This window comes from Arvicanthis niloticus, chromosome 1 (assembly GCF_011762505.2).
Source record: "Arvicanthis niloticus isolate mArvNil1 chromosome 1, mArvNil1.pat.X, whole genome shotgun sequence".
Lineage (NCBI taxonomy): Eukaryota > Metazoa > Chordata > Mammalia > Rodentia > Muridae > Arvicanthis > Arvicanthis niloticus.
The window spans coordinates 112263223-112541846 of record NC_047658.1 but is presented as its reverse complement, the minus strand read 5'-3'; the positions used below and the strand labels follow the sequence as shown (position 1 = coordinate 112541846).

The 278624-nt window shown below is 47.6% G+C and overlaps 15 protein-coding genes and 1 long non-coding RNA gene across 35 annotated transcripts in view; 7 read left to right on the top strand and 9 right to left on the bottom strand.

The window, feature by feature from the left end:
• Nucleotides 1-1338, top strand: part of LOC117698262 (glutathione S-transferase P 1) — a 2547-nt gene extending 1209 nt beyond the window's left edge. Inside the window, exons 5-7 of the mRNA XM_034489766.2 lie at nt 40-143; nt 818-925; nt 1085-1338. Of these exons, the coding sequence (XP_034345657.1) occupies nt 40-143; nt 818-925; nt 1085-1273 (401 nt within the window). The 3' untranslated portion in view covers nt 1274-1338. The remainder of the gene's footprint in view (nt 1-39; nt 144-817; nt 926-1084) is intronic.
• A 2668-nt stretch (nt 1339-4006) lies between these two features.
• Nucleotides 4007-6538, top strand: LOC117698288 (glutathione S-transferase P 1). 2 transcript variants are annotated; one of them, XM_034489813.2, is made up of 7 exons: nt 4007-4149; nt 4375-4410; nt 4621-4727; nt 4827-4914; nt 5256-5359; nt 6020-6127; nt 6285-6538. In XM_034489813.2, coding segments are annotated over exons 1-7 (633 nt in total). In that variant the 5' UTR covers nt 4007-4148; the 3' UTR covers nt 6474-6538. The 2 variants fall into 2 exon arrangements, with proteins under 2 accessions (XP_034345704.1, XP_034345694.1); XM_034489803.2 differs by lacking the exon at nt 4007-4149 and having other exon boundaries at nt 4183-4410.
• A 26539-nt stretch (nt 6539-33077) lies between these two features.
• Ndufv1 (NADH:ubiquinone oxidoreductase core subunit V1) lies at nt 33078-38559 on the top strand. Its single transcript, XM_034514597.2, has 10 exons — nt 33078-33272; nt 34429-34511; nt 34585-34755; nt 36080-36263; nt 36532-36721; nt 37277-37489; nt 37569-37735; nt 37938-38019; nt 38148-38293; nt 38398-38559. Exons 1-10 carry the CDS (start codon nt 33201-33203, stop codon nt 38482-38484), a joined length of 1395 nt encoding a protein of 464 aa, XP_034370488.1. The 5' UTR covers nt 33078-33200; the 3' UTR covers nt 38485-38559.
• A 526-nt stretch (nt 38560-39085) lies between these two features.
• On the bottom strand, nt 39086-44046 carry LOC117720680 (double C2-like domain-containing protein gamma). 2 transcript variants are annotated; one of them, XM_076914709.1, is made up of 11 exons: nt 42855-44046; nt 42432-42732; nt 42198-42277; nt 42049-42126; nt 41791-41900; nt 41575-41710; nt 41404-41457; nt 39829-39986; nt 39659-39740; nt 39443-39539; nt 39086-39371 (listed from the first exon to the last, which is right to left on the bottom strand). In XM_076914709.1, the coding sequence occupies exons 2-11, from the start codon at nt 42673-42675 to the stop codon at nt 39241-39243; spliced, it is 1170 nt and encodes a 389-aa protein (XP_076770824.1). In that variant the 5' UTR covers nt 42676-42732; nt 42855-44046; the 3' UTR covers nt 39086-39240. The 2 variants fall into 2 exon arrangements, with proteins under 2 accessions (XP_076770824.1, XP_076770828.1); XM_076914713.1 differs by having other exon boundaries at nt 42055-42126; nt 42432-44046.
• Nucleotides 44047-44202: 156 nt separating this feature from the next.
• On the bottom strand, nt 44203-45868 carry Nudt8 (nudix hydrolase 8). Its single transcript, XM_034510801.2, has 4 exons — nt 45444-45868; nt 44972-45104; nt 44602-44679; nt 44203-44512 (listed from the first exon to the last, which is right to left on the bottom strand). Exons 1-4 carry the CDS (start codon nt 45635-45637, stop codon nt 44285-44287), a joined length of 633 nt encoding a protein of 210 aa, XP_034366692.1. The 5' UTR covers nt 45638-45868; the 3' UTR covers nt 44203-44284.
• A 907-nt stretch (nt 45869-46775) lies between these two features.
• On the bottom strand, nt 46776-52889 carry Tbx10 (T-box transcription factor 10). Its single transcript, XM_034510791.2, has 7 exons — nt 49713-52889; nt 49535-49636; nt 49075-49246; nt 48334-48489; nt 48036-48103; nt 47715-47809; nt 46776-47320 (listed from the first exon to the last, which is right to left on the bottom strand). Exons 1-7 carry the CDS (start codon nt 50186-50188, stop codon nt 47031-47033), a joined length of 1359 nt encoding a protein of 452 aa, XP_034366682.2. The 5' UTR covers nt 50189-52889; the 3' UTR covers nt 46776-47030.
• Nucleotides 52890-56247: 3358 nt separating this feature from the next.
• Nucleotides 56248-59613, bottom strand: Acy3 (aminoacylase 3). 3 transcript variants are annotated; one of them, XM_076914727.1, is made up of 8 exons: nt 59455-59613; nt 58755-59238; nt 58137-58332; nt 57860-57953; nt 57560-57667; nt 57350-57459; nt 56692-56848; nt 56407-56614 (listed from the first exon to the last, which is right to left on the bottom strand). In XM_076914727.1, exons 2-7 carry the CDS (start codon nt 58988-58990, stop codon nt 56711-56713), a joined length of 882 nt encoding a protein of 293 aa, XP_076770842.1. In that variant the 5' UTR covers nt 58991-59238; nt 59455-59613; the 3' UTR covers nt 56407-56614; nt 56692-56710. The 3 variants fall into 3 exon arrangements, with proteins under 3 accessions (XP_034345351.1, XP_034345360.1, XP_076770842.1); XM_034489460.2 differs by lacking the exon at nt 56692-56848 and having other exon boundaries at nt 56248-56614; XM_034489469.2 differs by lacking the exon at nt 56692-56848 and having other exon boundaries at nt 56248-56614; nt 58755-59233; nt 59455-59595.
• A 5906-nt stretch (nt 59614-65519) lies between these two features.
• LOC117714070 (aldehyde dehydrogenase family 3 member B2) lies at nt 65520-76155 on the bottom strand. 2 transcript variants are annotated; one of them, XM_034510693.2, is made up of 10 exons: nt 75975-76155; nt 69495-69657; nt 68979-69089; nt 68617-68737; nt 68413-68498; nt 68220-68301; nt 67525-67911; nt 66992-67158; nt 66373-66472; nt 65520-66114 (listed from the first exon to the last, which is right to left on the bottom strand). In XM_034510693.2, the coding sequence occupies exons 1-10, from the start codon at nt 76010-76012 to the stop codon at nt 65930-65932; spliced, it is 1440 nt and encodes a 479-aa protein (XP_034366584.1). In that variant the 5' UTR covers nt 76013-76155; the 3' UTR covers nt 65520-65929. The 2 variants fall into 2 exon arrangements, with proteins under 2 accessions (XP_034366584.1, XP_076770814.1); XM_076914699.1 differs by having other exon boundaries at nt 69495-69703; nt 75975-76061.
• Nucleotides 76156-76506: 351 nt separating this feature from the next.
• Nucleotides 76507-89575, bottom strand: LOC117719884 (aldehyde dehydrogenase family 3 member B3). The gene is made up of 10 exons (XM_034518287.2): nt 89500-89575; nt 84590-84752; nt 84020-84130; nt 83660-83780; nt 83456-83541; nt 83263-83344; nt 82568-82954; nt 81987-82153; nt 80231-80330; nt 76507-79040 (listed from the first exon to the last, which is right to left on the bottom strand). Exons 1-10 carry the CDS (start codon nt 89535-89537, stop codon nt 78856-78858), a joined length of 1440 nt encoding a protein of 479 aa, XP_034374178.1. The 5' UTR covers nt 89538-89575; the 3' UTR covers nt 76507-78855.
• A 9725-nt stretch (nt 89576-99300) lies between these two features.
• On the bottom strand, nt 99301-110763 carry Unc93b1 (unc-93B1 regulator of TLR signaling). The gene is made up of 11 exons (XM_034489444.2): nt 110603-110763; nt 110061-110202; nt 109538-109691; nt 106496-106657; nt 106154-106286; nt 105819-105912; nt 105466-105590; nt 104550-104732; nt 104001-104274; nt 101324-101442; nt 99301-99775 (listed from the first exon to the last, which is right to left on the bottom strand). Exons 1-11 carry the CDS (start codon nt 110759-110761, stop codon nt 99461-99463), a joined length of 1860 nt encoding a protein of 619 aa, XP_034345335.1. The 5' UTR covers nt 110762-110763; the 3' UTR covers nt 99301-99460.
• Nucleotides 110764-114451: 3688 nt separating this feature from the next.
• Aldh3b1 (aldehyde dehydrogenase 3 family member B1) lies at nt 114452-130791 on the top strand. Of its 5 annotated transcripts, none has more exons than XM_076914656.1 (10): nt 114452-114572; nt 120936-121122; nt 122868-122978; nt 123079-123199; nt 123399-123484; nt 123798-123879; nt 125663-126049; nt 126449-126615; nt 128940-129039; nt 130206-130791. In XM_076914656.1, exons 2-10 carry the CDS (start codon nt 120937-120939, stop codon nt 130394-130396), a joined length of 1431 nt encoding a protein of 476 aa, XP_076770771.1. In that variant the 5' UTR covers nt 114452-114572; nt 120936; the 3' UTR covers nt 130397-130791. The 5 variants fall into 5 exon arrangements, with proteins under 5 accessions (XP_076770771.1, XP_076770774.1, XP_076770775.1 ...); XM_076914659.1 differs by having other exon boundaries at nt 114453-114572; nt 120936-121098; XM_076914660.1 differs by having other exon boundaries at nt 114480-114619.
• Nucleotides 130792-131445: 654 nt separating this feature from the next.
• On the top strand, nt 131446-135634 carry Ndufs8 (NADH:ubiquinone oxidoreductase core subunit S8). 5 transcript variants are annotated; one of them, XM_076914677.1, is made up of 8 exons: nt 131562-131594; nt 132113-132163; nt 132512-132569; nt 132647-132697; nt 133113-133208; nt 133298-133470; nt 135222-135350; nt 135429-135634. In XM_076914677.1, the coding sequence occupies exons 3-8, from the start codon at nt 132512-132514 to the stop codon at nt 135558-135560; spliced, it is 639 nt and encodes a 212-aa protein (XP_076770792.1). In that variant the 5' UTR covers nt 131562-131594; nt 132113-132163; the 3' UTR covers nt 135561-135634. The 5 variants fall into 5 exon arrangements, with proteins under 5 accessions (XP_034346877.1, XP_076770792.1, XP_034346915.1 ...); XM_034490986.2 differs by lacking the exon at nt 132113-132163 and having other exon boundaries at nt 131446-131594; XM_034491024.2 differs by lacking the exon at nt 132113-132163 and having other exon boundaries at nt 131566-131656.
• Nucleotides 135635-137302: 1668 nt separating this feature from the next.
• On the top strand, nt 137303-146865 carry Tcirg1 (T cell immune regulator 1, ATPase H+ transporting V0 subunit a3). The gene is made up of 20 exons (XM_034517503.2): nt 137303-137437; nt 139484-139604; nt 139868-139946; nt 140439-140659; nt 140750-140838; nt 141005-141131; nt 141211-141293; nt 141450-141543; nt 141650-141862; nt 142169-142313; nt 143896-144035; nt 144142-144299; nt 144382-144472; nt 145051-145169; nt 145245-145458; nt 145737-145868; nt 145999-146106; nt 146180-146297; nt 146469-146646; nt 146724-146865. The coding sequence occupies exons 2-20, from the start codon at nt 139488-139490 to the stop codon at nt 146800-146802; spliced, it is 2505 nt and encodes an 834-aa protein (XP_034373394.1). The 5' UTR covers nt 137303-137437; nt 139484-139487; the 3' UTR covers nt 146803-146865.
• Nucleotides 146866-148433: 1568 nt separating this feature from the next.
• On the bottom strand, nt 148434-194495 carry Chka (choline kinase alpha). 3 transcript variants are annotated; one of them, XM_034509621.2, is made up of 13 exons: nt 193852-194495; nt 182094-182205; nt 171062-171091; nt 170059-170112; nt 160374-160487; nt 157746-157879; nt 157295-157399; nt 156317-156375; nt 154138-154225; nt 153266-153374; nt 150585-150691; nt 149987-150068; nt 148434-149457 (listed from the first exon to the last, which is right to left on the bottom strand). In XM_034509621.2, exons 1-13 carry the CDS (start codon nt 194187-194189, stop codon nt 149398-149400), a joined length of 1392 nt encoding a protein of 463 aa, XP_034365512.1. In that variant the 5' UTR covers nt 194190-194495; the 3' UTR covers nt 148434-149397. The 3 variants fall into 3 exon arrangements, with proteins under 3 accessions (XP_034365512.1, XP_034365501.1, XP_034365506.1); XM_034509610.2 differs by lacking the exon at nt 171062-171091; XM_034509615.2 differs by lacking the exons at nt 170059-170112; nt 171062-171091.
• Nucleotides 193831-251583, top strand: LOC143434789 (uncharacterized). 3 transcript variants are annotated; one of them, XR_013104549.1, is made up of 4 exons: nt 237021-237135; nt 238381-238460; nt 238800-238963; nt 250582-251583. It is a non-coding gene; the product is annotated as an uncharacterized LOC143434789 (long non-coding RNA). The 3 variants fall into 3 exon arrangements; XR_013104550.1 differs by lacking the exons at nt 237021-237135; nt 250582-251583 and adding an exon at nt 193831-193925 and having other exon boundaries at nt 238800-239037; XR_013104548.1 differs by lacking the exon at nt 250582-251583 and having other exon boundaries at nt 238800-239037.
• Nucleotides 223725-272751, bottom strand: Kmt5b (lysine methyltransferase 5B). Of its 3 annotated transcripts, none has more exons than XM_034500732.2 (11): nt 272382-272751; nt 253986-254221; nt 247870-248017; nt 244364-244432; nt 239707-239872; nt 239035-239144; nt 237414-237580; nt 237160-237179; nt 236940-237076; nt 234445-234641; nt 223725-227944 (listed from the first exon to the last, which is right to left on the bottom strand). In XM_034500732.2, exons 2-11 carry the CDS (start codon nt 254143-254145, stop codon nt 226467-226469), a joined length of 2652 nt encoding a protein of 883 aa, XP_034356623.1. In that variant the 5' UTR covers nt 254146-254221; nt 272382-272751; the 3' UTR covers nt 223725-226466. The 3 variants fall into 3 exon arrangements, with proteins under 3 accessions (XP_034356623.1, XP_076770762.1, XP_076770767.1); XM_076914647.1 differs by lacking the exon at nt 272382-272751 and adding an exon at nt 272042-272156; XM_076914652.1 differs by lacking the exon at nt 253986-254221.
• Between the last annotated feature and the right edge of the window lie 5873 nt (nt 272752-278624).

Sequence of the window (278624 nt, the reverse complement as noted above, 5' to 3'; positions counted from 1 at the left end):
AAATCAGGGGTCAGTCATGCTGTCTCTCCCAACCTGCAGGGCTTTATGGGAAAGACCAGAGGGAGGCTGCCCAGGTGGATATGGTGAATGATGGGGTGGAGGACCTTCGGTGCAAATATGTCACCCTCATCTACACCAACTATGTGAGCCTGGATCCCCAGGGGCAGTGGGGTGGGGTGGGGGTAGCGACTGGATGAGCAAAGGAGCTTTGTGCACTTCTGCCTCCCTAGTTTCCTTTCCTGTGTCAGAGCCCAAGTCAGGCTGGGGCAGTGTAAAGAGGACCAGTAGACAGCTTCAGGAGGGGAGGGGCTGGCAAGTGTAGATAGGAAGAGTGTGTGTGCCCATACGTGTGTGTGTGTGTGTGTGTGTGTGTGTGTGTGTGTGTGTGTGTGTGCACACGTGCGTGCGCATGTGTGTCCTCAGTGGAGCCAGCTCTGAGAGCTTTGCAGTAATAAAGACCAGAGAACTTGGCTGAGGAGGGTACCACATGCCTGCAATCACAGTAGCTGGGAAGCCTGAGCTACACTCGGAGCTGTCCAGGGCAGCCTGGGGTAGAGAAGGAGATCTTAGCAGGGATGGAGTGGTAGAATGGAGTAGGAAAGAATTAGCAGCTGAAGGGAATGAGACCTGGTCAAAGCCTGGGTGTTGGCAGTAGGCAGGGGGGTGGCTAGGCTTCTGCCTCCAGGCAGCCCAGGGAATAGTTAGTGGTAAGTCATGTCCCTGGGGGTGGGGTGTATCTGGAGTTCATTATAGGGCAGCAGAATTCCATGAGGGTGGGTGGGAGGATGGGACATCTTTGGGTGTCTCTCCCTGGCAGGAGAACGGTAAGGATGACTATGTGAAGGCCCTGCCTGGGCATCTGAAGCCTTTTGAGACCCTGCTGTCCCAGAACCAGGGAGGCAAAGGTTTCATCGTGGGTGACCAGGTGAGCATCTCTTACATTGCCTTTTCCTTATGGATAACGACAAGGGGGAGCCATTTGTAAAGTGGAGCAGAACTCAGGGGTGGGGAGGGGGCCTCAGCTCTCTGCCCCCCAGCTCCAGCCTTCTCCCAGCTGTGATACCCACACCTCCTGCCCCTGCAGATCTCCTTTGCAGATTACAACTTGCTGGACCTACTGCTGATCCACCGCATCCTGGCCCCTGGCTGCCTGGACAGCTTCCCCCTGCTGTCTGCCTATGTGGACCGCCTCAGTGCCCGGCCCAAGATCAAGGCCTTTCTGTCCTCCCCCGACCATGTGAACCGCCCCATCAATGGCAATGGCAAACAGTAGTGGACCGAAGAGACAAGAGCGTCTTGTCTCCCTTTTCCCAGGACTAATAAAGTTTGTAAGACAAATCAGTGCCTCTGGTGTGGTTTCCTGGTGAAAGGGGGCTCTGGGACCCTCAGGCTGGGAAAGGGCAGAGGACCAGGAAGCTTGCCCACAATGTTGGGACCAGGACATCTTCCTGCTTAATAGTTGCTGACCTTTTGAAATAGGAAGGGGAAGAAGAATAGGAAGAGAAATGAACCAGCATCTAATGAAGTGGGTCTTATGGTCATTTACCAGTCGGTCCCAGGAACACTCAGTCCCTGGCTGCAGGGCAGAGCTCATTCCCTGGCTTGGGATAGGCTGAGGCACTGTGATCTGAGGCTGTCCTTATCCAGGCCAGCTGGACAATCAAGTGGAACCCTTAGACCCTGTGGAGAGGACTGAGATGTGCAAGAAAATAAAGGGGCACAGCAAGTCAAGAAGTCTGATCAAGCTGGCAAAGCTTTTATTGTTCACACAGGTCATAGACTCTGAAAGCAGGATAGGGGGAAGGGCAGGAAAGGAAAGAGGGCTTTGCAGGTGGAGGAAGCTAACTAAGCAGCTGTGGGGTCTAACTAAGTTATTCTTACAAAGCCTTGCCATTATCAGCGGGTCTAAAAACATCTATCTAGCAGGATGTTGGCTAAATCTAGAGATGAGGAGGAAGGGTTACCAAGGTGGGTTGCTATGAGGCCTCTGAAGTTCTGAGAACTGACAAGTGAATCATGGAAGGTAAGCGGAAAGAAGAATAGTAGATAGGAAAGCCAAGGGTGAGTGTTTGCCAAGAGTAAGGCCTTGCCATGGCTTTCCCCATGTCCTGATGGAGGGTTACAAACTGCACAGAGGGCTTCTGCTTGGCTCTCTGGTGATGTGTGAGATTTGTTGCACCCTTCACATACAAGCCAAGGTGAGTTACCCAGAGTTCTCAGAGTAAGAGACCAAGGAGAAGATAAAATCTCATCTGTAAACATATCCAACCTTTTAGTGTTTTTGTTTTTTCTTCTGTGTGTGTGTTGTTCTTACTAGTCCTGAGAGTTACAGTAAGAAGGATCAGAGCTGAGTGTGGTAGCCCATATTTGTAAGCACAACTTAGAGGCCAGATTACCTTGACTTCAAGTACAGCCTGGGCTACGATGAGAACCTGACTCAGATAGCGGTACTTATGCCTGGGAAGGCAGCTCAGTAGTTAAGAGCACTCACTCTTTGAGAACCAGAATCCAGCTCCCAGCCGCAGTATCAGACACTGCACAGTCACCCGCACCTCCCACTTCTGGGCCAGGATGCTGTCTTTCTTCTGGCCTACTTGGGCACCCATACACACTCAAACACACACAAAGAAAACATGGAGCTGGAGAGATGGCTCAGTGGTTAAGAGCACTGACTGCTCTTCCTGAGGTCCTGAGTTCAATTCCCAGCAACCACATGGTAGCTCACAACCATCTGTAATGGGATCCGATGCCCTCTGCTGGTGTGTCTGAGGATAGCAACAGTGTACTCACATACATAAATAAATAATTCTTTTTTTAAAGATTTATTTATTTTATGTATATGAGTACCCTGTAGCTGTCTTCAAACACACTAGAAAAGGGCATTGGATCCCTTTACAGATGGTTGTGAGCCACCATGTGGTTGCTGGGAATTGAACTCAGGACCTCTGGAAGAACAGTCAGTGGTCATAAGAACTGAGCCATCTCTTCAGCCCAATAAATAATTCTAAAAAAAAAAAAAAAAAAAAAAAAAAAAAAAAAAAAAAAAAAAAGACACTGTGGGTGATTTTTTTAAACCAACTGAAAAATCATTCAATTTTATTTAATGAAAGTTTTACATAATACAAGAGGTTTCATAACAGAAAAAAGACTCAGGATTCAGTAAATGTTGTGCACCTATGTTATAAGGGGCTTAGGTTGGCCTGTTTAACGATGGGGAAGCACACAAAAGAATTTTCTTCTTCACCTTATTTTTTTGAGACAGGGTCTCTTACTCAATCTGGAGCGTACGTGTTTCATCTACACGGGTCAGCTAACAAAACTCAAGGCTTGACTCTATTATCATAGATCTAAAAATTCCTTGTTGTTTTTTTTTTCCCCCTCTCCCAAGACAAGGTCTCTTTGTGTAGCCTTGGCTGTCCTGAGACTTACCAGGCTGGCCTCGAACTCAGAGATCCACCTGCCTCTGTCTTCTGAGTGCTGAGATTAAAGGTGAGTGCCACTACACAGCCTAGAGCAGGGATCCTATGTGCCTGCTGCATCCTTTTTATGTAGGTGCTGAGAGCAGAGCTCAGGTACTCAAGCTTGTTCAGTAAGCACTTTATCTGCTGAGCCATCGTCTCCCAAACACTGTTTGGTCTATATTTTTCATTTATTTGGTTTTTGTGTCGAACGTGAGGATCTAGGATCACAATTTTCTGGCTACTCCTGGAGAAGGTAAATGATCAAATGAAGCTCTCTGGGCGGGACAAAGAAGTTGGTGAGTTACTGATGGCCACTGGTGGAATCTACAGGAGAGGTTGATAGATGGGGACAGGCAGAAAACAGAGTTGCACATGCTGCAGAAAGCTGTCCAGCTCCACCACAAAGTGGAAGGGAGCTGGACACACCCCTCTCGGAGCAGGACACAAAAATGAATCCAGCATCTCTGCAGACTCAAATCCTGCTCCTGAGTGTGTGTCCCCAGCAGGAGGCGGGAGCTGCAGAGCTCTGCTACCGGCTTCACTCTCCACGGTGTTGACTCAGCATCCGGGGCGGAGCGCGTTGCCCCTTATAAGGCTGCAGGCTGTGGGGCCTATGTTTGTGATCCCGCCAGAGGTACCTCGCCTTTTACGCAGCACTGAATCCGCACCTCCTTCTACGCAAAAGCCAGTGAGTCCGCACCGCCCAACTTCCCCGGGATACCAGCTTGGAGCTGCCGGGGCCTGGGCTCTCTCGAGACTCCAGCTCTCTGCACCAGACAGCTTGAACCCACAGCCGGGGGAGGAGATGTAGGGGGGAAAAGCAGAGAAGGGATCCGGGAGATGAAAGGGTGCACGACTCTGAACCCTAATCACCCCCTTCTTCTACCTAACATTCTTCTCCTGTCCACCCCAGTGCCGCCGTACACCATTGTCTACTTCCCAGTTCGAGGTAGGAGCTAGCGCCTGCGGGAAGGGGAGGTCTGGGGTAGGGGCTGCAGCCCACCGTTCCCATCCGCCCTGGGGAAACTCCAGTTCATCTTTGACCCACTTGTGGTTGCAAGGCTCTGCTTCCCTCACCATAGCCAGCTCTCCGAGACCTGAGGTGGCTTTGAGGCTGGCCTATACACTATCCCCACACCCTTACCCTGACTCCATGCAGGGAGGTGTGAGGCCATGCGCATGCTGCTGGCTGACCAGGGCCAGAGCTGGAAGGAGGAGGTGGTTACCATAGACACCTGGATGCAAGGCTTGCTCAAGTCCACTTGTGTGAGTGACACACTTGGTGGAGGGGGCAGACCTAAGTAAGGCCTTAGGAGGCTGTAACTGGGAGGCAGCACCCTCACCAGGCTTTGTTCCTCCCTCCAGCTGTATGGGCAGCTCCCCAAGTTTGAGGATGGAGACCTCACCCTTTACCAATCTAATGCCATCTTGAGGCACCTGGGCCGCTCTTTTGGTAAGTCCTGAACCCTGGTGGTCCAGCTGGTGGGCAGGGTGGTGGTGGTGGGGGTATCAGTCATTGTTTCAGGAGGTATCTGCCCTCGGGGCCACACCCCTTTTAGTCCAGTGTGGACAGAGCAAAACACAGAGGGACACAGAGATTATCCTTGTTCAGGCCACAGTTGTGGTCTGCCTGCCATAGCTTCCTGTTGCCTCTCATGAGCTCTGGACTCACATGACTGCCCATATCCCCTGTCCCCCCAAGACTGGGACCTGCCGACAGCCACATGCCTGGGGGGCAGGGGTTTGAGGTGAGGAAAATCAGGGGTCAGTCATGCTGTCTCTCCCAACCTGCAGGGCTTTATGGGAAAGACCAGAGGGAGGCTGCCCAGGTGGATATGGTGAATGATGGGGTGGAGGACCTTCGGTGCAAATATGTCACCCTCATCTACACCAACTATGTGAGCCTGGATCCCCAGGGGCAGTGGGGTGGGGTGGGGGTAGGGACTGGATGAGCAAAGGAGCTTTGTGCACTTCTGCCTCCCTAGTTTCCTTTCCTGTGTCAGAGCCCAAGTCAGGCTGGGGCAGTGTAAAGAGGACCAGTAGACAGCTTCAGGAGGGGAGGGGCTGGCAAGTGTAGATAGGAAGAGTGTGTGTGCCCATACGTGTGTGTGTGTGTGTGTGTGTGTGTGTGTGTGCACGTGCGTGCGCATGTGTGTCCTCAGAGCCAGCTCTGAGAGCTTTGCAGTAATAAAGACCAGAGAACTTGGCTGAGGAGGATACCACATGCCTGCAATCACAGTAGCTGGGAAGCCTGAGCTACACTCAGGTTTCCCTGAGCTGTCCAGGGCAGCCTGGGGTAGAGAAGGAGATCTTAGCAGGGATGGAGTGGTAGAATGGAGTAGGAAAGAATTAGCAGCTGAAGGGAATGAGACCTGGTCAAAGCCTGGGTGTTGGCAGTAGGCAGGGGGGTGGCTAGGCTTCTGCCTCCAGGCAGCCCAGGGAATAGTTAGTGGTAAGTCATGTCCCTGGGGGTGGGGTGTATCTGGAGTTCATTATAGGGCAGCAGAATTCCATGAGGGTGGGAGGATGGGACATCTTTGGGTGTCTCTCCCTGGCAGGAGAACGGTAAGGATGACTATGTGAAGGCCCTGCCTGGGCATCTGAAGCCTTTTGAGACCCTGCTGTCCCAGAACCAGGGAGGCAAAGGTTTCATCGTGGGTGACCAGGTGAGCATCTCTTACATTGCCTTTTCCTTATGGATAACGACAAGGGGGAGCCATTTGTAAAGTGGAGCAGAACTCAGGGGTGGGGAGGGCCTTAGCTCTCTGCCCCCCAGCTCCAGCCTTCTCCCAGCTGTGATACCCACACCTCCTGCCCCTGCAGATCTCCTTTGCAGATTACAACTTGCTGGACCTACTGCTGATCCACCGCATCCTGGCCCCTGGCTGCCTGGACAGCTTCCCCCTGCTGTCTGCCTATGTGGACCGCCTCAGTGCCCGGCCCAAGATCAAGGCCTTTCTGTCCTCCCCCGACCATGTGAACCGCCCCATCAATGGCAATGGCAAACAGTAGTGGACCGAAGAGACAAGAGCGTCTTGTCTCCCTTTTCCCAGGACTAATAAAGTTTGTAAGACAAATCAGTGCCTCTGGTGTGGTTTCCTGGTGAAAGGGGGCTCTGGGACCCTCAGGCTGGGAAAGGGCAGAGGACCAGGAAGCTTGCCCACAATGTTGGGACCAGGACATCTTCCTGCTTAATAGTTGCTGACCTTTTGAAATAGGAAGGGGAAGAAGAATAGGAAGAGAAATGAACCAGCATCTAATGAAGTGGGTCTTACGGTCATTTACCAGTCAGTCCCAGGAACACTCAGTCCCTGGCTGCAGGGCAGAGCTCATTCCCTGGCTTGGGATAGGCTGAGGCATTGTGATCTGAGGCTGTCCTGATGGAGGGTTACAAACTGTACAGATGGCCTCTGCGTGGCTCGCTGGTGATTCGTAAGTGTCTATCTCCCAAATGTTGTGATTAGAGCTGTGGAGTGTCATGCTCAGGTTGTTCCTGCAGGTTTCTCTTGGCCTCAGTATTCTGTACTTGATAAGGACATTTGTCTTCTTTTTCTTTCTTTCTTTCTTTCTTTTTTTTTTTTGAAATCCTTCTTTTTTATTTATTTCTTTATTTTATGTGTATAAGTACAATGTCACTCTCTTCAGACACACCAGGAGGGGGCATCAGATCCCATTACAGATGGTTGTGAGCCACCATATGGTTGGTGGTAATTGAACTCAGGACCTCTACAAGAGCAGTCAGTGCTCTTAACCACTGAGCCATCTCTCCAGCCCATTTGTCTTCCTTTTAAGCCCGTATTTTGTTGCTGTAACACAACACCTGAGGCTAGGTAACTCTGGAAATTGTCATTATCCTCTTACTCCTGTGAGTCACCGCCATGCCCTAACTTGTATGAGACAGTGGCTTTCTAGCTGAGAGTTTCCTTGCAGTATAAATGCAAACACAGGATGAATCTGCATCTCATTTGTGTTTGTAATCACCATTATCCAACCAGCATCACCTACAAATCACTGACTGACACTATCTATAAACTAATTAATTTATATTAAAACTGTGAGAAAAAAAAAAAAAGAGCCCAAGAACTTACCAAACACCCCAGGCCAAGGAAAAGTACAACACCTTCACCAGACCCAATAGAAAGAAGCACACTGTCACGGCAATGGCCTTATCAGCCTGTCATTCAAACACACAGCAGGAACATCAAGGAACCAATGGTAGAGAATCTCTACGTATCCCCTGAGCTCCAGCGCTGCATGGCTCTATACCCACTGCTTGATGAGGCCCATTCAAATGGCCATCCATTCATCCACCCATCCTTCTGAACTCCTGGCTCTCACCTTGAGGATTCTGTAGTCTTGTAGCTGAGCTCAGTATTCCCCTTCAATTAGCTTCCTTAATATTAAGCACCTACCTGTCACTCTGCCTCTGTGTTGGCTCTCTGCCTTGTCCTTCAGTATTTCCTCTTTGAAGCCTGCAGCCTCTTTCCTTCTGCCCTGGGAAGGGTAAGGAGCAATCTGAGAGTTAAGGGTTAGGACCAACATGAAAGATGCTGTTGCTAGCATTCACGGTGGGAAACTGAGATTACTTGATAAATTACATTGGACAGGGACAATGAATGCTAAGTAGTAGCTAGCTGTTATTTGATACATTCTAGCAACTTGAAAAGATACACATCTGTCTATAGAAGAGAGGCCACAGAGTTTTGGACTTGAAAAAACATTGTATCTGAATCCACTGCAGCTTTTGGCAAGGAAGATACACACCTGGGAAGGAGTCGTGTGTCACAGAGGAACCTCAAAATCTAGCTCATCTTCAGGGATAAAGCATTTCTGAACAGTCCGTCACCAGCACCCAACACCTCTTAGTATATTATCTTTCTCTCTTTCTTTCTTTTCTTTCTTCCTTCCTTCCTTCTTTCTTTTGTGTACACACATGTGTTTGTGTATCTGTGTGTGTGTCTGTGTGTCTGTGTTGTTTGTGGTTTTTGAACCACCACTGCCCTTTGTGGTTTTTTGGTTTTGTTTTGTTTTTTTGTTTTTTGTTTTTGTTTTTTTTTTTGTTTTTTCGAGACAGGGTTTCTCTGTGTAGTCCTGGCTGTCCTGGAACTCACTCTGTAGACCAGGCTGGCCTCGAACTCAGAAATCCGCCTGCCTCTGCCTCCCAAGTGCTGGGATTAAAGGTGTGCACCACCACTGCCTGGCCCCTTTGTGGTTTTTGAACCACCACTGCCCATCTATTTCTTAATACTGCCATGTTGGTGGTTGAACGTGAGTGTAAGTTTTGGTGGGAGAAGCTACATCAAACCACAGTGCCTTTCACAAGGGGATTTCCTGAGCTGCTGCTTATTTATTTACTTATTTACTTATGGTGCCCAAGGAGGGCAGAAGAGGGTGATGGCTCTCTTGGAAATGGAGTTATATAGGCAGTTAGAGTGCGATGTGGAACCAAACGTTGGTGCTCTGGAAAAACAGCCAGTGCTCTTGAACACTAAGCCACCTCTTCAGATCCTTAAAATATTTTTAGCACCAAGTGGCTGACAGAGTAGGGTTTAGGGTTGTGTCATGCATGGCTGCTTTATCCCCTGTGCAAAATTTCTCCAGAAATTTTCTTTAAAACCGAGTTGCGTTGAGGGGAGAAAAGAGTCAGGTGAGATGCAGGAGACTGGCAAACAAAGACTAAGGGTGAGCAAGCGTGAGAGAAACAGAGCCTGCTGGGAGGTTAAGTTCATTTCTTGCCCCTGGGAGCTGGTTGGCTCTTAAGCTAAGCTTCTTAGCAGGAGTGTTTCCTTTGTCCTTCCAATCATGCAGATCAGAGACAGGAGACAGTTATGGCTCAACAGTTATGAGCCCTTTGCTGCAAGACCATGAGGACCAGAATATGGATCCCAGCAGTTAGGAAACAGGCCAGGTGTGGTCCTGTGCACACTTGTAACCCCAGCTTAGATGGGGACCTGAAGTCAGAAGGACTGTGGTGGCTCACTGGCTTTCAGCCTAGCCAAGGAAACTTCAACTCCAGAATCAGGAAGAGTCCCTGCCTCAGAGGAATAGGGTGATAAAAGAAGAAGCATGATGTTCCTTTTCTGGCCTATTTGTGAACACAGGCACACACCCTCAGATACATTCATGCACGCACACACGCACCACTTTTTAAAAAATTATTTGTTTTTATTTATGTGGATTGATGTTTACCTGCAAGTATATCTGTGAAGTATGTCTGTGTGATGATGTTAGATCCCCTGGAACTGGAGTTACAGACAGTTGTGAGCTGCCACATGGTTACTGGGGATTGAACCCAGGTCCTCTGGAATAGCAGCCAGTGCTCTTAATGACTGAGCCATCTCTCCAGCCCTATTTATTTTATGTGAATGAGTGTTTGGCCTGCATGTGTGTCTGTGCACCACATTACATGTAGAGTTTGTGGAAGCCTGAAGAGGACATGGTCTCCTGGCCCTACAGTTATGATGGTTGTGAGCTGCCATGTGGATGTTCAGAATTGAACTTACCTGGTCTCTACCTCTAGCTCTTACACACAACTAAAATAAATAAAATAAAACTTAAAAAAAAATCCAGATTACTTCAAATAAAAGAACTAGATTACACTAGGTAGGCCTTTTCTTGTTTGTTTTAGTTACATTTCATTTGGGTCCGAAGAAATGACTCAGTGGTTAAGAGCACAGGCTGCTTTTCCAGAGGACCCGAGTTCACCCCCCCCGCCCCCCCAGCATCCATATGGTGGCTCACAGCTATAGCTCCAGTACCAGGGGAGCTGACACCCTCTTCTGGTCTCCATGGGCACCAGGCACACATAGTGCACAGACACAGAGGTAAACAAAACACTTGCACACATTAAATAAAAAGGAAATATTTTAATTACATATATTCACTTATTTATTTATTTAGTGTGTTTTAATGCATGCGTGTTTATATACATATGGGTGAGTGTGGAGGGTGAGCGTACACACATGAGTGCAGGTATCTGTCGTTGAAGGCCAGAAGACAGTTTCAAGCCCTCCGAGCCAACCTATGTGCAGAGAGAGTTTCTTATAAAGCATCATCTGTCGATAAAAAAGCTGATGGGCAATGAGCTGAGACAGAAAATAGGAGGTGAGACACTGGCAGGAAGAGAGGATTCTGGGAAATAGTGAGAAAATAAAGGGAGATGCTGGAGGAGAAGATGAGGAAGAGGCTAAGGAAGAAGCAGGTTGGGACTGAAGGAGAGGTAACTAACCATGTGGAAGACATAGAATAGTTTGACCAGGTTAATTACGTTATGAGTTAGTCGAGGAATGAGCAGAAGCTTGTGGGCAAGGCATTTATTACATAGTTTCAGAGGCATTATTGATGGGACCTAAGTGGCCTGAAGGAAAAACAGATTTAGTTGTTGTTTACACTGATGAGATTCCAGAACATTACATGCTTTGGTCCTTAGGAAAAGCGGCAAGCCCTTTTAACCACGGAGCCATTGCTCCATCCCAGTCTGAGTGTTGTTGTTTTGGACAGGGTTTCTCTGTGCCCCCTGGCTGTCCTGAAACTCTATAGACCACACTGGCCTCAAATTCACAGAGATCTGCTTGCCTCTGCATCCTAAGTGCTAAGATTAAAGATGTGTTGCTGCCACATCTGGCTCAAGTGCTTTGACTCTCACTTTTATGTTGCCCTGAGGATGGGGGTACCATAGGGTGAATGTTGACCAGAGCTCCAGAGTCTTTGTCTCAGGGGGATTCCTGGTGTCAAGTGAGTTCTTCATCTGAGTGGACCCTCAGAAGGTGGCTTAAGGATTTGTTGTTACTGTTTCATTTTTATGTTAGTTACTTTTCTCCTGTCTGGGACAAGAAACCCTGCAGAAGCGAGTTAGAGGACCAGAGCTACAGTGTAACACAGAGGCGAGGCCTGGTGGGATTCTTGGCAGCAAAGGTGCTCACTTCTTGATGGATCAGGAAAGAGAACTCAGTCCAAAATAAGGGCCACACTGTAACCCTCAATGTCCACCCCAGGGGCCTAGGTCAGGTGGCTAGGCCTATGTTTAGAAAGTTCCACAAACTCTGCAAACCATGCCACCAACTAGGGACCAGGTGTTCAAAGACAGGAGCCTGTGGAGGACATTTCACATTCAAATTAAAATAATCAAGTTTTGGTAGTCTGAGATAGTTGTGGTGGTTTAAATGAAAATGGCCCCCATTGGCTCACAGGGAATGGCACTATTAGGAGGTGAGGTCTTGTTGGAGTAGGTGTGGCCTTGTTGGAGGAAGTGTGTCACTGAGGGCACACTGTGAGCTTTGAGTTTTCAGAAGCTCAAGCCAAGCCCAGTGTCACTCTCTCTTCCTGCTGCCTGCTGATCCAGATGTCGAACTCTCAGGTCCTTCTCTATCACCATGTCTGCCTGCTTGCCACCATGCTCCCCGCCATGATGACAATGGACTAAATCTCTGAACTGTAAGCCAGACCCAATTAAATGTTTTCCTTTCTAAGAGTTGCTGTGGTCATGGTGTCTCTTCAACAGCAATAAAACCCCAGCTATGTCAATAGTCTCATTATGTAGCCCAGGCTAGCACTGAACTCAGGGCTCACCTATCTCTGCCACCTGTGTGCTAGGATAAATTACAAGTGCATGCCACCACACCTGGATCCCAGCAGTGAGAAGGCACTCTATTAGTTCTTTTAAGAAAAAGTCCGCAGTTCAGAACAGACCACTCCAGACCACGGGGTTCCAAGGGGGGGAGGAGGTTTATTCAGGGGATAGGGCAAAGGTGGGGAGAGGAAGGTGGAAGAGATAAGAGAAGTAGAGGCCGGCCATGAGAGAGAGGAAGGTGGGGGAGGGGACAGAGAGGCAAGAGGGTATGAGAGAGGGAGAGAGGGTAAGAGGAAGAGAATAAGAGAGTAAGAGAGAGAGGAGGGGGCAAGCAGCCTCTTTTATAGTGGATCGCCTACCTGGCAGTTGCCAGGTAACTGTGGGGAGGAGCATACCTGGCTGTTGCCAGGTAACTGGGGAGGTGGAGTTTAGACAGAATACTAACACACTCCATATTCAAACTTCCCTAGAAGTTACAGAGTGAGCTCCTGACTCAAAAAAAAAAAAAAAAAAAAAAAAAAAAAAAAAAAAAAAAAGTGTGTGTGTGTATGTGAGTGGGGGTGGCTGGGAGAAGGCTCAGGAGGCGTGTTCTGCTCTTGTGGAGAACTAGCATTTGGTTCCCAGTGCCCACAGCAAGAGACACAACTCCAGCTTTAGGGATCTGCCACCCCCTTCTAGCCTCTGTGGCACACACACACACAGACACACACATACACTCACCCATCCCTCACACACACACACAAAGAAATGATTAACACAACAACAGTGAAAGAGGCTCACACCTATAATCCTAGCACTCAAGAAGTGGAGACAGGAGAATCAAAAGTTCAAGGTCAGGCCTGTCTCACATTATTATCAGTATCTGCATCACCTGAGGGCATCTCTGCAGATGTCAGGCTGGGAAGCAAATCTCAAAGAAATGAGAAAAGGAGTCTGATATCAGAGGATTTATTCCAACTGATTTAAACCCAGAATAATCTGGGGAAAGTTTCCTGGTGTAATACAATCAGCTGTGCCCAAAGAAACATAATTACATTGAAATTCAACCCAGGATACATGTCATTTCTTCCAAGAAGATAGGTTCTGGAGATAGGCTACCTGTATAGCTTAAGTGCCTAAGGAAGGCTCTGGACTGGTCTCTGTCATACGGATAGGGTAGAGGTCATTTGGGCTGTGAGCCACCTCTGGTCCCAGTTGTGGGAGCTTGATATGACTTGGCCTACCAGATATCACCAGGCCCAATGGATATCACTTCCAACTCCCAGCTTTCTGGATGGAAACAGGTTTTCATCTTTTCCACTGCAAAGACAATCATGTGCTTAACATTCCTGGTTTCCCTGGAGATCTGTGGGCATAAGGACCTTTGTGCTCTGTTCCCAAAAAACACCACCAATACCATCACCACCATCACCACCACCACCATCATCTAACTTGGAGGTCATTAAATGAGTGTGCTGACATCTTATGATCTAACTCCTATATAAACAGACTCCTACAAAACTGAGAATAAGCAGCTCTGCATGTGAAATAACGGAGAAAAAAACACGCTTTGATTCATTTTATTGGTGGCCCACAGAAAAGCTTACCCACACAGATATAGGCCAGGCAAGAAGTCCAGCTTTTTAGTCTATAGGTGGGCTGGAGTCACAAGCTCATGGGGCCACTCCTTGTTCTACCGTGTGACTCCCTCCACGTGGCCAGTAACACAAAAGACAGAGAACAATGATAATATCTGTTTGTATGAAAAGGACCAACAGAAGCTAGAGTCCTCATGACAGAATCTGGCAGAGCCTCTGTCCCCAAAGACATAGTTCACACAGATTCTCCCACAACTCTAAATTTAGAAAAAGAGACAAAGGGAGGTTTGTTGGTGTGTGTGTGTGTGTGACAGATTGTATATAGAACAGAGATTGGCAGCTAATATCTTTCTCAATTACTTTCCACTGTTTTGTTTGTTTGACACAGAGTCTCAGCATGTGGCTCTAGATGGCCTGGAACTCAAGAGATCTGCCTGTATCTCTCCCACCAAGGACTGGGATTAGAGTTTGTGCCACCACACCTTGCTACTGTAGAGTGAAAAATTATAAAGGCCATTTTATGAAATATGTAGACTTTTTTCTTTGCCCTTAGACCTGGGCAGAAAAATGCAAGTTCCAGAAAGCAGAACTGAATGTAAGATTTTCACTACCCTAGGACACATTCCAGGTGAAGGACATTGCCCCTAAATCAAGCCTCAGGCAGTAGGCCCGCCTATGGGTGGAAAAGTCCCAAGGCAGGAAGACACATTCCTGACCATAAAAAAATACAAGCCATCTAGGTGGGGCTGTGACTGGAGGAAGTGAGAAATATTTTGTAATGATGGTATAGGGGACAGTGACTTGGTAAGACCACATTTTTGAGAAAGTGATTGTACTGAGTAATTTCCATGGCCGTTAACCTTTTAGTGTGGGTTTCTCTGGAATGTTTCGCTATTCTTATGTTATGTGTCCTTGGCAACCCCTCACTCCCTCCCCACTCCCCTGGTTTGTGGTTTTTCCCTTTAAAACCCTCCACGGACTGGATGTTGGGGTCGAACCTCACTCCTGCGCGAGTGTGTGGTGAGACCCCTGGCTGCCAGGTTTCTTCCCTAATAAAGCCTCTGCTGATTGCATCCAGGTATGGTTTCTTGTGATCTTTGGGTGGTCGTGATCTCATGAGACTTGAGGAAGGGTCTCCCGAATATGGGGGTCTTCACTACCATCTTATTTTTGAGACAGGGTCTCTCACCGAATCTAAAATTTACTGTTAGAGTCAGCTAGACCAGCCAGTGAGCCCCAGGTGCCTCCTGAGGCAAACTGTGCTGGGATTACAGGGGTGTTTGGCCACACCTGGCTTCTACCCAGACAGGAGGGATTGAACTCAGGTTTACATGCTCACAGAGCCAGCACTTTACTGATTGACTGTCATCCCAGCCCCCAAGAGAGGTCCTTATCATTCTACTGCACCCCAGAGCTGTCTTCTGGGGTTGAGCTGGGTCTGAACCATGACCTGCTGAGAAGCTTTGAGTGAATGTTTCAGGATCACTTGAGTACAGCACCACCAAAACAAGAGAAAGTCCCAGCCAGGAATCTCCGTTTCGAGAAACTTGGGAAAACACAATTTACTTCTAGATCTGGTGAGGTGAGCTGGCTTGCTAGGTAAGGGAGCTCGTGCCGAGCCCCCTGCTGAGCCTGAGAACCTAATCCCCAAGACCTATGTGGTGAAAGGAGACAACCAACCCAGTTGTCCTCTGACCGCCACATGTGTGTGCTCCATGGTGTGCACGTGCCCACATAAAATAAAGTGGTTTTTGTTTATTTTTGTTTTTCTCAAGACAAGGTTTCTCTGTGTAGGTTTGGCTGTCCTGGAACTCCCTCTGTAAGCCAGGCCGGCCTCAAAGTCACAGAGATCCACCTGCCTCTGCTTCCCAAATACTGGGATTAAAGGAACCAACTGGTTTAAAGTGTTTTGGAAGGGGGGGGGGGTGAGGATGTGTGTAAGCAACAGATCACTCACCTAGCACATGTTCAAGGCCCTTAGTTAAACCCCTATTACCATAAAAATTAATAAAGTTTAAAATGTAAAAAAAAAAAAAATTAAATTCCTGGTTTAAAAAAATTACAGGGGTCTGGAGAGGTGGCTCAGCAGTCAAGAGCAGTGGCTGCTCTTCCAAAGGTCCTGGGTTCAATTCCCAGCAGCCACATGATGGCTCACAATCATCTGTAACTGTGGTCCCATGGATCCAATGCCCTCTTCTAGTGTGCAAATGCACATGCAGGCAAAACACCCATATGTATATATATATATATATATATATATATATATATATATATATATCTTTTTTTAAAAATTACAGATGTCTCAGTAGTTAAGATGATGTGCCACTCTTGTGGAGTTTAATTCCAAGCACCTATGAGGCGGCTCACAACTGCCCATAACTCCATGTCTAGGGGATTCAACTCCCTCTCCTGATCTCTGCTGGCTCCTGTCTACGCACGCATACACTCAGACACATATAGCTACACATTAAATAAACAAATATTTCTAAATGTCTCTATTGTGCTAGGGATTTGGACTTAGCCCTGAGGAATAAATAAATCAACATGGCACAAACAAGAGAGAAGCGTTCACGTTTATTTAAGGCAAGTTTCCATGGCATAGGAGCCTTGGAAATTAAGTAAGGAAATGAAGCTCTGAGGAAACCGCTGGTATTGAGTAGTCATATGGTAATCAAATTGCCAAAGCAGGACAAAGCCAAGGAGCTTGGGGAGGCAGTTAGTAGGGTGGAGAAGTGACTAGAAGACCGGGGATAGCTTAGCGAGCCATTTGTGCAGATTTCCCTCAGCCTCAGTTTTCTCCCTTCTTACTTAGCCTTTGCCCAAGCTTAGGTTGAGAGCAATAGCTTCCAGATACCATGGCCACCTCCATTCCTGACAGAATTTACTCCAGTTAAGTTCAGACCTTGCAAGCAGAAAGAAGGACAAGAAAGAGGTATTAATGTCCTGGCTGAAATGGTAGCTCAAGGGTGGATTTGGTTGGGGGGTGTGGATGGCAAGGGCGGGTACCATGTGTTGAGGCCAATGTCTGGAACCATCCATCCATGGTCTCAAAGCAAACCTGGATGATGTTTTGTGAGTCTCAAGTCACAGAGCAGCTTCGGGCAGTGTGAGGCATCATTCAGAAGGACACGGAAAAGGACCAGCACTCCTTCCCTGATGATAAGAGTCTGCTCTGCTGTAGGGAGGGCACTGTCCTGGTGAGAATTTTATCCCCTATTTTTGAAGTAAGAAAAAAAGGAAATAAAGCAATAAATAAGGCCAGGCCAGCGTGATCTTTCTTGCACCTACTATCTCTCTCAAATGTCTCTAACTCAAAATAGTCAATATGTCAGAGGGGCATGCTTAGGAATGGCGTCTTATTCTTTTTACTTGTACATACATGTGTACATATACATAGCGATGTAGTGTAGTGTTCTGGGTCGCAGGGAGCCTTACAAGGTATCATGGGTAAGATGGAAACCCTGGAAGCTGGAGGGCAAGGTAATTCCAGGACCTGGAGTGCTGATCAGGTGGATTCCAGGCATTGGCTACACAGGAGCTACATGGTCAGGCAGTCAACCCAACACCTCCACCTTCGTGTTCTACTCAGGCTCTCAAGTGGATGATGTCCACCCACATTGGAGAAGCTCATCTCTTTTCATATTCAAATGCTAGTCTTTTACAAAACCACCCTTATAGAATGTCCAGGAATAATGTTCATCTGTCTATCTAGGCATCCCATGGCTCGGCCAAACTGACAGGTACGACATCATATCTGGGCAATCCCAGCTCTACACTGCCCCCTCTGATGGCCCATTTTGTTGAAGAATGGAGAAGGGAAAGTGCTTAAGCGGTGACTGGAGATGGGATAACCAGTGCAGAGGGAGGCTGGGTCAGACAGAGGCCCTGGGTGTGAGCAGATCAGGGCTGCAGGAACCATAGAGTGAGTCTCAGTCCTCCCAGGGACAGCTGGAGAGATGGAAAGGGCCTCCTCGGAGCAGCCTGAAGGGGAAAAAGTACATCTCTGGAGAGCCTTACCTAAGGCCAGAAGTCACATACTGGAGCCAATCCAGACACCAAATTCCCACCTTGACTTTTAAAACAAAACAAAATCAAACCAAACCTCATTGCAATAAAATGAGGCCTTCCAGGACTTGCCACTAGAGAGCCAAGAAAGAGGCATTAGTGTCCTGGCTGAAAAGGTGCCATGGGTGGTGGGGCTGGGTGTTGAATGGCTAGGGCTGATTATATGGATAGGGGCTGTTCAGAGTCTCAGAATAACCCTGGATGGTGCATCAAGGTGGATGCCTGGACGACTTGGCAAATCCCAGGTACAGCTGGAGGTCACACCAGGCACTGCCCAAGAGGCTGGAGAAATAGGCCAGTGGCTGCAGCTCATATTGCCACAGGGAGGCCTTTGGATTCAGGCAGTGTGGGTCAAAACTGAGATGATGTCAGGATAGAGAGGTAGCTAAGCAATTAAGAGCATTGGCTGTGCCCAGGCAGTGGTGGCACATGCCTTTAATCTCAGTCTCAGGAGGGAGAGGCCAGCAGATCTTTGTGAATGTGAGGCCAGCCTGGTCTACAGAGTATGTTCTAGGATAGCCTCAGCTACATTGCTGCCCTGTCTTGATAAACTAAACTAAACTAAACTAAACTAAAAGCACTAGCTACTCTTCCAGAGAACCTGGGCTAAATTCTTAGCACCCATATAGTGATTCACAGTTTGTAACTCTAATTCCAGAGGATCTGTTCCATTCTTCTGACCTCCACAGGCACCCGATACGCAAGTGGTGCACAGACATAGACTCATGCAGAACACTCATACAAATAAAATTACAATTAAAAAAGAAAGTAAGAACTTGGCTTTCCTATGTGCTCTCAAGGTGACAAAAAGCAAGGGACACAAGAAAGATCTAATGTGGGGGAGGGGAGCAAGCAAGTGCAGAAAGAGTGACAATGGGAACAAACTTCCAAGCCAAGATAAAGATAAAAAAGATACTACAACAGCGAGGATATAAATGAGAGAAAAAGAAAGAGTTTGCGGGCTATCATAGGGTAGCACACATGAGGAATCTCGAGGTGGAGAGTTGAGAGTGTGTAAAATGGAGTAGATAACGCTGTGGTCACTGGAGAACAGGGGAATGTTGTTTGATGACGTCCAGAGAGAAGAGCAGGGAGAACCCTAATGGCAGGTGGCACATGGTCACTGAACACTGGTGGCTTCTGGTAGGTAAAGAACAGAGGACACAGAGCCATGAAGCACTGAGGACCAACCAAGACCCACAAGGACTGTCTCGTGGAATCCAGAACTCCCAGGAGTGAAGAGACCCCTTGTCTTAGTCTTCTCCTGTTGCTGTGACAAAATCGACCTAAGAGAGAAGGTTTGTTTTCCTCACAGTTCCAGGTTACAGTCCACCAGGGCAGGGAGTCACGGCAGTAGGAGCCAGAAGCTGTTGGTCCTGTCAAAGGCACAGCCAGGAGAGAGATGCGCATGCCTGCTGCAGTCAGCTCCCTCTCTGCACTTACAGAGTCCAGAATCTTCTGTGGTAAGTCCCCACAGGCATGCCTAGAGACCCATCTCCCAGGTCACTCTAGACTCCAGAAAGGTAATAATGAACACTACCATTATACATGGTGACTTTTAAGTCACACGAGTGTAAAGCAGAAGGCAACGGGGAATTGCATTAGATTTTGGGTGGGTGTTTTGTTTTTTATTGCCTTGGCTGTTCTGGGACTTTGTAGACCAGATTAGCCCCAAACTCATAAAGACCTACCTCTGCCTCTCCTCTGCCCCTCCTCTGCCTCTCTGCCTGTGCCCTCAAGTGCTTAGATTAAATGCATGTGCCACATGCACTGGGCCTGGGTGGTTTTTAAACAAGTTCAAAAGTATTTTGTCTTCTACCTTCTCAGTGAAATGTTTCACTGCCTGAGGAAGACGGGGCTGAGGGAGTAACCCTGAGGGGCTTCCAGGGCTAGAAGACATCACTTCACTTGTGTTAGTTCATTTTTCTGGGATAAAATGCACTGACAAAAGCAACTTCAGGAAGGAAGGGCTTATTCTGGCTTACAGTTCTACGGTGCAGTCCATCATGATAGAAAGCCACAGTGGTGGGAGCAAGAGGCAGCTGCTCAGGTTGTCTCTGGAGTCCCCTGTAATCCCAACACCAGAAAGGCAGAAGCAGGAGGATTCCAAGATCAAGGACAGCTAGAGCTACATAGTGAGACCGTCTCAAAATGAATAAATAAGTAGTAACAGTGAAAGACGGTGTCCTTGTGACCTTAGGCCTAGGATATGTTTCTTAAGCAAGGCCCCAAATGACACTGTTACAGTTGAGGATTTCTTTTGCACAATGCTCATTTGTACCAGATTATCAGAGGAAAAGACTGCAATCTCCCACACAAGGAAAAGACTGCAGTTGTGGGACTTGTGTTCAGCGGTAGAGCTGAAGTTCCAGGCCTATCAGAATCCTCCCAAACGATAAAAACCACCAAAACAAAAGTTCCTTTTAGTTTCTCACGAAAGTAAAATGTGAGGCAGCTACAGTCCTGAGCTTCTAGCCTTGAACTCACAAACCAGAGATTAAAAGGAAAGCTGGGTGTTCTGGAACACCTGTAACCTGGTACTCGCCAGGCTCACTGTGGAAGAGGGTGAGTTCGAGGCCAGCCTGGTCTACAGAGTGAGTTCCAGTACAGCCAAGGCTACACAGAGAAACCCTGTCTAGAAACACGTTCCCCCCCCCCCCAAAGAAAGAAAGAAAAAGAAAGAAAGAAGGAAAGAAAGAAAGAAAGATAGACAGACACCAGGTGGGGCTGGAGGGATGGCTTAACAGTTAAGAGTACTGTCTGTTCTTCCAGAGGTCCTAAATTCAATTCCCAGCAACCATATGGTGGCTCACAACCATCTGAAATGTGATCCAATGCCCTCTTGGATGTGTCTGAAATCAGCTACAGTATATTCACATAAATACAATAAATAAATCTTTTAAAAAAGGTATTTAAAATGCTGGGCAGTGGTGGCGCGCGCCTTTAATTCCAGCACTTGGGAGGCAGAGGCAGGCAGATTTCTGAGTTTGAGGCCAGCCTGGTCTACAGAGCAGGACAGCCAGGGCTATGCAGAGAAACCCTGTCTTGAAAGAAAAAAACCAAAAAACCAAAAAACCAAAAAAAAAAAAAAAAAAAAAAAAAAAAAAAAAAAAAAACCAAAAAAAGATATTTAAAAAATCATGGCACCAGGGGCTGGAGAGATGGCTCAGTGGTTAAGACCACTGGCTGCTCTTGCAGAGGACCCAAGTTCAATTTCCTGCACCCACCATAGCAGCTGACAACTGTCTGTAACTCAAGTTCCAGGGGATCTGACACCCTTAAACAGACACACATGCAGACAAAACACTGATACACATAAAAACAAACAAATCATTTAAGAAGAAAATAAAAGAGTTAAGTGTGGTGGCGCACGCCTTTAATCCTGGCACTTGGAAAGAAAATGCAGGCAGATCTTTGAGTTTGAGACCAGCCGGGTCTACAAAGTGAGTTCCATGCAGGGCTACACAAAGAAACCCTGTCTCAAAATGCCATAAATAAATAAATAAATAAATAAATAAATAAATAAATAAATAAATGGCACCCAAGCCAGGTGTGGTATTTGCTTTGGGGAAGCAGAGCAGATTTCTGTCAATTCAAGACCCCATCCAGGGGTACATGATGAGAACCTGTTTCAAGAGGTCAGGGTGAAGAATGACATTAAGGGCTAGGATATAGCAGAGTGCTTGCCTAATGTGCACGAGACTCATAGAAGTTCAAGTGTGGTGGTGCCCGCTTGCCATCCCGGCGGTCTGAAGATGTAAGCAACAAGAGGTTCAAAGTCATTTTCAGCTACATAGTGAGTGTGTGGCCAGCCTGGGCTACATGAGAAGGATATTCCCTTCAACTAAGTGGGTTTTAGGGATTGGAGTCAGGTCCTGGACTTGGCAGTGGATGCCTTTACCCACTGAGCAGTCTCATCTGTCTTGTTTTGGTTTCATCTGTTTGACTTGGTGTTATTCTCTGTACCTCAGGCTGGGGAGACTCCTAACACAGAAGGCAAGGCTGAGGCCACAGACATTTCGAAAATTACGTTTAAAAAAATCGCAGTCTCAGAGGCTGGAGGGCTGGCTCAGCAGTTAAGAGCACTGTCTACTCTTGAGGAGGACCAGAGTTCTATTCCCGGTACCCACACTGTGGCTCAGAACCATCTGTAACTTCAGTCCCAAGGGATCTGATATCTTCTGGCCTCCACAGGCCCCAGGCATGTGTGTGGTAGACAGACATACATACAGGCTAAATAACCCCAAACATAAAAAACTAAAATAAAATGAATCCCATCTGTCAGGACCACTGTCCCTCTGTCTCAGCTGCCCTAGCTGCCTGATTATGTGGCTGTCTAAAAGGCAGGTATCCCATAATTCCGTGTTGTTATTCAAGATCAGCCTGGCTATCAGCAGGAGGCTTGACTCAATAGTAGAGCTACACACAGGAGCCACCATGGAGGGACCAGGGGCCTAGATGGTGTAGAAGGCTTGCATAGCTTGCATCAAGCCCTGGGTTCCACCTTCAGTACTAGAAAAGAAACATCTTGGCCATTTTTGACTCTCTGTTGTTTCATATACATTTTACTATCAAATTCTCAGTTCTATGAGAAGCCATGGTGAGCCTTGGACTCCTGAGCATATGAAATACTGGCTGACTCCTGGATTCACAGACCAAATCGTGCAAGAAAAAAGCTTTTAAGTATTACCCTCATGACCTCATAGGGCCTCATGACCTAGTTCAACAACGGAGGCTCCTCCTCCTAGCTTTAAGGTCTTGCCACGGGAAGAAATTGCCTTTGGGAAGTAAACAGTGACCTCCGGAGGCAAAATCGCAGCAGAGCTAACTGGCTCAGCTTGTCTGGCCACAGAGACTTGGGCAGGCTGGTTTCCTTTACTTAAACTCAGTGGTTCTCAACTTTCCCAATACTGAGACTCTTTGATACAGTTCCTCATGTTGTGGTGGCCTCAACCATAGAATTATGTCACTGCTACTTTGTAACTGTAATTTTGCTACTATTATGAATTGTAACCTAAGTACTTCAGGATATCTGATATCCTACCACTGGGAAAGGGTTTTTCAACTTCCTAAGAGGGTAATGGCCCACAGGTTGAGAACCATTGATTTATAAACCAAGGCCATTCTAAAAACTAGATTCTTTGGAGCAGGGCAATTCAGTTCACTTTTGTAACAGTTTCCAAGGGGTGTGTAGCCACCTCCTGTATCTGCCGTCCCACACAGCCATCAAGAACATACTGGATGAAAATATACTGACTGCTCTTCAGAGGAACAAAATATGAGAGCTTAGTATTTGAGGACAAAAAGAGTAAACAAAGTGCCCAGGGTGACTCAGGATTGGCAGAGGGGACGAGGCAGATAGTCAGTCCATACCTGCTGGGTGTCTAAGTTCAGGCAGGCAGCTGGAGTGCCCTGTTCCTGTAATCCATGTCCTGTCTCTGGTCTCTGTTACGACTGCAGTGGCTCTATCTGAGGAAACTGCAGACGATGTCTACCAACAGGACAGAAGGCAGAGAGGGACAGGGACAGTGGCAGGGATGCCCAGCCAGGTGGGGCTGACACTTAGGACCTAGTGTGAAGCCACACAGCCTCGTGAACACACAGGGCTGGGCTGGCCGTGGGCCTGGTGCTGGCTCTCTGCCCACTTCCCTCCCAGGAGAGAGGCTTCTTTCATCTGTATGCTGGACTCCAGCAGCTGTGTTCCATCTGTGTTCTGATTCATATTATCTAGGCTACAAATGAAATTTAGCTATGACTTTAGCTGGAGCTGAGTGTGATCCCAGCACTTGGAAGGCAGAAGCAGGCAGATCTTTGTGAGTTTGAAGCCAGCCTGGTCTACAGAGTGAGTTCCAGGACATAGTGAGACCCTGTCTCAAAACAAACAAACAAATGAACAAACCTGCTAGGTATGGGGAGGCATTCCTGTAATCCCAGCACTCAGAAGGCAGGGAATCCGGAGTTCAGGGTTATCCTGTACTACATATCAAGTTTGAGGCCAGCCTGGTCCCCAAAAAACCCTGTCACAAAACAACAAAGCAAAAAATTTAAAGAAAAAATGAGACTAGCAGACAGGTCTGTACATATACCACCTGCCACTCCTGTTCTAAAGTTTTACAGGTGAAAACATTTAATGAATGCAACACCTGGGGCACAGAGAGGTCAAGGAACTTGATCCAAGCCACAGAGCATGTCACCAGAAGGGCAGAGGATTAAACCTGACTGAATTCAGATTCTGCTCTCAGCAGCTTCATGAGGTGTCCCCCCTTAAGGCAACAGTAGTTTACTTGATGGGAAAGGGATTGAGGTGATTAAGCACACAGTAAGAAGGAAAGTTACTCCATCATCTCAGATGTCAGCCACCAAACACCCTTCAGGATAAACCTGTGCTCCCGGGACTGTCCTAAAGGATTGTCCTAAACATGATCAAGACCTCTCTCCCAAGGGGCAGATAGAGCCCAGTTGGCGGAGGTGGGGTGGGGTGGGGAGGAGGTGAAGGGCTGGAGTTGGGGAGGAGGGCTGCCTAACATGCATGAAGCCCTGGGTTCAATCCCCAGCTCTGCATGGTGTTAGGGCGCATGCCTGGAAATCCAGTGTACTGGCTGGTTTTGTGTGTCAACTTGACACAAGCTGGAGATATCACAGAGAAAGGAGCCTCCTTTGAGAAAAATGCCTCCATGAGATCCAGCTGTAAGGCATTTTTTCAATTAGTGATGGGGGGGGGGGCATTGTGGGTGGTGCCATCTCTGGGCTGGTAGTCTTGGGTTCTATAAGCAAGCAAGCTGAGCAAGGCAGGGGAAGCAAGCCAGCATGCAACATCCCTCCATGGCATATGCATCAGCTCCTGCTTCCTGACCTGCTTGAGTTCCAGTTCTGACTTCCTTTGGTGATGAACAGCAGTGTGGAGAGTGTAAGCTGAATAAACCCTTTCCTCCCCAACTTGCTTCTTGGTCATGATGTTTGTGCAGGGATAGAAACCCTGGCTAAGACAATAATCAGGGGGTGAAGACAGAGAGAGACAGTAAAGCCTCCCTTGTTTCTATGGGAAGTCTGAGGCCAGGCTGGGCAGCGCTGACCCTGGCTCAAGAACCTGAAAGCTTTAGCAAGCTTCTTAGTTACTGGCAGTCACAAGAATTTCAGACTTAAAAGCATTTGGTTCCAGGATGGTTGGCAAGGAGTTTAGATTCTTCTGTCAAATTGTAAATTTTTTGGATCATTAAACTCATGTGCTTTTGTAAAGTGCCTTTTTTTTTTTTTTTTTTTAATCATTGGGAAAACAGAGTGTAGAGAAGCCAAAGGGATTATGCCAGTTAAGTTGGGTGTGAAAACATGCTGCTACCATTTCTTGATTTTCATTTTAATTAACTAATTAATTATTTATTTTTTGAGTCGGGGTCTCATGCAGCATATACCAGCTTCAAACTAACTTGCTGTGTAGGTAATGATAATTTTGAACTCCTAATCCTCCTGCCTCTACCCTCTACCTCTTGAGTGTAGAGATGAAAGGCACGCACAACCAGACCTGGTTTATACAGCATTAGAATACAACCCCTCTAGTCTCTGTATTTTGTATACTTACAATGAAAGAAAAGTAATAATTTTAATTTTTGAAATATGAAACCGGTTATGGTATTAAATAAGCATTTCCTGAAGAGACGTTCCCGTCGGCAGGCCTTCATCCCACTAAGCCAGACAACAGTTATTCTGTACAGTTGGTCCTGGTGTGAACAGTGGGTGAAGAAAGTTTCTTGGGGATGATGACATTCACAGGCTCCTCAAGAAGAGGAATAGGAAAAAGAGGCCAAAGGGACCAGCAGATCCCTGGTGTGTGTCAGCCGTGCAGACAGGGCAGTTGGAGCCTTGAATACTGGACCTAGGAAACTTAAGTACAGTCCTGAGTCAGTGAGGAACCGTGAAGAATTTCTGGCAGAGGATGGGGGGCAAACAGGCCTGGGATTTATAAATTTCTGCTGGCTCCACATTTGTGGAGAATGAATTAGAGTGGCTAAGAACCAAATGGGGGTCCTTAGGGGACTTGAAAGTTTCCAGGTGGCAGATAAAGACCCATGGCTATGAGGAAGGGCCTGCAGACATGGGAGCAGGAGTGTCCACTGGAAGGGACAGTGGGTGTGAAGCATGTAAAAGGACAAGCATCCCTGTTTCACGGTGTCCAGACAGAAGCCGGATATACAGATAACGGCACAGCAGGGAACAGTCTGAGAGTAGGGAGCGCCAGGCTTTGGTCCCTCCAGAGGAAACTGCTTGGGAAATGACACCACAGTGGACCTTTAAAAAGATTTTCTTTCTAGCCTAACTTAGCTTCAAACTCATGGCAATCCTCCTGCCTTAGTCTGCCAAGTGTTGAAATTACAAGTGCGGGCTTGCACAACTGGCTAATAGACCTCTATGTCTCCTTGTTCTCGTTCTGCCTCTCTCTGCCTTTCTATGTAACATACACCTCTTTATTGGGGTAAAGGCAGGGTCTTGGGCATAATAGGCAAGCTAAGGGACATCTCCAGCTGCCACCTTTAAATATATATATTTGAGACAGGGTTTCTCTGTGTAGTCCTGGCTGTCCTGGAACTCACTCTGTAGACCAGGCTGGCCTTGAACTCAGAAATCTGCCTGCCTCTGCCTCCCAAGTGCTGGGATTAAAGGCATGCACCACCACTGCCCGGCAAAAACACATTTTTTGTTGTTGAGAAAGGGTCTCCTTGTGGAGCACTACATATGCAAGGATGATTTTGGATTTGTAGCAATCCTCCTGCCTCCACCTCAGACTCCCTTCTTTACTTGAGGAGCCTGACAAGCAAGTGCACTGGCAGCTGTACCAAGATGGAAAGGCATAGCATCATAGCTACACTATCTGCTTCTGCAAACGGAGTTCATTATTCCTATTTGATGTATGTGGAAGGCTTAAGGGGATAACACATGGTTAGCACTTGGCGATGAGCCTGACACTAGATGAATGTGGGTCTTCTCCTCCAGTCTCCATTTCTGTCTTTTCCATAACCTGCATCTTGTCCCTGGCACTTCTCCCTATGGTCTAAGTACTTATGATGAGATGAGGTTGTCCGGGGAATACCCTGGCTCCACCCCGTTCCCCCTCCTTCTGCCCCAAAATGATCCACAGACTTAGTTCTGATCTCTGGATTAGCTGTGTAATCTCTAACTCTACCCAGGAGAGGGGGGCCTGGGGCTGCCCTGCCAGGCTATGAAACTTCAGGCAGGATGTGGATGCTTTTGGTGCCTCTTCTGGGAGCACTGATGAACACAATGGCGGTCACAGACTTGTCAGTAGTGCTGTGGGTCCTGCTGAGGGTCCTGCTGAATGCCTGGTACTATAGGAAGGAAAATATGAATTTGAGTGCAGTTCTACCAGTCAGAGAGAAAATCCTTCAGAGGCTCATTTTCACCCCTACAGAGTTAATGCCATCTAGGGCTACTGTCCCGGTTTGTTATCTATATCAGTGGAAAATGCCATGACTAAACCAAACCAAACCAAATCAAACCAAACCAAACCAAACCAGAACAACAACAACAACTTGGGGCAGAATGGCTTCCATTTCCATGTCACAGGCCATCCTTGAGGGAAGTAGTGGCAAAAACTCAAGGTTCCTGTGGGCAGAAATGATGCAAAGGCCGTGGAGGAACACTACTTACTGATTTGCTTTCCATAACTTGCTCAGATTTTTTAAAAATACAATACAATACAGGACCATCTTCTCAGGGATGGCTTCACCCACAGTGAGCTTGACCTTTCTACCTTAATCGAGAAAATGCTCCCACAGACTTGCCTACTGGTAACTTAATGGAGGTAATACCTTAGTCAAGGGTCCCCCTTTTCAGATGACTAATTTATGTCAAGTTGAAAAAAAAATCTAACCAGCACACACTGCGGGCAGTGTGTGAGTAAACAGGCCCTCATCTCTCTCTTACATACCACATTTCTAAGTCAGACATTGTAGTGACAATTTTGGAGTTTTGGTTTCTTTGAAAAACATAGAAGGCCGGGCAGTGATGGCGCACGCCTTTAATCCCAGCACTTGGGAGGCAGAGGCAGGTGGATTTCTGAGTTCAAGGCCAGCCTGGTCTACAGAGTGAGTTCCAGGACAGCCAGGGCTACACAGAGAAACCATGTCTCAAAAAACCAAAAAAAAAAAAAAAACCAATAACAACAACAACAAAAACCATAGAAATATTATGAGAATGTGTTTTTGTTTTGATCCTAAGTGTGAAGATATGGTGCTGCTTCAGATTGTCCACAGTAGCTGACTGTGATTTGCTTCATTCTCTAGCAAGGCCATGATTTTGCCAGCTACAAATAGTTTCTGTAATGATGTGATATGTGAGACTCTGTGGAGTTTTCAGAGGGTATATAAATGCTAGGGCCCCAAGAGGTTAAGTAGTTGTGGGCAAAGAAGAAACAAAAAGAGAAGGAAGAGGAGGAGGAGGAGGAAGAAGAGGAGGAAGAAGAGGAGGAAGAAGAGGAGGAAGAAGAAGAGGAAGGGGAAGAGGAGGAAGGGGAGGAGGAGGAGGAGGAAATAGATATCCTGAAAGCTAAGTTCAGACTTGCCCCAAAGAACTGATGCCCCAATTAACAGGAAGTAGTTTAATGATAATGTTGCCCCCTTTCTGACTGTTAGTATTCTGTCTAAACTCCACCTCCACAGTTACCTGGCAACAGCCAGGTATGCTCCTAATGACAGGGTCCTTTTAAGGTAATTCTTGTGACCCCTACAGCTGCAAAACTTGAGGGACTCCCTCATTGGGTCCACTTGTCCCACCTCAAGCCTTTCATCCCCCCCCCCACCTAAAATCGACTCTTCATATACATCAACCCTAACAGAACCGTGCTCCATTAAGCTCCAGAAGACATCAAGATCACCCACCTTGTCCTCAATCCCAGAACACGAGACTCCACTCCGGCAGCCAAGCTCGACCTCACTGGACCAGACATGGGTTTCTCGACCTCCAACTGCTGCTTGTTTCTATCCAGGTCAGGCCTTACATCTGGAGGTTCGAGAGTCAAGAGACCCCCACAGATAACAAACAGTCTTTCCAAACAGGGTCAGAAAACTGCTCCATAGCCGGATGCCAAGAACCAGTCCAAATTGCTATCATCTCTATATCTGTTATCTCATCTAAATATTATGTTCTCTATACTGAAGACCCCCAAACTCAGGAGACCCTTACTCAAGTCTCGGGAAATCACGGCCACCCAAAAATCACAAGACACTGTACCTGGATGCAATCAGCAAAGGTTTATTAGGGAGAGTTGGCCGGCAAAGTCAAACTGCTTGCCCACACGGGAGCAGAATTTGACAAAAGACCAGCAAGCTGACGGGTTTTTTATAGCATGGGGTGTGGAAAGGGAGGAATTTTCGCTTGGTTATGAAAAGACTCAAAGGGGGATTCTCACTCAAGTCTCAGGACGGTGCCCACCCAAAAAAACTCACGAGAGACCAGCTTGATGTAAACACATGAGGCAGTGTAATATCAGAGCTCTGCACCAGTCCATATCTCCATATCTCACATAGGGGATAAAGGGATTGACCTTGAGGCTCTAAGAATTAGGACTTATATAGCCAAGGGGTGGGGGAATTGGGAGATTTTTACGTGGGTGCACATGATTGGTTGTTTTACATCAGCAGACTATGCCAGTCTAAGTTAGAATAGTATCTAGTTAATTGCAGTTTCTTGGACCTTGAGAAGACCTCAAGGGGAGGGGGAAAGGGTTTGGAGAAACACCAGATGGCCCATTACTCATTTGGACATATCTCTGTTCTTCTAAGGATGTCCTTGTATATCATTTTTATCTATGGGTCTGGCCAAGTCCTTGGGAGGCTCAACAGGCCTTCGTCCTTGGTCCTATAACTCTATATTTTCTGTAACTAATTAACTGGGCCCAAACCTGCTGACAGGCATATTTAACTATTTAGGTTAGGAAAAGGAATCACAGGGCCCTGTTATTTTATTAGTTTGGGCCTATTTCAAAATTTTCTTTTAGTTACACATGATTGGTTGCTTTACAATTTTTGAACATCAGCAGGCTATACCAGTCAGTGGGGGCAGAGGGCAGTTCCTGTAGGCGGAAGCTTATCTAGGTTAGTAGAGCATCTAGTTAGACGTAAATTACAGCTTTCTGGAACACTGGGAAGTGTCGCAGAGCCAAGCAAAATGTTGAGGCCCGGGCTGCCCCGAGTTTGGCGGCTACTGTATCCCGGCCCAAGCTGCCGCTCCGGTCCGCCGGTTGGGGTTCAGTAAGAGAGAGAGTGAGGACGGACTCGAAGAATGGAGACCAGACAGAGTGTGATTCAATCCCGTTTATTCTTCAGTCTCTCTTCCTGGTCCAAGTCCCAAATCTAGCTGTGCTCTCTAAAGAGTCTCCCCAAAGAGTATATCTAAAGAGTCTCCTAAAAGTGTCTCCTAAAAGTGTCAAGTAATCTGTTACTTTCTCTGTCTGCCTCTATCCTTTTATATGTGTCACTTCTAAGCCACGCCTCTAAGTCACACCTATAATCATGGCCTTAGGTCTTGTCTCTAAATCTGATCTCTACACTTCTAAATCGCACTCTTAAATTACACACCTTTAATCTCGCACACCTTTAATCTCACACACCCAAGGTATCTAAACCAAGATTAGATTATCAGAGTGTGCTCAGCTGTTGTAGGCTATTGTAATCCAAGTCTCATGTCAGGGTATATGGCTCAAGATGGCTGCAAAGCTGACAGCTGCTTTCTGCTAAAAGTCGGCCCCCAACAGGGAAGACCTCAAGTGGGGGTGGGGGGGAGGTGTAACCAAGGAAACATAACATAAAAATAGTAGAAAGTACACTTATCTTTTGTAAGGATGTAACCTCGCCCAACCATTCATCTTGTGGTTAGCCAGTTCCTGGGACCACCCAGATGACTTGCATCTTTCTTTGTAGTCAGGAATGTGTCTTCCTGCTTTGGGCCTTCCCCACCCACAGGTGGGTTCTCTTCCCTGAGGCTTGTTAATCTTCCCTGAGGAATGTTAATCCAGCAAGTGTCCTCTGGCTCAGGGATAATGTACTCTTCCAGGAATGTGGAATGTATCGGGGCAGTGAAGGCCTGAAATCTTACATTCAGTTCCGCTTTCTGGAATCTGCATTCTTTTGCTCAGGTCTAGGGGTAAAGAAAAAGCCTGTATATATTTTATAAAATGGTCTTTATAACTTTTCACTCTACAATACTTGCTTTCTCTTCCACCAGATAGAAGATTATTGTAGAAACTGGCCAGACAATTATGGGGGCTGCCCATGTTGGTCTTGTCAGATACATATGCTAGGATCACGGACCAACCATTTCTTCTACCAACACTGCAAGACACTCTTTTCTACATACAAGACCTTCGGATTCCAGTTGTGGTGCTTCAGAACCGACAGGGGCCAGATGTCCTGACAGCTAAAGAAAATGATCTTCACCAGTTCCTCCAAGAAGAATGCTGTTTTTAAGGAATGTGAGACCTCCAGTTCTGAGATTAAAAAAAAAAAAAAATCCCATATAAAAACAGATACTTTCTTTTATAACACCCCTTTATAACATCCTCCTGGTGTTATTATTTCTAACCAAACTATTAATCAGTTCCTGCTACAGGATTACCAGCCACTGTCCACAGAGGAACCTGATACAAATATCTACCAAGTGGACCCCAATGGTGAAAGCCAGCTACTCCCCAGAATGGACTAGGCCCCTACACAGCAGGAAGTAGTTTAAGAGACACTGAGCCCCAACTCCCCTTTCACCATCGGCTTTTCCACTTTTCTTCTCTTTATAATAAGAAAAAGGGAGGTATGTTGGTATCAGGCTCCGAACCCAGTAACATCTAGGCAGCCCCCACATCGTTGCTAAGGCAACCGCTATACACTCCCAGAATCCACCTGGCTACCTCACCTTTACCTGGGAGATACTACATCACTGCCCATATAAAACAGGCAGGACCCCTTGACCTGGCCCTCTTATCCTTCCATCTTCTTGCCCTCCCCCCCCCCCCCCCGCCTTTGCCCTATCTCCTGAATAAACCTGGCTACCTCACCTTTACCTGGGAGATACTACATCACTGCCCATATAAAACAGGCAGGACCCCTTGACCTGGCCCTCTTATCCTTCCATCTTCTTGCCCTCCCCCCCCCCCCCCCCCCCCCCCCGCCTTTGCCCTATCTCCTGAATAAACCTCCCCCACCTTGGAACTGTGTGGTCTGGAGTGGTCTGTTCTGAACTGCGGTCGGACGTCTAACAACTAACACTGACCCTGATTTTATTCAGGTGTAAGGGTCCATGATTCACTGAAGAATGATACCCTGGACTCAAATAGCATGTAAACACAAGGAATGTTTTATTCTGCAGAAGTCCAGCATGCTGGGGTCTCTCATTACCAAGAGAGAGAAACACCCAAGTGAGCTTATAGGCTCAATTTAAAGCCTATTAGGGGAATAGTAGGACCTTGTTTGACAAAGCAGAAGGAAGGCAAAAGGAAAGGAAAGGAAAGGAAAGGAAAGGAAAGGAAAGGAAAGGAAAGGAAAGGAAAGGAAAGGAAAGAAGGAAAGGAAAGGAAGGAAAATTCCTATCTGGGGTTGGTTTGTGAGTCCAGAATTAGGAAGTCAAAGTATCACAGCAAGTTCAAAGCTAGCCTACGCCATATAGTGATTTCCAGGCCTGCCAGAGCTAAATGAAACTTTTATCTTAAAAACAAGCAAAACGTTTTTGTTTTGCTCTTTAAAAGTCACACAGGAACCAGATCAAGGTCCTTAAATACCAATCTAGAGCTGGGTTCTGAAGACAGGAGTCAGGCTGTGTAACCAGAGTGCCAAGGGGTAACGCCTGACAAGGGGAGGGGAAGCCTTGTATTATGGCAGGAACCTGTGACATCCACTGACCATCCCTGGTCTCTGCATTACTTCAAACGGCTTACAGACACACTGCCCTGAGAAGACCTATGCAAAGATGCTGGGTCAGCTTTGTGGGAGGTGAGGGACCCCACCGGTTGTTCTGTTGTTAATGAGTACTTCCCCAGGGCACACGGATGCCCAGGAGCAGAATTTAGTTCAGCAGGGCTAGGCTAGTTCAGCGTTATTACACCAGATCAGGAAGATCCCCCTGTATCCCAACTAATTCTCTCCCCAGCTTCCATTCGTGCATACAGCTGGTGCCCACTAAACGCAGTCTGTAGGAAGTGGAATACTTGGGATTCAGCAGAGGGCGACATGTGAGCCTTGTTTACTAGGGAAAGAAAACTGATCTCCAAGAAAGGAGAGTCTGGGAAAGCTGGACTACATCTCCCAGAAGGCCAAGTACGAGAGCAAATTTCCGGTCTCTATGCTCGCGCAACCTTAATGGGCGGAGCCGAGAGCGTAGCGCGAAGGCGCGGAGGTGCCTGTACGCGCCGCTGGATGCGGGATGGGTGACGCACTTCCTGTGCGCCCCCACCCCAGTGTGTTTCTGTCGCGCCGGTCCTGCGGTTCGGAGTAGTGAAGGTGACAGCCGGAGGTGACCCGTCTGGCTCCCGCGATGCTAGCGGCACGGCATTTTCTCAGCGGGTCGGTTCCTGTGAGGGTATCTGTGCGTTTCAGCAGCGGCACGGTGAGGCCCGCCCTGATTCAGGCCCAGGCCTGGGATGTATGAGTGGCAAGCGGGGTTGTGGTCCTCTCTGCAGAGTCCTCTCCTCTCCGAGCTACCACCCAGCCTGGAAAAAAAACATAACGGTCCCAACTCGGGGCTGACTCTTTCCAGTCCAGCTTCTTTTGTTTTAACAGTCTCGTCCTACGGTGAGGGTTTTCAGGTTTTGAGGCAGCCTTGCAGGTTATACAGGGTCTTTCCCCCATTTCAAAGTTCAGAAAACAGCTTTGGAAAAGATGTGTATCTCCTCTATCCCCCGACAGTGTTCTGCTTTCTGTAGTGGCCAGAAAGCGCTTTTGTGATTTCGTGTGTGTGTGTGTGTGTGTGTGTGTGTGTGTGTGTGTGTGTGAGAGAGAGAGAGAGAGAGAGAGAGAGAGAGAGAGAGAGAGAGAGGGGCTCACTATATAGTTCTAGGCTGTATTCGAACTAGTGATGATCCTCTTATCTCAGCCTCCCTGGGTGCTCCTGGGACCACAGGCATCCATCACTACACCTGAGGAGAAGTGCTTTTAAGCGATAGGAGTGGATATCAGGGCACTTTCTACTAAGTTATGAACCATTCCAGTGAACCTCTCCTTTATCTCAGACAGACCCCAAACCTCTTTTGTTTCCCAGCCCCAATGAGGGAATATTACATCAAGGATCACATATTACCTCTTTAGCAGAGTTAGTGAAATCAAGCCCCTCCTAACCAGGTTTTGCTCTAGTGGAAGGAAGAGCCAGACAAAAATCTATGCTGGGCTTGGGGAAGCAATGTCGCAGTGCTGTCGCTGAAGTGTGACATGGGCTCAGTGGGGACCATCTGCTTTAAGCTTTATGACCTTCCCTAAGTTCCTTTTGTCTAGGGCCTCAGTTTCCTCCTTTGGAAAGTGAAGGAAACCATTCCTTTCTTAGGAATGTTACCAGGATGAATTGGGATGAAGCATGAAATGTTTAGCTCAGTAACTTCTAAACAGGAATCGCTGATATAAGTGGAGGTTGGAAACTATGATGTTTCAAAGACTTTGAAGTCTGTGGCTCAGCCCCTCCTATGTAGGAAGGCCCAAGAAGCTGAAAATTCTGCCCCAACCCCTCATAGTCCCCGAGCTCTGCTGGACCTCCTGACCTTCCTTCTCCTCAGACAGCACCCAAGAAAACCTCATTTGGCTCACTGAAGGATGAAGACCGGATCTTCACCAACCTGTATGGGCGCCATGACTGGAGGTGAGACAGTGCCCTTAGCCTGCTGGGTCCCCTAGCAGGACTTCTCCTTCACATCATTTCCTACTCTGTCCAGGCTGAAAGGTGCCCAGAGGCGGGGTGACTGGTACAAGACAAAGGAGATCCTGCTGAAAGGGCCTGACTGGATCTTGGGTGAGATGAAGACATCAGGTTTACGGGGCCGTGGTGGTGCTGGCTTCCCCACAGGCCTCAAGTGGAGCTTCATGAATAAACCCTCAGACGGCAGGTTTGTGGGGCGTGTCCTGAGCTCTGGCCACAGGACACACTAGGGGCTGCTGGTCACTGCACTTCAGGCTGATGCTGGGAGACCTGGAAGGCTGTAAGAGGATAGATAGAACTTAAGAGGAATCTCTTTCCTCAGCAGAGACTTACGATGTTACAACCCATACAAGATTTTGATTTAGACAGACCTTATTATTCAAATCCCTACTTTGCCTTTTAGTAATTAGCAAGCTTTGGAGAATCTGGTCCTTTTTAGTTTTCCTTTTTTTTCTCTCTCTGGTGTGTGTGTGTGTGTGTGTGTGTGTGTGTGTGTGTCTGAGTATGACATGCGGGAATTAAAAAGGTAATGTTGGTTCAGCTTTTGACCTGCAACTTTAGTTGACACCTAGAGTGAAATTATATATTATAAAGTTAACCACTGGGTTAGCATAATGGCTCAGCAGGTAAGTGAGCCTGCCTTCAAGCCTGGTGACCTGAGGTCATCTCTAGAACCCACATGGAAGAAAGAGAACTGACTCCCACAAGTTGTTCCCTGAACTTCACATGTGTTATGGCACATGCTGCCTCCACCAGGAAGTGAATATAATAAACAAAAAGAAATTGTTTTCAAGATAGGGTTTCTTAGGCTAGAGAGATGGCTCAGTGGTTAAGAGCACTGACTGCTCTTCCCGAGGTCCTGAGTTGAATTCCCAGTAACCACATGGTGACTCACAACCATCTGCAATGGTATCCGATGCCCTCTTCTGGGTGTCTAAAGACAGCAACAGTGTACTTACATATAATAAATAAATAGACCTTTGGGCTGGAGTGAGCAGGGGCCGGAGTGAGAGGGAGAAGAGAAAGGGGAAAAAAAAAAAGATAGTGTTTCTCTGTGTAGCTCTGGCTATCCTGGAACTCACTTTGTAGACTCAGAGCTCCATCCATCTCTGCCTCCTGAGTACTGGGGTTAAAGGTGTACACCACTACCTGACTTTCTTTTTAAGTCAACCACTCTACCATCACCTCTCCTCCTCTACTTCCTGTTGGCCTCAGGGCTGTGGTGGAGGTTGAAGAACAGTTCTTATAACCAAGAACTAATTGACTCTCAAGGGAAGCACAGGGAGAGATGCTGGATTTGTTCTCTACGGAGACCACAGATTATCTTGTGGACATACCTGGTCACAGATGAAATAGGCAATGAGTCCTGTTATCGGTGACACAAAGAGAACCTTGGGTGGGGAGAGAGGATTGGCTGTCTTGAGGCTTCTCTGAGTGCAGAAGGAATGGAGTTTGTTTGAGAACTGGGTCCTGGTGGCTTTGTAGCCTGACTGATATGCAGGACCCCACAGGCCCAAGTATCTGGTGGTAAATGCTGATGAGGGAGAACCAGGCACCTGTAAGGACCGAGAGATCATGCGCCATGACCCTCACAAGCTGGTGGAAGGCTGTCTGGTGGGAGGCCGGGCCATGGGAGCACGGGCTGCCTATATCTACATCCGAGGGGAATTCTACAACGAGGCCTCCAATCTGCAGGTGAGCACACGGCCAGCACATGGGTGTTGCCTGGCAGTACAGGCACATCTCACATGCTGTCTTTCCTGGCACAACCATTCTTAGGTGGTAGATGATGCAAGCGGGGCAGAGGGGTCCATTCCTGCATCTATCAACAACATGACCTGGCCCTAGAGTTCTTTGTGCTCCAAAGTTGAACTTAGGAAGTCTTCAAGGGTTCCATGGGCCCTGGATTGGAGGCTGACTTTTGGGGTAGGTGGGGCTGCAGAGCTTATACCTTGTCCCACAGGTAGCTATCCGAGAGGCCTATGAAGCAGGTCTTATTGGCAAGAATGCCTGTGGCTCCGACTATGATTTTGATGTGTTTGTGGTTCGTGGGGCTGGGGCCTACATCTGTGGAGAAGAGACGGCGCTCATTGAGTCCATTGAAGGCAAGCAGGGAAAGCCACGCCTGAAGCCACCCTTTCCAGCAGATGTGGGTAAGGCTCTGCTGGGCCCTGAGTGAGGCCTTGCCTTCACTCAGCTCTGTAGGATACTGGGTCTGACCAGGTGCTTTCTGGGTGGTTCTTGTAGTATTTTTCTGTGCCCTTTGGAGGGGAGGACAGATTAATGGGGAAGGTGTTAGTAACACAGGCTCTGCCAGTGCCACCCACAGCCTTCACTTGACATCCGATACCCTTGCTCCTCTGGGCAGTGTACTTTCTTCCTGCCCCAGGAGCTAGGGGTGTGGTGGTGAACAGGAAATAAGCTGCCCTGGAGTCGGTGCACTGTGGGCCAGGAGTGATGTGGAGCCAAGAGTAGGAGCTGCCACGGGAGCAGGACCTCTCACTAACAGTCATGTTCCCAGCGGGATGGTGCTGCACGCCTTTAATCTCAGCACTTGAGAGGCAGTGGTGGGGGAATCTCTGAGTTCAAGGCCAGCCTAGTCGGCAGAGTTCCAGGACAGTCAAGGCTATACAGAGAAACCCAGTCTCAAAAGACAAAACATGCCCCCTTTGCTGGGAAGCCACCAGTCTCTTGTTATTTCCTTGAAGGAGTGTTTGGATGCCCCACAACTGTAGCCAATGTGGAGACAGTGGCTGTGTCCCCTACCATTTGCCGTCGTGGGGGCACCTGGTTTGCTGGCTTTGGCCGAGAACGCAATTCAGGTACCAAACTGTTCAACATCTCTGGCCATGTCAACCACCCCTGCACTGTGGAGGAAGAGATGTCTGTGCCACTGAAAGAGCTGATTGAGAAACATGCTGGTAAGCCAGGGCCCCTCGGGCTGTGCTGTGAGAGGGCACAGTGGGAGAGCCATGACAATCCTTTTTTAAATTTTCACAGGTGGTGTCACAGGTGGCTGGGACAACCTCCTTGCTGTGATTCCTGGTGGCTCATCCACTCCACTGATCCCCAAATCTGTGTGTGAGACAGTGCTGATGGACTTTGATGCCCTGGTGCAGGCTCAGACAGGCCTGGGCACAGCTGCAGTTATTGTTATGGATCGCTCGGTAATGGCCCTCATGCCCCACAAACCTCCTGCCAGCCTAGTGGGTTACCTCCCTGGGCCTTTCTGAAAATTCTCTTGACTAGCTCTTGGCTCCCAATTCCTACAGCCTAAAACTCTGTACAGTGGGAGAGTGTGGGCCACAACACCCAGGTCAGGGGTGCTGTGGGAAGCTAAGATGCCTGCACACTGTTCTTGTCTCCTAGACAGACATTGTGAAAGCCATCGCTCGTCTCATTGAGTTTTACAAGCATGAGAGCTGTGGCCAGTGTACCCCGTGCCGTGAGGGTGAGCTTCCAGGGAAGGTTGGGATATAGTTGCTGAGCTGTTCTTAACCTTCCCCATGAAGCCTGCCTTCAGGGTTGTCTCCTTCACTGTGGGAGACCCTCGGGGCCCCTCGTGCTGCTTTGTTACAGGCGTTGACTGGATGAACAAGGTGATGGCCCGGTTTGTGAAGGGGGATGCCCGGCCAGCTGAGATCGACTCCCTGTGGGAGATCAGCAAGCAGATCGAGGGCCACACCATTTGTGCTCTGGGTGACGGGGCCGCCTGGCCAGTACAGGTATATATTGCCCTGCTATGTGACACTGAGGTGGGGGCCTGGGTGGCCCAGAGCTTTGGGACTTTGGAACTCTGGTTCATACAGAGCCTTCCTCACCTTCCCAGGGTCTGATCCGACATTTCCGGCCAGAGCTAGAGGATCGGATGCAACGGTTTGCCCAGCAGCACCGGGCCTGGCAGGCCGCTTCGTGAGCCCACACCCTAGCTGACCCCCCCAACATCCCTGTGGGAAGCTGGACAATAAACAAGTGCTGCCCTCTCTCCAAACACAGCCTGTCTGCAACTTCACTTTTCTCCTTTCTATCCCCACCCACATACAGAGATTTGTTCCTTCACTGGGCAAGGGAAACAGAATGGGACCAGGGCAGTGAAGGGTGGACTTGGCCCACTTCTCTTCTTGTGGCACTAGGGAACCAATCCCAGGGCTTTGGACATGCTAGGTAAACATGCTGCCATTGAGCCACACCCCCTGTCTTAAATTCGGCCCATCATGGCCTCTAAGGCAATGGTTCTCAACCTGTGGGTTGTGACCCCTTTGGGAGTCTGATTATTATTTGTATTAGGATTCATAACAGTAGCAAAATTACAGTTATGAAGAAGAAATTAAATAATTTTATGGTTGAGGGTCACCACAACATGAGGAACTGTACTGTATAAAGGGTCACAGCATTAGGAAGGTTGAGAATCACTACTCTGAGGGGTGAGAGACAGGAGAATAGGGGGCTGGCCTGCCCTGTGAGGTGAGGACATAGAAGAGGCAGGCATTTCCTGGGGGAAAGAACAGGCTCCAAGCTAGCAGAAGCAGGTGTTTATTTTGCTTTGTGTTTGGGGGTTGCATGACTGGAAGGAGAGAAGAATGTGCATAGCAGATGGGGCAACCCAGAGCTCTTTCCACATGCAGCAGACATCTTGGCCCCTGAGCTGGTTGCAAGCAGGGCCCTGTGCTGACTAGTCACCAAGTTGAGGGGGCACACTGTCCAGCAGGTGCCACAGTTCCAGCCGGTGGTCACAGTGGCCTAGGCACTCAAGCCAGTGGCGCAGGCGCTCCCCACTGGCTCTGCCACTCAGCTGCACCCCACCTGCCAAGGGAAGTGTTAGTAGCCCTCAGAGGTTCGTGAGGCTCCCTCCTGCACCCTGTGTTTCTGCTCACCAATGAAATCATCAGCTGTACCCAGGTCATAGTCCCACACAGACACCAGCAGTGCCTTCTGGGCCAGCTCCTCCCGATGACCTGCGTAAAAGAATTCCTGCAAGGAAAGGGACAGGAAAGATGTGAGTTCTTTGCAGCTTAAGAAACAGGATCAGGTAAGGTCTGGTTTGCTAAATCAAGACCACACTTGACTGGGGTCTCCCAGCTGTGACCTACTTCGTTGAACTCAGGGTTCAGGGTCTTCCTTCGAACACTGGTCTTATATTTGGATTTCTTCCCAGAACTTGGATGCAGGAAACTGGAGGGAGAGATGGGCTGGTTAGGCATGGCCCTGCAGAGCCAAGGACCCTCTCATCCTTCATGCTCACCTGCCTGTTTTTACTCACAGGCAGACAAAGGGGTCTGAGTAGCCATTGGCGTCCATGGGAGCAAGGTGGGCGCAGCGTAGCACACCCACCAGCAGGCCACCACGCTCAGAGCTGTAGCACAGGGACAGTAGGATGCGCCCACGTTCCTCCCCAAACACCTCTGCCTCCATCTCCTCCTGCAGGTGTAAGCTGTGGTCAGACCCTGTCCAGTCTGAAGCCCCTCACCTGTAGAGGCCAGGTCCCAATGTGAGCACAATGGCTATAGAGAAACCAGGCTGGAACCGGCGGTGGCGCAGCGGCTAAGGCGGTGCCTGCAGAGGGCGAGGGCCCTCTGCGCGCTCTCTCTCTCTCTCTCTCTCTCTCTCTCTCTCTCTCTCTCTCTCTCTCTCTCTCTCTCTCTCTCTCTCTCTGCCTGTTTGAATCCCGCTCCATCCTGTTTATCTTCACCCGAGTCTCATGGGAGAAACCAGGCTGTCAAGTTTATTTCCCTAGATAGCCATTTTCTCAGTACCCAGTGAAGAAACCTTATAGTAGCACTCAGAAATCTGAACCCTCCAGAGCTCAAAAAAGGTATGGGTTTGTTGCCCATGTCAGAGCAAGTAAGGGGACTGATGGTGAGCATCACAGCCATGCCAGGGGCTTTCTAAGTGGCTGTCCCCATGCATTGTAAGTAGCTCTGAGAGTTTCATCACGGAGAGACAGGTCTCTTACTCTTACCTCTTAAGCCCATCTTCACTTCCACTGCCTGGCAGAGCATCTTATGAATGTTCTTTGCATATTCTTAGACACTAGAGCTCTCCAGCTGGGATGAAGGCCTGGGATAGGATGCCTTCTTTCCCACCTTTAGGGTAGAATTGACGGCAGAGATCCAAACTTTCTTACCATTGGCAGTGCTCAGTATTGCAGGAGGGTTCTGCCAGCAGTATGTGCCGAGGCATAATTACACATGGGTTCTGGGATTGGTGGGGACTGTTGTAGGGTTCTCAGTGATGGCCACTATTTCTGTGGGGCTTACAGGCTTGAGTTTAGCTAATCAGACACTACAGAAACTTGGTGTTCCACTACAGGGCAGGGCACCTACAATGTTGACAGGAACAGGTGGAGGGCCTGCCTCCCAGCCTTGTAGGTGTCCTTCCTGCTGGGCCAAGGGGCTTCTGGGCAGGATCTCAGGTGGGGTTGAATAAGCACTGAAGTCATCTTCATTGCCTTGTGAGAGGCAGACCCAGAGGTCTCCGCTGCCCTGACACTAGTAGCAGACACGCAATCTGGGAGCTTATTTCTACCCTGCCCAGTCCTCCCACCTCTGGCCACGAGCACCACCTTTCAGGCCTGCCTACTTATAGTCTGAGACCTTTGCAGGCTGTTCCTAGTGTTCCTTATCTCCAGGCTGCCCTAGCAAGAGTCACTGTCGCCTTGCCCAGCCCCTGAGACCCTGGCAGTTCTTGAGGACTCAAAGAACTTATAAGAAAAATGGACTCAAATTCCTCTAAGCCCTTAAAGGCCTGGATGTCTGCCCACCTCACCCCTGATCCCAGCCTTGGCTATCTAGGCTTGTCTGTCTCCATGCCTGCTCAGTCAAGCTTTGCTACCCACCTCCTCATACAGAGACATGCCACGAGCTGTGTCCTGGCTCTTGGGCCTCTTGGTCTAAAAAAATCAGAGCACTTGGTCACTTTAGTAGACACTGTCCAGGACCCCTCCTCCACTCTCCTAATCACGTGGCTACTGGTCCTGTAGACCCCCCTTGAGCTTCAGCCCACTCACCAGCCTCTGCTTCTCCAGACAGATGTCAAAGCTCCTGGCTCGGTTTGGTACCAGCTTCCTCAGGGGCACTCGTAGCTCCCCCAAGGGGGGTGCTCGCCGTCGGCGCCGCAGCCGTGAGTCCTCACACACACATAGCCTGGTGGCCATCCAGGTCAGTCCTGGTCATTCAAGCCCCAACCCCTGCCTCCCTATTGGTGGCCTGATCTAGGTCCTCACCTCAGGGTCTTCCGTCCAGCATCCTGGCAAGTAAAGCCATGATAGGTGAGTGTCTCCTCCCACACAGGCTCCTTGGTACCTCGAACAGTGCGTGTCCGAAGCTGGCTGGCCTGGGGTCAAGAAGGCAAGTCAGGTACCCTCCTGGCCTCCTGCCCTGACTCTTGGATCCTAGCAACTGAGATTTAGTACTTGGGGTAAGGTGTGGTAGGATCAATAATACCCTAAAGTGGCCCTGCTATCTAAGGGCCTGGATCTTACCCTCACCTTGCTGGCCCCTGGCAGCAAGTTGGCTTTGACATAGGTGTCCACAGAGCCTGCAGCTGGTGGCTTGAGGCCCTGGAAACAGAAAATGGATGTAGAGAGACCTGTGGCTTATCCCATCCCAGGAATTCTGCCTCTGTTCTCACCTTTGCACAATGGGCTGTGCAATGCAGGGCGCTGTTATCCGCATCAAAGAGAAGTGTGAACTCCAGGGTGCCTAGGGCAGCTAAGGTGGCAGGCGGTAAGCATGGTCACCCCACTCCTACCCCCACTTGTCCCACATGGCACAGTGCCACTTGCCTGGCTTCTGCCATGGGTGCTAGGGCACCTTGACCCCTGACCCCAGCCTAGAGAGCATCCTGATTGTCTCCCCTACTTACTGCTGTCATCCGAGTCTCCTTCGGGCTCAGGGTTGGGCTGCAGCTGGGGTGCAGAGTGGATGGCCGGGGCCAGCATTGCCTGCCGATCTGGTGCATGCAGCACCGGCTCCAAGAAGGGGTAGAAGTGTGGGAAGTAGTCGGAAATGAGGCGGATGGGCCGTATGGGGCCAGGGCTCACATCGATGGCCATGTGTTCCTGCATGCTTACCCGCTGCCGCCCACTGGCTGGCCCTGCACATGCCATGGTGGTCCAGACATAGAGACTCAGAGCTCCCACCTACTAGGAACACCAGGCACACACCTGGCCACCAAGATGGAATAAAAAGGCATCGCCAAGGCTGCCCTAGGACAGACCAAGATGTCCTAAGACACCTTGTCTCACCTGCAAGGACAAGGCTGGAGTTAGCCTTCTGGGATCCTTACCTCTTGAGAGCTGTGTCACACTGCTTCGTTGCTGCTGGCTCTAGGTGTATATTTAGGGTAACAGAGCCTGAGACTGAGGTGATCCATCTGAGCAAGTGTGCGACTGAGCAGGGAGGGGATCAGGAACCCACACCTCCCTCCCAAGGGCCCTTCCTTAGCACTGGGCACCCAGCCTTGTCTCCTGCCTCTGCCCCCTCCATTCACACTCTGTTGAAACGAGCTATTTTTTACCACCATCATGTGGTTCTACTGCTGGGTAAGGAGGCTGCAGGGCCAGAGGTGACAAAAGGGGTGTGTTGTGGGGTAAGCAGGAGAGGAAATAGGTGAGAAGGGCAGAAATGTGGGGGTGGGGGGATGGATAGGGAAGAGGAAGGGTTAGGGGACTGTGGAGATGTAAAGGGATGGGGTCCTCCTGGAGAAGTGGGTATAGCAGCTGGGAGGGCCCTACATTCTAGTCCCTTCAAGGAAACCAGCTTGTGGTCATGCCACACTCCTGCCCTGTCCCCTGGCTGGGAATACAATCAAAGCAGTGATGTCCCTCTGTCTCCCTCCCGGTTCTGTCCCCTTGGCCTTATGGTGGCTCTCTGTATGGTGGAACTGGCCTTATGGTGGCTCTCTGTATGGTGGAACTGGCCTTATGGTGGCTCTCTGTATGGTGGAACTGGCCTTATGGTGGCTCTCTGTATGGCGGAACTGGCTCCATCTCTGGATGGCTCTTTTCTTCCACTTCCTAGGCAGTACCTTTTACTTGACTGCCCTTCACCCTGGCCGTTGGTCACAGTATTTGAGGTGTTCTGAGCAGGGCAGCTCACCAACAGGAGCTTCCCAGCATCCCTTCCCCTTCTGCTCCACAATAGCTTATTGGTTTCTGAGACATGGACCACACCGTGGTCTCACTATGTAACCCAAGTAACAGCAGGCTTTGGATTCTCCATCCTGTCTCCACCGCTGGAATGTGGGAACTACAGGGTGTGTCACATGCTTGGCTCCTTTCACTTTTTAAACATGTATTCTGTGTATGTATGTACATATGTCAACATGCATGCCATTGTCAGAGGACAACTTGCAGGAGTTGGTTCTCTCCTTCCACCATGTGAGTCTTAAAGATCAAGTTTTGTGACAGTGACAGGTGCCTTCACTCACCAAGCCATCTCACCAGCCTCTACCATGGTTTTTGTTTGTTTGATTGTTTTGAGACAGGGTCTTTCATTGGCCTGTGTCTCACCAAGTAGTCTGCACTGGCTGGCCAGCAGCCCCAAGAGACCCATCTGTCTGTTTTCCCAGTGCTGGGATTACAAGGGTTACTACCATGCCTCATGTTTCACTTTCCACACGGAAGATGCCAGAGGAGAGTTGTCAAACACTCTTTTAATCAGTTCTGGAGTAGCCTGGCCAAATGAAGGCAGAGGCACTTAACGGCCAGGCAGGCCTCAACCCCTAGGCAGCTCGGGGACAGCCAGGGAGTGCTGGTAGATGCCAGGGGCCAGCAGCTTCAGGGTGAACTCAGTGATGACAGCTGTGAGACCCCAGACACGGTGTGGGCCATGTAAGAAGACAGGTAGTGTGTAGCGGAAGTGGCCTCCCTGGCAGAAGTGGGTATATCCCTGGTTCTGTGTCTGCAGCAAGTGTGCCAGAGACAGCTCAAATACTTCATCCACCTGTGGGCAAGAGACAGAGAGAGGGTGGACAGAAGACTGCTGTGAATCCCCTGGGAGGATAGCCCATCTCCCTAGTGTCCCCCATTTACCTCCTCAGGGTTGGGTCTGAGGCTCTGTAGATCCAGTGGGCCCACGTTGGCAAGCACCGGGACTATGGTTGCCTTTTTCTGGGGTAGGAAGAGGGTGAGCAGTTAGAAGGAGAAGCAGTCCCTACTCTGCCATCCAGAGGCCATGGGTAGTCATGGCCAAGCCCTCCAGTCCTTGTCCTTGGTTTCTTGCCGTACTGCCTCACAGGTTCCCTTACATGTACTACCCGGACATCTCCCACTTGTCATTCAAGCCCGATCAATACAGCCTCTACCCTGCAAGCTTTCCTGGACCCTGTCCTGAACTGAGCAGGGCTGGCTTACTCGGTCACTTGGGGTACTGAGTGAGTGTGACAGGATAAGGGTGGCTCACCCGGTCATACACTGGCTGCAGCACACCCCACACGTGTTCCTTGGACACCTCTAGGCCCAGCTCCTCCTGAGTCTCCCGAAGGGCCGTATGTATTACATCTTGGTCGTCAGGATCACACTTACCGCCTGGGAAACTAAATGGGCAGAGGGAGTCTTGGGACTACAGGCCGTCAGGAGGCAGTTTACCTCCCTGGGCCATTCGAGTAAGGGGGACAGGCACTGAAGATACATGAGGGTCTGGCAGCTGGCTAAGACTATGCTGGGGCTCAGATACCCCATGTCTGCCTATGGTGTCCCAGTGGTGCAGATATCGACCCCGGGTGTTCTCAATTTCGGCTGAGGGCAAAGCCAAAGAAGGGGAGCCCCGGATCGCCTCTCTCCAGTCTACGGTAAAGGACAGAGTTCTGTTTATGAAGGGGAAAATTCAGAGGGGTATGCGGGCCACAGGTAGTGCGCCGACAAGGCCGGCGTACCTGACTTCCCCTTTGTGACTCCCAACCAGGCGACTAGAGCGCAGCGTGTAGAGCAGCGCCGGGACCCCATGCACCAGGCACAGCGGCACAAGCACTGCGGCCGCCGCGGGCCGCGAGCGTAGCCGGGCAGTGGTCCGTGCTAGCAGCTGTCGGCAGCGCTGCTCGTCCTCCGCGGACAAGCAATCAGGCAACATGTCCCAGACGTCCGGGACACAGGGGGCATAGGCCCACAAGGGAGGGGACGCGACAGGGCGCAAGCTCCGGCGCAGGGTGGGGAGGCGTGCCCTCGGAGAGGCGTGGCTTCCCAGAGCCGGGTATGAGAGGCGGACAGGCTTGGGCCGGCCCTTGCAAAGCCTCAGAGGCCGGCGGTGTGGGGCCTGTCGGGATAGAGCCTCCAGACAGACGAGGCAGTGGCTGCCCGGGTGGGACCTCGGAGGCGTTCCAGACGAGGCCTGCTGGGGCAGAACCTCGGAGACCGTCGGGGTGTGGCTTAAGGCGGGTTTTGCTGCTATTGGGCGACAGAGGTGATTGGTTGGGGCATCTGGGGCGGAGCTTGCTAGGTGAGGGCAGAAGCGGTTTTGTGTACAGGGACCAGAGCGCCACCTAAAGGAAAGAAAGACATGGCCTAGAGCTGGTGGAGGGCGTGTCCGGAAAAGCCGGCCAGTTTAGTTTGAGTTTCTTTCCGGGGGCGTGACTTCCCTATCAGTGAGGCACAAGTTGGTTTCCGGAATAGGTCCTGACTTCGGGTTCAGGAGTTAGGATGTCTGGCTACTGAAGATCTTCTGGGCTCCTTGTCTCTCGTCTCGTGGGTGTCGGGTGCTTTCCTGAACCTCTCACAGGAAGAGCTCCGGTTTGGAGCAGAGTTGGAGTCCTCCGGTGCCTCAGGGCGCTCTCTCCAAGAGAACGAAGAATACGCGCCTCCCTCAGCTTTATCCCACCTGACTCTACCGAGAGGACATCAACCTGGACTTTCACCTCTGGCTCTCCAAGTCTACACCCATCCCTACCTTGGCCTGGGTGCTCCCTATCTATCATATTAGGCACACTTCGATGGCCCTTGGCCCTCAGGGCCAGCTTTAGAGCTTTGCGTTTAAATGGAGTGGCGAGTGTCAGCTGTACTTTGCTGTGTGACTGTGAGCCGAAACCATTCTGTGCTGCTTCCATCCTTATATGGGTGCACAAAATAGGGGACACACCAGGTTAACCGCAGCCTTGCTGCTGTGGTCAGTTATCATTGCCCTGTGCTCTGGGTCCAGCTTTTGGAGACTTATAAAGGTGATGGGACTGTCTGGTCTGGGAGTTCCTGTGGACAGAAGTACTGTGACTGCTGTTACCAAGCAGTTTAATGTGGGGGAGGGACAATCGAGGCAGGATTTAGAGGAGTTATCCTGGGGCAGGGGCGGGATTCAGGGCTTTTGAATAGGATGTGGGCTTGATTCCAAGGCTGGCAGGCCCCAGACTGGTTTTGAGGCAGGAACCACTGCCACCAGGGCTTCCAGTTGCGCTGCTCTCCTTAGGAGATGTTTCTACAGAGGAGGTTAGGAGAGGTGGGGCACCGGGTAAAGGGGCTTCAACAGCGCTTGGCCATCACTGGGAGTCTTGGTTAGGCACCAAGCACAAGGCAGAGGTGGGCAGGAGCCCCAGCCCAGCTGCTAGGGTTGAGTCTTCCTGATCTCCAACAGTGCTGATGTTGGGGAGAGGGTAAGGTGCCAGCCGAGTTCTTGGGGTCCCAGCGTGACTTGGGGATCCAGAGTACAGGTTCTGGTAAGGGAGGGGTCTGTAGGTGGCAGGGGCCAGCAGGATATCAGGGGCAGGCAGCAGCTGATGGTGTGGCTGAATAGGGGTCCTGGAGCTGGAAGCTGAAGCTTTACTGGTGTCTGAGGGAGAAAATGATTTGAGTGGACCACAGATTTCCCATCACATCCCCAGTCCTAATATTGAAGCCTACCTTGTCTGTCCTGACCCTGGCCATGCATCTTGGCCTATGTAGTATTTGCCCTTGTTCTTTGCCTGAACTTTCTTCCTTACCTTCTCTATTCAACTGTCTCCCAGTCCCAAGCTGAGCTTTCAGGCTCCAATGCCCTACTCAGGATCCACCTCCTCCAGGAAGCCCAGCAGGCACCCCTCCTTTGCTCTAAACCTTGTCCCTGTCCTGCTCTCTCCTGTGCCTTCCAGCCCAGGTAGAGGTGGGGGATGAGGATGTCGCTGATCATGGTGAAGCCCCTTTCTGGAGGCCTATGTGCCTGCCTTGGGTTTGGGCTAGGTCCTCACCTTTCTCTCTTTCTGTAGAGCCCTTAAGCAGGCAGGGACCGAGGCTGCTACGACTCCGGGCAGGAATGCTGAGCAATGGCCTGGGGGTCACAGGCCTGAAGATAGGGCAAGCAGGAATGGGGTAGGAGACCAAGGGAGATGTTATGGTCACCCCCACCCTAGATGTTATGGTCTGAATCAAATAGGGGATCCCAGGGCAAATTAGAGGATATGACCATGAAGCAGGTCAGGAGTGAAGGCTTTAGGAGCTGCTTGGGATGGAGGGGTAGAGGGGCAGGGCAGAGCTGGACTTAGAGACAGAAGGTAGGAGTAAGACGATACCATGAGTCCTGGTCAGCCTCTCTGAAGCCTTTGGCAAAGGGGTTGCTGGCAATTTTCAGCTGTGTGATCTACAGAGAGAAAGTATAGCTGTGGACTGGGCTCTAGCCATTCAGCCTTGGAAGCCCACACTTAGACACTCTGTCCCCTGGGAACTTCCAGTCAGCAGAACCCAGACCCCCTTGGCCCAGGATCTCCAGTGCTAGCAGGAAGGCAAATGTCCAGTGGACAGAGGCACCTCCAGCCACAGTCTCTGCCCCTCAGCGCTGGGCTGGTCCTCAGGAGCTGTGGGATGACCCACCCGGTGGTTCTGATAGGCTGTCACAGCTGTGAACTGGGTCTCTGTGAAGACAAAGGACTTGAAGTTTTCTTGGGCGTACCGGGCGCTGTCCTTTCGTGGGTCCACGAAGACCACGTGGAAACGGGGCTGATAACGATGCATGGAGTTGAGAATTATCTGCAGGAGGGTGGGAGTTGAGTGTAGGTGTGGAGCTGGTGCAGCCACTCTCCTTGAGCCCAAGACTCCTTTACCCTCTTCTTGCCCACTGTCCACCAGTAGCTGTCCACCTGTCCATTGTCCACCTGACCACCTTTTCCACCCAACACCTTGTAACATCCCTGGTCATCTTTCTCCCAATCTCCTCCGCTGCCTCCTGGCTGGCCTCCCTGCTTCTGCACCTTGTTCTTATACCCATTCTCCACACTCTAACCTCTATAGCCTGGGTTCTCACCTCAGGCACTTGGCCCTGTGGGACAGCTGCTGTCCCACAGTCCCACTGTTGTCCCTGTCTCCACTCTAGCCCCACTGGGAGTCTCCTTGCAGTCTCTCAACTCACACTGTGTTTTCTGGTCTCAGGACCTTTGCTCAGGCTGTCCCCTAGGCTTCAAACTGCTTCCCCTCTCACCTCTTCCTCCGTCTCTTCCTTTTAGACATCCATGCAAATACCATACCAGCCCTGCCAGGCTTTATCACAGTCCCAGTCCCAACCTGCTACAACTGGCTCAGTTCCTCCCCATGAAGGCCCAGTGGCTTGTGCCTCACGTGGCCATTGTCATCCATCAGATTGTTGGTCAGCTTGAGTTTGTCAAAGGACACAATCTGCCGCATCCACTGGGCACCTTTGGCTGGCGAGTCGGGGTGGAAGTGCACTCTGCCAGGTGTGGCAGGGTCGGCCTTGCCTGCCACCAGCCAGGCAGAACTGTGGAAGGCGTACCTGGGGGGGCAGAGTGAGAGGTTAGGGGGCTGTTGCCCTACTCAGTGCCATGTCTAATCAAGGTGATAGTGAAGCCGCTGATCCTCACCCTGTCCTGCTCAGTTCACCTGGTGGGCAGCCTTTGTTTTTTAATTATATATGCCTCAGGCTAGCCCATTCCCTCTTCTCCCTAAGACCTATTGCTCTAGGCTGAGTCCCCTGGCATGGACTCGGGCTCCACCTCACCCTGCCTGCCCTTTGGGTCAAGCTCCTGTTCTCCACACTCTTGTCCCCTTGCCAGGTCCAGACCTGTATCTCTTGTCATCCAGCGGGATGAAGTCCATGAGCAGAGCATAGTCAGCCAGCGTATCCATGCCCAAGATCTTCACCTGGAAGGTTGGGAACATCCTCCTGTGGGAAGGAGGTGCTCAGCATGGCTGTGCCCCTCCTCCAGCCCCTGCCCAGCCCCCACTCTCCATGCCCACACCTGCCCGCTTTGGTGACAATCATCTCTGTGCCCAGCTGGTTGAATTCTTCCCACAGTGACTTCATCTCCAGCTGCACCATCACACTGGACACACGTGGATTCTTGGGGCCCTGCACAGTGGGCTCTGCCACGGCTTGGGCTTCTGTGGACATGGTGCAGGAACCTGAGGGGAATGGTGTCCCCAGCCGGGACTCCCAGCTGGTGCTGGTCACAGGAGGAGAATAGGTCTCTGGAGGAGCAAGTACTCCAAGGCCAGCAGACAGGAAGACTGTGGAGAGGGGATGAATTCCTGAGTCCTGGCCTTTGTCAGCCTGACTCACTATCTGTTTAGCTTCATCTTTCAGGCTGTGTCTGTGTCCCTTTTCCTCTGAAAGGCCACCTGGCTGCCGGGCTACTGTCTCAGTATTGTCAACCAACATCACACCATAGTCAGTTACTGTGAACTTCTTTAGTTTTTCCCTGAGACATGGTTTCATGTAGCCCAGGCTGGCCTCAAACTCATTATGTAACAAGAGATCCTTGAACTTCTGATCCTCTTGCTTCTACTTCCCAGGGCCTATGGTTACAGGCATGTGTCACCACAACTATTTGGGTAGGAGTGTTGAGGCTTGATATTTGGTATCCAAGGCTGGCCACAAGCTAGAGGGAATCCTCCTGCCTTAGCTTTTCAAGTGCTAGGATTACAGCCACTGTGCTTAATTTAAAGTCTTTCCTCCAGCAAGATCCTGAAGGGTAGGGACAAGCAGCTATATAGCCTTGGGCAAATTGTTTCACCTCTTGGATTCCCAATTTCCCCATCTCAGAGGGCAGACAGCGCATCGCTGAGAGCAGAGTGTGGCACAAGGGAGGCTCGTCACAGGAGTCGTGCTTATAAATGGTGCACACACCAGGGGCAGGAAGTGCGTCAGGAGCTCATGAACCTCGGTGGAGCCCCGGCAGCCCAGCTCTGGTGGATGGGAAGGAGGCTGATCATACAAATTATCTTCCCTAGACCCTGAAACCTGGGCTATATCCCCAGCAAAACCTTGACATTGTGGCCAGAGTATGCATAATATAAAATTTACTTTGTTAGCCATGTTTAAGCATATAGCTCGCGGCATTAGGACATCCATGGCTGTGTATGCACCCCCTCCCCGTTCTGGACAGTCTCAGTCATAATTTGCAACATAAGCCTTGGCCAAAAGCTTCCAAACGCTCCAGTCTCTTATTTAAAATAATAATACTTGGGCTGTGCGATGGCTCAGTAGGTAAAGAAGCTGCCAAGCCCGAATACCTGGTTCCATTCCTGGGACCTATGTGGTAGAAGGTGAGAACCAACTTTGCTTATCCTCCAACTTCCGTGTGCACACACACTGGACTAGTTTACTATTGCTCTGATAAACATGACTGACAGCACGTTGGGGAAGAAAGGGTTAAATTCAAATTTGCTTACAGACCTCTGTTCACCACTGAGGGAAGTCTGGCAGGAACTCAAGCAGGAGTTTGGAGGCAGGAACTGAAGCAGAGGTCATGAAAGAGGCCTGCTGACTGGCTTGTTCTGCTCAGAGCTTGTTCTGCTTGCTTTGTTGTAGACCTAGGACCACCTGCCCAGGGGTGGCACTGCATCCTCCACCTCAGTCACTAATCAAGAAAGTGCCCTGTAGACATGGTCACGGGCCAATCCGATGCAAGCAATCCCTCTGGTGAGGTTCCCGCTTCCAAAATGGCTGGTTGGTTTGAAGTGGACAACTAACCAGCACACACAAAATAAATATTAACAAAATAATGGCCCACAGCTGGGGACACAACTCAGTTGGTAGATTGCTGGGTTCAATTCCCATCATGACGTTAAAAATATATACAACATGGTGGTATATGTCTGTAATGCCAGGACTTGAGAGATAGAGGCAGCAGCATCAGAAGTTCAAGACTTCTCAGCTACATAGTGAGTTGATGCTGGCTTGGGCTACAGGAGACCCTGTATCCCTGCCCCTGTCTCAAACAAACAAACAAACAATATATGTATATGTATATATATGTATATGTGTAGATTAAAAAGGAAAGAAAGGAAATTTCACAAGTAAATAGAATGGACTGATTCACAAAGTACAAGCAAAACAAAGGCACTAGTTTCAGTAAAACACTGGCCAGCCGTCAAGATTGTTAGGACAAGAAAAGAATCTAGAACTTAACAAATGTGAGCGAAATTATGAAGAAATTGGAAGCCTAGAGTTGGTGGGAATTTAAAATGGTGCAGCCTTTGCAGATCAGAGATTCCTTACAAAACTAAACACAGAATCATGGAAGTAGGAACCCAAGCACAGGTGTCTGCACACCCACCTCAGGGCAGCACTGCTTCAATAGCCAAAAGGCAGAAGCAATTGAGTGTTTACTGACAGATGCGTAGATAACGAAAACGTAGCCCACAACGGAATACTATTCACCCTTTCAAAAGAAAGGGCTTTCTGATGCAGTGGTGAGAGACTGTGAGAACATTCTGCTATATGAGATAGGCCAGAAGCACAGGGCCAGTCCGTATGAGTCTATTCACAGAAGGTTAAAAAAAAAAAAAATTACAGAAACACACAAAGTGGTGGTTGCCAGGACAGGAAGAGGAGAAGTGTTCAGTGGGGATGAGAGTTAAAGCATTATAAAATGAAAAAAAGAAAAAGTAAGCAGATTGTGGTGAGGGGTACACAGCCATGAATGTCTAATGCCAAGAGCTATACACTTAAACAGTCAACACAGTAAATTTTATATTACATATACTCGCCATGGTTTAAGGTGCTGCTGGGGATATAGCTCAGCAACAGAGCGCTTGCCTAGCATGCATGGGGATTTGTTTTCAATGCCCAGCACTGGATTTTAAAGAAGGTTATTTTGGGCCAGATGGGGTGCACATCTGTACTCCCAATGCTTGGAAATTGAAGTCACCCTTAGTGACATATTGACTTAGGTAAGCCTCAGCTACATGAGACCCCTGTTTAGAATACAAAAAAACAAAAATTTGTGGAGAACATTCCTGTAAGGAACTGAGAATGGGAGGATCCACGGAATTTGTTGTGGCCAGGAGTCCAGAGGCAAGGGCTCCATTCCCAGCAGTACCCCCTGGTAAGCAGGAGCAAAGGGCACTGTTGGACAGGTTGGGGGCTGAAGGGGCCTCTCCGCAGGCTAAATGGGTGCGGTGAAAGGCAGCCAACATGAGTTTCATTTCCACAGCCAACAAGATGGAAGGAGAACACCAGCTCCACAGAAGTTGTCCTCTGACCCCCGTGAACATTCTATGGCTATCCCACCCCCACCATGCACATCCACATGCATATATGTGCAGGAATACGTGCATGCAATAATTATAAATAATAAAAAGACATGTGGCTGGAGGTGTCTTATGTCTAACATGACACCAGGTAGGCAGTACCACTGGACTGCTTACAGAGCATGTGCAGACAGGGTTTGTGCCATGTCTTCTCTTCTGCAGCCCTGATTCATGAAGAGTGATCTGTGAGCCTGAACCCATACTTACCTGCCATGCGGACAGCCGGGTCTCACCTCAGGCTAGGCTGCAGCCTCACCCAGGGAGGAGTAGCCAGTGAGTGACACTGGGTTGGCTCCTGTGCTCAGCAGAACACCTCACTCTCAAGCAAGCGCCCGTCCCCAGTTCTCAGTACGAATCCTGGGCTGAGGCTTTTCTTCCTGAGCTGAACACTTGGTTGGATGTTTGTAAAGCCCAGCTCAGGGATGTTCTGGTGGGTGTCTTTAAACCACCTCTGATTGTAGTGTCTTGGAGCTGGGCCACTGGCTGGGTTTGGCTCTGGAGGCAGGCTCATGTAGAAGGGGGCAGGTGGGAAGGTTGTGACGTTTCAAAACTCCCCCTCTCCTCTCCTGGTCCTCTCTTCCTTCTCCAGCTAAGAGGCCCCCAGCTATTCCTGATCAATGGGCCCCAGTACGGGTGGGGGTGGGGAGCCATCTCGAAGACAGCCTGGTGTCCACAGGGGCCAGGCTCTGCCTAGATGGAAGGGCTGAATGGGAGGCAGCAGGGGAGGCAGCAGATGCAGGCTAAGTGCAGAGGTGGTGCCCTCTCTCCTAGCCTAAGACCCCAGCTTACTGGTATTGTCCTCATAAGCCTACAGTTGCAATGGAACAGGCAAGGGAGGCAGGGAGAGCTCCAGACTGGGTGGTAAGATATTCGATTCTCCTGCCAGTCCAGTGCCTCGGTGTCCCTAACTTCAGTGAACAAATCTCTCTGCCTGTGATGATCCAGCCTTAGCTGAAGAGCAGCATAGCAGGGGTGAGCCCTCACATGATGGTCACATGTCTTTTTTGTTTGTTTGGTTTGGTTTGGTTTTTTGGTTTTTTGGTTTTTTGAGACAGGGTTTCTCTGTATTCCTGGCTGTCCTGGAACTCACTCTGTAGACCAGGCTGGCCTCAAACTCAGAAATCCACCTGCCTCTGCCTCCCAAGTGCTGGGATTAAAGGTGTGTGCCACCACTGCCCGGCCACATGTCATTTGCATTAGGTAGACTGAGGCAGGTTGAGGCAGGCTGAGCATCCACTGGTCCCTCTCCAGCCTTGCCAGGCACTTCCTCTAAGTTTCCCCATCTGTGTTCTGAGGGAAACCTAGTCACTTCCCAGAGGTTGGGCTTCCTCTAAACCCATGCTTCCTTCATTGAGAGCATCCCTTGACTAGTGGCCTGTACTTAACAGCCTACCTGGCCAGGCTACCTCAGTCCACCCTGGGAGGGAGTATCCAGGCATCTGTAGAGCCTGGTGCCAGAAGGCTGTGTTCATAGAGGTCAAGATGTTTGCCAGGGGCAGACAGTAGCAGGACCCAAGCCATGGCTGGAGGGGATGTTTTTCTCTGTGACACTTGGGGCACAGGCTAGATAGCCCTGCCTCTCCCTGCCATTCATTCAATGCCCCTCAGCCCCCTGATTCCAGCTTGAAGCTGGAGACAGATGTGCATGCATGCACACATGCCTACACACACACACACACACACTCTGGATGCTGAGGGGGCAGTTGGGAGGATCCCACCCTGAACAGATCCATACTCCATTGGACACTAACACTGGCTTTGGCGCTTTCAGCCAAGCAAGAAAGGGGTGCTGTCTGCAAGTCAAAAGGTACCAGCATCTCTCAGGGTTCTCCAATGACATATGCCCCAGAATTCAGTGTGGCGAGTGGGAAGTAGGAGAGAAAAGGGAGCGATTTGGGGATCCTGTCCCAGTCTTAGCAGCTCCTCCTCAGCCCAGATTCTCAGAAGTGGGCCAGCCTGGATTCTGCTGGACCTTGACGAGTGTGCATGTGTATGTGTGTATGTGTGCCTTTCTTTGATACATGTAATGGATAACACACACACATGAACATAAACATGCTAACTCACATGCCTACATGTACGCTCATGAATTCAAAGCCTTATCCATGGCAGGACACGGGGTGGGACTTCTGTATGTGCATAGTCTCACCGGTAGGACCCACAGCCCACTACATGAACACACAAACACTGTGCAAAGCAAGCCACTCTGCAGCCCTCCCTCCTGCCCCAGGCTCCTGCTGGCCCCACTGCCCTCTCATCCATCTTGCCTGCCAGCTGCTCCCTGGCGCACCCATATCCTTCACACCTTCTCATCTCAAAGCTCAATACCAGGAGGCGGCGTGGCAGCATGGCCGCAGGGAGATGAATGAGCCGGGCAGACTGCAGAGACCCAGAGAGTTCAGCTGTGGGAGGGAAGAGCTCTGGGCCCTAGATCCTGACCTTTCCTGAGTAGTTTGCAATGCTGTGCCTGCCCAGCAGGGCACCTGGTCCCCTCATGCCGGTGTGAGGGGTGGTTGAGAAGGTAGTGGTGGTGGTGAAGGGATCTTGGCTTCTCCCTTAGGCTTCCTTCTGCCCTAAGCCAGGCCATCTCTTCCCAGTGCCCTTGCAGCTGGGCAGTTATCCCAAGTGAAACCCTGTCTGCATTCTGACTTCCTTCCTCCCAGTGCCTTTGCAGCTGGGCAGCTGTCCTGAGTGCACCCTGTCTGCATCCTGACTGCCCTCCTCCCAGTGCCCTTGCAGCTAGGCAGCTGTCTGGGTGTACCCTGTCTGCATCCTGACTGCCTTGAGCCACCTGGAAATTCACATCTGGGCCATGTGCCTAGCTATGCGCAGACCCCTTCAAAAGAGCACTGCAGGCCCAGGACTCTTGGGACCACACACATCCTTGGGTAGACACAAACCTGGGCAAGCACAGCTGTGTACGTTTATGTGGGCACATGCCAGTAGGGGGCTGGGAACCCTCCCACTGGGCTCCTGGAAGTCCATCTCCAGATCCTCCTTCACATGTAGGATCCACATATAGGAGGGTCTTTCTTTATCCGCAGAATGAATAGCCAAAGAGAGGCACAGAGATGGCTATCACTGGTCCAGACCCAAGGTTACATTAACTGGCCCTTCCCCCAGCTTCCCCTTTAATATGCCCACATGTAAAGGTCCATGCATGATCCTATGGCTATCCCTCTCCTCCTCCATCCACCTCCCTGGTCAAAGCCCAAGCTGGGCAAAGAAAAGAACTGTGAATTTTTGGGCACAGTCTATTTTATATCATGAGATCAATTGTCTGGAAAAAGACATGGTGTCCATAGTAAAACAGGGGACACTGAGCTTGGAACTGTGCCTTGGGACCCATTGTTCAGATAGGGAAACTGAGGTCAGGTAGGTATGACTTGGGTTAGGGAGTCTGGGTGGAGCTGGGGGTCAGCCCGGGCAGGGCAGGCACCAAGGCCCGGATCTTCTCAGCCTTCAGAAAGGCCACATGCTTCTCGTAGTAGGCAGCCTCATTAATGAACACAGGGTACACAATGGAGTCCCCCTCATACAGTACGTCTTCTCCACTGAACAGCTTGAAGATGGGCTCACCAGGCCTCAGTGGCTCAAAGTCACGGTCCTGGAAGAAGAGCCAAGGCCAGGGTTGCTGGGCCCATGACCTCTGCCCCACATTCCCCAAGGAGGGAGTAATCCTACCTTTGCCAAGAAGCGCTGCTTAAAGATTAGTTCTGAGAAATGTGTCACTGAGGTGATTTTGCTGTTTCAAGAACATCATGGTGCGTACTATGCAAATTAAAATGTCTATGACGTCACCAAGAAATACTCTCACCAGAATCACTCCTGTATACAGCCTCTTCTTGGACAAAATGTAGAATATGTTTATATTTTTTAAAGTAAAATCTCTAAAATAACTGTTGTTATACAGCATTTGCAAAGCCTATGGGCAGGTCTGGCTTAGGACACTCTCCCAGGTGTCATAAATAAGATAAAAAATACTAAGACTGCTGTAAAAAAAGGTTACAGGACTGCACAAGACCCCATTTAACAGCGAGCCCTTGTGGACAGTCAGCTCGCAGGCATGGGGCTGCTCACATATCCATGGAAAAAGAATATTTGCACTTCCAAGCAGATGACTTGAGTTCTGTCTCCTCCCTTCTGCTCCAGTTAAAGGAGGACAGCGTCCACCAGCCTCCCTCACTCCACTGTGAAGACTTCAGCTGCTCCAAATGCCAGGCCCAGGGAGGGGCTCTATGTACAGGTACAGACTGGACCAGCTTCCTGTCCAGCTCCAGATTCTAAGGTACTGGGGGCTCAGTCGGATGTTCAGGGTATCCCCGGCCCCTACAACACCAACCTGCAGTTGAGGGTGCACAGTGCCAGCCAGGTCACCATCTGTGGTACGTGGAAAGTCCACACTGGCCACGTTCCTGTAGATATCCATCTCAAAGGCGGGGAAGTCCATGCCTGTGTAGAGGCTGGGTGTGACCGCTTGTGCCTCTGGTTTCCAGAAGCCAACCCTTTCCCCAGACCTCAGTTTCCCTGAAAAGCTACTGGAGGGTCTTACCTTGGTTGAAGAGCTCGATGAAGTCCAGAGTGGACGCCACCAGAGCTCTCATCTGGGAGAACAGGTCGGCCCGCAGCACGCCCTGAGGCTGGGGACCCAGCTCCAGACCTGGGGGCCAGGAAAGAAGTCAGGCAGATGCCCCAGGCCTAGACAAGTATAGGAAGTCCAACTCGCTCCCCCACCCTGCCCCCTCCTGATTCTGCTCTCCAAGCACCTTTTCTATCCTTTCTAACCCCACTCCTTCTGGCTCCTCCCCCTCTCTGTGGACCCCTCCAGCTCTCCTTCCCATTCTCAGCTCACAGATTCCATTCTTGGACACAGATTCCATGCTATAGGTCTCCATTCCAGGTGGTTCATGCTGAAAGAGGCGACAGGGCAGCCCCGGGTTCTGCAGCTGTGGGGTGAGAGGGACCCAGGCCTTCTTGAGAGGGGAAACTGAGGCACTGATGCTGGCTGGGAAGAGCAGTGTGCAGGAAGCACAGGGTCACCCTGCCCCACCTCAGGTGGCAGGCCCCGGAGAGGTGCCACTGGTCCCTCTGCCCCCTCCCCGCCCTCTTTCCTGCCCTCTAGGGACCACCTGTAGGTAGTGGCACAGGTGCAAGTTGAAGGAGCTGTGGGAGGTTTCAGAGATGAGGCAGACCCCAGTGTTCGCTGTGGTGTTGTGCAGGTCTAGGATAAAGTCAAAAGCCTGGCCTGTGCCTTTGGGTCCCAGTAGCTGGTTCAACTCACGGGCTCTTTTCACCTCATATGGGTCATCGGGGGTAGCTGTGGAACTGTGGGGCAAGGAATGGGGGACATTAGTCCCCATCATCTCGGTCTCCCTTTTGTTGGCTAACTTTTTACCTTTGGGGAATTAGCTGAGCTGTCACCTCCTACAAGAAGCCTTCCCTGACCAGGCCATCTTGGCCAGGCCAGATGCTTCATGTAGTCCCACCTCCACTCCAGTCTTTCTCTTTATCTCTAGTAACCTGAGGCTCACACACTGGTCCTGTTCCCCATATGTGTCTCACTCCAGCTGGTAAGAGTCTGGCCTACAGTCAGGACAGGCTTCCTGGAAGAGATGACACTGATCTGGATCTCTCTAAACCATTTGTTCATTGAGAAAAGGCAGAAGTACCTTGCTGGCCACAGAGGCCAGTCTGTAGGGACGCTAGTACCTGGCTCTGGACCTGCCAACTTGGCCGAGGGTACTCACCCAAGGAAGGTAAAGGTGAAGGTGCGGTTAAGATCACGGTCCATGTAACGGCGGCAGGCAGCTGTGGCTGCTGGGTTGGCCAGAACTGGCATGGCTGAGAAGCTGGGTCTCTGCAGCTCCCCCGGGAACTTTAGCCAGTACCGGGCCAGGTAGACACCACACATCTCATTCCCGTGGGTACCCCCAGTCACAGCCACACGGAGCAGGGGCTCCCGGGACCCAGCCACGGAGCTCATCCCAGTGTGGGGAATGAGTCCACAAGAGACGTGGAGCCTGGTAACCAGAGCCGGGAAGAGTCTGAGGCAGGGGGCTGCTCGTGAAGAGGTAGCTGGTTGGTGATGTCAGCTATGACCCACCTGTACCCAGAAGCCAAGTTCAAGCTACCAGCAGCCAAATTTTTGTCCCCCTTGCAACTTCAGTCCCTCTTCTGGAATGTTCTGAGGGTGAGTGTTGATCTCCCCACTTTTCTCTCTGAGGACCTAAGCTGAAAAGGGGGACTCAGACATTCAGAAGGTAGACTGTTCCCACCCACACCACCATCACCACAGAACTATTTTATAGATGGTAAAGTCAACACTAAGCTTTCCAGGGAGAGAAGATTGTCACCCCCTAAGCAGTGCAGCAAGTGTCTGGCTTCTACGTCACCTCTGCACCGTCCGTCCTTTAAACTGGCCGGGAGCCTCTATGAGAGGCCTCTTACCTGCTGGTACGACCTGGGCTTCCTTCCCTAGGCCACAGGCCTAATGAGTCCACTTCCTAGGTGGCTGTATTTACAGGCCTGCAAGCCCCAGGCAGGAAGCGTTTGTGCCAAGTCAGCTGAGAACAGGAGGCGAGTGGCTGGGCTGAGAGCCTTGCAGCCAAAGTTCGCAGGGCCCCACCCCTACCCTCTAAGCTCCGCCCCCACCCCCCCTCAGCTTACTGAGTCCAGGTCTCTGGGGCAGGTTCCTGTGCTTAGCCTCTGCTCATCCTCTGGGAATGGGGACAGTTCTACTTGCAAGGGTCTCTGGGGACTCCTGCTTGAAGCTGCACTTGCCCGAGATTCCTGATCTGTAATCATGTCTCCCAGTCCTCAGAAAGGACTTGGCTTTGCTGACTAATAAGTACCAGTGTGTTGGGAGCTGACTTTAAGCAGAAAGCGGCTATCAACTTTGCAGCCATCTGGAACTATATACCCTGATAGAGACTTGTTTTTCAACAGCCTACAACAGCTGACCACACTCTGACAAACATCTTGTTTATCCCACATAGCTTGTTTTGCTGTTTAGTGACTCCAGCTGCATGGTGCATGTGGTAAAGAGTCTTCACCTGTGTTCTCCTGTTTGTGCTTATAAATACCCAGGATTTTCTTGTAATAGAGAGAATAGGGGAAATAAAAGAGTAACCAGAGTTGATCACACACCCGGTCTTGTCTCCATTCTTCGAGTCTCTTGCCCCTCCATCCCCACTCTCTCTCTTGACCAGAGCACTTAGCCCCAAAGCGTGGGGCAGTGTGGACAGCAACATAGGGGCCGCCAAAGCATGGAGAGTGCAGTCCTCAACACCAGTGGTCCAGCGCCTGGTCCCACATAGGTAGACAAGGCCTGCCTGGTGTCCTGCTGATCCATGCAGAGAGGTGCTTTCCCTGAGACTACTTAAGGCAGACAGCAGCCCTGTACTTTGGGGCCCACCAAAAAAGGAGTCCCCTTCCCTGCCACCTTCCCTCTGCACCAGCCTCTGTCTTTGCAGCTCATAGCCCACCTCCCACCTCTTTCAAGCTGGGGCCTATAGGCTTCAAATCTTATAGCTTACTGATGCTTCAAACAAAAGTGCAAAATGTTTTGCCTGGTCTTTGTGATGGCCTTCAAGGATACTGTAACTGAAATGGCTTTGTTTGCTCTGCTTTGGGAAACAACCCTCAGGCCCAGTTTACAGATGTGGAAACTGAGGCTCAGCAGAGTAGCTAGGGGTATAGCTGCAAGAAAGATGTAAGAAATCCGACCGCTGTGCAGAATAGACCACTCCAGACCACGTGGTTCCAAGGGGGAGGAGGTTTATTCAGGGGAAAGGGCAAAGGTGGGGAGAGGAAGATGGAAGAGATAAGAGAGCAAGTCAAGGGGGTCCTGCCTGTTTTATATGGGCGGTGACATGGTATCTCCCAGGTAAAGGTGAGGTAGCCAGGTGGATTCTGGGAGCGTGCGGCTGTTGCCTTGGCAACGATGTGGGGGTTGCCTAGATGTGACGTCACTGGGTTTGGAGCCTGATACCAACAATAGCTACTCTGAACATGGTGGTAGTGGGGTCGGGAGAGGGGGGGATGACAGTTGGACCTGGAAGACAGGGTGTGATCTTCTCCCTGATGCCTCTGTGGGGTCCTGGGGAAGTCCTGTTCTCCTGACCCATAGCTGTCCCTCCTACTGAGTTCAGCTGTCCACTGGCAGGAGCCAAACACTGTTTAAAGGTCGCTGAGGAAAGAGGCAGTGAACCGAAGCATGCAACCCACTGAATCATCTGATTAACTATGTCCACTGACTGCACATGGGCTCTGAGGTCAGGCCCCGTGTCCCAGGATGTCCTGACATCCTGGAGGAACTAGATTGCTCCTAGGAACTAGATTGTTGTAGGCCGAAGCTTACCAGACAGTTTGGGCATTTTGGGTAGCTTGGGCCTTCTGAGTAACCTTGTCAAAGCCGCTTAGATTACTCTAGCCTGAGTCTGTTCTCTTACCCTCCCCCACACCACGGCACTGTCAGTGTGGGGACAGCGGAGCCATGTGGCTCCTCACCTTTGTTCTCACAGGGCCTGGCAGTTGTCCTTTGGCAGAGCACTGGAAGCGGTGAAGTGTGTGGCCCTGGGAACCCTTTCTGCAGTCTGGAGCCTCAGCGGAGAGAGGGCAGATACCTTCTTCAGGTCTATGCAGAAGGTCACAGACCTTTTGTCAACATTTCTTGGGGCTATTTGCCAAGCCCTTCCCCTGCAGGTGGTGGGGGCCCTTGGTCTCCTTCCTTGCCCTGCTCCAGCCTAAAGCCTTGGTGTTCAGTCTGAAGTCCTGCTGACTCCTGCAGGGCCTTGCAAACAGGAACTGCTTAGCAACCTGGCTGTTTATGGGGGGGGGGGGGCAGGGGGGTTGGAGGGTTCAGGGCCCATCCTGCTGGAGGTTCAGCTATGGGGGCGGGCAGTGGGAAATGTCTTAAATCCAACATAGAAGCAGAGTCCTAGCGCTCGTTCTCAATCTCTCTCTCTCTCTCTCTCTCTCTCTCTCTCTCTCTCTCTCTCTGTGTGTGTGGGTGTGCGCACGCGCGTGCACATGTGTGCATGTATGTTCTGACACACATGCGTCTGTCTGTCTGTCTGCCTGTCTGTAGACTCAGTTGTGAAGAGAAGCTAGGGCTGGCCTGATGAGTTATACCCCTGAGCCCCAGGAAGAAGATAGCTCCTGACAAGCTCTGTGACCCGGAGAGAGGCCTGGGCCTTAGATTCTGCATGGGAAATGAGGTTGAGGCAGCCCTGAGCTCCAGACAGCAGTGGAGAGGAGAACAAGAACACCCCAAAGTGCATGAGGGCTAGAGCCCAACATCTCTCTAGTTAGGGAAACTGAGGTCCAGAAATGCATCCTAAGCTACTGTCACCCCACCCCCAAGTTGTAAATCTTGATCCAAGAGGGTCTGTGGCCTGAAATCCATGCCTGAGAATCATGGACCCAGTGGCTTTGAAGCCCAGGCCTTGTCTTCTCCTCTCTTGATTAGGCTATGGTTCCCTTTGTCTGCTCAGCTCCCCTGGCTTCCCTGTCATATCTTGGTAAAAGTCGGACAGCTTTTATTCCCTGTGCCTGCTCTGCTGAGCTCTCAGAAAAGTGACACTGGCCATGGTCTTACCAGCTTTTCTCCAGATTCCCATGTCTGTCTTTCACAAATAACCTGCCATCTCCCTGCCAGTGACTCCCAAGGTGACATTGGAGACATGAATGTGTATCATGTAGCTGATCCTCCAGCTTTCTTCTGGGATGGTCCCTCTCAGGCCTTACAGCATCTGCCTGGTGTTTCCCCCTAAGGGGGAGGGGGTGACAATCGGCTTTGTCTTTCTCTGAAAATGCTTTGGATGCTGTGTGGAAGCCAGCCCTGGGGAACGAGCCAGGAAAGGAAGGACCCATGAGGCTGAGCCAGGAACCAGCCAAGAGACCACATGACCTCCTCCTGGAGAACGGGGGGGGGGGGGGGGGGGGGAGGAGAAGAAACAGAAAAAGACCTGGCAATATGGGGAAGGTGTGTGGAGGGGAGTGTAACCAGCACAGCAGCTGAGAAGGGTGAGGACCCAGCTGGCCTAAAAGGTTCAGTGAATCAAAAGTTTAAAAATTGAACCCAGATGAAGTGGAGACTTGGAAGGGCAGCCATGTGAGGACTGACCAGGAACCTTGAGGCCAGGCCACTGTCAATAGTTCTCGGGGCCAGGACCTGTGTTTGAGGATGCCCGGGTGGGGACACTTTGCCCCTTCTCAAGGGTTGCATGGGTAGTTGGGGGAAGGGAGAGAGAGAGGAGGCAGCTGAGGGGCAACTTTGTTCTCTGCCCCTCAACCCTCCCACACCTGCTTTATTAATTGATTCAGGTACCTGGCAGGGACAGCTCTGACTGGTTACTGGACATGGCAGGCAAACAGAGCTGGCTTTTGTCCTCTTCTGCCTGCTTTCTAGAGGACAGATGCTTGGACAGGAATAGACTTCAGTGGCCATGCTGGAGCAAAGGATCATGGGACGTCTCTTTGTAGTCCTCTGGAGGGCACTGAGATTCCTTTGTGGTCCACAGTCACAGCCCCAGAGAACAACTCTGTCCTTTGCCCCTGCACCGTGTTAGGTAAGACTTTTGGAACTTGGTGCTGCCTGTCAGGAGCTGTAACAGCTCAAGGGACAGCATCCTGCTTTCTGGAGCTGTGATAAAGGCTCCATGACTAGATCTACTTGGAATGAAAACATTTACAGATCTACACAAATCCACCATTGAAGAAAGTCAGGATAGGAACTCAAGACAGGAACCTGATAGCAGGAACTTGAAGCAGAGACCATGAAGGAATACTGCTTACTGGATTGCTCCCCATGGCTTGCTCAGCCAACTTCCTCACACACCCCTGGACCAACTGCCCAGGGATGGCACCACCCACAGTGAGCTGGGCTTTCCCCATGAGACTCATAACATCAAGAAAATGACCCACAGACTTGCCTGCAGGCCAATCTAATGGGGACATTTTCTCCATTGAGGTTTCCTCTTTCCAAATGACTCTAGTTTATGTCAAGTTGTCAAAAAACTAACTGACATAGCCCACACAGGGCAGGAGGCCTTTGCCATGGTCTCACACAGATACATGCCTCTACCTGAATCCTGCCTGCAATCACACATGGCCTCCCACTCAGACCTGGGGTCCTGCAGCACTCTGTCTTTCCACCACCTTCTCTGTTGCCAGTCCCTTTAGCTCCTGCTCCAGCACTGTGCTATGGCTTCTTCTTATTAACCAGATGTCCTGGGATGGACATAGGATGATGGACCTCTATTGTCTGTTTTCTTATGGCCTCCCTGGTGCCTAATGACCACTGTGGGCCCAGCACTTGCAGATGGTCCCACATGACCCCACTGGAACCCCAGGGTGGCTCCCAAACCTGCCACTCACCTGCCCCCATGCACTAGCCCACCAGTCTTGTCATCCGACCACCTCAGCCAGCCAGCCCTCATCCATACATTCCTCTGCCCTCAGCAGGCACCTCCTCTCTTTATCTGTTCTCTCCTCCATCTACCCACAAGCCCCTGCTATGTGCCTCTGCTGTGTCCCCCATGTACCATTCTAGAAATGCCATCACCCAAAATATCCAAAACCACACATCTTTTAATTTTCTCAACCCCAGGCCACTAGCTCAGGTTTGCTGTGAGTCTAAGGATGAGGAGCCCAATAGCCAAGGCAGAGGACTGCAAATGGCTCCAGAGTGAGTACCAGGGAAGAACAAGGGGCCAATCCCAGGGGCCAGGAATCCTGTCTACCCAGCCTCCAGCCCCACAATCCTCAACAAAGCTGTCCCTCAGCTCTGGCCCTGCCATCCTCTATGAGCTTAACACAACCCTGTCTTCACTCAAGGCCTCAGTTTCCCCATGTTTAGATGAAGTCTTCAGGTTTTTTGTTTGTTGAGATAGGGTCTTTACATATCCTTGGAATCACTTCGTAGACCAGATCACAAAGATCTACCTGTCTCTGCCTCTGCGGGGATTCAAGACATGTGCCATCACACCCAGTACAAAGCCTCCATTTTCAAAGGTTTTATTATTTTATTTTCCATGTATGAGTGTCTTGCCTACATGTATGTCTACACATCACATGCTTGCTTGGTTCCTGCTAAGGCCAAAAGAGGGTGTTAGGTGTCTTGGAACTGGAGTTTCAGATGATTGTAAGCTGCCATGTGGGACTAAATCCTTTGGAAGAGCATCCAGTACTTTTAACCACTGAGCTATCTCTTTATCCCCAAGTCTCAAATGTCATATTCTACTACTCATTACATCTTTCTAGGAGTGGAGATGTGTCCAATACATATATACACAGCCCTGCCTGGATCCAGAGCAGGCAAAACTAATCAACCATGCTTTCCTTGTTATTCATGCTGTTTCCTGGCCTGCCATCCTATGAAGTAACCTGTATTCTGTCATGTCTGCTGTGTCTTGGGGGAATGAAAACTTCTGGTGCTATGGGCCATGAGTAAATCTTTTCCCCCTGAATTTGCCCATGTCAGGTCATTTAATAGAAGCTACAGGAAAGTAACCAATGAACACACTTCAGATTTTACCAATTAATCTGATCTGAGTTCATGATCATGTCACTTCAGGTGGGACAAAGCCACCCTCCAGGTGTGGATGGAGTTGTGAGCAACTGCTGTCTTTTGGGACCCTGACAAAATGTCCCTCTCAGTCATCAGATCTGCCCAAACTTGGAGAGGGGGCTTCTCTGTCTAAGCAGAAGATCAGAAGGCTGCTGAGGGTGCTGTGCTATGGAAAAGGGCTAGACTAGCCATCTGAAGGTCCTGCCTGGCTTCAGGTGTGTTCAGAAAAAGTTCCAGAAGTGGGGTGTTCACAGGCTGGGCCAGACACCTGCCTTTCAGAAACCACTGGGGGCTTGAAAGCTCAGGTACGTTGGGGCAGGGCAGCAGGAGAGAGAGGAGTCAAGGTGGCATTCACAGGAGGGTGCAGCTCTGGGAGCCCATGGCCCAGCCTATCAGTTGCTGGTTCCAGGAACCATAAGGCGGGTAACGAAAGTCATTCAGCTTTTCCATCCCAGGGCTGCGCAGCAGGCAGGCACGCTGATGGGAGAAGGTGTCAAAGGAGAACTTGCCGTGGTACCTGCCCATCCCGCTGTTGCCTGCAAGGACACAGAGAGCAAGAGAGATTGTGAGGACAGCACCTGGGGAGCCCTGCATGCCAGCCTGGGAAGGACCTGTCAGAACCAGAAGCTCAGAGCTTGCAGGGGAACTCAGAGAAGGGCAGGGCAATCAAATAGCGATTTACAGATAGGGAAACTGAGGCCATAAGAGGCCCAGAGGCTAGATCCAAGTGGAGTAGCAAAGAACTTTCTGGGATGAGAACTGGACTGGGGGGTGGGGGTAGGGCAGGAACTCACCAACTCCTCCCAGGGGCAGAGCTGGTAGAGTTAGGTAGAGGAAGCCATCGTTGCCTCCAAAGCCACCGCTGCTGGTGCGTTCCAACATCTGGTTCACCACCTAAAAGAGGCAGAAGTGAGCAGGGATGAGTGGGTGAGTTCTAACAGTCTCCTGGGGAATAGAGAGCCCTCCCTTCTGCACTGCCTCCCCCAGTTCCTTCTTGCACTGAGCAGTCCCTTATTTTAAGCACTCACTAGGTGGCGCACTTTACAATGCCTATTATCATGAGCATGAGGCCATTATAATTGTGTGTGAGAGAGTGGATCCCCACTGCAGCCAGGCAGGCACTGCCTGTGAGGTCGGGAATGATGTTGTCCATCAGTCTTGTAAGGAATTATGCATGGCTCAGAAGGGGGAGGGGCCTCCCTAGCACACTTCTTACGGTCAATAGCCGGCCAATCATGTACCTGGCACCTGTGGCCCTGCCTGTGTGCTGTCTTCAGGTGTCTTTGTGCAGTATTCAATGGAACCAGGTTGGCTGCTCAAACTTGCAGTATTAGTCTAAAGCCCCAAGCAGGAGGTGTGACCAGTCTGTCCCTTTTTCACCCAATCTGTGGCCCCAGCCCTGAGAGGCCCCACCTGGCTATTGTTGGAGAAGGCATACAACGCCAGTGGCTTCTCCCTCTGGTTAATGAAATTGATGGCCTCATCCAGGTTCTTCACAGTCACCAGAGGCAGGATGGGACCAAAGATCTCCTCCTGTATCACGGGCTCTGTCTCCTTCACGTCTACCAGCACTGTGGGAGCTGTGGAGAAAGGAAGAAACAGCCTTGCTCGTTGTCATGGCAAGAATGGGAACACAGCTCCAGACTGGGCAGACTCAGGATCTGGAGTCTCAGGATTCAGGGTCTGAGTGTCCAGGGACCTGACCTCCTGGGACAATGAAAAGCCCAGACAACAGGGTCTGAGCTCAGTGAGTCTAAGCTGTGGGGCCTAAGGTTGTCATTGAGGAGTCACAGGCTTAGGTGCAGTTATGGCTCAAGAATAGGTTAACTCCAGGATACAAGGACTAATGGTGAGATTCACATCCAGAGTCCAACATGGCCCTCTTCAGTATGGAAGGGTCTCAGCCCAGGTGGGCTGTGTGCCAGTGACAGGGGCAGGAGACTCACCAATGTAGCGCTCTCCCTCATCGCTCTGGCCCCCGATGACCACACGGCCACAGCCCAGCAATCCCTGGAGCCGCTTGAAATGCTTCTGGTTGATGATTCTGCCCAGGTTGGGGGAGGTCTGTGGGTTGTCTCCATAGAAACGCGTGATGGCATTCTGCAGGGCGGGTACCAACCGCTCCTGCATCTCCTGGCTACACAGCACATAATCGGGGGCCACACAGGTCTGGCCAGCATTAAAGTAGCGGAACCAGGCCACACGGTTGGCCACTGTCTGGGGGTCGCAGTTGTCATCCACATAGCAGGGGTTCTTACCCCCCAGCTCCAGGGTGATGGGTGTCAGGTGTTTGGTAGCAGCAGCCATGACAATCTTGCCTACCCGAGGACTCCCTGAGAACATGGTCAAGAGGCACCTGGTTAACTGGTCTAGGCATTAACTTTGGCCTCCTCTCTCTACAGAGACCTTTCTCAACCCAAGCTCTGGGCTGCTCCACCTACCTCCTAGAGTCTGCCTCCATCCTGACCACCCAGGAGCCAATCTCCAAGATTCTCAGAGGACCTGGAAAGCCACCCTCAGGGACACTTCCACCTCTGGATTAATCCCCTCCTGTGGCCTATGGCCTTACCCCACAATGCTTTTGCATTGTTGTATTATCTGCTGTCCCCTACCCCAGGATCCTGGACAGAGCTCTCCTTACCTGTGAAGAAGATATAGTCAAATTTGTGTTTCAGCAGCTGGCTGGTCTCCTCCGGCCCACCCAGCATCACAGCAAAGCAGCTCTACAAGGCAGGATGGCAGCTCAGGAGGCAGACCCAGGCAGGAGGACCTCCCCACTGGCCGGCACAGGGGTATGGGGATGCCAGCTCCTTGATAGGCAGAGCCATGCTCACCTGGTCCAGATACTGGGGCAGCAGCTCTGCCAGCACCTTCTCTGTGTTCTTGCTAATTTCTGATGGCTTCAGCACCACACAGTTTCCTGACAGGAGCCAATGGGAAAGTAGAGAGGGGAGGCTGGTGCTTGCACCCTTCACAGAACTCTGGAAGCCTTCTTTGTGAAGGATCATCAGACCAGGAGGGTTCAGAACCCCACTCACCTGCAGCAATGGCCCCCACCAAAGGCATGATCATCAAGTTCAAAGGATAATTCCAGGGTGCAATGATAAGCACCAGGCCAAAGGGCTCCTTCCGGATGAAGGCTGAGCTCAGCTTTGTGAGCTAGGATGCAGAACCATAGTCAGATGCCAGATGGGTAAGAGCCCCCAAACACACACACACACACACACACACACACACACACACACACACACCACCCCACACACTGCCTGGGTGATGGAGTCCCCACATAAGAAGACTGGTTTACTTTGGACCCAAGGGCAGAAATGGCCGTAGGGCAGGCTGTCCCTGCCCTGCCACCCCACTGCCGCCTTCACCCTCCATCTCAGCCAATGGTGCTCACCAAGTTGGTGGACACAGACTCGTCTTTCATCCAGGTCTGCAGGTTTTTGAGGGCCAGGTCCACCTCATTCTGGCACAGGATGATCTCACTTATGTCTGACTCGAAGGCTGCCTGTGGGGTGGGGAAGTCAGGTTCAAGGATGAGCTGGGGCCTACCGTTTAGATAGGCTTGAGACAGTTCCCTTGAGTACGTATATAAACACAGTGAAATGGCAGCATGGTGGTTCCATGGGGACTGCAATTTTGACCTGTCACTGCCTGGCTTTGAGACTTTGGGCTAGCAACTTAACACTGAGTGTCCCAGTTTCCCAAATTGTTACCTGAGAACAGTTATGTTGGCCTCTCAGGGGGGCCCTGTGTTTTTAGTTAATGTTGCAGTCTGTGCATAGAGGAAGCATTAAATAAACTGGAAGGTTTGGTCCTCCTCAAGGGCACAAAATGTCACAAAGGATGTGGTCCAGCTCAGGACGGGCATAGCTGTCTCATCCAGATGCCCCATTCGTCCTCCATACAGTACCTTGCCCAGATCCTTAGCCAGTGCATCTTGCAGCAGCTGCTTGTTGTCTTGCAAGAAGCGACCCAGGCTCTGCAGCTGCGCTGTCCGGAACTCAGCAGGCCGAGTACGCCCTGCATAGAAGGTCTCCCGCAGTCTGTGTAGTGTGGCCTCAAAGGGACTTGCCCTGCAGAGTGGGGCAGTGTTCATTGGTAGTTTGTGCTCCTATCAACCTTTGGGGAAAGCTTCATGAGCCCCAGGGCCTGAGAGAGCCCCCCAATACACATTGACCACACCCTACTTTCCCATCCTCTCCAAGCCCTGTCCTCCAACCCTGAGTTTCATATCCCCCATGGACCATATGGGCCAGTTGCCACATAATGGAATTGTATGCACACACAGGTTACTGTTTTGTTTTAGTTGTATTACTATTTTGGTTTTATTTTTACAACTTTTTCTTTGTAATTGTTTGAAATAAGCAATGTCACAACTTTCTTTCTTTTTTTCTTTTAAATTTTATTTATTATTGGGCGTGAAGAGAGGCACTCACACCACGTGCATGTGAAGGTCAGAGGTCAGATTTGTAGTCTCCCAGTTTCCAGTTAGTCCCAGCAATGGAGCACAGGTCATCAAAGTTCACAGGGTTAAATACCTGAGCCTGTGTGTGTGTGTGTGTGTGTGTGTGTGTGTGTCTGTCTCTCTCTCGCTGTGTGTGTCTCTGTCTCTCTGTCTCTCTCTCTCATTGTGTGTGTGTCCCCGTCTCTGTCTGTCTCTCTGTCTCTCTCACACTGTGTTTGTGCGTGTCTGTCTCTGTCTCTCTCTCTGTATGTGTGTGTGTCTCTGTCTCTCTCTGTCTCTCTGTCTCTCTCGCGTGCTCTCTATGTGTGTCTCTGTCTCTCTCTGTCTGTCTCTCTGTCTCTGTCTCTCTGTCTCTCACTGTGTTTGTGTGTGTGTCTCTGTCTGTCTCTTTCTCTGTCTCTGTTTCTCTCTGTGTCTCTGTCTCTCTCTGTCTCTCTCTGTCTCTCTCTCTCTCTGTGTGTGTGTGTGTGTGTGTGTGTGTGTGTGTCCCTGCCAGCATAAGGGGAGATGTGTATAGCCCCTTTGCAAAGAACACTGTAGGAGAACCAGAACTGCCTGGAAGAGACTGAGACCAACAGAGCCACCTGGAAAGGACACTCTCCACCCCACTAAGTTGTCTGCAGGCTGTGCAGTGAGCTCCAGTTTCCCAGCTCCCACCCCAAGACAGCACTTCTCTGTGTAGCCTTGGCTGTCCTGGAACTTGCTCTGTAGACTAGGCTAGCCTTGAACTCACAGAGATCCACCTGCTTCTGCCTCCTGAGTGGGCTTCCCATATTTTGGGAGCTGTCACTCATGCTTGGTTGGGCCTTGGTGAAGCAGCTGTCTTTGAGTCATTTCTGCTCCTTTAAGTGACCCCTTACCTATATTGCTGTACATAACCTGTAAAGTTATTGGTTCCTCAAGTTGAACTTTGGTGGTATCCATACTTAGGCTTGTCATGGTATTCCTATCTAGGGTGAGTAGATATATGTGTTCTGTCACCCCAGGAAAAGTTTTCCCACACAACAGTAGCCCAGGCTTGCCTCCAATTATGAAGCTGATACTTATATGGTTGTGTGCGCATGTGCTTGTGTGTTTGTATTCATGTGTGCCCATTTTCAAGTCTACATACATATAAGGAGTGTCTGTCAGTGGGTGCATCTTTACACCTGAGTGTCTGTACACATGTGTCTTGTGTGGTGAGTTGGGTGGGAATGGGTGTTGCTTTGCATGTGTGAGCAGGAGCAGCCCATGTTTGTGTTAGCATTTTCTCTAGGCTCTGCCCAACAGTTACCTAGCAACAGCCAGGTATGATTCTGGCTCATGTATTAAAGACTGTTCAGGTTCCTCTCTCTCCCTTCCTGTCCCACCCCCTGCCCATCTCTCTCTCTCCATGTGTTCCCGGCCACCCTCTTCCTTTCTTTCTCGTCTCACTTTCTGTCCTTCCCTGTTCCCGTTCTTTCTCTGCCTCTACTCCCTCCCCCTAAATCCCCTTTCCATGTCTCAAATAAACTTAATTTCATACTAGACCCCTCTTATAGCTAATACCTGTGGGGAGAGGGTGTGCTTCAGCATGGGCCCCCACTAAGGCGCCCCCTCCTGCTACATCATCTCACTGCATTACAAAATATCAGTTGGGACCTGCTCATAGTCCTGAGGGAAACAGGAACAACACCTCACTGAATCCACTTGAGGTCCTACCCCATTAGCACCTATATCCTCCCTGGACATCAGCAGGTCACCATTCTAGTTAAAGAAATCCATACACACATCTATGCAGACAGTGCCCCTCTGTGGACAAAGCTACTCTCAGGAAAGTTCCACCACAACCTGCTCCACCACACATCCCTGGCAGTGAGCAGAATCTTACAACATTGCCCCTGTGAACTCTCAGGACAGCACCCCCTGTGGACAGAACTCTCAGGACAGCACTCCCTGTGGACAGAACTCTCAGGACAGCACCCCCTGTGGACAGAACTCTCAGGACAGCACCCCCTGTGGACAGAACTCTCAGGACAGTGTCCCCTGTGGAAAGAACTCTCAGGACAGTGCCCCCTGTGGACAGAACTCTCAGGACAGTGCCCCCTGTGGAAAGAACTCTCAGGACAGCGCCCCCTGTGGACAGAACTCTCAGGACAGTGTTCCCTGTGAAAAGAACTCTCAGGACAGTGCCCCCTGTGGACAGAACTCTCAGGACAGCGTTCCCTGTGGACAGAACTCTCAGGACAGCGCCCCCTGTGGACAGAACTCTCAGGACAGCACCCCCTATGGACAGAACTCTTAGGACAGAGCCTGTTCTTAAGAACAAGAGGCTAAATTGAGCAGCCAGGCTCTCAAGGGCTGTCCCAGCTGAGGAATGTGGGGAGACAGAAGAATGCAGACTTTCCCTTCTCCCCATGATAGAGCAGCTGATTTCCCAGCTGAGGCCTCCACATTCAGGTCCCCCTCCCCTGGGCCCTACAGAAGGAGGCAGCTCACAGCAATATTGATGAGAACTGTCCCTGAGCAGACTCACCTCCTGTCAGGGCTGAATGGGGACCCAGGCCCTCCTTCCTTACAGCCAGACCTGGGGGAGTCCCCACCTAGACCCCTAGCCAGGAATACCAGGGGCCATTCCCTGCAGGGAGGACCTGGAGGACCTGGGCCTGGCCAGGGCTACTTGGTTTCCCACTCCCTGGACAACTGGAACAATTGGCCTAGATTCTATAGGGCTCCTTCTGGGGTGACATGTCACCAGTCCTCACAATGCCCCCTGCCCAGGCTCCATGAGCTACTGGTCAGGTTACCCATGGTTCTAACAGTGTCCATCCTTCCTACTGCCTCCCTGGGACTGAAGCTGGGATGTAGTAAGGTCCCTGGGGCTCCTTAATGTGGGGCAGCCTACTCCACTCAGCTCGATTATAATCTGTAGGGTGACGGTTGTGCCCACTGACTATCACTGACTGACATGTCAGTTACATGGCAAGAGTCTGTAATTATAAAGGATCAGCAGCATAAAGGCAGGCCAGAGAGCTATCATCCCGGCTCTAACTGCAGTGAAGACACAGAGACACTGTGCACTGTGAATGTGGGGCAGCGGGGCAAAGGCCTTGGGGTGAGAAATGTGGTATAGCAGTGTGGGGAGCTGACAGAAGGCGGCTATCATCCTTGCAGCCATCTTGAGCCATATGCCCTGATAAGAGACTTGATTACATTAGCCTGCAACTGCTGAGCACACTCTGATAACATCTTGCTTTAGATACCCAGGATTTTCCCTTGGGTGTGTGAGACTTAAAGGTGTGTGACTTAAGGGTGTGACTTAGAGATCAGATTTAGAGACAAGACCTAAGGACATGATTAAAGGCGTGACTTAGAGATGTGGCTTAGAAGTGAGACATATAAAAGGTGAGAGGCAGACAGGAGAGTTCAGAACAATTTGGAGTAACAGAGATTCAGACACTAGGAGTAGGAGTAGACATTAGACACTTGGAAGAGTACAACTGAGAGTACAACTTGGAACTAGGAATTAGGTTAGAGAGTACAACTTACAGTACAACTTGGAATACAACTTGGAGTAGGAATTAGGCATTGAGGAAGAAGAAACTTGGAGGCACTAGGGACTAGGAACTCAAGACTTGGGATTTGGACTAGGAAGAGAGACTGAAGAATAAACGGGATTGAATCACACTCTGCCTGGTCTCCATTCTTCACATCCATCCTCACTCTCTCTCTTGCTGAACCCCGACCCACAGACCGGAGCAGCTTGGGGCAGTGCAGGCTCTAACAACTTAGTCCCCAAGGCTTTTGGCAGTGCAGGTCCAAACATTGACAGAACAGTCCGAGACATTTTGGACCCCAAACGTGGGGTAGAGCAGTTCTCAACATTTTTGGCCCTCAAACGTGGGGCAGCTCGGGCTGCAACATAGCAGGGACAGTTGTCTTGATGGGACCTGCTTCATGGGGAGCCGGGGTAGATTCTATGGACACCACATACAACACTGGCATTTGGACAGAGGGGTGGCATGTCTCATCTTATTTAAGCCTTGTAGTGTGTATTATTACTCCATACTAAGGATAAGAAAGTGAAGCTCAGAGAGTCAAGCTGATTTGTCCCAGTTTGCTTTGACTGTCAACCTGACACAGCCTAAGGTCACTTGAGAAGGGAATCACATATGAGAGATTGCCCAGACCAAATTTGCCTGTGTGGGATTGTCTTGATTGTTAGTGGATATAGAAGAGCCTAGGCCACTGTGGGTGGCACCATTCCCTAGGTAGGTGGTCCTTGCCTGTGTAAGAAAGCTAGCTGAGAATAAGCCTGTGTGCTAATCAGAAAGCAGACTCCTCCATGGTTTCTGCTATATTTCCTTGACTTTGAGCTAGCACTGGCATTGACTTCCCTTGGTGATATTCTCTGACCTGTAAGTTGACATCAGTCCTTTTCTCCTCTAAGCTGCTTCTGGACAGTGTTTTATCACATTGACAGAAAGGAAATGAGAACAGCTTCCTCAAGCGTCTGATAGACAGTGGGTGTTTTTCAGTCCCCACAGCTCTCTCCTACACCAGCACTGTAACCATGTTCTAATATGTATCCCATTTGGTGTGCGTGGAGGAGTTATGTGTGCATCTATGTGTGGTGTGTGTATTCATACATATGAGCGACTGCTTGCATGCATGCAGGTGTGTGTGCAGGTGCGTGTGGAGACCAGAGGTTGGTATCTGCTATCTTCCTCAGTTCCCTTTCTTTAATGAGGCAGAATGCATCGTTGAACCCAGACCTCAGTCCTTGAGATGCTCTACTTGTCACAACCGAGGGGGCTCCCTGTCTCTGCCTCCCAACGGTGGCTTCACAGGTGGGCTTTCATGACCAGCTGGCTTTTGCTTGATGTATGAGAATCACTGTATGTGGAGGTAGAGGACAGGATCTCACTGCACACCCCTGGCTGGCCTAGCACTCTCTGTGTATGCCAGGCTGGCCTCAGACTCACAGAGCCCCGACCACCTCTGCCTTGGAGTTCTGGGATTAAAGGTATGTGCCCTCCATCACACTGGGCATGGGAGTTGGGTAATAACGGATCTCATGTAGCTTAAGTTAGCCTTGGTATCTATCAAAGGATGACCTTGAACCCCTGACCCTCATGCTTCCACTCCTACCTCCCAAGTGCTGGGATTATAGATGTGCCATTACACTCCGTGTGTGCAGTCCTGGGGGTCAGACTCAGAACGTCATGCACTCTATGCAAGCCCTCTGTCATCCCCAGCCCCACCAGTTTCATTTTCTTTGAAACAACTTTCACAATGCAGTCTAGGCTGTCTTTGAAGTCATGCTCCTCCTATCCCAGAATCTAGAGAGCTGAGATTACAGGCGTAAGTCACTGTGCCCCATTGGTAACATAGCTTTTTAAACCTAAGACTGAATTGGGTGTGGTAGTGCACACCAGCATTCCAGAGACAGAGGCAAACCAATCTCTGTGAGTTTGGGGCCAGCCTGGTCTACATAGTGGATTCCAGGACAGCCATGATGACTACACAGCGAGATCCTGACTCAAACAAACAAACTTCTCAGCTCTGGCCATGCCTCACAAGAAGTCCCCTCCTTTCTGACCCTGGTCACAGCTCTGGTGTCCCTTGCCAGGTCTCCATCTGCTTATATGGCTGCCACCTTAGCAGCATGGAGCTCCTCCAAACAGGATGAGGTTTGTCCCTAGTCCCGGGACTCTTGGATCTTTCCTATATGTAACAGAAATGTGAGGCTCAGAAGAACCGGGCAGATGACTATGTACCTCTGATCTAGGCCCCGGGTCCTGGTGTAATGAGTACCTCCCTAGGCTCATTGCTGGTCTCAAACCCTCAGCTCCTGGCCTTGCCCCTCACCCTTGACTCCATATCCTGTTCCCAACACAACTGTCCCCCACCCTGGGCCTTTTGTACTGAGACCCCTTTGCCAGCCGCTCCAGCAGCCCCACCTACCCCGGAGAGGGCTCCGAGCCTGTGTCCAAAGCAGACATTCTGGTTCCAGATGTACAGCTCCTTTCAGCCAGGCTCGCTCTGCCTCTGTCGATCCAGATGTGTGGCTCCTCTGAGCCAGGCTCGCTCTGCCTCTGCCGATCCTGCTAGGTGGGACCACACTACCTTGCCCTACCTGGCAGTGCAGGGCCTGGTTTTCAAGCTCTAGCAGGTGATGGGTGGGGCAGCTGCCTCCAAAACCCCCACGCCCTCCCTCCCTCACTGCCTCCTGGGCACAGCTCTAAGGGAACTGGAATGGCAGGCTGCACAGGCTTCTCTGTGGGTCTGAATGTTCTGGAAAAGCGGAAAGGAGTTAGCTAGTGAGGAGAAAAGTCATGAGGGTGAGAGGTGAAGACAAACCTTACTAGGCTCTTGACAGCAATACCACCTCCTCCAGGAAGCCCCCTGGGGCTAAATCATCTCCACTCTCCCACCCACCCACACACACATACAATGAGAGTGTTCTTATCTAGAAGAAAAAAGTGTGGGACTTTTATTTTCACTCTCCTGTGACCAAATGACACACATGGAATAGGCAAAAGGGCACTGACAGTTGCAGAGGAAACTTTGCAGGCAGAGGAATTGCTCCAGTGAGGAAGTGTCCCATCTTTATTTCCTATTTACTGTGAGGTCCTAGTCAAATTATTTAACCTCTCTGAGCTTAATGTCATAAATGTGTGTGTATGTCTATGTGTGTATATATGTGTGTATGGTGTGTGTGTGGTTTTCTTGCATGTATCTGTGCACCACATGCATGCCTGATAACCACATGGGGTCAGAGAGAGCATCAGATCCCCTGGAACTGGAGTCACAGATAGTGTGACATGCCACGTGGGTGCTGGAGACTGAACTGAGGTCCTCTAGAAGAGCAGCCAGTGCTGTTAACCACATCTCCCAGGCCCTTAGAATCATGAGTGTTTCTGAGACTCTCCTGGGAGCGAGAAGACATGCCCACAGCTTCTGGCACAAGTCAGTGTTCCTGGGGCCATGGCACTAGAGGCTCCCAGTCTTTCCATGCCTCACTGAGTACCTCCTAGGGTCTGAGAAGCAGGAGACTGAGATCAGCTCTGCCACTGTCCCTCACTGGTGACCAGACCCTATGCCCCACTCCTCCCTGACCCAGACATCAAACACATCCCCAGTTCAGGGTTGCAGAGAAAGTCTCTGCCAGTCAGTGTCTGGCATAACCTTTCCTTGTGGTTGAAGCTCAGCCAGTGGGAGCCACAGCATAGCTCTGGCCCATGAGTCTTTGCTAGTTTCCTGCCCATGTGGGTCCAGGAAGGGAGCACAGTAGGAGTGGGGGTGGGGCACAGGATGACTTCTCCAGGGTGACCTTGCTAAGAGCATCAGGCAGGTCCCAAAGATGACTTCCCACCCCCAGTTGTGAAGCTACACTGTGTAGGCTACAGGCTGTGTGAAACCTAACTCAGTAGAGAAGCATTTTAAAGAAGACTAAACCAGAGAGGAACCCGCACAGTTGTGATCCTGAGAGCAATGGGCAGAGTGTGAAGTCAAACCATTAGGGAGCTTCCTGTCCCCTGCTCTGTCCTGTGCCGGGCTGTAGGGACAAATGTCCCAAAGTGGCCGAGACAACAGAGCTGTGTTCTCTCACAACATTGAAGACAGAAGTACACCAAACTGAATATGGTGGTTCACATCTATAGTTCTAGTCCTTGGGAAGCTCAGGCAGGAGGATTGCTATGAGTTCCAGGATAGCCAAGACTACATATTGAGACTTTGTCTCACAGAGGAAAAAAAGAAAAACAAAAACAAAATATGGGGAGGCTTGTTCCCTAAGCCTGTGGGAGAGCCTGACTCTTCCAGCCCCAGGTGACTGTCAAGAATCCTTGGTTTGTAGCCACACCTCTCCAGTCTCCTCCTGTCTTTACACAACCTTTGTCTCAAGACACATCTAATCCTTTCTGTCTTCCCTCAAAACACATTACTCCATACACATCTTTCTCCTTCAGTAATCCTGGCCTCTCACAAGCTTGACAAAATACTCTACAACTGAACTCATCCTCACCCTCCGCTTTTCTCTGATGAGGACACCTGTGACTGAAGGAAACACTGTGTGTATGGCCAGAATCTTGGCAGGATCCTTAACTTTATCACATGTTGAGACTGACCGAGCCCTCTAACCATTAGCTACAAGAGAATCCTTCCCTCTTTTTTTTTTTTTTTTTTTTTTTTTGTTGTTGTTGTTGTTGTTTTTGTTTTTTTGGTTTTTTTTGAGACAGGGTTTCTCTGTGTCCTGGAACAGACACTGGAACTCACTCTGTAGATCAGGCTGGCCTCATACTCAGAAATTTGCCTGCCTCTGCCTCCCAAGTGCTGGGACTAAAGGCGTGTGCCACCACTGCCTGGCAAATCCTGCCCGGTTGAACTTGCCCACATCAGGTCATTTAATAGAAGTTACAGGAAAGTAACCAATGACAGACACACTTCAGATTTCACCAATTATCTGGGTTCATGATCATGTCACTTCAGGTGGAACAAAGCCACCCTCCAGGTGTGGATGGAGTTGTGAGCAACTGCCTCTGTCTTTTGGGATTCTGTTATGATCTGACAAAAAAAAAGTTCCCCTAAGTCACCAGATCTGTCCAAACTTGGGGAGGGGGCTTCTCTGTCTAAGCTGCTGAGAGTGATGTGCTATGGGAAAAGGCTAGACCAGCCACCAACAGGTCCTGCCTAGCTGCAGGTGTGTTCAGAAAAAGTTCCTGAAGTGGGGTATTCCCAGGCTGGATCAGATTCTTGCCTTTCGGAAACCACTGGGTACTTGGAAGCAGCTGAAAGCTTAAGTAGGTTGGGGCAGAGCAGCAGGAGAGAGGAGTCAGGGTCACATTCACAGGAGGGTGCAGCTCTTGGAGCCTATAGCCCATCTTAGCAGCTGCTGCCTACAGGAACTATATGGCGGGTAACGGAGGTCATTCAGCTTTTCCATCCCAGGGCAGCTCAGCAGACAGGCACGCTGGTTGGAAAAGGTGTCAAAGGAGAACTTGCCATGGTACCTGCCCATCCCGCTTGATCCTGTGGGCAGCATAGGACATAGGGTTAGTCCTTCAGTGGACAGTTGAGAAGATATTGCACAGATTTGGCTCTGACAAGGGGGATATCTGAGACTCTGTTTCTCCATTTGTCCAGTGGGTTAAATAAAGCACTGTGTGTGAAAGGCTGAGCCCTGAGCCAGCACCAGCACCAGATTACCAGAATAAGCAGACAGTGAGCAGTGGATTACATTCTGAACCCAGGCTGCTGTGGTTGGAGTTGGGGATAGATCCCAGCTTTGTCCTGAATAGCTATGCCACCCTGAGTAAGTGACTTTGCCTGTCCTCCATGATGGTGGCACCCTCCTAGGACTGTGCTACAAATTAACTGACTCTTTAGACACAATTGAGTTCCACTGTCTAGGAAGGGACAAGGATCCATCCAGGGAAGTTCTGGGGAATGGTAAAGTAAGGAGCCATGAAGCTGGGATTTCTGGAGTGAAAGAGGCCAGACGGTTGTGAAGTCAACCAGATGAATATAGTGGGTGAAAACCCAAAGGATTCAGGCTTGGGGACAAGAGCTTTGGCAGTCGGTGACATGTTAGGACCAAGCTCAGTGGCTGCCACAGCAGACAAAACTGAGGGAGAGAGAAGGGAGCAGGTCTTGAGACAGACCAGGAGGGACCAGGCTCATCTGTCACTCACTCCACTACTGAGAATTACCGGATGGAGGGAACAGGATAGCCTTTCAGTAATGAAGTGGCCTCAGAGGGAAGGTGGCTGCCAAAGTCACCTCTGCCTGTGGGGCTTGCATCTCCACATTCGAATCCCAGGCATCCTGGAAGTGGAAGTCTCCAGACCTACGTCTACAGGGACATGGGAAGGCTGAAGGGGTAAGTATGCAGCCATTAGAAAATACCCACAGCCATGTGGGGGATGGGCAGCTGAGGACAAGTGTTGCTTGATGAAAGTCAAGGTGCTGGTGGCTGGCAGCCACAGGCCGGCTTTCTTAAAACTCACAAAGCTGCCACGTAGAGTCTCCACCACAGAAGGTAGGGAAGTGGGAGAGAGACAGGCTAGGTGGACACTGTCAGAGGAGAGGGGCTCCCGCTCCTGCCCACTGCACTGGGCACTGAGAGTGGAGCGCATCCTCTGCAGTTAATGCGGTCAAGCAGTGGGATGGGGATGCAGGTGGGGATCAGCCCACGAGGGCAGGGCTCTGCTGCTACCTACCCACTCCTCCAAAAGGAAGGCCTGGCAGGGTCATGTGCATGAAGCCGTCGTTCCCACAGAAGCCCCCGCTGCTGGTCCGGGCCAACACCTGGTTGACGACCTGGGAGAGAAGGAGGAACTTGGCAGCACACCAGAATGGACCTTGTTTCAGTGAGGGCTTGAGGTCCAAGGGGGAGATCTGATAGGACAGACTCCTGGACCCCAACGCTGGGAACATATTCCCTGTGTATCAGCCTGTGAGTGGCCCTGGCAGAGTGTTGAAACGTAATCCTAAAGAGGAGGTGTGAGGCTAGAGACAGGCAGAAGGGAGGCGGAGTGAGGGACCAGGTGGTCATGGAGGGTTCCCAGGAAAGGGGGATGAGAGGGCTGCTGAGTCCATTATAACTGAGACTGTTCTTAAGAAAGAGAGGAGAGAGAAGTGAACACCTTTGTGGGGCGAGTTTGGGCCTCTAAGGTCAAGTTTGGGCTTATCAGCCTGGCATCGTCCCCAGGAGGTAAAGGTTGTTGTCATCAGCTACATAGGGAACTCAACACACCAACCTAATCTACAAGAACCTGCCTCAGAAAACAAAGCAAACTACACACACACACACACACACACACACACACACACACACACACACACACACACACTCTGTCTAGATAAATGACTCTGGTGGAAAATCCCCTGCCCCCTGGAGTTAGGATCTTATCTGCAGTAGCCTACTGATTGACATCCTCTGAAGATCTGCAGCATCTCCACCTCCCCAGAGGTCAGCTCAGATGCTTGCCCCAACACTCAGGAAGCTTTATAACAGCTCCCAGCAGAGAAACTGGCAGACAAGACCTTGACCAAGTGACTATTAATCTCCCTGGCCATGAGCAGTTCTCTGGCACTCAGAGGCAGCCTTTATCTCTAGGGAAATCTCTCTAGAAGCCCTATGCCTTTTATTGAATTGAGAGGAACCAAGAAACTGGGGTGTTTCAAAGACCTGGCCTCACAGGCTGAGGCCTAGTAGGGTCAAAAGCACAGGCAGCATGGAGGGAGGTGGATGGAGGGAGGGGCACGGGTGGAGGGCCAGCGGTGGTGAGATCTGAGGTTCTTTCCTGGTTCTTTGGAACACGCCAGTTTCTTGGTTCCTCTCAATTCAATGAAAGGCATAGGGTTTCCAGAGAGATTGCCCTAGAAGTAAAGGCTGCCTCCGAGTGCCAGAGAGCTGCACATGGCCAGGGAGATTTCCTGGCTCCTGAGGTTTCCTGGTTCCTGGCCCTGTGTCAGGGCTCTTCATGGGACAACTGAGTGGGGGGATACATGGGAAATCCACTGCTTTTGTGGTTTCCAGAAATGTATTCTCAAATAAAAACTGTATTTACAAAGCCAGTGTTGAAGGCTTGGGGATGTAGCTTAGTTGGCGGAGCTTGGCAAGCTCCTGAAACCAGATATGGTGTGTACCTGTGTCATCACACAACTATGAATGAGAAGACAGGAAAGTCAGGAGTTGAAGCCCTCTCAGCTACATAGCGAGTATGAGGCCTCAGCTACATAAGACCTTGTCTCAAAAAAAAAAAAAAAAAAAAGATACAAGAATACTTGTTCATCCAGGTGTGGTGTCCAGGAAAACCAGTGTGGTGTGGGTGGGATTTGGAGGGGACCTTCTAAGAGGGAAGGTGAGGACAGAGCCTAAGCCGCATCCCTGAAATTCTGTGATTATGTAGAGGGGCTCTGTGCTCTCTGCTGCCTCCCATCCCATAGCCCACTTGTGGAAACTGCACCCACCTCAGCTCTGTTGGAATAGGCATAGAGCGCCAGCGGCTTCTCCCGCCGGTTGATGAACTCAATGGCCTCATCCAGGCTCCTCACGGTCACCAGGGGCAGGATGGGACCAAAGATCTCCTCCTGCATCACGGGCTCTGCCTCCTGCACGTCCACTAACACTGTGGGGGCTGCAGACACAGGAGTAGATTCAGCCTCTCCACAGGCAGGACTTGCAGAGGGATAGGGGCTGTGACAGGGAGAGAGCTTGGATTCAAGGATGGGGAATCTCAGGGTCTGATTTATGAGGACTCGAAACTTAGTGTCTGGGATTCTGGCCTTATGGGTTATGGGGCAGTAGAGGGTAGGACAGGAATTTAAACCACACCCTGAAAACCTAGAACAGGGATGAAGCTGAGCGGGCTTGTCTGTGGGACAGCGGGAACTGAGGAATCACAGGTGAAGAAGCACAGTGTGGGGGCTCCTACCACCAAAAGCTAGAACTCAGTTGTGGGCTCAGACTTTAGGTCCAGAAAGGCCCCTTCAGTATGGAAGGGTCTCAGCCAAGGTGGGCTGTGTGCCAGTGACAGGGGCAGGAGACTCACCAATGTAGCGCTCTCCCTTATCGCTCTGGCCCCCGATGACCACACGGCCACAGCCCAGCAATCCCTGGAGCCGCTTGAAATGCTTCTGGTTGATGATTCTGCCCAGGTTGGGGGAGGTCTGTGGGTTGTCTCCATAGAAACGCGTGATGGCATTCTGCAGGGCGGGTATCAACCGCTCCTGCATCTCCTGGCTACACAGCACATAATCGGGGGCCACACAGGTCTGGCCAGCATTAAAGTAGCGGAACCAGGCCACACGGTTGGCCACTGTCTGGGGGTCGCAGTTGTCATCCACATAGCAGGGGTTCTTACCCCCCAGCTCCAGGGTGATGGGTGTCAGGTGTTTGGTAGCAGCAGCCATGACAATCTTGCCTACCCAAGGACTCCCTGAGAACATGGTCAAGAGGCACCTGGTTAACTGGTCTAGGCATTAACTTTGGCCTCCTCTCTCCACAGAGACCTTTCTCAACCCAAGCTCTGGGCTGCTCCACCTACCTCCTAGAGTCTGCCTCCATCCTGACCACCCAGGAGCCAATCTCCAAGATTCTCAGAGGACCTGGAAAGCCACCCTCAGGGACACTTCCACCTCTGGATTAATCCCCTCCTGTGGCCTATGGCCTTACCCCACAATGCTTTTGCATTGTTGTATTATCTGCTGTCCCCTACCCCAGGATCCTGGACAGAGCTCTCCTTACCTGTGAAGAAGATATAGTCAAATTTGTGTTTCAGCAGCTGGCTGGTCTCCTCCGGCCCACCCAGCATCACAGCAAAGCAGCTCTACAAGGCAGGATGGCAGCTCAGGAGGCAGACCCAGGCAGGAGGACCTCCCCACTGGCCGGCACAGGGGTATGGGGATGCCAGCTCCTTGATAGGCAGAGCCATGCTCACCTGGTCCAGATACTGGGGCAGCAGCTCTGCCAGCACCTTCTCTGTGTTCTTGCTAATTTCTGATGGCTTCAGCACCACACAGTTTCCTGACAGGAGCCAATGGGGAAGTAGAGAGGGGAGGCTGGTGCTTGCACCCTTCACAGAACTCTGGAAGCCTTCTTTGTGAAGGATCATCAGACCGGGAGGGTTCAGAACCCCACTCACCTGCAGCAATGGCCCCCACCAAAGGCATGATCATCAAGTTCAAAGGATAATTCCAGGGTGCAATGATAAGCACCAGGCCAAAGGGCTCCTTCCGGATGAAGGCTGAGCTCAGCTTTGTGAGCTAGGATGCAGAACCATAGTCAGATGCCAGATGGGTAAGAGCCCCCAAACACACACACACACACACACACACACACACACACACACACCCCACCCCACACACTGCCTGGGTGATGGAGTCCCCACATGAGAAGACTGGTTTACTTTGGACTCAAGGGCAGAAATGGCCGTAGGGCAGGCTGTCCCTGCCCTGCCACCCCACTGCCACCTTCACCCTCCATCTCAGCCAATGGTGCTCACCAAATTGGTGGACACAGACTCGTCCTTCATCCAGGTCTGCAGGTTTTTGAGGGCCAGGTCCACCTCATTCTGGCACAGGATGATCTCACTTATGTCTGACTCGAAGGCTGCCTGTGGGGTGGGGAAGTCAGGTTCAAGGCTGAGCTGGGGCCTACCATTTAGATAGGCTTGAGACAGTTCCCTTGAGTACGTATATAAACACAGTGAAATGGCAGCATGGTGGTTCCATGGGGACTACAATTCTGACCTGTCAGTCCCTGGTCATGTAACTTTAGGTAAGTGACTTAACCCAAGGGCCACAGTTTCCCTATTTGTGACCCAAGAACAGCCATGAAGCTGGCACTCAGGAAAAGGACTTGCTTGCGTGTTCTTGAGGTAATACTGCACTCTGCATCCGAGGCAGGGAATACATATGCAGGACACAGTTTGGGCACACAGTTCACCACATTGCGGTGTGTAACTCTTCTTAGGGATTCAAGATCTCAGAAAGGATATGGCTAGCCTGGGAAGGACAGAACAGCACTTCTGTATCTCTAAGGATACATGTCCCACCCCCATACCCTACATCACCTTGCCCAGGTCTGCATCCAGGGCATCATGTAGCTGCTTGCTATTGTCCTGCAGGAAGCGGCCCAAGTTCTGCAGTTGTTCAGCCCTGAACTTGGCCATCTTTGTCTTTCCTGTGTTGAAGGCCTCCTTCAGCCTCTGTAGCTTTTCCTCAAAAGGGTCTATCCTGAAATAGAAATTTGGGCAGTTAACTGAGTGGTTGAGACTGTCACTGTCATTACGACACCTTTAATTACCCATGGTCTCCATGGTCTGTGCCACCTTCAGAAGCTTATGGTCTTCAAAGTGTGTCCTCTCTCTCCACTGACCTCCCAGGTCATGGACTGCTGTGGTGCTGAGTGCTTCTGAATGCTGGTGAGTATGGAGCTTGCTTTGTTCCGGTTTTGTTTTAGTTATTTGTTGTTTGGTTGGTTGTTTGTTTGGTGTTTTGAGACAAGATTTCGTGTAGTTCATGCTGGCCTCCAAAGTATTATATTGCTAGAAGTGTCCTGGGATATTCTGATTGTCCTGTCTCTACTTCCCACACAGCTGGAAAGAAAAGTACGAGCCAACCCACAAGGCTCAATTTTCATAGCTGTTGCTGTATGCCCATGTGCAAACGAATGCCTTTGTTCATGTGTCTTTATGTGTCTGAACAAGCATCTGAATTCTGAGTCTGAGTCTCTCTCTCTGTCTCTCTCTCTGTCTCTCTTTCTGTCTCTCTGTCTCTCTGTTTCTCTGTCTCTCTCTCTCTGTCTCTCTCTCTCTGTCTCTCTCTCTCTCTCTCTCTCTCTCTCTCTCTGTGTGTGTGTGTGTGTGTGTGTATCTGTACCCTTGTTTAGCTTTTGTGTTGACGTGAATGAATACAGGTGTGAGCTTTGCATCTGTGTAGTGGGAGCAGCCCATGTTGGGACCTGGTCATGGCCCTTGGAGGGAGCAGGGAAATGGCATCCCTGCTGTGTGCCCTTTAGGCCCTGTTCCTACCAGCATCTATATCTTCCCCTGGACCTCAGCCAGTCATCGACTTCTTCACTGAAACCCAGACACACCCTTGTGTACAGCATCCTCTATGGATAGAGTTCATCCAATGTCACCACAGGCTTGTGAATAGTGCTCCTGAGGCAGCACTCCCTGTGAGCAGAGTTTAAATCAGGACAGTGCCCCACAGTGGACAGCTGCAAAACAGTACCCTTTGGAGTAGAGCTCCTGTAGGGACAGCTGGCCTCTTGGAGCCTCAGTCTCCTCATCCTTACAATGGATGACAGTGTCTGCCAGACTTAAACATTTAATTCTTTCCAGTAACTTGTCTTCTCAGGACAGCGCCCCCTGTGGACATAACTCTCCCTCCTCCCTGGAGAACCTGGGCCTGGCTGGGACTACTTGGTTCCCCACTCCCTGGACAACTGGAACAATTGGCCTAGACTCTACGCCCTAGAGCTCCTTCTGGGGTGACATGTCACCAGTCCTCACAATGCCCCCTGCCCAGGCTCCAGACAGAACTCTCAAGACAGCACCCCCTGTGGACAGAATTCTCAGGACAGTGGCCCCCTGTGGACAGAACTCTCAGGACAGTGCCCCCTGTGGACAGAACTCTCAGGACAGCGCCCCCTGTGGACAGAACTCTCAGGACAGCGCCCCCTGTGGACAGAACTCTCAGGACAGTGTTCCCTGTGAAAAGAACTCTCAGGACAGTGCCCCCTGTGGACAGAACTCTCAGGACAGTGCCCCCTGTGGACAGAACTCTCAGGACAGCGCCCCCTATGGACAGAACTCTCAGGACAGCGTTCCCTGTGGACAGAACTCTCAGGACAGCGCCCCCTGTGGACAGAACTCTCAGGACAGCGTTCCCTGTGGACAGAACTCTCAGGACAGCGCCCCCTGTGGACAGAACTCTCAGGACAGCACCCCCTATGGACAGAACTCTTAGGACAGAGCCTGTTCTTAAGAACAAGAGGCTAAATTGAGCAGCCAGGCTCTCAAGGGCTGTCCCAGCTGAGGAATGTGGGGAGACAGAAGAATGCAGACTTTCCCTTCTCCCCATGATAGAGCAGCTGATTTCCCAGCTGAGGCCTCCACATTCAGGTCCCCCTCCCCTGGGCCCTACAGAAGGAGGCAGCTCACAGCAATATTGATGAGAACTGTCCCTGAGCAGACTCACCTCCTGTCAGGGCTGAATGGGGACCCAGGCCCTCCTTCCTTACAGCCAGACCTGGGGGAGTCCCCACCTAGACCCCTAGCCAGGAATACCAGGGGCCATTCCCTGCAGGGAGGACCTGGAGGACCTGGGCCTGGCCAGGGCTACTTGGTTTCCCACTCCCTGGACAACTGGAACAATTGGCCTAGATTCTATAACCTAGATCTCCTTCTGGGGTGACATGTCACCAGTCCTCACAATGCCCCCTGCCCAGGCTCCATGAGCTACTGGTCAGGTTACCCATGGTTCTAACAGTGTCCATCCTTCCTACTGCCTCCCTGGGACTGAAGCTGGGATGTAGTAAGGTCCCTGGGGCTCCTTAATGTGAGGCAGCCTACTCCACGCAGCTCGATTATAATCTGTAGGGTGACGGTTGTACACATTGACTATCACTGACTGACATGTCAGTTACATGGCAAGAGTCTGTAATTATAAAGGATCAGCAGCATAAAGGCAGGCCAGAGAGCTGTCATCCCGGCTCTAACTGCAGTGAAGACACAGGGACACTGTGCACTGTGAATGTGGGGCAGCAAGGCAAAGGCCTTGGGGTGCAGATTGTGAGAAATGGGGTGTAGCAGGGACAGTTGTCTTGATTGGACCTACTTCACAGGGAGCCGGTGTGGATTCTGTGCAGACCACATCCAACACAGAACAAGGCTGTAAGGAAAAGTGACGGTTACTCTTCCTGAGTGGGATAACAATGCCTCACAGATACTGTTGTCCCATTGTAAGGATGAGGAGACCAAGGCTCCAAGAGGCCAGCAGATCTGTCCTACTCACACTGGCTGCTGATCAATAGGTCTCTGTTGACCCCACAGACCTCTGCTCTCACCAATATTATGGTGATGTGCCAACGTGTAGTCCGTGGTGTGTGTGTACAAATGTATGTGGACTCATGTGTATGTACAAGTGTATGTGTACATGTATGTGTAGAGGCTGCAGGGTAACACTGATTGCTTTCTCCAATAGTCTACTTTATTTACTTACTGCCCCACAGCTTAGAAATTTGTCTATGTTAGCTAGTTAGGTTCGCTCAGGGGTCCCCCTCCCTTCGTCTGACTTTTAAGCCCTGGGTTAGCACATGGGCTGCTACACCTACTCGGCTTTTTCTTGAGTGTAGGAGATGTGAACTTTGGCCTTCATACTTGTGTGGCAAAGGCTTTACCCACTGAGTCATCCCTTCAGCCTCACATGCATGCATGTGTGTGTGCATGCGTGTGTGTATGTATTTAGAGACAGGTCTCACTATGCAGCCTTAGCTACCTGGTACTCCCTAGTAACCTTGAACTTGTAGCAAACCTCCTGTCTCTGCTCCTATACGCTAGGATCACACCTTTTATCACCAACACCTTTCGGAAGCTTCAAGATTTTCTACAATAAGAATGTAACATTTCAGACTGGAGAGACAGCTCAGTGGTTAAGAGCACTGACTGCTCTTCCAGAGGTCCTGAGTTCAATCCCCAGCAACCACATGGTAGCTCACAACCATCTGTAATGGGATGCCCTCTTCTGGTATGTCTGAAGATAGCTACAATGTATTCATATAAATAAAATAAATAAATCTTTAAAAAAAAAAAAAAAAAAAAAAAGTAACACTTCACATCGGTGAGCTGTCTCAGTAAAATGACCTGAGTTCGGAGCTCGGATACCTGGAGTGCACATGGTCCAAGGAGAGAACAAGCCACACAGACTGAGCTCTGATCTCCACCCTCTACAGGCATTCCATAGCACTTGCACATTCTCGCTGGTACAAACACACACACACACACACACACACACACACACACACACACACACACACTAAATACATTTTTTTAAAAAATGAAAAGAATGTCACAGTTCTGGAAACACAAGAACATGTCCACACTCCCCCGCCCCAACCCTGGAGCGATCTCTCTCTCTCTCTCTCTCTCTCTCTCTCTCTCTCTCTCTCCCTTCCTCTCCCTCTCCCTCTCCCTCTCCTTTCCCCCCCCCCCCGCCCTCCCTCCCACTCTCTCTTCTCCCTCTGAGACCCGTCAGAATGGGGAGAAGGCCCTGTAAGAACACCAGAGTAGGTGATCTCCTGCAGCCTCTCTTGGGGAAGCAGAATTAACATCAAAATACTGACAGCAGCAGGGCAACCCACAGCAGCTAGGGATGAAGCCCAGGGCTGCTTCTTACACACTAGACCAGCACTCTCTACTAGGATGCATCTCTGGTCTCGGTTTCTGTTTACTTTTAGATACAGAATTTAATACATAGTTGAATTCTTGAGTTTAGGATCCTCCTGCCTCAGTTCGTAGAATTCTGGGATTACAGGTTTGTGCTACTCCGCCCTGCTGGAACGTGGCTTTTTTAACTTGACCAGAAACTCAGCTCTAGACTTGTCTCCCAAGAAGTCCCTTTCTTTTTAAAAACCTGGTCACAGCACAGCCAGGTCCCCATATACCCACAAAGCTGCCTCATGTCACCTGAAACTCCTCCAGGAAAAACATGGCTTGTCCCTACCCCACAGGAAGCTGGGTGCTTTAAGGGATGTGAGGCTCAGAAGGACAAGGAAGATCAAGACCACCATCCCCCTGGCCCCATCCCTGCTATGAGCTCTCTGGTCCACCTATCACTCTGCAGTTCTAGGCTCCTTAGTGGGCTCAACCCCTTGGGCTCCTGGCCCTTCCCCTGACTTGTGACCCCCTCATCTCACCTCTGTTAGCCATTGGTCCCACTCTACAGCCCTAAGTCGCCTCTCAGCAGGTGCACCTACCCCTGCTCAGGCTGTGGGTGTTTGCCTTTGGTGGACATTCTGGCTCCAGATGTGCAGCTCCTCTCCTACCCCGCTGGCTCCTGCCTCTGCCTCTGCCTCTGCCGATTGCTCTAAGCGTCCTTGGACCACATGCCAGCGCCCACGCCTGACATCACGGTGATTCTGTCCTTGTGGGGTAGCTGCTTTTAAACCTCACACCCTTCCTCTATCAATTCTTCCCTGCTCCACAGAGGGGAACTGGAATGACAGGACAGGCAGGCTTCCAAGGTATGGAGGGGCAGCTGGAAAGCTAGCTGGAAGGGAAAATGCCTCAGGCAAATCTCACCAGGCTCCACCAGCAATACAATCTCCTCCAGGAGGCCCCCACAGGCTAAGTCAGCGTCTCCACCCTCACAGACGTGCATAACCAGGCTATCCCTGTCTGGCTAACCAAGGAAATTTCATTTCCATTTTCCTATGATCAAATGGTACACATAGGGCAGAGGAAGGGGCCTTGACGGTTGTAGAGGAGGCCTGGGAGGCATGCCTTTGGGGGAGAGGGGCAGTGGGGGGGAGCTTACCAAGGTGGATGTTACTCATATCTTTGTTTCCTATTTTCTGTGTGGAGCCAAGTTGAGTGATTTAACCTCCCTGAGTGTAATCATGATTGTTTCTGAGACTCTCCTGGGAGCGAGAAGACATGCCCACAGCTTCTGGCACAAGTCAGTGTTCCTGGGGCCATGGCACTGGAGGCTCCCAGTCTTTCTGTGCCTCACTGAGTACCTCCTAGGGTCTGAGAAGCAGGAGACTGAGATCAGCTCTGCCACTGTCCCTCACTGGTGACCAGACCCTATGCCCCACTCCTCCCTGACCCAGACATCAAACACATCCCCAGTTCAGGGTTGCAGAGAAAGTCTCTGCCAGTCAGTGTCTGGCATAACCTTTCCTTGTGGTCGAAGCTCAGCCAGTGGGAGCCACAGCACAGCTCTGGCCCATGAGTCTTTGCTAGTTTCCTGCCCATGTGGGTCCAGGAAGGGAGCACAGTAGGAGTGGGGGTGGGGCACAGGATGACTTCTCCAGGGTGACCTTGCTAAGAGCATCAGGCAGGTCCCAAAGATGACTTCCCACCCCCAGTTGTGAAGCTACACTGTGTAGGCTACAGGCTGTGTGAAACCTAACTCAGTAGAGAAGCATTTTAAAGAAGACTAAACCAGAGAGGAACCCGCACAGTTGTGATCCTGAGAGCAATGGGCAGAATGTGAAGTCAAACCATTAGGGAGCTTCCTGTCCCCTGCTCTGTCCTGTGCCAGGCTGTGGAGACAAATGTCCCAAAGTGGCCGAGACAACAGAGCTGTGTTCTCTCACAACATTGAAGACAGAAGTACACCAAACTGAATATGGTGGCTCACACCTGTAGGTCTAGTCCTTGGGAAGCTCAGGTAGGAAGGAGGGTTGCCATGAGGAGAAGCCAGCCCCGTCTACACGGAGTTCTAGCTTAGTCCAGCCTGGTCTACACAGTTCTAGTTTAGTCAGAGCTATGGAGTAAAATCTTGTCTCAAAATGAAAGAAAGAAAGAAAGAAAGAAAGAAAGAAAGAAAGAAAGAAAGAAAGGAGAGAAAGAGAGAAGAAGAAGAAGAAGAAGAAGAAGAAGAAGAAGAAGAAGAAGAAGAAGAAGAAGAAGAAGAAGAAGAAGAAGAGGAGGAGGAGGAGGAGGAGGAGGAGGAGGAAGAGGAGGAGGAGGAGGAAGAGGAGGAGGAGGAGGAGGAGGAGGAAGAGGAGGAGCATTGTGGACAATTGAGGTTAGATGGTGCCCAGTTCCCTTGGAGGGCTGTCCCAGGGCATTCTCTGTCTTCCAGCCTCAGGTACCTACCAGAAACCCTTGACTTGTCTTTCCAATCGATGTCTCTGTCTTTACATGAACTTTGTCTCAATACAAGTCTCCTGTCCACTCTCTCTGTCCATCACAGAGCTGGGGAAGGAACCCAGAGCCTCCAGCATGCCCGGCAAGTGCCCTCCTGCTGAGCTACATCCACAGCCACCTGTATGTGACTCAAGTTATCACCCACCTGAATGACCCTCTCCAAGATCCTTAACCTTGTCAGATCTGGAAAGAACCTTCCTACACAGGTTCCTTTCACAGGTCCCAGCAGTTAGGACATATCTAACAATTATCTACCGACTACAGGAAGCAAACGCCATTGTTTTGTCACCTCTAATGAGTATTGGATCACAGCCCTCAGAGAACATACTTAGACGCCCACAGATGGAAATGCCGCCTTGCCTTACCCTTGTCTTGACGCACCCATGCAGGGAGGAGGCAAACAGTGGAACAGGGACAAGAGGCAGAGAACCAGTCAAGTGAGCTTCCCTAGGCCATCAGTAAAACACAGCAGGGGGCTCAGGGCAGGTGGCAGGAAACAGCCACATCTTGTCTGCTCGGTAGGGGTGTAATATTTGACACAGACTACAGTTAAAGCCATGGGGAGCTCAAACTAGGTCACTATCGGAGTTTTGGTGGCCTTGGATGGGTCGGTCCTGGGGAAGCACATCTGTAATCATGAACTATCCTGGACTATGTGACCTTATCTTAAAAGGAAAAGGAATGTCTTTCTGGAAGAACTTTAAGGACCATCCTACATAGGGAGACACGGTTTCGGGGCAAAGGGCGTGGGGGGAGGGGGCTGACCAGGTGTCTGCTAAGGCCACAGATAGAGTGAAAGTCACTTTGTAGCTCTCAGATTCTGTGGTCTGGGAGGTAGGGCCCCCAAGTCCTATCTGGATAAAGAGGTCAACAAGTGTTCAGTAAGACACAGAGCAGATGCCCAAAGTATGAGTCAGGGGCTCGGGGACAAAGCCAGATGTGGGTTTTTCAACCTGTCCTTGGAAATGATAGCTCATGGGGAAGACGTATAGAAAACTGGAAAGCCGGGCGGTGGTGGCGCACGCCTTTAATCCCAGCACTTGGGAGGCAGAGGCAGGCGGATTTCTGAGTTCGAGGCCAGCCTGGTCTACAGAGTGAGTTCCAGGACAGCCAGGGCTACACAGAGAAACCCTGTCTCGAAAAACCAAAAAAAAAAAAAAAAAAAAAAGAAAGAAAGAAAGAAAAGAAAACTGGAGTATAGAAACATGCCTTTAACTGGAGGACTCAGGAGACAGAGGTAGATAGAACTCTGTGAGTTCAAGGTCAGACTGGGCTGTAAAAAGAGTTCCAGGACAACCAGAGTTACTAAAAGGAAACCTTGACTCAAAAAGCCAAAAAGAAAAAAGAAAGAAAGAAAGAAAGGAAAGAGAGAAAGGAAGAAAGAAAGAGAAAGGAACTAGAAAAAATTTTCAAAAAATCAACCTGGCAGCCAGGGACACACAAGGCAGGTATGATTGAAATGGACAGATGTGGACACACCAAGTCAATGAGGACAAATAGGGCAGAGCTGGAGGTTGCCACTTCCAGTAGGTTGGGGGATACCTGGCTAGCCTGGCTCTCGGTGGCAGTCATGTTTTGACCCAGCAGGTTCCTGTACTTGGCAAGCTGTGGTGTCAGCAGACTCAAGGGTGTGACTTGTTGCTCTGTAATCTGGGTCTGTATGTGCAGAAGTAACAGCTGGGCCCAGACACTCAGCCAGGGCCCACAGCATCCTCCAGTTGTGAAACCCAGGTAATCTCTACTCATTGCAAGATGTGCCCTGGAGTCGCCTCACACCCTGTGGAAAACCATGGACCTTTGTGGCTGAATGGGTGCAGATAGTGGCTGGTACCTGGTGGGATGAGGTGGGGTACCCCCAGTCACTAATGAGACAAACTTAGGAAGACATTACTGCAGGGGGATGACCATGAGTGTGAAGTTGGGACTTTTAGAATGGGGAGGTGGTGCAGGTTAGCTCTCCTCTGGGGGCTTCTACATGAAGTGACCAACCACCAAGTAGCTGTAGCATGTTAGCATAGGTGAGCAGTTAGCCATGACACTCCAGTGAGGTCTGACATGTGGCTATGAGCTAAGTCATGTCCTGCAAGTTTATATACTGAAGCCCTAAGCCCCAGTGTGACAGTATTTGGGGGTGGCCCCTTGTGGGGATCGTTAGATTAAATCATAAAGATAGGGCTGTCAGGATCTGGTGGATGTCCTTGTAAGAAAAGCAAGATAAAGTGCTGGAAGACGGCTCCGTTAATAAAGTACCTGGTTCAGAAGCCAGAGGACCTGGGTTCCCACAGCAGAGTCGTGTGGGAAAGTGAGGTGTGGTTTGCACACTTGTAATCCCAGCGTGCAGGCAGGACAGAGACGGGGGAATCCCTGGGACTCACTGACCAGCCAGTCTTGGTGAGTTCCAGTCCAGTGAGAAACCCTTGTGTCATAAAGTAAGGTGGACAGCTCCTGAAGAATTATCCCCCTCCCCGGCCTCAATGCACATACACATAAACAAAGGGGGCGGGAGAGGAAGAAATGAAGGAAGGAAGGAAGGAAGAAAGGAAGGAAGGAAGGAAGGAAGGAAGGAAGGAAAAAAGGAAGAGACACTAGAGAGCTTGCTGGCATTGTCCCCATCTCCCTGAGTGGGGACAGGACAGAGTGGATGAAGTCCACCTACCAGGAAGATGGTATAGCCCAGCCGAAAACCAGAACTGTAATAAAAAAAAAGTGTCTGAACACAGATCCAGCAGTGCTTTCACTGAGCCATAGGAAGTGAAAAGCCATGGAGAGAGAGCGCGAGCCCCCATGCCTGAGGAAGGAGGGATGGGAGACAAGCTACTGAATGTCAGGGAGCCTTCTTGGGTGAGAGAAAACAGCTGTGCCCATGCCTCCAGGTCCCTGGCTCCCTATCCAGGCCTCAATGGTTGATTCTGGGACACTTTGGCCTCCCACACCTTGGAATCTCCAGAGAGGGGCCCTCTGTCACTGTTGGTTTTTTTGTCCGTTTGTTGTTTTTAAAAACCATGTTTCTCATTTCTCTGTGTAGTCCTGGCTGTGCTAGAACTCACTCTGTAGTCCAGGCAGGCCTTGAACTCACAGAGACCCATCTGCCGTGCCTATAATCCCAGCTGTAGAGAGGCAGAGGCAAGAGGATTACTATTAGTTCTAAAAAGTCCATAAGACCCAAAGCTACATGAAACCACAGTAAAAAACAAAACAACAACAAACAAACAAACAACCAAACAACAACAACAAACCAAGGGCTGGAGAGATGGCTCAGCAGTTAAGAACACTGACTATTCTTTCAGCGGTCCTGAGTTCAATTCCCAGTAATCACATGGTGGCTCACAACCATCTGTAATGGATCCCATGCCCTCTTCTGATGTGTCTGAAGACAGCTACAGTGTACTCATATACATAAAATAAATAACTCTTTAAAAAAGAAAGAAAGCAGACTGAACAAACCATGATGAGCAAGCCAGTAAGCAACACCCCTCTATGGCCTCTGCCTAAGCTCCTGCCTCCAGGTCCCTGCCCTGTTTGGATGCCTATCTTGATTTTCTGTGATGATGAACAGAGATACAGAGGTCTCAGCCAAATCCTCCCTTTCCTCCAAGAAGAGTAACCCTAAATTAAGACTCTAGTAAGGCAGGCTGGCCTCAGCTCACAGAGCTCATCCTGTTTCTGCCTCTGAGTGCTGGATTACAGTCGTGCACCAGCGTGTCCAGCTTTCTCTTGTTTTATGAGTACATTCATACACTCCTTCCAGTTCGTTTTCAAATGCTGCTGTACATTCAGGAACTTTTATTAATTCATAAAGACAAGTGTATACACATGTGTATATGTAGTTATTGTGTACTGTGTGATATAAATTAATATTATTAATAAAAGAACCTGCGTTCACCTTGGTCAGGCTACCTAGGCAGGCAAGATTATCTAGAAGCTGACATCATTGAAATTGCTGAACTGTGTGAATTTATTGCTATTCAATCAATTATGGCCTTATTGAAAGAGATAAATGTGGGACTGGAGAGACGTCTCAGCAGAGACATCTCTGCTGAGATGACTGCTCTTCCAAAGGACCTGGGTTCAATTTCCAGCACCCACATGCCAGCTCACAAGTCTCTGTAGCTCCAGTTTCAGGGGATCTGACACCCTCACACAGACATACAGCATGCAGGCAGAACACCAATGCACATAAAATAAAAATAATTTTTAAAAAATTATTTCTTTATTTTATGTATATGAGTGCTCCATTTGGATATATACCTGCAAACCAAAAGAGAGCACCAGATCTCATTACAGATGGTTGTGAGCCACCATGTGGTTGCTGGGAATTGAAGTCAGGACCTCTAGAAGAACGGCCAGTGCTCTTAACCTCTGAGCCATCTCTCCAGCCCCAAATAAAAACAATTTTAAAAAAATGACACAAACAAGTTCATCTGTGTTTATATCATAGTGTAGCCTCCAGTTGGTGGCTCTGCACTTGGGGACAGACTGTGAGGGTTTATAGCCTGTCCGAAGCCCCATTGTTCACTCAGCTTCCTGAGGATAATGCAGTGTCATCAGCACTTCCTGCTTCTGCCCCCATGTCTTCCTGGCCTGTTGCCATGTCTACCCACCATGATGGATTACATCCCTCAGGAACTGTAAGCCAAAATAAACTCTTTCTTCCTCATGTGGTCTTTGCCAGGATATTTTATCATAGCAAAAGAGCAGAAACTGATACATCATCCATAGTGTTGAAAGAAAGAAAAAAAAACAAGGCTCCAATCTCCTGACATTGCCAGGTCCTTATGACACCAGGAGAGGTTCTTTTAAAAGCTCTGAAGCATCATTCATAGTGAGAGGCCTGTGGTATGGAGGAAATCAAGGCCTGTGCCATTGCCTCCAGCCTAGAAACCCAACAAAATACAGCTGAGATGTGGAGCCTTGTGAAGTAAGATAGTGGCTGAGGGGCTGAGGTTCCCAAGGCAGACGGTAACCATAGCTGTGACATAAGAAACTATCTATCATCTTGGCTGGGCATCATTAATAGAACATGCCTTTAATCCCATCCTGGGAAGAAGAGGCTAGGAGCTAAATATCTGTGAATTTGAGGCCAGCCTGGTTCTGCATATTGAGTTTCAGAACAGGCGTAGATACATAGAGAAACCCTGGCTCAAGAAGAAGAAGAAGAGGAAGAAGAAGGGAAGAGAAGGAGGAAGTGGGGGGAGGAGGAGGAGGGGAGAAGGAGAAGGAGGAGAAGGAGGAGAAGGAGGAGAAGGAGGAGAAGGAGGAGAAGGAGGAGAAGGAGGAGAAGGAGGAGAAGGAGGAGAAGGAGGAGAAGGAGGAGAAGGAGGAGAAGCAGCCACTTTCCCCCATGACAACAGTATGTGGTAGCAGCCACATGTCACCTTTGTTGTTCTGAGTCAGAGTCTAGTTAGTCCTGGCTGTCCTGAAACTCACAAAGCTCACAGAGATCCCCCTGCTTCTGTCTCCCTAGTGCTGGGATAAAGGTGTGCGCCATTATACCTAGTTCCACATGTCATCTTGCTCAGCAGCATTCCAGGGCTCTGTCTGGGCATCTGAGGACACAATCAGGCTCCATGAGACAGTAAGGGACAGACACGTGTATCAAAGCATGTAAAACTATCAGTGAACCTTAGAATCCTGGGCCCATGGAAAAAGTATTCTGAGAAAGTATTCTGACCCCATCCAAGCCAAAGTTTATAATATGAAGAACCCAAGATTTGAAACACACAAAACCTTCATTTACTTTTATGCTTTCTGCAATATTTAAGTGTTTAAAATATAAAGAAAAAGGATGGGGGGGGGGGGGAAATGGCTCCATTGTTAGAAGCATTTCCTGTTCTTGCATCCATATAAAATAGCTCACAATACCTATTAACTCCAGCTCTCAGGGGGTGGGGTAGGGGGTGGCTAACGCCCTCTTCTGGCCTCAACGGACACTGCCCTCACATGCCCACACAGATGTACACATACTTAAAAATAAAATCTTAATATATATTTAAAAATAGCACAAAAATCATGAATATTCCCTCTGGCCTGATCTGAATAGATCTTTCTCTTTCTTTCTTTCTTTCTTCCTTTCTTTCTTTCTTTCTTTCTTTCTTTCTTTCTTTCTTTCTTATTTTTGAGACAATCTCACTAGATAGCACAGGCTGACTTTACAACTGCACTCAAGAATCCTTCTGCCTCAGCTTCCCAAATACTGTGATTCTTTATTTTTTTTATTTTTATTTTTTCTTCGAGACAGGGTTTCTCTGTGTAGCCCTGGCTGTCCTGGAACTCACTCTGTAGACCAGGCTGGCCTCGAACTCAGAAATCCACCTGCCTCTGCCTCCCAAGTGCTGGGATTAAAGGCGTGAGCCACCACCACCCGGCAAATACTGTGATTCTAAGATGGGCACCATCAGAGCCCTGGGAGTTACGTGTGGTGTGTCAGTGACTATGTGCTCACTCTCCAGGTCTAAGTTCCAACTGTGATAGAAGGAACTAAATCCTGCCACCAGGATGTCACCACACCTGACTCCACGGAGGGATTCTCGGGGCTCTGTTTGTTTTGGATGTTGTGCTTGTATGTTTTGAGACAGGGTTTCATAGTGTAGTACAAGTCAGTTTCAAACTTGTTTTGTAAAAGAGTAAATGGAGCTTCGAGGCCACACAGACTGGCCTCAAACCCTTAGCAATCTTCATACCTCAGCCTCGAAGCTCTGAGAGACCACACCCAGACTGAATTCACAGACAGAGCACAGGCGTGTTGCCAAACTTGACTGCCACATAGTGTGATCATTTCTGATCTGCTTGTCGCCCAGTGTGTACAAGGCAGACTGCTTTCCCAATAACCTTAGAAAACGTGACAATCTCCTGCTGTCCCTGAGAGTTCCCTGCAGGACCTGGGCCTTGGGTCTGAGGGTCTAACAATTCTCCTATACAGATACATTCCACAGAGAAGCAACCTGGGGCTCCAGTGGGGGACTCCTTCCGAGGTCACAGAGCCCAGCCCCAGGGACGGCTAGAAGCTAGAGAGGGTGGAGGGGAGGAGAGCTGGAAGCCTGGGGAATGGCAGGAGGGCCCATGGGAGCTTGGCATGGAACTGTAAGTGACAGGGGAATGGCCTTCAGCCAGGGGTCAGTGGTCTTCAAGGTTAGAAAAAGACAGAGCCCTAGCAGAGAACCTGATGGAGTGAGTGGTAGGGGTGAAGAAAGGGCCTTGGACAGGGCCACCGGGGTCTGGCCTCTTCTTTGCTTCTGAGGCTGTCAAAGAAAAGGGCAGTGACCAAGTTTATCCAGGGTCCATAAGTAAGGCAGCCCCTGAGCTGGGAAGACGTACTTGAAGAGGAAAAAGGTCATGTTTGTGTGCTGGGATATGGGTGGGGGATGGTGGGTGGCCCGTCACTGGCCACCCAGAGGGAGAGTAGCCTCTAACATCTGTCCTGTTTTCTAGGCTCAGGAGAGACTGTGCTCCTCTGCTGAGATCCCTGCAAACCATTTCTGATACTCTTGCTCCTGGGTGGGTGGGAGCAGACAATAGGCTGTACTTCCAGAAGACATGGGTTTGACACATCCTCCATGGGGTAACTAAACTCTTCCCACAACCAGCCAAGGATCCTGCCCTGTGGGGGAAAACCGGCATGGGGTCGACTGGAACACAACCTACATACTCTCCAGAAAATACAAAAGGTTTTATTGATTATTTTCCATAATATATATATATATATATATATATATATATATATATATATTAAAGCCTCCTGCTCTGTGGTGGGGGAAGGTGTGGGCAAGAAATGCAAAGCTTCAGTCATAAGACGGGGCAGAGGGTGATCTGAGCTGTAACATGCCAGAAGAGAATCTGGCTGATTTAGGCAGAGACATATCCCTCAAACAGGAATAGGAGGTTTAGGGGTGACCCTTATCCCCTTGGAGGAAGTTCCCAGTGACCCCAGGCTCTGGGGATGGAAAGAAAGCCCTTCTGGTAGATGGAGCATGATTCAGGGGGATCCTCAACCTGAGACACAGTAAACTGAGGCTGGAAGCCGGAAAGCTGAGTCTAAGGGCCAGACTGGTCACCCTGGCCCCCTCACTGTTCCTCAGGTCCATCGCCACCCAGAGCCTGTTCATAGGGACAGGGCCTGCGGTAGGGGCCAGCTGGCTCTGCACCCACGGGCCCTGCCTGTGGTGCTTCATCCTCTGCGCAGTCCCCCTGACCCTGCTCGCCCTCCACATCGCTCTCATCGGAGTTGTCCTCCTCCAGGTAGCGGTAGCCGCGGACTTTGTGCTGTGGCTTCGGGATGCGCGGCTGTCGCGGGACCAGTCCTTGCTGCAACTTGTGTTCCATCCACAGGTATGAGGCTGCTGCTGCTACCAAGGTCACCAGCAACACTGCCAGCTTGGCCTGGGAGCAAGGGAAAGAAGAGACACCACATTCCTTCAGGGTCTTCCTCCTTCCCCATCTCCTGGCTCTCCCCTTCCCAGCACCCTCACCCAGGATTTCCAAGGCAGTCTCTGAGGACAAGGCTCAATACCCTACACTGACTTTAAAGTTACCATATCTCAGCAGGACTCAGTTTCACAACCTAAAGGGGGCTAATCCTTTTGTTTCAGAGAAAAAAATAAAGGTCTGAGAAAGCCTAAATGCAGGCCTGGCTTCCCTGGACCACAGTTAAACTATTCCATGGCCCTAAACAAAGTAGGACACAAGTGTGCATAGAGGTGCAAGCCTATAATCCCATGACTTGAGAAGTGGGGGCAGGGGGGTGTCAAGGCCGGCTGGGGCTACATTTTGAGACTATGTGTGGAGGGTAAAATGTAGATAGAGATACAGATACAGATATATTGATATTTAAATCCAGTACAGCGAGGCCACAGTTAAGCTTTCCAGTGGTTTTTTTGTCTTCAGTGTTGGGGTGAGCTGTGTATGTTTGTATGTGCCAGGAAGGTGCTCACCCCTGAGCACACCTATTCCTCTTTTCAAGACAGTTTGACTGTAGCCCACAGCCCAGAAAAAAACATACAAATATGTTTGTATTTGTACTCTGGTTCCTTGCTATTTCAATTTATTTCGCTTTCTTAAAAATAAACAAATAAATATTGTATAAAGCTTGAGGGCAGGCCTGTCATCTTAGCCCACAGACGGCTGAGGTCAGTCTGGGGTACCTTTGAGATCCTGATCCAATGATACAGAAAAATGCAACAAAAACACACGACAAGGACTTGCTAAAATGACGCGCTTGGGATGGGAACAGACTAGGAGCTTAAGATACACTGATAGGTAGCAAGGAAGGCCCTGGCTCCCATCACAGCACAGTCAGTAACAACCCAAAAGTGCTGGCATCCACCTTTAATCCCAGGACTCAGGGGGTAGAGGCAGGGGAATCTCTGAGACTTCCAAGCCAGCCTGGTCTACACAGGGAGGTCTAGGCCAGCCAGAGATACCTAGTGAGACCTTATCTTAAAAACAAAACAAGGCAAGTGTAATGGTGCATGCCTTTAATCCCAGCACTTGGGAGGCAGAGGCAGGTGGATCTCTGTGAGTTTGAGATCAACCTGGTCTACAGAGTCCCAGGACAGCCAGAACTATATTGTGAGACTCTGTAATAAAAAATGAAAAGAAAAAAATTCTTCCAACAAACAAACAAACAAAAACCAAAACAACATAAAAACATGGAGGAGAGCAGTCCTATAGCAGCTGAAATGAGAGGCCTGGGTGTCCAGAAGCAGGTGAGCAGGTGATCTGACCACCCACGGTTCAGCTGGGTGTGCCTGCAGGGACTGAGGCTAGCAGGTAAAGCAGCAAGTGGGGTTCTCAGTTGGCTATACCCCATGGACTAAGGGGTCCTTGATTCGGTGCTTGGCCTTTAGAAAGCAGTGCATTTTAGGAGGCTGTGAAATTAGGGTCTGTTTCCCAGGGAGGCATGGACATCCAAACTCCACCCATCCTCACCTTCATGGGCAAGCTGGAGCCCAGGTACACAACAAAGATGGCCACAGCCTGCCACCAGTGATAGATGGTGAAGATGAAGTCCTGCCTCTCTTTGTCTTCATATAGGATGCCCAGGAGTGCTGCAGGTAAAGGGACAAAGCAGGTAAGGAACCCTGTACCAGTTCCATCTCAGTCCCTGAGACTGAGCCAGGAGTACCAACAAGAGCTGTGTGCCGATCCTTGCCTGGCCCCTACTGGAGGCTTCCATTACTACACTGTGGAGATGAGCCCAGAGGTTCAAGAGACCCTCCACTGAGTTCTGCCTTTGGCCCAGTGTGCCAAGCACTCAGTTGCTGTTTCTCTACCTTGCCAGGGGCTCAGAAAGAGAAAAGCCGATGACCTACGGCTTAGGCAGGCAATAGAAGGTGGGAGGCAGAAAGAATTCTGGAATAGAGCCACTCTCGGGAGATCAGCCTGGGAAGATGAGAGTCGTGGGACACATGGTACCTGAGTGCAGCCCAGCCACTTGGCAGAGTGTAGGTTATAGTAAGTGGGGTATTTTAGTTATGATCTAACATAGTTATAGAGTTAACTAAAATACATTTTAGTTACAATCAGAATAGAGCCTAGCTATACAGCCAAGGTATTTATAAGTATATTTTGAGTCTGAGTCATTTCTGGGAGCAGGGGCTGGGAGGCAGAATCAAAGCCTAACTTCTATACACTTCAGCAATCAGCTTTTCACAAGTCAGGCCTGGGGTGGAGTGGGTGGGGCTGGCTTCCTGAGGATCGCCTCAGGGTGGTAGAGAAGCAGCAGCTGGAACTGAGACTCCAGAGCTTAGGACTGGAAAAGGTAAAGGTTCAAAGGTCACGCTAAGGGTGATTTAAGGAAAATGACTTAAATCTCCAAAGCTGGTTCAATTTTTTAAAAGAGCGTATGCAGGTTGTCTATTGGGTTAGAAGCTCTGAAGCAAGAAGACTCCACAGGCCTGGCTGACCGTGGCTGCCACTTGCTAAGCTTTGTGGGCTCATGACGTCAACACGTTCTTCATGTGGCTTGGGAGGGCGGGGGTACTTGAAACTGTGAACAACATCAGCCCATGAGAATCAATGCCAGCAAGGACAACCTACAAGGCTGTACTCATGTGCACCAGCCAACTGTCACTGACACATACCCATCTCACATATACCCAGAGAGCCCCATGCAGCTGAAGCCTGCCTACCATGGCTTCTTTTCCCAGAGTCTCACTCCAGCCAACCAGGTTTGGATATGGATTCTGAGGCTGGGCAAATTGGGTTTGGGCTGTACCTGGATCCTCATTACAAACAAACAAACAAATACCCATACAGGTATGGAAGCACATATGCTTAGTTCCAGAACCGAAGAGACTGAAGCAGGCTGGCTGATCTCTGTGAGTTTGAAGCCAGCCTGGTCTACACAGCAAATTCCAGGCCAACCAAGGCTATATAGAAAGGCCATGGAAAAAAAAAAAAAAAAGAAAGAAAGAAAAAGAAAAGAAAAAAGAAGAAAAGAGAAAAAGAAGAGCCATTGAGATGGCTTTGTGGGTAAAAGGCACCTGTCACAGAGCCTAACCTTCATGTGTTCAAGCCCCAGGACTCATGTGGTAGACGGAGAGAATGGATTTCCACCGACTGTCCACATTCATGCCATGACACCTGCGCTTCCACACGCATACACATATGCATTATAAATAAATAAATAAATAAATAAATAAATAAATAAAATAATTGATTTTTAAGTCTTGGGAAGAAGAGGCAGGCAGATATCTGAGTTTGAGGCTAGCTTGGTCTACAGAGCTTGTTCTAGGATAGCCAGGGCTACACAGAAACCTTGTATCCAAAAAATAAATAAATAAAAAGAAAAAAAGAAAAAAGGAGGTGGACAGTGGCCCAGGCTGTAATTCCAGCACTCAGGGATCTAAGATAGGATCAAACTATTGTTTAAAACCAGCCTGAGCTACACGGTGAGTCCAGGCCAGCCTGGGCTACAGCGTAAGGCTTTGTCTCAAAACATATAACTGAAGAAGAAGGAAAAGGCTGAGCATGGTGGCAGATGCCTTTGAATCCAGCACTTGGGAGATAGAAACATGTGGATCTCTATGGGTTCAAGGCCAGGCTGAGATCTATTTGGTGAATGCCAGGCCAGCTGTGGCTACATAGTGAGACCCTGAGAAATAGAAACAGAAAAGAGTCCAGTTCTGCACCTACACCCTGGAGCACGGACAAGCACCTGGCACCCTCTCCCTCCCTGGGGCCTGGAACTCAGGATCTGCTTCTTGTGCACAGAAATTACGCCAACATATCCCTGAGTGCTGATGAGTGTTTCTATATACTCTCCCCAGGTCTCTTCACTGAGCCCACACCCGCCTGTGTAGCCATAAGATTGCACACGTATACCCCTCAGTGTGATGCCCACCTGTCACAACATGGAACTCCTACTGCCTTCAAGAGTATCCATGGGACTTCCCCAACCATCTCTACAGTGTCCTCAGAAGTCTTTACACCCCAGACTATGCCAAGCAACCTCTACCTGCCTCGACTATGTCCACAGAACCGTAGGGAAGATCCCTAGTGTCCATTGTAACCATAGAATGTTAACAGTCCTGAACCACCTAGAGGTGACCACAGCCTGCCTCTACCCTACCTCAGGCATGCCAGTTCCTAAGGCTGTACTCACTGCTAAGTCCGGTCTTGTTGAGGGCGCTGCCCACACCCCAGAGGGCAGCCACGAAGTAAAAGATCCAACTGTGCTGGAGGACCCGAGGAGCAGGAGCCCAGAAAAAGAGGCTAAGGGTGAGCAGCAGATGCAGTCCTGCCCCAGCCACGAGGGGTACAGAGCGAGGCAGCCACAGTCCCAGCAGCCCCAGGACTGAGGAGACTGAGGCACCCAGGCTGTAAGCGATGAGCAGGTACGCCAGCCGCTCCAGCCCCATGGAGCACACTCCATAGCCCTAAGGAGGAGAGCAAAAGGAGGCCAGTTGGTCCCGAGCCCTTCCCGCACCAGATGCTACTTTAGGTCACACCTTGTCCTCTCTGGATCTCCTAGTGTTAACTCCTTCTAAGGCTGGTATGAAAGCATAAAAATGATTTGCTCATGGTAAAAGGCAATGGGGTTGAGAGAGAGAAAGAGGGACGGGAATAATTCGGGATATACTTGTATATATTGATACATTATCTGCTGTGCATTTGAAATTCAAGTTTAGTCAGACATCTTGTCTGTTCTTACCAGGGCGAAACCAGTGCAGGCAAAGAGCACCTCAAAGCCACTGTAGATAAAGAAGGGCACCAGATGGCGTAAGCGGAAGTCACGCACGTGTTTGAAGGGCAGCTGGAAGATGTTGCCCCAGCCCACGCTGCGCAGGTCGATCTCTTCCGTGGGCCGATAAGCGGCTCCACACAGGCCCAGCACCTGCAGAAAAGGAGCTGTGAAGTGACCATCAACCAGGCATCCCACCCTAGACACACCCACAAGTCTCAGCTCGAGACTCCGCCCCAGACACGCCCACACTTCTACTCAGGGCAGCAACCCTATGCCAGGTGTGGTGGCGCATGTCTTTAATCCCAACACTTGGCAGGCAGAGGCAAGAGGATGTCGGTGAGTTCTAGGCCATCCTGTTCTACATAGCGAGTTCCAGAACAGCCAGGACTACAAAGAAAGACCCTATCTCAAAACCCAAAAAAAAAAAAAAAAAGAAAAATGAGCTGCCGTCCCGAGGCCCCGCCCCAATACACCTACAAGCCTCAGTTTAAACTGTGGCTAACCCCAAGGCTTCAACCCAAAGCTCCGCTCCAGACACATCCAGAGGCCCCGCCTTCTTTTTTGCATACCCTTAGCCCCGCCTCTCGACCTAAAGCCACACCTCCCAGCTTGGGTTCCTAAGAACTTTAGCTCTGCCTTCTAGTACTGCCCTCAATCCTGAGACACACTTGCCAACCCCATGAGATCTGTGCCCTCTTTGTACGTTTCCTATAGCCTTGGGAATTCCAATTACAGCCTTAGTCTAGAGATGTCGGTCCTGCAACCAGAACTCAGTCCTGATTCCTAGGCTCCTAGCCTGCAACTCCGACCGCCCACATACAAGCGCTTGCAGGGAAGGAATCCCTTGCTCTCACCAACTCCTCTCCACCAACCCGAGCCTCACCAGCAGCATGGCTAAGAAGGCCACCGCCATGAGCACGCTCTCTACAACAATAAGGTTTCTGCTGCGCGGCAGCGTCCGAAGAACCGTCTTGTTGAAGCCATTCAGGATGCCATGGCTCTTAGTGCCTGGGAAAGGTGGGTGGAGACGCAGCTAGGCTATACTGCGGCCAGGCCACAGTGAGGATTCTTCCAGCAATCTCCTTTGGGGTGGCAGTTTGTGAACAGGGCACCATCCACTTCCCACCTCCCGTGCATGCAGCCCTGAAAGCTGAAAGGGTGGGCCTAGCGTCTGCTGGGTGACTGAATGTGAACGGGAAGCAAGCTTTGGAGGTCTTGCCCCTCCCCTAGACTGACCGCAGCTCTTCACGTTGAACAGTGTGTGGTTCAGATCATACAGGTAGTTGTTGAGGAAGTAAATCATGGGCAGCTGGGCACATGCGAAGCTCAACTGTGGGTGGGAGGGTAGTTAGGATCAGAGCTCAGGAAGAGAACCAGACAGGAGGTGAGGTCTAGGGAGGGCTTTGGACATGGCCTCTGGTGGTGGGGAGCAGAAGAAGTCTCCATCACTAGAGGTAAGGGAGCAGGGTTTGGCTCAGGAAGGCTGAGAAGACAGTTGATAGCCTGTAATATGTGGAATCTGGACTAACCTCCTCTTCTTCCCCTCCCCCAGGGCTTCCTGTAGCACTCACATGGAAGAAGCTATAGAAGATGGCCTGGAAAACCAGAAGATAGGGAGCGTGGGAGCCTCGCGGTGGGCGCTGCTGCGGCCCCTGCTCGTCTTGCTCCTTGTAGTGGGAGTATTCATAGTACTTCTGGGACATCCTGGAGCACAGAGAGGGAGGGCTTTCCCCAGCCTGTCCTCTGCTACGCCTCTCCCTCCTACAACTACAGCTATAGGTTAGGCAGCATCAGAGGGGAAACTGAGGCCCAGCGGAGTAAAAGGCTTGCCCGGGGTCCCCTAGCTAAAATTGGCAAAGAAATAAATATCCAACCAGTTCTCCAGCCTCTGCTTCACTGCCCACCAGGCTTACCTGGTGATATAGTTGCCCATGGAGGCCCAGAGAGGCACAATGGCCATGCCCAGAGCCACAGCAGAGGGCACCAGCGTGTAGTATCGTTCCCAGTAGTTGGTAGAGACAAAGAGGGCATAGATGCCCACAGCTAAGAACATCATCCACTTGGTACCGAAAAACCTGTACGGAGGGAGGGACATTAGTACCACAGGTCTAGGGATTGCTGGAGCCTGGAACTGACAGGGCCTCTGGTCCCATTTCCTCGGGCTGTGGGAGGTCAGGGGAAGCCTTAGCCTGAGAGTTAAGGACTCAACGATACAATCTCAGAGACACTGGCTAGCAGTGTGTTCTGTGCCCGTAGCTGAGATAGTGGCTTAGGATGTGCCACAGGCTTCTCACAGTCACAACCATCTGTAAAGGGATCCAATGCCCTCTGCTCATACACATAAAATAAATAAATAAATCTTAAAAAAAAAGAAAAAGACAAGAGGACAGGTCACATGATCACTCACTCAATAACTTGCTTGCTGAACATGTGTGAAAAGCCAGGTGCACTGCATGTATCTATAATCCCAGCTCTGGGAAAATGCTGAGGAGCAGATTCCCTAGCCAGGCAGCCTAGCCTAAGTGACAAGCTTTGAGTCCCAGTGAGAGACCCTTGCTCAAAGAAACAAAATAATATGGACCTCTGGTCTCCACGCATGCCAACACACACACACACACACACACACAAATAAATGTAATTTAAAAAGTAAGGTAGGGGCTGGAGAGATGGCTCAGTGGTTAAGAACACTAAATCACTGGTTGTTCTTCCAAAGGACCCAGTTCTGATTCCCAGCACCCACATGATGGCTCACAACTGGAGGTAACTGCCTTTTCAAGGGATAAAACACCTCTTCTGGCCTCCAGGGGCACCAAGCATACACAAGGTATAGGCAGACAAAACACTCGTACACAAAAAAAATAAATATAAGATAAAAAAATAAATCTTGCCGGGCAGTGGTGGCGCACGCCTTTAATCCCAGCACTTGGGAGGCAGAGGCAGGCAGATTTCTGAGTTCTAGGCCAGCCTGGTCTACAAAGTGAGTTCCAGGACAGCCAGGGCTACACAGAGAAACCCTGTCTCGAAAAAACCAAAAAAATAAAATAAATAAATAAATAAATCTTTACCAAAAATAATGCTGGAAGATCAAAAAAAAAAAAAAAAAAAAAGACACTTGGCGTTGACCCTTGGCCTCCACGTGTGTGCACATGCATGTGCACACATATACACATGCCTATCACACTCCAACATTTTGTTTATCTTTTTTATTTTCTACATAAGACAGAGTCTTACTTTGTAGCCTTGACTGGCCTGGAGCTTGGTAAGGAGACCAGGCTGAACTCCCAGATATCCACCTGCCTCATCTTTCATTGCTGGGATAAAGACATGTGCTAGCATACCTGGTTGAATATTTTGTAATCCTTAAGAAAAGACAAGACCCACAGCCGGGGGCTATGGCAAGGGTACAGGGCTTCCATAGCACACAGGCCCTGGATTTGATCCCCAGCACCACATAAGATTGGGCGTGGTGCTGCATGTCTGCGTCCCAGCACTGGGGAAGTTAAGTCAGGAGAAGAACAAGTTCAAGGTCTCGAATATCCCAAGCTAGCCATGTGCATGTTGGATGCCCCTGGAGGACAGAGGTGGTGTTGGATCCCTTGAAACTGGAGTTACAGCTGGTTGTGACCCACCATGTGGGTGCTGGGAATTTAAATTGGGTCTTTCAAGGCCATCCTGGGATATATGAGACCCTGTCTATACGCAAATAAAGTCAATACAACACACACATTAGGGTTAGTGCTACGACCCAGTGGTAAAGCCCTTGCCAAGAATGCATAGTATCCTAGGTTCACTCACCAACACTTAAAAAAGAAAAAGTTAAAAACAAACAAAAAACTCAATAACAAAACAAACAACAGCAACAACAACAAAACCAACCAGGCATTCACAGCTAGTGGGTGTGTAGGCTACAGGGTCCTTTGGGAACATGTCCTAGTGACTGGCTAGGGGGTAAGCATTTGGGTTTCAGCTAAGTCTTAAACCTACTGCCTACCCGCTTCAACTCTGTGAGGAAAGACTGTTTCATGTCTAAAGTAAGAGCAGCTACCCTGGACGTAGGATGGAACAAAATAAGAGTTTACTCTTATCATTAGAGGTGATTACGTTTCAAGAGGAATAAAGTCAGCCAGCGTGACAGCACAACTGCTAGTCCCAGCACTCAGGAAGCTGAACTGCAGGAACTGTGAGAGTGGGCTGGAGCTACTGGGTGAGAGCCTGTGTGCAGGCTAGTTGACGGTCAACTAGACACACAAACGAAGTCATTTGGCTGAGACAATGCCCCCAACAGATCAGCTTGTAAGGAAACCTCTGACAAATTTTCTAGATTCCTTCTGGATGTGGGAGGGCCCAGCTCACTTAGGTGGTGCCACCTCTGAGCTGGTGAACCTGAGATCTATAAGAAAGCAGGCTGAGCAAGCCATGGGGAGCAGACCAGTAAGCAGCATTCTTCCATGACCTCGGCTCCTACCTCCTCGTTCCTACCTGGTTGAGTTCCTGCCCTGGTTTCCCTGGATAATGGACTACAAGCTACCAAGTGAAATAAACCCTTCCTCCCCAATCTAACCATTCAGGAGTTTCATCAGGCTGTGCTGGGAGGTTGGACCATGTACACCCTAGAGCCTCTCAACACAGTCATGGTTCACTGAGCTGAGAACCTGGGCTGTGCTGGGGACTTCAAGGCTGTAGCCCAGGAAGTAACAGTTTGTCTGGTAGGATGCCACTAAGTCAGAGCCCCCACGAAACCAAATGTGCAGATTGGTGGGGGTCAGGGGAGCTCTTGGTTCCTCCTCTAGAGCTGGGATTTCCCCTTTTCCTCCTCACTCTCTCAAACAAGCAAGGCCTCTCTGCAATTCTCGGTCCCCTCCCTCCAAAACACAAGGGCAGCCGATGGCCTTATGGTCCAACAGTCTCTGCATCCCACAAAGTCGGGGGTAGGGGACGGGCCAGCAGCTTGGCACCTGATGAGTACAGGTGTGTAGAGCAGGGCAGCGATGGGCGTCACGTTGATACCCATGAGCATCTTGCTATCGATGTCCGGCAGCCCCATGTTGCCATACTTCACCTCTCGGTAGGTCTCATCATAGTGCAGGATCAGTTGCATCTGCAGTAGGCCTGAGGGCAGGGAGTGGCGCAGAGAGCTCTAATCAGAGTAACTAAACAAGTTCGTGGTAAGCCTGGTAGGGAGGCGAGTCATCTAAGCGACCCTTTCCTATGCTCATCAGGACCGGGACAAGAAGGACAAGACTCCCATGCCTATCCACCCTCACCTAGTCTCTGGCTGGGTTGTAGGCACACTGGCTTGTGGCACCCCCCGCCCCCCACCCCAGCCCCAAGCACACGCCACAGCCACAGCAACAGCAGTTCTGACCCGGGAAGTGAAAGGGGAAGGAGGCTAGCTAGCCGCAAGGTTTCTCTTTCCAAGCTTGGGAGTGGTGGGGGAGGGGAAGCAGTGGGATAGCAGGGTTCGTGTGTGCGCCCTACCCAGGTAGACGCCGTAAGTGAGCGTGCCACCCGTGCTGGCCGCCAGCACGTTCTTGACCACTCCGAGACGCTTGCGGCGGTAGTAGCGGCGCTCCTCCTCCTCCTCATTGTAGTTGGGGTACGCGCCCACGAGTTCATCCAGCTGCCGGCGGATCGCTAATCACACTTTGGCTCCCCGCTCGGACTCCTAACCCTATCCCCGCCTCCAGTTCAGGTTGCTCATCCAGAGTCCTAGTCCCCCCATCCCAGGGTCCCCGCATCCCACTCGGGGTGTTAGTCCACAATCCTGGGGTCCCTGTCCCCCTGACCCAGAGTCCTGGTTTTTTCTCTAAATCCGTGCTCCCCACTCCGGGTTCCAGTTTTCCACCTAGAGCCCCATCCCCTATTCCAGAGAGTGTCCCTACCCAGAGGCCCCGTCCTCTGTCTGGAGGCCCCTCATCCTAGGGTACAAGGGCCCCCATCCCAGGGTCCTTCTCCCCCCCACCCCCGTGCCCCGCGGGGCAGTCGGCCTGGTGTCCCTTTGTGTTTCCCGCCCTTCTCACGGGAGCCTCAGGACCATCAGGAACTCCGAGCCGGTCTTCATCCCCTTGAGGACCCACGGCCCCCGCCACAGGGTAGAGTGGAGGCTCCACCTCCATGACCAGATCCAGGACAAGGGCTTGCTGTTCTGGGCACCAGCAGCAGGTTGGGACTTCCTTCATCAGAGACCGCCCCGTCCAGTCGGCCCCACCCCGTGGACCGCCTCCTCCAAGTACTGTGCGTGGTGTGTGTGTGTGTGTGTGTGGTGTGTATATGTGTGTGTGGTATATTTGTGGTGCATGTGTGTGTATGCATGTGTGATTTTTGTGTTTATGTGTGTGGTGTATGTGTGTGGTTTTTATGTGCTGTGGTTTGTAATGTATGATGTGTGTATAGTATGTGTATGTGATGTATGTGGTATATGTGTATGTGTGTGCAGTGTGTTAGTGTGTGGTTTGTATGTGTATGTGTGTTGTGTGCTGGGTTTATGTGTGTACAGTGTGTATGTATGGTGTATATAGTATTATTTGTGTGGTGTATGTTTATGTATGCAGTCTGTAGTGTGTGGTTAGTGTGTGTGTGTGGTATGGTTTGTGTGGTATGTATGTGTGTGGTGTGTGTATATGTTTGTGGTTTGTCTGTGTGGCTTTTATCTGTATACATGCATGTGTGGTGTGTGTGTAGTGTATCTGTGTGGTAGTGGGGGTGTAGTGTGTGGTTATGTATGTTATATATAATGTGTGTGGTATATAGTATGGTGGAGTATGTAGTATGTGGTGTGTGATATGTGTAGTGTGTAGTGTGTGTGGTATGTGTAGTAAATGTGGTATGGATGTAGTGTGTGTGTGTGTGTGTGTGTGTGTGTGTGTGCTGTTGCAATTGTATGCATCTTGGAGCCCAGCTTGAGGGAAATGCTTGTTCCAGACTCATGTCAGACTCTCATATGCATGACTTTGACACTTAGGAAACCAATCCCACCTCTCCACCCCCCAGTTTACTTATGCATACAATAGAGACCGGCCAAGTACCCTCCTGGAGAGGATCAGTGAGTACACAAATGTAAAAATGAACAGGTGGGTGGATGAAGGAATAGGTGACAAAGAAGGGTCACTGGGGAGACTAGGGGCTGATGTGGAGACACGTTCAATCTGCAGGGGCTCCTGGCTTTTGACTGGCAGGACTGTCTCCAGACGACAGAGGGTGCTGCTGCGGTGAAGCAGAAGGTGGGCTCTTGCGGCGGTGCCTAGTGACAAGGAGCAAGGATGGCGTGTGGCACAGCCGATCAGGTGCTTCCTGTCATAAGCTGAGTCCTGAGGCAATCCCCAGAACTATGCAACTGGCCATGGTTGTGTACACCTGTAAGTCCAACATACAAGAAGTGGAGAAAAAAGCCGGACAGTGATGGCGCACGCCTTTAATCCCAGCACTTGGGAAGCAGAGGCAGGTGGATTTCTGAGTTCGAGGCCAGCCTGGTCTACAGAGTGAGTTCCAGGATAGCCAGGTCTACACAGAGAAACCCTGTTTCGAAAAAACAACAACACACACAAAAAAAAAAATCAGCCACTGATTTAAGAATAAAAATTAGGGACAGAAACATGGCTCAACCAGTAGAGACGCTTTCTGGTTTCCTAATTTGAACCTGAGTTCAGTCCTGGAGCATCACATAGTGGAAGAAGACAAAGATTTCTGTGGGTTGTCCTCTGACCTCCATAGCATGATGTGGCATTTGTACACACATGTACACACATATGTGCACACACATACACTTAGGTGGACTGTAAAAATTTGTCAGAGAGCAGAGGTCACCTGGGTAGCATCCACTATGACTTGCAGAACAGAGAACGTGACAAGACTTCTGTCTCTGCCACCTCGAGGCAGACCATGACAATCTGAGGTGAGGCCCCAGAACTGGGCAGTATAACCCACATGCTTTCCCAGTGCCTTCTCTACAATAATTCATACTTTGGGGTTTGTTTGTTTGTTTGGTTTGGTTTTTTGAGACAGGGTTTCTCTGTGTAGCCCTGGCTGTCCTAGAACTTACTCTGTAGACTAGCCTGGCCCTGAGCTCACAGAAATCCACCTGCCTCTGCTTCCCAAGTGTGGGAATTAAAGGCATGTGCCACCAACACCCCCGCTACATTTCATGTTTTTAAATTCTCCTTATGACAGTCATCAATGTCCCTCCCAGGAAGAAAAAGAGGAAATGGCCATGGCAGCTCACACTTGTGAGCCCAGCACTGTCCCAGATTCCCATCCTGGGGAACTGTTCAGGTTTCTTTTCTCTCGTGATCACACAGTTGAGAGAAGAAAAGGGTTTATTCAGCTTGTAATTTCAGGTCCAATCCAACACTGAGTGAAGTCAAGGCAGGATCAAGACAGGAACTTGAGGGCAACGTTTCTCATGGCATGTTTTCTGACCAAGGGAATTACTTCACAGCTAAAGAAATACAGCATGGAGGATTGTGGTGGCTGCTCCGATGCTATGTACTAGAATGTTAAATTCTCTACTGAAGGTCTTGTGGAAGTGAATTCTTGGTTATCAGCTTTTTGTAAAAACCTTGTTCATTAATTTAAAACTACTGGTTAAATATAAGTGGCTACAGCCACTGTCCTGGATACCATCAGAGAGCAGCAGCAGCCACGGCCCTGCACTTACTTCCCTGTGGTCACGGGCTTCAACAAGGCCCACACACCAGCAAGCCGAGGCTCAGCTGGTTCTGAGGGAGACTCACCAAGCGCACCGAGTTCTTGCGGGACATGATCAGGGACGTGTGGGGCTTCGAGCCCTACATCTGAGCAACAGTGCATCATGGAGTTACCCAAGATGTCCAAGGACAAGCTGCACTCAAGTTCTTCTAGAAGAGGGTGAGCACACACATCTGCACCAAGAGGAAGCGAGAGGAGATGAGCAACATGCAGGCAGCTGTGAGGAAGGTGGCAGCCAAGAAGGACTGATGAACCAACCATCCGCCAATAAATGAGTGATCTCGCACCAAAGGAAAGAAAAGGAAATGACTATGACCAAGTACTGGAGGGATTAGAGCTAGGCGAGCTTTTGACTTGCCTGGTTGAGAAAGAGAGGAAGAGGAGGAGAGAGAAGGCCCCCATGAGAGCAGATAGACCATGAGCACATTGCCAGAAGAAACAGCAAGTATCTGGGGTACACCACTGGGGAGGTAGCCAGGCCAGCAGTAGAAAAGTAAATTAGGGGTGACCCCCCAGTAATTGTCAAAGACAAATAAAATAACCACAGTCTGGGTCTCATTTATTTGTAAACTAGTCTGGGAGAAGCTTCAACTTGTTGTACTGCAGAGGGTGGTGCTTCCTGCTCACCTGCTCACAGGCTCACACTCCGCCTGCTTTCTTACATAGCCAAGGACCCGGGGTATAGTGCCTCCCACAGCCGGCTGGCCCTTCTATACCAATTAACCATACAGGTAATCCTCCACAGACATGGCCACAGGCTAGTATGATCATGCCATTTCTTCAGCCGATGCTCTCCTCTTAAGTGCTCTATCTTGCTGACAACGATTTGGCTGAATCCCAGAGAATACTATCCCAGGTACCTTGTCCTAGAAATTTGCCCTAGGAATTCCTATAAGCCTCATCTGAGACTGTTCCTGAGTTGAGACAAATTGAACTCTAAGACATCCTCGACAGACCCCTGACTAGAAAGGAGGCTCTTGGAATCCTCTAACATCCCCCTGACTTACGAGGATCTCCACCAGATGAGCCCCTTTTTGCTGTGTGGCCTCAGACCAGTGGCTGACCCTCTCTGGGCCTAGTTTCTGGCTGAGAGCTACAAGCTCAGCCCTACATGACAGCCGCTCTGCCTGTGCATCTGTCTGGCTCAGTTCCAGACAGTAACACAGCAGAGCTATCACATGCTGATCCACGTGACAAGCGGCGGCTGGGGGCTCCATCCCACGCAGAAGGCAAGGCCCTCAGTGGCCACTCAGCTCTACATCTACTCCCAGCTAGTGAATCCTGCAGGTCTGTCAGCGGGGGTGTGGGTCTGAAGGCCTCTCTTGCCCTCCCAGGTAGGCTGGGGAGCGGGGTGAGGCGGTGAAGAGCATCTCCCAGGTGCAAGGTCGGCACAGAGGCCCTGGCCAGCAACCTCCAGGCTGGCCCAGGGCGCCTGCGGGGAAAGACACTGAATGGTGTCCCAGGGCAGAGACACAAAGGATGTTTCTCTCTCCCCCCCACACACATAATCCAATCGCCAGCCTATCTGCCCCAGCTGCTGTTCAGAATCATCCCCCTTTGTGCTGGCTCCCACAGGTGTCCCTGGAGTGGAGCCAGGAACAGCTCTGCACCTGCAGAGAATCGGGACCCCAGGGGCCACCTCAGCAACACAGGGTGGCAGGCAAAGGGGATGTCTTTGGGGAGAGACACGTCTCCAGCTCTATAGTTATAGGCTACCATGCACATCCTACGTGGCCAAGTCCTGTCCCTTAACAGGTCCCATTTTCTCACTATAAAATGTGAGGTTTGGGGGTGACAAGTCTGTAAGTGGGCTTCAGCTGCAAGTAGATCAGATTCACAGGCAGGCAGAGGCCTGGGCTTCAGCTGCCAGAGAACCTGCTCCTGAGACAGTATTTTTAAATTCTGGGTCTAGCCTCTTCTTTTAACAGATGGGGAAACTGAGACTGAGAGTAGCCAAGGCTAGTTGGGGTGTCACGTCTTTCTTGATATTCCAGCCCTCTTTGTCCCCACTTCACACTGAAGTTCCTAGGCTGCAAATACTCCCACATCAGTTTTCCCTTCCTCCCCGTCCACTACCCCCATCGATGCTCAGAAGTGCTGTAACTGAACTGGTGCCTTTCTCTGGGCCCTGCTTCCTTTTCTGCGGTCTGAGAGAGTATCTCTAAACCCCTATGAGATAGATGTTGTGGTAAAATCCCAGCTAGCAGCTTCTACCTGGCCTGGAGCCAAGGTCAGGCACTAGGCCAGGGTGGCCCCGCCCCAGGGGCCGGCGTTGTTGGACCTTGCATAAGGGCAGGGTGCCAGGCAGAGCCGGACAGCCAGGAAGCAGTGCAGCTTGGCGAAGCCTCAGGTACTGTATCCCGGGAAGATGGGAGTAGAACTGTTATTGATCTGTTCCAGCTCCTCTGGGTTGCCAAGCTTCCTGTCTTGTCTGGCAACTGGTGGTTTCACACACAGGCAGCCTGTGTCTTCCAGGCCCTATCTGCCTGAAGCTTGAGGAGAAAAGGGAAGGAAGACACTGAGGGGGAGGGCTGAGAGGCTCGTAGTGCAGGGCCCAGCTAGCCTGTGAGTCTGCACTGGGCTTTCCAGCTCTTCCCCTCCTGGGGGACTCAACATCCTGTGAGGGGGATGAAGGACATGGCTGCCACAGGAGAGTACCCCTGAAGGTCCATTCAGACGTTAGCTGTTTCCAAGGCGCTACTACCAGGCAGGCCTGGCTAGTTGGAGAGACTCCAAAGATCATAGGGAAAACTCTTCCTCAACAATACACTTAGTCAGAGTGAAAGAAAGGCCGGCCCCCCCCCCCCCCCGCTGTGTGTGGGTGTGTGTGTGTGGGAATCTTGTGGTTCCATGGACTTCATATTCTGGGCAGTTTATCTATAGGGAGGGCAGGTGGGCTCAGTCCCCAAACCCAGGAGTGTCTTGGTTTCAGTTCCCCAGGGACCCATAGGTGAGAAAAGCTGCTGCCCAGAGCTTTGGCAACTTCCTAGAACCCAGGGCCAAAGCCAAAACCAGACATAGGCTAGAGATTAAAGCAGGAGTCTCTTAGATTTTAGGACCTGGGGGCCTTTGAGCCTGACTGTGTGACCCATCTCTGGCAGTCCTACTGGAGGTCTCCATACCCTGAGGCCACACCTTAACCTACTATCACCCAGATCCCAACCTTCCTGCATCTCAGGTTGATGCCCTTGCCTGCCCCAAACCCACACTGGACTGAGGTTGCCTTGGGCCCTCATCCTGGTTTCTCCTCTCCCAGTCGTCCCTCTGGCACCATTTGCCACTCACTGGTGCCATCATGACTTAGTGCTTCTGGGGGCTGTGCCTGGACCAAGCCTTTAAACCTCTGCTTTGAGGTTTGCTGCCGCTTCCCCAGCAGCAAGCACTACAAGTGCCAGCAAGAACTTACTCATGTTACCAATGAAAAAAGAGAGCCAAAGAGCCGGGGAAAGCTGCCTGAGGCCCTCGAACCAGTAAGTGAGCTTGCTGGGACTTGTGCCCAGGTCACTGAGCCCCTAATTATGGAGGCCTGAGGTGTAGTTGAAGAAACTGAAGTAGGCTTGTCTCAAGTTCTCTATGTAGCCAAGGATAACCCTGAACTCTTTGACTTTACAGCTCCACTTCCCAAAGAATCAAATTCCATTCTTCATGCATACTAGACAAGCCAAGTGAGCTGTGTCTTCAGCCCCTCTTTAGTAGTCATTCTTATTTTTGTATGTTCTTATAAAACATTTGTTTATAGCTAAACAGTGGTAGTGCAGGCCTTTAATCCCAGGACTCAGAGGACTCTCTGAGTTCGAGGCCAGCCTGGTCTATAGAGTAAGTCCCAGGACAGCCAGGACCTTTTATGTATATGAGTCTCTATCTGCATGCATGCCTACATTCCAGAAGAGGGCATTAGATCCCAGTATAGATGGTTGTGAGCCACCATGTAGTTGCTGGGAATTGAACTCAGGACCTCTGAAAGAGCAAACAGTGCTTTTAACCGCTGAGCCATCTCTCCAGCCCTTGTTGGTGTTTTATTTTGTTGTTGTTTTTGACTAGGGTTTTGCGTAGCTTTGGTTCATATGGAATTTGCTAGAACTCACAGTAATCCTCTTGCCTCTGTCTCTCTACAGCTGGAATTACAGGCATGGCTCATCATGCCAGGTTGATTACTGTGTTTAGAGAGATTCCCCAGGCCCATGGTCCTACTTAGACCCTAGGGAAACACAAATAACATAGAAACTCCCACCCCAGCCTCAGGGAGAAGCCCTGGGCTCACCAGCTCTGAATCTAAGAAGCTGAGCCAAGGGCTTGGACAGCGGCATGGTGGAGATCAGGAGAAACGTTAGGATTGAGACCTGAGAGAGCCACTCTTCACGCTCCTTGGGCTTTTCTCTTCCTCCTGGTCCTGAATCTGCAGCTCACAAGTGTTGCTTCCTCCCGAGGATTGTCTGCTTCTCCCCCACCCTCAGGCTGCCAGGTTCTCATGCTCCCGGAACAGGGAGTCTGAAGCAGGCAGCTTCTGTGCATCTGGACCTGGACTGAGGTTTTTCCAGTGTGAAGGAGCTGGATGTACTCAGGCTAGTCCCTGTCCTCCCTGTGCCCTGTCTTTGTTTCCTTCAGGGGGGTGAAGAACAATCCCCGTGCTGTTGTCGGGTTTAAAGGAGTCAGGACAGACATCGTTACTGTTTGAGCCAGGGTGGGATATCCCGGGGAACTAGGGTACAGCCCAGTAGAGTTACACAGGAATCCCCAAGGGTATGTCTACTATGGTTTCCTAGTTCTTCTGTGATGTCTTAGTCTAAGCTTCCTGATCCCAGGTGACAGATGGCCTTGGCTCCTCTGCTTACTCAGGTCCAGCTTGGCTCTCTAGCCCCTGGTGGACACACCCTTAGTCCACAGTGACCAACCTCCAGGGGGCATTATGGGCCAGGCGGGCACTCCTGCAGGAGAGGTGTGTGTCCTGCTGCCATGGTGAGTTGGCATCAGTGTTGCTAGGAGCACTTCTAGAATGTTCCGCAAAGACCTCACCCACAGAGCTCCATGCCCACAGTGTTTGGTAGCATGCCTTACATTTTTGTGGGCTCTAAAGAGATTCCAGTGAGCAGGGAGTGACTTTTGGGGGTGTCATTTCTTTTTTCTTTTCTCCTGGGTATGTGTGTTCTGCATGTTCACATGTGAGTAGGCTCACTGTATGGGGTTGCACATGTGTGCGTGAGGAGGCCTGAGATGGATGTTGGAAGCCTTTCTTCATAGCTTCCCACTTTGAGACAGAGTCTCTCAGTCAAACCCAGAGTTGGCCAAGATGAGCAGTGTCATTAGCCACCGTGCTCCAGGGAGTCCTCTCTGGTTTCCGAGGCTAGAATTATAGGAAGGTCACCTGCCCACTGGCATTCTCCTGGGTCTGGAAACCTGAACCCTGGTCCTTTTGCTAGGACAGCAAGAACTTTAACCACTGAGCATCTCCCCCCCTCTCTGCCGGTGATTCGTGGGCCCTGGCCTCCCCTGAACTTCCTGGGAATCACAAAAGCCTGTATAGTAGTCTGCAAACCAGGGCTCTTTCTCCTCTGACGGCCGGGAAACTGAGGCAGGTCACCCAAGATCTCACAACTAGTAGAAGCAGAGACTGGAGACACATTGATAATGCTCTAGGAGCAGGTGGTGATGCTGTCTCCCACAATCTCAGCTTGTCTTGTTGGAACAGGAGGCCTGGAGGGTCAGTACTGGTCCTTCGGCAAAGCCTTTGGGGTGGCTTATGGCTCCAGATCAACTGTTCTCCACACACCAGTCCCAAAGGCCTCCCAGGTAGCTGCCTGACAGTGGCAAAGTGCTGATGCCCACCCTAGGCCAGAGGCAGACAGCAAGGCCCGTCTTCAAAGCTGTCAGCTAAAGCAAGCATGGTGCTGTTTGCCCATAAACCTGGCAGTTAGGAGATATAAGCAGGAGAAACCCGAGTTCAAGGGCATCTCAGCCTTATAGAGAGTTTGAGGGCAGTTTGTCTCACATTCAACCAAACCAAACCGAACACCCAGGGCTGGAGAGATGACTCAGCACATGAAGTCCTCGCCAGCAAGTGTGAGGACCAGAGTTCATATCCCAGAACCCAGTGTGCTGGGATGTGACAGCTGCCTGGAATTCCATAACCTGAAGGTAAAGATGGTGGGTCCCCAGAGCAAGCTATCTACTTACACTAGTTTCAAGACTTTTTATTTTTATTATGTGTATGTGTGAGCGCAGGTGCATGCAGAGGCCAGAGGTGTCAGGTCCTCTGGAGCTACAATTAACAGATGTGGGTGCCAGGAATTGAACTTAGGCCCTCTGGAAGAGCAGCAAGCGCTCTTAGTGCTGAGTCATTTCTCTAGCCCTGGACTGGTCTTATCTGTGAACTCTGGGCTCAGCTGAGAGACTCTTGACTCAATAGGCTGCAGAGTGATTGAGAAAGATACCGGGATTAGCCTTGGGCCTCCATGTGCACGGAAGTGGAAACACACATACACACATGCATGTACATCACACACAGAGGCAAAATTTTAAAAATGCAAACCAACAATAACAACGACAAATCCCCATTCCTCCAGCAACTGGGAAGTTTGGGGCACTTAGCCCCAAGAAATGAGTTAAATAGGCAAAGTGGGGTTGGCCTCCTGGTCCTGTGGGAGGGGACAATAAGTGGAGGTAGGCAGAGGGTAACTAGGTTTCCATCCTATAGGGCCACACTGTACAAAGCCAAGTGGAGCCAAGGGGCCACTGTGGATAGATAAAGGAGCATTGGAGTGGGCTTCCTGGAGGAAGAGGCTTCAGTTACACTGAGTGCTGAAATCAGAGAGGAAGTGAAGAAAGGGCGGGCTCCTAACGGTCCTAGGCACCAAGTCTAGGAGTGAATTTGTCACAGGGCTCCTCTGATGAGCCCAGGGGAGTCTCAAGCCCTCTCCCTGTCTGCCAGTCCTGGCTCATGACTGAGCCACCTATAAACAGACATGAGCCCAGGGGAGTATCCGGCCCCTTCTGTCTGCCAGTCCTGGCTGGTGACTGTCACCCCATCTAGCTCTTCTCCTCAGCTGTCACTATCTCTTGTGTTCCAGTTGGTGTCATGGCTGAGGTGGGCAGGAGGGCCTCTGGGAAGCCCAAGCTGTTCTTCCCTTTGTGCCAAGGAGACACAAGAGTGTTGTCACAAAGGTCTAGTAACTCCTCTTCCCAAGGTCAGCCAAGGTGTCCAAACTGTCACCACTCAGCGGGCTCCTCCTGTGCCCCTGAGCTGTGGTCGCTGCACTGGTATCCCTCACTGTAGCCCATTGCTGCCCACTTTACCCAGGCCAGGCAGTGGAAAGTACCCCCTGGGAGGGCACTAGAGCAGGAGGGGCATTGACTTGGGTCAGAGCTAATCTTCACTGAAGAAGCAGGACCCGGGCTCAGCGGCCCAGCCTTAAAGGCTGGTGAACAGCCCATTCTCTGTCCTGTAGCTTCCTGTAAGTCTACCTGGCAAAAGGAGACATGCCTCTTATGTCTGGCTGTGTCTCATAAGGACACAATGGTCACTCTTGTCACCACTGGAATTATCCAAGAGAGACCCTGGGAAGGCTCTGAGTCACTGGAATGGGCAGGGGCTGAAGAGTGTCACAAAAGTGAGGGCAGCCCCAGCCACCTGATTCACACTGCACTGTCCTGCAGGATGGACTCACTTGAAGACAAGCTTCAGCAGCTGCGAGAGGCCTTCAAGGCAGGGCGGACAAGGCCAGCTGAGTTTCGGGCTGCACAGCTGCAAGGCCTGGGTCACTTCCTCCGAGACAACAAACAACAGCTGCAGGAGGCGCTGGCCCAAGACCTGCACAAGGTGGCAAGGAACAGGGAAAATGGGGTAGGAGTGTGTGTGCCCCCAGGTCAGCAAGAGTGGTACAGCCGGGGTAAGGAGCAGGGCTCAGGCACATCCTCCAGGAAGAGAAGCTGAAAGTCTAGGGGACCACAGCTCCTTTTGTGAGACACAGCAGACTGTTTGACCCTTCCAGCTGCCCTCCATCTACTCTGCAGCTGCTTATGAAAGACTTGATATGTGCTTGGTACTGGCACCAGTCTAGGGTCTGGAGAGATAGAGCAAAGCAAAGTCCCTGTGTCTACAGAGCTGACCTTTGCAGGGGACGGGCTGTGCATGCTGCCTGGTAACATGGAAGGTGTACACACTCCAGTGTTAAGAGGGGCCAGCCCAAGAAGCTGGCTTGTATGTGGAGGTCAAAGAAGGCTTTTCTAAGAAGGGAGGAGTGACTCCGAACAGACAGTAAGTAGGAGAGAGAAAGCGCTGCGTGGACATTGGAGGAAGTGGCCCACCAACATAAGCAAAGGTCCTGAGGCAGGAGAGCTTGGTGTGTCTGTAACTGAGAAGCTGCAGAAGCCAGAGTGGCTGGGGCAGGGAGAGTAAGAGAAACAGAGAGATATGGAAGAGAAGGCCTGAGGAAGTGGGCCACACTCTGGAGGACTTGGATCTCACTTGGCACTGTAGACATCACAGCCTCTGTACCTGTAAGCCCTGTGGCTCCCTCCCAGTCCCAGCAGCAGCCATACAAGGCCCCCCCAGTCCTGAGATGGCTGTCCAAGGGATTGCCCCCAAGGAGTTCCTCTTCCCTGTATCCCCTGTGGTTACCTTAGAGACACTCCCCAACCCCAGTCCCAGACTCCTGGGACTGACTCCTGCAGCTTCTCACCAGCCCCACTCAGCACCCAGGACACCTGACCTTTCCCCCTTCAGCTCAGGTTCCACCTCTGCTTTCTCATCCGATCCCAGAAACCTAGACCTTACAAAGGATGCAGCAGCCCAGAAAATTCAACCAGGTGCCTCCCTCTGATCCAGTCAGACTACTCTCACTGTCTCCTCCCTTGGCAGGCCAGGTGGCATCTGCCCAGTGCCATGGTCATTCCCTCATGCCACCCCTGGCACTCCTCCTGCTGGGCAGTCACAGCCAGTTAGCCCTAGAGGAGGGATCAGAGAACTCAGTTTCTTGCCCAGAGACACACAGTCAGGAAAAGCTGAGGCCAAGGAAGAGCCATGTTCATAGAACCCTGCTCTATTGAGGTCACTGTGCCCCCTGGGTGTAGACTGATTTCTAAGCCCACCCAAACCTCCCTAGGGTCCTCAGGAGCTGCCAGGCTTTCCATAAGCTGTGTATGGCTGAAACTTGCTGGACCAGGCTCAGCTTCTTGAAAGCATGGTGGTGTTGGGTTGTACAAGATGCCCACCAAGCTTTGCATGAGTATTCCGTTGTTCAGTGTTGCCTGGTGCTCTGAACCGCCTTTCCAGGCCTTCATCTTCTGTTACCAGAGCACTTGGTAGCATCCCCCTGGGCTGTAGGAAATAAGAAGAGAAGACTCATGCCTTGTGCCCCATGCTCTGTATCCTGTGCTGTGCAGAAGCAGAACAAGCCCTGAGCAGCCACAAGGGCCTTTGTACCTGCTAGGATCTCTTCCCGCTATTTACTCTGCCTCCAGGTGCCCAGGGCTCCCAGGAGTGGGTGAATGAATGAATGAATGAATGAAAGGATAAAGAGATGCAGGTCCTACAGGAAGGAAGCTATGCCCACTTCATTCAGCCCTGACCCTCACTCCTTTCTGTAGTCAGTCTTTGAGTCAGAGGTGTCTGAGATTGCCATCAGTCAGGCTGAGGTGGACCTGGCCCTCAGGAACCTGCGGTCTTGGATGAAAGATGAGAAAGTGTCCAAGAATCTGGTAAGTTGGAGGAGGAGGGGGCAGGGGGCAAGAGGGCTTTGGTAATTTCTTGTTCCCACCTTGTGGCTACACAGAGCCTCACTGCTCACCCCTGGCCCAGGCTACACAGCTGGACTCAGCCTTCATCCGGAAGGAGCCCTTTGGTCTCGTGCTGATCATCGTGCCCTGGAATTACCCCTTGAACCTGACACTTATACCGCTGGTGGGGGCCATTGCTGCAGGTGAGGAGACCTCCATCTTCCCACAGCCTTCACTGGAGAGCTCAGGGCTACCTAGGAACCCGGAAAGGGAAGACAGGAGGACTGGGCCTCTGCTCCTAAGTGGCCTTATCCATCACTTCTGATTCCTCATCTGAGGGTGGGTGTGGACACATACCTGCATGGCTGCCCTCTCCTAGCGTTCCCTCTATGCTGGCTGCAGGGAATTGTGTGGTACTCAAGCCCTCAGAGACCAGCAAGGCCACTGAAAAGATCCTGGCTGAGGTCTTGCCCCGCTATCTGGACCAGGTAAGCAGAGATAGTCGAGTTCCTGTACTTGGCTAGCAGGGCTCTTCTGAGTTGCATGGTCTTAGCTATACTACCTTCTCTTGCCCTCAGCTTCCCTTTTAGGATCTAGCCCACATAGTCTGTCCCCTCAAGTCCCAAAGCTGGCCCTAGCATCACTTTTTCTCTTGGTCTAGTGTTCAGCTATCCCCTGCCCCAGGAAGTTCTCAGGAAGGATTGTACATGCCTGGGTGAAGCAGAGTGGGTGGGATGCAGGCAGGGTGGACCACCCCTGAACTCAGAAGCTGGGTCTGAGGACATCTGCCTGCTTCCACAGAGCTGCTTTGCTGTGGTGCTGGGTGGGCCTCAGGAGACTGGGCAGTTGCTGGAACACAAGTTTGACTACATCTTCTTTACAGGTAAGGCTCCAGGGTGGCTCCAGCCTCCGCAGCCTTAGGGAGAAGAGCAGAATCCCATGTTCACACACACCAGTTACCTCCCTAACCTCAGCCTTATTAGTAAAAGTCTGCCCATGTCAAGCTTCTACTGCACCAAGCCCTGACAGCAGACCCCCATGGCCTCCCTTCGGCTTTGGTAGGTGAGAGGCTGGCTCAGGATACTGAAGGGCAGCGCTGTCCGACACAAGGTTGCCCTGTTGGCCAGGATAGAATTTGTACCCAAGCTCTTACAGACTAGCTCCCAGAGGTCACCTGCCATTACACTAGCTTGTCCCAGGTCCCAGATGTCTGCTTCGAGGGACCAAGATGAAGCTTCTGGATGATGTAAAAGGTGGAGTAGGTGGTGGGCAGTGTATCCAAGGCCTGAGCTGACTGGTTTCTGACTTACATGTGGTTAGAGCAGGGGAGAAGTGGGTATTGGAATTTTCTCTAGACTTTGCCTCAAGTCTAGGATAAGCCCAGCTGGGAACAGGGAAGGCTGCTGGAGCAAAGGCAGATTGGTCTTCCCTATGGGGAAAGTCACTGGTACAGTCTCATAAGTAGGCAAGGCAGGAGGCAGGGAGTGTCATCAAAGTCACCTCCATACCCTCAGCCCTAGTGGCCCTTAGGTTTGGGTCCTCAGGGCCAGGTACAGAGGCAAGGCAAAGCCCAAGGCCAGTTTCCAAGTCAGGTCCTAACAAACCAGACTGGGATCTTGGTGCAAAATCCCATGACTAATCCAGTCAGTTTGCTCATCTGTAAAACTGAGGCTATCCAAAGCCAAGATCTGCCTAGAAGAAAAAGGTTTGTATCCAGCATACAGTCCTTAGGAAGTGTTCGTTGAACCCCCTCCTTCAGGCAGGGGATCTCTGTTGAGTACATAGACTGTAGGTCGTGTCCAAGGCTGTCTGTTCTGGAGTCTTCTGTGTTTGAGGTGCTGGGACTCAAACTCAAAACTTCATGCATGGCAAGCAAGTGCTCTCCACAGAGCTCAACTCTCAGCCCGAGGTGGGGCTGCTGCTCTTGTTTGGGTTTGGCTTGTTCGCCCCCACCCGCCGAACAAGGTCTCAGGTATCCCCCACTGGCCTCAAATCACCACAGAACTGAGGGTGACCATGTACTCTGGATACTCTTACCTCTGAGTGCAGGGGTTCCAGGAGCACACCTCCACAGGTGGCTCAGGGGTTCCAGGAGCGCACCTCCACGGGTGGCTCAGCACTAATTGAGATAGGATCTCACACTGTAGCCCAGACTGGCATTGAACTTGAAGTAATCTTCTACCTCAGCTTCCAGAGCACTGAGATCACAGGCAAGTGTCCCTGTCCCCAAAGCGCCTGTGGCAGGGAAGGGCTGGGACAGGCTGGAGTATGAGCGGATGAGGGAAGGAGTGGAGGACTTGGGGAGTAGCCCGTAGAGCAGAAACTCAGGGAAGACAGAGAATATGAAACAGGGAGGAGAGTCCTAAGCATCAGTCAGGCTAGACTGGCTCTGGCCTTAGAGGACAAGGCAAAAGCTATCAGAGGTTTCAGAAGATGGAAAGGTGGTTAGTCCTGTGGTGGGATGGAGAGTAAGCTTCAGGGTGGACCAGGGACAGAAGCAGATACAGGTAGAAGCAGAGAGGCTTCACTTAGAAGGGAGTCATGGAATCCAACTTACTGCTGGGAGTGCAGAATAAACTTTAGAGCCCCTGTGCAGGGACCCAGGTGAGGCCATACACCTAGCCAATTGACTTGTGAGTTACTCTAGGACCTTTCCATGTACCCAGGGAACCCTTATGTAGGGAAGATCGTCATGGCGGCTGCTGCCAAACACCTGACACCCATCACCCTGGAGCTGGGGGGTAAGAACCCCTGCTATGTGGATGACAACTGTGACCCCCAGACAGTGGCCAACCGTGTGGCCTGGTTCCGCTACTTTAACGCTGGCCAGACCTGTGTGGCCCCCGATTATGTGCTGTGTAGCCAGGAGATGCAGGAGCGGTTGGTGCCTGCCCTGCAGAATGCCATCACGCGTTTCTATGGAGACAACCCACAGACCTCCCCCAACCTGGGCAGAATCATCAACCAGAAGCATTTCAAGCGGCTCCAGGGATTGCTGGGCTGTGGCCGTGTAGTCATCGGGGGCCAGAGCGATGAGGGAGAGCGCTACATTGGTGAGTCTCCCTCTAACCTAGGCTGTGACCTTCCCAAGCCAGAGGAGCCCATGCTGGACTGCAGGCCTCAGCTTATGTCTGAATACATTCCATACCTCTGGAAGCTGGCCCGAGCACACAGCTCCAGTACACAGTACCCAGTGCCACAGTGCCTCATCAATGTGGGTCCTCACAAAAACCCAGGACCCAGTGAGCTGTGACCTCACTCTAGAGGTTCAGAGTGTGGCTTAAACTTCTGTTCTAGCTCTTGCTGTTCTGTGAGACTCCAGACCCCAAACCTGAGGTCCTAGGAACTCAGATCCTGGACTTACTTGTACACAGGCTCTGTCCTTATTGGAGCCCCTCTTTCTGGATATGGTCTTGCCTATGGGTGAGGCTGGGTTGCTTCTTGTATTGCAGCCCCCACAGTGTTAGTGGACGTGCAGGAGACAGAGCCAGTGATGCAGGAGGAGATCTTTGGTCCCATCCTGCCCCTGGTGACCGTGAGGAGCCTGGATGAGGCCATTGAGTTCATCAACCGGCGGGAGAAGCCGCTGGCACTGTATGCCTTCTCTAAGAGAAGCCAGGTGGGACCAAGTACCAGTGGGCTGTGGGAGGGGTGGCAACAAGGGGCACAGCCCCTCTGGGTAGTTACAGAGCTTTAAGCATGGTGGCTTCCTGGCTTTGTCCCTGTCCTCCCTCCCAAAAGTCAAACCTTCTTCAGGGCAAACTATCCTGGATGCCATCACACTGGGCCAAACAATTTTTTGAGATGAGGTCGCATGTATCCCAAGCACATACATGGTACACATACATAGATACAGGCAAAATATAAACACAGACTAAATACATCTTAAAGATTAAAAACAAACGACAAGTCTATGTAGTAAGGGGATAGGTTAGACAGCTGAGCCAGTAAAGACGTCACAAAGCCTGGTGACCTGAGTGCAATCTCCAAGAATCCTGAGGGAGAACAACAGACTCCCACAAAGTTTTCTCCCAAAAGATCTTCACATGACTAGTGACCAGTGTCTCACTAGTCTCTTTCTTACACACATAAACACGCAATAAAATGTAATAAAATTTAAAACAACAAAAAAACCCCACCAAGTAAGTTACATACCCAGCTGTCACCATTCTTAAAATAAAACACACTTTACTTATATGAAACTTTAAGTGTACAAAAAGCCACAAAGGCAGTAGACTCCCCATGTACCCCACAAGCAGTTCCCCATGACAGACCCTGGCACACCCCAGAGCCAGCAGGCATCACCACCACTGCCCCTCGATCTGTGCCTCGGGTGCTCTGGGTCTTGTGCTGCATGGACTCGGCCTCGGCCAAGGTTTCTGCAATGTCCCCAGTTTCCTGCTTTCTCACAACTCAGTATCAGGGAATGGGATTTCTAGAGCGAATGCCTCTGGGGGATCACAGAGCCACACATACGTAGGGAGTTGGAGGTCACTTGAGCAAGTCCATGTCTGCTAGAAAGCTCTGCTGAGAGCTGTTCTGTCCTGTCTGGAGTATCTGAGCATGCCTCCGTGATGACCCCGAGGGGAGGCAGTGTGCCGGAGCTCTCCCTATGGAGGGGATAACCACCATGTTACCGCAGACATGTTCTAGACCCCAGGGGAACTGTCTGTCTCCTGAGCCATTTATTTAGTTAAAACAGCCTCTTGTGTGTGCTGTCAGCTTAGCAGTTTTTTATTACATTTGTATATATTTGTGTGTACATGCAGAGGTTGGAAGACATCTTGAGGGGTCAGTTCTCTCCTTCTAACTTGTAGCTCCTGGGCATCAACCTTAGGTCATCAGGCTTGGCGGCAAGCGGCAAGTCCCACTGAAACACGTCACTAGTCTGAGCTTTAAAAACAATTTTTTCTTTTACATTTATTTGTTGTGTGGTGGTCAGAGGACAACTTGAGGAGTCCAGTCTCTCCTTCTACCATGTGTTTTGGGGATAAAGTCAGAGTGTCAGCAAGAGACTTTACACACTGAGCCATCTCAGCAGCCCTTTTAATGAGGTGGGGTCACAAATAGCTCAGGCTAGCCTTCAACTCACTATGCAGCTACGGATTACCTTGAACGCCTGACCCTTGCACCTTCACTGGTATAATTACAGGGGCATGCCACCCACAGTATCCAACACGGTGTCTGACTATGCAAGCCTCTGGGCTGTCCTGGCTCTGCCCTGTGGCCACTTCCTCTCGATCTACATTAAAGTCTCTGTTGGGACCATCTCAGGCTCACCTTCAAACTCAGCCATTCCTCTATGGAACCTTTAGAAAACACAACACAGCACTTTCAGCAGAGAGAGCCAACTGCCCCTCAGTCTCCTGAACCCAGCACTGATGTGAGACCAGGCTGTCCTTCAGCCTGCTCTCCCTCTGATGTGACTGTTGCTCTGGGCAGCCTCAGGCTGAGACAATGCTAAGACCTGGTAAGATCTACTTCACCAGACAGGGCTTAACTCAGAGTTGTCATCAGAGGGCATTAAGTAGGGCAAATTCATCTCCTTCCCCTTCAGCATTTAAGGGAACTGCAGACAGGAGAAAACCCTCCAGAAAGTCAGGCAAGGCTGAGCTCGGGCAGCTAAGCCCAAGCCTGACCTTAGCAACCCAAACCCACCCCACAGCCCCCTTCCTTCTCTGGAAGAACTGTCTCATTTAGAGTAAGACTCAGTAGCTATCCTACCACCTCCTTGACACCTCACTTTGTCCCTACTCTGCCTGTCTGAGTGGATGATGCCAGGTCCTATGACTTATTCTTGGGCTTGTGTCTCAACACCCTGCTAGAGACACATACAGGCAGATACATGGAGAGTCTGTCCCCATTATGCCCATCTTGGACCTCAGGCCCTCACTGAAACAAGGTCCATTCTGGTGTGCTGTCAAGTTCCTCTTTCTCTCCCAGGTCGTCAACCAGGTGTTGGCCCGGACCAGCAGCGGGGGCTTCTGCGGGAATGACGGCTTTATGCACATGACCCTGGCCAGCCTTCCTTTTGGAGGAGTGGGTAGGTAGCAGCAGAGCCCTGCCCTTCTGGGCTGATCCCCACCTGCATCCCCATCCTGCTACTTGACCGCATTAACTGCAGAGGATGCGCTCCAGTGCAGTGGGCAGGAGCGGGAGCCCCTCTCCCCTGACAGTGTCCACCTAGCCTGCCTCTCTCCCACCTCCCTACAGTCTATGGTGGAACTTTCCAGATATGCTTGCACTAAACATGTGGGTGAGAAGCCATGGAGAGATCATTTTGCTGGGTTTATAAAAACACACCAGTTGCCTCTGGCCACTAAGTTCTTTGTCTCTCCCCGAGTCTTAGTCAGCCATCCCATACAGTCCTGGATTTCAACTCCATGGCAGGGCCTAATGATACGTCTTCAGCCTTCCCAAGTCCCTGCAAACCCATCTCTGGGTATCTGTTTCCAGGAGGCCAGGGATGTAGAGCTGTCCCATCCCTCGACCTCCAACTTCAAACCTCACAGCTGTATTCCAGCAAGCCCACAGGCATGTGACCAGAGCGGCCACTTCTCCTTTAGGCCCACTTCCTCACTGAAAGTGTCCTGGTCCTTCCACCCGGTCAGGCTCAGTATCAGAGCAAGTGACAGCACTGCCCAGGAGTCCTGCTCCTATCCCCCCTTAGTCTCTTGTGGCAGCTACTGAACTTGACTCTCACATGTTACCCTTCTCCACACACACTATCTGGCTGACTCCACATTCCTCTGGCTTCACTCAGTTTAAACAAGCCAGCTTCATTACCTCCAACTCCATCCAGGCAATGTCCCCTGGACGTTCTGGGTTGAGTCTTATCCCTTCTTAGACAGTAAGAGCTATACAAGTTTGAAGATATCTGCCACAAACCTAGAAGGAAGGTGCCACTCTCACAGAGCCTGAGGCAGTCACTTGCCCAGAGTGACACTTGTGTTCAGGACAGGGCTGGGATTCAACATTGGGCAGCCTGGCTCCAGAATTCATGCCCATGGCCTCAGTTTGTCTGTCCCTCAGGACACCTGGTAAACTGGTTGGGGCAAGCTCAGTGCTCATCCATAATGCCTTGTGACTAGCCAACTGAACAGACAGAGAAACAGAGGCTAAGACAGCCTACCTGTCAGCCCAAGTCTATGTGATGTCCCCTCAGTTGGCCCGTAAAGACCTAAAGACCCACATTCTGTGCTGCCACAGGAACCAGCGGGCTGGGCAGGTACCACGGCAAGTTCTCCTTTGACACCTTTTCCAACCAGCGTGGCTGCCTGCTGCGAAGCCCCGGAATGGAGAAGATCAACAACTTGCGTTACCCGCCCTACTCCAGTCGCAAACTCAGGGTGTTGCTGGTGGCCATGGAGGAGAGGTGCTGCAGCTGCACGCTGCTGTAAGCAGGAATGCTGGGGCACAGCTGCAGAGGAAGTGGCCTGCTAGGGCCCAGGCCATAGAGCAGTTTGCTCAGCCCTTCTTGGTGCAGCCCTCCACCTCCTGGGGCTCCCCTTTTTGGACCTTTGAATGAGATAGGTTAAGGGTAGAAATGTAGGAAGGGATACAGTAACCTGCCAGTTCCCTCCAGTGCTAGCCATAGAATCTTCGAGAAAAAGGGCACTTCTGAACTACCCATCTTCTTGTGTTGCAAGGGAGCAGTGATATTTGTCACGGTCATACTCTGTGACCAGGCATGTCTGGATCTTCTGAACCTCGGTTTTCTATCTGTACAATGGAGATAAATAAACAAAACTGCCTATGGTCGCTGTAAGTATTAAATTAGGAGGACTGACTCCAAGCTACAGGTGTCTTGCCTTTTTTGGAGTGGAGATGCTGCCTCTATGGTAAGATTAAGATCCTCCTCCAGCTACTCCTCACCCCTCGCCTCACATGGCATCCCCATCTTGTCCCATGCAGACCCTTCCCCATTCTACTCAGCGGTGAAACATTCCACCAGTCTGAGCTCCATCTGCATGGGGTGGAGCTTCTAGCCATTCAACTGCTAAAACCCAAAATTGTGACATCCTGTCTCTACTCCTGGCCTGGCTTTTGACCAAGTCAACATGTCCTTCCTGGCCTGTCGTATTCCTCACCGCCAGCTTAGAAACTACTTTCTAAAGGAAGCCTTCCCTGATCACCCCATAGAAGGCATGTAGACTTGACAGAAGTCCTGCTACCCACGACCGTTACAAGGACCAGAAGAAGCCGAGTGGTTAAAGCGCTAACGAGCTGCCGCCATCTTTGCAGTATTCAAATGAGCTCCATCCCTTCCCCCCACGCCCTCCCGGGACTGTACCAGCGACCCAAACCGAATTCAGGAAGTCCCGCCTTTAGCATCTCAGAAGTCAGGCGTATGAACCTCTCGGACACAAGATGGCAGCTCCCTACAAAACTTCAAATATCTGCTTCCATCAGCCAATTAGAGAAAAACATAGTTCTGGGCCCGCCTCCTGCAGCACCACAGGCCAATCAGACCAAAAAAAGAAAGGGCACTATGGAAGAAGGCGTGAGAAGCTCGCCCAATGGCAGCATCCTGAACTTAGGCTCCGCCTTCCGGTTGACCCGCACCTGGGCTAGGGAAAGGAGCCGCTGCATTTCAAGGTGGGTGTCCAGGACAAGGCAGCGAAGACAGGGTCTGGGTGACGCAACGACAGAGTTGAATGGTGTGTCACCGTTGACTCGTGAAATCTGGGCTCTAGCGGGTCGGCTCGCGGCCCGCGGCTCTAGCGTCCTTCCGTGATCTGCGGGCCGAGACGCCCGCACCCTCAGGCGCATGCGCTGCCTGGCCGGATGCCTTCTGCGTCCATAGGGTCAGAGGTCAAGGGGAAGGTCTGAGAGAAAGTGGTAGGTTGGGATCCAGGATTGCCTGAAGTCAAGAATTGGCCGACCCGCTACAGGTCAAAGGTCACGAGAGGGCGCTAGCGCTTTGGTGATGTGCCAGGCTCTCAGTCTTGGCTGCATACATCCCTAGGACCCTACTTCCTACATCGCAGGCCAGAAACTTGAGGTCAGGGGACGTCATTTGCCCAAGGTGTCACTCCGCAGGCTAGGGAGAGTTCCAGGAGGTCCTTGGGTTGCGGGGAGGAACTTGATCCTCATGATTTTTTTAAACCTTTAAGGATTTTCTGCACGTATCTCCTGGATTCCTGTCCTGGTTCCAGTGACATTGGGTAATTTGAAGGCAATCACCTAACATGACAGGGCGGCAGGGTCTGACAGTTGGCCTGAAGCCTGGCTCCGGGTTAACACAATACACTGGTAGTGGTCAGGGAGCTCCTTGTGAACGGAGGATGAGGAGTGGACAGGGGAAAATGGATTAATTAGGTTGCTTAGGAGCTGCAGAAACAGAAGGAACTTGGGGTGCCCTGGAACTGTGGGTCAGCAGAGTGAGGTCAGATTGAGGGTTAGGGGTGCTGGTCTTGACTGGGATGGTGTGTGACTAGGGCGTAAGATAGAGCTTCTGAGGAGGGCAGTTTTAGACCCTTCCCTTCCCTTCCCTTCCCTTCTCCATGTTCCAGATGTACCGCCTGAGCTCGTCAGTGCTGCCACGGGCCTTGGCCCAGGCCATGCGCACAGGTAAGACTGGAGGCCTTTCCTGGGAGTGGGGGAGGCCGAGCTTCCTGGTACGAAGCCACCTCTCTTTGTCTTTGCAGGACATCTTAATGGCCAAAGCCTTCATAGCAGTGCAGTGGCGGCAACGTACAGTGAGTACCAGATCTTCTGACTTGGGTTTCCCTGATCGTTGTCACACCTGAGGCCAGGGAACTTGCTTTGCTAGTGACCCTCTGTGAGCTCTGGTTTCCACTCGGAAAATGAAGGTAGCGATCAAGAGAGAATGTGGCTCAGTCACTGTGGTGGCCTCAGAGGAGAAGGCATGTGATGGGAAAGAGCTGCTAGGTCCTGTTCCTCTTTACCAGGACCCTTACTCCCTGAACTTGTAAAGCTTTGCCTGGGTGTGCTTTGAGTTACCTAGGCAGGAGAACCACTGAGGCTCCCCAGGCCTGCAGGCTGATTTTCCTGGGCCCTCACTAAGAACCCACCTGCTGCCCGTAGGGTTGAGAGTTGGGCCTCATCTTGCAGAGCCAGCTTCCGTTAACCTCCCACCCTGACCTCCTGCAGAGTATGTGAATAAGAAGGAACAGGAGTCTGAGGTGGACATGAAGTCCGCGACTGACAGTGCAGCTCGGATTCTGTTTTGGACCGAACTCATCCGAGGTGGGTGCCGGTGGGGAGGGGAGAGGTGAGAGTCAGACATGGACGGCTGGGGGGGGGGACATCCCCTTATCCAGCTCTGCTTCTCACAGGACTGGGCATGACCCTAAGTTACCTCTTTCGGGAGCCTGCCACTATCAACTACCCCTTTGAGAAGGGCCCTCTGAGTCCACGCTTCCGTGGGGAGCATGCATTGCGCCGCTACCCATCTGGAGAGGAGCGTTGCATCGCCTGCAAGCTCTGTGAGGCCATCTGTCCTGCACAGGTGAGTCTGCCTTCTAACTACTAGGCCCCAAATCTGACCCCCTACTTTGACACACTCCCCCAGGAAGGTCCCTTCTTTTTTTCTTTGGAGACAGTCTCACTATGTAGCACCAGCTGTCCTAGAACTCACTGTGTAGACTAGACTGGTCTTGAGCTCACAGATCTGTCTGCCTCTGCCTCTGCCTCTGGAATACTAAGATAAAAGCAAGCACTGCCACAGACCACCTGACATTGTCCTTTTCTCGCTTGACCTAACCCTGACCCTGTGTGTGGGACAGTGAGTCCTTGATGTTCAAGTGCTGAGTCAGGAAGCTGGCTGGGGCCGGGCGGTGGTGGCGCACGCCTTTAATCCCAGCACTTGGGAGGCAGAGGCAGGCAGATTTCTGAGTTCGAGGCCAGCCTGGTCTACAGAGTGAGTTCCAGGACAGCCAAGGCTACACAGAGAAACCCTGTCTCGAAAAACCAAAAAAAAAAAAAAAAAAAGGAAGCTGGCCGGGGGGGGGGGGGGGGGGGGGGGAGGCTCCATCCCAAGCAGGCCACATGGCATTCTCATATCCCACCCTAGGAGTCAGTAATCATGTGACATTTGAGCCTGGGGCCATGGCATGGTTTCAGGAGCCCTATCTGTGTGGCCATTCTGAGTTCGAGCAGAGGATATGCAACAAGGGTGGCTGCTCCTCAGAGCCTGGTTTTCCTTTGTACTGGTGGGAGCTGCACAGCATGCCTGAGGCTGAGACTGTGGAAACAGGAAGATGCAGTGACGTCTTTGTTGTTCTAGCTTGAGCCCCAGCAGCTGCAGCCATGACCTGCCCAGTGACACTACCTAGCCTGCCATGTTTAACTCCAGCTCCTAGCTGTGCCCCCTGAGTGCCCTAGCAGCTCGGTGGTGTGTGGCATGGCTCCTAGGTAGTGTGCACCCTGCACAGACAGGCGAGGCTCGTTCCTCATTTCCTCTCTGTAGCTGCAAGAGTAGCCAGGAGAGATTTTATTCCCACTGTTATAGACACAAAAGGATGTGCCTTTGCTGGATGTGTAGTGCATGCCTTTAATCCAGGCCTACCTGGACTACAGAGTTCCAGGACATCCAGGGCTACACAGAGAAAAACTCTTGTCTTTAAAAAAAGAGAGAGAGAGAGAAGAGAGAGAGAGAAGAGAGAGAGAGAGAGAGAGAGAGAGAGAGAGAGAGAGAGAGAGAGAGAGAGAGAGGCCTCCCGAGGCTCTACTGTGAGCAGCGAATGTGCCACTTGGAGTTGTCAAGTTCCTTAAAGGTCTTCCTGGCCTGTGGTTCCCAGGCTGTCCTTCTTCCCCTTGGCTGTCATACAGCTGTCCCCCAGAAACTGACAGTTAAGGATATATACCTTCAAATTTGGTCTGTGTCCATCATTACTATATGAATTCAGGAAATCCTTCAATCTCTCTTGAGTTTTTCCAGCAAATGGGGATTGTGAGAAAAGTTGTTCAACATGACAGTCATTGGGTACTTACTGTCCAGGGGACCTCTCAGGGTCACACCTTTTCAGGGAGCAAAGCAGATCATAGCCTTTTCCTTGTGGGACAGGAGGGTCACCTGGGCAAATGCTGAGCGAAAACCTAGCAGAGACTAATGGGGCCACGTGAGCGGTGGCTCCTTTGGAGGGCTGAGGAAATGAGGCATCCATGCAGACCTCCAGGGGTCAGATTGAGCTGTGATGGGCAGACCCAGGGCCAGGAGGAGTCTGCTAGTATGACAGTGACCTGTGGCCACTCCCTCAGGCCATTACCATTGAGGCTGAGCCAAGAGCTGATGGTAGCCGCCGGACGACACGCTATGACATAGACATGACCAAGTGTATCTACTGTGGTTTCTGCCAGGAAGCCTGCCCTGTTGACGCCATTGTGGAGGTGAGTGGGCTGGGTGAAGTGACTAGCACAGAGGCTCCTGGGAAGGGTTTTCCCTGCTGACTATCCACTTTTGCACAGGGCCCCAACTTTGAATTCTCCACCGAGACGCACGAGGAGCTGCTGTACAACAAGGAGAAGTTACTCAACAATGGAGACAAGTGGGAGGCCGAGATCGCCGCCAACATCCAGGCTGACTACCTGTACCGGTGACCAGGCCGCTGCTGACCTTGGCCACCTGGCTCAGCCCTGTGGCCCCTGTAGCACATAAAGAAACTATGATCCCACAGCTGCCTGTTGCGTTGTTCCATTTCTAGGGCAGAATCCACCCCACGCAGAAGGAGCCTCTGACTTGCTCCGCCCAGACCAGGTGTACATGGCCTGCTCACCTCCGTGGGTCCCAGCGGCTCACCTGCCCACAAAATCTAGCAGATGCAGAGCCCAGCCATCCTCTATGCCTCACAGGCCTCTATGTGGTTGGCAACAGTATGCAGAACCAAGTCGCACATCTGGGCTTCTTCCCACAGCCTGCCAGTGCAGGTCAGGGGCCTGTTGTCTCCATTGGTTGGGTGTCTGAGAGGTGAGGTCCAGGTCTTCTGTCTTCTCAGACCTCCATCGCTACAGTTGTTTGGACTTGGATCCCTTCCAGGCTTCAGGCCAGAGTCCATCAAGAGTCTCAGGAGGAGGTTGGGTAGGAGGCTGAGTGGGTAAATAGTTCTTATCCTGAGATTGCACATAAAAGCTCAGTGGCCACATGTCTGTTACCGCTGCTGGAGGATGGAGTTGGGTGGATCCCAGAGTCACTGGCTAGCCAAACTTAAGCAAAATGACAAGTTTCAGGTTCAGCAAGAGACCATCTCAAAAAATGAGTGAGACGGTGGACAACTGAGGAAAGACGTCCTGCTGTCAATGTGTGTTTACACTTTACACGGGTAGTGTAGCTGCACACACTCACACTCAACGCCCCCTCCCCAGTCAGGGTGTTCTTTGGGGAACAGGAAGCTTGCTATGGGGTGACAGTCACAAGGGAATGACATAGGTCCTGCTGCCTCTGAGCTGGCCTTGTTTGTTGCTACATCCCCTTTGCCCACTAAGTTCCCTGCTCAGGCTGCCGTGTGGCCTCAGTTTCTTAGATTGCAGGCTCAGCCAAGAGCACGTTCACACTCGCTTGTGCGCGCACACACACTGGGGGGGGGGGGGGGGGGGCGCTGCTGCTGGCTCCATTCTCATATTCTCATATAATGAACACTTCTATCTCCACAACCGCAACTTTATGGCCCTGTCTGTTCTCCCACAGTGAAGAGTACTGGCTTGTGCACCCTGATGTACTTGTGTGAGGGTCCTCACACCAAGTCAGATCAGACCTGTGCCATCCATGCCTGTTCTCTGAGAATACTCACCCACTTTGACTCAGTTTCCAGGTCGCCCTAGCCTTCCATTCTATACCCCACACACACTAGGGCCCTTGTTTATGAGTGTGGTCCAAGGATCACCAGAGCTGAGGGGCCCCTTGTCCCTCTGGTCCCCAGTGGGTACAGCCCAGCCTGTCCAAAGTGCAGGCAGCTGAATGGTCCTGAATCCCAGTTTCCAGACCTCAAGGGCTGAAAGGAGGAGAGAGGTTGAGGCATTTCTGGAGAGTCTCCAGACTCCTGGGTGCAAGTTCCTCAGCAGAGACTGGCCCAACCAACACCCTGCTGCCATTGGAGAGGGACCCAAAGAGTGGGGCCACCCTTCCTCAGCGTAGCCTGAGCTGGGTGAGGTTAGGTAGCTGCAGATCTGCCCAATAGTGAAGCAGCTTGTGCGTAGTACGTATCGGGAAGATGAATGTGGCCTATCCTCAAAGGTCCTTCCTGGCATCCCGGGTGTCGGTTATCTCCCGATTCTCGGGATTAAACAATTCCGGGACGTCCATTTCAGACACCGCCCTCACCCCCACCCCGCGCCCGAACTCAGCGGGGGCGGGACAGGGCGGGCAGTGGGCAGGCCGTCACAGGCCACGCCCACTCCGGTATTTCGAAGTTGGAGTGAGCTGCACTGGCCGGCGGGCAGGCTCAGCTCCTAAGCCGTAGTTGAGCGACGAGTCCACCTGGGTGAGTGTCCTGCTAAGCTGAGAAGCCCCAGCCCTAACTACTAACCACTTCCTCCGCCTGGAAAAGAGTCCAGGCGCTCCGCCCGGCTCCGGGGATGGGGGGGCAACTCAGAAGCCACGCGCCCGTGTCAGGCTGTCTGCAGGCAGGCCGCAAGGATAAACAGAGGATAGGTCGCTAGCTCCGGGAAACTTCAGAGCCCACCTCACCAAGCCTGAGCTCAAGGAGCCCACTGCTGCGTCTGAGGGAGGGACCCATTCTACAGATGAGGAAACGGAGACCATCCTACTAGGAAGTGGCAGCCCCTCTCCTCTTTCTGTCCTCCTCCGAAGAGCAGGGGCTGGGAGAAAAGGCGAGAGTCGAAGGAAGACTAAAAGGGGGTGCAGGAGTAAGGCAGAACTTCGGGGCCTCGGGGGAAGGCCAGAGCATGAGTGATGTGTGTGTGGGTCTAGCTCTCAGATGTCCTGATGCTTGCAGAAGACAGGACCTAGTAACAATATCATGGTGCATAGTGTGGACTGTCTGCAAGGAGCATGGTGGAACTTTCGTTTGTCTTGCATTTATGTGGCTAGCATCCCTTGACTGGGGCACCCCGGTGCTGGTGGTTATGGTGATGGGACTGGGCAGGCCATGCCAGGTCAGAGCAGCGTTCCTCTGTCTGGGACAGACCCCTCTGTGGTTTGGTTCCAGTTGGCCATATGACCTTAGTCTTCACCTTACTCAACCTGGGTTAACCCACTTATAAGACTGGGAAAGAAGAAGTGATGGCGGCACACACCTTTAATCCCAGCACTCAGGAGGCAGAGGCAGGCTGATCTCTGAATTCAAGGCCAGACTGGTCCACAGAGCCAGTTCCAGGACAGCCAAGGCTACACAGAGAAACCCTGTCTTGAAGAACAAACAAATAAAAAACCATAAGGCTGGGGTGTCCACTAGGAATTGGGGGGAGGGGCGTTTATAGAAGTAAGATGTGGGGATTCGGATCTTTTGTTGTTCACCGCCCCACATCTTTCCTGCCAGGAGTGGCCAAGTCTTATTTAATCAAAGAGGAAACAAGCCCAGAGAGGACAGGTGACTTACCCAGTGTCACACAGCTGGTTACAATTCAGGGAGGACCCTAGAGACGTGGTCCCTGGCCCTCTGCACCCAGCCCTTCCTGCTCACCTTTGCTGTGCAGGGCCTGGCTCTTCTGAAGCCCTCGACCGCCCTCTGAATTCTTTCCTTTCCCAAGCTGGGGACAGGACTGTGGTTTCCCCTTAAGTAAACCAGGCCTAGGGAGGAAGTGGTCTGTTGGGCAGACCCAGGCAGCAAGCTGGGCCCATTAGTATCTGAAGTTCCTCTCAATGTGTGCCTCCACTTGTGTCCCCCAGCCCTCAGCGCCAGAGTACGAGCTGAGGCAACTGTGTTCCCAGGGTAGCTACAGAGCTACCATAGCTACAGAGCAGGCAGTGGCCCCGGTGAGAGTGTTGGCTTTTGGGTTCAGCATCTGCAGGGCCGGTTGGAGTCCACTTTCTAGCCAGGAAGTGTCTGTGCCTGCTGGGGTTGGAGCGAGGCCACCAGGCCTTCCCGCCCATTGTTTCACAGTTTCACTTTCTTGGTTTCAACACCAAGACTGTTCCCAGCCCCCACCCTATCCTCTCCAGGATTTTAGCCCCTGGGAACCTAGAGGGTGTTCCACCCCGACCCTCTGCCTCTAAAGGGAAGCAGGCTAGACAGCTCAACTGCATTGTGTCAGTTGTCACAGCCTCAGGACTGGAGCCTAAGGTCTCCGGGCTAAACTGAGTCTCAGGTAGAGGCAGGCAGAGAGGTGATACAGTGCTTCAAACACTGGCAGAGTCAGGGTGCCTGGCACTCCTTGGGCTAGACCGTGGTAGGCTTTGGGGTCATTGGCCAGCTCCATGCTTTCTCACGCTACTGACTTTCTGTTGACCTCAGTACCCATTACCTCTTTCTGGGCCTCAGTTTCCCCATCTGTCCAGTGATTGGGACCAGGTGTGTGGATGCTCGCCTAGAACTAGTTCCTAACCAACCTTTTTTGCCTGCCCTAAGGATCATGGGCTCCATGTTTCGGAGTGAAGAGGTGGCCTTGGTCCAGCTCCTGTTGCCCACAGCGTCTGCCTACAACTGTGTGAGCCAGCTGGGTGAGCTGGGCCTCGTGGAGTTCAGAGATGTAAGTGGGGTGGACAGAGTCCTGGGTGGGTAACCCACATCAGGAAAGGCCCTGTGATTACCCCTGGCCCGCTGCAGGAGCATCCCAGCCTTCCCCTCCAACACAAGGCTGCCCATGCCTACTCATGCCCTCTCTGGCATGGGGTTGAGTCTTCTCCAGCCAGTCATTTCAGGATGATTGGGCACCCAGCAACTTTTTGAAGGAGGTGCCTCAGACCTCGATCCCAGAGCAGTGATTCTGACCCCTATATGTATCCATCACAGCTCAACGAATCCGTGAGTGCCTTCCAGAGACGCTTCGTGGTAGATGTCCGGCGCTGCGAGGAGCTGGAGAAGACCTTCAGTAAGTTGGACCCAGACCCACATTCCAGGCTAGTTTTTTTGGAAGGAGCACTAGGCAAGCTTGGTCTGAAAGGAAGTGCTGCAGTTATCCAGGTGGAAGGCAGAGACGGGAGCTGCAGGCAGGGCTGCTGGGATCTGCAGGATGTCCTTGGGCTCTGGGTGGGTGGAGCCGAGGACGTAAGGCAGGGCGGCCTTGGAGTATGAGCCATAAATCCAGCTTTTTGCCTAGATGGACTGGGGTGGGCAGACGTTGGGGTGGAGGGCTGCAAAGTCCTTTCCTAGGTCAGAGATCAAGGCAGAACAGGGGGAACAGCTTCTGGAACAGCAGTTTAGCCTGGGATTTTTCTGGCGTTCTGACTCAGCAGATTAGTCACGGCATTTGATGTGCATTTGGGATTTCCCTGCATGTCTGCAGCCCTTGGCTAACGGTAGACATTAGCTGGCACAACCCTGTGTGGCTTCCCTAACCCTCCGCTCCTCTTGCTGTGCCCAGCCTTCTTGCGGGAAGAAGTGCAGCGGGCAGGCCTGACACTGGCCCCACCTGAGGGGACACTGCCAGCACCACCTCCCCGAGACCTGCTGCGCATCCAGGAGGAAACAGACCGCTTGGCCCAGGAGCTGCGGGATGTTCGAGGCAACCAACAGGCACTTCGGGCCCAGTTGCACCAGCTGCAGCTCCACTCAGCTGTGTTGGGCCAGAGCCACAGCCCCCCGGTCAGCCCCAGTCAGGGCAGGGATGGGGACAGGTGATACATATGCCTAGCCTGACCTAGGCTGGGGCTCACAATGTCTCTTGGTGCCCAGATAGCAGCTGTCCATACTGAGGGACCCACCTCTGAGAGAACACCACTGCTTCCAGCCACCCGGGGCCCACATACAGACCTGAAGGTCAAGTGAGTTGGGGTGGTTTGTCTTTTCTTGGCTGCCTTAAGGCACTGGCCAAAGAAGAGAACCCAATGGCCCCTGAGTGTATGTTGGTTTGGGGGGTTCCCCATGGGTGCTTCCTGCTGAGGTGGGTTGGGAGGAGGCTGCAGCCCCCCTCCACGGCCCTTCTGGCAGTTTTGTGGCAGGTGCTGTGGAGCCCTACAAGGCTGCAGCCCTGGAGCGCCTGCTCTGGAGAGCGTGCCGCGGCTTCCTCATTGCCAGCTTTAGGGAAACTGAGGGGCAGCTGGAGGACCCCGTGACGGTGAGCTGGCAGGGGCCAGGGTGGGGGCTGTTTGGGAGGAGCCAGGGCTCCAGAGATTAACCGAATCTGGCTTTCTCAGGGTGAGCCTGCAACTTGGATGACCTTTGTCATCTCCTACTGGGGTGAGCAGATCGGACAGAAGATTCGAAAGATCACAGACTGGTGAGCCACAAGTGCATGGTCACTTGGCTGCTGCAGGTGTCCAGCCTACTGGTCCTGTGTGGCCCAGGCCCCTGATAGCACCTTCAACCAAGTTTGCTCTGCCCCCAGCTCTGCCCGGTGACTTCCACTGACCCCCACAATCCCATCTTTTCCCAGCTTTCACTGTCATATCTTCCCGTACTTGGAGCAGGAGGAAGCCCGGCTCAGGACCCTGCAGCAGCTGCAGCAGCAGGGCCAGGAGCTTCAGGAAGTGAGTGCCTATGTGATCTGACCCCTGCTCGCTCCCTTACTGCCACCCCTTCTGATTACCTTTTTTTTTTTTTTTTTTTTTTTTTTTTTTTTTTTTTTTGCCCCAGGTCCTGGGGGAGACGGAACGGTTCCTGAGCCAGGTGTTGGGCCGGGTGCAGCAGCTGCTGCCCCCATGGCAGGTGCAGATCCACAAGATGAAGGCCGTGTACCTGACCCTCAACCAGTGCAGTGTGAACACCACACACAAGTGCCTCATTGCAGAGGTCTGGTGTGCCACGAGGGACCTGCCCACTGTACAGCAGGCGCTGCAGAGCGGCTCGGTGAGCATCCAGGCTGCCAGAGGCTTGCTCCTGCCCTGCCCTCCCTTCCTACTTCTGCTTCCCGTCTCTCCTCAAGCTTCTCGTACCTTACCTTTGCTCTAGGATTGAAGGGTGGTTACCAATTCCTAGGAGTTCCTCCTCTAGGGCATTTTGGGTAGGATGGAGCTGACCAACTTCCCCCATGCCATCCCACCCCACCCTCAACCCAGAAATTACAGTCCACATCTCAGATGGGCCTGGAAGGGAGGGGACAGGGTTTCTACAGGCCCTAGCATCAGCTTCTGTCTCTCTGCCTGGGTACCCCAGAGTGAGGAAGGAGTGAGTGCTGTTGCTCACCGCATCCCCTGCCAGGACATGCCTCCAACGCTCATCAGGACCAACCGCTTCACCTCCAGCTTCCAGGGCATTGTGGATGCCTATGGTGTGGGCCGCTACAGGGAAGTCAACCCTGGTAAGGGTCCACTGCTCTCTCAGTGGGGGCCAGCCCTCCCATCCTCTGTCTGGATACAAACCTTGAGAGGGGTAGGAGCTGGGTCCACTTTTGTACAGAGGCATAGTCCCCAGTTCAATCTCCAGGGAGGCTCCTGGATGCTGTAGTCCCAGTTGGGACTTTATACTTGTTTCAGCTCTTAAACCCACAGGGAACCAAATTGTTCAGAAAACAGATTTGGGAGTGGCTTAAAGTCCAGCTCACTTGTTTTGATGAGTTTCTTAGCTTCTGTGGGTCACATTTTTTCTGGTCTGTAAATGGGAATAATAGTACAAATCTCAGAGCAGTGTTACATAGTTGTCATAGGGCCCTAGACCAGCCAATGATTGTGGCTTACTTGGCCACTCTGCAATGATCGTTGTTGTTGTTTTTATGAAGTGGCAGTTGATAGGGTTGAGCGTGTGGCTCGGTTGGTAGATGCGCCTGCCCGGTGGATTCATGAAGCCCTGGGTTCAATCCTCAGCATAAACTGAGCATAGTGGTTGAGCTTATAATCCTAGCACTCGGGAGACGGAGGCAAGAGGATCCAGAATTCAGGCATCTTCAGCTACATAGAAAGTTCAAGGCTCAGTGGGTAAAGTGCTTGCAGCAGAGGCGTGAGGCCTCTGTGATATGCCAGATCAGTCTGAGTCCGTGTAGACTCTGATCAAAAGGTTCTGGCGCTTCATTGCCTCAAAACCAGCATGCTGGGCTTCATCTGGAGCCCTTCCAGTGTAGGTAGAATGGCCATCATGTGGTCCCCTTGCCAGCCTTTAGAGCCTAAAGGAAGGAGGGTGTTATTTGCTAGAATGGATATAATAAAGCATTCTGGATCCTCAGAAGGTGGCTAAGTGGCCTAGATGGCTGGGTATGGTGTAATGCCTGAGGCAGGGACAGGAGAAGCAGGGATCTTAGATCAGCCTTAGCTATAAAGTGAAAGCTCTGTATTGGCTCAGGATACCCCAAGACCAAGTTCTCAGCACAAAGGAGATTTATTTGCCCCAAAGAGACAAAAGGCCTGGAATAAGAGACAAAGACGGAAAAAAGGAAAGGGATATTTGTCCTGGTGGTGGGGTGGGGTGGCTACAGACAAGGACTGCCTCTAGATAGAGTGGAGACAAATGTGGCCCATAGGAAAAATGGCAGTTTATAAAGGTAAATGTTACAATGAGGTGTTTAGTTTTTGGGTTTTGTTTTGTTTTGTTTTTTGAGATAGGGTTTCTCTGTATAGCCCTGGCTGTCCTGGAACTCACTCTGTAGACCAGGCTGGCCTTGAACTCAGAAATCCACCTGCCTCTGCCTCCCAAGTGCTGGGATTAAAGGCGTGCGCCACCACTGCCCAGCATGAGATCTCTGTTTTACAAATGGAGAAATAGGCGCTGGAAATGTAAATAAAGGGCCTTGGGGGCATAGATTGACAGTTGTAGGCTCTGAAATGTGCCAAGTGGTCCCAGCCTCACATTCTCTTGGCTGGTCCTGGGAGGCATCTGTGGCAACTTGGACAAAGAAGCAGATCCCCAGTTCCTCATGTGAACCTTCCTGACGACATCCTGTCTGCCTATAGCTCCCTACACCATCGTCACGTTCCCCTTCCTCTTTGCTGTGATGTTTGGCGATGTGGGTCACGGACTGCTCATGTTTCTCTTTGCCCTGGCCATGGTCCTCATTGAGAACCGACCAGCTGTGAAGGCCGCACAAAACGAGGTACGAACCATCCATGCCTGACAAGGAATAAGGGATTGGGTCCAAGAGTGGAGCAGCCTCTTGAGCTGAGTTCAACAGCACACCATCTTCCCCTGATCCTCCCCAGATCTGGCAGACCTTCTTTGGGGGTCGCTACCTACTTCTGCTCATGGGTCTGTTCTCCATCTACACTGGCTTCATCTACAACGAGTGCTTCAGCCGTGCCACCACTATTTTCCCCTCAGGCTGGAGTGTGGCTGCCATGGCCAACCAGTCAGGCTGGAGGTACGACGACCTATATGCCTTCCTACCCACCCAGGGCCCCTGGCCCACTGTACAGCTCTGACATTATCTATGTTTACTGCAGTGACGAGTATCTGTCCCAGCACCCCATGCTCACCCTGAACCCTAACATCACTGGTGTCTTCCTCAGACCTTATCCCTTTGGCATTGACCCGGTAAGTGGGCATGCTGGTGCGTGCGAAGGGGGTCTTTGGGAAGGCTAGGGCTCCACAGCCCCATTTGTTTACTACCCACTTTTGACAGTTGGCCTGTGCACTTCTGGGGTGCCAGGCCTGGCACACGAGCAGAGAGGCCTGCAAAAATAGTATCCAGACAGAGTGTAGTGGGACACAAGTATAATTCAAACACCTGGGAGATGGGAGGTAGGAAGATCAGAGTTCAAGTGCATCCTTGGCTGCATAGAAGACTTCAAGGCCTGCCTGGGTTACATATAACTCTGTCTCAAAACAAACAAACCAACAAAAACCTAGAACAGAATAGCAGCCCACTATGTGTGAAACAACGGGTCCATGTTAGCATCACCTTATTGAACAGATGAGAGTGAAACCTAGGACTGGGTGCCTCAACTACCCAGCTGGGCTACCCTAGTCACTAGTCCCTTAGAACTGGTGACTAAGGTGCTGGGATTGGGTTTCTCAGGGAGCAAGGTGATGAGAAAAACATGGGAGGGGATGGGGTTCTGGCAAAACTGACCATAGTGTCCCTGTATGCTTACCTCTCCCACTAACCCCAGATCTGGAGCCTGGCCACCAACCACCTGAGCTTCCTCAACTCCTTCAAGATGAAGATGTCTGTCATCCTCGGGGTCACACACATGGCCTTTGGGGTGTTCCTCAGCATCTTCAACCACGTGTGAGCTAAGGGCTGCCAATGGGTGTGAGCAGTATCCTTGTGGGTCCAGGGTGTTCTGACTGTCTGTTCCCACAGGCACTTTGGCCAGGCCCACCGGCTACTGCTGGAAACCTTGCCTGAGCTCATCTTCCTATTGGGCCTCTTTGGCTACCTTGTGTTCCTCATTGTCTACAAGTGGGTGCATGTCTCAGCTGCCAGTGCCTCCTCGGCCCCCAGTATCCTCATTCACTTCATCAATATGTTCCTCTTCTCTCAAAACCCCACCAATCATCTGCTCTTCCACGGGCAGGTAGGCCAGGGACAGAGAATGGCTGACTTTCACTAGGGACCCCCTACTTCAGTCACTGGGTCACCACGAGCTGCAGAGCCATCAGAGAAATGGGTTGTGGGCTGGAATACCACCAGACAGTGATGTCAGAGCCAACGGACTAAAGTTTGGGTCTCAGGTGTTGAGAACCTGAAGTCCTTTCATAGAGGTCCTTGTTAGTGTCCCTGGGGGAGGGACTACAGTTCCCAAGGATCAATATGATGCACTGTGCATGGTTGCCTTGCCCTTCTTGCTCACAGGAAGTGGTACAGTATGCCCTGGTGGTCCTGGCTTTGGCTACAGTTCCTATCCTGCTGCTGGGCACACCCTTGTACCTGCTGCGCCAGCACCACCGAAGAAGAAACACTCAGAGAAGGCCAGCAGGCCGACAGGTAGGAGTAGGTAGTACATGGAAGGCAGGCTGCATGGGGAGTGGCCTTTGCTTCCCTGTAGCCTCCCTGCTGCTGGGTAGGTGGCTTGGGCTGTTCCCAGCCTGGAGCTGTTGATGTTACCTGTTCTCAGGATGAGGACAGTGACAAGCTTCTGGCTTCCCCTGATGCTTCTACCTTGGAGAACAGCTGGAGCCCTGATGAAGAGAAGGCTGGGAGCCCAGAGGATGAAGAAGCTGAGGTGGGCGGTACAGTGCTTTGTTGGGGGAGGGCTGCCAGCTCAGGCTGTTGTCTCACGGCCTCTTACCATGCAGTTTGTCCCTTCTGAGATCTTCATGCACCAAGCTATCCACACCATTGAGTTCTGCCTGGGCTGCATCTCCAACACAGCCTCCTACTTGCGTCTCTGGGCCCTGAGCCTGGCCCATGCTCGTGAGTGACCTTTCTCTCAGGGCCTCAATATCCTACCTAGTCAAATGGGGCTGTCCCATAGAGGTGCCTCACCAGCTCTAGGGGCAAGAAGGATTCAAGGATGCTATTGGGGTGGGGATGTGACAGGCATTCCTCCACCCTTGACCTCACTAGCCTCTTATTTGTGTGCAGAGCTGTCTGAGGTCCTGTGGGCCATGGTGATGCGCATAGGCCTAGGCATGGGCCGAGAGATTGGCATAGCAGCTGTGGTGCTGGTCCCTGTGTTTGCTGCCTTTGCTGTGTTGACTGTGGCCATCTTGCTGGTGATGGAGGGGCTCTCAGCCTTCCTGCATGCCCTACGGTTGCACTGGTGAGCAACCCTGTGGTAAGCCTGGGCATGGAGAGGATGGGTGGCTTTCCTCTTACCAGCCCCTTTCTCACACCCAGGGTGGAGTTCCAGAACAAGTTCTATTCAGGTACGGGCTACAAGCTAAGCCCCTTCACCTTCACTGTGGACAATGACTAGCACCCGCTGAGATCCCTGCTTCTCCACAGTGGGATAGGAATAAAAAGCTGGCTGGCCCAGGAACTTTGCATTTGTCTTCTCTGGGGTACTGGGGTTAGGCTGACACTACAGTGGTCAGAGCTCTAGATTCTGAATATGACATCTACTTAGACCATCCTTCAGTGGAGGTAGATGGTGAGAGGCACTGGTTTAGGATCTGAGCCTTTAGAAATTGCTGGGATAACCTATGAGCACATCTGCGGACTCTTGGGGGACAAGAGGGTTAGCTCTAGGGCCAAGAGGGAACAGTTTAGTTTTGTGGGAGTAGATTCCAACCTGGTGGGAGGAGTGAGCTTCCCATTTTTGGAGGTGTACAAACAGGCTTTGATTTCAGGCCCTGTCTCCCCGAAGTCCTTAAAGTCCTCCATGCTTGGTTGAGGTAGGAGTTTGCCTCTTTTATTCCCTCTGGCTGGAAGGCACACATAGCCAGTGCATGTCAGAGGCCAGAGACTCAAGTTTTCCAAGTTACAAAGTAGTTCTTGCAGCTGAAGTCCCCAGCAACAGACAAAGGCTGCTTTGAAGGCCAGAGCTGCTCTGGGCATAGCGAGCCACAGTGGCCCTGCTGGGAGGGTTGTGAACTGTCCTGCTGAAGATCTCTGAATACAGGATTGGGAATACTAGTGTCTTTCAGGCACTTTCACATGCTTGGCAGACTAAGCTAAGAGAAACATAACAGAGCTGGGCAGATGAGTATAGAGGATCCCCAGGAGATAGCAGGCCTGCCCTAGCTCTGAAGCTTGCCTTCCTGGACTATTCCAGTTGCCATGGGAACAAACAGCATGCCATAACACCAGCACGCACTGTCCTGGTAGTGATCACCACTTAATGGATGTGATTGATCAAAGATGCATCTGATTCCTGCTCATTTGAACAGGAAATAACATCAAGCAGGGAGAGTAGGGCCTACGAAGGTCGTTTGAGAAAAGCACTGTCACAAATGGGAAGATGTAGAAAAGGAAGAATTGAGCTGGAGAGATGGCTCAGTGAAGTTAAGAGCCTTGTTTGTTTCCCAGTACTCACTGTGAAGTTCTCAATGGCCTGTGACTCAGTTCCAGGGCATCCTACTCCTCTGGACTTCTGGGACTCAAGTGTATATACCTCTCCCCACCACGTAATTAAAAATACTAAAATAAATCTTAAGAAAACCATAAGGGGTCATCATGCCTGTTACTTCATTAGGCAAGCTAGAGTGAAGCCACTGTGATACAGGGCAAGAACAAGCAAGCCACAGCCACTTCCATCCTATCTTTCAGTGGAGAGTTCTAAAAAAGGCCAGTTAAAACAGTGCTGGCATGCAACATTCTTGCTCAAGTTTGGTTGGTCAGAGCAACATAAGAGCTGCAGCTCCCTCTTCTGCTAACTGGGCCTGACTCCTGGCAGAACAGCAGAGTGAGGCTCTTTCAGGAAGGGTGGCAAATCCCAGGGACCTTTGCTAACTGGGGCAATGGAGATCAGTGGGGCACCAAAATGTGTTGCAGAGAATGAGGTGTGACAAGGAGGATGCCCAGCCTGGCACTAGTTACATGGCTTTTCCATGTGTGTGCTGATGGAGAGAGCAAGGCACTGATATATGAAGGGTAACAGCCTGAGAATAGGTTTTAAGTTGTTTATTTATCTGTATAATACAGTCTCGGTGGTAGCAGAAATATGTGCACAAACAATTCAGAGTAAAAAAAAAATTCTACGTTTATCCCATTGGGTATTAATGTACATAGATTTCACAGCTCTAATCTACCTGCAACCTATTACCCCACATACAGCTGCTACCTCCCAGTGACATCAGATGGGAAGCAGCTTCAGAGGGCAATGGGCAGAAGCCCAAATTCCAGGCCAGGCAGAGGGAAGGCAAGAAGGGGTGAGGAAGCTGGCTCCACTGTTCCTCCCCCGGAAGCTGGAGCTATAAAGCACACCCAGTTAGGAGACACTGAAGTTATAGCCAGTCGGTGATGCTGATCCATGTAGTCTTGTGTACACAGGCACAGACGGGCTGCAGCTACTGCCTCCTGCAGATGCATACCCACAGTCAAGTGTACCCTGTACTTCTAGAAACAGCTGGCTGCCCATCCACAGACCCCACAACTCAGGCTCCTCCTGGTTAGCCACTTCACAGTATGTCTGTTCACTTGCCCTTCAGAAGTGTCTCCAACACATTGTCAGACTGTCACCTTCAAAGCCTGGTCACAAATGTGCTGCAGCACATTAATACCCCAAGTCAGCACTTGGTACCCACACAGCACTGCTCTGTCCAGCCAGGGCCACAAGTGGCTGAAAGCTGTAGCCATGCAGCCAAAAGGACTCCAGCTTAGGCGGGCTCTGAGCTATTGCACTATTGTACTATATTTCTGCTTCCAATCATGGTTCAGAGTCCTAGTGAGAGTGTAAACAAAGATGAAAGAAATGTTACTCCACTTTAATATAGTCTGTAGTATACACATCGGTGCTCAGTAGTGAGACGTCCAGGCCTTCTGCCCAGGGCAGTGGTCACAGCAGTGTTCCACTGAGGGCCTGGTGCAGCTGCCTCCTGCAGTCCAGTGGTGAAGAGTGGAGCCATCCCATTCACACCCCAAGCTTCCTCTTCTGGTCAAAGTAAGCATCGAACCTGGCTTGGGCATATTCCTGAGAGACAGCAAACAATACTTCACTATGTAGCCAGGCTGACCTGATGTTCACTGTTGTTGTGGACCACCACACCAGCCTGATTATTACAGGATCAAATTAAAATTACATTTCATTTGTCAGGGGTACTCAGACCACAGAGCATGTCAAGGAACAATCTCCACCATGTGGTACTAGATTGTTCCTCAGGAACTTGGTGGTAGATGCCTTTACCTGCTGAGCCAACTCACTGACTCCAAAACCTGCTTTAAATACCCAAATGTTTCCTACCTTTGACTCATGGCATCATTACCAAACCTCCCACCTAAAGGAGAGCCATCTTAGTATGAGAGGGATCTGTCCCAAGAAAGAGTCTGTATGTCAAGGCCAGCTCCTTGACCCTGGAGTGAGGCAACTATACTGTCATTAAGAAGGCCTCCAAAAATCCACTGCCCCAGTGCCACCAGGTCACCAAATGGCCAAATCAAGCTCACACACACACACACCACAGTTCTTCCTTGCAGTTGGAAGAACTGCCCCTGAAACATACCATGTACCCAAATTCGATGGATGAAATCTTGGCCTGTACAATGGACCAAAGTCCCCAGAGGAAATGAGAGGCAAGGGCAAATCTGTAATCACAAAAGTGAGAAACACATAAGCCATGTGAGGTCAGTCAGAGAACCAAAGAGATGTCATCTTATACCCCAGCTATGCTAACCAGACATCTTTCTTATGCTATAAGTGCTGCCTTGGCCCTTTCACAGGACTGTAGTGAAGGGACCGGAGTCTTTCCACCCCTGGTCAGCCACGGGAATACTTACTGGTGTGAATATACCCAGCTGCCTGGCAGGGCACACAGGATACTGGGGTGACCATGCTCTGCTACAAAAAGAACCACCAGCTGATAGTAGCTCCTGAAAACCTGCCCCATGCATTCAGCAAGAAGCTGTTCCCTGAGCAGGTTTCTCTAGCCCTACAGTCACCCACACTTTCCAGAGCTGCTGCTAAAGTTCAAATAATAGCAGATGAGTGGAGCCATGTCACTGTTTCCAGCCTCTCCTTGCAAAGACACATACTAAACACCGCTGATTGGCGATTGGTTATGCGTGACTATGCGTGCCAACACACAGCAAGCAAAAGCTTACCTGTTGACTTCAAGCAACATGTCTTCTTTTGTAGCAGACTGCTCTTCACTACTGAGGCTTTCAAAATCATTTTGGAATGTAGTCAAGTAACTGGAAATAAAATGGAGCTTAAAAAAGAATTAACTATGTTAGGATGGATGTTTGTTAAAAGCAAACACTGTCAATAATAGCTGCATACCTATTATATGCTGACACTGCCTTTGTAGTGCCCAAGTGAGAACTGCAAGGCCAAGATGGCTTCTGACCCAAAGGTCCATGGCATTTATAATTAGCTTTCTTTAGGGGGAGGTTTACAGAAGATTCTACTTGAGTATCAAAAAATAACACTATTCAAGGGGGGCTAGAGAGTAACACTGGCTGCTCTTTAAAAGGACCCAGACTTGGTTCCACAAGGTGGTTTACAACCTCCTGAAACTCCAGTCCCAGGAGATCCAATGCCCTTTTCTGATCTCTGCAGGTACTACTGTATACACATAGTGAACAGACATTTATGCAGACAAAACACTCTCACACATAAATATTCAAAACAAGAAATCCAGAAGGCTGCACACTTTAAAGTATCCACAGCAGATTAAAGAAAATAAAGAAGCACTGTATTACTCAACATACACAGAGCTAATTAATATCTGACAGAGCTCCATACTCACAATCTTTCCTTCTGTGTTGTTTATTTATTTAGGGGATCAAATCCAGGGCTCTGCACATGCTGGTCAAGTTCTCTCCTATTGAGAGAGACATCCCTACCATCGTCTCAATGGCTCAGAAAAAAAATATAACTAGAAAGCAACTGCCTTAAAGTTGCACACTGTTCTACAGTTTGAGCACTGTCTTGTACCACTACTATCTGCCTCTGGCTGATAATCTCTCCCAGTTATTCTGACAGCTCTGAACTCTGGTGCTATCTACTTTATGGGTCTAATTTCTCTTCTACCAAGCCTAAACCCAATGCCCTTACCTCACCCCAAGCAGACCCATCATCCCCTATTCCTCCTGATCCTCACATAAACTTGGCTGCTTAGCTTTGGACATATTCTAGTTTATTCCCAACAGCCTTAAACGGTGACCAGAAGAGAGTGATGACATCTGGCATCTTAGCAAGCTCCCATTTGAAGGGCTAGCCCTGTAATGGAGTATGCTTCCTGAAGCTTCTTCATGAGCTCCTAGCTCCATGGACTCAAGATGTTCCCTGACTGATGTGGAGCAATGGCTTGTTCACACCTGTCCTCACAGGAATCATCTGAGCCACCTTTCTGCAGCTGTGGCATTCCAGTTGAGTTTCCCTATACTTTCTCAAGGTTATTCCTTACCCTGCCTACTTTCTTTTTTTGGTTTTTCGAGACAGGGTTTCTCGGTATAGCCTTGGCTGTCCTGGAACTCACTCGATAGACCAGGCTGGCCTCGAACTCAGAAATCCTCCTGCCTCTGCCTCCCAAGTGCTGGGATTAAAGGCGTGCGCCACCACTGCCCGGCCCTGCCTACTTTCAGGACCAAAGCCCATCAAGCTTCCTTCTAGGCTTCAGAGATGGGCCAAGAAATGAGAGGAAAAATATCCCAGGAAGAAATTCCCATAAGAAATGGATCTTCATATAACCAGTTAGCCCCTTGAAATTCAGGATGGGAAAGGAACCATTCACAGAGAAGCTTTTCCTCCAGCTACACAGAGGCTCATGAAATAAAGCAGGGTGTTCAACTGATCCCATATGCCTGGGAAATGGAGCTTTTGGCAAATACTGGAGGAAGCACAGGAGGCCTAACCCTCCAATTGAATCAGGTATCCACAGCTCAAAACAAAACAAAACTGAGTGCTATTTTTTTTTGGTTGTTTTTTTTTTTTGGTTTTTGGTTTTTGGTTTTTGTTTTTTTTTTTTTTTTTGTTTTTCGAGACAGGGTTTCTCTGTGTAGTCCTGGCTGTCCTGGAGCTCACTCTAGACCAGGCTGGCCACGAACTCAGAAATCTGCCTGCCTCTGCCTCCCAAGTGCTGGGATTAAAATGCTATTATTTTTATTATTAGGAATTGAACCCAGGGCTTCTTACATGCTACCAAGGGTTTCCAATAATCTACACCATCACTCCTCAGACTATGATGCATGATGTTGCTGTGTAGCCCAGACTCACAATCTTCTCTCCCTCTTCCTTTTTAGCAGCCCTAGCAGTTAGGCATGTGTCATCTAGCCCAGGCAAAATCATGTTTTTACTGTTTTTAAAAGATTTATTTATTTTATGTATATGAATGAGTCTTCAGACACACCAGAAACGGGTGTCGGAACCCATTACAGATGGTTGTGAGCCACCATGTGGTTGCTGGGAATTGAACTCAGGACCTTTGGAAGAGCAGTCAGCTCTCTTAACCGCTGAACCATTTCTCCAGCCCCAGAGTGTCTTTTAAAAACAAGCATGTGCCAGGGTTAGTGGAGCACGCCTTTAGTCCCAGCACTCAGAAGTCAGAGGCAAGTAGATCTCTGAGTTCAAGACCAGCTTAGTCCATAGATTGAGTTCCAGGACAGCCAAGGCTACACAAGAGAAAAACAAACAAACAAACAAACAAAAACTTGTCTTGAAAACACTAACTAACTAACGAACCAACCAAATAAATACATTAAAAAAAAAAAATGAGTGTGTAATTCTAACTGTGAAGCCAGCTTACATAAAGCTAACTTATCAATACAAATGAGTCTCCTACCTGTTGTTTCCGGGTTGGATACTTCTGAATGTTCGCTCTGAAGAAAGGATATTTTTCATAGGTATATTCATACATCCATTCACAGAAATGATTTCCAATGTCAAATCCCCTGAAAGAGAGGACAATGCAGGTAAGGAATGAGGCATGCTGTAGAACCTGCAGGCTCCTTGAGCACAAAGGGAAAAAGCTAAATAGGATCGGGCTGGGGAGATGGCTCAATGGTGAAGAATCACCTGCTGCTCTTGCAAAGGACCCATGTCAGGCAGCTTACAACTGCCTGCTAACTTTAATTCATGGCCTTTTCTGGCCCCCAGGGGCCGTCGGTACTAGGCACAGGCACACACATAATGCATACAAATACACATAAAAAGTATATTAAAAGCTGAATGAACCTTAAATGGGATCTGTGATCCCCAAGGTAGGCTTTTAGAGTTTTGCCCAATCTAGGCATATAACTTAGAAATATAATAAATGGTTGTATTTTTAATACAGGCTTACTGGGGTAATAAATTACCCCAACACAGGAGTATGGTAGCTTTCATGACACAGAAAGCCAATTTGGTAAGCATCAGAACCACAGCAGACGGAGAACCAAAGGTACTACCTGAATGCTACTTGGGCAACTGAGCGCAATGCTTCTGTGGCAATCAGTACTCATGTAAGGAGAACTCTTGGCAGCCCAGAGGAAGTGGCAAACTGCTTGTGAGTGCCTGCTCTAACTGCATAAAGGTCTGTGCTGACTTGCCTCAGGGGCAAACAGTTTCCTTTCTGGTGTGGAAGCGTTTTGCTTAGTATGCTGTTTGAGTCTATAATTGCTTTGTATTACAATAATGAAATGATACTGAAATTGGCATTTGACTATAACACATTACCTGTAATTGTAACTGCTGTATTCAAAGTCAATGAGCATCAGCTTCTGCTTTTCAGAATTCTCTTGACCTTCCAACAATAAGATATTACCTACAAAAGATTTGGGTGAAAAGACGTAACACAAGGTTCTACCCTTGGGCAACAGAGTGTAATTTTTCACCCCAGATGATTTCAGCTTTGGTCCTAAAGACATCACAGGAATACAGAATACAAACTTTGTCATGGTAGCGGCTTGCTCTAAGCAGGAAGGCTCCAGGACCACCTGTTCCTAGTCCCTGTCCTGGGCTCTCTGCATACTATAGCCAGACCTCTTCAACTACTATCTGGAGCAGTACTTTTCCAAAAACTTCATACAGTGTGTGTTAGAGTGCATCTGGTTTCCTTACCTCAATCTCCCAGAACCTTGGAACCGGGTTGCTGTCATCAACTGCCCAACTGGGGCTCAACTGATTTGTCCCTGCATGCTGTCCAACCCAAGGAGACCAGAGACAAATGAATGGCCCTATGATGTTTCCTCCAGCACTGAATCAAGGAAGGTGCATGACTGCTAGCCTGACTGGGCCAGCCCATTTCCCCTAGTGTCTTCAGGAGCTCAGGACGGGGTGAGAGGACCTGGAGCTCCATACCTTGCTAACTCTGGCCACTTTCTCTCCCCCATCATTTCTAATAAAAGTAAAGCAGTTTCTAGGTTTTGCAGCATATTCCCGTTGCTTCCAATGACAATGAAAACAAGACCAGGAGGAAGACACCCAAGATTATATAATAAAATAAATGCCACCTGTCATTTCTATCTTTTCTACACTTGGCCATCACTTAAGTGACTTGGTTGAGATTCCTCTCTGGTGATGATGATTGGCATACCTCATCATCATCAGGACCAGAAGGCTGTGGCTAATGGGCAAAGCTATTGCTGAGATTTCTATATCTGCTCTACCCCAATAGTGGGCAAGCCATGATCAGCTAATCAGAGAAGTACTTTGGCTCAAATGAATGGCTTCATAAGAAACTAATCTAGGGCTGGAGAGACGGCTTGGTGGTTAAGAGCACTGACTTCTCTTCCAGAGATCTTGAGTTCAAGGCTCCACGCACCAGCCAATGGAAATAGAGGTAGAGACCCACAGCCAAACATTTAGATGGAGCTAGGTGAGTCTTAGGAAAGAGTTGGGAGAAGAATCAAGGGACCTGAATAGGATATAGACTTCAGAGGAAGACCAACAGAGTCAACTAACCTGGACCATTTGGGACTCCTATAGACTGAACCACCAACAAAGAGCAAGCATGGGCTGGACCATGCACATATGTAGCAGACATGTAGCTTGGTCTTCATGCAGGTCGCCCATTAGCTGGAGTGGGGGCTGTTCCTGAACCTGTTGCCTGCCTGTGAGTCCTATTCCTCGAACTGTGCTTGCTGCCCTTTCTGGCCTCAATGGAAGGAGATGTGCCTACTCTTGCAGTTACTTGAAGTACCAGAGTGGGGTGATACCCAGGGGTGCCTTCTCCCTTCTTAAGGGACAGGTGGAGGGAATGGAGACAGGAGCTGTATGAGGGGGAATTGGGAGAAGGGTGGCTGATATTGGGAAGTAGGGTGAATAAACAAATTAAAGAAGAAAAAAAGAGAACCTTGGGCATGGTATCTCTTCACAGCAATAAAACCCTAACTAAGACACAGGAAAAAAAAAAAAAACAGTAAAATTCTTTAACAGCAGCAATACTTCAATTTTCTCAAGTTAAACAGCCTGAGTCTTCAGTGGTGTGTGGGCATTTTGTGAGAAGGTGGTCTGAGAGCCTGCACAATTTGGGTCTTCTGCTTTGGATGCGAAGGTAGGATTATCTACCATAAAGAGTTACACATCAACAGGTACATGTGATTTTATTCCAATTCCCAGCTTAAAGACAATTTTTTCAGATTTTTCTAATATATATATATATATTTAATCTTATAAATATAATTAATATTCTATTCATTTTTTGAGAACTTGCTTTTCTGATTATGATTCAGAAGGTTTTCTTTGGTATAAAATTCTAGCTCTCTTTTGTGCTTAAACTTCACTTGCTGGCTGCATATTATTTCAATGTACTTAGTACACATGTGCTGTCATCTTGCATGCTTCTCACACACATATTAATGGTCTTTTAAGTACAACAGAAGCTTCATCTTTAGCATGCCATAGCAATTCTTACCTTCTTGACAGTCATTATGACAAAATACAACTGGAGATCTAGTATACTGCAGCAATGACCTGGAAAAAGAAAGCCTCACTGTTACCTATCTAATTCAGTAAGGTGCTTGCATGCTCTCATGTGGTCAGCCCAGAGCTAGCCTCACTAACACCCATTCTAGTCAGTGGGATACATTCATGCTTGTGTGGCCAGCACAGGGCCTGTATTCCAACACAGCACACTCATTCACATCCAGGAAAACATGTGAACCCACTCAGCCTCTCTGCACTGCAAGCTTTTCCCCACTGGGCTACTGTGCACTCTGCTCATGCTATCCTGGAACACACAAGTGCTTGCCATGAGCCTAACCTCTGACTTAGATGACCCTAGAATGGTTTCTTTCACAGAACTACACAATTGCTTTCTGTCTTAATAAAGCAAGAGTTCCTTAAAGGTCTTGGCACCATTTCCACCTGGCATAGCACACAGGGACCCAACCTCACTAGGAGGACACAACAGAGGTTTCTGTTCAGAAATCAATCTCAAGATTTTCAATGTCTCCCAATGCTTAGGCTTAGCCTGCCATCTCCCTGGCCTACTACCTCTACCCATCACTTCTGTTCTAGGGAAAACCTCACTTGACCTTGGACATTCAGGGCTGGAGCTATGTCTCATTGATTAAGCTGAATACTTACTTATAGAGGATACTGAGTTCATAGGTTCAGATTTGAAAACAAAAAAAAACCATCTTTCAAAGACAAATTCACCCTGCCCACCCACAAAAGCCAGTTGTGGTTGCACACACCTTTGATCCCAGCACAGAGACAGAGGTAGTCTGATCTCTGAGTTTGAGGATAGCATGGTCAACAAAGTGAGTTCTAGGACAGATAAACACTACCTTGGGACAAAAAAAAAAAAAAAAAAAAAAAGACATACTCCCATGTTCAATCTATCCAGTTCATTTACCACATCAGGTAGGGGCTAGAAGGCTATACTCACCTCAGGTTCTCAAGCTCAAGAGGCAGGTTGTAAGAGAGGAACTTGTGCAGTTGCTGAACTCTGGCCTCCCGGCTGAATTTAAGTCTTAGTACTTGATTCAGGTATCTGCCATAGGAAGGACAAAGAGCAGTGCTAAGCTGAGCAGGTGTACTCTTAGGCCTCATTCAAACACCCGACTCTAGCCAGTCCCAGTCCCAAGGAAGCCCAGTGTCTCCAGGTAAGAGGGAGGGGATGGTTGGACCTACAGTACTCAGGGAAGCTAGCTTTCCACCCACCCACCTGGTAGCAATTTTGCAAACAAGTCTTCATTCTTGGTCCAGGAATTGATTGATACATGCAAGAAAGACTTATTCATGAGACACACATCACAAGTAATGGCATGCACTCACTTCTGTTACTGCCAAAGACACCAGGGTAAGAGTGATGAGGACCAAATAATCTCGACACTTACTTTTCCATTGTTCCAAAAAGCCATTTTGGTTCCTTATTGAATGGCATTTTCATACCATGAAATGTGGCCATTTTCTCAGCTATTTCTGCAGAAATATCTGGTAAACGTAATTCTTCAGTGTTCAATCGCCGGCTCTGGAAACAGGAATCAGGAACTGCCATTTACACATGCAACCTAACAACTGTACTAAGACCATACCACCTTAGAACCAAGAACCAGCTAAATTATTAAAGTCTCACCCAGTGCACAAAATTTTCTTAAGTAGCCCAGAATGGTGGTGCATGCCTTTAATCCCAGTAACTCAAGAGCCAACAGCAGGCAGGTCTGTGAGTTCAAGGCCAGTCTGGTTTTACATACTGAGACCCTGCCTTCCCAAAAAAGAAAGACACAGCATCTCCACAGGTGATGACCCATGGTGCCATGGTACTTCTATAGAGAGAAGCATAGTGTACGTTGAAAAGGGTGTACAGTGAAAAGCAGGGTGTACAGCAAGGAGCAGGCCTATTTCATTAAGAACCTGAGAAAGTTCCCCCTTTAATGAACAAGAAACACCATTCATGTGACATGTGATAGATCTCTATAGCTACAGCTGATGTCATCGCTTGTCAAAACAGGTAGGCAAACATCATCCTATCAAGGAAGCCCTAGGTTCAAGAGGGCTACCAACTGCCTCTGCTGTGTGGGTTGATATGGAGCAGGTGTCAGTGTGCCATACTAGGCAGAAAGGTGGACATGGAGGTCAAATCTGAGCCTGTAGACATTGTGCTGTCCCCTGATATGGCCTGAGGCCTGGCTATTTGTGTGTGTGTGTGTGTGTGTGTGTGTGTGTGTGTGTATATATGTATGTATGTATGTATGTATGTACACACACACACACACACACACAATATATATATATATGGTAGAGAGAGAGAGAGAGAGACAGAGAGAGACAGACAGAGACTTTATGAATGTGATTACACTGTTGCTGTCTTCAGACATACCAGAAGAGGGAATTGGATCCTATTACAGATGGTGAGCCACCATTCGGTTACTGAGAATTGAACTCAGGACCTCTGGAAGAACAGTCAGTGCTCTTAACCACTGAGCCATCTCTCCAGCCTGCTCCTTTGGAGATTTGATTAAAGATTTCCCATCTAAGCCCAACAATGGTAGCACACATCTTTAGTGCCAGCATTTGGGACACAAAAGCAGACAGACCTCTGAGTTCAAAGCCAAAGAAAGACGAAAGAAGGAGGAGGAAGAGAAGGAGGAAGAGAAGAGAGGAAAAATTTCCCACTTGTTTCAGTGTAAGCTCTGTAAAAACAAAAGTCACAGTGGCTCTTTTCTGCTCTGACTCATGGTGCTGTCTATGAGAATTAGTGTGTACAGGGCTGTCCTGTCCCACAATGGATAGGACCCAGGACCCAGCACAAGGCCATCACCTGACTAAGATGCTATTTGCCACAGCTCAATGTATATCCACAAGAATGTGGAAGGAGTTCTAGGAAGACTATATTTATTAACAAAAACACAAAAGAAAACAACAATAACCACAAAATTTAGCTGGTAGGTGGTACACTTTAGAGGCAGAAGCAGGCAGATCTCTGTGAGTTTAAGGCCAGCCTGGTCTACAAAATGAGTTCCAGGACAGCCAAGCTACATGGAGAAACAACAACAAGGGCAAGGGGAAACAACAGCAGCAGCAGCCACTGCCGCTGCCGCAGGACAAGACAAGAAAAATACTGACACCATGGAAACAGAAGAATTGAGCCAGAGCAGCAAAATGGGATGAAGGAGATCTTGAACGGTGGGAAGGCAGAAACAGAGGGAGGATGATGGAGACAAGAAGGAAGAATAAGGGGCTGCAGCTTGAATGCTGCTCCAGTCCATAAAAAAAGACCCTAGAAACCATGAATAAGGCAAAACAGGAAATGTTTAGGTGGTAACAAAATGGTGAGACCCACATTTGTGTGTGTACACACCTATTTTTAAAATTTTATTAAAGATTTATTTTTATATGTACAGTTGTTTTGTCTGAATGTATGTTATACCACACGTGTGCCTGGTGTCCAAAGAGGCCAGAAGAAAATGTTGGATCTCTTGGAATGGAGTAACAGATTCTACTTGTGAGCCACTGTGTGGGTGCTGGGAATTAAAACCCAGGTTCTCTGGAAGAGCAGCCAGTGATCTTACCTGCTGGACCATCTCTCCATCCTCTCACATATAATTTTACTTTGACGGTCTATGTATGAAAGAAAGGTTGTTACATAGCTTAAACGCTAGGCATGCTAGGTAAGCATTCTACTATCTCAGTTCATCCCCAACACATTTTCTCTTGTCTTGCTTTACTTATGACTCATAAGACTTATTTGCTTTATTTTCTGCGAATGAGAGTTTTATCTGCATGTGTATTTGTGTACAATGTACATGTCCTGGTGGCCACCTTGGTCAAAAGAGGGTGTTGGACCCAGCCAGTACTGAGCACTGAACCTGGATCCTCAAAAAAGCAACAAGAGCTCTTGACTGCCATTTAGCATTTCCCACATTTATAAATCCCACATTTAGTATTTCAAATGACATTTAGTATTCTTATTTTGCCACAAGAAGTAAACCAAGTCCACCCTGTTGTGGTTTCCATAATCTTACCGGGATAAACTGCTCCAGTCGGCCTTGGGGAAAGATGCCATAGAGTTTTGGCCCAAGTGACCTCTCTGCAAGAATGGCAAACATAACACTCTCCAGAACCATCGCCTCAGCCCCCTAGAACAGACGGCAACAGACCACGTATTAGTGTTTTCCCAGACAGGAAGTGCCATCTCAGGAGCAGGTTCCTCCAGGCTGCTAGGCCTTCTTTGGCATGGGCAATGATTCTCTTCTGGGCAACGATTCTCCTTCATTCATCCCTCCATCTGTCCCTCAGTCCCCGCCCCCTATACACTTACGCATGTGCATACACGCGCGCGCACACACACACACACACACACACACACACACACACACAAAAACACCTGACTTATACAGGATCTAGCTCACAGCATTATACTATATAGATGAGGTTTAAAATTAAATTTAAGTCACTAGTTCCAACCTCCTACTAATGTTAATAACAAAGAGTTCTATAACCCAATACATTACATACTAATACTCTGTAGAAAATGCTTTAAGACAAATAAAAAATTTGGTATCCTACTAAAAAATTTGTGTTAATACTATTTGTTTTGAGAAAGTCTCAAGTAGCCCAGGCTGGCCATGAACTATGTAGCAGATGATTCTCCTGCCTCTTCTGGGATTACAAGCATATGCCACTAGATTCACTTTATTTGGTACAGAGGACCTAAACTATGACTTCTTGCATGCTATGTAAGAACTCTACCAATTGGAACTATCCCCAGCCCCAACCCCTGCAGTCCTAAGTGCCTGTGGTTATTCCTATGTTATATGGTAATGCTAACTGTATCTTAGGAAGACAGTTACTGGGCTATCCACTAACAGAAGTCCTTTCTCACGTCAAATGGTACTCTCCACACCAAGTCACTTTATAAACTGTCTTATTAAGGGCCACTGCTTTTATTCTGTCTATTCATTTTACAACATAACTGTTTGAATCTCACCCTTGGCCTCTCACAAAGACATCAAGATCCATTTTGATGAAGATGACTTAAGTGCCTCTCCACTGAGTACCCAGTGAGCGTGAATGCTCCAAAGGCCTCCTGCCTAGTCTGTGGGTTCTAGGGTTTAAATTTCAATTCTTGTCTGTTATAACTTCTCTATAAATCCATTATGCTCTTCTTTAGATTTATTTTGTATGTGAGTGTTTGTCTGCATAAATATATGTGCAGTGTATGTGCCTGGTGCTTGAGGAAGTCTGAAGGCGTTGGATTCTTTGGAATAGAGTTCTGGATGGTTTGAGTTACTATGTGGATACTAGGAACCGAATCTGGGTAAGAACAAGTGCTCTTAGCCACTGAGACATCTCTCCAGCTTCCTCCCTCCATCTTCTATCTTTAGTCCTAATAACTATAGAACTATAACCTAGAACTATAACTATGACTTCAAATCCACCTTTTCCCCCAATTCATATTCATTCCTGTCACCCTGAAAACAGCAAAAAAAAAAAAAAAAAAAAAAAAGGTAGGTGCGTGTGTGAGTTGTCATCTGTCATCTGTTAAGAGTAATGGGTAGAAGGGACTGTGGCTCTCTCTCAGAGCGTTACTCATTTATTGTCTTAGGTCCTAGCTCAGATTCCATCTTAAATTTTAAAAACTTTATTTTTTACAGGCAGGCAGTTCCATGCCATGGAGCCCATGTGGAAGTCAGTGGAGAACTCTGAGGCATCCGTTTACTCCTACTACCTTATAGGGTCTGGAGCTCAGACTCAGGTAGAGCCTGCACCTGTCGAGCGTCTCACTTGGCCCCAATCCCACACCAATAGGTATGTCTGTTGCCCTTTCTAAAATCATAACTTTCCCCCTTTCAGGTGATTTTGATGGCCCTTTGGTTTTGTTGTTGTTGTTGTTTGTTTGTTTAAGAGACACGGTTTCTTTATGTAGCCCTGGCTGCCCTGGAACTTGCTGTGTAGACCAGGCTGGTCTCAAACTCAGAGATGTGATCACCCTTTGTTAAGAAATATGTTATTGGTGAAAATAATCCCAGACAAACATGCTTACAGCATTCACATTACAAAATTTGGGGGAGTGGTTTAGCTCATGGTAGATATTTGCCTAGGAAGCAGGGGGTCCTGTGTTGGGTCCTCAGCTCTGAAGGTTTAAAAATTAAACGGACAAAAACTGAATTCAGAAACTGAGGACAAGCTCATTAGGCAATGGTAGAATGCCACAGCTGGTAAGACAAAAGAAAGAAATGCTGTTTCCAAAGCCGTCAAAGCACACAAAATCACAATAAGCCAGTCACTTCCCCTGTGTGTGGACAAGAGCTTGTTCCTAATCCCTACAATTACAGCCTAACTATAACCTTGTATAATCCTCATATTAGTCTAATTATACCTTGCGAGGCTGTATTTATTAAATTCCAAGTGTGTGTATTTGACAATATCAATATTATTAATTTGTTCAGACTAAGGAGTTGGGTGTTGCATGGACTTGTATCTTTTTGACAACACGGAATACCTCTGTTTAGCAGATGAAATGTTCTTATTGCTCATCTAACCCTCGTAACACATTGGTTTAGGAGGGACAGTTACTGCAGCCCTGTCTGACCTGAAGCCCGATACTGCAGAGACTCTCAGGGGAGCTCAAGCGAAGGCCCTCAAGGTGTCCTCTGCTGTAGTCCTCTCCCCTGTAGGCTGGGAGCAGTCTCCTCGGCGCCTCCTACAGTGGAAACTGCAAAAGCAAGCAGAGCCTGACCATAACTGAACAAGAGGATCCTGGGCTGAGCTCTAGAATAGGCAATCTACCAGGTATGGCTCCTTGTAGCTATACGCCACCTGTAGAACTCCCCACCCCCACATCCACAGTCTAACTTCCAGTATAATCATTTCTACACTTCGTTTGTCTAAAAAGCCAGACTTTTGTTATGATTAAAATTTGTTTTCCAATTTCCCACACTGCAGAGTGATTATGATGAACATGAGGGTTCAACTGCGACAGAAATGTTACATTTTGTACTTTTTTTTTTTCTTGTGGCAGTCTTATGTTGCCCTTGCTGACCTTGAACTGGTTATAGCTAACCCTGAACTTCTGATCTTCCTTCCTGCTGGGATTAAAAGTGTAAACCATCATGCCCAGTGCTTACAATGCTTGCAGATGAAATCCAGGGGTTTTGTATACAATATGCAAGCACTCTGTCCACATAAAAATAAAAAATTAGAGAGAGAAAGAGAGAAAAGATAGGAAAGAATGTACACGTTTGTGGCTGCCTATATGCCACAATATGGGGGTCAGAGGACATCTTCCAGGAGTTGGTGTTCTCCTTCCATCATGTGGGCACTGGGGATTGAACGCAGGTGATTAGGTTTAGTGGCTAGTTGACTTTACCCACTGAACCATCTTGCCAGCCTCTTCTGGTTGGATTTTGAGACAAAATCTTTGCATTATTGTCCAGGCTACTCTTAAATTTCCAATCTCCTTGCACCCCCTGCATCAGCTTCCCCAGAGACAGATTGTAGGCAGGCAACACAATACCTGAACTCAGTGTTAGATTTAAAGTTCAGTAAGTTCATCAGTACCTGTCTGTGTGTAGCAGTACTGTCACTGGTACCTGGACTCCTGCAGAGCCCATCTTTACACAGACATGGTGCCCAAACAGATATATAAGCAATTCCAAGCCCCTGATGCTCTCCCTGGTGGCCATGTGAAGCAAGTGAGCAGTAGTCAGAACAAACAGGGCTTGGCCCCCAGCCCACAACTCCATATCATCATCTGGGTTAGTCATTGGCTAGTACTACCTTTTTGAAGAAATCAATATCGTAACTATCTACTTTGATTTCAGAAATAAAACTTAATCATTCATTCATTCAAAACACAAAATGTTTGATAAATACTTAGCATTGTGCTAAATATCAGGGAACCAAACAATAAGTGCCATCAGGCCCTGTCTGTATGGAACTCACAAAAAGAACTAGGAAATAACTAAACAGAACTACAGGAGGAGCCAAGGCCATGAAGGAACAGAATGCTGGAAAGACAGGTTATGAAAGGGCAGTGATTTCCAAACAGGCAACACTGAACTGACTAAGACCCAGGAGTGCAGGGTGCAAATGAGCTATGAGTTCTGATGGAGGAAGTCTGGCACAGTCAAGGAAGTGAGAGAGTGGTTGCTCAACTGGGCAACCAGGACAGACAGGAGCAGCCTATGGGACAGACAGGAACATGTGAAACATCACAAAACCTTATACACTGAGCAAACTCCCAGAGCAAAAGAGAAACTGGCTTATTCCTGAGAACTCCCACTCTACAGCAATGGTCTCAAAGCAGTCACAATAGTAAGAGCCCCTAAAGCTCAGGAAACATCAAGGAAGGGAAAGTGAAGGAGTGCAACATCCAGGTGAGGAGCAGGAAAGCTGTCTTCCATGACATGGCATGGCTGATGCACTTAAGAGCTCACAGCACCTGTGGTTTTCTACATTAAGACCTGCACAAAATCAAGCCAGTCAACATTCCGAACAAGAGGGCAGTGTTGTTACATGGTACCACTTCTAGCTGAGGGGTTATTAGCAGTTATTGGCAGTTAATGGTTTCTGGGAAAGGGAGAGTCAATTTTCTCCAAGTATATGGCCCTGGATAGTTGCCCATGTTCTAATGGATGGTCCACACCTATGTGCATGCTGGCAATACTAACTGAATTGGACTCTAGGAGTTGTTGTTATTGTTGTTCTTCTTAAACAGGATGCATGTTGAGTAGAGTCTGGAGTAGTGGAAGAGGAATAAGGGGTTAACATGAACAAGACACATTATATAGGGAGTGGAGATGGCTCCAAGGTTAAGAGCACTTGCTGCTCTTGCAAAAGACACTGGTTTGGTTCCCAGCACCCACAGCACTCACAATCTTTAACTTGTTTCAGATTTAATAACCTCTTTTTACCTCTGAGGGCACTAGGCACACACATGGGGCACTTACAAGCAAATTACCCATAGACATAAATAAATACAAAAAAAATTTTAAGATGCATAGTATACATGTATATTAAAAGAATAAAAAATTTCCTAAAATTAGCATTTACCCATTAACAAACACAACCAAACAGTATACACATCAACACTCACCTCACAGTGATAGAATGTTTCCTGATATTTTTTTTCTTCTCTATTTCATTTAGAAAGCAAGCTACATATAACATGCACACCCTCTTCCCTGCTAGACTACTGAGTTTAGGCAATATACTGAAACTTTGCTTTCTAAAAACAAAAATGCTAACATTTCACATAACCTACCACTTGCAAACAGCTGATTTCAAATCTGGGCAGTGAGAGGAAGAAAACTAGGGAGAAGACGAGGTAAGATGGCTGCCTTTGTAGAAGAAGGAGCTACAGATGCTACTGAGGGTACAAACTGGAGGAAAGCAAAATGGCCGCTGACTTGGCAATGTACAAGTTGTTGGTGATAAAAACTAGAGCTTCAGAGGAGTGATGGGTACACAGATTAGATAGGAAAAAGTGAACACAAGAATGAGACATCTAGATGGGTAAAGAAAACAAACTTATACTTTTCATTATCTCTATAAAGTTTTAGTTCTGTAGGGGAGAACCCAGTCAGTAAAAGGTTTGCCATGTATATGTGAAACTCATAAATTTGGTCCCTAGAACTTATATGAAAAGGCTGGGCATGGTGGCATGCATTTGCTGTCATAATATCAGGCAAGCAATGTACCACTAAACTATAACCTCAGCTTGCTTTTTCCTTTTTTAAAAAATTTATTTATGGGTTGGAGAGATGGTTCAGAGGTTAAAAACACTGGCTATTCCTCCAAAGGCACTGAGTTCAATTCCCAGCAACCACATGGTGGCTCACAGCCATCTGTAATGGGATCTGGTGTCCTCTTCTGTGTGCAGGCATACATTTAGGCAGAACACTACATATATAGTAAATAAATAAATCTTAATGTATTCTTTCTTTCTTGTGGCATTCTAGGGACATGGCCAATCCTCACGAGACAGATCAAGATCAAGACACACTCAGTAAAGCAATTGGTTAAAGAAAAAGTGATATAAGAAAAGTGATATATGAAAAATAAGCAAAGTAGCAAGACAAAGACTGAAAAAGATGAAGGCTAAAGATAGTGAAAACTATGCCATTAAGAAGCAAGCAGGAGGGCTAGAAAGATAGCTTGGCAGTTAAAGGCACTGGCTGATCTTCTAGAGGTCCAAGGTTGAATTCCCAGCAACCACAGGGCAGCTCACATCTATCTATAATGGGATCTGATAACAACCTCTTTTGGCATGCAGGTGTACATGCAGATGAAGTACTCATAAACATTTTAAAAGAAAGAAACAAGCAACTTCTGCAACTTAATTGCCAAGGTGGGTTGATATCCATGGAAAGCCTCCTTTTTTCTTAGGAGAAAGGGAGAGGGCATGGGGGAGGGGAGGGTATGGTAGGGTAGGCTATGGCAGAGTAGGGTAGGGGAGACTGGAAGGAGAGGAGGGAGGGGAAACTGCTATCCAGAAGTAAATTAATTATTTAATGATAAAAAGAAGAAAAAAGAAGAAGCAAGTAGAGATGTTGCAAGAGTTCCAGATGATGATCCCAGATTGCCAGTGTCAGTTAGAGGCTGCATATACCAATCCTCAGCAGATATTAGAAAGCGAGAAAGACTTGGATGGAAGAAGCCAAAAAATATAAAGAAGCATTTGTAATACTGCATTCAGTGAAGTTAGAAGCCTGCAATTTTTCTGTACAGAGTGATTTTGTGCATCAAATCCCAGAAGATAGATAGATAGACAGATACATACAGACATACATACAGACATACATACATACATACTATACATGCGCATATATATGCATGCATGCTATGAATGAATGCTAGAAGCCAGAAGTCAGAGTGTCACATCCTCCTCTGGAACTGGAGTTACAGCTGTTTGTGAGCTGCCACGTGGGTGCTGCAAATCAAATTTAGGCTCTCTGTAGAGGAGCCAGTGCTCTATAGAGTCTCTGAGCCACCTTTCCAGGCTCCTGGTTTTCATTTTTTATTTTGAAGCATGAGCTGACTAAACTGCCCAGGCTGGCCTTGAACTCTCTCTGTAATCCAACTAGTGATTCTCCTGTTTCAGCCTTCCAAATAAATAGCTGAGACTATGGGCCTGTGCTTCCCATCTTTTGTTTGATTGAAATGGGGTTTACGTAGTCTTGGCCTTGAACTCATGGTCTTCCTGACTCTAAAGTGTAGGTGTTGCAGTCATGTGCTACCATGCTAGAGTCAGGCTAGGTCTAAGGTTCAACACAACCAAACTGAAGTAACCAAACTGAGGTGAGAGAAGTGTTAGAAATTTTTAGTTAAGGTTTTACTACATAACCCAGGTTGACCTCAAACTCATTGCAATCTTTCCATTCATTCATTCATTCATTCATTCATTAGTGTTCTATCTTTATGCACCTACGTGCCAAAGAGGGCATCAGATCCCATTACAGTGGTTGTGAGCCACCATGTAGTTGCTGGGAATTGAACTTGGGACCTTTGGAAGATTAGCCAGTGCTCTTAACCCTTTGAGCCATCTCTCTAGCCCTGCCTCAATCCTTCTCCATCAGCCTCCAAGTACTGAGATCACAGGAATGAAGCATGGCTTTAAAACAAGCAAATCCCCTAAAAGTTAAGACTTAGGAAAGACTAAAATAAATTCATTTTTAAAGGAAAAATAAAAATTTTATCAGGAAAAGTAGCAGAGATTGCACTGAGGTGGAAAAGACATCAGCAAGAACATCTGGCTCCTTGGAGAAGGAATGGGGGATTGTGACAATTAAGCTGAGACATTAAACCCAAAGAAGAGTGGATGTTAAATGCAAGTCAAAGATCCCCTCTATAGGGGTTGCCAGTGGAAGGTGGCACAAAAGAACGGGAGTTGGAGTAGAAGATGTCAGATGAGAGCTGAGCAGCCAAAGAATAAGTTTCATACTGCATTCCTAGGGTGGGGGACAGGAAAGCTGAAAGAAAAAACAGATACCTGAAATAGACCTTAGAACCTAAAGGCAAACCTGAGGGTAAGGCTTAGCAGGCTGATAGGCAGTAAGCACTGCTGAGGTGGCACATCAGCTCTCTCTCCCAAATGTGTACTCTCTAGAGTTCAGCAGCTCGGGCTGAGGGGTACAGTGCAATAAAGGCAAGCATGGAGGTGGCTGGGGTCAGCATGGCAGGGGTTACAGGTAAGCACAGAAGAGACAATTGGAAGAAAGCACTGAGGATATATGAAGGGAATGCCTCAGAAGCATAGTTGGTCCATTAGAAGGACCACCAATAGAGAATAAGAAGGGGACAATGTCTGCACTACAGACCTCCAAGAAGCAAAAGTAACTGCTTAAGCCCCACAAGACAAAAAGGGCTCCACCTTTTGGAACAATCAGGACACACTTATGGAGAGGACATCAAAAGGAATAATTGGAAAAGCTCAGGAAGGACTCAGTGGAGAACAGAATATCCTGGCCACAGAACGATGACAGGGGTCAGAAGGGACTCCCAGCACGTTGTTATAGAATCTTGGCATAATGAGGGCAAGAGGCAGACAGCCCACAGACCAGGATGAAGGCAAGAGGACGACCTTCATGTGGCCTGGGGTTTCTGTTGTCAAATGCTTGGATGCAAGATGGAAGAAGCAGGAAACAGCAGCATTTGTCTTGGCTGGATAGAAAATGTTCTCTACAGACGACATAAGGAAATGACCTGTGGGCTTTGGAGCAATAGTGAGGACAATTCATTCCTTTCACTATGTGGGTTTGGGGATAAAACGTGTGGCAACAAACACCTTTACTTGCTCAACCATTTCACCAAGGAAGTGAGATGTTAGAGGGACTCAATAAGGAATGGAAACCAACTCTCCCACACTCTGTAACTATGTGCATGCCAACCCCAAATCACAGGAAAAGTCAGATCCCTGTAGAGCAGGTCCTGAGAAGGAAGGGGAGAGGCAGCTGTGATTGTCTGTCTTTGAGGATGGCAGCTGAAACCCAAGGGAGGAATAAACAAGAATGTGGGTGCCAGCAGGCAAAGCAGAGAACTGAGACAGGGGGCTCTGCTACTGGATAGCTACTGTAGCTGTAACATGACAGGAAAAGCAGGAAGCACCAGCTCACAGTCCAGAACCTTCCAGGGGTGGCCAGCTGGCCATGCCACATTACTCATCTTGAGCACACAAAAGAATGCTCACAAGGTACCCATGCTCCACCGCTCATTTCACATCTGGAGTCTCCAGTTCCCTTGAATGCATGTGTCTCAGTGTTGTTGGCTCCATTTCAGAATCTGGGAAGAAGCCTTTCCAACCTGGCTACCAAACCCGGGACCAGCACTGCCACTTCCTTAGGGGCATGAATGCCAGTGAGACAACAAGGCATTGATCTGCTTCCTAATAATGGCGAGACACTGCCAGAGGAAACAGGTGCCTCTATAGCAGAGTATCAGAGATTATTAATTATTACCTAAGCCTGCATCTCTCAGCATCTCAAATCTTAGTTATTGCCACCACAGACAATTCGACTCCCTACCCTCAGGATTAAGGAAGCCCCTTGCAGCTCAGCCTTAGTGAGCTGGCTCCAACTGGTCCAGAGCCCTTCTTTTGAAAAAGATAAAGATCAAGTACAGAAACCAGACCTGCCATACCACAATTCAGTAAGGCTGAACACCACCAGTTTACAGCTCATGCAGATGAGAAGGGACTCGATTACTTACTTGAAATTCATTTTCATTCTGAGCTTGTTCGGATCCCTCTTTATTACAGGACCTCTATGAATGAGAAAAAGCAAACACTTCCGGTGAGATGGAGCACTCTGAGCAGACACTAACTTTGCAACCACAGACAGAATGGGTGTTCACAAAACACCTCAGATATTTAACAAGGGCTTTTGGCCCCCCAGGTGACCAGCGTAGTCTAAAGGCACCAGCAGTCTCCAGCACTTGTGCGAAAACCTTCAAATGCTTCATCTTTTTACAAGGAAAGGGATGTACTGCTGTGCCTCTCATGGCTGTCCCCATGTACCTTTCACAATTTCATTGTTAGAGGAAAGTCACTAGAGAGTGCTCTCTTCCAATCGGGCCTTCTAAAGCTCTGCCTGAATTAGCTATGTGGTTCTCTCAAGCGAACCTGCAAAACAGGAATGTCAACATGCCTGTGGAGGGCTGCAGGCAGCAGAGAACATGGACAGAGAGGACAGCACTAAGCAGGTGATAAAGCTAGGGTGAGCTCTATGCACCTGCCACTTGCCCAGACTAGCCCTTTGCTCCAACCAGTCGAAGTTCAATCTTAGCTGTTCCTCTTGTAAACAGAGGACTGTGTACTTAACCAAGCCCTAGGATTAGCTGATAACTGACACATTAGGAGCTACTTTTACATCAGTTTCCTTCATGAAATTGCAAGTTACTAGCAACCAGGCTTCTAACAATAACAACAGACTGGATCATCGACTGGGGTTAGGAGCTTGGGCTATTTCTTAAAGCCCCCCCCACCCCAAGTACTTTAAAACCGAAACACTGTCTTAGTAATAATGGGAAAGGAAAAAATAAAATCAGAAATATAAGAGTTTTGTCAAAATTGTATAGTCAGCTGTCTTCAAAACTGTTATCTTACAATTATATCAGGTTTACTTGAGCCAAACCCAAAAGGTATCCTGTAAAGGAAACCTCCATAAAAGAATTTTAAGCTAACAGATTCTTGAACATCCCATAAAAAACATACCTTGCCATTCCACAGCTTTATCAAAAACACCTGTACCAAGGGTGGAAAGTGTGGACAGGAAAAAAAAATGCCACGTTAAGCAACACCGGCTACTCTAGCAGCATTCAAAACACCCTGTGAGAAAGCAACCGCTCTCACCATCATATACAAAATAACATTCCAACAGGTATCTTAATGTGCTTGGCATAAAAGGTACATTTATCTTACTTCTTTATAAAAGCAGACAATATAAACATCCATGTTCATAAAGCTATCTGCAAAAGGCTCCTAACACTGGTGCTTACACATATGCAATAGTAAACATAACATGCGGGTGAGTACATCTGAAACAGAACAGTCAGTACAAACATGGTGTGCTATTTTCATTTGTGTAATCTGCATTTCTCTGATGAAAATCTAAATGTTACAGGTTAAATCCCGTTACAATGAAAGGTACAAAAACCAAAATATACGAATAGCTCTTGCCCTTTGCTGACAGTGTGTCAACCTGAGGAAAGAGTGACTCAGGATTAAAAGGCTTTATCTCTTCTTATACCCAGAGCCCTCTGGTACTGGCCCCATTGTTTTAGACTCACACTGCAATCTATCTCAAGGGATCTATGGGTTCCTAATGAATGACAAGCCCTGCTTTTTACTGTTAGTACTCCCTAAAGCACAAAAACAAATCTTGATGTTTCTTTGCTGTGGCTGGTGTAGGTAAGCAAACACTGCACTGTGCTGCACATGGCAAACATGCTCAAGGAGTCACCAAGTGCCCCAGAGCTGACTAGCCGCCGCACATGCTCAGGATGGGGGAACTGCTTGCATGTGAATCAGGAGACCAAATGGGGCTAAATGTCTCTTTGTGCTTTTTTTTCTTCAAGGAAAATTATGAACAAAACAAGTTCTATGGTCTGATAATTACATACTAATACACTGTAAAAGTCAGGACAAATGAAGAATTTTCACATCCTATGAACTTTGCTGTAACGGGATTTGACCTGTACAAAACCCTAAATGACTATGGTTATTCCTATGCTGTTACTGCTCTAATTGTATCTTAGGGAAACAGTTAACAGGTTGTTAGCTAACAGAAGTCCTTTCCCTGTCTAATGGTGCTCTCCAAACAAGTCACTTTACCTAAAAATACAGACTATCTTAGTCCCAGAACTGCTCCTTTTAAACATATTGTTACAATACGTGGACATAAATTCCATTGCTCCTTTCCCACACCCACTCACCCCCGCATCCTGTTCCAAGTGGAACCTATGATTTATACCGTAAGAGCACCATCACAAAGACAAGACGGACTTCTGTAGTCCCATGTTCTATTTCCTCAGTACAGAATGAGCTGGAACTCAGGAGAAAGGACAGGAAATCTCAAAGCAGGAAGACAGATGACCATGAACTTGTGTAAAGGCAGACACCTACTCTGTATGAAAGTCCCAAAGACTGTCCAGACAGAAAGCAAATTAAGATTTTAGAATGTGTACTAATTTATTTTAGTGACACAATTTTATTTAAGACAGGTATTAAAATACACTGTTTAAACACTGAGTACAACTTTACATTTTCCTCCAACAAACATGAAAGTTACCTAAATTTTAACATTAGTTATTTTATTATCTGTGTGTGCTGGAGGTCAGTGAACAATCTTTGGCAACTGGCCCTCCTTCTACTGTGGGTTCCAGAGAATCAGCTCAGGCTGTCAGGTTAGCATGGCAAATGCTCTTATTCACTGAGCTTCTCGATGGCCCTATATAATATGTATTAATGTGCAGTCTTAACTTTTTTTTATTATTCTATGCATTTATTTTTAATCATGTGTGTTTGAATGTGGCTATGAACATGTGTGTCCAATGACTGTTGAAGCCAGAAGATGTTAGATTTCCTGAACTAGAGTTATACTTGACTGTGAGCCATCATTTGGGTGCTATGAACTGAGTCTGGGTCCTCTGCATGGACTTCCACTTTCACTTTTTGTCTGTCTACTACTTAGAAGCTACTTGCAAGCAAGCACTGCACTTGGTGCCAGGCTTCAAATGTTGCCTTTGTTTTTTTGGACACAAAGCATACTTAGGGCTTTATGGGTTTGGTTGGTTTTTGTGGTTGGTTGGTTTTGTTTTATTTTGTTTTGCAGAGCAAACAAATTAAGAAAAGATGACGAAGAACTGGGTGCCTTTGGTTTTGTAGCTTAAGTAAGTTTTTCTTGTTTGCTTCCATGTTTTTTTTTCCCCAGGGCTGAGCATGCTTCACAAATTCTCTTCTACTGTCCTTGGCTTGGTTTTATAATTTAAATCAGACTATGAAAGAGGTAAACGTTCCTGTTTCAGTTTTGGTCTTCAGAAGGTTCTATCCCAGGGCCTTGATAAGATAAGAAAATGGAAATGGTTTTCAGTAGTTGATGCTACTAGCACTCAGGTGGATCTGATTCAGTGCCAGACTGGTCTACATAGTGAGTTCCAGGTCAGTCAGGGCTACACAGTGAGCTCCAACGGCACAACAGGGAACAGGAACAATGTTGGAGCAAAGGGTGACAGAGAGCACTAGATTAAATTTGCTACTGTGTAACCTTAGGTTGAAAAGCCTGCTTTAGGGATGGAGTTCAGTGGCAGCATCCCCATGTAGCACAGGTGAGATCTCTGGCTCCATCCCCTAGCACTCACATGCAAATACCCTATCTACTTTGAGTTACCTATTATTCTAAACTAGTACAGGTTTCTGTCTCTAAGCTCACTGAAACCATCACACAGAACAAACTGACTTAACAGATTTTATTTTGGCAAGTTCTTAATAAAAGACTCCTCAAATAATGAGAAAAATGGATTTGACTAAATTCCAGCAACAGAGGCTCATGTGTGAGCTGAAACAAAGTAGCACATTGTTGTGCTCTGAGTCTGGGCCCAGGAGGGTTTGTAGATAAAAATAAATTAGTGAATTAGTGAAATGTACAGAGAAGGTGGTATGAAATGACACATAATTATTTGGAACATCTACAATGTCTTCTTTTTTTAATTGTGTGTGTGTGTGTGTTCACAGGGGTCAGGTGTTGGGTCCCTTACAGGCAGTTGTGAGCAGCCAAGTGAGCTTAACTCCTGAACCATGTCTCCAGCCCCTATTGCCTCTTTTAAACAAATCTCTATAAAATATAAACTTAGCCTTTTAAAATGGCCTGGGACTTATGGAAGATTAAGAAAGAATAACCAACAAGTGGTGGCGGTGTATGCCTTTAATTTTGAAAGGCTGAGGCAGGCAGATCTCTGAGTTTGAGGCTAGCCTGGTTTACAGAGTTCCAGGATAGCCAGAGAGCTACGTAGAGAAACCCAATCTTGAAAAAACTAAAAGCAAAAAGAAAGAAAACAAGGAAGGAAGGAAGGAAGGAAGGAAAGGAGGGAGGGAAGGAGGAAAGAAAAAAGGAGAGAAGAGGAAAGGAAAGGAAAAAAAGAAAAGAGAAAAGAAAAGAATAACTTAACTAAACAGTTTGTTTAGTTTGGAATATGAGCCCCAAGCAGGACTAAGCAGGACCTGAGCATCTTCTGGTCTATAGTCTACTAGGATCCCAGGAGAGAAGGAACTACTTCCCACTGAGTGCCAGAAGCCCTTACTGTGCAGCCCAGGCCTGGCTTTGAAGACTTCAAGTCTTCACCCCAGCTCACCAAACACACTCAGTTCTAGGTGGCACATCTTTTATTGTTGTTGCTTAGTTTTTTAATGTTTTTGAGAAAAGATCTCAGTATGTTCCTCAATGGCCTAGAAGGAACTTAGGAATCTTCCTGCCTCCTGCCTTCTGAATGCTGGGATTAAAGGCCTGTTCTATCATGTCTGCCAAGAGACAGCCTAACATGGAAGTAGCACCACAATCCTACACAGTTCCTGCTACTAATTAATGATATTGTTCAGTCTCAGGTGAGTCTAGGAAAAACAAAAACAAAAAAAACCCTAAACAAACCAGAGTTGGCGCTCTCACAAAGCCGTAAGACTCAACTAATATGCTTTTACTTTTTGTTATTGCTATGTATGTGCGCATATATGTATTATGAATGTAGATGTTCACAATCCATGATGTCCCCTGAGGCAATCAGAAAACAATTTTCTCGAGTCAGCTCTCACCTTCCATCATGGGTTTTGGAGATCAAACTCAATTTCATCAAGGGACTGTTTTTACTTACTGACTGACTCACTTGCTGCCCTCAACATTTTGTAGTGTGTGTGTGCTTCTCAGTATTATCATAGGTCATAGCCCTCCTCCTCCTGGTTTCAATGGAAAATAAAGGAAAAAAAATTGTCTTTTTCCAATACTGGAAAAATACATTACAGAACAGGTTACAAGATCTCAATGCAATGGTTTAAAATGCACCTTTCCCACACACACACACACTACCCCCCAGACAGGGTTTCTCTGTATAGCCCTGGCTGTCCTGGAACTCTCTGTAGATCAGGCTGGCCTCGAACTCAGAAATCCACCTACCTCTGCCTTAAAAATGCATTTTATATAATTACTTCATGGAACCTAAACAAGTCATTTCTATGACTATATCTTATTCTTATTATTAATCTAGTCCACCTTCCTGGACATAAGTTATCTTTAGCATGGGTGACTTAATGAATATGGGTGACAGATCAGAGCCTCTAGGAGGCCTTGGGGACATATGCCAACGGTGGCAAGTGGAAGCCAAAGACTGGAGGCTCCTTTCAGAACATTCTTGGGGTTCAGGTCTTTTCCAGTCAACCTGGTGACTGACCTAAGGCTTCTTGCATTTCCAAGGGTTGTAAGTGACTTTTCCCAATAGTGTCTTACCTCTCTGGTCTGGCATACTTCAAGTTAGGTCAGCACTGCTAGGCTCCACACAGGAAATGGCACCCAGTGCTGAGGGTGAAGAAGAGTGTGTATGTCTAACTTTACCCTCACTCCCAATAGATATATGTACATGGTGTGCTGGAGCTGAAGGAAGAACCTGAGTGCTTCAACTGCATTCTCAAATTGAAGCCATGAATTTTGAAGCTTATTAAATGTTTGTCATTTTCTACTGAGGAAACAGAAGATAGGGGTCTGGTTTGCCGTGGACAAAAAAAAAAAAAAAAAAAAAAAAAAAAAAAAAAGCAAAAGGAAAAGGTAGTATTTCAATATATAACATTCTGAAATCTTAATCACTGCACCTCTTTAAGCACAGAACAAACTGTAGCTGTTGCTACTTAACAAGCATTACAATTTTCTTTTTAAAAAGCATTTCTTGAATCCAAAAACTAAATAAAGAAATGAAAGCTGTAGAGAATGCTCCAACTTCAGAGATCTCATACTATACCGTGAATCGTGTCTGTCACCTGGAAACCAGAGTGCTCCAGGCACGATCGCATGGACAAGCCTGCAGCAGAGAACACATGCACACAGCTAAAGTGGTACATTACCCCCCAAACCCTTCACTCCCCCAATACATTCCTTCCCAGAGAGGGGTGGGCTGTGGTCATCATTCCAGAGAACAGATCTGCATTGGCTTTGTGCTAAAATCCCAAACATTTACGACCAGCAAGACAAAAACACTTTGAATACACCAAAATTAGACAGTCAGTCTGTGGTTTATTTAGTTACCAAAAGGCACCAAAGCAGGTATTGAAGGACAATAGGTAGTAATTTGGCAACTAAATCTGGAGAGCATTAGCTGAGAAATGCTAGTGGGTGCCCATGATAGGAGCATTTCACTTCTGAGAATGAGGTTCCAGCTGCCTCAGAAACAGATGTAATTACACTGTTCTCAAAGCATCTTTGTTAACCAAACAACTTAAACTCATAATGACATTAATGTAACAAGGAAAAGATGACAGTTCCCAGACCTCAGTGCCAGGGCCTGGTTCTCCACCAGTCACTGTACAAAGTATGACCTGAATTCTTCACAGAAATATTCATGGGCAACTGATTTCTCAGTACCCAATAGTTCTGTACTGATTATCTATAAGCTACTCTTACTGTGGTTTAAGAAAAAAGGTAGTTAAGAAAAAATAAGATGTGTTTTCTTCTGAACTCAAAAGGGACAATGTTCTAAATTATAATCTTTAGATCAATGATACATATCTGCTTTGTGCCTTGATACCTTTAATTATATTATAGTTAGTATTCAAACAAGCAGTAATATTAGCCTTCTGTTATTTTTGGCAGACAGGACTGGAAGGAGCTCTTTGATGTGTTATAGACACTGATGGCCAGGCTGTCCACAGTGGTGAGGCCAGTCCTGCCGTTCATGCAGAGGATCTGGCCTAACAGTTATGGTTCTGACACAGGGAAGAAAAGGCACCCTCTGAGCCTTCTGCCAACTGAACAGCTGACACCACATGGACAATACACACTGACATTTATGTCTCCCACAATTCATGATAAATAAACTAGCTATTTGTAATCAGCCAAAGGATGCTGCAGAATTCATGTTCCTTCCCAGTATCAGAAAGAAAAACTGCAAGTTACCTTGATATCTGGCTCTAGAAGTCTAAGCTCTCTTCTAATAATTATATTGCCAGGCAAAGTGAAAAAGGCTGAACTATTTTATTTACTTATCAAATTTTTTATTCAACTACTTTAGTTCACAGTAATTTTATACTTGAGCTTTGTTTTCATTATCTACCCAACTAATAAAAACAGCCTCTTCATTAAAATAGAAGCTAGGCTATGTAAAGCCACTAAATTGTGCTGCCATGTTAAAAACCCAGTATGTTCGTGTTTCAAAATTTCCTACAAATATTGCACAGTGTAGACCTTGTCTCTATCTTATGCTCATATTTTCAAAAGAAACTATTCTCACCCTTTTTAAACACAGGACTTTTACATATGCCCATAAAACTCACAGAAATCCTAAATAGAACCTGAAGACACAATTGGGAAGTTTTCTTATGTCTCATCTAATAAGGAATAAAGGGAATAGGAAGAGACAGATGTTTGGGGGACACAAACTGTGGACCTTAACCCAGTCGGAGGGTTAACCCAGTGTTACCTCTTGGTTTTCTTGTACTAACCCTTAGAACTGCACCAAAGAGCAGTCATTTCACTGTGACTATAGGAATAAAGGACATTAGAATCTCAAATACCAGGATGAGAAATGAAAAGGCTAAGAAGCAACTAGTTATTCTAAACCAAACAGTTATGGATCAAAGAATGAGCTTAAGAAATATTTCCATTTAGTATCTGATTCTCAGAAGTATGAAGTTCAAAATGCTTAAAGCAAGAATGGGAAAAAGGGAATGGAAGGACAAACTAAATTAAATCAGTCCTACAATTAAGCGAAACATCAAAAAAGTTCTGAAAAATAAGTCTGCCATTATGTGTAGTAGTCTTCAACTAATATTCTTCAAGGAGAGAGGAAGGTGTGGCTCTCAAAGGCTACTTTGGCACTTACACAGTTGGCTAGGGAAACACTTCATTTGTGTCTGGATAAACACATGAAAGAACAGGACCTCCATATGTAGTAGAGATAAAAAAGGAGAAAAACAATTTAAATCCTCCTATGATTTAAGCTTTCCTTTAGTGCAGAGGTTTACTAAAGCAACAGGATTTATTGTTTACTAAGGTAATGACACTCCTGTTTTCCTCAGCTACATGTGAAAATGACAGTTTACTATGAATGTTGGCAAGGTTGTTATAATAACAACAAGGTTGTGATAATAACAAACTTCTCACCATACTTTAAATATTCCCTTCCGTGATAGCTCAACTCATTCTGAAAAGCCTAATGTGAAAGTTCTAAAAGAAAAAAAAAAAAAAAAAAAAAAAAAAAAAAACTGTGTAAGAAAACACTGTCTGCAAAGAATTAAAATTCATGGTATAGTCCTCCTAGCATGGTGCTGTGGAAGCTCAGCCTACATTTCTGGGCTTGGTTCTCATCTGTGTGTTCCTCCTTTCTACTCTTTCTCCTACTACAGCCATTTTTCAGCATCCCTGAATTTGATTCCTCTCACTGTGTTCTCATTGTATCCCCAGTGGCCAACAGCTATTAATATCCAAAACTCCAGGCTGGCGGCAAATATCCCTGCTAGACCCTACAGAGTTTGAGAACTCCACTCCACCCTCAAAAAAAAAAAAAAAGGCAATTTGGGTGGCTGAAGAGACGGCTCAGTGGTTAAGAGCACTGACTGCTCTTCCAGAGGTCCTGAGTTCACTTCCCAGCAACCACATAGTAGCTCACAACCATCTGTAATGGGATGGTGTATCTGAAGACAGCTACAGTGTACTCATACATACAATAAATAAATTAATCTTTTAAAAATGCAACTTGAAGCTGTAAGCTCATGACTTTACTATTTAAACTTCAGTAGGAAAACTACACTTACACTAACTATATTAATTATATGAAAATAAGAATTCTTATCTATGAAACAAATGAAAAACCTTTTTCTATCAAAAATTGTTTTACTTTCTATTACATCAAATGTGAGACTGCTTGGTATATGCTTCCCCCCACCTCTCTCTCTCCCTCTCTCTCTTTTTCTTTTTTTCTTTTGGTTTTTCAAGACAGGGTTTCTCTGTGTAGTCCTGGCTGTCCTAAACTCACTTTGTAGACCAGGCTGGCCTCAAATTCAGCGATCAGCCTGACTCTGTCTCCCGAGTGCGGGGACGAAAGGTTTATGCTACCATTGCCCAGCCTGGTATATGGTTCTTATCTGCTAAAAAACCACATGCACCTTTCTACTCAAAGGATGACAAGCATGGTCTCCAGCTATTACAGAGGGATGTCACTTCAGGAATGGAAGATGATTTAACATTTTCCTAATTACAAAAACAACAAAAAGACCCAAAAACCTGGAGAGATGTACCTCTCCCCAAATTCAAATGGTCTATTTGTAAAATGTTTTCTTACATCTAATTTAGTGTGTTCACTGTTGCTGCTCATGTGCTAAAGCACACATGTGGAGGGCAGAGGACAGTTTCTAGGACTTGGCTCTCTCCTTCTACCATGTAGGTCTCAGGGATTGAACTTAAGTCACCTGGCAGCAGGCACCTTTATTTGCTGAGCCATCTTGCTAGCCCACATTCTGCTATTTATTTTTGAGTTACCTAACAGTATATGTGTTTTTCTCAAAAATAAACTGAGGCATAGAATTCTGTTTGAAAAAAACTGCTTCTAGACACTTTCATTAACTTAACTAATTTAAGACTTCTAGACTGTTGCGATTCCAAGCTGGCTTCTGCAAAGTCACTTATATGGCACCTACACATAGAGTTCAGCTATCCAGTAGACTAACTTCCAACTCCATGTGACAATGTCAATTTGAACAGAATGTAAATTCAGTTCATCAGTCACACTTGTCACATTTCAAGTGGCTGACATTCACATGTACTTAGGTGATGACAACCATACTTAACAAACTGTCAAGCACAGTTACAGAGCATTTCAAAACTCTCATTACTGCAGCAAGGTCTAGGCATGGCGGCTCAGGCCTATAATTCCAGCATTATAACTTGGAGGCCAAGATAAGGGCACTGCTGTAAGTTTGAGGGTAGCCTGTGGAGATCCTGCCTCAAAAAACTAAATGAAAATTTTAGTGTAACACATGGAAGAACATACTGTGAGCTAGAGATGGCTCAGTGGTTAAGGACACTGCTCTTCCAGAGAACCTGGGTTCTAGCATCCACATGACAGCTCACAACATGCCTAAAATTCCAGTTACAGGGGAACCACTACCTTCTTTCATCTCCTTGGGCACTAGGTACATACCTAGTGCACATAAATGCAGGCAAATATGCCCATAAACATAAAATAATACTTTAACAACTGTTTCTACTTAAGTTGTGCATAGAAATGGCAGATTCGATAATCAGATTAGATTTAACCTAAGTGATTTCAGCAGCTATTTATTTAAGAATACTGCTGAAATAGAAAATGCTTTAAAAGATCAAGACTGGAACACATCAGACAGTGATACTCAAAGAAAAAAAAAAATAAGACTGATTCATTAAATGTGCCTAAAGGACACCAATTATTTAAAAAACTATGCTTTAAAATGACACTTTTGGGCTAGAGAGATGACAGTGATTGAGAGAACTGGTGATCTTCTAGAGGTTCAGAGTTCAATTCCCAGCACCTACATGGCAGTTCACAAAGTTCTATAACTCCAGACCCAGAGGATCTGATACCTTCTTCTGGCCTTCAAAGGAACCAGGCATGCAAGTGATGCACAGACATACATGCATGCAGAGCACCCATACACACAAAATAGATTTAAAAAACAAAGCAAAACTACAGTTTGGCAGCAAGCCTAGTGGTATGTGGTTGTAATCACAAAATGCAGGTTGAACAGGAGGATCTCAAGTCGAAGACCAGTTTGTATTAATATAGTGAGTTCCAGGCCATCATGGGCTACAGTGGAATCCTGCCTCAAAAAACCAAAATAATATGAATATGAATCTAACAAATTCATATTCTGAGAGTTTTAAAGAACTCTCAGAGAAATGTTAATAATTCAACCATTCACCTGCACTGAGGTCATATTTTGTTAACTATAACATTCTTTAAAACTCAAACAATTCAAACAGGATGCTAATAATTGTACATACTTTGGGTAAGAGCAGTTGCTCTTGCAGAGAACCTAAGTAAAATTCCCAGCACCTACAATAGTAGCTCACAACCATTTTAACTCCAGTTCTAGGTGATCTGATGCCCTCTTCTGGCCTCCATGGGTACTGCATGCACATGGCAGACACAGGCAAACAACCATATGCATAATATCAAAATATTCTAGATAAAAATTGTACGTACAAGATAAAATATTGCTGATTAGGGCTAATATACCTTCCCCATGTTAAAATTTACCATTAAAAATGAGCTGAAAAGTTTAATGTAGAAATAATTATCAAAGTCAGGTCAACCTTAGATTTCTCTAGGTCCTAGTTTAACTAATTAATATTAGAGAAGTGATAGACTATAAACAAGAAGCCAAGTGTGCAGCCCAATTAAAATAAAAGCAGTAAGTATCTTTAGTACATGTCTATAGTATTTAGAATCTCTTTGCAGGTATCTTAGGAAAGACTGAAATGTCGGTGGACCAACCCCTCCCAGGTGAACCCTGAACTCACCATCTTTAAGATTGCCCCATACAGTCGCAAGAGCACTTTCCGAGGTTCATCGCCAACACTGGCTACGGAGTCTGGCAAGGAGCACTGGAACAGCATGTTACTGAGACCACCCCTGCAAGAGAATATACAGAAGGAAAAGCTCAGTCATTCTTCCAGGGTAAATATAAACAAGCTGACAGATACTCATCTGAATCTTGGTGTATTCTTTCAGGATATTTGAAATGTGGACTCTCATTTTCAAACAAATGAGTCCAATTAAACAGATAAATTCTCAATCTGGTTTTTCTAGAGTTGGGACCACTGAATCACCCCTGTGTAACTTAAAAGTGAGAAGGACCAAGGAAGAAGACCCTTATAGCACTAAGAATGGGAATGTTCAAATGCCTCTCTGCAAATCAGTATTTTTCTAGCCTACTACTTCCATTATATTATCCTAATCACTGTCAAAATCTTTGGACTTTTTTTTTCACTGTTAGGGTGCTTGCCACTGTGTAGATGTGGCTATCAGAGGACAATCTGGCAAAACCTAGTACTGTCCTTCTATGATGTGGGTCTCAGGGATCACTCATATTAGCAAGCTTGGAGGTAAGTGACCTTATCCAGTAAATGATCCTTGCCTAGTTGGGACAATCTTAAGACTTCTCCAGGGCTTTTCAATTTGGTGTGTGAGTCTAAGACTTAACTATTTTATGCTAAGGTTAGTAAAAATACCAGTTATTTTTAACTAAGTCTTTAAAAAAAAAGGGGGGGGCTTTCAGGAGATAATAATGACCTACAGTCATATTTAGCTCTCACTGCTAAACCCAAAAGCAAATTACAAGGCCCTTTAAACAGTAAACAGGGACAAATCCTGTCCCTGAAGAAGACCAGGGACAGAAGACAGTTCTTAAGATGAACAGATAACACAAAATTCTGTACAATTATGAACTACGGATAAAAGGAACTTCAATTGTAGTTCCCTAATTCCTATTCTGATTCCCATTCAAGATCTAAGAACCCAAGCTGGTCCAGAACTATCTCCAGGTATACACCACCATACCCAGTTTGATTTTTTTTTCCCCTTAATTGGTTAAAAACTTCTAAATACTCCTATACAACTGTACTCAGTTTAGGCTTTTATTTGTTTTGATTAGGTTTTTTAAGACAAGGTACCATGTATGCCAGGCTGGTCTTAAGCTCACTTCATTATGTAGCCAAGGCTGGCTTTGAATTTCTGATCCTGCTGCTAAGATAACTCTCACCCAAAGCTCCAGGGATTATAGGCAGTTGGAGCACACCTAGTTGAAGAAGTTTTTCAGTAGGTTGCTAAAAACAATCCTCAATGTCTAGGAATGACAGCAAAAGTATAGGCTTATTCCCACAGAAGACAAAGCAGTTGTCACTTTAGTTTAAAAGCCCAGAAAGAAGTCACCAGGGAGAAAAACAAGCAGCTTTCCTCTTCCTAAACTAAGCTGGGGTAAGTGCCTCCCTCTGCTGGGCTTATCACAATTCCCCACCATATGCAGCTACAGTCAACAGGAGCTTCTTACTACCAAGCAACAGGATAAGCCCTCATTTTTTTCTTCCTGTCACATACTCTCCAAAACTTAGTTAAATAAATGCCAGCACAGATGAACTACTGTTCTAAAAACTGTGTGACTTGACTCCAAGTTTGTCTTCATAGTCACAAAAGGCAGGCATGCTAGCAGAGCCAAAAAAAAAGCTCACAATTCAGACATCCTTGGTCTATTGTGTTACCTGCAGTCCTGGTTAGACAACACACTGCAATGAATAAGCTGTCTGTTACAGTTTGTTAGTCAAAATGAGTGAAATAGGGTCATTCATTGTATCAGTAGCCTAAGAACTATGAGAAACTAACCAAGACAAAAAAAAAAAAAAAAAAAAAAAACCAAAGTGACCAATGATTCAAATCCCATGACTGGCAACAAGATCTACTGCCAACAATGGTCATAGAAATGACAGTTAAAATGCAACTGACATATAAAATTATCAAAAGCATCACAAGTAAAAGTCCAGATACTATTTCTCAAGGACGTCAAAGACTTTGAATCAAAAAACTTATTAGCATCTTGTATATTATCTGTTTATTTTACAATAAACAGGAGTCCCAATACAGCATAGCAAGCACAAGATACTGAAGCCAAAAACAAAAGCAACACAACAAAAACACCAGCATAACCAATAAGAAATAGCAAAGAACAGTAGAGCTAGGTAGATCTCTGTGAGTTCTAGCCCAGTCAAGAATAATAATAAAGAAAAAATAATTCTTGGGTTACATTTGTAACTACGGGGTTTTTGTTTTGTTTTGCTTTGCTTTGCTGGGTGTTCAACCCAGAAAAATTAGATAGATAGATAGATAGATAGATAGATAGATAGATAGATAAGGAAATAGATTTGAAAAGTATGCATACGGATGACTCACAGACTTTACTGGCCTGGAGTTATCATTGTGAACATATCACTGTAGCTGCAGAGAGGAAGGGCAAGAAGATACATAAAGAGAAACCCATATGTAAATGGATTCCAGATTAGATTATAAAATGTTTTTGATTCTTATAATCTTGCTTTTTCTTACCTCATACTTTCTCTTTTAAAATATAGGGTTGGTGGCACTGGCCTTTAATCCCAGTGTTAGGTGTCAGGTGGTACATATATCCCATATATCCAGAAATAAGCACATGCTAGCAGTTAGATGAAAGCCAGCATTCCCCCAGAGTTTGTAAAATAGGTTCCTGTCACCCAAAAGGAGTAATTTCCCTTGCTTCTGGCAGAAGCCATGTAAAAGCCAGAAAAGTAATATTTACATATAATCCCAGTGTGCCTCTGTTAAGATGAAGGGCAGAGACAGGAGAATCCCCAAAAGCTCATGGGCCAGCTGCCTAGTATATGCAATGAAGAAACCTGCCTCAAACAAATGTAAATGTTAAGGTCCATCCTGAGGTTGTCCTCTAAACTCCATATATGTGCTATGGAATGTGTGTGTGTGTGTGTGTGTGTGTGTGTGTGTGTGTGTGTGTGTGTGTGTGTGTGTGTAGAGTTACACATTTCAAAGATGAGCCAACAGCCTGGCCCGTCTCACTCCTCTCCTACCCTAAGACTCCTTCGGGCTCAGAGCTTCCCTCCCCAGCTATTCACCCTCCTTATAATGTGTTCATGATGTGTTCAACCTGTGCTTTCTCAATCCTCACAAAGATAGCCTTGGTCTGCTTCCATTTCTCTCTGCACTGTACCCCTAGCACTCAGGAAGTTGAGGCAGGCAGGTATCTTTGAGTCCCAGGACAGACAGCCAGGTCTCTTTTTGTCTCTGACACACACACACACACACACACACACAGAGAGAGAGAGAGAGAGAGAGAGAGAGAGAGAGAGAGAGAGAGAGAGAGAGAGAGAGACTGACTCCTCTGAGAACTGAGAACAAGGCTCTCATTGTCTAAAGCTTTCTGCAAAGTTCCTCAGTCCAGTCACACAGCACTTGATATATTCTGAATACTTCCCAAGACTTTTGGCCCAGATGTCTCTCATTTTTTATTTTGTAACAAGAACTCTAAAAAACCAGTGTTGCCAGTCATGGGGCCTATGACTTTAGTTCCAGCACTCAAAGAGGTTCAGCCCTCAGAAGGCAGAGGCAGGAAGATCTCTAGGAGTTTGAGGCCATCCTGGTCTATGTATCCAGCTCTAGGACAGGCAGTGCTACACAGTGAGTCTCTGGTTTTTCATTCATGTAAGGACTAAGTGCACTCTCCTGACTTCACCCATCATTTCACTTTAAAGAACTAGAGTTTCGGGTTGGAGAGATGGCTCAGTGGTTAAGAGTACTATCTGCTCTTCCAGAGGTCCTGAGTTCAATTCCCAGCAACCAAATGGTGGCTCAAAATCTTCTGTAATGGGGTGTGATGCTCTCAGGTGTACATGCAGATAAAGCACTCATATACATTAAATCAATATAAATAAATCTTTAAAATGTAGTATAATCTTATTAAAAAAAAAAAAAAAGAAAGAAAGAAAGAACTAGAGTTTCAACCGGGTAGCACTTGCCTTTCACCCCCAGGACTTGGAAAGCAGAGGTAGGGGGATCTTTGTGAGTTTGAGACTAGTCTGGTCTACTGAGCGAGTTCCAGGACAGCCAGGAAACCCTGTCTCAAAAAACAAAACAAAACAAACAAATAAAAAAACCCCAAGAATTGGCTAGCTTGCTTCCTTCTCCCAACTTGTCCTTTTCAAGATTTCAGGAGAGGAAGAAAGAAAGCAGCCTGTTCCCTGTGAGAGGTAAATAGAGACCTGTCTTCTGACTTCAACTGCAGTGTCAGCTCAAGGGGAGCAATCACCAGGAGACTTAAGAGTGAGGACTGATTCCCACTCACAGCAACAAAACCCCAGCTGGAAGACAGAAGAAAACAAGACCATGCCCTTGGCAGCTGTAAACAAATAAAGTCCTTCTACCTCACCAGTTTCAAAGACCTTCAGGATACCTTAAGTCATTGTTCTTCTGCAGCAAGCACTGCAGACACAGGGAGCCTGTCACCTTGGTGTCAAAGTACAGGAAAGTCAAATACAGGCAGCCTATTTACTCTTCATACCAATCACTGGACACTCTCAAGTCAGGCTGGCTATAAAAACTGCTTTTCATATTTGGCTGCTCTGAAAAGTTCACATAGATATTATGCATCTTCCACATATAAAAGGAGTGAAATTTGATGAAATACTAGCACCAAAGGTTCACAATCCTAAGAGTAAACCCATGACTTACTTATTCCATATCATATGACCTACATTAAAACATCCCTGAGCACCTGGAAGCTGACACACATGTAGTGGTAACTACAGGAACTCATTAATATGCATTTCTTGGGCAGGTGACATAACCCTTTAATCCTAGCAATTGGGAAGTAGAGCCAGGAAGAGCTCTTGTGAGTTCACAGCCAGCCAGGGCTTCATAGTGAGACAGTTTACAAAGAGAAAATAAAAAAATTAAACAAAACAACAATCTTAACAAAACTAAAAAAAAAAAAAACAAAAACAAAAAAAAAAAAAACAAAACAAAACAAAAAAAACAAAAACAAAAAAACACCACTCCAAAGCCCCAAATCACTCTAAAGCCAGCAAATGTGAGGCCAGCCTGATTTATATAAGTCTCAAAAACAGAATTTGCTAACTAAGTGTAGTGGCACATCCATTTAATCCCAGTGCTTTAGACACAGAGGCAGGTTGCTCTCTATATGTCTGAAGCCAGTCTGATTTATAGTTCTTGGCCAATCAAGGCTACACAGAAAAACTGTCAAAAACAAATTCATGGATGGATATGTGTGTGCGCGCACATGTGTGTGTGTCTGTGAGTTCAAAGCTAGTCTGGTCTATACAAGTTCCAGGACAGTTTCAGGACAACATAGAGAAACCCTGTCTCGGAAAAGCCAACAATAATAGTAATAATACTAATAATTAACTAAGTAATTAAAAATCAGTAACAGGCCAGGCGGTGGTGGCGCACGCCTTTAATCCCAGCACTTGGGAGGCAGAGGCAGTCGGATTTCTGAGTTCGAGGCCAGCCTGGTCTACAGAGTGAGTTCCAGGACAGCCAGGGCTACACAGAGAAACCCTGTCTCGAAAAACAAACAAACAAACAAACAAACAAAAAATCAGTAACAGAACAAAAGCATCAGTGTAGAAATTGGATAAGCTAAGAGACAAGGCACAAAAGCATAGAGGGCAGAAGGAAAGAAAACACACCTACACTACTTCAACAAACAGTACTAAGTATCACTCAGCTTAGGAGTAGCCATATTCTTAGAACTCCCACTCAAAATAAAAAATGATGCAACATTCAGATTTTCAGTTTCCAGTATGGCATACAGAAAGAGCCACTCAATCCAAACAAAAAAAAAGCTCTTCTTAGATTTATCGGTGAGGTGAGGTTGCAAGCAGACTGCTCCCCAAAAAGTAAGTAGACAGGATAGCAGAAGCAGAATAGAAAGCCATACAGCATTTAGTACAGGACAGGAAACCCTCATAACTGACAAAACTGTTGGAAGCTCTATGTGAACAACTTACAACTTCAGGGATGAAAGCGTATGCAAGTGTGTACCTAAAATCCCAGCACTTGGGTGCTGGAGCTACACAGAAGCAAGCAAGCAAGCAAGTGAAAGATAGAAAAATCATAAGTTGATCCCCTGAACCCTACTCTTAAAAGCAAAGACATAAAAACCTGTAAGTCAAACACTGTGTCGCCTCAGTCCCAGGAAATTAGCTGACCATTTGAACAGATGGCCCTAACTAAACAAACCTTAAGATTCATGGTGTCAGGATGCTATGGGCCCGAGATTAGCTTGGCCGGGCTTTGAACTAGCAGCCCTGAGACAGTTGGTGCCAGGATGCTAAAAGTTTGAGATAAGCCTGACCCCCTTGAACTGGAGCTCATGATATATAGTGTGAAACTGGTTCGAAATAGCCAATTATAAAGTGACACACCATCCATCTTAGGAATTTGAGATCAAATGTATCGATGACCTAGTGACCTGTTCCCCCTCCTTCCCCCTTCCCTAACTCCACTCTCAGCCTTCCCCCTTCCCTAACTCCACCCCCACCTGGTTTGTAGATGCCCCCTTAAAAGCTGTAAACTTCTTTTGTTCTTTTGCTGAATTCCGCTGCCCCTGGGCGGGCTTGAAGGAAAGACAGCCCTGGCTAGCCAGTAAACCTCTTGCAATTTGCATCAAGTTGTGTTTCTCGTGAGTGATTTGGGGTGCGTCTGCAGTTCTCCACGGATCGGTGAGGTCCTTTTCATTTGGGTTTTACACAAGCAAGCATGCAAAGAAAAGGAGGGAGAGAAGGAGGGAGGGGAAGAGAGAGAGAAGAGAGAGAGAAAAGAGAGAGAAAGAGAGAAAGAGAGAGAGCGAGAGCGAGCTGGGGGGGTACTTCAAGCAGTACTTCAGTTACTGCTCAGTCTGCAGACCTCTTAACAGTACATTCAAAACTATTTTTAAAGAGGGGGCCTAGAAAGAACGATGTGCCCAGTTAAAAACACCTTGCTGTTCTTGCAGAGGATCTCAGTTCAGTTCCCAGCACCCACATTAGGCAGCTCACAACTGCCTGTAATTCTAGCTCCAGAGGATCCAATACCCCCCCCCCCTTTTCTGGACTTTATAGGCTCCTGTAAGCAAGCATACACACACACACACACACACACACACACACACCACTAAAAATAAGCATTTGCTAGGCTGTGAAATGATCCCACCATGCAGGAGGCAGAGGCAGTTGGCTCTCTGAGTCTACAGCGTTAAGTCCAGGACAGCCAGGGCTACACAAAGAAACCCTGCCTCGAAAATAAATATAAATCAATAAATAAACCTTTAACAGAGAGGGAGAGGAAAGAAAATAGGTTTATTGGGATCATGTTCAATCACTGGCCTCTCAACTCCCATGTCTGAAGTCCATGGGAGAAGAAGCATAAACCTACTGGAGATACACAGACAAGGCAGCTCTGCCAAGTGGACCTGGAGTCCAAGCATTTGTAGGACCTGAATTAAGTATTTATTTAAAACAAAGAATCACAGGCATGTGGTAAATATACATACATGCAAGCAAAAAACTCATAAAATACAATTATTTTTTAATTAAAAAAAAAAAAAGGAATCCGATTTACTACTAGAGACGCAAGCTTCTCTTTAGCAAAATAAAATAGGATGCAAAAAAAAAAAATCCCAATAACTATTTCATGGTTATAAATAAATAAATTATAAAATTTATACAAAGGCAAAAAAGACAGATTAGCCAACACAGTTTTGGAAATGAAGAAAAGAATCAGAACTAACACTATCACCTTTCAGAACTACAATAATTAAGGAGGGAGGCTCAGCATTTAAGAGCACTTGCTAGTCTTACAGAACACTCAGGCTCTGTTCCCAGTACCCTTATAGCAGCTCATACACATCTGTAAGTCCAGTTACAAGGGGGATAGTGCATACATGTACATGAATGCTTGCCGGCAAAATACTCATACACATAATAAAATAGAATAAAATAAAATAAAATAAATAAATAAATAAATGCCTAGTGTATTGGTGCATATGTTCAACCTCAGCACTTGAGGTCAAGATCTCTGTGAATTCAAGACCAGTCTGGTCTATATAGTGAGTTCTAGGCCAGTGAGACTATGTCTCAAAAAAATCACATGAAACAAAAAACGTTGATAAAAATAATCTTGGGCCGGGCAGTGGTGGCGAACGCCTTTAATCCCAGCACTTGTGAGGCAGAGGCAGGTGGATTTCTGAGTTTGAGGCCAGCCTGGTCTATAGAGTGAGTCCAGGACAGCCAGGACTACACAGAGAAACCCTGTCTCGAAAAAAACCAAAAAAAAAAAAAAAAAAATCTTGTAAAAAGAGCACAATAATCAATACAAGTTTAGAATTTGTTGACAAGAGAATTGACACAGAGATCAACAAAACAGAACAGAGAATCCACAAATAGAAGCAATCTTTGACAAGAACAAGAGTCACACCACAGAGAAAAACAGTACTTTTGACAACTAGTCCTGAAACAACTGGACAGCCACATGCATACACACATAAAATAAGCTAGAAACAAACACCTTTAAGAAAATAAACCTCAAATAAATCACACACCTAAATGTAAAATGCAAAACACTAAAATTTCTGCTCACCAACACAAAATCCAGATAATACTACGTCTGATGATAATTTTTTTGTTAACACAATGAAGGCGAGATCCAAGGCCAGGTGTGGAGTGCATGGTCTAACTTGAGGTCAATTCCTGATACTGAAAAAAATAAAGACAAAAAAGCCAGGCTCAGAAATTCATACCTGTAATCCTACAACTTTGGAGGCTGAGACAGAGAATTACTAAGAGTTTGAGGCCAGCCTGAGCTGGCCAACCACCACCACCAAAAACAAACAAACAAACAAACAAACAAAACCAAAAAAAGACAAAAAAGAAAGCCAAACTGAGTAGAAGTTAGAGGTCATTTTTCAGTACACGAGACCATATCCCAAAAAGTGTTGAACGTGAAATGCTCTCTAGGAATCAGCCTTATGAGAAAATGGAAACAAGCCTACAGCCAAACATGTTAATAAGGACTGTAGCTCTGAAGTCTTGGAGAGGAAATATAGATGGGGGAGGTGTCTCTTTTTAGTTCTCCCTGAGTAAGGCCTTGAAGCAGGAATTTTAAAAGCGATCATCATGGAAAGGACTGCCAAGCAGAGAGTAGGAGCAAAGAAAGGCCTAGTACTGAAACACTTCATTCAGAAGCACTGGGCCCAATGGAAGGAGTTCACTCATTGTGGTTGGGGGAAGGGCGATTTTAAAACAGTAATAAAACAGTTCCAGGTAGACTGGAGCCCAAGTTTAGACCTTACAAATAATTTTTGGTTTTATTTCCTAGCTACAAAAGCCATGGAAGCATCAGATGGCATTTGAAAACCCTGGCAACAGGATTGAGAATGAACTAAATAGAGGGTAGTACACATAAAATGCTTAGATGTCTTAAGACCTCCTGTTACCATGTAACTAAGCAAAAGGTATTTCTTGCTGTCTTAGAGACCATAACAGAGAGACTTCTGGGGACAGAGTAAACAGGACAAAGGGATTGGAGCCTGACTACTATTAAGGCAGAAAGTACATTCTGAGGTGAGGAGCAGCCAAAAGGTTAAACCTGGGACAGGCTGAACGGACTGAGATGAATAAACCAGGCAGATGGACTGGACTCAACAAAAGTAACAGCCAGGCCACTAACTTAAAGGTAGTTATCACCCGCTTTCCCAGATCTTAAGTCACCTTTTCCCCTTATTCAACATATTCTATAACCACAGACTATCCTGCATGTTTAAACCATTCCACATTTTAAAAGATACTGCAATCCAAAAGGGAAGCCCTGTCTTCAAGACTCTTAGAGAAAAAAAAAAAAAAGAAAAGGAAAGGAAAAGAAAAACCCAAAACATTCTCCATACTTTTGCAATGACTAGTTTGAGCAAAACAGATTTAACTGATGAACGACACAGTTCCTGGAGACAACCACAAACAGGCCTAAGGCTGAGTACAGGGCTGTCCAAACAGACCCCAAAGCCAGAAACGTAGAAGAGAGAACTCCAGAGAGCTGCCAATGGACCTCAGGCAAGTCACTCCTCGAGAGTTTTGGTTTGGTTTGATGAAACAAGGTCTCATGTAATCTAGGCTGGCCTCCAATTTCAAACCTGCTATGTAGCCCAGGCTAGCCTTTAATTCTCGATACTCCTACCTTCCCCTCCTAAGTGCTGGGACAAGCACATTTCCCCAGGCCTAGCTTTACTTCAATAGGGAGAAGAATGTGCCATAGTAATCTCTACCATTCTCCTTGTGAGAACTGCCAAGCCTGCCAGGGGACAAGTTCGAGGACAAATTTTCTAGGACACTCAACAATGATTTGAGTATCTGTGGTCTTCTTTTTCCATTTCCTACAAACTACCTTTTAAATATCTGCTTATAGACATATCTGACATATTCTCATATCCATAAGAAACCTGAAAAGCAAAGAGGAAGCGCAGTCCATCCAAAGAGTTAATTCTGCTGCATTCATGACTCTGAAAGACTGGGCACGGAAAAGGAATCAAATGACTAGAATTGGATTTGAGGATTATTGATGGCAGCCAGCCAGCCAGCCAGCGAGTTTCTAGACACTTGGCACTCAACCGGGTCAACCAATCAAACAGAAACTGGTAGAAAATGACCAAATGGGTTTTTAAAGGTCAAAAAAACCAACCAAACAAAGAAACAAAAAAAAAAAAAAAAAAAAAAAACTCCAAAAAACCAAAAACCAAACAAACAAAAAACCGTATTCAATACTGAATGCTAAGCACTTGTGCAAAAATGGCAAAGGTACAGTTACAAGCAGCAGATGCTTTTAATCCCAGCACTTGGGGAGGCAGAGGCCTACACAGTGAGTTACGACATAACCAGAGCTACATGGCGTGCGTGTGTGCGCGTGCGTGTGTGTGCACACGCGAGCGTGCGTGAACATGCTTGCTTACAGGATCCTCATTGGTTCAAGGCCAGGCTCCAATACCTAGGATGTTCAAGATCACTCTGCCCATAAGAGATCCTCCATCTTTCAAAGGAAGAGGAATTCCTTTTACTTCACGATTATTTGTGGAGCCACGCCTCCAGATACTGGCCAGGAACACAGGTACACGAAGGCTTAAAAGCCTCAGAAGAAGATGGCTGAGTGATTGCTACCTTCCACCAACACACATCAACTCCTTTCTACCTCTTTTGGAGACAGTGTCTTGCTATGTAGCTCTGGCTGGCCTGAAACTTACTGTGTAGGCCAAACTAGCTTCGAAAATACGAAGATCCGCCTGCCTCTGCCTCCCTTAGTGCCAAAGGAGAACTTCTGGAGGGGGAGGGGGTTGTGATCAAATTACAGACTAGAAGTACTACAAGGAAAAGTTACCCGGGGACTTTTCCTCCCTCTTTTTCTAAAGCCCAGCCACAACATCCCTTTTTCACTCAAGGCCCTCGTAGGAAAACGGCTTCCTAGACACATCTATTTTGAGCTTTGGTACAGAATGTACTTGTGTGACTGCGTAGCATTGTTCTCCCGCAAGGGACCAGCATCCCAGCTCACATTTTTCTCAAAGCTCGCCCGCAGGCGGCCTTCCGCGCTGCGGGGTGTGTGCTCTGGATTCCCGTCGCGCCGCTCACCTCTACCCGAGCCGCCGCCCCGCCCCGCCCCCCCCCCGCTCCCCCCTCCCCGCGCGGTGCCGCAGCCACCGACCTGATGACACTGATGTGGAACTGGTCCTCGCGAAGGCCCCGCCAGGCTCCGGGCAGGAATTCCTTGCACCACAGGTAGGCCCTGCGCCGCGTCCGGGGCTCGGGTTGTTCGTCCGCTAGCGGCGGTGATGGCGGCGGGGGCAGCGGCAGGGGCGGGGGCGGGGGCGGCGGCAGCGCGAGAGGTTGGGACCGGCCACCAAGCTGCTTGGACTCCAGCTCGCCTGCGGCGTCGCGCTGCTGCCCTACGCCGGGAGTCGGGGCAGCGCTGCCACCGCAGCTCAGCAACAGCCCGAGCGGCGACGGCTCGGCCTCGCCCCCGGTGCAGAACTTGGTTTTCATGTTGGACAAGCGGCCGAGAAGGCGCGGGCGGCCACAGCACGAGAGGGCCACACTCAGGGTCCGGCTGGATGCCCGCCTCTGGGGGCCGGCGCGGGGAATGGCTCGCCGGCTTTACTGACCGGCCAGGCGGCGGTTGTGGGAGCGCGCGGGGAGGCGACGTCGGCGACGGCGGGGAGAGGCAGCAATGGACGCCAGGCAGCAGTGACGAGAGACGAGCGCGGGAGGCTGACGGCGGGCGACTGCTGTAGTGGGCCGCGGCGCTCGCTCCTTTACAGCGCCGCACGCGGAGAGCCCAGCGTCACCGCCCGCCCCCGCGCTCGCCGCTCATTGGACGCTGCGGCGCATCACAACCGCCGCCACCCTCGCCACGCCGCTTCCCATTGGCTGCGGCACAGTCCCTCCTCGCCTCAGGCGGTGAGCCCACGGTGAGGGAGGGGCCGGCGCACAGGGGGCGGGGCGTTGTCTAGGGGTCCGGAGGGTCCTGGAAAGACCGGATACCTCGGTTGTCTTCTCTCACAAGGTGGCGCCTTTGCGGACTCGGGCCTCTCAGGACAGGAGGGACGAGGCCTCTGCAGCTTTGGCAGTCCCTAGAGTGGGTGTTGAACGGGAAACTTTCCTTAGACGCCCCCAGGTCTGAAAGTGGTGATTTGAAAGGTCCCTGGGGCTTTTCAGGAGCTGGCAGGAAATTGGTGTCTGGAGGCTGGCTGCTCTTTCCGCGTGACCCTGGGGCAAGGCAGCTCCTGAAGGAGCTCTGTGGGTGTGTTTTTACAACATTTCCCAAGCGCTGTTCCAGATGCATCCATGCCCGTTACAACTCGCGGCCGGAGGCATTATCCATCTGCAGTTCTACTATCAAAAAGAGACTGGGTCAAGGCCACACACCCACTTGCCAGCTGGCTGCACTCTACGCTTTGAGAGAAGCCTCCCTCTAAGTGCCTGCAGCCTCAGTTTCCCTGTCCGTGGTGCTGAGGATGTCAGCTAGAGTCTCAGGACATCTTCCTAACAACCTGGCCTCAACAGCCGTCAGAATTACTGGCCAAAGGTGCTTGCTTCGCGATTCCTGGCTTTGTGGACGCTGTCATCTACCCCCCCCCCCTTTCCTGGCTGTCCAGTAACGTGACCATGACTAATGTACCTTTGCCCTAGGGCATGGAAGGTGGCCAAGGCCCCTACGGTGTATGCCCACACATTGCCTCATCCTTTGGTCTCATCGTTCAGTCCTTCCAGGAAGTAATTGAGGCTACAGAGAATTATAAAACTACAGATCTGTGTTATGGGACATAACTAGGAAGAAAGGTTTCTTCAGCTGCCAAAGGTCTAGGAAATCCAGAGCCCAGTATGCAGAAAATGGCTTCTTTGTGGGCTTTCACAAAAAGAGTAGTTATTTATCTGGACTTACTCCCTGAAATGTGATTTTACTGAACAAAAGAGTGCAAATAATCTGGGCATAATGGTGCACACCTTTGATCCCAGTACTTGAGAGGCAGAGGCAGACAGATCTCTGTGGGTTAAATACCTGCCTAATCTACACAGTAAGTTTTAGGACAGCCCAAGTTCCATAGTGAAACCCTGTCTGGGGAAAAGAAAAAGAAAAAGTGCAAATGAAAGGAGACTTTGGAGGATCCTGTGGAGCTAGGCCTGGAGTTGAACTCCAGAGAAGTAGAAAAAAAAAGGAGCCCTGGCCTAGGAGTATCACTGGATGTTAGAAAGGCTAAGAAATCAAGGTCTCCATTCAGGAAGGCATTTAGATAAGGGAATGGAGGACTTTGAAAACACCAGCCCACGTGGAGGTGGGGCTGTGTCACTGGCCTTCACAGGGGACTGGCCCTTTGTCTTCATACTAGTTCCCATAATCTCAGAGAAATGTTGGAAAGCTGGCTGAGGGGGAAGCTACTCTAGAAGGAGAGGAGAGCTCTATAATTTGCAGTAACTTTTTCTCTGACCTCTTCTGGTTTAGACTATGAGAACCCACAAGGCGCCTTGCTGGGAGCACAGCTTCCAGTGGCAGTAGGAGGTCACCCCAGTGAAACCAAAGCTTGGACAGAACATGAACATAAAAATTCTAGCCAGAGTAAAACTGCCTGGAATACAGACAAACACACATATATGAGGGGGAGAAAGCTTAATGGCGTGTATGAAATTGCCTTAACAAATCTGTCACTTTGATATTAGTTTTAAACAAATGTAAGACCAGGCAATGATGGCACATGTCTTTAATCCCAGTGCTCAGAAAGCAGAGGAAAGTGTATCTCTGAGTTTGAGGCCTGACTAGTCTACAGAACAAGTTCCAGGATGACAGTGCTACACAGAGAAACCTTGTCTCCAACAAACAAAACAAAACAAACAACAAAAAAAGACTGGGTGTGGTGGCATGTGCTTATTATCCTAGAGCTGGGGAGAGTCAGGTACATTCTTGGGGCTCACTAGCAGCCAGCCTAGCCAATTTGGCAAGTTCCAGGATAGGAAGAGACCCTGCCTCAAAGAACAAGATAGACAACACTTGAAGAATATCACCTGAGGATGCCTATTGGTCTCTCCACACATATGCACCCAAATGAGGATATACTCAATGTACATACACACACACACACACACACACACACACAAAGCAGAACTCACCCAAGACCACGTAGCTAGGAAATAATAGCCTGAATCTAAACTTAGGTAATATGGCCACAGCGTTGATTCAGGGCCACTCCAAGCAGTTTCTACTTTCTGTCATTCTAAGCTTTCCAAATCACAAGAAGGGGCATGGGGCTGATAGCTCCAACTCCTCTTTGTATGTCCTGTCATATGTGTGGCCAGACCAACACTTAGTGCTCTTGAGTCAGGTGCCCAGGCCTAGTCCAATCAACTAGAACCATGTGGCTGGTACCAGCTTTGCTTGCCTGAACAGCAGGGCTGGTTCTAGTATCTAGTATCTAGTATCTAGTACTAGTATCTGTGGCAATTCTGAAGTTGGGTAGAGCTCCTGTGATGGACATGTGCCACACACAAGTCCCTACTTTGAAGATGGCCAGGGTGAACCAAATTCTTCACTCCTGTCACCAGCTTGCCCTAGAAGCACAACCTTCCCCTCCCTTCGAGAGCCTGCATATCACAGCAAGAGAGAGGTACAGCTTTGGAGCCTGGCAGCCTGGGTACAAATCTTGCCCATTTTACTTCCTTGGCATCTGCCTAAGCCTGTCCCTGTCTGTCAAATGACTATAATAGCCTAGCTCATGGCAAGATAAAGGGTTGCAATAAAGTTCCTTGTTAAAATCACAAACAAGTCATTTGAGAAGAGGAAACTTTAATAAAATGCCTTTATAAAACTGGCCTGGAGGCATATTTTGAGCATTTTCTTGATTAATGATTAGTGTGGCAGAGTTTAGCCAACTCCAGACAGTGCAGCCCCTGTGTAGGTGCTCCTGGGTAGTACATAAAGCAAATTGAGCATGCCATGAGAGCAAGCCAGTAAATAGCACTCCTCCATTGTCTCTGCTTCAGTTTCTGTCCTGAGTTCCTGCCCTGGCTTTCTCGATACAGGAAAACCTGAGAGTTGTACAATGAAACCCCTTTCTTCTCTAAGCTGCTTGTGGTCATGGTGTTTATCACTGCAATAAAAACCCTAATGCAGCTAGACAACTTGGGTGCATGCCTTTAGTCCCAGCACTTGGGAAGCAGAGGCAAGAAGATGTCTGTGAGTTCAAGGCCAGCCTGGTCTACAGAGTGAGTTTTGGATAGTCAAGGCTACAGAGACAAACACTGTCTCCAAAACAAAACAAAACCAACAGCAAAACCCTAATGCATCTTAGGCACTGGTGTGATCAATTCCACCTGAACTTGACACAGTTTAATATTGAAAAAAAAATAGGTTTGCATAAAAAGGTAACTATGTCCATAGACATCGGACAGCATCCCTGGGGTACACTTGGGGATCTTTAAGAGTCTGAGAAGGCATTCACCTAGCAGAATATTCCAGAGATTACAGTAACATTTTTAAGTATGTTCATAGCCCTTGAGCTGAAAAACTCTGTTCCCAAGGGAAAAAATTAGCTGGGCCAGGGAAATGGCTCAGTGGGTAAAATCACTTGCAACCCATCCTGAAGAACTGAATTCTGTCCCTGGAACTCACAGTGGTAAGTGAGAGCCAACTCCTCAAAGTTGTCTTCTGACTCTCTCAAGCATATCACATGCCTCATACACACTAATAAAAAACTTTTTTTCTTAATCTAAAAATAGGTGGGCAGTGGAGGTGCACACATTTAATCCCAGGACTATGGAAGTAGAAGCAGGCAGATCTCTGAGTTCAAAGCCAGTCTGATCTACAGTGTGAGTTCCAAAATAGCCAAGGTTACATAGAGAGACCCTGTCTCAAAAAAACAAAAAACAAAACAAAAACAAAAACAAATGAACAAATAAAAATAATAAAAATAAAAAAACAGTTTCCAGAAGCCAGGAGTAGTACCACATAGATGTAATCCCTGGCACTTGGAAGGTGGAGGCAGAAGGATCAGGAATTCAAGGCCATCATGCTACTATCAAGTCTGAGGTCATCCTGGATATAAGACCCTGTCTCAATAACACAAATGCAGGGATGAACAAGGTGGCTTGGCAGCCAGCAAAGGCACATGCCTCCAAGCCTAAAAGCCTGAGCTCTACCCCAGGATGCACATGGTAGAAGGAGACGATCAACTCCCACAGATAGTCTGTCCCCTGACGCACATATACACACTGGAGCTCCCTCACATGCCTCTGCCACAATAACCAAGGATGTAAATAAACATTTTTTAGGGTTAAAAAGAAGAAGTTCTCAGAAGCAAAATTTCCCATGCATAACATATCCCATTGCCACATATATTATTGACAAGAAGTGGAAAGAACCTAAGTGCCCGGCACCTGCAGGAACCAGACCATTTAAGGGCTCTAAGCTGTGTTAAAGTCGCCCTCTAAGTACAAGGTGGGGGTTTATTTTCCAAGCATCTCTGTAGCTTCTATGTGCCCACCGCAGGGCTTGGCAGCATAGGTACAAGGAAGCAGATCTTCTGGCTCCTGCTCTAATCTAGATGGGCAAACTGCCCACCCTACCCCCTCTCCTCACCCCTGGTTGTTGTGTATTATCTTGTCTTCCCAACAGACTGGAGTCACTGAGAAAGCAAAGGGGCCCTAATGTTTGTCAACCCTTAGCAATACTTGCTGAAAGAATATATCTGTGAATTCTTTTGGCCCAGCCTCAGTTTCTTCAGCTATCCAGGTATGCCAGGTGGTCAGGAGACTGAACAGAGGGTCACCTGCTAGGTCGTGGTGTACAGGAAACATGTGTACTGTTGTCTGCAGTGTGATGCTGGTGCAGCCTCTCTCCTAAGGCCAGTGTTCCAAGCTGAATAATGAATACAGTTGTAGCATCTCATGGCCAAGGCAGACAATGTTGTGTAAGAAGAGAAGTAGACAGTAGACAGTGCAGTGTGTCATCTGCTTACCAAATGTCAGTGCCTGTGCACAAGTGACCAGGTCTTGGCGGAAGCTTCACTACACAGGCTCTGGCTCTGGGAAGAGGTTAGTCAAGCTACACAACCTTTTCTTTTGGAACAAAAGGACCAAAGAAGTGTTTCCTGAGCTGTGATGGGTGCTGAATTCTGAAGACTGTGCATTAAATAGTCAATGGGCCATGGGAGGCAGGGAGGAGGATTGAATCTTTTGCGATCTGTGTCACAGTTCTGTGGCTGCTGCTTCTATCCAAACTAAGAGCCAGACAGATGTTCCTACTGTCTTTAGGAAGACTAGGACTCTAGCATACACAGAGTCCACCTAAGCAAGGGTTTTTCCTCTACCAGCAACTCCACCTACAAGGCCCCAAAAAGGATTTATGGGGGACGGGACTATGTCTCAGAGTTAGAGTGTTTCCCCAGTCTAACAGTCATAGGCCTGGCTTCTATTCCTAGCACAGCATATCATCCTGCCCCACCCCAACCCCCAACACCACCAATAAATAAATAAATAAATAAATAAATAAATAAATAAATAAATAAAATAAAATGAAGGTGGTTCTGGGCTGAGGTAATGGCCCAGTCAGCAAAGTGCTACCTGTGATGAGAGCTTGAGCCTGGATCTGTAGCACCCATTTAAAAGATTAGGTACAAGGCATGCCAGTAGACAATCCCAGCCAGTGCTACAGAGGTGGAGAAGACTGGAAGATGCCTGGAGCTTGCAATCCAGCTAGCCTAGGTGAGTGGGTAAGCTTCCAGGTTCAGAGGCAGACCATACCTCATAAAACAAAGTAGAAGGTGACTGAGAATGACAGCTGATCTCTCTCTCTCTCTCTCTCTCTCTCTCTCTCTCTCTCTCTCTCTCTCTCAAAGTAAAAAGGGAAACCAGAAAGGACTCTGAATCTGCCTGTAGGAGAGCTTTTCCTCCAACAAGCAGAAGTTGAGTCTATTTAGCTCTTGTCTCCCAGACCACAAGGGCATCTCACTGGAGAGTGAAACTTGCCCAAGGCCAGCAGATCCTAGGGCCCCACCAGGACTCCTTCAAGGACCCTTATCTTTTCTGCATTTCTGGTCCAGCGAGTCATAGACACTTGGCACAGAGGGTTCCCCAGAGGGCCAGAGGAACAGAGCTCTGGCCAGGCTACCAGGTTCACACAGAACCAGGCACTACTCCATTTCTGAGCCTTCAAATATTGATGAGAACACAGAGAGGCCAACAGGCTGGAATACCATATGCTCAGAGTTGGATCACAGTACCAGGCAGCAGAGTGACAGGGAGCTGGACACTTTGCAGAGCATTCAGGCTGGACACCAGCAGCTCCCAAGACTTTCTGCACCCAAATATTTTATTTGATGTCCTTCTGCTATAAGTACAATTGCAGCACACACAGCTGGGGCCAAGGGCTAAAGAACTCAAAGAATGTATGCCCAGAAGTCTAGTGGCCAGGGCAAGCACTCCTTTAACACCTCATTTGCATGGAGCCCAAGCATAGCATTGTGTAATTAAGTCTGTCTTTGGAGGCCATACTCCCATGAGCTGTGACTTCTGATGAGGAAATATTTCCTCCAGGCATCTCCTTCCTTAGCTGGATTCTCTGACCCCTTTGAACTCTCCATTTCTTTTTTTTTTCCTTTGGGGGGGGGGTGTTGGGTGGATAAGGAGTGAAACAGGGTTCAGAGCCCTGACTGACCAGCCACCTTGTAGCAGTTCTCCAGCTGGTGCCTACTGAGTATTAGGGTTGCAGGCCTGACTCTCTGAGTCAAATGCTCCTCAGCCTCAGGTGGGAAAACTGTTTCTACTCCGTAGGCTGATGGAAACATGCCCTGAAAGGATTGGGTGCAGAGCCAGGGCTTTAGAAACCATAGCTATCCCCAACTGCTTATTTTCTGCAGGATTCCCAGAGGCTGGCAGGAGCTGGCTGTGATCTGTTAAAGAGGTCCTACAGTGTCATCCAGGAGCAAAGCCTGTAGAAATCCTGGGCATGTAGCCTTCTTAGAGATCAGACTAAACCAGGACACTTTTCCATTCTTTGGGGTTCCTGGTACCTTCAAATGCAGATGGATGAACAGGGTTATAACTGGGACATACTAGAGCAGCTTAAACTAGACAAATCAAACATCTTTTGTCTCGTTTTCTTTTGTTACAGTGTGTCAGATAGATTGGATTGGTTTTGTACTCATTATGCAACTGAGGCTGACCTTTGACCCCAGTCCTCCTGGCTCCTTCATCCTGCAGGTGTGAACCACCAAACCCTGAACATGAGCAAATGGGTTTCACATATATAAAGGCTTCATGGACAATAGTGGTCTTAGTCACATCAGTTTAAGATAGTAATGTGTCTGTGCACCTTCAGTATATGGCTTAGAGAGCATCTTTCATGCTTAACATTGTTAATTGGGATTGAGGGTGGCAACTTGGAGACAAAAGAGAGTAGTCAAGTATTTCCAGAAGCAGAATTGCCCCTTGTATCAGAACTGAAGTTGGGCAGTGGTAGAATACACCTTTAACCCCAGCACTCTTAGGAGGCAGAGGCAGGCAGATCTCTGAGTTCAAGCCCAGCCTGGTGTGCAGAAAGTTCCAGGGCAGCCAAGGCTACTACACAGAGAAACCTTGTTTTGAAAAAAATCAGAACAACGGAAGTGCCACAGTGTCTCTGCAGAATCAGAGACTGTACAGCATGATGTATTGGGGTGAGGGAGGGTCTTGTAGCTAGTGGGTTGGGTATTCGGATCTCCTGACCAGAGAGGCTTCCATGGATGTGTCAGTCTAGTCAACTCTCCTGCTCAAAGCTTCTCAACCCACCTGAGGCTTACAGCTAACAAGTCCTTCAAACACTGCATCTTGGTGGCACTTCAATTACCTGTATTAAGAAGTGACACTGCAAAGCTAAAGGTAACAGCACAGAAAGCTCCTGCTACAAACCCAGAGCAGTAAAGGGATCGCTGCTGAGGTAAGCCCTGAGGCCTTTGAAGTGACTGCCTGTGGGTCAAATCAGATGAAAGTCTGTTTAATGACTTTGTTGGCTCACCCTACCTTTGTGTACTTTTGGATACAGAGCAAGTGTACTGTTTAAGAAGACTCCAGTGCTAGCAAGATGACTCCCTGGGTAACGATGCTGCCAAACCAGCTGACCTGAGTCAATTCCTACAAATTGTCTTTCGACCTTCGCATGCACACCATGGTACACATACACACACACATTCACATTAAATAGATATAATTTAAAAAGAAAAGGCTCCAGATACTATGAAGTCAAAATTAGAGATGAGATTTCCAGGCTGGGAATGGAAAAAAAAACTGAGTTTCAGGGGCTGGAGTCTTCCCTCTTCAGTCAGCCATGGTCACTAAAAGTCTGACTTCAGCCTGGTGCCCTTGAAATGACCCTTCCACTGCAGAGGACCCCTGTAGATAGGCAAGCTGAGGCTTAGGGTAAGTAGGAAGCAGTGATTGCTTACCCAGGATGCTATGGTCCACCTAGGTCCACCTCCTTTCTCTTTGACCTGGGTAGATAGTGCAGAGGATCCTCCACCTTATATCCTTGCTGAAGCCATTTCAGGCTTTGTTAGACGTCGCACAGCTTAGAACAGACCACACCAGACCAAACGGTTCCAAGTGGGGTTTATTCAAGAGATAGGGCAAAGATGTGGGGGAGGGAAAGAAGTAGAGGAAGAAGATGGAAGAAGAGGGAGGAAGAAGAGAGAGGTCAGGGGATTCTGACTGTTTTATATGAGCGGTGATGTAGCCTCTCCCATGTAAAGATGAGGTAGCCAGGTGGATTCTGGGAATGTATAGCGGTTACCTTGGCAATGATGTGGGGGTCACCTAGATGTGATGTCACTGGGTTCAGAGCCTGATACCAACATACATCTCTTTTTCTTATTATAAAGAGAAGAAAAAAGGGAGAGAGGAAGCCATTTTTGGGTGTAGCTGGCTTTCACCATCAGGGTCCACTTGGGAGATGTGTGCATCAGGTTCCTCTGTGGACAGTGGCTGGTAATCCTGTAACAGGAACTGATTAATAGTTTGGTTAGAAATAATAACACCAGGAGGATGACTAAAAAGGGTGTTACAAAAGAGAGTATCTGCTTTTATATGGGTTTTTAAAAATCTCAGAACTGGAGGTCTCACGTTCCCTAAAAACAGCATTCTTCTTGGAGGAACCGGCAAAGACCATCTTCTTGGTTTTGTTTGTTTGGTTTTGTTTGGTTTGGTTTGGTTTTTTTGTTTTGTTTTGTTTTTGAGACAGGGTTTCTCTGTGTAGTCCTGGCTGGCCTGGAACTCACTCTGTAGACCAGGCTGGCCTACGAACTCAGAAATCCACCTGCCTCTGCCTCCCAAGTGCTGGGATTAAAGGTGTGCGCCACCACCGCCTGGCCTGAAGACCATCTTCTTTAGCTGTCAGGACATCTGGCCCCATCAGTTCTGAAGCACCACAGCTGGAATTTCGCGGGTCTTGTATGTAGAAAAGAGTTTCTTGCGGTGTAGGTAGAAGAAATGGTTGGTCCATGATCCTAGCAGGTTTAACTAGAATCTAATCTCCTTCACAGAGAATCCCATGGAAAATTACCCAACTCTATTCTAGGAACCCAAGGTCAGGATGTCCTAGCTAATTTACATTCACTTCTGTAATTCTAATTTACATTCTAGCTCTGGCTACAGTTAGGTCCCTGGATACTTGGGTGTAGTCCCAGCCGGCTAGAATAAAGACTCAATTGGCTATAAACTGTGAGTTGTCATCTCTAGTGAACTCCCTTGTAACATCTCAAGGACACTTATTATCATTGCTTTGGATGTGGGGAGACTTCTAACCGACCCAAGTCCTGTTCTCAAAAACTCTCAGAGCCATACAAGGAAGCAGGCAAAAGAGTTAGCCCACCCTGTGTGACCTTGGCCTGTCCCCAGCGTCTTCTACCAAAGGGCAGAAGGGGGAAGCTGGACACAGAAAATGGGGGAAGGGAAGAGGAGTCTACTTTGAAAGTCCTACTGGTTCAGGAAGGGTTGGCCCTTTCTTAATTTGGTTTCACTCAATGGCTGAATTCCAAAACCAGCAGGGTGGCAGGGAGAATCCGGTCCAACTGGATTCCAGACTCCCGGCCAGCCATTCTGGTGAAATCTTGTAGTGTGGACACCAGAGACCTGGGGGTCCTGTGGGTGTGGCTCTAGCTGTGGTCGTGATCTCTGTGAGGGGTGGAGTCAAATTGTGTGATTTGGGGACGCATGAAAGGGACTAACCACAAGGGCTTTGCTGTTAGAGCACAGTTATGGTGCTAATGAGGTCCAGCGGCCCTGGACGGAAAAGGTGGGAAAGTGCCTGCTCATAGGCAGCTTGTTTTACCGGGACAAAGTTTCCTGCAACTGTGCTGCAGGCTGCCCTTTGTTCATCCCCGGAGGCTAGAAGACCCCCTGGCTGACCAAGAACACCTGCCAGGCCTCTTCCCCCACGCCCTAGCATCCTTGCGGTGACCCAAATCACTCACTTCCTTGCTGACCCTCAGTCCCTCTTTCTTTCTCAGTACCTAAGCATTCTAAGTGCTCAAAGAATAGAATGAGCTAGGTAGTGTGGTGCTTGTAATTACTCAAGAGTCCCTGCGATTGGGAGACTGAGGGATCGGGAAATCAAGATCCTCCTCCAGGCAGCACCAGCCTGTTGATTTGATACCCTACATTATACTCTCTTCCACTGAACCCTGGCACTTTGTCTAGCAGTCCTCATCCGCCAGAGGTATCCCCAAGCCTGACGTTTCAAGCCCAACGCTTTGGTCCATCAAACCTGCCCTTTGACCTTGGGTCTCTCCTCTTGCTCCTTGGCTAAGATTCTCTGCCTCTTTTCAACTCTTCACATGTTTTCTTTTTGGGGGTTGGGGAGGATTGGGCATAAGACTAACTGACCCTCCCTCCACCTGTGAATACTGAGTATTTTGGGTTACAGCCAGCTCCATTTATCCTTCTCATATTCTTATTTCATTCTGAAAAGTATTCTTGTCCTTCCTGGATAAGATACTATGGGGACTTTTGCTTTCTGGGTGCATTTCTCCTTTCTGAGCCTGCCAGGAGACACAGTGAACTAGACTTGCTCATTTCATGTGGCTTGCTAGGCTGTGGCTTACCTCTCTCTCCTGGCAGATCAGCAAAACCTTTTTTTTTTTTTTTAAAGATTTATTTTATTTATATGAGTACACTGTAGCTGTCTTCAGACACACCAGAAGAGGGCATCGGATCCCATTACAGATGGTTGTGAGCCACCATGTGGTTGCTGGGAATAGAACTCAGGACCTCTGGGAGAGCAGTCAGTGAATGCTCTTAACTGCTGAGCCAGCTCTCCAGCCCAGCAGCAAAGTCCTCTTGATTCTAACTAGAGTCAACAGACAGCAAGGGAAGGTGGTAGAGTGCTGGACTCTCATGCCTGCCTGAGATCCTGAGTTTGATGTCAGTTACCAATGAAGGTGGTAAAGGAAGGGCCAAAGAGTTGCCATTTCTGAGAACCCAGGTGCTCACCCTGTGGAGAGGTAACCTGCCCATCATCAGAATGGGCTAATGGAAAGAGGTGACACATGCCTCTTCAGGGCCAAAAGCTATTGTGCTTTCCCTAATCTTTCCCTTCCTAGGGGGCTCAGGCAGCTACAAGGTGAAGAGAAATGAGTCATCACTTAGAGGAGAGGTACCTAGCCAGGAGCACCTGCAGGCAGGGATTCCGGGTGAGCCAAAGCAGAGGTCTGTGACATTCAGCCACTAACAATGGGGCGACACAGAGTTCTTTCTTCTGTCCTATTTCAACCCATCTCCTGGGTCTCTCCTCTGAGGGAGTGTGTGTTACAATAGTCTTGGAAACTACTTCAGATGACTAGCGGGGCTCTATGGAGGTTGTTAAGGGAAAGTTATTTCCCCCAGGTCAAAAGAATGGAATCTACCTCAGGCCTAAGGGTGAAGACCTGGCATTCTGTTCCACAAAGGACATTACATGCTGTTGCTTCATCTCTTAGGAGTTAATTCAGCGGGGCCTGTCAGTCACCTAGCTAGGAAGCCAGTCCTCAGGAAGGCAGGCTCCCAGGAGCCAAGCGAAGGAAATGGCAAGAATAATTATCCCTCCCTTCCCAGAAGCCTCCCCTCCTTTTTACTCCTTCCAGTCTTATCTCAAAGTCTAAGCAAGCTTTCCCTAATGCTCTGGGCTTCCTCACACTTTCTCTGAAGCTACCACCGCACCCCACCCCCATTTGAATGGCTGCTTATGAACAACATGACTTTCTTCCTCCTCTCCATCTTCTTCCTCAATGCAGCTGCCAAGATTCATAGCTCGCCTACCCTGGTGTTTTCTCTAAAACACTAATAAGCTTGTCCCTGAACATCTGTCCAAGTCTATTTCTAAATTCTTTTTTCTTTTTTTAAGATTTATCTATTTAGCCGAGCAGTGGTGGCGTATGCCTTTAATCCCAGCACTTGGGAGGCAGAGGCAGGCAGATTTCTGAGTTTGAGGCCAGCCTGGACTACAGAGTGAGTTCCAGGACAGCCAGGGCTACACAGAGAAACCCTGTCTCGAAAAAACAAAAACAAAAAAACAAACAAACAAAAAAAACAAAAAAAAACAGATTTATCTATTTAACGTGAGCCCCGTTATCAGAGCACATGAGAGCTCTGTCTACATGGCAGAAGAGGGCATCAGATCCCATTACAGATGGTGGTGAGCCACCATGTGATTGCTGGGAATTGAACTCAGGACCTCTGGAAGAGCAAGCAATGTTCTTAACAGCTGAGTCATCTCTTCAGACCCTCTAAATTCTTTTATTAATAAGACTGAGTGAGAATCCTAGAGAATGTGGTATGACCACTTAAAACTAGTTTTATGGTTTTATTTTGCTTTGTCTTGTCTTCAAGACATTGTCTCACCATGTAACTTTAGCTGGCCTGTGTGACTCACAGAGACCCTCGTGTGCCATATACCTAGTGCTAATATTACCTAGTTTTTATAGTGGGAAACTCAGTATATCCCTATACTTCCATTGTTGCTACACACTATGTATTAGTCAGCTTGCTGTCATGGGACAAAATATCAGAGACTTAAAACTTGCAAGGAGGAGTTGTAGGCCCTGAGGGAGAGGGACCCATATCCACAGATGCTGCATCCTGCCTTAGCCCTTTCCTCTGCTTCTCAGTTGCCATGGTGCCAATGGCTCTGTGCTCCCTGCCCTGAAGAGCTGAGCCCTCTGAAACCATGAGGCAAAATAAAAACTGTTCTTCTTCAAGTTAAAAGGCTTGGCATGGTGGTACACACCTTTCATCCTAGTGCTTAGGAGGCAGAAGCAGATGGAGCACAGTGAGCCACAGGTCAGCTCGGGCTCTGTGAGATCCTGACTCAAAAAACCAAACCAAACCTAACCCAGTAAAGACCCAGACCTTTCACAGAGACACTACCTCTGAGCATTGTCCTGGGGACGATCCCTACCCAAACCACAAGAGCAGGAGGGAAAAACCACTGTGTCTGTGGCACAAGAAAGAGCTTCTTTTTCTCTTGGTCCTGATTCCAGTAGGAATGGAGGAACAAATCTTTGCTCCTGTTGGAGTTTCCTTGTGAAATCAGATTCCATTACAGACAGTTATGAGGTTGCTGGGAATTGAACTCAGGACCTTTGGAAGAGCAGTCAGTGTTCTTAACCACTGAGCCATCTCTCCAGCCCACATGTTGAGACTTTTGTCTGCACCTCTGACACAATGTTGGAACTAGCCAGAGGATGTAGGTCACCGGCACAAGGTCCTCAGGGGCTTTATCTTGTTCTGTCCCCTCTCCCTCTGATTCTTGGCTACCATAAAGTGAGAAACAGTGTCCCTGACACTTTTCTGCCTTCAGAAACAACAGGAATGAAGGGAACAGAAATCTCTGAGAGCATGAGCCAGATAAGCCTTGCTTCCTCTGCCTTGTTCTTCGCTAGTATTTAGTTGCACTGACTGAAATCTGACTGACGTAGATCCTCACTCCCCCAGGCCAGCACAGTGGAGAATTCCACTTCACAGAAAGGGCATTAGAAATGGAGCAGCTGAACAAAGCAGTTGAGGCTCCTAGCCAGAGCATTATGGTCATTTGACCATCAGAGCAATGAGTGTGTGAAGCACTCACAGGCCCCGGGTCCTGTGCTCAGCTTGCCATATACAGTAAACACCATCCTCACTCTGCCCTGTAGGGAGGGCATGTTGTCATTTATTCCAATTTTCCAGATAACAAGACAGATACAGGAGAATTTGGCTACCTGTCCAGGACACCAAGGGTTGGGTATAGCATGCCACCGTACACCCACATGTTGATAGAAAACCTTTATAGACCTTGTAGAGCCAGAAGATCTGCTAGTAACTCAGCTGTGTCTGTGGCTGCCTGCTGTTGTTGGGCCTAGAAGCCAGCAAACCACGTTTCCCAGTACACCCTGCATTAATGTTCTAGTTATAGCCTGTTAATCACTGGTTCTTGTCTAATCTCTGGAAGACTGGGGACAGGTGATGGCAGACACAAGTGTGGGCCTTTCCAGATGTGACACTATGTCTGTGACCACTGGCAAGGTGGCTCTTTTTGTGGGTCATTACCCTAATCATCAGCCTCCTTCTGAAATGTTCTTGGTTTAGGACTCACAGGTGACACTGAGAAGGATTGTCCCTAAAAAACATTAAGGAAAGCTCAGCTATTTCTTTTTTTGGTTTTCATTTATTTTTATTTTTTGTGTATGGACGTTTTGCCTGCATGTATATTGTATGCCACACTCATGCCTAGTGTCTGCAAGGCCAGAGGAGGGTGTTAGATCCCTGGAACCGGAGACACAGTTGTGAACCACTATGTAGGTGCCAGGAGTCAAACCTGGGTTTTCACAAGAGCAGCCAGTATTCTTAGCCACTGAGACATCTCTCCAGCCCTGGATTGTTCTTTTTATTAGAGATTTATTATAATTAGTAATAAATAGCAGCGTCATCCATAGGCAGACAGCAGCATGGCAGGGGACGTGCAGAGGAATCAGGTCCATATGGCGGACTGTGTGGGTCCCTTCTTTAGAGTTCCAGAGAAATAGGAGAAGGGAAGAAAGTTGAAAAGTTTTTGAGGGGCCACAGTTGGTTGTTATTGGGGTAGCCAGGGGGCATTCAGTTGAAGAATGTCAGATGACCACTTACACTAGGGATTCATGGGCCAGGAAGGAAAGTATAGAGAAAAATTTCTTTAATCATGTTAAAGTCAAGTCAAGACTGACTTACTGTCAATGCAAAGTGTCTTATCATAGTTCAACCAAAGAGGGGGGGCTTTGCACATGTTGTCATCCTGGCTACCACCTTGGCTCCTGGCTTTAGAAAGGGGTCTGTTGACTCTCCCTATCCCCTTTTTCTATGAGGAAACATCAGTGGGCCTCAGCCCATGCTCCTCACCCATGCCTTGTGACTATGTGTACTTCATAGGACAGGGCCATATCCCTCGGTTGACAGAGTTTCGGGACTGGACAATGCCTGGCTGGCTCTGAGCCACACAGACCAGACAATCAATATCCAAGCTGGCCTATGGCTCAACCTACGCTTCTGAATCCCATCACCAGGGCTGGTTGTGAAATACAGCTGAAGGGTTTCCCCTGTGGTAGTGTTCAAGGCTCAATGTTAGGAAGCAGATGGCCCCAGTAGGAGAGGGCTCTGCTTCCCTAAGCCCCTGTTAAAGTCCCAAGATTGTATCTGATTAGCCTATCTTGGTTATCTGTTCAGCCTTGGACCAATCATGCTGTCTAAGTAATGCTTCCCAACTCCCCAAAGCCTGATGCAAAGCCAAGTAGGTGGGAAGGCCTGTCTGTCGCAAACCACATCAAGGAGAATGTTGGAGCGACATACCAGAGAAGGAAGAGAAGAGCCAGGGATCAGAACCCAGAGGGAAGTCAGGAGAGAGCCCACTCGCAGTGTCTCAGTCTTGCTGACGGTGGCTAGCCTGCTTTTTACCAACTTGGCAGAGATTCAAGTAGGGGTAGAGGGTTATTCCGGAGCTGAACCCAAGAGACAGGAAAAAGCACTGTCCTCTTAAGGAAGGGACAGTTTGTCTCCTTCCTTATGAATGAGAAACCTCTAGGTCTCTCCCACCTCGACCCGGAAATCAGATGTTGGAGACTGCTGAGAATCATCTCATTTTAACTCCACCTAGAAGCAAAAACACCTGATTCACATCTGAAGCCACTGAGACTCACAAAAGCAAAACCAACAGCCAAGGACTGGATGTGGCTCCATGGTGTAAAGGGCCAATGCCTGAGGGCTCGGACTGAGCCCACAGCACTGATCCAGAGTAAGATACTACGTACTATAGGCGGGAGCCCAGATAGATGGTTCAGTAGATAATGTGCTTATCAGACAAGTATGTGGGCTTGAGTTCACATCTCTAGAACCCCATAAAAAGCTGGGTGTGTTATTGCGTCCTGCATGTTTGTAATACTAACACTGGGGGTGGGGGCTTGTAGAGATAGGTCGATCCCTGGAGCTCACTGGACACCTAGCCCAGCCAAAAGCAGGAACTTCAGGTTCAGTGAGAGATCATGATTTAAAATATAAGGTGGATGGACTAGAGAGATGGAACAGTGGTTAAGAGCACTTGTTCTTGTAGTGGACCTGAGTTTTGGTCCCCATCATCCATGTGGAGGCTCACGACCCTGTGTAACTCTAATCATGAAGGAGTTGGCATCCTCTGCTGACTTCCTGGTGCTGTACACACATGGTGCACAGACATACATGTAAGTAAAATGCCTATACACATAAGATAAAAATAAATAAATCTTAGAAAAACCAAAAAAGGTAGAGAATGACAGAAGAAGACACCAAGTATCAACAGATATGTTCAGATCCACACAGACAACAGATGCCCAGGAGTACCTACATACACCTGCTGACAGCCTCGGGCAGTTGTGGCTTTATAGTCAGAAGCAGGGTGTGTGTGGGATGACAGTCCTTTGCAGTTCCTGAAGCCCAGTCCAAAGTCAGCCTGTCTGATGGGATTGCATCAGTCCAGCAGACATAGAGGCCTTCAGAAGTCATGTTGCAATCACATCCTGCACCTCTATTGCCTTCTAGTTACCTGACCTAGTGACTGAGGACTGGAGGGCCATGACCTGGTGCCTGCCACACTCCCTGCATCTTTACCAATGCAGAACCATACTCCCCGCTTCACACTTTCCAGGGAAAGGATTCTGGGTGAGGATAGAGAGCAGGTTCCCCACCAGCTCGCCCCCTGCTTGCTGCATGCCCTCCCTCAGCCTCAGTTCAGCTTTCTCTGTTTATTAGCTATAAACAGAGGCAGGCCCAGAAGGTTCCTTGCATTCGGCTGATGCTGGGTTGGTGGCTGAGAAAGTCCCAGGAGCAGGGCATCTTTGTGTTGAGAGGTGGGCCAACAGAGGACACTGTACCTCACATCCTCTGGCAGGGTGAAAGGAGAAGATTTTGCCCAGTGCCCAACACAGAGCAAACTGCTGGCCACTTCCAGCCTCTCATCTGCTGGGATTCGATAGTTTGGAACAGGTCCTGGGTACAGTCCTTTACTCAATATGTCTTTCTGGGCAACTGCCTCCCTGGGACCAAGGGACAATGACAGGTACAGGGCTCTTACCCATGTAGCTAGGCTTGCTGGAGGTTTCCATCTCCATGTTTGAGAGACATGAAGTATGGGCAGGGGAATAGCTCAGAAATGATACTGAGAGGTTCCAAGTCAGAGAAAAGCAGGTGGAAAGCCATTTTTTATCACACCTCAGCCCTGTGTGCTACACCTACCTCCACCTGCATCACACTTCAAACCCCAACCCACCAGGGCCCCACAGAGCTTCTTGGGCCTCAGGTCTTCCCACAGCCTGTGAAGTAGAGCCTGTGGGCTCAGTGACACTGGGTCACATCACATTGGAGTCCAGGTTTCTTCTAGAAACAGAGATTAGGAACCCACGAGAGATGTGTGAGCTTTGAGGCACACAGTCTGTAAGGCAAGAGCTGACTCATAACTTTGTTACCACACTTAGACCCTGCTGCAACTCCAGGGTCTAGAGGGAGTTGAATATTAACTCTTCTGGTGGGTGGCCCCAGGTAAGCAAACATAGCTGTCACATGTCTACAGCAGCTTCCTCCTGCTGATCTGGCCACTTGCCTGGCACTGCCTGCCACGCTGGCATAGAGTGGGTGGCTCAGGCTGCCAGATAGGAAGGGGAAAGGCCTGCCTGGATCCAAGTCACTTGCCTGGCCCACTCAGCCTCCCTACACTAATGACTCCGGGCAGATAGAATCTATGGGCTGGAAGGGCTTCTGCATTCAGCCCTTCACCCAACGAGGCCTCCTGAGTCACTTCTTCCCTGGGTCAGGCAGTGGCAGGACCAGGCTTCCATGGCTGTTGGCCCTGAGGCTGGGGCTGGGACAGATTGTGTGAAACCAGAGAATAGACATAGGAATTAGGTCACAGGAAGCTGTGTGACCTCCCAACTTGCCTGGGCATACAAAGCCACACATCTTTCTGCTGTGTACATCCCCTCCCCCCTTTGTTTGGTGTACTAGGCTTACTGTTTACTTATTAGTTAAAGTTTTCTTTATTTTTATTTTATGTGAATGGATGTTTTGCCTGCATGTATGTATGCATGTGCACCACATGTGTGCAGTAACTGAAAAGGCCATGGGAGACCATCGGACCCTCTGGAGCTGAGGATAGGTGGTTGAGGATGGCCATGTGGGTGCTGGGAATCAAACTCTGGTCCTTTGCAAGACACTTAAGCAAGTGCTCCTTTTTTTTTTTTTTTTTTTTTTTAAATTTTATGTGCACTAGTGTTTTGTCTGTCTATATGTTTGTGTGAGGGTGTTGGGGCCCCTAGAACAGGAGCTACAGACAGTTGTGAGCTGCCATGTGAACCTGGGTCCTCTGGAAGACAAGCTCATGCTCTCAACCACTGAGCCATCTCTCCAGAACCCTTAGCTTTTACTTTATTTTTTTCTTTTGGAGACAGGGGATCATATAGTTTAGGCTGATTTTAAACTTGCTATATTGTTGAGGATATACCTTGAACATGTGAGGTGAGCTTCATGTCTCCAACTCCAGGGTGCTGTGACTATAGGTTTTTACCACCATGTGAGGCATCTTTTGTTTTATTTATCATCACCACCACCACTACCATCATCATCACCTTTGTGTATGTGTGTGCACAGGCACATTTGTATGCTTGAGTGTGATTGTGTGAGACAGGATCTCCTATTCACAGCTGTGTATGCCAGATGGGCTGGCCTGTGAGCTTCCAGGGCTTCTTCTCCCCCAAGCCTCTTGTCTCACTGTAGGAATGCTGACATTACAGACAGGAACTATTTTATTCAGCCTTTCGTGGATTCTGGGCATCCAGACTCACTGCTCTTTTTCTTAATCTCAGTACATGGGCTGTGCCATCACATCTCTCTCATGTGCTGTGATCTACAGCTGCGCTGGATTAGGAACTGTTGGAGAGGCATGTACCTCTAGGATGTCCTACCAGGGTCCTCGCCATTCCCTCCATCACCCAGTCTCCCGAGGGCTCCAAGCTGGGCTCCACCTGCTGACCTTCTCTCCTGGACAGCCTGTCTATCCTTATCTCCAGGACTTTGCACACATCCCCTGTACCTCTGTGCTGGCCCTGGGCTGCTGGTGTTCCAGGGAGTGGCAAATAGAGAAGAGTCCCACCTCTAAGGGCAGCAGCAGCCCAGGAGATATCAGGGGCACCCAATGTGCCTCCCCCACTTTTCAGGCTTCTCAGTTGTGTTTGACTGATGGGTGGGTCACTCACCCTGCTTTATCTGAACACTGACCTTTGTACAAGCTGCCCCTGGTCCCACTGAGCCCGTGAAAGACAAGTGGAAAACAATGAGCGTTTCTTAAAAATTGTTTTTATTTTGAAATTCATTTACAAAATAGCTCGTTCCCATGTGTCTGTGTGTCACCTTCTTATCGAATCACTTTGGCTCATTCTCCCTCCAGCTTGCCTCACAGAACCTTGATTTCTTTCCCTACCTTATGCTTCTCTCAGTTTCACATTTATTATGGGTGGTCGAGGTCTGGACAGCTAGACCTAGGTTCTTTTTCTTTCTTTCTTTATTGTTTTTTTTTTTTTTTTTTTTTTTTTTTTTTTTTTAATTCAAGGCAGGGTTTCTCTGTGTATCCCTGGCTGTCCTGGAACACTCTGTGTAGACCTGCCTTGAACACAGAGATCCTCTTGCCTGTGCCTCCTGAGTGCTAGGATTAAAACAAGTGCCACCACCACCTGGCGACTCTACATTCTTGACCTCTTATCTAAGAATGAAATAAGAGGAGATGGCTCGTTGCTTAAAATACTTGCCACTTGAGGAACCCAAAAATGCATACAAGGTGAACATGGTGTCTCTTCTGTAATTCTAGCCTCAGAAGTGGAGATGTAGGACCCCCCCCCCCAATGTTGTATAGCCATTTCCTCAGAGATAAAACCCCCATCTGGGAGAGAAGCTCCTCAAGGCAGTTTGTCGTAAAGGAAGCAGAATAGTGCATCCTTCAGCAAAGCCCCATAAGCTTCAGGAACTGAGCCTGGCATAGAAGTGCTTTAATCTCAGCACTCCAGAGGCAGAGGCGGAGAAATCCCTGTAAATTCAAGGCTAGCCTGCTCTATATAGAAAGTTCCAGAGCAGGCAAGGCTGCATAGTGAGACCCAATCTCAAAACAACAATAACAACAAAACCCAACCAACTTCAGGAAGTTCTGAGAGACACTCTAAGATTACCTGGGAGAGATGCTGATTACAGAGCCGCCAGGAGTGGACACTCTCCAATCTGCTGAGCTGCCTGCAGCTGTGCAGTGAGCTGTCACCCATGCTGGAGTGAACTCTGGTGATATGGCTGTCCTTGAGTCATATCTGCTCCTGTTGGTAACCCCTCACCCACACTCCTGTGAGTAACTCCAATAAAGTCACTGGTTGGCCAAGGCAGACTCTGGTTGTATTCTTCCTTTGCTCTGTTTTCAGTTCCCTAACTGGAGTGAGTAGCCATTTTGTTCACATCTCAGGAATGCGGTCATACAACATTTGAGTAAGCTGGCTAGAGGGACCAGCTAGCTATGTGAGCTCTGAACTTGATTGAGACTCTGACTAAGTGGTTAAGGCAGAAGAGCAATGGAGGAGGATTCCTCACATCAACCTCAGAAAAAGAAGAAAATAAAAGCCTGCACTGGCTGGGCGGGTGGTGGCGGTGTTGGCCTTTAATTTCAGCACTCAGAAGGCAGGGGCAGGCAGATCTGAGTTCCAAGCCAGCCTGGTCTACAAAGTGAGTTTCAGGACAGCCACAGCTACTCAGAGAAACCCTGTCTCCAAACAACAATAACAACACAAACAAAAACTAACAACAAAAAAACCCAAAGCACAAAACATAAAACAAAAAAACCCTGCACTGTTTGCAAAGTCATGAGTGAAGAGACTCAGGGACCCCATTTGCATTTAAGGAGTTCCTTTTATGGGGTTCAAGAGTAGGAGGAGTTTAGCAACTAAAGACTACTTTAGTCTTTAGTGGGTGGCTCTTCATTTTTTTAAAAAGATTTATTTATTTATTTTATGTATATGAGTACACTGTAGTTGTCTTCAGACACACCAGAAGAGGGCGTCAGATCCCATTGCAGATGGTTGTGAGCCACCATGTGGTTGCTGGGAATTGAACTCAGAAACTTTAGTCAGCGCTCTTAGCAGCTGAGCCATCTCTCCAACCTGGTTTTTCATTTTGATTGACAGGTACCACATAGATCTTTGCTCACTGCACATGCCCCTTCCCATAATGCATCGTATTTTGATCATATGCACTCCTAATTATGCATAGGCATAACCTGATAAATAAGGGGTTCTCCTTAAAAGTCCACTTAGACACAGTTTGCCTCATTTGAATACACATCTAAACCAGTTTAGGCCAGATTGGCCTTTCTATTCTACCTGAATATATATGAAGTATGTTTGACTAGAAACGGTCCAAGTTCGAGTGTCATTAAGACAGTGGCTCTCAGCCTGTAGGTTGTGACCCCTTTTTCAGTAGCAAATATTATAACAGTAGCAAAAATACAGTTGTAAAGTAGCAATGAGATAATTTCCTGGTTGGGGGATCATGACACCATGAGAAACTGTATTGAAGGATCACAGCATTAGGAAGGCTGAGATCCATGACATTAAAGGGCTCCAGTGTGGATGACAGGTTGCAAGGTATGTTGTCTGGAGTGAGATGGTATCACATATGTGTAGGGAAGACTCAGGCTGCCAAGATTGTAGAAGGTAGAAGGTAGGTGTGTGCACAACCCACACCAAGGAGAGTCCCAGGTTGCTAAACTACTTCTAATACTTCTCTGCCACATTTCTACTTTGACTGTCTTTCCCAACTCAAGGGCCCCTTCTAGTTTCCCAGGCCTTTCCTTGCATTATTCCCACCTAGACACTCATATTTAACAGGTTAGAATCTGCATGTAAAAGAAAACTTAAGAGCCGGAGAGATGGTTCAGCAGTTAAGAGCACTGCATACTCTTCCAGAGGACCTGAGTTCAATTTCCAGCAACCACATTGTGGCTCACAACTAAATGTAATGGGATCTGATGCCCTCTTATACTGTGTCTGAAAAGAGTGACAGCGTACTCACATAAATAAAGTACATAAATCTTTTAAAAAGAAAGGAAGAAAGGAAGAGAGAAAGAAAGAAAGGAAAGAAATAAAGAAGGAAGAAAGGAAAGAAAGAAAGAAAGAAAGAAAGAAAGAAAGAAAGAAAGAAAGAAAGAAAGAAAGAAAGAGAATTTAGGCACTTGTCTTTCTGAACCTTGATTACCTTGCTTACTCTGATATTTTCTTCCTGAAAATGTCACCTTCTTTATAGATGACTAAAATTTCACATGTCTATGGGCACATTTACCTTGTTCATGCCTCAGTTGCTGGACATCTAAGTTGGTTCCATTTCTTGCTAGCGTGACTAGAGTGCAGTGGACATAGGTGTGCAGGTGATGGGACATGAAGTCCTTTGGGTGTGTGGCCAGACTGGCCTAGCTGGGTTCTGTGGCTATGGCAGTTCTTTTCTTGTTCTAAGTACTTTATTACTTTTTTTGTTTTGTTTTTGATTGTTGGAACAGGGTTTCTCTATGTTGCCCTGATTGTCTTGAAACTTGCTTTGTAGTGGGATATAGTCCCACTACAATTGGGGAAGTTGGACTACAGATGGTAAGTCATCACAATAAATTCCCTCAATATAGAGAGACATTCTATAAGTTCTGTGACTCTAAAGAACTCTGACTAATACATTGCGCAAGCCATGGAAAGGCAGCCAGTAAGCAGCATTTCCTCAGTGGTGTGTCTTCAGTATGGCCTCTGAGTTCTCCAGATGATGCTCTGTAACCTCTAAGACAAACAAATCCTTTTCTCCCCATTTCTCCCCTATTTCTCCCCATTTCTCCCCTATTTCTCCCCATTTCTCCCCTATTTCTCCCCTATCCTTTTCTTTTGGTCAGTGTTTTATCAAAGCAACAGAGAGACAAACTAATACAGAAATTAAGAGCAGAGAGTAAAATATTACTGTAATGGACCGAAACATGTTTTTTGGGAGGATTATGGAAGAATTTTGGAACTTTGGGCTATAAAAGTGTCTTAGGGTTTTACTGCTATGAACAGACACCATGACCAAGGCTTACAAAGGACAACATTTAATTGGGGCTGGCTTACAGGTTCAGAGATTCAGTCCACTATCATCAAGTTAATGGCATGGCAGTATCTAGGCAGGCATGGTGCAGGTAGAGCTGAGAGTTCTACATCCTTTTTTTTTTTTTTTTTTTTTTTTTTTTTTTTTTGGTTTTTCGAGACAGGGTTTCTCTGTGTAGCCCTGGCTGTCCTGGAACTCACTCTGTAGACCAGGCTGGCCTCGAACTCAGAAATCCACTTGCCTCTGCCTCCCAAGTGCTGGGATTAAAGGCATGCGCCACCACTGCCCGGCTAGAGTTCTACATCCTTATCTGAAGGCTGCTAGTGGAAAACTGACTTCCAGGCAGCTAGGATGAAGCCCATGCCCACCGTGACACATCTACTCCAACAAGGCCACACCTCCAACTAGTGCCACTCCTTGGGCTAAGCATATTTAAACCATGGGTTTCCACTCACTGGCCCCCATAGGCTTGTTCAACACATGAGTCTATGGGGGCCATATCTAGCTATAGCATAATAAAATGTAATTTAGTCCAAATTCCAAAGTTCCCATAGTCTAGAGTAGTATCGTCAATGTAAAAGTTCAAAGTTCAAAGTCTCTTCTGAGATTCATCCAATCACTTAACTCTAATCCCTGAATCAAGACAGGAAACCAGCTGGGCAAACTCCAAACTCTGCATCTCCATGTCTGATGTCAAAGCAGTTTTCAAATCTCCAACTCCTTTTTCATCTTTGTTGACTGTAACAAACTTCTTTCTTCTGGGCTGATTCCACTCCCTGTTAGCAGCTTTCCTCAGCAGCTAGCCCACAGCTCTGGCATCTTCATTGTCTGGATCCACACATGATCTCTGCTCCTCCAGCTCTGCCCTCTTTAGCACTCTAAGCTCAGGTTGATTCACTCCACTGCCGCTGCTGTTTTTGGCGATCATCCCATGGTACTGGCATCTACAATACCCTGGGTCTTCTGCTGCAACTAGGCTTCACCAATAAACTCTCATAGGCTCTCTTCAGGGTGCCAAGCCTCAACTCCTTTGCATGACACCTTCAGTCCTGGGCCATCAACTGCAACTGAGACTGCACCGTCACCAATTGTCCTCAATGGCCTCTCACAGTGCCAAGCCTCAGCTGCTCTTCATAACCCCTTCATGCCTTCAAAACCAGTACCTACCACCTGGGTGACTCTTACACATTACTAAGTACAGTTGCAGCATGCGGTACAACCTTGGCTATTTCTGGAACACAGCTTCTTTGTGCTCTCAGAAAACACTTCCCAGAAGATTTCACCTCAGTAATGCTGGTCTCTTCTTAATCACCACTAATTTCTTAGCTCCAGCTAACCAACATCAACTATCCCAGTAGTCTCTTCTATTCTGGACTCTAAAGTCAGAGCCACATGGCTGAAGCTGCTGAGCTCTGCTGCTTGCTGGAACATGGCTCCCTTGTTCTATGACATCATCACCAGCGTTCTGTTTTCCAACTCCTCCACTGCCTAAGCTTGGCTGTCCTGGAACTTGCTCTGTAGACTCACTTTGAACTCAGAGATTTCCTTGCCTTAGTCTTTTCTGGGATTAAAGGCGTGTATTACCTTGCCTGGGCCTAAGCTTTTTTATGGCCACTAGGCCTCAAGATCTCCATGCCTAGATTCCATTCAGAAACTTGTGTCTTCCAGCCTCAAGATCTGGATCACAGGTGAGCCCTCCAAATCTGGACTGTAGTTCATTCCAGATATAGTCAAGTTGACAGCCAGGAATAGCCATTACAATGTGCATATCATCAGGTCAGAAGAGAGCATTGGATCTTCTGAACTGGAGTTGCAGTTGTAAGCTACCAGGTGGGTTCTGAGAACTGAACCCCAGTCCTCTGCGAGGGCACAACTCCTCTAACTACTGAGCCACCTTTCCAAACTCTCGAGGGTATTCTAATTTGCATTTCTCTGTTAGTCATGTTTGTATTTTTTTGAGCACTGCCTGTCACATCGTGATTAGCAGTGGTCCCTATGCTGCCCAGGGAAATTTTTAGCAGAGAGACTTCCAGAAGTGCCCTGCTGGAGGCATGGGGCTCTTCAGGTGTGGTTCAGAGCCTGGGCTTTGGATTATTGGCTTGATTGACAACCCATCATCCCAGTCTAGCTGGTTTCTATTCCTGGGCCTTCACCCTCACCTGGCACAAATTGGAAGTGCCCAGGGGCTCCTCAATGAAGGCCACTTGTGCAACAAAATAATGTCCAGCTCCTCAAAACTGCAACCATCTAATGGCCACAACCTTCTCTCCCCTCAGCCTTTATTGGACCTTTGTCACTATCAGGAAATATATCCCCAGCCCTCCAAAGCTCTTGACAGCCTCTGACTTGCCCTTTGCTTGTCCTTACCAGTTGCTTGCTCAGAGAGATCTTGGTGTCTTGAGTACCTCCAGGCCAGGTGTCTGTTTTAGCAAGTGGCCCACTCAGCTCCTGATTTTTATCTTCTCTTTCTTATCCTTCTTTCGTGTCTCATTCTATGTTCAACAACTCTATCATCCTGCCTCTCTGTGAGGCAAGGTGGGATGTAGTCTTATCTAGTTGGCCTAGAACTTCTGATCCATCTGCTTCCACCTCTCAAGTACTGGGATTATAGATGTGTGTCCGGGTGTCTGACTCGCTGATGGGATGGTAGAGTGCCATCGGTATGCCACTCAGGGAAGGCAGCATGCAGTTCAAGATATGGGTCCCAGACCATGTTTCCCTTGGTGAGAAACAGTGAGATCTGGGACAGATGTGGTTCCCAATCTCCTGTGTACCCAGATGCTGCTAGGAACCTTGAGGAGTTGAGAACAGTGGTCTGAGGGCTGAGCCACAGATGGGGTTGAATTCGGTTTGGTTCCAAGTGAATGTCAAGTACTGAGGGGCTGAAAGAGAGAAGGCCTTCTCTGGGAGATTTAGGCAAAGGCCTCTCACCCTGGCTGCAATCCTTGATAAAGGAAATGGTCCTTGCTTGTCCAAACTACTTTATTTCTATGGTGGATGTGAATGAATATGTCTTACTAAGGGTGAACCAGAGATTAAATACCTGTCGCAGGAAGAAATGCCCAGGAAGGGAAGCTCATTGGCCAAATACTCGGGGCCTATCTAGATACCTCATTAGCATGGAGAACTCTTAAGTTTTTATGCTACATGACTGGCTGTCATGGTCCTCTCAGTGAGGTGTCATGGTTACATGTTCTAGGACAGGGAAAGCCTGGCTGGGAGCTAGTTCTAATACCTGCCATTCTCAATTATGAGATTTCCTGGGGTGTTTGAACCTGCTTCAAACTTACCAGCTCTTCTGTTTGGTGGCACAGTCTACTTGCCCCCACAGATGTGGACTTTCATGCCTGGCTCAACTTTTTGACACCCTAAACTGTATATGCCTTCTGACTCCACTATCACCTGAGGCTCCTGCTGGTCTTAGATTCACTGATTAGTGCTGCTATTAGTTGGAACCGCACAGATGTCTGGATGCTGACTATACTACAGGGTTATGGGTAAATATTTAACCAATTATACTGGGAATCTATAGCTAGCTTACATTCCTACTGTCCATTTCCCATCTCCCAAAACCCCAGACCTCACTTTGCCCTCATATGACCTTGTCTACTGCTTATAGGGAGGGCAGAGTTCTGAGGTGGCCTGCCTCTCCTCCTCACCCTTAATCTTTTTATCATGGGAGGCCTATGCTACCCTGGAAAGGTGTGGACCTCCCACTTGCACCTTCTCATTTATCTATTTATTTTTGAGACAGGGTCTTAATGTAGCCCTGGCTAGCCCAGAACTCCCTACATAGACCAAGCTGGAACTGAACTCAGAGATCTGCCTGCTTTTACTCCCAAATGCTGGGATTAAAGGCATATGCCATCACACCCATTACTTTTTATACAAAGTTGTGTATTAGCGTTTTGCCTGTATGTATGTATGTATGTATGTATGTATGTATGTATGTGTGTGCATCACATGTATGACTGGTGCCCATGGAGGCCAAAAGAGGGCATTGGGTTCCCTGGAGATGGAGTTACTGAAGGTTGTGAACCACAATGTGGGCGCTGGAAACCAACATGGGTCCTCTGTTAAGGACAAGTGCTCTTAACAACTGAGCTATCTTTTCAGTCCTGTGGACTTCTCTTGTAGCTGCAAGTCAGGGAGACAGTTCTTTTTTTGTTTTGGTTTTTGTTGTTGTTGTTGTTTTGTTTTTGAGACAGGGTTTCTCTGTATAGCTCTGGCTGTCCTGGAACTCACTCTGTAGACCAGGCTGGCCTTGAATTCAGACATCCACCTGCCTCTGCCTCCCAAGTGCTGGATTAAAGGCATGTGCCACCACTGCCCAGCTAGGGAGACAGTTCTTAATCCCTCCATTATTCTTAGCTCTGAATAACTCCTCTCCTTTCTTAGCTCTGTGGAAGCTTCCAGTGTTCTTGGCTAAGCTTGCTGTCCTTTAATAAAACTAGTAATTTCCCCAAGCTAGGCTTCTCCACTCTTCCCCAGTAGCCTGATTCTCCTAAAATGACCCCCTTCTGTTATCTAAGGCCACAGGGGACAAACGGCTCCCTGTGTGGGAGGCCTGGACTGTCTGTCCTAAGCAACTCTCATTTTTAACTGAGATCCTACCTCTCTAACTTCAGATGCCCCAAAGGTGCTCAACACATTTGGGAAAAAAATGCCATCACTCTAGCTAAAAAAGGTATGGCTGTTCACACCTCAGACTGAACCTATGTGATCCAGCAAAGCATGGCTTTCAGTAGAGCAGACTATGGTGGGCCACCCCCATCTACCATGGCTGAGCCTGGGCAGGAAACTCTGATAGACACACACAGAGAATCTCACAGAGTATCAAAAGCCATTTTCTACTATATCCTCCACTGGAAGTTTGGGTTATATATAAGCTTAGTGATGGGGAAGGTGAGTGTGGCAGAGGTGGGTTGGGGGTGATCATTTACCTACCTGGTCCTCTCTGCTCTACTTTTTGAGATCTATTGCTGCCCAATACCACAGGATCTGGGACACTGGGGAAGAAGGCTGGAGCATGCAAAGAGCTCACTTGCCCTCTTGTATGGGCCACAAAAGTACTGGACCCACCTGAATCTATCTGATTGGCAGCCTATACAGCAGGATGTATATGGATATACAAAGTTGAAATTTGAGGAGGGAGTCTCAAGGTTTCCAGGCAACTTGGTGGAACTTGGCGAACAGTGGAAGCCCAGTGTCACATGGAGAAGAAAGCCCTCATGTGTCTGGGATGCTGAAAGCAGCCTTTCTAGAGTGAAAGACAGGGTCCCTCCACTCTGAAGGAGTGAGTCAGGCTGCTCTCTCATGGCCACCAGGTACAGTGGCTCACTCCAACTCACAAACTGCTTCCTGTAAGCATCTGGTGGAAGACTTCTCAAGATACAGTGAACACTGACCAGACCATTTTAATTTCCGAATTTATTAAAATGATTAACCTCAATACTGCAAGTGCATGTACAAAATATTTGTAAAAAATGTTTTTTAATGAAACGTTAAAGAACTTACCTCAAATGCTGAAAAAGTCCTTTTCATTCTTTCAGTACAAGGAATACATTGTATCTCAAAAGTATTACAACTCAGCAAAACAATTTAAAACAGTAATTTGAAAAATGATTGAAAATTGAATACTTTACATATATTTCTAGGATCATTTCCTAATTCTTACAATTGCCAAAAACTTTACCAATCATTGCATAAGCTCAAGCTGAGAGTTTTATTGAGTGTAACCTCTTCCAGACTGGTCAAGAGAGTGGGGTTCTGGCACCCCCACAGTGAAGTTCTACAGCAGATCGAGAACAGTCCGAGGCCCCTGCCTTGAGAAACGGAAATAAGGTTCCCTAGAAGGCATCAGCAGCGCTGCTGAATGCTTGTGCATACAACTCCTGAGAGGCAGCGACTCCTCACAATGTCACTGCTCTTAGACCCATGGGAAGGTCGGCCTCCAAAGACAAGGCCACAACAAAACTAAAATAAACATCATAAATAAGTTACTAAAATTAAGCTTAAAATGGAGAAAATGGGAAATATGTTATTTTGTTACTTTTTCCTTAAGATTGAAATTCCTGAAATGGCTATTGTTGGTATTCAAAGAAATGGGAGGATTTAGTCTCAACAGCCCAAGAGAACATGGGAATGAAGGTGACCCGTTGCCTTGTGCAGGCTCTTGAGCTCACCGTCAGCTACCTGGAAGTGGCACATGGTTCACACTTATGCTTGGGGACCCATGAGGACTGGGAGTATCATGGAAGGTGCTCTGGGTGCCTTGAGACAGGAGGTCTTGAGACACAGGGCTGCCTTTCTTCATGGCTATAGCAAATATGTGTGTGTGTGTGTGTGTGTGTGTGTGTGTGTGTGTGTGTGTGTGTGTGTGTGGGCACGCAGTCTTCCCTTCTGCTTCCAAATGACATAGACACCCAAGAGGGTGAGACTGCATGGCAAAGACAAGACTGTACAGGACCACAGCAGGGAATTCTATCATGCACAGGAGCAAAGACATCGTATCCTAGAAACATTCATGAATCTTACTAACTTGTAACTGGAACCTACAAGCAACAGTGTTAAGGATCCAAGCGTCCCCAAGCTGAATACTGGTAGGTGTCATCAGCAACAGGGAAGCGTGGAGATGCTCTTTGTTGGACTCCCTGCAGGTCCCTGCTGACACACGGGAACACTGAGTCCATTAGCTGTGTCATTTAGGAACACTATCTATCTGAAACGGCACCTACGAATTTCCCAGTAAATAAACAGACCCACTGGTGTCAAACACCTGCTATAGACTGATATTCTCAAATTCTTTGATTTGTAAAATAATCCAGAGAAACAAACAAGCCTGGTATTGAACATAAAGCAGTAATCAAAAATTGCTCATTAAGTTACTTAAAATTAATTTCTCTTCTCAAAGTGCTTCAAAAACAAATTAAATCTGACTCCTCTTTTTGTTTGACTGATAATATAATCAAAAAAATCTGATATTCTCATAATAAACTAACATAAGCCAAGAACGTCCACTGATGCAGTGCTTACACTATATATTTATAATTTCCTATTTTATTGGCATGAATATTTCTAAACTTAAAAACCTTCCTGGTAAGTTCTTTTAATTTCTTATGACAAAAATTTCTCACAACACACAAATATTTACAACATATACATTGTTTTCAGCTCTTTACATTGAATCCCAAAGACAAATGTTTGTATAGGTTACCACAGAACAAAAGCTGTGACTCATGTTCTTATTTCATAAACTATTATAAGTTAAAGTGAATAGATTTCTTTTAATATTCCTTGTAGCATTTTACAAGTGCAACAGAAACTTGAAGACCCAAATTAAGATAGCTAGAGTTCATCAGATAAACGTTGCTCGCTGTCGCCACGCTGTTCACAGCAAAGGTTTGAAAAAATAAGCACCAATCATTCTTGCAAAGAACAATTTTATCTAAAAGGATTGGAAAGTGTTAAATACACGGTCTTTAATTTACAAGACAAGCAATAAATAAGCTGCTGTGAAAACTCATTCTGCACACCACCAGCCTCGTACATGTAATGCACTGAGAATGAGCTGTCACGCAGAAGACTGCATTTAAGTTAATTTTTTTTTCTTCAAAGAAATCAATCTGACTTCCAGCCAATGGTCTGCTACGATAACGAAGGCCACGGACAGGACACCTGGGCCAGTAAACAGTGTGAAACCGACACAACTCCAAGGGGGAAACATCTAGCAAATAAACCAAAAGCCAGAGGTTGATGCTGGTGATAGGAGCAGATGCTGAAAACCCTTCCCACAAGGCTGCTCTGCTCCGCCCTAACTACGGTTTAGTCATCTATGGAAGAGGGCTGGCGCTTGCTCTTATAGGTGACAACATGGTGTAACCACATTAGTGTCTGAAGGTCCTATGTGGAGAGCTGCTGTCACTGGACAGTTTATTGGAGCCTCTATCCTAAAACAGGGCTTTCCCTCGGAATTGCACATAAGAAGGCTATTTAAAAAGTACAATAAAAATTTGCACAAATCAGACATTAAGAGTCAGGATGCTGTACACTTTCTACAGTATTATGCCTACAGGTGAAGAGACCACAGAAGTGCTGCGCTGAGAAGCTGTGGCTGAGATTTTTACGTTTTAGTTCCCTAGGACAATGAGTGAGCACTCATGCATTCAGTCTTAGAGACTGATCTTCTCTTCTCCTTGAAGAAATGTCAATATCTATGGAGTCTTTACCAACAATTAGCCTCAGCCGCTTTGCGGGAGGAAGAGGAATAAAGTCATCATCGAAGTCATCCTCGCAGTCCTCCTCCTCCTCCTCCCCTTCAGAAGATGACGAGTCATCTGTGCTGTCCTCCTCATATTGACTGTAGTCATCCACCTCCATCTGGGACTCCAGCAGGGAGAGGGGATCACTGCAGCACACCCCATTCTCGTGAAGCCCCTCTGTATATGGCCCCCTGCTCTCCTCATCCCGCTTGAGCTGGATTTTGAGCTTGGTAGAACTGCTGCCTGGCCCGGAGCTAACGCCATTACTAAGCTTTGCGACATAGAGGTTGCTGTCACTCTCGTGGTCTTTGCTGAGCTTGATGCTGATTTTTGAGGAGTTCACACCATCACTCTCATGGTCGTTTGTCTTGCTGCTGCTGTCGTGCCGCCTACGAAGTGTCAACTTGGGGATTCCAGAGCTGTTCTCCAGGATCAGCTGTGCATCGTACCTGGTGACCCGCCGCTTCTTTTTACTTTGTGCAGTTCTGAAGCTGTCTTTTTTTGTGAAGCTGTCGGGTGTGACAATGGAGCAGCCAACAGGTGAGGGAGCAGAGTCTGTGTAGCTCACAGGCACCCTGATTGTGCCACTGGGCTCACCCTGGTCAGGATGGGACCCTGGCAAATCTGGCAAGCCATCTTTCCCAGGAAAGCTGTGCTCTGGACTGCAGTCCTCTGTCTTTGCTAAGTGTTTTACAGGTTTCCCTTGTCGAAATTTCTTTCGTGACGGGCAGGAGTCACTTTTGGGACACTCCTGGGATGCTTCCTCCCTGTGTGCAGTCTCAGGAGCCAGTTCTTCCAGCACCTCTGGGGTTGGCTGCTGGCCACTGTCTGGGCAAGGTTCCAGTATACCATTTTTATAGCCATCCAAGGGACTTGGTTCAAGCTTGATGTCAGTGGTCTCCTTCAGACCTGTCCTTGTCCTCAAAGAGCGCCGGGTTGTGTAGGTGCAGGGCAAACTGTCGCCCTGCGAGTGAGCACCTCTCCCAGGGTTCTGCCTGTGTTCTCTCGCAGCATGTCTAGTCAAGCACCCACTCCCCACTGCAGCATGAACTGGTCCCTCTGGCTCCCTTTCTTTCTTAATTGGCAAATTTTTATATAGCACGACTTTGGGCTCCTTAAGCACTAAGTTCCCCATCTCGAGCTTCCGGGATGTGCTCTTCTGGTCCAGCCGCTTGCAGTGATTCCTCAGTTTGATTTTGGAAAGTAAAGGCTTTGCCGGCTTTCTCAGTTTCTTTGGTACCCTGGAATTGTTCGTGTGCACTAGCTTAGGTGAGGTAGAGTTGGAGGCAGCCGGGACTCTCGGCACGGACGGCCTTGCCAGTGCTCTGCTCTTGCTGCTCTTTTTTACACCAACTGAAGGTTTTCGGTTAGAAGCTGTGAAGTTTACAAGAAAAAAAAAAAAGATGAAACCAGCTTGGTAATGCAACGGGACATGACGATCAATCCCCAAAGCAGACCACCAGCTACAAACTGCTGACACGTGTGTACAAGGCAGCCCTCCAGGGACAGTTTCACCAGAACAGCTTCCCTATTTTGTCTCTGTTATGGTTCAAGGGTCTCAGCATGTATCTCCCATGTCAGGGCTCACTGGTCCAGACTATTTTTTTTTACATAAAAATTTAAAGGGAAAGCAAATGAGTTACAGTTTCTATTCCCCCCTAGCCCCTGTGTGTCTTATGCACATACACCTTGGCTGGCCTGGAACTTGATAGACCAGGTTGGCCCTGAACTCTCAGCAACTCTCCTGACTGTCTCTCAAGTGCTGGGATCATCGGTGTACACTGCAATGCCCAGCTTCTCTCCTGAACCCTTAGCCACTGTTTTAAATTTTCCCAAAGTGTATTATTACTTAGCCAGTGTAGCAAGAGAGTGCTAAGATGCATTAACTGCTGGACGCTAGGAGACACATTCTCTCTAATAGTTTTGAACAGAACAGATTCTAAAGAACTCTATGTTGTGCTCTCCAATACTCATGCATCAGTAATGTATATTGTTTGCTTCACAGGATGGGAAGCTATAGCAGGTGGTTATTAACTCAAGAGCTGCAGAGCTCTACGGTGTATTCTTGATGTAACTCAGGACAACAGATCTAAACAGACAGAAAGGCTGCAGGACTCAGGTGACAGCTAAGTGCCTCTCAGGAGGCTGGGACCCAAGGACATGTTGCCCTTGCCCTGCTTGCTGTCTTAACTTTTCTCTTTACATTTGCACGATCACAGAATCTTACATCAAAGGTTTTGTTGTTGTCTTTGAGACAGGGTTTCTTTGTATATTCTTGGCTGTCCTAGAACTAGCTCTGTAAAGCAAGCTAGCCTTGAACTTAGAGATCTGCTTGCTTCTGACTCCCGAGTGCTGGGATTAAAGGCATGCACTGCCACTCCCTCCTACCCCTCCAGCTCATTAGTCAATTTTAAACTACTTAATTCTCTGAGTTCTGCAGTTAACAACAAAACAAAAATAACAAAAACAAAACAAACACAAAAAAACCCCAAACCAGCAAAAATCTCCTTTATTAAAACTAGTCAGCAGAAAAACTGTGGTAACCAAGTGATCAGCACCATCACAAAAGACCAGGGACAGCTCAGCACCGGGCCTACCCAACAGCTGGTTGGGCAGCCCTGTTCCTTCTTTCCACACAGCAAAGCAAGAAGCTAGCAGTACTTTTTATCAATAGAAATGAACAAGAATGTTTAACAAACATTCTGAAATAAACCAATAGAAGGCTTTCTACTTCAGGGACCAGCTTGCCAATAGCTGCAGGCTACCCAAACCATCAGAGTCCACAGTGATGAGAGCTGCTGAGCGGCCCAAGAATCTACATCTGTGTGGGTTGCTGCCAAGGGTATGATTTATTTCTAGAGCAGTGCAGTGCAGTCTTGAGACAGATTGACATGACCTACAACTGTGCACACTTGCACTCGTGCTCTCTTTCTCTCGTGTTAAAAAGTAGGATGTTTAGGGAATACTTTAGCAAACAGATGGCTCTAACAAACCATATAAACACATTAATGTTCAATGTTCCAGCTGCTTCCAGGTACAACCCAAGGGACTGCATTTCTCGTTTGTCATGCTTCCTTAAACATGGCTTCTTCCAGAACTATCTGTACCCAGACTTTGCAGTCTCTAGCCTTTCATTTTCCCATTTCCATCCCACTTTTGCTTTGAACCCATCCACACAATGACTGGATCCACAGCATGCTCTGTCTGCACCCCTCTGTAGCCTGAGTCCTACCCTTCTAGTGGGGAAGCCTTTGCTATATGGACCACAGCACAACAGTGTATATTCTCCAGCCCTTTTGGTTTCATTTCTATGAACTAGAGTCTGGTAACCATTTTCATCTATTGATTAAGAGTATATGATCTGTCTTCCTTCAGCTTGGCAGGCCATCAGACATCTGCTGGCCTAAGTCCTTTGTATATAATTTTCCAGGGGACAGGTACCTACCTGGGCACAGTTGTCACCACTCAGATGTTAGCAGTCCCTAAGCCTTTAGCCTTTGTCTCCTGAACCACAGGTCTAGACTCAGAAACACTGACTGAAGCTGTTCCAAGACTGATAGGCCTGCATTGTCCCCCAGAGCTCTGGCAGCTTCCCCCTCAGTTCTCTACCCTGTCAGTAGTATATACCATCTGCCCACTGCCCAAGCAAGAAGCTGATCATCCCTGATTCTTCCTTCCCTAACTGCCTCATAAAGTCACTTGCCATTCCTGCAGTTATCTACTTTTGCAGTCACCAAAACCTACCTGCACTTGCCGAGTGTCATTCTTCCAGAGGCAGAATGACTTGTCTTACTATCTCATGTCCCTCTGGAAGACAACCCTTGCAATACTCTGATGGCCTGATAATAAAGCCTGAGACCTTCAACTAAGTCCTTCTTCTATCTGTGAAGTTTCCTGATTAAAGGCCTTCCCACTTGTGAGCTTGGGCATGGTAAATCGCTCTACTGTGGACATGTTTCAACTGGCCAGTTTCATCCTTTCAGATTGGACTCTTGGTGCCAAAGGTTCTCTTTACTTAGTCCTTAATTTAATCCATTAGCTGAATTCCATTTTAAGGTGATTCTGAGTCCGACTTCTCCCAGACCCTCCCTTTCTTAGATTCTCTGTTGGTAGCAGTGCCAATTACTGACAAAGTGGTTTTTATGTTTGTGATCTGAGCACAAGTAGACTGCATTTGATGGCATACTGTTTCAGAAAGTATTACCCTTATGTGTCTGTCAAGGTATTCAGTTTATTTGAAAAGTATCATCTCACCAAAATTCCAGTGAAAAGGTTAAGTTTACTGAAAGAATGAAGCAGAAAAATGTGACTAAGACTTTCCTAGAGTGCCAGGGGTGAGTCACTAAGCAGACACTTAAAAATACTTGTAGGAGATGGGGCTTCCATGATGGTAAGTCTAGAGGAGAAAGCTGGTGGACATAATGACAAACTGTGAGTCAACCATTTCAAAGTGTATTGAGATTCAGTCAGGGCTGATATCCACAGAGGCAGGAGTGCCCTAGTTGCCCTTGCTGAGGGCACTTTCTCTCTTTTGTAATGGTCAATAAATCCCAAATGCATAACCTGGATGGTAACTTTGGTGGGGTGTACATTTCTCCTGACTGCTACCTGCTGGATACTGCACACAAGTCACATGATGCCCTAAAGTGGTTCTTAACATACCTATGAAGGAACCAAGCTCTCATGGGCTAGTGGTTCCTCAAATGCCATCTGCTGAGAAGTGGTACTTGAGCTTGGATGTGGCTCCAGACCCTGAGTTCCTGATCACTGTTATGCTACCCGAATTCTAGCTTCAGTTCCAACTCACTGTATGGCCTCTGACTGCGGTTGCTCCAAGTTGTCATTTAAACAGTAAGATAGTATGCCACTCAGTGTGCACCATAAAGAAGCATGACAAAAGAACACTAGTGTTGCCATGAGCGCTATGCTGGCAGTGCATGCGAATCAAGTTTGTACAAGGGCCATTTGTAGTTTAGAATCCAGAAAACCAGAAGCAGCATGTGAAAGTCTCCCATTTATCAGGCACAAGGACTTTTGCCTGTCACGACTGACTGGTGATGAGAAAAGGCATAGAAAGGCAGGTCGGGCAGGAAAACTAATCAGTGCAAGGTGGCACTGTCAGAGAGAAAGGGGAGCCCTGCCTTCATGCCCAGCCAGGTGCTCCTTTAGTCCACACAAACTCATTCTATTAACCATGTCTGCTGGGTCCTGTCTGTAGTGACTGATTTTGGGTGCTGCTTGAGTCTTCATGTTTCACAAGCCTTATCACTAACAGACAGACAAGCCAATAAGGCACCAAGGCCTAGAAAACCACAACCCCCCAAAGGGCACTGGAACTCAGACTGGAGGACTCATTTTGGACATGGAATGTCTTGCTGTCTATTCCTGGGTGCTAAAGCAGAAAGCCAACTTGGGCCTCCTGAGACACCATTTCTCAAGCCTTGTTTAGAGAAAGAATGTCCTCCGTGTGCCCAGGGAGCAGTGTTGCCTTGTACATCTGTCACAGCAGGCTTCTACCAGCTGCCAAACTGCAAGTGAATGCAGGGAAAGAGAAGCAAGCAGGCCAACAGCAGCCCCTGGCCATACACTAGGCATGCCTAAAGTCCTGGAAGAAAGTTTTAATGCTTGCTGAATTATGGTCTGGACATTCTAGTAAGACCTTAACTTTTAAAAACTATGCTAACGAGGTCACCACACTTGCAGGCACTGAAGTCCACCGCCGAGACTAGACAGTGGAAGGACAGCACTGACTTGTCATCTAGCCTCTACACATGTGCCAAGGACACTCTCCGTGGTCCAAACAAAAAATTTACAAAACAACTCAAGTACAGGTAAAGGACACACTATGTACCTGTCCTATACACTTCTAGATGTCATCAAAATCCTAAGGCACTATGGCACCATCTCCTGCCAGGCATGAGAGTGGTAAATGACACCCAAGCCTTGCTCTTGCTAAGCCTTGGCTTACTTAACATTCATGTTGCTGAAAGGCATTCTGATGAATAACCCAATACCTAACACAAGCATCCACTAACAAGGCTGACCTTCCTATTCTAAAATGCTGAGACTACAGCTCAAAGGCACTGTTTTTGCTTTCTGCCCTTGAGAAAAAGGAGTTCATTAGCTCGGCAGTAACTGCACTTGTCTTGGAGCTGAGACCCAAGTTTCCCAGGAAGGGCCAGAACCACCACATCTTGGTATTTCTCTAAAAACCACTGGATTTAGTAATAACTACTTCTCATGTTGTAACATACTAGCACACACAGCACCTCCAGAAACTATTCATATTAAGTATTTGAGCTAAGTAGTGTACTGAGTTTATAATGGATACACTAGTACTCTCATTCATCAGAGCCATCCTCTGAGGACAGCTTTGTGGCCATCTAGATGACAGCCCACACCTCAGTGTTGCCATGTACGTATTTAAGAAATGGGCTTCACAAGCTCCAGTGTCTTCAAGGAACCAGACTCAAGAAAACAATGTTCATTACACTGCCTTTATTAATAGAACCAACAGTCAACAGTGAATGAGAGACTACCACCTCCTCTTTGGTCACTTTGGGCCTCAGCTAAAGTGTGAATTTGAACTACACTGTTGCTTTTATACTAGAAGTTACAACTGGCCTTGGACTTCAAGTAGATTCAGATATTCACGCAGTGGCATTTACCATCATGGAGACACTTTCCCTTTTCTTCAAATATCTCTGTAAGGGAAAGGAGCACCCAAGAGTGGGTTGAACACAGCTGAAGGAAGTGGGCTGAAAGAAGATCCTGGAACAGCCAGTGCCTCAGGGGGATCCTAAGTGCTCAGTCACTGGACAATAGAGTGCTAGAAGACATACTCTGTCGGTAACCAAGGCCAAACTTTCTCACAGACGACTCTAGTAGAGACAAGTCAGACAGGAGAACCTGCTGATGTGTGGCATCACAGCCAACACAGAGGTCCAGCACTCAAGCTCCACCGTGCGGTCTTTGGCCTCTGTAGCGTTTCTTCTCTTCCTTTTCTCTTTGGTCAGCCCCCCCCCCCCCCAATTTCCATTAGATACTTTCCATTAGATACTCCACCAACATAGAACTGGAAGCCCAAAGCTTGCTTCCTTCTCCTTTCCACCTGGCTCGCTACCTTCTGTAGTAGCAATCACACACCCTACAAGAGCCACATCCAAATATTCTTGGCACGCTTCCGAGCCTAGTGAACTAGATTGATTCACCTCAAAAAATGCTAATCAAGTAGTTAAACGACGGAAGTCTTGAAGCTATAATGAACTCTGGGTCCATCCTGTTCCTAGACTGGCTGGAGATGGACATGGGTAGCCTGATGAAGCAGCCAAGCTCTTGCAGGGCCTAAAACACCATTACACATCACTAATGACTTGAAAATGTTTTTCTTGAGCATGATGGTCCCGGAACATCTGCTAAATATTTCAATGTTCAATTACCAAGTACTCAAAAATACATATAGAGGCTGGCTCTAAATTTGGAGTTGATATAAACTGCTTATGGACTAAAAGTGTGTTCTGCCAAGTGCATTTCTATCTGAAATGCCCCGAGTCTCAGTTTCTATCAATTTGCAGCTTCAAAACTACTAAGGCTGTGCTAGAGAGAAGGCTCAGCGGTTAGGAGCACTGATTGCTCTTTCAGAGGTTCTGAGTTTAATTCCCAGCAACCACATTGTGGCTCACAACCACCTGTAATGGGATCTGATCCCCTCTTCTGATGTGACTGAAGACAGCGACAGTGTACTAACAAATATAAAATAAATAAATCTTTAAAAAAAAAAAACAAAAAACAAACCCCCAGAACCTCCCTCCTGGGGCATGCTACAGGCGAGCTGAGGAGTATGACCGGCACCTTACAGCAGCTCCCTTACTTACTTGCATTGTCTTTTTCCTGAGTGGTATCTGCATCTGTGTTAGAGCTGACAGACTGACTGTCTGAGTTTTTGCTGCTGTCACCTAACTTTTTAAGCCTATTTAAGCGTTTATCTGTTTCTCTAAGTCCGTATTTGCTATTGATAACAGGAGCAGGCGCAGGCAGTCCTACTCGTGATTTAAAAGCACCAGTTCCCCGTCTGAAAGAGAAAACAGCAAAGGTCAAACATAATGGAGCAGATTACTTACAACAAGCTTGGCTGCTGAGGCTGTGTGGCCACATTAGGTCAAGGGCTGAGATAAACTGATGAGGCCTCCACCACAGTTAAAGAACCGCCAGCTTTAGAGTTCTAAGGAGAGTCAGCATGTATCTACCAAAACTCTTTTGAAAGTATACTTACAATGCCCGTCTCAATCATTCATTTTCTGCCTGTGGACCTGATCTGTAGATACACTATGTAGCCGATTCTTAAATTTACATTATTTCTTTTTAAGGAAGCAAAACTAAAATCCTACATTTACAACCATTTTGCCTAGCACTTAATTTTCTTGTACCATGTCTAACAGTAAGCATGCACTGAACACATGCTTTGAAAGCATGAATGTATTCAATGTTGTGTATGTGTGTATCTTTTTTTTGGGGGGGGGGGGGTTCAAGACAGGGTTTCTCTGTCCTGGAACTCACTCTGTAGACCAGGCTGGCCTCGAACTCAGAAATCCGCCTGCCTCTGCCTCCCAAGTACTGGGATTAAAGGTGTGCACCACCACCATCCGGCTGTATGTGTGTGTCTAAGTGTGCATGAGGACACTCTCCCAAGAGCCTACAAAAGCTAGAAGTGGCATCAGATCCTTTGGTGCTGGAGTTCTTAGAGGCTGTGAACAGCCTGACATAGGGCTAAGACTGGAACATGGGTCTTCTGAAAAGAGCAGTATGCACTCTCAGCTGCTGAGCTGTGTCTTCATCTGACTTTGATTGACTGGGTCATTTGAGCATCTTTTAGATTTACTATTTAGGTCGTAAAGAAGACCTTTAAAACCCTAAAGTTAGGAAGAAAGATACTTTCTTCCTTCCATTCTTTTTCTTTCTTCCTTCCTTCCCTTCCTTTTTGACCCAGGGTCTCTAGTTTTAGCTGTCCTGAATCTTTCTATATAGAGCAAGATGGCCTCTAAGTCACATGAGATCTGCTGGCCTCTACTTTCTGGGTGTTGGGATTAAAGAAGTGTACCACCACATTTGGCTCTAATACTTTTTTGGTAAAGATTTATTTTCTTTATAATTGTATGTGTCCTCAGAGGACGAGAGGGTGTCAGTCTCCCTGGAGTGGCATAAACAGCACAGCATGGATGTTGGGAGCTAAACTTGGGTCCTCTGAAGAGCAGCACATGCTCTTAACTTTCAAGCCCCTAGGCAGATTCTTTTCCTAATCATTTTATATTGTTTATTTAAACTGTATTTGAGAGTCTAGCTTATTTTCCCCCGGAAGCAGAGGTAGCACTCACTTCCCATGTGCACTTGGCTTGTTTTACAACTCTCTGTTCACTGTTGTTCATTCCTAAGCAATGTATCAAGTTTGATCATAACCACTTTATACTATAATAGTCTTTAATATCTGTTAAGGCAACTCTTTTTTTTTAAAAGAGATAAGGTCTCTTTTTTCTCAGGCTAGTCTCAGATGCTCTATATACCAAGAATGACCAGAACTTCTGATCCTCCTGCCTCACTTCTGAGTGCTGTAATCATAGGCACTCATGCAGCTCTGGGATCTGCCCAGGCTTCCTGTACTTTAAGCAGCTCTGTATCTACTGAACTACATCCCCAACCCTCCTCTAACCTTTGTTGTGGTCGCCATTGTTCAGTGATAAGGACCAGGCTTCTTTCATGTTTAAGAGAGAACTTGCTGTCTGGCCTACATTTACTTCAAACTTTTCCAAGTGTATCTGGCTCAGCCTCCTAAATACTGGAATTACCTGCATAAACTACCCTGCCTGGCTACCTCTAATGTTCTTTTCATTTTGTTTTTCTTCATTTGCATCAGGCATACCATTTCATATGCTTTAATGTAGTTTTGGTCAATTCCAAAAATAAAGTTTCAAACAATTTATTATTATAAAGAGTGATATCTACATGTTTACAGCAAACATCACTGTTCATTTTACTCAGATCTTATTTTTAGGGCCTGTCATCAGATTTTACCTTTCAAAATTCTTCCATTGATGTTAGTACAACTTATGTAGAAACTTATAATCACCACTGTTTTTTTCCTTTGCACACCCTCATTAAGACTATATTTACTGTTGTTTTCTCCTAAGCATGTCTGTACTGTGACCCATCAATAACAGCTGTATCACATCTGGTTCTGTTTTTCACACTACATTTGGTGCTGAGCTATAGAGCACATGCTAGCTCTACACTCACATGATGTGGGTGGATGGGCAGGGTTAATATCACACCATCATGACAGTTATATGCAGAATAGGGAGGGAGTCTGATCCTTTACCTTTCACAAGTATAACATTCGCAGAACTCATTATTTTCTCCAAAAAAACCATCTCCATAGTAACAAGAAATTTCTTCTCCAGGTTCAATATCTCTCAGAGCCTTAACACATGCTGTATCTCGACCAGTTGACACAAACTGAAATAGAAATAACTTGTCAAGAGTCTCAAACCCAAGGCAAACAAAGAATCTCTGAGGTATATGATTTCTTTTATGCTTACCTTACAGTTAGGTCTGCAATCTGAAAAATGTCCAAAAGAGAAAGTCAATTAACTGCTGATAAGATCTGAAACACGAAGTTATAGAATCTGAAAAGGCTTTCCAGACAACTTCACAGTTTAGGTCTTAAGTCACACTGGGCATATTTAATAAATCTGAAGATAATGGCCATTCCAAACTCCCCTGAGTATGGCCAGGCCACACTAGCTGTGGGCAGCCAGCCCACACAGCGTAGATGCCTCGGAAGGCAGCTTACCATGATTGATAAATGCAGCAGGACCGAGCCAGAGTTGAGCACAATTTTTCCTTGTGGAATACATGACACTGAAGTCGTTTTCTCCATGTCTAAGTAGCATGTTCTCCTCAATTTCTGAAAGTTCGGCAATACAACCCACCAGTAATTCTATTTTGTCATTTCGTTTCCTATTTAAAATATGTGATAAAAATTACTAGTAATTATAATAAGGCTTCTTTAAAAAAAAAAAAAAAAAAAAAAAAAAAGCCTTCCCACTAAATATCAGAACTGAGCAGCCCTGGCTCCACGTGCTCTGCTGACTGACCTGGAGTCCACCTGAGCACGCTCCTCCTCATTTCTTCTCTGCCTTACTCCCACAAGAGAAAGGAAGCTTCTCCAGGTAAGGCAAGGTGCTGCTTGTAACTCTCAACACCCTGCAGAGCCTGAATCAGCATCTCATGGGAGGCAGGGGCTCAACTACTTGCTGTTCTGCATTGTATTTGCAAATGGGTCCCACAGTAGTGGGATCACGAGGGTCCAGAATGTTGTCATCATCCAATAGGGTACACCACTCACTGAAAGTGTTCTGCAAGCCCAAACTAAAAGCTTAAGTTTCTTGGTAGCCACACTAAGGAAGAAGAGGTGAAATTCCTCTTAATAATGTATTTTAAGTCCACATATCCCAAATAGTACTTCTGCAGGCAGTTACTATAGAATTATGAAAGAGAAAAAGAACACAATGTGAACTCTGGTGAGAATGTATATAGCACTCTTTCACTGAGACACTATATTTCCAGGACTCCATGAAGCTGGTGGCTGCTTTATTGCAAAGTACAGCCCTTAAGCCCTAGATCTCAAGCCTGCCATCTGCAACACTGGAGCCACGAGAGACAATTAGTGGCTCAATCCAAATCTGAGTCAGAGTATTGTATATACCCATCCTAGGGCCCTACTTGGGAATAATGCTCTTCACACATTCTATTTTTAGGTGCCTGACCTCTGTAATTTTTGCTATCAAAATACTAAAGAACCATAGGAGGGACTGCCTATTTCTCCTGGGATAAAAAGGTAAGAACCAAGTATTAATAGGAAAGAGAATCACACCTTTGCTCTTATCTATGGCTTTTTAAGCCTCAAACTAAGATTTGATTTTACTTTTGAGACGGAATCTCACTGTGTAGCTTGGCTAGCTTAGAACTCACTATGCAGACCAATCTGGCCTTGAACTCACAAAGATCTGTTTGTCTCCTGAGTTCTGGGATTAAAAACAGTCATTACTACTTTTATTTAAAATGGCATGCATGCATGTTTTAAAGCAGGTTCATGTATTCAAAATTTTTCTATTTATAATACTGTCATACTGACCCTGGAAGCAGGTCATGAACCTTGGTACCCTCCTCCTTTCAGCAGGCCACCACGGAACAGCTATTTAGAATCAACATGCTGTGGCTTAGAGATGGGACCAGGTCACCCGGACTTCTGATTTCACTACTTCTTGAATCAACAGGTCAGAGCTTGGCACTGCACTGACTCTCAGGGAAAGAGCACTGGTTCACCCCGACTAGAGTTTCGTAAGTATTTCAATGACAATTACAGAACTTTAAACAGAAAGACACTGAGTTTTGACTAGTGTAATAATTACCACTCTTTTGTTGCAACTATCTTGGCTCCGTTTTGTTCTGAAGAGTATCTATTACAAGGCAATATTTCAAATCCACTGTCAGTTGCAAACATCCGCAAGTAAATAAAGACCTAAAGCAGGAAAAAAATGTGACTATTATTTATTCTGCTAGATTTTCTCACAATTATAAAAGCATACCACCATCAACAACAATGTAGACTATTGGATATTGCAGTGAAAGCCTTTCCTGTTAGTCTCAGTGTTCACACATGTAAGTACTCAATGGTTTGGCTTTGCTGCTCTAGACGTACATAAAGAACTTCACTTCAGATGAGCAGCCCGGTCACCTTCTGTATTACAGATCTTTATATTCACTGTTTTGATGAAAAACGAACTCAAAGGCTGGGGACTAGTCAAGTGGTAGAGCACTTGCCCAGTGTGGATTCAACCTCAAGCCCTGTAAGCCATAGCCACCACTGTTAGACTTAAAATCTCAGTGCTCACAAACATTTTCAAGCTTCAGCTTCCGTAGAAATCTTTACTTTTCTGAGATAGTCTCCCACTAGAGTTTGGCTAGCTAAAGAGCATTATGGAGACCCAGGCTGGCCTTGCAGAAATCTTCCAGCTTCAACCACCACAGCTAGTTCCAACGTGTCTGGACATAGGTCAGCAGCATCAATGCACTTAACTTACATGTTCCTTGAATAATTTCTCCTGCATTTTGTTTTTGTTGAGAAAATAATGCCGTGCCCATTCACCTGAAGTCAAACATTTGAAAGCTTTCTCTAAGTGTTCATCTTTCTTAAAGCGTTCAATGACTTCCTTTAGCTCTTCTTGCCTTCCTTTTATAGGCCGAAATCTGAAAGGAACCAAAATAGCAAGCTTAGTTATCTATCACAATTCTTTAAACTTTTAAAATTGATTTATTATGTACACACACACACACAATTATGTACTTGGCCTGCATGCATATATGTGCACCGCGTGTGTGCCTGGTGCCCTTGGAGTCACGAGTGGATGTCAGATCCCCTGAACTGGAGGTACAGACAGCTGTAAGTGCTAGGACTGAACCTGAGTCCTCTGCAAGAGTAGCTAGTGTGCTTAACCTTTGAGCCGGCTCTCTAGCCATCTATCACAATTCTTGAGCTACTGATTCAACTGAAGAGATTTTAAGGAAGCTGGTGTCCTACAGACTGTGTGGTTACCACAGCAAAGATTTAAAGAAAAAAACAATAATCTTGACAGTTAATCATCAATTACTACAACAATTACCTGAAAATGTCTTCCTTTTTTTCTTTTCCTCTGTATGCATGTGGTATATATGCATGTTTACATGTGTAGATGCATACATGTATGTATGTGAAGGCCAGAGGTTGATACTAGGCACATTCCTCCATCACTCTCCACTTTTTGTATTCAAGTCAGTCTTTTGCTAAACCCAGAGTTTGCTGATTTGACTAGTGCAGTGAGCCACCGCCACTCTTGAGTGTTGGGATTACAGTCAGGCTGCTATATCTATCTGGCTTTTTAAAATTTTTTTAAAATGTGAGTTCTGGGAACCAGAACACCAGTCCTCATACTGATATGGCAAATCCTTTATCTACTGAGCCATTTCCCCAGGGCACAGCTTCCTTTTTTTCTTCAAACAGCACTTTACTACTTTTGACTGATAAATTCATTAACTGTGAAATGAGAGGACTCAAAAAACTCTTTTGACTCACATATCCATTAATCATCTACTTTGAAAGGCACAAAATGAAAGGCCTAGAATAGAAAAACAATCCAAGTGGAGGTAAAAAGGGCAAGAGTTTGACGTGGACTTAAGGTAAAGGACTTAAGCGCAGGACCATGAGTTCAGAGGTACACTGACATAAACAAAATAAAGCTGTAACAAAAATGTCTCTGTGCATAGCAGAAAACCCCACACATTTCAACAGGACCTTCAAACATATCTTGACATTTCAACCACCGAACTGATGTTGGACAACTTCATCCAGAGAATAGGAGAAATGCCAAAATCTTTTTTTAAACTTATTTTTGAGTCAGTGTTTCTCTATGTGGCCCTGGCTGTCCTGGAACTTGCTCTGTGAACCAGGGTGGCCTGGAACTCAGAGGTCCACCTGCTTCTGCCTCTCAAGGACTGGGATTAAAGGCATGCACCTCTACTGCCTGGCAAAATGCCAACATCTTAATTCGTAAAATGAGACTATTACATTGGTGAAATTTATTTGAGGCAGAATTTTAAAGGGTTTAGTTGTAAAATCGGCCATAATGACTGCAGACTATGTTAACATGTAGCTGGCACAGCCAGGTTGCAAGTAAGCTCTGTGAGCCTTCCCTCTGGAGGTACACTTAGCAAAGCCTGAGCTTCTAGGAGAGATATGGGTCTTAACTTAAGAATTTCTTTGTGCCAGGCAGTGGTGGTGCACCCTTTAATCCCAGCACTCTGGGAGGCAGAGGCAAGTGGATCTCTGAGTTTTAGACCAGCCTGATCTACAGAGTGAGTTTCAGGACAGCCAAGACTATAGAGAGAAACTCTGTTTCACAAGAAGCAAGCAAACAAAACAAAACAAAAATAATTTCTTTGTATGTCAATTTCATTTGGTTAATTTTCTCAAATAGGGGTTTTCTGTTAAAAAACAAACAAACAAATAACCAACCAACCATCCAACAGGAAAAGAAATTAGAAATTTACATTCAAATAAAACCCATGAAAAATATCAGTGGTTCAAGAGAAAAAAATATTTGAACTATGCACTTAGTATCTAAAGTGGTGACCTTATGTCTGACAACACTAAGATAAGACAGCACAGACTCCAACCAAGCTCAGCATGCAGCAGAACACACTCATGTGTGAACTTTTTTTTTTTTTGGAGACAGGATCTCATCTAACCCAGGCCAGTTGCTTGCCTTGATCACCCAATATAGATGAGGATGACCTTGAACATCAAATCAACATTCTTCTACCTCTCAAGTGCTGGCATTATATGTGTATTACCAGGCATAGCTTCCATTAACATTTTATAAGAGTTTAAACTAAGATTTCACCAAGTCTTAGTTCTTAAGTTGTCTATGTACAGCAGCATATAAGAAGCTATAATCAGAAATACCAGAGGAAAAAGATCATCATTGTTCTGGTTTGTTTTTTATTTTGTTTTGTTTTTTTAAGACAAGGGCTCTCTCTGCCCTGGCTGTCCAGGAGCTCACTGTTTACACAGTGGGATGGCAGTGGGGTGTAGGTCCAGGTAGAATAAATATATGGCTAATCTGCAAGGTTCTCAGCTCCACCCTCAGCATCACGAAAAATGAAACTCACTCAAAGATATAGAAAGATAAGCTAGACACGACTGAAATGAAGACAGGTACACACATACACTGAGAGTCACTGAGTGTGTTTGTATGTGTAGAGGTCAGAGGACAACTTTCTCCTTCCATCATGCGGATTTCAGGAGTCAAATTCAGGCTGTCAAGTGCCTACCTATCAAGGCATCTCACTTGACTGAGGTACGCATTTTAACAGGGTTTGTGTGTCCTTTACTTTCTGAAACATGTTCATTCCAATCTCAAATGTCTTCCAAGTACCCTAGTTTTCACTGTTCACAATGTCAAACTACTTAAAAGCTAAAAGCAACATAAAATAACTCTACTGATACTACTTTCCCTGGGGTATGCCTCTCCTGAGATGACCTTTTTTTCTCACTTTCTAACTAGTACTGCCTCGTGAACAAAACCACAAAATTATCCTTTGTTATCACCTAGCAAGCAAGAATGTTTGCCCCACTTAAAATGTAATATGCACTTTCCAAAGTGTGAAATTGTACTGTCACAGCTAGCTGCCGTAAGAATGAAAGACAATGTACGGTGGTCCTCTCACATGCCTTTAGTCCCAGCACTCTGGAGGCAGAAGCAGGCCAGTCTCTGAGTTTGAGGCCAGCTGCTTTACAGTGAGTTCCAGGACAGTCTGGGCTACATAGAAAGGCTTTGTCTTGAAAGGTGAGGAAAAAACCAAAAGGCAAAGGAGACAGTACTTTAGTGACCCTTCAGATACATATTAGTATCACCTGGCCAATACTGTGGGACATAAAAATTATGCAAGGACGCAAAACTGTTAACAAATATTAAGGACAAAGCAAAAGCCACTGAGGACCTTAGAAGCAAGAAAATAACTCCCTATTACATTTTCCTCCCTCTATTATGTGTCCTTGGCTGACCTGATACTCACTATGTAGCCCAGGCTAGTCTCAAACTCAGAAATACACCTGCATCTGCCAACTGAGCACAGATCTGAAAAGGAACCTGCACTTGAGTTACTTTATCTAGTGGGGAAAGAAGGGCACAGTCTCAAAGGTCAGAGGACAATTTGTGGGAGTTAGCAATCTTCCCTAGCATGTGGTCCCAGGGATTAAACCCAGGCTCACAAGGTTTGGTGGCAAGAACCTGCTGGGACTCTAGGCTATGCAGCTTTAATGCTGTTAATTCACACGGTGTAAGGAATGAATACAAAAGTGGATGCTGCAGTTTATGTTAGGAGAGAGCAAGCTGGCCAGACCAGGGAGCAAGAGAAAGGTATTTGTCATCTCCAAATGGATATGCTTATTCTTTTTAATTACAAAATATGCTACTTAAACACAGATCTTTCTTTCCCAGACCTTGGTGGCTACTGCACAAAATAAAACATGTAATTTGCAATGAGCTATTATTAAAAGGGACAGGAAACAGACATATATTCACTCTCACAGGCCTGTTCCCACTCTCCAAGACTGACCGCGCAGCATTCTTACTATTGCACTTTTCTGTCTTCCAAACACAAGAGACCACTGTGGCAAGAACAACAGTGCACATCTGTATTAGCGGAACTGCTTACCCTCACTGGCATACCCCAGGCCACAGGGAGAGACAAGAGAGGAAAGGCAGGAGAGAGGAAGAGATAGAAAATGCTCAAACAGCTGCAAAACACAGTTGCAAAAGGCTCCTGGACCAGGCTGACCTCGAACTCACAGAGATCTCCCTGACTCGGCCCCCAACAAGATTATACAATTTAAAAGGATTACTAAATGCTTTAGAGTCCCATTTTGAGGGCTGGAGAGATGGCTCAATGGGTAAGAGCACTGGCTGCTCTTCCAGACAACCCGTGTTCAAATCCCAGCACCCACAAGGCAGCTCACAATTGTCTGTAACTCCAGTTCCAGGGGATCCAACACCCTAACACAAACATACATACAAACAAAACACAAATGTACGTGAAATATAAATAAATAAATAATTTTAAAACAAGTCTTATTTCAATGAAATGGTCTCAGGACAGAACCACAGGCTTGTGCCTTGCTTGTTTGAAATGCATACTACCTACCTCACAGGATTGTTGTGAGAAAAACTGTCAGCTTTTGAAATATGTCTCGAGCTCCTCGAAGGAAAGGCGCTATACAAATACAAAACAAACAATAGTAAAGACTACTTGTACAGTTGGCATCTGTCATCTCTAGACAATCACTGCTGCACAAATCTTTAAACACAAATCTTTAAAACTTTATGAATATAGAGGGATATTCCACAGATAGCAATCCCAGGTTGTTAAAAATCTCTTCTTCCCACAATATAAATTTACCACAAATTCACAAAATTTCTTTATGAATTCTAGTCAAGCATCAAATTCTGAAATGATACAAAGTAATTTTAAATGCATATTCAGGAGATAATATACATAAGCAAACACATAGCAGAAGAAAAAACCCTATGCAGCTATAATGATGGGAGGCTAAGCCTGTCAAGGCAACTTCAGACTGGAAAAATCAAACAAAGTTTTAAAGGAAAAGTCCCCAGACAATAATTCTTGCTTCATAAATAACACTTCTTTTGACCTACACCTGCCCTTTTTTTTTGTTTTCATTTTTGTTTTGGAGACAAGGTTTCTCTATGTAGTCTTGGATGACCTGGAATTCAATGTGTAACCATGCTGGACTCAAACTTAAGAGATCAATCCACTTGCCTCTGCCTCAGCCTCTTAAATGCTGGAATTCAAGGCATGGGCCACCACACTTGGCTGCCTGTCTCATAGTATAAACTATCTGAGTCATGCTGCTTAGATGAGGGGGCTACTAAAGCCACCCATCCATCCCATCTTTACACACTTGCTTGTCCAACTCTCCCGTTCTTCCTATCCTGAGACAAGGTTTCTTTATTACATAGACCAGACTGTCCTGGAACTCACTTGGTACACCCAACTGGCCTGCTTCTGCCTCCTAAGTGCTGGGATTAAAGGATTAGGCCACTGCCTGGCCCCAACTCCCCTTTTAAAAATCAGAGGTATTGAGGCTGAAAAGATGGCTCAGTGATTAAAAGCATTAACTTTTCTTCCAAAGGACCTGGGTTCAATTCCCAACTCCCACATGATAGCCCACAACTGTCTGTAACTCCTTTTCCAGGGGATTCTACACCCTCACACAGACATACATACAATCCAAACACCAATGTACATAAAATAAAAATGAAATAAAAGTCATATAAAAATCAGAGGTACTGTCTACAACTCTAGTCTCCTGCTATAAAGAAAAATTTAAGTTTCACAGCTGACAGGAAACAATTTTAAAAACTCTAGCAAATATAAACTTGTATTTTCTGTTTACTCAGCTCGCATAATTTAGCTCTGCCTCAATGGTGGGTAAATGCTGGGGAACTAAGACCAAAATATCAGCACTGTGCCAAGTGTAGGGCTGCACACCTTTAATATGGCACTCAGGAGACCAAGGCAGGAGAACTCTGTATGATGTCAACTTTGACTACACAGTAAGACCCTGCCTCAAAACCAAAACCAACAAATAACAAGTCAAAGTGTAAGCATTCAAAACAGAACTACCTTTGTAAGTTCTCAAATCATACAACTACTACTGCTTTCAAACACAGTCCTGAAAGCATGCAGAGAGATGGAAAGAGAAGGCAAAAGGTAGAAGACAAGCAGAGCTGAGATTGTAGGCCAGTGGTAGAGTCTTGCTTAACAGGTATGAGGCCCTGGTCTGTCCCCAAAACTACAGGCACACAGAGGGAGAGAGACAAAGAGACAAGATTGTGTATTCCTAAACAGAGCTTGCAGGGAGCTGCTGAAACGCCTGTGAAGAAGTCTTCAACTGCCTTGGAGCAGACACTGAAGAGTCTGGGGCTATGCTATTGGGAGCAGACTAGTCCTGCCCACTCCCTCAGGCTGGTTCAATTGAGTGGACTAAATGCTGCACTGAAAAACACTAATTTAGGTGTTCCAGCTTCTGTGGGAACAGAATACAGTTAACTTAGGAGTTCTCCCATACAAAAAGGTCACAATTATCAATAACTGACAATACTGAGATTTTTCTCCCTCTCTTCCATTTTCTCTCCCTCACTCCAATCCCCTCATGATGGGTGAACACCTCACTGAGTCACACCCTTAGCCCTCTGAACATCACTTTGTGTCCACATTGTTTTAATTGAGCCTCAGGAAACTTGGGTTTATACTAAACTACACTAAATACAGATCAGGGGCTTGTTAGAAACGCAGAATCCCAGTTTCCATCCATAGGCTAAGAAGTACCAGTGTCCTGAGAAGAAACCACAATACTTTCTACTACAGAGCCATTGATAGGTATAACCAACCCTTCATTCTCTGGAATAGAGCCTGGGGTTCAAAATAAATATTCTTCCATAAGCAACTAAAACTTTTGTTCTGACTCTAATGGAATAACTTTCTAAAATGTTTCATTTGCCTCTGTATCTTAACATATAAGATATAATCAACATAAGACAACTTAAGTAATCCACTTATTTAAAAAAAAAAAAAAAAAAAAGAACCAAGAGAGGCAAAGATACAGAGGGTGACTGAAATCCTATCAGGATCATCTTCCAGGAGAACGAGCATCAATTTCCTTGAATGGAAGAAGAGGAACTGGCCTTAAAGCAGTGTAATAAGGTGGTAGGTAGGCTGGGACAGGGTGCAGTCTAGCTGACAGCCTCAGCTTAATTCCAGTGTGTATAACTTTAGTTCAGTGAATGACTCAGAGACAGGAAAATGACACAGAGACAGAAAACATTTAATTCTAGAGACTTTTTTTTTTTTTTTTTACTGCCATTCTTTCCATGCCCTGTTTTACTTCCAGAAAGGGGAAAATCTGAAAGGGGAAAGGGTATGCAAGGCTCCCTCCAGTTCCTGTCTCCCCTGACAATCAGAGCTTATTAACCCTGGTTTTCCAGTTCTTCCTGGATGATGATGATGGACATAGGGCTACCAGAAGCCTCGTATGATGGAGATGAGAAGGAGTGGGTCCAGAGTGCATGTCCACTCGAAATTGTTAGTGGAACCACTTTCACCAGATCCAACACCCTTTGCCACACACAAAAAATTGTAAGATGATCTTAATATCTTTCCCAAAAGAAAAGTGGTTCTTAAGAGGACAAGAGTCAGAGACCTCAGACTTGAGTCTAAGAACCAGAGCAAGCATGGTAGTACACGTTTTCAGTCCCAGCATTCAGAAGGTAAGGCTTGGCACAGTCCCAAGACTGTTGAAGTAGTTCTGACTGACAGAGCATTTAGACTATAAACAGATTCCTATCTGCATATGGAATATGCAAATATTAACTGCTGAGTTGCAAAGGTTACACAAGGCAAAAATACCAGTGGTCATTATTTATAACAATAAGAAGCCATGGGAAAGATCCCCCAGTACAAAATGGAAAGGTCGATCTCCTTTCCAGATTCTGCCTGCTTCTCTTGGCTCACAGAAAGTTGTTCTGTATCAAAGAACATTACTATTCATTTATAATTCAGAGTCATCACCTGTTTTCATAAGTTGGACATCATGATTGGTTCTATGCAGGAGAAAGAATCAAAATTACCTAGTGTTCATTTTGTGTGTCTGAAAACCTAAATAGGGATCAAGAACCAAACTGGTTGCTAAGTCATCGTTCTCACAGAGCTCCTTGGCGGACATTCCAGAGGACGGCACATAGCGACTCTGCCCTTCAAATCCTGAGTTACCATGACCTGTGAAAAGCAAAAGAAAGAAATATAACTTGGTGAAACAACTCAATCTCCTTAAAAATCCCACTGCATCCAAACTGGCATCATCAGCTGGAGTTACATCAATCTCTAGTAGTGATTAGAAGTTAATATTCCTTATGCTAGACAGAAAGAAAACCAGATGCAGTAAATCCAACCAGTAGGAGAATGTGGGCAGCTGACAATATTATCAGGTTTCCAGGGAGTGGGGAGCTTACTTAAATCTCCAATCCATAGACAGTGGAGACAGCACATTACAGCCATTACAGACAGGGCTGGGGAGAAGAAAACAATAGGGATGCAGACAGTAATCAAGAAATGCCATAAATATGGATCCCTAGAACCAAAGGGTCTCAAGGAATTAAGATGGGCTTCTTGCTTTTGGGCAGCTAAATGACCAATATCCTCTTTATGGATGACTGAGGACCAGAAGTTAAAAAGCTGGCCTGGGATTAAAGTTATACAGAAGTGGAGAAAGACAGGGAATGAACAATGAGAGGCTTATTTCTATTCTTCTGTCTGAGAGACTTCTCAATGAATGAACTGAATGGATAACGTTAAGTGGCTGGGTTTCACTGAGAAGCAATGCAGAGAAGGTATGTACAGAAACAAAAAGCTTCCATCAGTGCTGGTAAAGGCTCCTGGGTAGTGTTCAGTCTGCTCTAGGAATTAGCACATAATTTACAAAGTGCTGATGACAGTGTAAGTTTAAGCTCTCAAAATCAGCACATGGAGAATGGAAGGTTTAACCTTTTCATCCATTCTTTCACAAAATAAACCATAGGGGTCCTTTCCAAGGAGTAGGTATATGATTTCTGCAATCAAAATACTTGCATATAAGCATGTAAAAAGTTATCTAAGAGGCTGGAGAGATGGCTTAGCTATTAAGAGCACTGGCTGCTCTTCCAGACCTGGGTTCAAGTCCCAGAACCCATATAGTTATAGGTTACAACTTCTGTTCTAGTAGATCTGACTATTTTCTTTTCTTTTGTTTTTAACTGGATTTTTGAGACAGAGTTTTTCTGTGTATCCCTGGCTGTCCTGGAACTCATTTTATAGTCCAAAATGGCTTTGAACTCTGAGATCCACCTGCCTCTGCCTCCCAAAAGGCATGCACCACCACCACCTGGCATGAGATCTGACTTCTGAAGGCACCAGGCATGTACTCAAACATATATGCAAGTAAAACAAATAAAAATTAAAACAATAGCAACAACAAAAAACTAAGCTGTTGACTGGGTCAAACCTAGTACCTCATGCATGCAAGGTAAGCACTGAGTTATATACATCCTTAACCCGCTACATTTTCTAAGTTGTATTGAAATACAAACTTAACCAGGTGAAACAGACAATTCAATGGTTAACAGATTCACAGAACTGTTTTCCCATCACCACCCCCAGGTGGACCCAAAATAAGCCTTACTGTCCCCCGCCAACTGCTCAGACTGAGGCAACCACTAACCTACTGTCTCTTTTCAATTTGCCTGTTCTGAAAACTTTACATGCTGGAATGGTAATATATATGATCCTCTGTGACTAGCTTCTTCTAACTGGCACAGTTCATCATGATATTCTATGTATCAGTACTTTTGTCCTTATGGTTAAAAAATACTCTACTTTAGCTAGCAGACACACCTGAGCTGCTTCTGTTTTGGGGCTATTATAGATAATGCTGCCACAAACCTCTGTAAAAATAATCATGTATCCACAAAGTCTTCCTAGTGGAGTTCTACCAGACTGGGAGAGTCCAAGCTTCCCACTCCTTGCTAACAGCCTGTCATCCTGATTCTAGCTCTGGGTGGCAGTGAAGGGATACCTTGGAGGTTTGATTTGCATTTTGTGCTAATTAAATATGCTACTGGCTACTTATGTATCTCTGGAGCAATATGTCTACTCAGATCCTTAATCTATTTTGAATTTGGGTTCTGTCTTTTATCTTGGCTTTCAAGAGATCTTTGTATATTCTGGAGATGGCCCTTTGTAGACATATGATTTACAACTATTTCCCTCACTCCATTCTATGGTTGTTGACCTTTCACTTTTTGGTGATTTCCTTTAACACATGGTTTGTGATTTTGATTTTTTTTCTTGTTCCTTGTATTTTTTTAAATGTCCTACTTAAAAAGAACTTTGCCACATGTGAGGTCAGGAAAATGTAGCCTGTGGTTTTTTGCTTCTGGGACTTTAATGTTTCACACACATGATGTGCTAGGTCCACTCCACTCTGGATACAGAAACCTAATTCTTCATTGCATTTTTCCTGGTACTCTAAAAAAAAGAAAAAAGAAAAGAAAGAAAATGAAAGGAAGGAAAAGGAAGGAAAAGGAAGGAAAAGGAAGGAAGGAAGGAAGGAAGGAAGGAAGGAAGGAAGGGAGGGAGGGAGGGAGGGAGGAAGGGAGGGAAAAAGGAGAAAGGAAACAGGGCTGGGAACCCAGCTCAGTGGGGAAGCACTTATCTAGAAGCCATGAGCTTCAATCCTAGCAAACCCTCCTACCCGTGTTGACAGATCTACACTGTGTGATTTATTCTTGTTCTTAAATGTATTCCAGGACCACAGAAGTGCTGGATTATACTTGTGCTGACCAGTACAGCAGTGAAGAAAGTTTTGAAATAGAGGAATCAGAGTTTCCTAACTTCACTCCTCACAACTCCAAACAATGTTTGCTATTCTGGGTTCCTTGGACTCCTGTATTTTAGAATTTATCATTTTTCAAATATGCGAGTTGGGATTGTGACAGGATCACCTGGAGAGTACCACCATCTGTTATCTAATCAGGAAACAAGCAACATGTTATTCTATCTATCAGGCCTTCAAGTTGTTTTTTTTTTTTTTTTAAAGAGATTTATTTATTTTACATGAGTTCTCTACCTGCGTGTTCACCTACGTGCCAAAGAGGGCATCAGATCCCAGTATAGATGGTTGTGAGCCACCATATGGTTGCTGGGAATCTAGCTCAGGACTCTTGAAAGAGCAAACATTGCTCTTAACTACTGAGCCATCTCTCCAGCCAGGTCTTCAATTTCTTTCAACAGCGTTTTTCAGTTTTCAGAAATACGTTATACTTTGTAGATTCTTATTGCTACTGTCTTTGAATGGCACTGTAAATGAGATGTTTCTGTTTGGTGTGCTTGAGGCTGAACCTGGAGCCTCCTATACCCTAGCTGAATCACTTATCACCAGGCTGCATCTTCAGATATTTTTTTTTTTTTTTTTTTAGCAAGGTCACCTTCATGCTGTCTTGGGTGGTTCTGAACTCTTAGTAGTCCTCCTGTTGCAGCCTTTCAAATGCTGGGATTAATAAATAAAATTTTCTTTAAAAAGATTTATTTATATATTTATGTTATGTATGAGTGCTCTATCTGTATGTATGTCTTCATGCCCAAAGAGGGCATCCAATCCCAATACAGATGGTTGTGAGCCACCATGTGGTTGCTGGGAATTGAACTCAGGACCTCTGGAGGAGTAGTCAGTGTTCTTAACTGCTGAGCCATTTCTTCAGCCTCTCAAATTGCCCATACACGAACACACGCGCAAACATAACTTTCTTCAGTGCTAGGAAAAGAACTACCCTAAAGGCCCTGGAGATGGGATTCTAGGAAAATAGTCTCCATTCTTAGAATGATATGCTAGTATTTTGTGAAGAATAGTTTTGTTCATATTCAGAAGTAGTGTCACTCTGTACTTTTCTTGTGATGTCTAGTTTTGGCATCAGGGTAAGAAAATAAGTTACAAGTATTCCTAAGACTTTCTCAAATGCTGGTGTCAATTCTTGAGACATCTCAGAATACACAAATGAAACCCTCTGGGCTTGAGGCTTTCTTCATGGGCAAACTCTACTGATTTTAAGTGACTACTTATTACCAGTTTATTTAGGTTTATTTCTCCCAGGCTGCCCTTGAACTCACAGGATTCTTCCTTCCTCTGCTGCCCAAGAGCTGGGATTAAGCTATGTGCCACCCTGCTCAACCTAGTTTCCTTTTGATTTTTCTTTGAATCAACAGTCATTCATGAGTGTGTACTAGTAAAACTTGTATTGATTCTAATATTTACTCTATGGTACACACTTATATGATTTTAATCCTTTTAAGTCTGCTTATATTTGTTACATGGCCTGGAATAGGATGTGTCCTGGAGAAAGTTCCATGCATGCTTGAGAATAATAAATATAATTGCTGTTGGTGAATAGAATGTTCTATTGATACCTGAGGGCTTTAAAATTCTACCCTGTTCCTGTTCACCTCTGGCCTGTTGTAGCACCCGTTATTGAAAGCAGATTGTTGCAGTATCTGATTTCTTGCTGCACTGTCTACTTTCTCTTTACTGCTATCAGAATTTAGCTCTGTGTGTTCTGGGCCCTGATTTTAAGTCAGGCTAACCATCTTCTTTGTTACAGAGCACTTTACGTGATCCTTCTCTGTCACTGGCTCTCTCTGCACCATTCAATATGTCCAACAATATTCAGCATCATGCTGTCTTCTCCACATTCTCTATCTCCACTATTTAACTTAAACTAAACCTTTTACATTGTACAAGAAGAAGCCAGCAATTTAAAAGCTTCAGAAATGTCTAGTTTTCTGACCACAGCAATGCCACTGAGAGGTCATAGTTTTAGCCTATGTTGACAGTAGCCATGAACAGGGGTCCATGCAGAGAAGAGCTAGTTAGCTTTGGGCTCCCTCATATTCTTAATTCCAAGCAGGAATTTGCCCAACTTTCTATAAAATACTGATCTGAGCTCATCTGGAAAGAGTAAAGGCACCTTAGCCCAATAAACAGCATGTACCTGAAGCTAAAGACAGCATGAGGTAGACCCAACACAACTAAGGAAAAGCAGAGATTGAGAAAGTCATCCTTAACATAGTTAGACACTTCTGATTAATATTCCTGTACATGCCCACTCAGACGTATGCTTGTTGTAGGGCATTTTATTTTGGAGGGGGGACAAGAAAGAAAAACCAATCCTAAAATTCAAAAAATAGCCTCACTGCTTGGTCTTGTGGAGGCTTGATGCCTCAGAGAAGAGGGATGCTAGAAGGGGTAGGTGGGGGTGGGTGGGTAGGAGGGGGGGGTACCCTCTTAGAGGCAAAGGAGAGGGGGATGGGGTGGGGAGTTCATAGGGGGAGACCAGGAAGGAGGACAACATTTGAAATGTAAGCAAATAAAATGATTAATTAAAAAAAAACAAAACAAAACAAAACAAAAAAACCTTATCCCCACCAAGAACCACAGAGGGCTGGAAGTAACTTCTCATCATAGGGTTTCCCTGACACTTATCAGTCCATGCAATCATGAAGAGATGGCAAGGATTGTGAGGGTGTCCTAAAGACCATCTATCTCTTTTCCATCCACTCCTCATGGAAAAGAGGTGATTCTATGGTTCAGCTTGCTGCATGGAGCACTTATGGAAGTTACAGCAAGGTATTTATTTATACTTATAGGAAATTCAGCAGTAGCATATTTTAAAACTCCTACAGAACAAATCAGCTTTCTACAAGTTATGGGTTAAAAAAAGCATCATAAAGATTACATAAAGTGGGGAGGGGAGATGGGGTAAAGAACTCTGGGGTGAGGGGGGAGTACCAGGAAGGGGGCAACATTTGGGACGTAAATAATTTTTAAAAAGATTACATAAAGCATGAAACTTAAGTTTTACATTTTACATGGTAAGAGTCAAAATTGTTAGTGTGTCTGTAGTGTCAGCTACTTGGGAGGCTCAAAGCAGGGTGATCACTTGAGGCCAGGAGGAATTCAAGTCGAGCCTGGGAATCATAACGGAGCACACCCCACCTCCCAAAGACAACAGGAAAAGAAAAAAAAAAATCTGAATGGACTTCTGAGAATGAAAAGGCTCTACTGCTGAGCATTGAGAACAGAGAGAGTGTAATGACAAGAGGAAGCTGAGGGAACACGGGTACACCACAACCAGAAACAGTGAGATGAAGGTGTACATACATCTGTTGGACCGCCTCTCAACAGCGTTTCTGCCAGTCTTCAGGGTGTCCTTGCCCGAGTGCTGTAATTTGGATTGATTCTGCTGATGGTCATTAGACAACTTGCCTCCATTTCTCCTGCCATTCACCACCATGTTCTTGGAGTCTCCCAACCACTTCATACCCACAGACAGCCTGACCCAGGAGCATTTAGTCACTCTCTTCAGATAGCTTAGAGAATAATTTCAATGTTCTCTCCTAACAGAAACAAAACATGAAAACAAAACAAAACGGGAGGTAAATATATGAAAGACCATGTCAACAGACTGTAAAAAACACACACAGCACTTTCGTCTGTCTTCCACACAGTAGTCTCTGGACTGGAGTGCCCCACACTTCCCACAGCACACCTCTAGCTCCAATAACATTCCTTCTTCAGTTATCAAGAGCTGAGAACCATCTCTGTCTGTGCACAGCTCAAGAACCCACTGATACAGTTTGGTAACACTCTATGAACTGCAAGTAAAATACGAGAGAATTACCTCCTTTGTCCATACAAAAGCTTTAAAAAAAGGCATCTAGGTGAAGTTCTGATCACTCCTACAAGGGACTATTGATACCCAGGAACTTTGTATTTACAGTGTAAGAACCTGGCAGGCACCTGCCTGATGTCCTCAGTTTGATTCTGAGCCCCAGAGATTGAGAAAGGAACCACGTCTCCCAAGCTCCCAAGCTGTCTTCTGATCTCCTGAATCATAATATGAATTTGCTATCTTTCTGCTGTTAGAAGGCATTTAAGGACCCATAGTCAAGTATCAGAGTCATACCCATTTGGAAACATGTGCCTTTCTGTGCCTCACAATGGCAAGAAAATTGAGGGGAACATTGTATAAACAATATTCTTCACTCTATGAACATTAATGAGCTGGATTTGGGGATGGGGATTTATTTGAGGGTCTGTTAAGTCAGTTACTGCTGCTAATGCTCTTCACTAGGGAAATACAGTGTAGTCCAAGTCAGACTAAAGCTTGCAAATGAGAATGTGCAAAACTGAAGAACCTCAGTACTGAATGAGGCCAGAAGTACTAACACAAGTCTGTGAGTACTAGCACAATTCCATCAGTGCACAGATGAACTGCCTCAGTAAGCCTGCAGCAGAAACAATGCAACTCAGATCTTCTAGTCATAGCTCTCCTGACAATAGATATTGGGTCTTTGTCTTCACAAAGGCATAGAAAACTACAAGTGATAATTATTACTGAGTGCAGTGGGGACTGACACCAGGGTCTTACACAGGCTAAATATGTATTCTATCACTGAACTACAACCCTAGCCTCATGATAAATTCTGAAGGACTCCAACGAATGTACATCTTTAATGATAAAAACACAAAACATCAACTTCTATGTTATGTACCCTCAAGAGTTTTTTGTGTAACTTCACAGAGGGTTAAAAAAATAATGGGGGTTTGGCAGGCTCAGCTGGAAGGTAAAGATGCCTGGCTGATGTGGAGGTAACTGTCTCTGAGGTACTTCCCTCTGGGTCTGTTCCTATTTAAATTCAGCTGCTGTTTAACTTTCAGTTCTCGTAGTATCCTCATTAAACTCATAAAGATCCTACTTAAATTACATGAGGTATGTAAAACTATATCACACATAAGCTACATATTATCCAAATAGTAAATTTTGCTTAAAGACCTTTTTTTTTTTTTTTTTACTTTTTAAGATTTATTGTGTGTGTGTGTGTGTGTGTGTGTGTGTGTGTGTGTGTGTGTGTGTATGTGTGAGCAAGTTCTGGTGTCCTTGGAGGCTAGAAATGTACAATCCTCAGAAGATGGAATTATAGGAGGTTATGAGCTGTCAGATTGTGATGTTGGGAATTAAACTCAGTTCCTCTACCAAGAGCAGTTCATGTTCTTAACCACTAAATCATCTCTTCAGACCTGAATTTTGTCTAAAGACCTTTAACTAATGATCAGATACTATGTACAATGTTTAAGCTCGAGAGGAAAGAATGAATTACATTACTGTATGCCATGTGACTGTGTAGTGCCCTTGGGAGATGTTGGATACTCTTTAGAGCAGGAGTTAACAGTAACTGTAGGTGCTAGGAACCAAACTCAGGTCCTCTAGAAAAGTAACAAGATAGCACAGTAGACAAAATTGTTTGTCACTAAGGCCAGCAACCTGTGCTTGATCCCCAGAGCCCACATAGTAAAGGGAAAGAACTGACTCCTGAAAGCAAACTGCCCACCTCCATACGAGCACTGTTCCACAAGACCACTTTCCTCCCCCAAATAATTTTTTTTTGAATTAAAGAACCAATTAAAACACACTTATTGCCAGGCGGTGGTGGCGCATGCCTTTAATCCCAGCACTTGGGGGGCAGAGGCAGGTGGATTTCTGAGTTCGAGGCCAGCCTGGTCTACAGAGTGAGTTCCAGGATAGCTAGGACTACACAGAGAAACCCTGTCTCAAAACAAACAAACAAACAAACAAACAAACAAACAAAAAAACCCACACACACTTATTTTTATTTTCTGTGTATGGGTGTTTTGCCTGCATGTATGCACCATACACATGCCAGCTACCCCAAAAGGCATAAGAAGGTGTTAGATCATGTGGAACTGTATTACAGATGGTTGTGAACTACCACATACATGCTGGGAATGGAATCCTGGTCCTCTGCAAGAGCAGCCAGTGTTCTTAATCACTGAGCCATCTCTCCAGCCCCAAATCCAGTTTTTTGTTTTTTATTTGTCACCACCCTCAGTGGGGACAACATACTGTGGGATCTCCTGATCTCCCATAGCTGTTAAGAGGGTCTAAACATAAGTGACAGACCACTTAGGAGTAATAACTCAAGAACGTGTTTTTAGGAGCCCTAAGTATAACTCTGTAGAACAGGACAGACAGACATGGCTTTAAAGACTTTATATGTTTGTGCAGGTGCCCACCGAAGCCTAAAGGGGGCAGATCCCTCAGAGATAGAGTTAGATTATTTGTGAGCTCCATGACTTGGGTGCTGGGTTAGAACTTGGGTCCCAATAGGGCAGCAATTGCTCTATGCAGAATCTTTAAATAACAACTCATAGTCCCACCCACAAGATTTGAAACAGGAACCCCAGTTGTGACAAGACCTCTGTGTGATGCACAAGTTAATGTGAGAACAATTGCTCTAACCATTCTTTCACTGTACTATCTGTCAGCATAAAGAAGATAGACCAATTTTCTAAGAAAATTCACAGAACAGAAATTTAACCTACAAATACATCTACCAAGGATTCTTCCTAAGCTTTAGGAAAAGTTCACCAGAAAATCATCCCAGCAATAGTGCTTTAGTCACTGCAAGCTGCTCTCACTAGAACTCACTGAATGTAGGTTAACTACCAAAAAACTATAACAGGGCTGGTACGATGTGATCAACTGAGGCTCCTGTCTGAGCAAGTCCACAGTGTAGGAGGTGTTTGGGTCAGTCAAGAGTTAACACTGATTTCCAAGATACAGTGCTGTGTGTATAGCTCAGCAGAGGCTCATGAATGGGGGCTCTGTTGGAATTGAAGATTTTTGCATAGGAACTTGCTGTGTAGGTATGACTGGCTTCAAACTCACAGATATTTCCTGCCTCTGCTTCCCCTGATTAAAGGAGTAAATGGTCTGTTATCTAATTTATATTGCTAAATCCAGCTTTTATATAGGTTCTTGTGACCTGAACTCAGCACCACATGCTTGTGTGGCAGGCACTTTACCAACTGATCCATTCCCCAGGCCACCTGTGGGAAAAACATACCAAGAAATGATAAATTAGTAATCAAAGCAAACTGAGATGGCTCAGTGGGTAAGAGGGCTTTCCTCATAAGCTTGGCAATTTGAGTTCCATTTCCAGGACCCACACAATGGCAGAAGTTGACCTCCATATGTACACCATGGCACATATACAATAATTTGAAAAATACAACCAAAAACTTAAATTAAGGGGGTGAAGAGATAGGTGATTAATTAAAAACACTTGCTCTTGCAGAGGTCCCAGGTTCAGCTCTCAGCACCCACATGGCTCAGAACTCTGCAACTCAAATCCCAGAAGAATACAACACCTCTTCTAGCTTCCTAAGGCACAGGTGTGCATATGATACACAGACATAGGCAGGCTAACACTCATACACATAAATAAATCTTTAACTGAAAGTACCAACTACACAGATACCTATACACTGGTATTCATAGAACATAGAAAAACCTGTCTTGAAAGCAAAAACAAAACAAACAAAAAATAAACACCTCAGAGAACAGAGAAGCAGTGTAAGCAGGAGTGTTTTTGGTCAAGCAGGTGTGATGACTTTTTTCTAAGAAAGCTGAGGGAAGACAGGAAGCTAGCTGCAATCACCAGTGTACTAGGCACAAATAGGGCAAACGCCAGCCTAGAGCAGAAACACCTTCACAGTCTATGTGGTGTGGCAGGGGTAGACAAAAGGTTAGAGGGGCAGGGTAGGGCAGAGAGGATGAAAGTACAGGCAACAAAAGGTAGATTTTAGAAGGCACTTGGAGACAGAATTTATTCTTTCAGAAACAAAGGTAGCATAGTGGTGTTAACATCTCCTCAGTTTTAAAGGACCACACTAGCAGGTTACTGTTGTGAAGAAGAGCTCACAAATTAAAAGCAGAGATGCAACATTGGCCTGCATAGGTAATAAGAAATGGCTGACTTCAGGGTCTTCTCTGAAGGCTTCATGGACAGCACTGAGAGACTAAATGTGGAGGTTAGACAATGAAACCTCATAATTCCTATAGAAGAATCTTGAGGCAGCTGACAAAAACTATAGGAATCTCAGGCTTTGGTCATTTCTAGATGTCCAGGGCTGAGAAACCTGGTACTGTGGTACTGGTAGTATTTCAAACCACAAATCCAAATTTATCTAGGCCCAGGTGTGGATAAAGTAGGTCCAAAAGCTAAGAAGACTAGCTAATAATCAGATGTCAAGATGAGGACAAAGCAGAAGGAAGGAACAAACAACAGCCCAGGGACACACTTCAAGAAGAACACCTTCGCCGGGCAGTGGTGGCGCACGCCTATAATTCCAGCACTTGGGAGGCAGAGGCAGGCGGATTTCTGAGTTCGAGGCTGTTAGTTGCTTTAAGAAGTCCAACCGCAGTTCAGAACACTCCAGACCACACAGTTCCAAGGGGGAAGAGGTTTATTCAGGAGATAGGGCAAAGGTGGGGAGAAGAAGGTGGAAAGGTAAGAGAGAAGAGAAGTAGAGGTGTGGAGTTTAGACAGAATACTAACAGAGGCCAGCCTGGTCTACAGAGTGAGTTCCAGGACAGCCAGGACTACACAAAGAAACCCTGTCTCGAAAAACAAAACAAAACAACAACAAAAAAAAAGAACACCTTCCTCTTGGGTAGAGGGTACAGAGATTCAGAAGGCAAGTTAGGACAGGCTACTGATAACTGAGTGAGCCCTGCTGGCAGGACAAAGATTATTAGCAAAAGAAAAAAGTCTTACATGCCAGGAAAGACATATGTAAATTAAATCTAGAGACTGAGAAATACTAGAAACAGACTGATTATTTTGAAATGGTTTAAAGTCTGAGTTAAATTTTAAAAATTTATTTGGGAGGCTGAAGATGTACATGGTTCAACAGTTAAAAGCACACACCACTTTATCTTTTAGTAATTTTATTTATTATTATTATTTTAATGTATGTGAACACACCCTTCAGACACACCAGAAGAGGGCATTGGATCCCATTGGAGACAGTTGTGAGCCACCATGTGGTTGCTGGGAATTGAACTCAGGCCTCTGGAAGAACAGTCACTGCTCTTAACCACTGTGCTCTCTCTCTCAAGCCCTAATCATTTTTATGTATTTTTATATGTATATGTGTACACCTGAGAGTATGAACATGCACCATGTGCCTGTAGAAGCTCTTAAAGGTGAGAAGAAAGAGATGGATCCCCTGGAACCTGAATTACAGGCAGTTGTGAGCTACCATGTAAGTGCTTGGAACCAAACTCAGATCCCCTACAACAGCAGTAAGTGATTTAACAACTGAGCCATCTCTCCAGCCCCACTTACTTTTATATTAGCATGAATATTTTGAATATATGACTATATACACACCATGTGTGTGCCTAGTAGCCTTGGAGGTCACAAGGAGGGAGCCACCTGTCTAGCCCTGGTGTTAAAACTTTAACAACTGGTGGACATGGTAATGGATGCCCATAATTCCAGCACTCTAGGTGCAGAGGCAGGAGGATCAGCAGTTAAAACAGTAGCCTCAGGCACATAACAAGTTTGATGTCAGTCTGAGCTACAAAAGACCTGGCCTCACGATGGGCAGTGGTGGTGCACGCCTTTAATCCCAGCACTTGGGAGGCAGAGGCAGGCGATTTCTGAGTTCGAGGCCAGCCTGGACTACAGAGTGAGTTCCAGGACAGCCAGGGTTATACAGAGAAACCCTGTCTCGAAAAACCAAAAGAAGAAGGGAAAAAAAAAAAAAATACTAGCCTCAAAGGAAAAAGGGGGAGAGGGCAGTGGTGGTGGGGAACCTACTACTGTTGACTTGCTAGATGGACATGTGAAACTGCTTCCTAAATATCTGTGTTTATGTTTATGCACACAGGTTGCACTCAGCCTTGGGCAGAGAAGTTTCTTTCTTCAATGGTCAGCACTTAATCCAGAGACTCAAAGCAGTCCAAAGTGCTGAGAATAAGTGGCTATTGAGTATTCAGCCCAAAATGGGACATCTACATCAAACCCTACTCCACGGCTCAGAAAACATCAAGGAGGAAGAAGTGAAAAGAATATAAGAATAGGATTGGGGTGGGGGAGGGCTGTGAACTATGAACTCTCTTATGAACTCACTACCATTGTGGTTATCTACACAAGATCAAGACAGCAGCAGCAATCAGTATTGCAGCAAGCAATATTATACTAGCAGGACTCAATGGGTTGCAAAATAGAGACACACACATGGGGGAGGGGAGAAGAGTATGTTTTGGTGGGTTGATGGGAGGAGTGGAGGGAAAAGTTTAGGAAACATGATCAAGATACATTGATACATTGTTTTGTGTATGATACTGTCAAAGAGTACATACAAGATACTCTATTTAAAAAGTTAATTCTCTGACCTGGAGTGACATGCTTTTCTAAGTAGAAGATGGTGAAGTCCCAAGGGGTGACCCTGCAGTCTCTAAAAATGATGCAACTAGATTCTGAGGAAAAGTAAGAGTAACTGCACTAGGGATGGCAGCGTCATTCCCAAGTGGCTGGTTCATCAACACTAAGGGAGAGAGTCACTGGATCAACAAGTGGGAGAAGAGGTTATGTTTCTCAGGTTCCAAGACCAAGCACAAGGTTGGGGTGGGGGTGCCAAGAAGGATCAGCATGGAGCACAGGAGAAGACTGCTAAAATAAGAAAGTACTCTGGGGATTAAGAAGGCTAGTCTAGAGGCTTAGAAGACAATGAATTTGAGGCCAGCTACATAGTAAGACCCCCCCCCACCTCAAATATAGTACAAAACAATCCCACCCCTCCAAAAGAATTGAAGTAGAAATGGAAACTCATAATCACACTATGTTATAATATCACTAAGATAAAGAGCACCCATCCACTATTACACCTCCCCTCCCATGAGAACACTACAGCTGCATTCAGGGGAGAGGGTACTATTTTCCCTAAATTCCTATTTACTTATATTCAGAAAAACACCCAATCCAGAAGAAAACATAGTTGTCTCAGTAAATGTACTAGACTCAGGAAGTATCCTGTGCCCAACAACAATGGACATCTTCCTGCACAGTCTCTGGATGAAAAAGCACAGCGCTGGTGGGCCTCCTGAGTTAACAGTCTTGGCCCATGACTCTGCTTCCAAATAGAACTTCAAGGTGGGAGAGTTTTTTGTTTTATATTGTACAAAAACTACTTTTAAAAATTCTGCAGAGAGAGCCTGAGAGATGGCTGAGAGGTTAGGGTAACTGGTTGCTCTCAAAGAGGACCCAGGTTTAATTCCTAGCCCCCATATGGCAGTTCACAACCACTTGTAACTTTTAACTCAGGTTCCAGGGGATCTGATGCCCTCTTCTGGCCTCCATAGACACAAGGCACACACATTCTGTACAGACATACAACCAGGCAAGACACAAATTGACAGATAATTATTTTTTTAAAAGAAAATTTAATGTCATAGAAATAAAAACATTCATTAGAGTGACTATAAGAATTTTAACATAATTCCTATGACATTAAGAACTCCTGAACAAGTTTAACATTCTGGGCTTATCTGTGTGTTTTACCTTAGAGAAAACATACAGTGGCAGGAACAGTCCCAAATGGTTGACAACAAAATAGAAGTTAAAAAGCAGACTGTAGGGCTGGAGAGATGGCTCAGTGGTTAAGAGCACTGACTACTCTTTCAAAAGTCCTGAGTTCAATTCCCAGCAACCACATGGTGGCTCACAACCATCTGTAATGGGATCTGATGCCCTCTTCTGGCATGTCTGAAGACAGCTACAGTGTACTCGTCATAAATATAAAAAAAATAGAAGTTTTATTAAAAAAATAAATAAAATGGCTTCTCACATTTATTTAAAAAAAAACAAAAAAAAAAAAAAAAACAAGACTATAGCACCAGTGACATGGCTCAACGGGAGCAGATGTGCTTGCCGTCACTTCTGATGACCCGGGATCAATCCCTGGGACCCACACAATTGTCCTATGACTCCTATATGAACATTATGGTATGCATACACACAAAGAAACATTAAAAATTAAACAAAAAACAGGCTCTATCTTGTTAAAGAATTCTGGAAATCTTTATTCAAAAAAAGCAATATATATTTATTTAAGTGATCTAACTACAATTTGGTAACAACAATAGTATGATTATCCTGGGGTCAGTGACAGCACTTTACCTGGAACACTGTCAGCTTGGCAACACGAGCACATCATCTTCTGGAGTAAAATTTACAGACACAACAAAAAATAAAAATGTCCACTGCTTCCTACCACAGGGCCTTTGATGTGGAATGCTGCTGCCAGCCTGTTCTAGTCCCTGCAGATTCAGCTTCCCTACTCTCCGTGTCTTGTCTGCTGATTCACGGATTATTCTCCAGCTGTGCATGCTGGGCACAGTCCTTAAGAACACTGGCACTCAATATTGCAGTGGAAGCTACAAGGTAGTACTTACACTACTGGAACCTCACATAATGGTGGACATAGCACAGATCCATTTGTGTCATTCCCTCTATTTTCAAACCCCAAAGCTAAATGGGCCCAACTGGTTGTTAAGTTTTTTCCTCCAAATCTAAGACTCAAAATATGCTAACACAGCAGATGCCAAACCAGTTTCATCAATGCTATTCCAGGCCCACATGCAATCAGCACACACCTACTCTCTAAGGAACCCTATAGCAAACTGACCAGGCCACACAAACACCGTAAGCTACCAGAAGCGTTTGTATCCAACATCCCGTCCCGAGATGCCAGACAATTCAATGGTACAAATGCTCAGCTGATCCTTTTCTAGGAAGCGACCATAAATTTATGATTAGCTTCCGTGACTACACTGCTGGAAAGCATCTCATCTGAAAAGCTAGGTGACTTGATAAGACTGTTAGGAAACAAAAGAAGGAAACATAGGAGACTTTTGTTTCTCTAAACTCTCATGATGCCTCCCATTTACAGTGAAGCTGTCTATCACAAGTGTTAATCAGTACTTAGAGTCAAAGAATCAAAGAGCAGGTCTCTATAGTTTAAGACAATATAACACACACACACACATCATCATCATCATCATCATCAGGTTTCCAATTTCCTTTTCTAGCTTCTGTAAAGCTAAGCTCAGATGCACCAGCTCAGCCAATCAACAGCTCTCTGAGGTACCCTTGGATGTCATACCTTCATCTGGACCCAAGATAATCACACCTGAAGCCAAGAGACTCACCTCCCACCTTTTCAGTGTATGTTAATGGCTAGTTTTAAAAACCACTGATCGTGGTAAGCTGGCTAGGCTGATTTACTCTAAAGAACAAAGTAGAGGGTTGAAAATGGCAGCAATGTTTGTTAAATTCTACCCTATGAAACTTGTGGATGTTACCAGGAAAGGGTTGAGGATGCTATAATTAAATTAAGAGCTTTATGACAAGATTAATCCTGAAACACCTAAGTGAGCCCCTAATGACATAAAAAAAAAAAAAAAATGTCCTTCAACAAGAGACAAAGGGGCTAAGGCTAGCTCCTCACCACATCCTGGCTTGAGCCAGGTGATACCACAACATACTACTCTTGCTTTAAGCCATCAAGAACCAGGTAGTTTATTCCAACAGCCAAAGGAAAACTGCTACAAAGACTTTGACAAAGTACACCAAGATAGAAACTTGTCATCAGACTAGAAGCACACAAAATCCCACCATAATCCAGACTGTTCTTATAGAACCAATATATTGAAAACACCTTCAAAGTTATTTCCCCTGCGACATAGGTGCAGACTTGCATGGGTTCTGAAAATACAACTTCTCAACTAGGTACTTAAAGTGATGTGTGCTAAGCCAAATAACCACTTCTTAGGAGTGTCATGGCTGACATTATCCTATTTTATCAAAAGCCTATTTAGATAAAAATTTTGATTTAGCAAAACATTTTAAACACTAAAACTCCTCTACTGGTAAGTTCTGACTAGGCAGTTACAGTATTTGGCTGTGGATCTACAGTTGGACCTAAAATACAGTCCTCTCTGAATGCTTCAGTAGAAAGGATACTGACTGACAGTTTCTTTGACCTCCACATTGGAGTACCTGACCACAGCTTTTATGTAAGAGACACTCCTTGACTCCAACAGCCTCAGTAAATATTATTTCTAAAATGGAGGTTTTAGCTATGTTACTGTAAACAAAGTCCACAAAACTGAACACTGTCTCCATTTTCCCACCTGATCAGGGCTCACTCAATAGTAACACCCAATACAAACAAGGGCCAATACAACCAACATTTCCTTTTTTTTTTCAGTCCGTTTTCTAGAGATAGATGTCACCTACTGCCCCATACCAGTAAGTACAGCCTCTATAGTCCATAGCTCTGAACAGTACTCAACTTCTGAGCAATAAAGATGGTTCTTGGGCTGGAGAGATGGCTCAATGGTTAGGAGCACTGACTGTTCTTCCAGAGGTCCTGAGTTCAATTCCCAGCACCTACATGGTAGCTCACAACCATCTGTAATGGGATCAGATGCCCTATTCTAGTGTGTATGAAGAGAGCGACAGAATACTCATATAGAATAAATAAATTAATCTTTTTAAAAAGATTTCATCATCTCTACTGTAAAATGTCTCAGCCTCAGGGGCTAGAAAGATGGTTCAAAGAGCATACTATTCTTTGCAGAGGACCCAAGTTTAGTTACCAGCACCCACACTGGATAGCTCATTGTAACTCCAACTCCAGGAGACCCAATGCCCTCTGGAGACACCCTCAGATGCAGCATAAATTCACACAAACATGGGCAAAAATAAAAACCAAAGGAAGAAACTTAGTTGAGCATACTACCTCATGCCTGTAATCCCAACTACTTGGGAGACTGAGGCAAGGAGCCCAGTGTTTGAGGCCACTAGACCACTTAGTGAGATGCTCTCATAAATTAAAAACCCACACAGACTTAAGTAGCAAGTGATTTGACTAATTCATTTCCAACAAAGGGTCACATTCAATAATACATGACACACAACAAAAGTACTCTGAGTTTTATCATAGGAAGTTCAATGTCACGAAGGAAACAAGGATGAACAAGATACACAGGCACTAGAGAAGAGAGCCATGCCTTGCAAAGCAGCACCTCACCTACAGTGAGAGAACAGAGTCTGTGTGGTACAATAGATGAAATCTCTTAACTAGTGTTCTGGGCGCACCACACCGTGGCTTCACTTTGACTCAGCGTTGTGCCAAAAACTGCATAGCATATCATGAGTCCATGGACAACCCTGTAATACATGTACAATGCTACTACTGTCTTCTTCAGTGTATTAATGAGAACAAGGCCAGAAGAATTAGGCAAGATTAAGCCAAGGTCAAATTGGAACACTGTACACTCTTAGTACAAAAAAGCAATAAAGTCTCAATGCAAACAAATCTTTGAATATATCTGCCCCATATATGAAGATCCTAGAACAGAATGGTAATGGTTTCTGCCTTCATAGAGCTGATTCCAGTTCGGGAAGAGATGACTACATATGCAGTCATCTAAAATAACCACAATCTAGTAAGAACTACAAAGATGTGAGGAAATTAAAAGATACAGAGACTTTAACCAGGAAAAATAAAAATGAAACATAAAGCCGGGCAGTGGTAGCACACTCCTTTAATCCCAGCACTTGGGAGGCAGAGGCAGGCAGATTTCTGAGTTCGAGGCCAGCCTGGTCTACAGAGTGAGTTTCAGGACAGCCAGGGCTACACAGAGAAACCCTGTCTCAAAAAACAAAAACAAAAACAAAAACAAAAACAAAAAAGAAAAGAAACATAAACAGGACCATGGTGTAGGAGGAAAGCCCCCAGCTACTTACTTCTAGTCAGCAAACATTTTTAAGAGCCAACTAACTTTGAACTTTCTAGGTCCCTGAGTGAGCTCCTTCTGCTTCTTTCTGGAAGGGGAAAGGTTTCCTATGGCCTGTCTAGCCCCAGACTACACTAGCTCACTGGCTGAAGGGTCAAAGACCCTTTGTTCTCAGTGTCTGTGGGCTCGGTATAAATACATGCTCTACATGATGCAACACAGGCATTGCCTTGAAAATAAAAATACTCTTCAGAGATCACTGACTCATTCAGACACATCGGACACTTCATTTTGTCCTATAAATCAGATGAAATGATTCATTCTGCAGACCTGGAATCCATTCATTTCCACAAACACAGCAAAAGCCTGCTTGCTGGGAGCCTTTAGGCACTGTTCATGGTGCTGGAATAGTTGTTGCGACCACGGAACACTAGAGGGCCCACAAGAGCTTCCACCTTCAGAAAAAAAGCAGAGCCACAACTCCAAAGGTCGAAAATATGGCTCAGTGGTTAAAAGCACTTGCTGCTCTTTTCAGAAGACCAGAGTTCAGTTCCTAGTACCCACATGAGGCACTCACAATCTCCTGTTAACTCCAACTTCAGAGTATACAATACCTTCTTTTGGACACTATGAACACCTGTATTCACATACACACAGACACACATACATTAAATAAAATTTTAAAAATGCTGATTAGAAAAAATGATGACCTGGTGCTCCTTTAAGGGGGAACACCTGCACAGAAAGCAGGTGGCCTACCACCTGTACCAGGTGCTATAGTACTCACACTAGTCCTTAGTGTGACTAAGGACTCATGGCTTAGCTACTCCACTATGCAGATATTAGCACCACAAACAAGGCAGCTCAGGAGTGAATTTTGCTGCTCAAATAAATTTTAACCACAGGTGGCAATGTTGAGTCTCAAAAACTCTTGTTGAAATTCAGTCCAGGCTGAGCCACAAGCAAAAGACTAAAAAAGCTGATCAGAGACAAAAGACCCCTGGGTCTGTTTACTTGTTTAGTGTGGCCTACTACACACAAATAAAAACATGCTGCAGAGATGTAACTAACTAGCAAGTAGGAGCCATATGGAGCTTAAGTATCAAGACTTTCGGACCACTGATGTATGCTAATATCTCAATCTGAAAAACCACCTGGACTGTAAAGCCTCTTTTGACACTTCAAAAGACATAAAACCATATGAAGCCTGAAGATGAGCTGAGTAAACCAACTGGATATGTTAAGTATGATTGAAGTGGTTCTTAGAAATGGGAAGATACGCCGGGCAGTGGTGGCGCATGCCTTTAATCCCAGCACTTGGGAGGCAGAGGCAGGCGGATTTCTGAGTTCGAGGCCAGCCTGGTCTACAGAGTGAGTTCCAGGATAACCAGGGCTACATAGAGAAACCCTGTCTTGAAAAACAAAAAACAAACAAACAAAAAGAAATGGGAAGATACAAGAAGATGAAGTAGAATTTAGGACTAGAAGTAACTTTGGAATGTCCTATCATTCTTCAGAAACAAAGACCTGGCCCCATCAATGTCTTAAACAGTGACACAGAGACTGCAACACAGTACTGACTCCTCTGACCAGCCCCTGAATTATATATTTATACACAGCACCACAGCTGTACACACAACCCTAGAGTTCAACGGTGTCTGAGCCTGTGCTGTTCCCACATCAGCCTCAACTCAGGGTCTGAGGCCAGAAGCAGATGTTAACTGGTTTGGCTGTCCCTGGGCATCATGGAAAGAAAATGGCAAAATAAAATGTCACTTAGAGGCTTACTGAGTATAGGTGCTATTTTTCCTCCTTTGTGAAACTATTTAAGAAAACAAAGGCCAATACAAGGCTGCAAATGGTTTCAGGCACATGAGAATTCAGCTACTCTAACTTTCTGGCTTAAACAATACAATATGGGAAATCTACTCTCTCAAAAAAATTTAAAAAGAAAATATATCACTAGAAGTTAATAAAACTTAGAAAAATAGGCTAGGGTGATTATTGTATAGATGGAGTCTCTATAATAAAACCCTACAAAGCATTTAAAATAATATGCATATAACTAAAAATTGGGGAATAAAACAAGTTATATTTGTAACTGTAAACTATGTTTTGGCTTTTCTGGGAGGAGAGTGGTTGGAGACAGAGTTTCTCTGTGTAGTCCTGGCTGTCCTGGAATTTGCTCTGCAGACCAGGCTGGCCTCAAACTCAGAGATTCACCTGCCTCTGCCCCTTAAGTGCTAGAATTAAAGTCATGTGTAACCACCACTAGACTTTGTTTTGGCTTTTTGAAATAGGGTCTTACCATGTAGTCTAGGCTGACTTCCAACTTGAAAGCATCTTATCTCTAAAAGGCTAGGATTGTAAGTACATGCCAGCCACTATGCTCAAACACTTTAAAGTGTTTGTGTAGGAAAAAGTGGATTTCAGATCATACTAATGGGCAAAAAATAGTTTAGATACTGAACAGGCACCTTTCCTCTCACTGGCACTTCTAATCTTCAGGAAGCATCCGATTACTTGGGGGGTGGGTGGAGATCACAATGAGACCTACTATTAAAAAATGTATTTAACAACTTCCTATTAGAGTAGAAGGAAGAATGCAGATATGGACAATGGATTTTAAAGGATGCCCTCTGTTAAACAACACACCTCTCCCCTCCCACTAGTTAAAAGCTCCCGACCCACTCATTAAGAACCCTTGTCTGTACAGTAAATGTATGGAATTCGGCCATTTAACTGCAAAGTTTGGGGGCTAGAGAGAGAGCTCAACAGTTCTGAGCACTTGTCACTCTTGCAAAAGACTCAAATTCAGTTCCTAGAACCCACAGAGTGGCTCCTAATCATTGGTAACTCAGGTTCTAAGGGACTGGATGTCCTTTTTAATCTCTGGGGGCACCAGATGCACATATCCAAGCAAAACAACACATACATATAACTTCAAATATATTTTAAAAACTTCAGGGATTTTAATTCACACTTCAAGATAAGAGCCTTTTAAAAATGATTTTCCTAAATTATATGTACATGTGTGGTTATGTGCACATGAGTACAGGTGCTCTTAGAGGCCAGAAGTGTCAGATTCCCTGGGGCTGAAGTTACAGGTGTTTGTGAGCCACCTGACTTGGGTACCAGGAACTGAATTCAGGAACTCTGGAAGAGCAGAACTCACTGAGCTGTCTTTGCAGCCCTATGTTTTAAGATTTCAACTGAAAACTTCTCCGTGAAAAAGCGGCTTTGCAAACTGCTGCATACATCAGCTAGTCAGAAACTTTGATTTATGAGTTTTACCATAACTAAATCCATTTTCTTCACTGACATGCCAGTAAAACAAGTGTTTTATCTACTCCAAAGCCAAAGTAATTAAAGACAGAAAAAGCAAAGGTTACATATACACATAAAGCTAGCATCTAGTGCCCAGAACTAGCTCTACCTGAGATACAACTACTCCATGCTGTCTCTTCCTACAGTTACTCAATTTCTGCTAGGCAACCAAGAATGTGACCTCATAGAGGGATGACACATGGTCCCTTGTTTTTATAAGAATGCTCTAGAGATAACAAAATCCCAGACCTTTTGACTAGAGAGAAAAGGATTTTGGTGAATGGAGAGAAGGTAAAGTTCACATTCGACAAACAAAAGCACAAAATAATGAATGGAATCATAATGATTTATCTGAGAGCATTTGTTCTGCAAGCCATTGGAAAAGCACTCCTGAAGACAAAGAGCTTCTCAGACACTATACACAAACCTGCTGTACAACCCAGACACAGCTGAGCATTATAAACGTACAAGCTGATACCTCTGTAGAAGATTACATTTGAGGTAAGATCTACTGATGACCTAAAGGGAAACTAAAAAAGACTGCCCCACCCACCTATAAAACACCTGTCCAACCACACAGAGCTCCCAGGACACACCCCTCTCATCTGCACACATTTCTGTAGCCTGGCCTTCCACTGGTATCTTCTACAAGTATGGAAAGCTCAGAGTAGTAGCCCAGTGTCACCACAGTGGGTGAAAGCATATTCAAAAGAGCACTTGAGAGAGTCCTTGGACATGGTTTTTGAAAGAGTTGGGTTTCAATTACAGAGAAAGGATGGAAACCTATTCTCCTCTTTAAGTGTTTTGTTTCTTTTTTCTCTTTTATAACAATTTTAAAGAACACTTTCAATGACGATAACTGGATACATTTGAAAAACTAGTAAGAGGCCTGACAAGCTAGAAATTAACAAATGATCTCTTTCATGAAGTGGCTACTGAGCACCTGTGCTGAGGCGGACCATATAAATCTTAGTACTAAGATTCTATAGGCTCACAGGAAAACCAACGTATGTGCGATGGCACAGCTAATCTCAAAAAGTATGCAAAGACGTTCAGTGAACACAGGAATCCTGCTTTCTACGCGGGCCAAGCAAGATGCTTGTTCAAAAGACCGTGCCAGCAGCAGGCTACTCTCTATTGGAGCTTTTCAGAAGATGGGCGTATGCTGGAACAGGAGAAAGGGTGTGGGGATGCAGGAGACTGGATGGTCAAAAGGCATCAGGTATGGAAAAGTAGCTTGGAAGTAAGCTTGGAAGAGGGAGTAGAATGTACAATGTCAAGAGGCTACAAACTCAGAAACTACTGTTTCCCCACGTACGACATCAAGACTTTAACCCTGGACCATAGGGAGCGCCTAGTGAGGGACATGCGTCTACACAGTAAACGTGTGTCTTTGGCAATTCACTCTCAAGGCATGGACTTCACGCACAAATCATCTGTGATCGTTTCAGGCAAGAAATAACTGCTTCCTCGTCTCTGAAAGGGCTTATGTTTTGTCTACTAATTACCCAAACAGGCTGGCGTTGTTGAAAAAAAAAAACAAAAACAAAAAACAAAAACGGGGAAAAGTTACAGGGACAATCGAGTTCCTCTAAGGAATCCATCCACTCACTCCGCAGTCTCCCAAACCCTCAGGCCTCTGTGTCAAATAGTCTTTAAGTCTAAAAGGCAGGTTAAGAAAAACCATCAACTCAGGTAGTTCATCTTGTCTGCTCCCCTGGAGAGAACTCTCTGAGTGAACGCCGTCAGAAAGTTCAACATGAACTCCACTTCTCCCCTCTCTGTCCCGACGAGCGGATGACAGATCGAGTGACGCCAGAGCCACTGCGCTGAGCCTGTGCCCCCGCGACGCCGCGGGACAGCACGGAGAGGGGAGGGCGCGTACTGAAGAGCGACAGGCTGAGCCTGGAGCGACAGGAAACGAGGCTCGGGCCAAAACAAAAACAACCGAAAGTTCGGCGCGCCAGCGCGAGCAGATTGGGCGAGACGCTTGACGGCCGCCCATTGGAGAAGAGGAAAAACACAGTCCCCCAATCCCGAGCGGCCGAGCAGCTCCCCTCGTGCGGCCGCGACCCGGCCCTCGCCGACCGCTACCGCTCCCTTCCGGCCGCCGCCACCACTGCAGGCCCGGCTCGCCCGGCCGCCCCGGTCCCGCAGCCCCGCCCCGCGGCCCGGTTCACGCACGCACGCACGCACGTCCTCCGCGGCTCACCGCCAGCACGGCCGGTCTTCCAGCACCGGGCCGGTCCAAGAGCTCCGCCACCAAGCTCCCGAAGAGCCAGGCTACACTTTGTCGTCCCTCCAGAAAAATTAATCACCAAAAAATATTTCCTCAGAAAAAATTGGAGAGTAAAATCCAATATGGCGGCATGGACGTAGCACCGCCCGCTGCCTCCGCTGACGGGAGGGGGGGGAATAAAGGAGTCCGCGTCCGCCGAGGGCCCCCCCAATCCTGCCGCCACGGCCGCCACCGCGGCCCGCGCCCAGCCCCTGTCCCCGAGCCCTGGCTCGCAGCGCCGGGCCACCGCCGCCTCACAGACCTCGGGCCTCACCTCCAACTCGCGCGCAGTCGCGGAATCTGAGAGGCATACGCCGGCTTCGGGGCTTCGCGTCCTGCGTTCTCGCGCAGCGCCGGGTGCCGCCTCCGGTCCCCGGGCGTCCTCACCTCATAGCCCCCGAGCCTCGCTGCCGCGCCGCAGACGCGTCGCCGCCCCCGGTGAGCCACCCGGACACCGCCCGGGCTCGGTGGAAGGACACGAAAAGGAGTCCACGGATGACGGCGGAGGGACACCACGCCGACACCGAGCGTGCGCGCTCCTTTGCCCCGCGCTAGTGGCCGCGATGGCTTCGACGGAATTCTGTGGGAAGAGGCGGAGAGACGCCAGAGAGAATGAAGTTCCCTGCCGCGGCACCCGACGGCGGAGGCACAAGAGCGATTTTTCCAAAGAAGCCGCGTCGTTGCCGTCGCTGAGCCTCTAGGCGGAGGGATCGCAGCGAGCGTCGTTCGAAGATCCCTCCGCCCGACTGCCCTTTAAATCTCGGTGGAGGCGGCGTCGCCGCGCGCCCGGCGGGCGCCACCTAGTTCGCCGGCCGCTTGTCGCCCCGCGGGGTCGGCCCCCGCCCCCGTCCCGTGCGCACCTGCACCTACCAGGGACAGCTCCCGAGCTGCGATTTCTGGGGACAACTACGAGCGCAAGGCGCTCCAGGTCCTCTGTGCCTCCGGGATGCACAGAGGGGAGGCGGCCGGGGATGGCGAGTTTCTTTGTTGTGGGGATGGGTGTCGTTGGAAGCAGAAACAACCTTCAAGACCATGTGGGCCACCGGAGCGTTACCACGCGGGAGGCGGGGAGGAAGCGTGCGTTGGGTCCCCCATGCTGACACCGACCGCTTCTTAAGCACCCACTAAGTGACAACCTTTCCACGACGCAACCACTTCTCGCCCTCTTCGGGCTCCACCGGCGCTAGAAAGGCGGTTTGGTCCTCCGGGAGCTTGGGGCGGAAGATCCGGAGTGGCTTTCACCCACGCCTGGGGTATGGCGAAGCCCCACCCCTTGGATCTTGCAGTCGGATAAGGGGTGCCGCACAACAATAACGAGGGTCACATCCTTGTCCCTAACCAGGCATCGTTCCCAGCGATCTGGTGTAACGCGTTATTTGTCCCTCAGGGTAATCCCCAGAGGTCGAGAGCATTGTGGGTTCCAGTTTACACATAGGGAAATTGAGGCACGGACTGGTTAGGCGACTTTTCAACTAGTCAGGGCTGGAGCCAGAGCCTTTTATACACAACTTTATTAAAAAGCAAAACAAAACCACAGGCTTTAAAGCAGGTGTTGGGACCTGAAGGAGGTGTTTGAGGTTGTCACAGAAGCAAGCGCCTGAGTGAGGTGGAGGGTGTTAAGGAAAGGTACGAAAATATCCAGGCAATGGAAAGAAAGAATGCAACTCCAGCCACACATGGGACAGGGAAGACAGCCGAGGTCATTCCAGGAGAGCCCCAGCCTGTCTTGGTTCCCTGCAAACACCACTACCACACTGCACCCTCACATACCTTAGCACAAGCAGGCATCTTCTAGAGGATGGCTCAGCAGAGTCAAGCTAATACCAACTTAGCTCCTATTGCCTCCTCTTTCATCTTGAGTAGTAGACGTGACACTTGTTATCCTCTTCCATAGATGAGAAACAGAGCCATAGTAACCTGCCACGGACACATAGCTGGAAAGGTGTATTTCTTCAAAACTAGAACTCCTGTGCTGACCTCAGCTGTGTGACCTGTATCCTCAGTCTACACCATCGTGGGAGTGGACAGCCGGCATAGGAGATGGCCACAGGAGAAACAGAGCTTGACACTTGCAGGTCTACTTCCTGCCCTTTCTAGTCACCTGTGGTATCAGATCTATCCTCTCTATTCCATTTTTGTAGACACAGCTAACAATTCCTTTGATCTTAGTTGTTTTGTTCCGTTTTTCTAGTTTCTTAATGTTTTCCCCCAAGACTTCTGTAGGGCTTGGGTCCAAATATGTGCCAGAGACACTAAAGTTGCTTCTGCCGCCTTTGACACCAAACGCAAGGAGGTGAGCACTCATGGAGCACCATCTACCTCCAGTGGGCACCCACAGTCCCACTGATTCTCAGATGTGTGATGCTCAGATTCCAAGTCCATCCAAACTTCAGCCACCCTTGGCCCCATGTTCCCCGTCTTTCCTACCTCAACCCTACAGCACATGACAATTCAGGCTCACCGAAGCTCCCAACTCTGTATAGCTCTTACACTGCTTCCATTTATTCCCTGCTGAATGCCAGGCCAAGTGTTGTGGGCATTGTCTTCCAAGGGAATGGACCCAGATTCTAGCCTGACACAGAAGACACACAAGTAAGCATAGCACAGCCTTTCAGCCTCTCCAGGGCTGGGCTGTCCCTCCAGTCCCCCAACACCTGCTGCTCTTCTAGCTGCAGCTGTGAGACCTAGGTAGACCATGACTGATGAAACCGGGCTGGGCTCAGGACCTATGTTGAGCCATGATGAAAGCTTGGGGCTTTTAAAGGGCTTGATCTACGGAGGTCATAGCTGAGCTGGCTCTTGCCACAGCTGGGAGTTGCCCTCCTGGGGGAAACTGGAAATTAGACTTTCCTACAGTGAGAGGCCAGCTAGAGGTGTCTCCTGCCAGCTGGCAAGGAGTAGGGATCAGGAAATAGAAGGCCAGGCACCTGCTGGGCCCCCACATGACAGGAGCCTTGGCATTTACATTGTGAAGCCTCTGGGTACCCGATGGCAGGAGAACCAGCCACAGAGCCTGCCCCCCACCCCCAGACTGGCTGGACTTTAAGGGCTTAACAACTCCAAAGAAAGGCTGAGTTGGCGATAGGGTCTCAGTCTGCCCTGGCAGACACACCCTGAGGCTGACCGATGGGAGCCCCAGCCCAATACTGGCAGGTCCCCTGAGCAAGCAGTGCCATTGCCAGGCCACTGACTGAGCCCACAGAGTCAGTCCCTGTGGCCAACAGACTGCCATTGGTATGCCCAGTGGCATTTTAGTCACCTAGCCTGGTCCCATGTTCCATGGTACTGTGTCTCCAAATGTCAGCTTCAGCAGTCCCCTTTTGCCTCAGGAGATTGCTCACCAGAACCCTGTACTCCTTTGGAGTCCTTGCATACTGGGCTGACCCTGGGACCTCAGGTTGAGTGAGTCACTTCCCAACTTCAGTTTGGGTGTTTGGACTCTTGCATGCACCTCTCCAGCCTCATCCCCAACAAATACAAGATTGCTCTGCTGAAAAGCAGGTATCAGAGACTGGTAGGAAATGAGGATAGATTTGGGCATTCTGGGAACCTCTGGATGGCTAGCTGGCTTCCTGGTCTTGGATATGGGCAGCACCAGGCCTCTGGACTGCCCCTCTGACACTTCCTTAAAGCAGCTCCAGTACTCTTTCTGCCCTCCCTTATGCAGTGGCCTAGCACCCTCACCGTTCTACCTTTGCCTTACCAGACTGGCTATCTATCTATTAGCTGACACTCTTCTTGGAACCTTACTCTTCTCCACAGAGGGAGGAGGGCTTGTTACATTGCTGCCTGTAAGCCTTCAGAGCTGCTCCTGGAGTGCCACATAGAGAACAAATTCATGTTCAATTCTGATTCCTGGAAGGGATGGAGGAGGGGTTATTTAATCTTCCAGAGTTGCTTTAAGGATAAGCTCATTGACCCCACTCCCAGTTATTCAGCTGATGATGTTTCTTTTCCACACAAATGAGCTTGGAACAAGTGTACAACGTGGGGGTTTTGTTCAGGGTGTTCATCGGGAACAAGACACCATGTCAAGTGCTCTGTGGTTGAAAGAAGTCACTCTTAGGTTCCTGCATCTTTTACATCCCTCATTAAGCCCAGACATGCTGAAGCTGTCTGAATTCTTTGTATTTGTCATACTAATTTTTCCATTATTTACCAATGTAGTCTCAATAAGATACATTTTTAAACACACACACACACACACACAAACACACACTCCATTCTTCTTCTGTGGCTGTAACAAAATACCTGTGGCTAAGCAGCTAGGTCATTGACAAGAATAGGAGTTTAATATTAGACTCACAGTTTGGGAGTTTGGCAAATCTGAGACCATGATGCTAACATTGGGTGTTCAGTGAGACACAACAACATTGCTAGTTTAAGTCTTTGCTCCTATCTAAAAAAGATTTATTATTAATTATGTGTACTTCTGCAGGTATGTGCCTATACGTACGTGCCATTGGAGGCCAAAGGAAGACATCAGATCCCCTGGAGCTGGAATTAACAGGCAGTTGTGAGCACCTGACATGGGTATAGAAACCGAACTTGGATGCTCTGGAAACATGTATGTGATGTTAATCACCCATCCAGCTCTCCAGCCCTTCTGTTCCAGTTTTTATAAAGCAGCTCTTGGGCTGGGGAGATGCTCTCTCAGTAAAAGTATGAGGACCTGAGCTTAACCTCCAGGCCCCATGGGAATAGGTCAAGAATGATAATCAGCTTGTAATTCCAGCATTCAGGAGGCTGAAACAGGTGAATTGTGGAGCTAACTGGCCAGCCTCGACTGCTTAACAAGCATCAGGCTAGTGAGAGACCCTGACTCTAAAAACAAGATTGAGGCTGGAGAGATGACTGAGTGGTTAAGAGCACTGGCTGCTCTTCCAGAGGACCCATGTTCAATTCCCAGCACCCACATGACACTGTACAACCATCTGAACTCCAGTTCTAGAGGCTCTGATGCCTTCTTCAGTGAACTCATGAGGGCACTGCACACATGTGGTTCATAGACACACACACAAATAAAACACCACACACAGAAAATAAATCTTGCTTTAAAAGATTTGTTTATTTTATCTATATGAGTACACTGTAGCTGTCTTCAGACACACCAGAAGAGGACATCAGATCCCATTACAGATGGCTGTGAGCCACCATGTGGTTGCTGGGAATTGAACTGAGGACCTCTGAAAGAGCAGTCAGTGCTCTTAACTGCTGAGCCATCTCTCCAGCTCCACAAAATAAATCTCTTTTTAAAAGTTGGGCATGGTTGCACATGCCTTTATCCCAGAAACAGGTGGATCTCTGTGAGTTTGAGTCCAGCTTGGTCCACATAGTGAGTCTCTAGACAGCCAGAGCTATTTGAGACCCTGTTCTTAAAAAGAAAATAAAAATGGGAAATTTCTGAGGAGTGAATGACACCTGATGTTGTTCTATGTCCTCTACATGCACAAGTTCATACATACACATGCACACACATGAACATGGACAAAAACAAAGCCACTCATATCATCAGAGTCCTATCCCCCATGACCTCTTCTTACCCTAACTCTGTTCCAAATCCCCAACTCCAAATACAATGAAAGTGTGACCCTGAAGATTAAGATGTATGGACCTGGGGGACACACTTGTCAGATTTATTAACACAAGCCTAGACACTCCCGGGAAGAGGAACCCCAACTAAGGAATCGTTCCCGTTACACTGGCCTGGAGATTCTCCAGGCAGTGAAAAGGCAGGCAGATCTGAGTTTCAGACCAGCCTGGTCTACAAAGTGATTTCCAGGATAGCCAGGGCTTCACAGTCAAATCCTGTCTTGAAAACACACACACACCCCACAAATACAAAACAAACAAAAAATGCATACCTTTGCCTATGGAGATGTCTGTGGAGCGTTTTCTTGATGAATGGTTGATGTAGGAAGGACCAGCCCACTGTGACTAGTGTCTCCCTTGGGCAGGTAGACATGGGCTGTATAAGAAAACTAAGCAAGTGATGCCACACACCTTTAATCCCAGCACTCAGGAGGCAGAGGCAGGTGAATCTGAATTCTAGACCAGGCTGGTTTATAGAGCATGTTCCAGGACAGCCAGAGCTACAGAGAGAAACCCTGTTTAAAAAAACAAAACAAACAAACAAACAAACGGAGGGGGGAGCAAGCCTGGAAACAAGCCAGTAAGCAGCATTTCTTCATGTTTTCAACATTCCTGCCTTAAAGTGTAAGACAAATAAATCCTTTCTTGCTCAAGTTGTCTTGCTCAGTGATTTATCACAGCAACAGAAAACAGAAAAGCAACAAAGACCAGTAGAGCTAAATGTGGGGTTCACACTTGTGTAATCCCAACAGTTAAGAGGCTGAGGCAGGAGGGTTGCCATCAGTCCTAGTCCACACTACATTGTGACAGTTGTCTCAAAAGAACCAGACAAACAAACAAACCAAATACAAAATAAACAGAGACTAACATACGTGTTAGTGTGTATGTGTGTATATACAATGAGCATCAGAGGATGTGTTCATGC

Bases quoted from the DNA above. Each gene is read 5' to 3' on its own strand.
- Acy3 (XM_034489460.2), bottom strand. From the start codon at position 58,990: ATGAGCTCCGTGGCTGGGTCCCGGGAGCCCCTGCTCCGTGTGGCTGTG. The intron at 58,333-58,754 runs GTGAGTACCCTC...CTTGCCCCACAG, and splicing joins TTCACCTTTACCTTCCTTGG to TTCCACAGCTACCCCCGATG. The intron at 57,668-57,859 runs GTGAGCTGAGAA...CCTGGCCCCCAG, and splicing joins TGTGTCCAAGAATGGAATCT to GTCTGGAGCTGGGTCCCCAG.
- LOC117698288 (XM_034489803.2), top strand. From the start codon at position 4,302: ATGAAAGGGTGCACGACTCTGAACCCTAATCACCCCCTTCTTCTACCT. The intron at 4,411-4,620 runs GTAGGAGCTAGC...GACTCCATGCAG, and splicing joins TGTCTACTTCCCAGTTCGAG to GGAGGTGTGAGGCCATGCGC. The intron at 4,728-4,826 runs GTGAGTGACACA...TCCTCCCTCCAG, and splicing joins GCTTGCTCAAGTCCACTTGT to CTGTATGGGCAGCTCCCCAA.
- Chka (XM_034509621.2), bottom strand. From the start codon at position 194,189: ATGAAAACCAAGTTCTGCACCGGGGGCGAGGCCGAGCCGTCGCCGCTC. The intron at 154,226-156,316 runs GTAAGAATTGCT...AATCTTTTGTAG, and splicing joins TCATAATGACTGTCAAGAAG to GTAATATCTTATTGTTGGAA. The intron at 150,069-150,584 runs GTAAGCTTTTGC...TTGTGATTACAG, and splicing joins ATGTTGCTTGAAGTCAACAG to ATTTGCCCTTGCCTCTCATT.
- LOC117719884 (XM_034518287.2), bottom strand. From the start codon at position 89,537: ATGTCCACCAAAGGCAAACACCCACAGCCTGAGCAGGG. The intron at 80,331-81,986 runs GTGGGTGCAGTT...CTTCTCTCCCAG, and splicing joins CCTATTCCAACAGAGCTGAG to GTCGTCAACCAGGTGTTGGC. The intron at 79,041-80,230 runs GTAGGTAGCAGC...TGCTGCCCACAG, and splicing joins CCTTCCTTTTGGAGGAGTGG to GATCAAGCGGGATGGGCAGG.
- Ndufv1 (XM_034514597.2), top strand. From the start codon at position 33,201: ATGCTAGCGGCACGGCATTTTCTCAGCGGGTCGGTTCCTGTGAGGGTA. The intron at 36,264-36,531 runs GTGAGCACACGG...CTTGTCCCACAG, and splicing joins ACGAGGCCTCCAATCTGCAG to GTAGCTATCCGAGAGGCCTA. The intron at 37,736-37,937 runs GTAATGGCCCTC...CTTGTCTCCTAG, and splicing joins TTATTGTTATGGATCGCTCG to ACAGACATTGTGAAAGCCAT.
- Unc93b1 (XM_034489444.2), bottom strand. From the start codon at position 110,761: ATGAAGGAAGTCCCAACCTGCTGCTGGTGCCCAGAACAGCAAGCCCTT. The intron at 104,733-105,465 runs GTGAGGCTCGGG...CCTTTTCTGCAG, and splicing joins CCTTCTTAGCCATGCTGCTG to GTGCTGGGCCTGTGTGGAGC. The intron at 104,275-104,549 runs GTAAGAACAGAC...TCTCCTCCTTAG, and splicing joins CCTGCACTGGTTTCGCCCTG to GGCTATGGAGTGTGCTCCAT.
- Kmt5b (XM_034500732.2), bottom strand. From the start codon at position 254,145: ATGAAGTGGTTGGGAGACTCCAAGAACATGGTGGTGAATGGCAGGAGA. The intron at 248,018-253,985 runs GTATGTACACCT...TGCTTTTCACAG, and splicing joins TGAGAGGCGGTCCAACAGAT to GTCATGGTAACTCAGGATTT. The intron at 234,642-236,939 runs GTAAAGGATCAG...TTTCTCTTTCAG, and splicing joins GAATGTTATACTTGTGAAAG to ACGGGGAACTGGTGCTTTTA.
- Ndufs8 (XM_034491024.2), top strand. The intron at 132,698-133,112 runs GTGAGTACCAGA...GACCTCCTGCAG, and splicing joins TGCAGTGGCGGCAACGTACA to AGTATGTGAATAAGAAGGAA. The intron at 133,209-133,297 runs GTGGGTGCCGGT...TGCTTCTCACAG, and splicing joins TTGGACCGAACTCATCCGAG to GACTGGGCATGACCCTAAGT.
- LOC117720680 (XM_076914709.1), bottom strand. From the start codon at position 42,675: ATGGCATGTGCAGGGCCAGCCAGTGGGCGGCAGCGGGTAAGCATGCAG. The intron at 39,741-39,828 runs GTGAGTAAAAAC...CTCTCCCTCCAG, and splicing joins TCAGACCCCTTTGTCTGCCT to TTTCCTGCATCCAAGTTCTG. The intron at 39,540-39,658 runs GTAGGTCACAGC...CTTTCCTTGCAG, and splicing joins TGAACCCTGAGTTCAACGAA to GAATTCTTTTACGCAGGTCA.
- LOC117714070 (XM_034510693.2), bottom strand. From the start codon at position 76,012: ATGTCTGCTTTGGACACAGGCTCGGAGCCCTCTCCGGG. The intron at 68,499-68,616 runs GTGAGTGGGGTT...GGCTCCTGTCAG, and splicing joins GGTGGGGGCCATTGCTGCAG to GAAACTGTGTGGTGCTGAAG. The intron at 67,159-67,524 runs GTGAGTCTCCTG...CTTTCTCCACAG, and splicing joins TGAGGGAGAGCGCTACATTG to CTCCCACAGTGCTGGTAGAC.
- Tcirg1 (XM_034517503.2), top strand. From the start codon at position 139,488: ATGGGCTCCATGTTTCGGAGTGAAGAGGTGGCCTTGGTCCAGCTCCTG. The intron at 144,036-144,141 runs GTACGAACCATC...GATCCTCCCCAG, and splicing joins TGAAGGCCGCACAAAACGAG to ATCTGGCAGACCTTCTTTGG. The intron at 146,647-146,723 runs GTGAGCAACCCT...TCTCACACCCAG, and splicing joins CATGCCCTACGGTTGCACTG to GGTGGAGTTCCAGAACAAGT.
- Aldh3b1 (XM_076914656.1), top strand. From the start codon at position 120,937: ATGGACTCACTTGAAGACAAGCTTCAGCAGCTGCGAGAGGCCTTCAAG. The intron at 123,485-123,797 runs GTAAGCAGAGAT...CTGCTTCCACAG, and splicing joins TGCCCCGCTATCTGGACCAG to AGCTGCTTTGCTGTGGTGCT. The intron at 129,040-130,205 runs GTAGGTAGCAGC...GTGCTGCCACAG, and splicing joins CCTTCCTTTTGGAGGAGTGG to GAACCAGCGGGCTGGGCAGG.
- Tbx10 (XM_034510791.2), bottom strand. From the start codon at position 50,188: ATGAAACCATGTCTCAGGGAAAAACTAAAGAAGTTCACAGTAACTGAC. The intron at 49,637-49,712 runs GTGTGGGCATGG...TCCTTCCCACAG, and splicing joins ATTGTCACCAAAGCGGGCAG to GAGGATGTTCCCAACCTTCC. The intron at 47,321-47,714 runs GTGAGGACCTAG...TTTCTCCCTCAG, and splicing joins CTCTACAGAAAGAGAGAAAG to ACACCAGTAAAGCTTCAGCT.
- Nudt8 (XM_034510801.2), bottom strand. From the start codon at position 45,637: ATGTTGCCTGATTGCTTGTCCGCGGAGGACGAGCAGCGCTGCCGACAG. The intron at 45,105-45,443 runs GTACGCCGGCCT...CTGCCCATTTAG, and splicing joins AGTCACAAAGGGGAAGTCAG to TTTCCCAGGCGGTAAGTGTG. The intron at 44,513-44,601 runs GTAAATGGGGGA...TCTTGCCCACAG, and splicing joins TCAGACCCAACCCTGAGGAG to GTGGATGAAGTATTTGAGCT.